At 42.6% G+C, this 282,741-nt stretch overlaps 3 protein-coding genes and 1 long non-coding RNA gene across 8 annotated transcripts; 2 read left to right on the top strand and 2 right to left on the bottom strand.

Moving 5' to 3' along the window:
* Positions 1–40,838: 40,838 nt before the first annotated feature.
* Positions 40,839–46,936, top strand: SOD1 (superoxide dismutase 1). Its single transcript, XM_072138647.1, has 5 exons — positions 40,839–40,996; positions 43,858–43,951; positions 44,578–44,647; positions 46,131–46,245; positions 46,672–46,936. The coding sequence occupies exons 1-5, from the start codon at positions 40,931–40,933 to the stop codon at positions 46,777–46,779; spliced, it is 453 nt and encodes a 150-aa protein (XP_071994748.1). The 5' UTR covers positions 40,839–40,930; the 3' UTR covers positions 46,780–46,936.
* Positions 46,937–56,014: 9,078 nt separating this feature from the next.
* Positions 56,015–112,833, bottom strand: SCAF4 (SR-related CTD associated factor 4). The gene is made up of 20 exons (XM_072138641.1): positions 112,453–112,833; positions 101,496–101,579; positions 100,505–100,549; positions 98,254–98,415; positions 96,040–96,175; positions 95,308–95,453; positions 94,791–94,940; positions 94,613–94,710; positions 93,654–93,783; positions 93,392–93,559; positions 93,075–93,148; positions 92,535–92,725; positions 91,892–91,992; positions 91,663–91,776; positions 90,883–91,039; positions 89,197–89,342; positions 87,201–87,519; positions 85,040–85,126; positions 84,102–84,266; positions 56,015–57,607 (listed from the first exon to the last, which is right to left on the bottom strand). Exons 1-20 carry the CDS (start codon positions 112,480–112,482, stop codon positions 56,364–56,366), a joined length of 3,747 nt encoding a protein of 1,248 aa, XP_071994742.1. The 5' UTR covers positions 112,483–112,833; the 3' UTR covers positions 56,015–56,363.
* Positions 112,834–112,926: 93 nt separating this feature from the next.
* On the top strand, positions 112,927–207,879 carry HUNK (hormonally up-regulated Neu-associated kinase). 4 transcript variants are annotated; one of them, XM_072138642.1, is made up of 12 exons: positions 112,927–112,993; positions 147,741–147,901; positions 169,196–169,436; positions 192,409–192,701; positions 196,464–196,519; positions 197,013–197,148; positions 198,032–198,159; positions 198,928–199,057; positions 201,602–201,770; positions 201,946–202,029; positions 204,914–205,082; positions 206,508–207,879. In XM_072138642.1, the coding sequence occupies exons 2-12, from the start codon at positions 147,804–147,806 to the stop codon at positions 207,173–207,175; spliced, it is 2,172 nt and encodes a 723-aa protein (XP_071994743.1). In that variant the 5' UTR covers positions 112,927–112,993; positions 147,741–147,803; the 3' UTR covers positions 207,176–207,879. The 4 variants fall into 4 exon arrangements, with proteins under 4 accessions (XP_071994743.1, XP_071994746.1, XP_071994745.1 ...); XM_072138645.1 differs by lacking the exon at positions 112,927–112,993 and adding an exon at positions 120,428–120,536; XM_072138644.1 differs by lacking the exon at positions 112,927–112,993 and having other exon boundaries at positions 147,561–147,901.
* On the bottom strand, positions 173,103–188,149 carry LOC140119519 (uncharacterized). Of its 2 annotated transcripts, none has more exons than XR_011853383.1 (4): positions 187,974–188,149; positions 182,818–183,016; positions 179,583–179,642; positions 173,103–173,333 (listed from the first exon to the last, which is right to left on the bottom strand). It is a non-coding gene; the product is annotated as an uncharacterized lncRNA (long non-coding RNA). The 2 variants fall into 2 exon arrangements; XR_011853382.1 differs by lacking the exon at positions 173,103–173,333 and adding an exon at positions 179,053–179,125.
* Positions 207,880–282,741: the final 74,862 nt, after the last annotated feature.

The raw sequence follows: 282,741 nt of genomic DNA, 5'->3' as shown, positions 1-282,741 counted from the left end.
GACCGAACCCACTTGCTAAAATAATAACCTGATATATTAGTACTGGATGGGGCCAATATAATGCCCTCATTTCCGTATCCCCCATCTTTATAACAAGTCCATTTTTAAATGCGGCGGTTTTTCTGGATCCATCGGGTTTTCGTTCGGCCACGCCTCCGAGGTCCGTCGCGTGCATGCCGGCACCGATGCGCCACAATCCAATTGCGTGCGCCAAAATCCCAGGGCAATTCAGGAAAAATCGGCACAAATCGGAAATATTCGGTTAACATGTCGGGAAACCGCGAATCGTGCCCTTAGCAAGTGACCCCCATTGTGTCTGACGCTCGTCAGGTGAGGTGAGAAGTTCATGGCTCCCGGCGCCACTATTGTACTCGACTCTTTAGCCCAGGACATACTCCCTGGTACTTAATGGCGCTAACCTGAAAATATGAGACAGTCCCGCTCAATCTGGGACAGTTAGGGGGAGAGTACAGCGTCGGGGAAGAAGTGAATCCTTGCTTCATTTATGATTATGATGCAAGGAATCCTGTCCACTGCACTGTTGTCATCCTAAGACACAGGATGCAGGGCTGATCACTGGTTGAGACAACTAATCCAATATTGTGGATTACCGCCAACTAGGTTGACGCCATATTGAACAATAATTACACAAATGCGTGGCCTTCTTTTTTAAATCAAGGGTCTCCCATAAAACTGGGAGCGTAAAAAACCCACAGGTTCTTAACCGGAGATCAACCAGCAGCAAATGTTTCATTCCTGAACAGCGCCACCAAAGGAGAAATGAAGTATTACATAGTATGAGATGATTGTCCTTGTCCTAATGCACTAAAGAAGTCCGGAGCTCAAAAGAGAGAGACATCTGATTTAGTGATGGCAATTCCAGCTCTTCTTAGTGAGCTGGCTCCGTCTCCGGTCACTAAGGAGAGCCGGCTCTTCTGGCTCCTGAACGGCTCCCTAATAAATATATAATAGGGAGCCGCAGGCCAGTCAGTCACCCCACACCACTCCACTTTTAACCCGATTTTTATCGGGTTAAAGGAGATGTGGTGAGCCACTTAGGGGCGGGGTTTAGTGAGCCATCCGCTCACTGAGGTTCACGCGAACGAGGCCGTTATTTGTGCCAGCTCTTTCGTGAACGACCCATCACTAATCTGATTGATGTCAGGACACAACTACAAACCGCCCCCCACCCCCCATCTTTAAACGAATAACCATCTGACGAATTAGACAACCCCTTTAAAACATCCTTGGTATAAAAGCACCTAATAAATGACCATACTAACATGACGTCACACAAATGCGCGCCATTCTCCGGACACAAACAATGAGTCTATTATCAGTAGTTGCAGTCCGTGTGTCTCCAGGGTGTATTCCATTGCTGAGCCTTTTCGTGAAAACGGTCCGTCACTTGCCATTCATATGTCATCCGTAAAAACGGAGGGCTGATGATGTCACTAGTTTGTCGGAACCCCTTGACAGGTCACATGATGGTGACTGACCGGCTAATAGGGATGGCACAAGGATGACACTTGTGCGGCATCACTATTTTTACCTTCTTTGAGAAGCCCTGAGCCTCAAACACAATCAAGAATGGGACCTGATCCGAGTTTCATACAACCGCTACACAGATCCATGAAAGGCAAATGAAAAATTAATGGGATGTTATCATACGCCGGCACCGGACTCCAATGGCTTGCGCTGGCTTACAATCATACACCAGGCCCTACATATAACCGGCGAACGCTCAGTCCTGGCCGGGAGGCGATGCAGTGGCCCGGCATGGAGGTGGTGTAAAGGGGGAACTAATCGCAATGCCTGCTGGTCAGCAAGTAATTGTGATTATTTCAGGGCTTGGGTTACAAGTCCTGATGAATCTCCCCCAGTGTGTCAATGTAACATCAGTTCAAAAGACGTAAAGCACACAGACAAAAATAAACATTCACGTGCATGTAGACTGTCAGCCTGCTGAGGCATCATGAGATTGATAGCTTCCCACAGATACGCAGCTTGAGATAGCAGGACATTCCTCGGGAGTGTGATGTGAAGTGGGACGTATTGTGAAGGGCGACTTTCCTGTCTGGGACGTGATATTCATTGCCTTGGTGCGCTGCTTTGTCACTTCAGCTATTCTCTCCCTTTATTTTCTGCTTGGTTTCTTCCATAAATTCTTTATTCCTTGGAGAAAGCGCAAATCCGGTGACATGACAAGCGGAGGGAGCTGGGGCTGTTGTGTGGACGTTTATCCTTTGGCGGATTCCTTTATTATCCGCAGACTGACATCAATCATCCGGGCCGTCTCTCGGAGAAGCAGACGAATTGCTGATCAAATCAGTTTTGATTCCCTTGCTATTTTGTCAGACTTGGAGGAAATTCAAAAGTAAAACAAAGGGATGGGCGAATTGGCGAGAATTGAGTTGTTTTGCACATTTTTCGTTCCTCCGCTGCACAGCGGTGATATATGGGATGGATACAGGCAGCCACAGTCTCTATGGATGGTGCCAGTGCCGCGCATCATGGCGTTTTTGAAGTGAATCTTGGTGCTTTGTGGCAAATTTTTAATACTCACAGCTGAAAAATGTTTGAGAATGATTTTAATTGGAGTCTCTCTTTGAGTCAAAATTGAATACAAAACAGAGGAAAGAGATTTTTTGGAGCAAAGCCAAAGAGTCCAGAAATCCAGAAAATTCAGCACATGCACAAAATGGATCTATAAATCAATATGGAACATTACCTTTAAGAGTTGGCCCTTATACAAAACAGGTTAAAGGGGTTTTCCCATGAAGGCAAGTTAGGCCCTGTCCACTCGATAGGGTCAAACTTGCTGATCAGTGGGGGTCTCAGTGCCGGCGATCTCCATCAGCTCCATAGAGATTAATGGAGCAGAACAGTCATGCGTGGCTGTCTGCTCCATTAGTCTGAGGAGTGGCGATGGGACGATCGGGGGTCTCAGCACTGAGACCCCCACTGATCAGCAAGATAGGCCCTATCCCACCTTGCCTTCATCGGAAAACCCCTTTAAAGGAAACCTACCACTTGGCATAGGGCTTATAAGCTGGACATGCCGTGCACCAGCTCAGGGTGAGCTGGTGCCGGCACTTATCTCCGTTATGTTTTTAAACAGTTTTAAAGTGTTTTAACACTTTATTAATGTTTATATCCTTACTAGCTTTCCCGCACCGGGGTCCGCGCTCGGCGCACCATGCGCGCTACCACTTCCTATTCAGATGCACACACGGTCGCGCGCATGGTGCGCCAAGTGCGGACCCCGGTGCGGGAAAGCCAGTAAGGATATAAACATTAATAAACTGTTAAAACACTTTAAAACTGTTTAAAAACATAACGGAGATAAGCGCCGGCACCAGCTCACCCTGAGCTGGTGCACGGCATGTCCAGCTTATAAGCCCTATCCCAAGTGGTAGGTTTCCTTTAAAGGAAACTTACCACCACGGATCTACCTATTAAGGTAGGTTCCTCTATTGTATGTCAGGATAGCCTCACGTCCACTGTATCTTTTTCTAACTTTTATTGCCCTAATATGCAAATTTTCTAAAGAGGCTACTGGGGCGTGGAGTAGCTGGAGCTGAGGCTACATGGTGCGACTAGTCCTCTCCCCAGTAGCCTCTTTGATCCTCCAACCAGCATATCGTCAGCACGCAGCTACAAGGAGCTGCAAGCCCTCGTCCGTGAAGCCGGCGTTGCGCATGTGCAGAACAGCAGGCCCATGGCTGCACAGTCACTGTTCTGGAGCCGAAGCTACTACGCATGCGCAGAACTCCAGCTTCGTGGACGAGGGTGCACAGCTCCTCGTAGCTGCGCGCCGAAGATATGCCAGAGGCTACTGGGCCATGGAGTCTCCGCTCCGGCTACTCCACGCCCCAGTAGACTCTTTAGAAAATTTGCATATTAGGGTTTTATTGCATAAAAGTTAGAAAAAGATACAGGGGGCGTGAGGATTAACCCTTAAAAGGGCTATTTTCACGTCCCATACATGCACCTACCACCCTATCTACCTTAATAGGTAGATCCGTGATGGTAGGTATCCTTTAAGTTTCCTTTAAGACTCTAATAGTTTGCAGAGAGTCACAAATAACGTGACTCGCTGGAATGGGACTCAGGACTTTCTGTGACGTCTTGTGTCCTACAGATGAAGGGGCCGTGCAGGTATTACTATATGCACGTCTCCTCCGGCTTCACCACTCCCATATCAGTTGTTGGAGGGACCTGGAAACTGCAAACTTTAATAGGGTAAGTACAGTATAATACTTATCCTGTTAAATTTTGGGATGAGTGGCCAATCCCTTTAAAGGGTTGGCCCCTTTTAAATGAATCTCTTCTATTAGACATGTCTCTGCATGGATATGTACCTATACCTTTAGCCTTTCCCTGTTCTCATCATTCTCCCCTCTGCATATATATAAAACTACCTCTCTCTCATTACTCTATGCCGTGCTTATGGTGTTCCTCACTGTGTCTCTCTCACAGTCCGACTCAATCACAGAGACAGGAAGAGGGAGGGACAGCAGGTTAAGTCATGATGTCCTGCTACAGCTCCTTCTATTCATCATTGCTCACACATATAAACAAAGAATCACAGCGAGTCTGCACACAGTCCAAAAGTAAGTAGCAGGAATGCTGAATCACTTGATGAACATTCAGAGATTTGTTTAAAAGAATGGCTAACCCCTTTAAGGTTTGGTTCACATCAACATGAATGGCAACTCTTTTGTTACGAGGGCTAATTTGCATAATATTTGAAACCTTTTTTTCGTAAAAACAAGGGCATAAGAAGCTAAAAGGAGAGTAGATCCTGCCAGAGGGGGCACACACCAGGATGTCAGTGTGCTGGGTGTACAATCCTTCATCCTGGTGGCAGATGTCCTTTAAGGGGTTTTCTCTGCAGTGAACAGTTCTAACTTATCCACAGGATAGGGATTAGTGTCTTACTATCTGAATTATGGTGGGGCTAGGAGCGCCATTGGCTCGCAGGGCAGAGCTGACTCCTCTCATTCGACTGAATGACTCAATCACTATGGAGCAGTTAGATGCAGAGATCTTACAGCACAGGAACATATGGAGTATAAAACAATCCCGGAAAACAAGTTCATTGTCTAATAATTCCTTTAATAATAATTCTTTTATTTATACAGGCAGTCCCCGGGTTACATACAAGATTGGTATTCACTGAATAAAGATACAAATTGTTCACCTCTCTGATTTTTGTTGGTTCACTGAGATTAAGGACAAGAGAGTGTCAAAGGAAAAGTAAAATATAACTTTTAATAGATAAAGATTAAAACAAGTAGATTCGAATGTGTGGAGGTACAAGAACCTCTGCCACAGGAGTGTATGTCTAAAACAAATATTTACACAAAGTCTAGTCCCAGTAAAGGCCCGATTGAGGCCGATCTAAACTGGGGACAAGACCACAGACACAAACAGGGTTATCAGCTACTGATACATTACACTGGTCCTGCTGAATAGCTGATATGAGACCTATGTAACACAACCACCCCTCTCACAGATGGATAGATAATATGCCAGCAGAGCTAGCAAATCGACACCAGTATTGCCACCATGCACGCGGCCTGACCTGGGGTCATTCTATGATGTATCGGAGGCTAATTGCTCATGATGCTAATGGATAGCGAACTGCTCATAGGTCTAGACTAGAATATAAATTGATAACTCCTAGCTAGTTGACCCCTCAAGCTATCATAGTACCACTATCCTGAGCTCGCACTCCTATGATGAAATAACCCAACGCGTTTCCTGACTATTAAACATTCATCAGGGATTAGATATAATAGTAATGGTAATACACTGATTTTGTGTGAGTACACATTCACATAGCGTGTCCCCGCATTGATAACAGCGGCGGCGCGCGCGGGGAACGCTAGGTATTTAAAGCCTAGGTCCCACCCCTTCATGCAACGCAGGAGTGGCTTGTGTACTCACACAAAATCAGTGTATTACCATTACTATTATATCTAATCCCTGATGAATGTTTAATAGTCAGGAAACGCGTTGGGTTATTTCATCATAGGAGTGCGAGCTCAGGATAGTGGTACTATGATAGCTTGAGGGGTCAACTAGCTAGGAGTTATCAATTTATATTCTAGTCTAGACCTATGAGCAGTTCGCTATCCATTAGCATCATGAGCAATTAGCCTCCGATACATCATAGAATGACCCCAGGTCAGGCCGCGTGCATGGTGGCAATACTGGTGTCGATTTGCTAGCTCTGCTGGCATATTATCTATCCATCTGAGAGAGGGGTGGTTGTGTTACATAGGTCTCATATCAGCTATTCAGCAGGACCAGTGTAATGTATCAGTAGCTGATACCCCTGTTTGTGTCTGTGGTCTTGTCCCCAGTTTAGATCGGCCTCAATCGGGCCTTTACTGGGACTAGACTTTGTGTAAATATTTGTTTTAGACATACACTCCTGTGGCAGAGGTTCTTGTACCTCCACACATTCGAATCTACTTGTTTTAATCTTTATCTATTAAAAGTTATATTTTACTTTTCCTTTGACACTCTCTTACATACAAGATTGGGTCTGTAGGTTTGTTCTTAAGTTGAATTTGTATGTAAGTCGGAACTGTATATTTTATCATTGTAATCCCAGCCAGAACTTTTTTGGTCTCTGTGACAATTGGATTTTAAAAAAGTTGGGTTGTCACAAGAATCAGGATCAACACTAAATCTTCATTACAGACACCTGTGATAACTGTTATAGCTGGCCATTGTAGCCTGGGGCTAAAGTACAATAAATTACAAATATCCAGAAGTCCGTTTGTAACTAGGGGTCGTATGTAAGTCGAGTGTTCTTAAGTAGGGGACCGCCTGTATAGTGCACACAGATTACACAGCGCTGCACAGAATGTGTCACATTAGTCCCTGTCCCCAATGGGGCTCACAATCTAATCAACCTACCAGTACAGGCAGTCCCCTAAGTAAGGGCACACCAACTTACAGACGACCCCTAGTTACAGACAGACCCGTCTGCCCACTGTGACCTCTGGTGAAGTCTCTGGATGTTACTATAGTCCCAGGCTGCAATGATCAGCTGTAAAGTGTCTGTAATGAAGCTTTATTGATAATCCTTGGTCCCATTACAGCAAAAAAATTTTGAAACTCCGATTGTCACTGCTTCCAAAAAAAAAGTTTGTCTCGATCTACAATTATAAAATATACAGTTTCGACTTCCATACAAATTCAACTTAAGTACAAACTTTTGGACCCTATGTTGTATGTAACCCGAGGACTGCGTGTATATTTTTAGAGTGTGGGAGGAAATACAAACACAGAGACAGAGAGAACACACAAACTCTTTGCAGATGTTGACCTGGGACTTGAACCCAGGTCCCCAGCGCTGCAAGGTTGTTATGCTAACCACTGAGCCACCGTGCTGCCCTATAAAATAGACACAAAAGTTTGTACTAAAATATTCATCCATTTTACACCCGAAGTACGTCACACACCTATAGATTTCCATATTATGTATATATACATTTATACATACACAACACAAATCCATGTACACAATCCCATACTGCAACGGAAGTGGTACCTAAAATAAACAAATCCGTCCGATTGACAGCCGGTTCTGGATTTTCCAGGAATACAGCGACGTCTTCCCATTCCGCCCACCATGTACTGCTATAAGTTGTGATTACGTGATACCATATAATAAACAATCGCGGCTCAATATTTGCGTTTTCTAAAGCTTCCAACCTATACATGAAGGTGGGATAACACGAGCGGAGCATCTGCTGCTGGAAACGCACATTTCTGTCCTCCCACCTACACGCCACTCGCAGTACAGAATATTCTCATCACCCCAATTATTTCTGCCCACGGCCTTGCAGATTTCCAGCCTCGCTATTTGGAAAAACATCTGCCTCGCGCCCCTCCACACTTGTGCGTTATATAACAATGTCTCCAAGCAATTAAACATTGGGGGGAAGAAAGTCTTTTCCGAGTGCTCACTGTGCAGAATATGGCTGTGTCGGGCGTGGGAGCTTGTGCTAAATTTAACACTATGCAACATTGTTCTGTACATTCTATATATATATATATATATATATATATATATAGACAACTAATGTGCATTCACACGTGTTTATAATGTACATCAAAGGGAAATTTTATATGATGTGTATAAACAAAATTCTTGTGGTCCTGGTCAGCAGATATGACCATGCAAAACTGCAGCCAGTGTTAGGTATTGTCCATGCATAGAGGAGTAATCAGACATTTGCGTGTGTTGTTGGTAGCAGCAAGGACTATGAAATATAGATCGTAGATTCTCAAAGTGCACTGTGGTGTGTCCTCACACTGCTGGGCTCTGTGCTCTCTGCAGCCAGTGTTAGGTATTGTCCCTGCAGAGATGAGTAATCAGACCTTTGCGTGTGTTGTTAATAGCAGCAAGGACTATGAAATATAGATTGTAGATTCTCAAAGTGCATTGTGGTGTGTCCTCACACTGCTGGGCTCTGTGCTCTCTGCAGCCAGTGTTAGGTATTGTCCCTGCAGAGATGAGTAATCAGACCTTTGCGTGTGTTGTTAATAGCAGCAAGGACTATGAAATATAGATTGTAGATTCTCAAAGTGCACTCTGTTGTGTGTCCTCACACTGCTGGGCTCTGTGCTCTCTGTAGCCAGTGTTAGGTATTATCCCTAGAGATCTGTGTAATCATGCCTTAGAGTGTGTGTTGTTACTAGCAGCAGTACTGTAAAAAAATGGATTTATATTCCAGGATTGTAGCTTCTCCATGTGCCACTGGTGTGTCCTAACACTGCTGGGCTCTGTGCTCTCTGTAGACAGATCTGTATAATCATACCTTAGAGTGTGTGTGTTGTTACGAGCAGCAGTACTGTAAACAATGTATCTATACACCTGTCAGGAGAGGTGACAGGTCATTTTTTTAACTAACTCAGCTCTTTAGGTAAAACGATTACTGTGAGAATTTCACATAAATCCAGAAGAAATGTAATTTATTTTTTTGCCAAAATCAGTGGGAATATCATGAAGAGCTTATGAAGGACGACAGGAATCCCCTTTTTCTTCCATCCCATCAAACATTTGTCACTTTAATTGTTTTTGTCACAACAGGAAGGCGGCCCCATCCGTCAGCCCGACCGCGCGGCCGCTACTCACTCAATACAAAGACATCTTATTAAGGCTAATTGATAGTGACGGCCTCTATCCTAACTCCAAGCCCTCCCGAGGAGACATGGCCATATTGGAATCCGTGCCTCCCCCCCCCCCCCTTACATATGTTACTGACGGACGGGTCACATTCACATACAGTTATCATTTATCACATCAGTGTCATTATCGTTTATCAGAGGAGCTACATACAAGCTATGGAGAGGGGTGATCTCAAGAGGAGAGATGAAGATAGAAATATCCACCTAGATGGCACTGTTAGGCTTAGGCTGCCAAGGGAAAACATGCAAAATTTGACCCTCTTAAAGGAAATCAACCATGAAAATCCATCAAGATAAACCAGGGACACTTACTCATAGATCTAGGAACTTATTTCTTATCCACGGCCTACCTCCTTGTAAAAAAAAATAAAAAATGTTTTAATTATGATCCTAAAAGGCTACTGGGGCGGTTCCCAGAGCCCCTCGGTAGCACTTGCCCCCTCCTACTGTGTGCTGAAACTTCATGTGCGGAAGTGAAATTACATTAAGCAGAGGCAATGCTCTTTGCCGAGTAGGAGCGGAATGAGACAGTGTACCAGCCTTGGAAGCTGCAGCACAGATGGCCTTTCAGGTTCATTAGCATAATTGTAAAAGTTGATTTTAGAAGGAAGGAGGCAATGGATAACAAATATAAGAAGATGACCACAGTCACGGTGCCTGGATCTATGAGTAAGTGTCCCTGGTTTATCAGGCTTGGTTTTGATGGTAGAGTTCCTTTAAATTAACCCATAAAATTGAGTTTCCATGCTTGATTTTGATTCCCTTTAAAGGGAACCTATCACCAGGGACCTCATTTTCACTAAAGACAGGTTGCAGAAGGCTATTACTGCTGCATTGCACATCTACCTTTCTGCCTTTTTTAAGCATTTACATTGCAATATAATTGTGTGTTATAACTTACCTTGCGCCATGACAGAATCGTCTGTGTAGTCCCAGGTGTTGAGCTTTGGTTTAAATGTATTTCAAAAAACATGTGACTTCCTCAGCTCTCAGCCCCCACATTTGTACAACTCCTGGTACAGGTTCTCTTTAAAGGGGTTTTCCATTTTATTAATATTATATTATTATAACTTTTTCTCAGGATCCATACCGACCATTTAGGTCTCATTATCATCCATTTCCCATGTATTGTATTTTTATGTCTGATTTACCCTCCAGCTTATATTGTCACTTTTCCACCCCTTTACTATGCATGGAATTAGCATAAAACAAATGTTACACGAGAATCTGTGTGAGCTTCGGGAAGAATAAATCGGGTATTTATAGAATGTTAAGAATCAGGAATTTTCGCATGTTGTAGCTGTGCACTGTATGCATATTACATAGTGGCTCTTGGCACAAGTGTAATGTGCAAAACTAGTAGATGGTGGAATAAAGAGATGCAAAACGTGTGGAATTTGTTGAAAAATTAGCTAAAATGTTTTTTTTTCTCTTGCGCTTTTTTTGTGTACATTAGATACATAAAGCTGAATCTTACTGTACCAAGTATCTGGGACTCCAACTCCATCATATATGTTATATTTCCAATGTATTCCTTCCCCTTCGGGAATAATACAGAGTCCACTGCATTGTTTCTCACCAAGGGACAGAATTTAAGATTATGGTGTGTATTGGGGGGGGGGGGGGTAGTGATCCGACAGTCACCGCCTCTAAATCTAATCTACGGATCAGCACTTATACAGCTCTTTGCCCTTTAACCTATTGATTTTTCTTGAAACATATGAAAGGTTTGTCTGGTATATAAAAGCCACCTTACAATATCCTATTAAAGAAATAGACAAATCCCTTGATTAGGGCCCTCATGTCTAAGAATAATGGTCACAGTATGAAGAGTATCTATCCCTCTGGAAGACTATTTTATTTAGACTGCTGTAATGCTACTTTTCCCCTTTGGGGGCACTGCAGGAAAACTGAACAGGTTCCTTGTTTTAGATCATATTAGATAACTGGGTGTCCCATTACCAGTAGTCAACCCCATGGTCTGCTCCCTTCCAGATAAGAGAGAGGATGTCCAAATGCTTCATCAACTGATTATCAATGATTCGCAGACTGTGGTAACTTGATTTGTATTTTAATTGACAAATATTTCCTCAAACTTACTTTACCAATTCTAAATTACTTTCTTTACAGATCTATTTAGGATCCATGCAGACCTATACATTACCAATAGCAAGAAGGTGGAGAAAGATCTCTCAATTACAGCACTCCAGGGGTTAATTTAAAGGAAATCTACCATCATACCTAAGCCTGATAAACCAGGGACATCCAGGCACGGGACTGTGGTAATCGTCTTATATTTGTTATCCTCCTTCCTTATGCAATCAACTTTTCTAATTATGCAAATGAGCTGCAAGGGCTCTAGAGGAGCTCTTACGAGAAACCCTTCCTGCTGTAGCATAATTATAAAAGTTGATTTTAGGAGAAAGGAGGCCATGGATAACAAATATAAGCAGACTACCACAGTCACGGTGCCTGGATCTATGAGCAATGTCCCTGATTTATGAACTTCTATTATAAAATATACAGTTTCGACTTACATACAAATTCAACTTAAGAACAAACCTCCAGACCCTATCTTGTATGTAACCCGGGGACTGCCTGTATATGGAACATTATTTCATAGGTGATTTTTTTGCAGTAGTAAAGTTACACATAAGTCCTACGTGTACTATATATATTCAGCCGGTTGCAAAAAGGTGTTAATGACTGTCAAATTTTATGTTCAGCAAATTTTTGATCTCTGTCAGGAGCTGTCAATTTTGTAATTTTTAAGTAGACACATCTGAGGGCTTGTTTTTGCGGGACTAATTCTATTTTCCAATAGCTTATTTAAGAACTTAATAATTATAATTCTTTATTTATATAGCGCACACAGATTACGAAGCGCTGCACAGAGCAGTCCCTGTCCCCATGGGGCTTACAATCTAATCAACCTACCAGTATGTTTTGGATTGTGGGAGGAAACCGGAGGAACCGGAGGAAACCCACGCAAACACGGAGAGAACATACAAACTCTTTGCAGATCTTGACCTAGGTGGGATTTTAATCCAGGACACCAGCGCTGCAAGGCTGTAGGGTTAACCACTGAGCCACCATGCTTTTATTCATTCCTTATGAAGTGGCTACACTGGTTGCCAACTACATTTTAACAAAGATAGAACGTTCACCAAAATATTACATAAAAATCTATCCATACACAGTATTTACAGGTCACTTCTCTCTAATAAGAAAATGTTTATGATACCAGGACTGTAGGTTTTCCCGGTAGGTTCATGTAACCTCAGCAGTCCAGTATCAATAAAGAAGCATTGCTGGTTATAAGCTCTGGAAAGTTTCAGAGGACGTCAAGCTGGCGGCACACAAGCTCCTCGGACCATTGTAACAAACAGCCTCTGTAATGTCAAAGCTGTCAGGTTCCCTGCACATAGCAGGACATGGAAAGAGACAGCCGTCGCCACATGCCTCCAATTTACTGCTCTACCTGGCAAACAATGGGGGCACAGTGAGCGAGAGCGCTCCACCAGGAGATGCTTATTTTAAGGCCATTAAGGGCGGGGGTGGCGACGTCTCGAAACAACACTCCATGAATTGACATTTGAAAAAGTTCTTGCCAAATTTTTTTCAGAATGCTTTAGAAAACAAATAAAAACAGAATTTTCATAAAAGATAATTCAACAGTAAATCCTCCATAATCCATAATTATAGGTGCAAGATGTACATAATCCATAAACGTATCACATGTGAACAGAACGTTCAGTCCGATAGTTTTCCGGATTCAGAAAGATCTCCTAGAGCAGTGATGGTGAACCTTTTTGAGCCTCAGTGCCCAAACTTCAACCAAAAGCCACTTATTTATTGGAAAGTGCCAGCACAGCAATTTAAGCAGTAATTTATTTCTCCTTGTTCATTGACAACTTTCAATCCTTCAGCTCCACCCCCCCCCCCCCCCAAGGACATCAACGCAGTTGAAAGGAGGAGGGCAAACTCATCTATCACTGTAGGAAGATTCTGGTGGCAGATTCTTTGAGTTCTGTCTGTTGAACTTCATTCTGGGGTGATGGTCTGGGTGCCCACAGAGAGGGTTCTGAGTGCCACCTCTGGCACCAGTGCCATAGGTTCGCCACCACTGTCCTAGCCAATGGCTGATGAAGAAGGGACTGCCTGTAATAAATTAGAAATCCCAGTAGACTTAGACTAGCACTAGGTCAGAGCTCTGCCCAGATTTTCCAAGTTGATGCGGATCGTGCAGCTCAGAACCCGAGAGACCTGGGGAAATTTTACAGACTTTTTCTGTTACAAGTTATCGGCGAGTGTACAGTGCTAGGTATTGGTCCTGGAAATCTGTGTAACCATACCTGTGTGTTTGTGTGTTGTTAGTAGCAGCAGGACTGTGACATGTAGCTTTATATTCCAGGATTGTAGCTGGATTCTGAGGACTCTCTTGCACTGGTGTGTGATGTTAAAAATATGAATGGTCCATACAAAAAATATGGTGGTAAGTTGTTTCAGATTAAATCAAATCAAAAGATGAGGGGGCACTGTCTCCGTTTGGAGAAATCAAGGTTTAATCACCAGAGGCGACAGGGCTTTTTTACTATGAGAACTGTCACTCTGTGGAATAGCCTGCCTCAGGCGCTGGTCACAGCAGGGACAGCAGAGAGCTTCAAGAAGGGTCTAGATGCCTTTTTAAACCTAAATAACATTGATGGTTATGCTATATAGGATTGTTTCCCCTAAATCCCTTCCTCATCCAATCCCTTCCCTTCCTTGGTTGAACTTGATGGACAAGTGTCTTTTTTCAACCGTATAAACTATGAAACCTCTTCAATGGACTGCTGTACAGCCCTTCCGCTTCTGTTTGAATACTACAGGAGTAACCAAGTGTGAAGGAACTGTGCTGTGTTCAGTGAAGAGATCTTAAACACCTATGCACCAGTGTGCTCAAAGTCCAGCTACAACCCTGGAATATAAATGATTTTTCAGAGTACTGCTGCTACATACAAAGGTATCATTACACAGATCTCCGGGGCAGCAAACAAGCAATTGTATGGTCAAATCTACTAACAGATTCCCTTTAAATGTGCTGAGAAATCAGAACTGGGTCCTCACTGATTGGATTTAGGACCTCTCCCAAATCATTTAATAAAGAGTTCAAAGGAAGGCAGCAACAAAACTAGTTTTTCTATTATTGGGGATGCAGAGGTCAAAACTACGGCCCAATATTCACAGTGGATCTACTGCTGTGATCCTGACTGTGGGGGTAACCACATTGAATTGAGATGTGAATTTTGTCAGAAAATTTACCTGCATCAGGGAAGGGTTAAAATTATTTGTTGCAAAAGTTGAATCCCACACTAACAATAATGGACATATACTACAGATACTAAACCTACTCACTAAACAATTTTATGCAATTTTCTTATGCATGTGAATGAAACTTGTATAAATCCCTGAGGGTTAGCTAACAGCGATTCTGCAGCAGCTAACCCGCAGCGATATAGTCCGGTATATACACGACTAATTACAGCTTTCTAGAGCTAATGTCTAGTGCAAAAAAAAAAAGCAGACAGGAAGAGACACAAGGCAGTGTCAGACTACACATGATTTGTTTGTAGTCTGTAACCATGGAGAAAAGGGGCGGTACTAAAGCTGTATGCATTAGATTTATCATTGAGACTGTTAGCAAAGATGCTTATTTTTGTAGTGGCTGCGAATGTATAAATGATTTCCGAGAAAAACATGTGAAAACCTGCGCTTTACCCCGTGACACTACTACCACTATATATAAACAGCCTAGAGTGTGTAAATGTCGCACTTTCAAGTGAGTTGCATTTCCGTTTTTACACTTCCAGCTGCCTCTCCTGACATGTAGATACCTCCCAGGCAAATTCCTACACATAAAGGGATCTATTCCATTACATTGTATAATGAACACAGGGATAACAGATCTTTGTGTCACATAATCTGCTGTTAGAGATTTATAGGAGTTTAATAAGTGCAAATATCTTACATTTTTACACCTCAGTCCTGTGATTCCGATTCATGACACATTCATATAACACTAGTGTTGGTGGCTAATGTGCTTCATTCATCCAGAGTTATAGTCAATAAGATAACACATCCTTCTATGAAATCCACAAGACAAAGGCCAATGCAATGTCTAGCAGAGATCTTACTTAGAAGTTCTCTGCTGCGGATGGATTCAAAGTGGGAGAACATTCCTCTACTTCGCCAATAGTACATATAGACTGGGTTATTATCTTGAGATGGTGACATTAATGTAATAAGACCACCAGGGATAGAACTGTTATTCTCTTGTGTATCCACTTCTGTACTCTAGACCACCAGGGACAGGACAGTTATCCTCTTCTGTACTCTAGACCACCAGGGTCAGGACATTTATCATCAATACTCTATACCACTAGGGACAGGGCAGTTTCCTCTTCTGTACCATAGACCACCGTGGACAGGGCAGAGTCTAGACCACCAGGGATAGGACAGTTATCCTCTTCGGTACTGTAGACCACCAGGGATAAGACAGTTAACCTCTTCTATACTCTAGAAGACCAGGGACAGGACATTTATCCCCTTCAATACTCTAGACCACTAGGGACAGAACAGTTATCCTCTTTGGTACTGTAGACCACCAGGGATAAGACAGTTAACCTCTTCTATACTCTAGAAGACCAGGGACAGGACATTTATCCCCTTCAATACTCTAGACCACCAGGGATAGGACAGTTATCCTCTTCGGTACTGTAGACCACCAAGGATAGGACAGTTCTATACTATAGATCACAAGATATAGGACAGTTATCCTCTTCTGTGCTGTAAACCACCAGTAGAGTTATAATAGAGGATAATAACCAGTAGAGGATAATAGTTATCCTCTGTACTCTAGACCAGCAGGGATAAGAGAGGTACAGTCTTCAATATTCTAGACCTCCATGGGTTGGACAGTTATCTTCTTCCAGACTCTAGACCACCAAAGCTAGAAAAATTATCCTGCTCTGTACCCCAGACAACTATTGTCTGCTAAACCTTAGACTTCTAGAGATCTTTCAATGTACACCTCGGATGTGCAATTAGTACGTGTGTGTTAATAAATACAGGCAGCCCCCAGGTTACATACAAGAGAGGTTCTTTAGGTTTGTTGTTAAGTGGAATTTGTATGTAAATCAGAACTGTATATTTTATAATTGTAACTGCAGACAAATTTTTGTTTGTCCCTGTGACAATTTGGATTTACAAAATTTTGTGCTGTCATGAGATCAAGGATTATCAATAAAACTTTACAGACACCTTACAGCTGATCATTGCAGCCTGGGACTAAAGTAAAGCGTTCAGAACGCTTCACCAGAGGTCACAGTGGTCAGAGAGGTCTGTCTGTAACTAGGGGGTCATCTGTAAGTTGGGTGTCCTTAAGTCAGGGGCCAGAGGCAATCAAATATTATCATATTCTGATACACTAGACCTGAATTTGACATTTCATTCTTTAATAGTCTGTAATAAGTCATATAAGAGACATATACTGTATGTGATGTAGACTACAAATAGTCAACGTGGTGACGATATGAGCAATAGTAGTATGTTTTTTTTTTTAAACTGAATTTTTAGTAGTACGTTTTTTGGCATACTTAGGACACTGCCCAATATGCTTTTATATACAACTTTTTACCATTGTATTTTGTCATTGGGAGTCAGTACCAGATTTATGCCCAAGATGTACACAGCTGTAAAGTGAATACACGCGGTCCCCTACTTAAGAACACTCGACTTACATACGACCCATAGTTACAAACGGACCTCTGGATATTGGTAATTTATTGTACTTTAGTTCCAGGCTACAATAATCAGCTGTAACAGTTATCACAGGTGTCTGTAATGAAGCTTAAGTGTTAATATTGATTCTTATGACAACCCAACATTTTTAAAATCCAATTTTCACAGAGGCCAAAAAAGTTCTGGCTGGGATTACAATGATAACATATACAGTTCCGACTTACATACAAACTCAACTTAAGAACAAACCTACAGACCCTATCTTGTATGTAACCCGGGGACTGCCTGTATAAGGACAATGTGAACATGGTCTTCCCTACGTAAAATAATTTTGCAAGTTTACCCTCTGATAAACACTGCGATGATATACGCCAAATTATACAGTATCCTCAGCCCTGCTACATCCGTCTACACAGACCAGCACAGAAAACAAAGACTTTGATGGAAATCAAAGACGATCCGAGCTGTCTTCATCCATACCGCGGTGGAGGCAGACCTTTTCTATTGGTAATAGACTTTATTTAGGTTTGTGAATCAGGCTCCGACTGATTAAATTAAGCGTGTCCAAGGACGCAGGTGTAGGCAAGGAGGGAGGCTAATCTAATCTACTCCCAGAGGACACGTCACCCCCCCCCCCACATCTATAAAATATACCATAATAATATCGTTTTCTTCCGCGCTTTAGTAAAGACTCAGCAGATAAACGAAATCGCCAGATCTTTTTTTTATGGGACACAATGGACACAGGATGATGTATAATACAGGTCGTACAAACAGCGTCTACTAAGGAGTGTAATTAATACCGCAAGTGATGGATATGTGATATATTATTTCATTTGGGATCATTCCTCTCCGGCTGCTCATTACAGTAATGACATTAAACTGCTGATTATATTTCATCAGTGGCCGCCATTGTAGGTGACAGGAGCTCCTGGACGGGACATTCATCATACTGGGTTTATCTTCACCATCCGCAGAACACAGATTATAATTGTTATTGTTATAACTGTGAATCTGTAATGACATCTGAATCCTGCGGAAGTGATCGATGAGCCATCCTTCTCTCTCTGACCGGAGAGGAATTTATTAATTTTGAATTAACTTTATGTAAAAACAATGCAGTGGGACGATTATAAAATATGGAAGAAAATGTACCCTATAGATAATTGTATACAAGGGCAGAATTTCAAAGGACATTTGAAAACATTTGTCTGAATACATGATATTTGCAAAGTGTCTTACTTTTCTGATATCCTTTTCAATCTTGCAGCTTGTCATATTCACAAGTCATGACTGCTACCCACCGAGTTCTTGTCCACACGGGGCCACCTTTAGGGCAGTACTGGTGGTACTTTCATGCCTGGCATAATCACAAAGCTTAGGAAAGTCTTTTTTTTGGCTAGTGTGGGTGCACTATACTGACTACTGTAGGGGCAATGTAACTATACTGACTACTGTGGGGGCCCTGTGGCTATACTGACTACTGTGGGGGCCCTGTGACTATACTGACTACTGTAGGGGCACTGTAACTATGCTAAATACTGTGGGGGCAATGTTACTATGCTGACTACTGTAAGGGCACTGTAACTATACTGACTACTGTGGGGGCACTGTGACTATACTGACTACTGTGGGGGCACTGTGACTATACTGACTACTGCGGGGGCACTGTGACTATGCTGACTACTGTGGGGGCACTGTGACTATACTGACTACTGTGGGGGCACTGTGACTATATTGATTACTGTGGGGGCACTGTGACTATATTGACTACTGTGGGGCAATGTAACTATACTGACTACTGCAGGGGCACTGTGACTATGCTGACTACTGTGGGGGCAATGTAACTATGCTGACTACTGTGGGGGCACTGTGACTATACTGACTACTGTAAGGGCACTGTGACAATGCTGACTACTGTGGGGCACTGTGACAATGCTGACAATTGTGGGGCACTGTGATTATACTAACTACTGTAGGGATACTGACTGTTGTGGAGAACACTATGGGGCTTATGTACTAAGGGTCCGCAAACACTCTTAAGTCGGTTTTTCATTTTTCGGGATTTGCGCCGCTGGGACAGTGGGGATTGTGTCGCACACGATTGGATTGTGGCACAGCTGCGCTGGCTTTCATGCGACAGTAATTGGGGGGCGGGCGGGATTTAACTTTAAAATTGTGTCGCAAGATCATGCACTTACATGCACCAGGGAGAAGAAGGTGAACTCCGGAGGACGTGAGCGGGGAAGCGACACATGCAGGATATCGGGCGCACGATCTTGGTGAATCGTGGCACAGGGCATTCCGGTCGGACAATGCACTTCTGAGGAACTCCGCGGACCGAGGAAAGTAAATGTTCCCCTATGACTATAATGACAACTTTAGAGGTACTGTTACCGTTGGGCCCTGAAATGTCTGGTAGAATCTATTGTGCCAGATGAAGTGAGGATTGCAGAAGTTGCTTGCACTGTATTACAGTTACACTATAATTACTACTTATAGTGCTTTCATGGGTCTCAGCCACTTGGCCTCCACTGAAGCAGCACTGGTAGTGGTTTAGTCTCTGTGGTATTGGCTCACAGAGCTGCTGGTCTCTCATGGTAGAGACTGACCTGGTTCTGCCTCCTGACAGCAGCTGAAAGATTTCTCTGGAGGAATTAGCAGAAAGACTGAGAAGGACCCAGACTAGGACAAACCAGACTCTTGCAAGGAGCTTTATTTTATAAACTTTAGCAGGAGATCAGGGCAAAGTATTCTGCCCATAACATTTTGTGCGATTAAGTGTCATCAAAGGATAGAAAAAGCCAGGAGCCTTTTGTAATGACCCGTCCTGCGAGCCATTACACATGTACTAGAAATATTAATCACTGGTAATTTTCAACTTGATTATCTTACCCCATCTGTAGTGTTAGACCGCTTTTCTGCCGCTGTGTGCCAAAATACATTATAGGGCCATGTTTACATAAAGCCGCAGTCTGCTTCTGGTAAAGCAAAACTGGATCTTTCACAGAAACAGTTTCATTAGAGTGTCACAGCTTTCATGATAAAGTGTAGCTAGGTGAAACTAGAGTGAACTGAGTGATACATTTGACAAGCATGGTCTTGAAAGAGTCACATGTTTTATCAACAGATCCACACAAAGGGGAAAAATACAGGTAGAGAGGCGCCAGCTTCTCATAGACAAAGCCTGTAAGGTTGATTAAATTTGCTGGAGTATGGCAGATGATCATTAGTTGGGTTTTAATTGTTCCTGTCACGTTTGTCCAACTGTTTCACAAAACAGCAAAGATGATCCTATGCGGCCCCGACAGAAGAGCAATTATTCGTTAAATGGAAAATTCTAACTTAATTGCTTCAGACTGCTCACCGACATTGTATATGACCCCTCCCATCTGGAATCATATAAACACATGCCAGCCCTGAAATAATGCAATTACTACTTACATATGTTGCTACCAGGGAGCTGAATTGTCGTGTTTATGGCTGGTAATGGTGATATATTCCATTCTTACTTTGTACCATACCCTGGAGGCTTTAACAGTACAGCAAAAGGGGTGTAGCACAAGTTGACCAGATAAGTAATCTTTTAGAAGTCTATTTTGTTAAAATCAAACCTCTAGAGTTGCAGTATCTTGGAAAAAGCAAAGTTTGTGAACTCTTCATATGTTGCTAGGATAATTTCAACAACCCAAAGCTCGAAGATGGAAGATATAGGGTAACATGTGCTATCATTACCAAGACTAATTCCCCCTTCTCTCAATTCCTTAGACCTAAGGCCTCGTGCACTTGACTGTAATGGCGGTCATGACCTGACTGTAAAACGTATGGTTTTCATAGGTCTATTGTAGCAGATCACAGTGTGGTAAGCACATGGTTTCAAACTGCAACCTGGCTGTGCAAAATTTGGGATACGTCCAATATGTTGCCAGATCATGGTGGTGACATTCTATGGAGATGAGCGGGTGAAGAGCTTACCCCCCTTCCTCCGTGTGCTACGCCACAGTTAAGGTAAGCACAGGGCCATTTGCAAGTAGCCTTAAGCACATTTGGGGCCATCTCAATCGATATTTTTGGCCAAATTGATTTACTGCTACATACACCATTGTCCATGGTCAGACACAGTTTGCATGGCTCCATAAACCTCTCACAACCATTTTTATTGAGAAAAACTCTTTGGGGGAAATCCAAAAAGACTGGCATTTGAAAGTCATTCATAATATTCCCTGACAATCCGGCGCAAATTCCCCCAGTTCTGACCAGTAGAATAGGTTTGAACTGGCTGAGTTTTTTTACTATTGTCTCAGTTTTCCGACAACACCGACAAATATTGCGGGTCAGGCACCCACCCACTCTGCTCCCTGACCTGAATGCCAGGGAGGGGAAGATTCATGTGCATAAAGAACGTCCCCTATTGTGTATGGTTGCCGCATGTGCCTCCCTGTGCCCCCTCACACCATCAGTAGGTTCACTTACCTTGTTGCACTCTAGCGACGGTCTCCTCACTCCAGCATGCACGTCCCGCCTCCTAGGGCGTGCACGCACCAGGCGCCTGAGATTTAAAGGGCCAGCTGGCAATTTACAAATAGCCAACCTCTTCCCTCATTCCCCGCTGGATCTTTGTGCTTCCATGCCATTGAGAAAGCGTGGTCTCAAACCTTCTGCATCTAGACCGATTTCTCGTTGTGATCCCGGTTCTGTTCCTGATCTTGCTTCTCCACTGCCTACCCGTGTGCTCCGCCTCTGACTTTGATGCTGTGCTGGTTGTCTGAACCTCCTGCCTGTCCCAAACACGATTCTGCCTCACGACTTTGTACCTCGCCTTGGCCGCCATTGCGGACATAGTCGCACCTGTGGAGCAACCGGGTAGTACCATGCCACAGCAAGTCCAACCCGCTTTTTCGTCAGGCTCTGGTGAAAACTGGGTGCTGCCTAGACTCCGCTCCCAGGTGTCGGCTTACGTCATCACCCCCGAATCTTGAAAGTCATCACAATGTGACTCAACTATGTATATCTATAATACTGTATTTTTAAAGTCTATGGGGACTTATTGTACTTCTGTATTGTCAGGCTCCAGGGCTAGTGGACCCACTGGACCACCGTGGACGATGACATAATCATCGGGACCGGAATCTAAGTGGTAGCCGGTTTTCACCAGAGCCCGCCACATTGCGGGTTGGACTTGCTGTGGCGTGGAAACACCAGGTCGTTGCACAGGTGCGTCTTTGTCCACAGTGGCTGCCAAGGCAAGGTACAGAGACGTTGAGCAGAATTGTAGTCATGGACTGGCAGGAGGTCAGGATGGGGAAGCACTGGATCAGAGTCAGCAATAGGTCAAGACAGGCAGCAGAGGAGCATAGTCAGGAACCAAACCGGGGTCATAACGGAAAATCACAATAACAGCACTGGGCATGAGACAAAGCTTTCTCTAAGGCACGAAGATCCGGCAGGGTGAGGCTGGATTATAAGGGATTTTGGGAAATGGCCAATGCCAATTAATGGTGCACTGGCCCTTTAATTTTTCTGAAGCCGGCGTGTGCGCGCCCTAGGAGACGGGGAGGCATGTTCATGGCTGATGGACCGGAGACTGGAGCGATGACAGGTAAGTTAGGGCTGCCGGGAGCTGGGGCACGTAACTGGAGACATGGGTCGCAGGAGCACCCGTGACACTCCCTTCCCCCCTTTAACCGGTTCGCGACCGCCCGCCGTGTATTCACGGCGGCGGTCGCGTCGCGCTGCATGGAGAGGGCTCACGGGCTGAGCCCTCTCCATAGCCGGTAAGTCTTTGCTGCATATTGCTAGCACCGATCGCGGGTGTTTTCACAGCATGGGCTGCCGGCAAAGCTGCCGGCAGCCTCAAACAGATAGCGGCGCATGGGCGCCGCCATCTTACCTGGGATCGCCGCTCCCCGTGACGTCATCGGGGGGCGGCGATCCGTCTCCATGGTAGCCTCGGGTCTTCCGAAGTATGGCAGTATATGATAGGATTGATCAGGCAACCTAGGGTTAAAGTACCCTAGGGAGTCTGAAAAATAGTATAAATAAAAATAAAAAAAAGTTAAAAAAAAAACAATTATAATTAAAAAACCTAAAATTTCAAATCACCCCCCTTTCCCTAGAACTGACATAAATATAAATAAACAGTAAAAATCATAAACACATCAGGTATCGACGCGTCCGAAAATGCCCGATCTATCAAAATATGATAACGGTTTTTCAATGCGTTTAACCCCGTAACGGAAAATAGCGCCCAAAGTCGAAAATGGCACTTTTTTGCCATTTTGAAAAATCTAAAAAAATCTATAAAAAGTGATCAAAAGGTCGTACAGTCCTAAAAATGATATCATTGAACATATTATCAAATTTCGCAAAAAATGACACCACCCACAGCTCCGTACACCATAGTATAAAAAAGTTATTAGCGCCAGAAGTTGGCAAAATAAAAAAAATTATTTTTGTACAGGAGGTTTTAATTTTTGTAAATGTATGAAAACATTATAAAACCTATACAAATTTGGTATCCTCTTAATCGTACCGACCCAAAGAATAAAGTAGACATGTCATTTGGGGCGCTCAGTGAAAGACGTAATATCCAAGCCCACAAGAAAATGGCGCAAATGCGTTTTTTCACCATTTTCATTGCATTTGGAATTTTTTCCCCGCTTCAGAGTACATGGCATGGAATATTTAATACCATCATTATGAAGTGCAATTTGTTACGCAGAAAACAAGCCGTCACACAGCTCTTTACGTGTAAAAATAAAAAAGTTATAGATTTTTGAAGGTGGGGAGTGAAAAATGGACATGAAAAAACAGGAAAGGGCCCGGTCCTTAACCGGTTAATCTCCCCCTTTTCTTGGTCTGGAGAAATCTCTGCAGGAGATCATAGTCCAGGATATTGTCCTTGGGCTCCCAAGATTTCTTCTCCGGCCCGAACCCTTTCCAGTTAACCAAGAAGAACTACTTACCTCTCATCGTCGGTGGACTCCGCCTCAGGAGTAGGTACTTGCCCGGAGAAGCAGTTCAGGATGACAGGCTTGAGTAGCGATACATGGAAGCAGTTTGGGATGCGCATGGTGGGAGGAAGGCGCAACTTGTAGGCCACTGGATTGATGTGCCTCTGCACCTAGAAATGACCCAGCAGGCCAAAGTCTGGTTAACCCTCTCCACTTGACCATTAGACTATGGGTGATAGGAGGAAGAAAAGTCCAATTTTACTTGCAGCTGGTTACATAGGAATCGCCAGAATCTGGAGACAAACTGAACCCCCCATCAGAAACGATGTGCTGGGGAAGTCCATGGATCCGGAAGATGTGATGAAAAAACAGACTGGCAAGGCATGGAGCAGATGGCAGACCCGGCAGAGAAACAAAATGGCACATATTGGAAAAGCGGTCGGTTACAACCCAGATGACAGTATTATCAGAGGAAGGCGGCAGATCCGTGATAAAGTCCATAGCCACACCACTCCACAGATAGCTGGGTATCGGTAATGCCTGAAGAAGACCAGCAGGTTTGAGACAAGACCGCTTATTTCGGGCACAGGAAGTACAGGAGCCCATAAAATCCTGTACATCCTTGACCAGATCTGGACACCAATACAAATGGCAAATGAGGGCAAGACTGCTGCATCCAAGAGCGCCCAGCCACACGTGAGCAATGTCCCCAAGTCAGAATCCTCTTCTGTAGAGCAAGTCGGACGTAGATCTTGCCTGGAGGTAGCTCCCGAAAGTCCACTAGAGCGGCCATAACCAGTCACTCAGAAGGGATGACATGCCTAGGAGCGTTTTTTTTCTCAATGACATCCAAGGCACGAGAGAGAGCATCAGCCTTGTTGTTCTTTTCAGCCGGATGGAAGTGGATAAGGAAATTGAAACGGGAAAAATAGAGTGACCAGCGAGATGGCCATGGATTGAGTCGTTGAGCAGTGAGGTAGAGGAGATTCTTGTGATCTATCTATATGCAGACCGGAAAATGGGCTTCCTCCAGGAGATAACTCCACTCTTCTAAAGCAAATAGTTCTCAGTCCCCTATGGAGCAGTTCCTCGCTGCGGAGGAGAAAAATTGAGGAAGCATCAAGTTCCAGGTGGAAAGGCTTCTCTGTATCAGGCCGTGTGAGAACTGGGGCTGAGGCAAAGGCAGACTTTAATTTAGAGGTTTCTTCAGCTGCCAGAGGCCAGAGTCTGTGATTGGTGCCCTTTTTGGTGAGCGCCACCATGGGAGCCAAGAGAGAAGTGTGGGATAAACTGCCAGTAGTAAATTACAAAGCCCAGGAACCTCTGCATTGCACAGAGACCTATTGGGTGTGGCCACTGAAGAACTGCAGACAACTTGTCAGGATCCATCTGTAGACCCCTGTCAGAGATAATGTAGCCGAGGATGGGAAGACTCTTCTGATATAACTGGCACTTCTCAAGTTTGGTGTAGGGGCGATTGGCTCTTAAACGACCGAGGACTTGGCGTACTTGGGGTCGATGGGATTCAAGATACATAGAGAACACAGGATATCATCGTTGGGGCACAGCGAGGGGCACGGGGAGCACCCGTGACATGTATACATCAATGTTCTTTTCCTTGTAGTAGAAGACAGAAAAAAACAAACAACGTCGGAAAACAGCCTCGGAAAATAACGTCTAGGAAAAGTAGAGGAGGAATATAAGCCCCAAAAGGGGTCGTCAATACGCCTTGGCTACTGTGCATAGGGCACCACCTGTAGTGGTTATGTACTGTAGGCTTCCACCTGGAAATTTCTCCAAATCCTTTGTTGATGTGCACAACTCTGGACAGAACCTGCTGCTCCTTTAGCTGAAAAAACAAATGCCAAAGCCCTATGAACAGGCTAGCATACAGCAACTGGCGTATTGGGAGTAGGCAAAAATACAGGCACTGGTCACCAGAATGCACACAAAAACGAGTATCCACGTCAAAACAATTTTATTTACGGGCTATTAAAGATATGCTCATACATAAGCTTGCATACAAAAATGTATATAAAAATTATGTAAATAAAATCAAATACCAAATTTAGGTCCTTAAATAATGAATTTAATAATAATATACATAATAATTTTAGGACCTGAATTTGGCATTTGATTTTATTTACATGTTTATATACAAGCTTATGTATGAGCATAATTTTAATAGCCCTTAAATAAAATTGTTTTACCGTGGAGTTGAGTCAGTCTTTTTCTGACGTGGAAACTCCTTGTATTTTAGCCTACTCCCAATACTCCAGTAGCCTTATATTTTTCTTGAAAGGCACATTACAGATCTTAAAGTGAGGTTTTTATTGAAGAATATATCAGTAACTCAAAAGTATCATGCATCAGAAACTAAGGTGGCTCAGTAGTACTGAATATCACAGGCCTTCAAACCGGTGCCCAACCTGGATTCTAGTTTTCTTTCTTTACTCTTCTACTTGTAAAAAACTAATAATATAAATCCATAACTAAAGTGTATTTCAGGACTACATAATATGAATGTTTCCCGTTACCGCCCAGACTAACACATGTTAGTGCATTATTATGTCATAGTCGGGGGAATACAGCTGTTTGGCTGTCGGAGGAGCGGAAGTTTTCGTTACAATCCCATTGTTTCTCTGGCAGGATGCCTGGACTCGCTCTCACATCCACTGATAGAAACCGTTAAGTAACTTTTACTTTCAGATCATCAGATCAACTTACTGTAGAATGTGATGGACTTCTCATTCCCTCCAAGTTTTACCAAAGACATTTGGTTACTTGTGCTTTAACAACGTTAAAATTTTTACCATATATTGGATGTAACCAGATCTGGACTGATTGATCAATGTACTAGACAACCTTATGATGAGCACTGACTTACATTAGGCAACCAAAAGGTCCAAATATGAGTTGACCATGGAGCAAATGAGATGCCTGTTATTGAAAGATACGCAATAACCTAATAACTCTTACTGACGATACGTCCTGTATGCGCAATGAGAACAAACTACTATGTGATAAATATGGAGGGTACAATGTCAAAATCAATACCTAAATGGGGGCCCGAAGGTGATATATGATCAGTGCCATTGCTGCATTCTTCCATTCAACTCCACATTGAATGGGACTATAATCTACAACGTACAAGAGCTTGAAGTAGTTTGTACTTGTGTGTAATATGACCTCGTACACCTGCACCAGAAGATATAGTATAACAAATGACTTGCAGATGTACGGTATTAGGTGGCATCAGTGGAATTTCTGTTCAGGGGGATCATTTATTATGTGTTTCAGGCATATTAACTCCATTTGGTTTCTCAATTCTGTTTCTATTAGAAATATATATTTTTTTTAAATCTTCAAATTTGCAACTTTTTCAAAGGAATTTTTTTTTACAGAGGAAGAGGGTTAGATAGTGTTTTGCTATTGGCGCTGTCCTCAAGTATTACAAGAACTATAGTAAGTACCATGTTTCAAGATCTATTTTAAGAACACTGAGATCAATCATCTAAAATTCAGGACATGAAAGCCAAAGTAGATTAGGAAAATAAATTTGGACAATATTCTAATGGATGGTAAAAATTTCCAAGATCATTTCAAAAAGTGAATTATTTATTACTGTACATTAAGCTTTGTAGAAATTTCACAATGTTCTACCTTCTTGTCATTTGCATGTGTCCTTGTGCAGGATGACCCCTAGTGGCAGAAAAATGTAAATACAATAAAAGTTTGCCCAGGTTATCTAAGAAAAAAGTGTACCGATTTCAGACTGATTTTTGTATTGGCGATATGATGAAATGTTTGTTTGTTTTTTTTTAAATTAACCTTTAAAACATGTCAATCCATATTTTTTTATTGTTCCGTATCATTTAACAGATTAAAGGGATTTCCAAAAATCCTGTAAAACCCCAGTGTCACCCATCAGCATTCTGACAGGCCAAAAATCCATAATAATGTTTATCATGTACAGCAAAAAAAAAGTTTAGAAAATAAAGAAAAAAGGAATTATACTTAGCGGTAAGTTGGTTTTCATTAGTCCACCATGACAGCCCCACATGGACAGGCCCTCCCAGCAACCCCTCACCAGTGTGAAAGAAGGTTTGAAAGAAAAACATCAACAAAGTACCGTATTTTTCGGAATATAAGGCGCACAAAAAATCCATTGATTTCCTCAGAAATCAAAGGTGCACCTTATAGTCCAGTGCGCCTTATATATGAACCGTACTTACTTACAGACAACAGCTGCCTTGAACTGTGTACAAGTCTGCCACCTGCTGGTCATTCATCCTTATAATCAGGTGCGCCTTATATATGAACCTAGATGTTTTAGCAGGCATTTATTGATGGCGCGCCTTATAGTCCGAAAAATACTGTAGTTATAAGGGAAGGAATAACCAGGGTTTCTCATGGTGGACTAATAGAAACCAAATTACCAGCATGTCTAATTCCATTTTTCCCACTGTGTCCCCCATCACAGCCCCACCTGTAGACTTACCAGATACCTCTTTTTGGGAGGGACCACTACTTTAAGAATCTTCCTTCGAAAGGCTAGGTCTCTGGAAAATTCCACATGTAGGCGGTAGTGCAAACGTCAAAGAGCTAGCCCAAGTAGCAGCAGGGCAGATTTGTTCTATAGAAGCCCCGTTATTTTCTAGGAGGCAGGTACAGCTCTCGTAGAGTCGGCTTATGTTAAGACTGGAGAAGGCCCTTCCATAATCTGATAACATTCTATTATTGTAGATTTTATCCATCCTGCAATGGAGGACTTACAAGCCTTGCACCCCTTATTCCTTCCTGAAAACTGTAGGTATAGATTAGAGTCTTTCCTCCGGTCTTCCAACACTGTCAAGTACTGAAGGACTGCTCTACGCGCATCAAGAGTTCCATTCCTTTTATTTTGGAATGGCACAAAAAGATGGTAAAATTATTTCGTGATTTTTATGGAAGTCGTAGACTACCTTAGGTATAAAAAGGATTTATAATTTTAGAATAATACTGTCTTCTAAAACACGCAGGAAAGGTGGTTTACATGATGCATGTAGTTTCTCTAGTTTATGGGCTGACATAATTTCTATAAGAAAATCTACTTTAAAGGTGAGGTATCTATCTCTGCAATAGGCCCAAGAGGGGGAAGTTTACTTACCCGGCCAACCGAGTTCACCCGAAGTGCATTGTCCAACATCAATGCACTGTGTTGCGATTCACTATCCTGCATGCGTCACTTCCCCACTCCGTTCTGCCGGAGTTCACCTTTTTCCTGGTGTATGCAAGTGCATTGGTTGCGACACAATTTGAATATTGAATTCCGAACTCAGTCCGCCCCCTGATATCTGTCGCATGAAAGCCAGCGCAATTGCGCCACAATCCAATTGCATGTGACACAATCCCCAGTTAAATACCTGGGATATGCACAGCGGTGCATATCCCAAAAATTTTGAAAATCAGACAAAAGTCCGATCCGTGCACCCCTAGTAAATAATCCCCAGCAGAGCTTGCACTAACATTTTTCCAGAAGGGTAAAAATAGTCCTCTTACTATTTTTTGAGGAGTATTTTTAGCCCAGGAGGAGAATGAAAATTTCAGTAATAGATATATACAACTCATAGCCATATATAAAGTTAATAGATGCTATTTATAAAAAATAAATAAATTAAAAAAAATCTATCAGTATCTTCTGTGCTGCATACTTACCTCGCACTACATTACACACTCACCTCACTACACACACACCTAGCACTGCTCTCAGGTCGCTCCGGAATTACATAAATGCTGGCCGCTGTGGGCAGGGAGAGCTGGAGCATGATGAGTAGCAGCAGTTTTGTGGCACACTTGTCTCCCCATGGGGCCGGCGCTCACGTAGCTCCCACAGATCGCTGCATCCTGCTGAGCGGTCCGCCGTGCGCAGTGATCTTGCTACTGACATTTCTCTCTTTTGCAGCGTGCGCCGGACCGCTCGGCCTGCGAGCTACAGGGAATAATTGCCAAGCGTAGCCTTACACATGGAAATTATTTTGGGGGGGTAATGGCCTCTATGACACACGGTGAGGCGTTAATGCTACTTCTGAGCCCGTGTGTTTAAAACCAAGAAAAGTCCTGACGTACAAGGTAGAACTTAGTCTACGACAGCCTTTTATCAATCTTTTAATTGAAGGGTGTTAAGCAAGGGACACATCAAAGAAAACACTGAACGCAGAAATCTGAACTTATAGCGCATTCTTACAAAAGTCTGAATTGCGCATAAACAGTAGTTCCGGCCTCAGAGCCATGGCCGCGGAGCCGCATTCTAGCTGCGCTCCGAAGATCTCAGGGTAGGAGGAGCAAAAATGCTACTGGGGCATGGAATAGCTGCGATATGTAGCCTCATGTCCGGCTACTCCACACCCCAGTAGCTGCTTTACAAAATTTACATATTAGGGTAATAAAGTTTTTAAAAGATAGCGGAGATGTGAGGATTAGCACTAAAAAGGGCTATCCTCACGTCCCATAAATGCACCTGCCACCCGTTCTACCTTTATAGGTAGAATCGTGGTGGTAGGTTGCCTTTAAATTTGCCACCAGGTTTATCATAACCTTTGTAAAGGTTTGTGGGGCTGACGAGATTCCAAATGGAAGAGCTCTCTGTGATCATTTGTTCAAGTCTTTACACTGCAATAACCTTGTATTGCAGTGTATAGTGTAAGTAACTGAGCATGCATGTGCATGCTCAGTTACTTACAGCCGGGTCCTGCCAGGAGGCGGAACCCGGCACAAAGAGGAGCCGACAGCCTCGTGTAACTCGTCGGAACCAAGGGCTGAGGCAGGAGGGATCGGATCCCCCGGTAAGCACACTGGGGGGGTCCTATCCAGGGGGGAAACACTTGCACGCCGCGGTCCAGCATGGGTGTGTACGGGGTTAAACACCCGGGATCGGAGTTTTTCCAATCCCGGGTGTTAGTGCCGGGTCTGGGCTGTGATATCACAGCCCGACACCGGCACTTGCAGGACCCGATGTCCCGAAATTTTCTCCTGACGCGCCGCCGTAGAAAGGCATACGTGTCAGAAGAAGTACCCTTAATAAAAAGCCGATACGGCGGTCATTAAGGGGTTAACTAAGGCAATTTCTAGAGATTCCAGCGGCACCACTTTGTGCCTTGCGAAATATAAATTTTGTGAAAAAAGTGAACATAAGTGAACATTACCATATGTATGTAGAGGCCCAATCCGAATCAGGTGGTGCTCCTGTCCTAAGACATTCAGATGGTGCAGGCAATCGGATAACAAGAAATTGGAAAAATGGACAGCACTCACCACTCTTCAATAGTGCTCACCATTTCTTCTTTATTCGAGTAAAGACAAGTACATACTCACAAAATGGATATGCACTCTTATATGCCTATAGGTGCTGTTACAATTACCTAAGGTGTCAATTAAGCCTTACAACATAATAGGTCAACGCGTATGACACACATTGGCCCAATAAGGTAAGCAATAGTAGAAACAAACTCCCATTGGCTAACTCACCTGGCGTGTCGTTGCTCCACCTGCTACCGCCTCCTATTGTGAGCGGGGCTGTGCGGGAGCGGTGCCGCGCAACCCGGGAACTGGGCGGCTGCTCCACCTCCGCCCCCAACAGGAAGATACCATAATCTATCTTTTCCCATTGCATGTGTGCGAAGAATCCACCTACTTTCAGCCTGTAATAGCATCCTTTGTCTGTCCCCTACTCTTTTTGGGACCAGGACGACTTCTATTCCTGCAAGTTTCAAGGTTTCTATATTCCCGCCATGGGCCTCCCTCACATGTTGGATTAAACGGGGTGCAGCAACTCCTTCCACTTTATGGAACTTATGTGTTTTTTGACCCTTAGATATAAGCTCCTGATGGTCTTGCCAATGTAGAATCTCCAGCAACCACAAATAAGGACATACACAACAAAGTTGCTTTTGTAATTAATAAAATTTCTTATTCGAATCTCGCAGCCTCCAAATCTAATTATCTTCTCTCACAGGTTACGTGGACAACAACTGCAATGGCCGCATTTAAAATTTCCTAAAGGAATGTTTCCCTCGAGCCAGTTACTACTATGGAACGCGCTTCTCACTAAATCAGATCTTATAGTCCTACCTCTCCGGAAGCTGATCAAAGGACCTTCCTCTGCCCCCGCACTTAGGTCTTTGTCACTTGTTATCATGTGCCAATTATCTCTAATGGCTTTTTCCACAATATCTGTCATGGGGGAGTAATCAAAAGTAAATGAGAATTTTTCTTTTTTTCTCACTATGTTTTAAAAGATCTTTTTGGTTTTTCGACCTCACTTTCTCGTATGCACAATCTATTATTCCCTCAGGGTAACTCCTTCTTAGGAGTCTCTCTTTCAGGAGTCTAAGCATTGTGACAGGGGCTCGGTAATCAAGCCACAATAGGTCGACTCGGTGGTCTATCAAGGTTTTTGTGTACCTTCTGTAGAAAATAACAGTCCACTTGTGACTTTAGAAAGGTCCCAAGTTGGACCACGTATTTCTGCGTGGGATCCCCGGCTAGCCTCTCATACGTCTTTATATTCGCTAGCAGCCTCTGGGCTTCAGACGTATAGTACTCACTGCCAATAATTACGAAGTTTCCCCTTTATCGGCGGGTTTCACCACCACTTCTCTAAAAAATTTTTACCTTTCTATTGCCTGGTACTCGTTTTTGTCATGTTATGTGTTTCTTTTTTTGTAGAGGAGTGCATCTACCTCTTTCATAACCGGTTTTCGAAAAAGATCGATTGTGCCCCCTTGTTGGATTTGGGGATTAAACCTTGATTTATTCCCTCCCCTAAAGGGCTCAATATTGCCTGCTGGTCTTGTCTCCTCCTCACTAGCCAGAAACAAAATGCACTCTTGCTCAATCTCAGAGAGCTCACGCGTCACAAAAAATCCCAATGGGCCTATTTCTAATGGCGTCTCCGCCTCTTCAGTGCTATACTCCTTTTTTCTTTTGTTTTCCATTTGGCGCAAAACGCCCGCCGCCTCTTACGGGCATTCTGCCTCCACCTCCCTCCCTTGCACATCCATTTTGTGAGTACGTACTTGTCTTTACTCGAATAAAGACTGAGCACTATTGAAGAGTGGTGAGTGCCGTCCATTTTTCCGATTTCTTGTTATCCGATTGTCTGGTTTAAACCTATTCATTACAATGTGCGATTTGCACATTGTAATAAATGATGAGGAAAATCCCCACATACTGCTATACTGTAGTATGGCAGTATATGGTAGGATTAATCAGACAACCTAGGGTTAAAGTACCCTAGCGGGTCTGAAAAATAGCGGGTAAGAAAATAAAAGTTAAAGAAAATTATAAATAAAAAATCATAAACATGTTACATAATCGCCGTGTCCCAAAAGGCCCCATCAAAATACATAAACTGTTTTTCACGGCGTTTAACCCCGCAATGGAAAATAGCGTCCAAAGTCGAAAATGGCACTTTTTTGCCACTTTCAAGAATATAGAAGATAAAAAGTGATCAAAAGGCCATGCAGTCCAGTATACAGCCCCCGCCCCCAGTATACAGCCTGTAGCCTTCCCCTGAATATATAAGCTGTAGCCCATGCCCCCAGTATAAAGCCTAGAGCCCATGCCTCCCATTATATAGCCTGCCAGCCCCCGCCCCCAGTATACAGCCTGCCAGCCCCCGCCCCCAGTATACAGCCTACCAGCCACTGCCCCCAGTATACAGCCTGCCAGCCCCAACACCCCCCCCAAATGCATAGCCTGCAGCCCCTGCTCCCCAGTATATAGCCTGCAGCCCCCCCCCAGTATATAGCCTGCATCCCCTCTCAGACGAATGCCTAGGCTATAAGAATAAAAAAAAGTGTACTCACCATGCAACGCTCCCCGGCAGGTTCTCTTCTTTCCATGGATCTTCTGGCATTCGCATGCACAATGACGTCATCCTCTTCCTGCCAACAGAGTGTGCCGATGGCAGTGAACACAATAGAATGTCCGAAGCTGACACTTGACGTGAGCGACTGCACGGTGCGGAAGCACGTAGCACCAAAGCCAGAGCATACATGGAAAGAAGTGGACCTGCCGGCAGTGTTGGATGGTGAGTACACTTTTTTTTTAACTCAAGTATAAGCCGAGTTAGGTTTTCTCGGCTGGTACTTGAGTATATACAGTAACTAAGATTTTTTGGTTGACAGAGCTGGTTTAGGGCTTATTTTTATGTGTTGATATGCTGTTTGCAACTTTCAAATTCATACAGGTTTTATAATGTTTTCATACATTTACAAAAATTAAAACCTCCTGGGTTAACATCTTCGATCGGTTACCTAAGGGTGTTTGCTGCTCAGCCCCCTCCCCCCAAGCCCTCTCCAAACATCCGCAGCTGACGTGTGACTTAGTAATTCATAACGCATTGTTAAGGGGTTAATTTATATAGATATATGAATGGTCCATACTAAACAATATGGTGGAAAGTTGTTCCAGGTTAAAGGACACCTGTCATTGGGTCTCTGTAAGTACCACTACCTGTTGGAGCAGCTCACAAGGATTCCATCCCAGCCTTTATTTAGTCAATTCATACAGGACTCATTCTAAAATCATCTTTTCTTTATTATTTAAATGAGGCTGCTAGTGCTTTAATCGACAGACATGCTGCATCCTCCTATACACATGGGGAGACACAGACATCAGCAACATATGAATCTGACATGAATACACACACAGGCTGCAGGGGGCGTGGCCGCCAGTACCAGGAAGCACAGAGAAAACAGCACCAGGAGTATCACATCATTATGAAGCCTGACAGTCAAGCACTGGGGGTGTGGCTTTGCCTCCCACTCATGAATAAGCTGGACAACTGAATATGATAATGATGCATTGGACCTCTCAGGTCATTTGCATACAGCTTTAGTACCTGATTGCTTAAGTTTACATGTATGCAAAGGGATGAAGGGATAGGGGAAATGCTTCTAATGTCATTGCATTGAAAACATATTAAGTTTTGGGGGTTAATTTGGGGGTTCTCTTTAAATCAAAGGGGGTACGGTCTCAGTCTGGAGAAAACAAGGTTTAATCACCAGAAGTGACAGGACTTTTTTACTATGAGAACTGTCCGTGGAATAGCCAAGCTCAGGCGCTGGTCACAGTAGGGACAGCAGAGAGCTTCAAGTAGGGCCTAGATTCCTTTTTACATCTAAATTACATTGATGGTTATATTATATAGAACGGTTTACACTAATTCCCTTCCACATCCTATCCCTTCTCTTTTTTCTTTTTTTAACCATATAAACTACGTAACCATCGTACAGTCAGGACACCGCATGTCCCAGGCTGCCCTTCACTCCGGGGATAATCTAACAGTAATGGTCCTGGAAGACATGACACACAACCCGGCAGATCTCCAAGGGTGGTCTGCTCACACTGTCAGGGAAAGAGAAGCTGAGGCATTGTTAAATGTAGTGGTGTCAGCAAAGGAGGGTGGGGCCACAGAGAATGTGGCCACAGCTGCATGTCGGGTCTCTGTAGAGGTGAAGACTGGCGTGGTGAGAGAAGATGAGGAAGCATTGAGACTGGGGGGGTGATCCAAAAATCTGAAAATGCATGTGCATCACATGTAGTAGTTGCTCCAAAAAGGGACAGGGCCACACCCATCTTTGTGGACTACAGGGAGCAGAATGGCATCCCATTTTCTGATGCATACCTGATGCCACTCATAGTTGAGCTGCTGGATCACTTAATCCTGATGTGGTTGGCACTGGCTAGGATTTTTATTTGAGTAAGGGGTCTTGGCCAATGCCAAGTGTTCACTGACACCTGGGAAAAATTAACAGTCAGCAATCTGGTTGGATTCTATGAGTCCAAAGTCATGCCCTGTGGCATAAACAATACATCAGTCATATTTCCAGCGCTTGACAAACAAACCGATAAACGAGTCTGAAGGTTTGGCTGTTGCCTACCTGCAAGGTCTTGCCATGTTCAGCCAGATCTGGGAAGAGCACCTGGCACGCCTGTCACAGTTCTGCAAGCACACCCAGAAAGCCAGTCTGACAACCAAGCAGGGAAAGTGTCAGAAAAGCATGACTAAGGCTGGATTCACACGACCGGTGCCCGCCGTACCGTAGCACGGCGGGCACACGGCAGCGCGCGGGGAGAGGAGGAGGGGGAGAGCGCTGCTCACCCCCGCCCCTCTCCATAGGGATATATGGCGCACGGCGCCGTATGCCCTGAAAAAATAGGACATGTCCTATTTTTTCACGGGGCACGGAGCAGTACGGTGCCGCACGTGTGCTGCACCGTGCCGCTCCCGTAGGGCGCCGTGCGCCCATTGCCGTCTATGGGGGACGTATATCGGCCGTATATACGTTGGCCGTATATACGTCCCCCTTGCGGTAGTGTGAATGCAGCCTAAGCAGTAGACATTAGCTTGGGATATTACTTGGGAAAATCCTATGCCATATCTAAGGAAGGGAGTTTAACCAGGACCAGGCCCATTTTTTGTTTTTGAGTATTTTTCATTCCCCACCTTCAAAAATCTATAACTTTTTTATTTTTCCATGCAACGAGCTGTGAATGGCCTTGTTTTCTGCGTAACAAATTGCACTTCATAGTGATGGTATTGAATATGCTATGCCGTATACTGGGAAGCGGGAAAAAAAAATTCAGAATGCAGTGAAAATGATGAAAAAACACATTTGAGCCATTTCTTGTGGGCTTGGATTTTACATCTTTCAATGTGCGCCCTAAATGACTTCATCCATTGGGTCAATATAATCACAGGGATACCAAATTTGTATAGGTTTTATAATGTTTTCAAACATTTACAAAAATGAAAACCTCCTGTACAAAAAAAATAATTTTTCATTTTGTCGTCTCCTGTCGCTAATAACTTTTTCATACTTTGGTGTACAGAGCTGTGGGCGGTGTCATTTTTTGTGACTTTTGATGACGTTTTCAATTCTTTTATTTTTGGGATTGTACGACCTTTTGATCACTTTTTATTTATGTTTTTAAAAATGGCAAAAAATGCAATTTGCAACTTTGGGCACTATTTTCCGTTAGTGAAAAACCGTTATTATATTTTGATAAATTAGGTATTTACGGACATGGCGATACTTAATGAGTTTATGATTTTTACTGTTTATTTATATGACTTCTAGGGAAAGGGGTGATTTGAATTTTTAGGTTTTTTTAAATATAATTTTTTTTTTTATTATTTTTCAGGCTCCCTAGGGTACTTTAACCCTAAGTTGTCTGATTGATCCTACCATATATATGGGGATTTTGCACACCATCTATTACAATATGCAAATCGGAAAGTTGTGTACAGTTGTACATTTTTCTGGACTCGGGAAGCCTGGGATCGGATTCGACAGTGGGGGTTCATCACAGGTTCCATAAAACAAAGAGGAAATAAATGCTAGCAGACTGTAAATGCCATCATCTAAACACACTGTGGGAGATAATTATCATAAGGCAGGCATCTTGCACCAGAATTTTGTAGGAGCTTAAAGGGGTTGGCCACTTTAACATAAATTGCCCATGTGCCTTTACTGCCTTAATAATAATCCCCAACATGTAAACAACGATGCTTCACTGATAAATAGGAGGAACCTGTAGCAGGAGATTATAACTCAACCTGCCCCCCCCCCCTCTTTCCCTGTGTAGGTCAGTGAAATGGAGAGGAGAAAAAACACACAAACACACACACACACACACGGCTGCCATTAGGAATGACAGAAGGAGTGAGAAACAAGAGTTGTGTAGAGATTCGGAGCTGAAGCATGCCGAGAACAGGGAAAGGCTGAAGATCTGAGCGGAGGTATAGACACGGATACTATCGCTAGTAATGGGTGCATGGCTCACTACACCCCTCCCCTAAACAGCTCACCACGCCCCCTTTAACCCAATAAAATCGGGTTAAAAGTGGAGTGGTGTCCGGTAACCGACTGGCCTGCGGCTCCCTATTATATATTTAATAGGGAGCTATGCAGGAGCCTGAAGAGCCGGCTCTTCCATCACTAACAGGTACATATGTATGAAGTGAATTTGCGACTTTCTTACTGTTTTTAACATCTGAACTCACTTGATAAATTTCGCATAAGTTAGGTGAAGCCAAAGTGAAGTGGGGGAGGCAAAGGAAAAAAATTTGCAAATAGACAGTTGTGACAACTGTGTTACATAAACTAACTTATTAGTATTCACACATCATTTTAACGCCTTACGTTACAATTTTACTCTGTTTTACAGTTTTATTGCTGTTTTAGCTCCTATATGTCAGTGATGGTCAGTGTAAGATTCCATAGTGTGAGCGGGGCCTCTCTAAGCAGACACTTTATGACCCATGTAGTTTTATGGGGTGACAATATCGTTACATTATCAGGGTACAGGTGTTTGCACACTTTCATCTGGCATTATACGTACACACTGACACAGAAAGAGAGAGGAGTCAGATCAGAGATGCATTAGGATGCCTATTACACACACAGCACTGCTACATCTATGTTCTCACAGACATGTGCCTGCCTTTGCCTTCCCCCGGATCACTTATCTCCTTGCAGATTGCAGCTGGTCTCTCCTCACAATCTCCTGACAGGAAGTGAATCAGTGAGTGTCTCTGAGCTCCATGCAGGGGGCATGGCTACAGGCACATAGCAGAAAGACACAGAAATCTCATCTGTACGGTGTCACACACAAATCCAAGATGGCGGCCCGGCCCCAAGTCAGAAGTCGTGTCTAGGGGCAACTGAAATTGTGTATACCAGGACTGATAGCTGCATATAGATAATTATAGTAAATTAGACGATTGCTTATGTTTCCTAAGTGCAGATTTAAGCAAAACTTTTTATACTTCACAGTTGTACTTGTAAGGACTATACTATACTGTTTAGGGGTGAGACAATGGGCATAGTTTAACTTTCATGACCCGTGACGTAATAGCACATCACGGGTCGGCGGCGGGTGCATGGACAGGGCTCACGGGCTGAGCCCTCTCCATAGCCAGTAAGCCTTTGCTGCATATCGCAGGAAAGACTTACCTGTAACACCCACACATCGCCGCCAGTGGCTTAAAAAAAGATTGTGGCGCGTGGGCGTCGCCATCTTGTTGGAGATCGTTGTTCCCCGTGATGTCATCGGTGAGCCTCGGTCAGTTGTCATGACAGCCTTGGCTCGCTGGATTTAACACATTCATTACTATGTGCTAATTGCATATTGTAATGTTTGAGGATGCAAATCCCCATATACTGCTATACTGTAGTATGGCAGTATATGATAGGATCAATCAGACAACCTAGGGTTAAAGTACCCTAGGAAATCTGAAAAATAGTAAAAGTAAAAATAAATAAATAAAAAGTAAAAAAAAATTCTAATTAAAAAAATTAACCCTAAAAATTCAAATCACCCCCCTATTCCCTAGAACTGATATAAATAAACAGTAAAAATCACATTAGGTATTGACGCATCCGAAAATGTCCGATCAAAATATAACAATGTTTTTTCAGTGTATTTAACCCTGTAACAGAAAATAGCCCTTTTTGCCATTTTGAAAAATATAAAAATAAAATCAATAAAGTGATCAAAAAATGTTGTACAGTCCTAAAAATGCTAGCAATGAAAACGTCATCAAAAGTCGTAAAAAATGATACCACCCACAGCTGTTGTGCACCAGAAGATTAAAAAATTTAAAAAAAATTTCTAGTTTTTAATGTTTGTAAATGTATGAAAATATTATAAAATCTATACAAATTTCATATCCCCTGTGATCGCTCCGACCCAAAGAATAAAGTAGACATGTCATTTGGGGCGCACAGTGAAAGCTGTAAATTCCAAGCCCACAAGAAAAAGCCGTAAATGCCGGTTTTTAACCAATTTCACTGCATTTTGAATTTTTTACCGCTTCCCAGTACATGGCATGGAATATTCAATACCGTCAGTATGAAGTGCAATTTGTTATGCCGAAAACAAGCCGTCACACAGCTCTTTACGAGTAAAAAAAAAAAAAAGTTATAGATTTTTGATTGTGGGGAGTGAAAAAAATGGAAAAAAAAAATGTCTTATATATTCTAAAAAAGTCCTGTGAGAAACACCTTTCCATATGGGAAAAAGCATAAGAGGAACAAGAAAAAGCCAATGTGGCTAACTAGTCTTTAAGGCGTTTAAGGTGCTAAAATGTGAAGGTAGCGATGAGGCATTACAGGATTATAGAGAGAAAAATAAATCCTGTAAAAAGCAGATAAAGGCCACAAAAATAGAGACTGGGAGAAATATTGCCAGGGAGAGCAAATATAATCCCAAATTATTTTTCGAGTATATTAATGATAAGAAACTAAAAACGGAATAACATGGGGGTCATGGTGGAAGGAAATGAGGAAAGGGCCAATCTACTGAATGTCGCCTTCTCAACTGTCTTTACCCAGGAAAATCCCCTGGTGGAAGACACAATGAGGAATAATGTTAATTCTTTTTATAATGTCAACAGTTTAACCCAGGAAGAGGTACGGCGCCGCCTCACAACCACTAAGATAGATAAATCACCTGGGCCAGATGGCATACACCCCCGGGTTCTGCATGAATTATGTACCGTGATAGACAGACCGTTATTTTTAATATTTAAAGATTCACTGAGGACTGGTTATGTTCCACAGGACCAGCGCATAGCAAATGTTTCACCATATAGTTTCACCATAAAAATACTTTTACAACTCACCATTTCTAACATCTAGTGCGTAACCTATCACACACAACTACACGCAGTGTCTATCTTCTGTATGTATATATTAGGGGCAGCCCGCGCTCTCCCGTGCCATTGTCCCTTCTCCTCACCCGCTACGTTCTCTCTGACAGAAACCTCTGTCACAGAGCGCGCGCCGCCTCTCCATTGGCCAGCGATCAAGAGAGGCGCGAACAGGAACGCCCTTCCCATTGGCTGGAGGGGAGCGCGCACGCGTCACCGGCTCTATATAAGTCTTGCGCTTCTGCCAGTCGCGGTGAAGTGCGCACACACTGCGGTCATGGCCAAGGCGATCTGTGTACTGAAAGGCAGCGGGGAGGTGACGGGCGTAGTGAGCTTCGAGCAGGCAAGTAGCGCGGTATCCTCCCTTTTCAGCCTCCGTGCACACAGTCTTGCTGAGTCACGGCGCTTTGGCTTGGAGCTGTCACGCAGGCCCAGTGGTGAGGGCGCCCTGTTGCGGGTTATGTAACCTGTCTTAGGGCTGTTATGAAGTCGTATTCCTGGAGTTGTTGTTGAACTACAAGTCCCAGCATGCTCTTGTTATGTGCTGCTGCTTCTCATGCACCAGTAGTTCACTACATGTGAATGTGAAGCTACTTTGTGAGTATTCCACCAATGCTGGGGGTTGTAGTTCTCCTGTATCTTGAACAGTGTAGTGTTACTGCTTATTAGTCTCCTAATAACCTCCTCTCCCGCCTCCCTGATCCTTGCTTAATATCCAGCACCTTCACCTGCAGTCGGAGGATCCTCCCTTGATACACAGAGAAATAAACAATGAGACTGGCATTTGTGCCCGTAACATGGCATGGATATGGACCGCTGCAACTCTTGTAGGTTACAAAAGGGTTAAAATACTCTAGATAACTGCAGTACCACAGACGGGATTCTGTGCACACTGATATATGATGGGTGGAGTCCCTGCTTCCCTGCAGAGCATCAGTATCAACTACTGCAGGGAAAGAAGGGATTCCCTATTTCAAACATTATGAAGCACTGATTCCAGTGGTCAGATTGAGGACTCGTACACACATTTACTTGTCTAAACTGAGCTGTGCTCACTGGAAAGAAGTGGTCTTTTTGGAGTTGCATAAAACGCTAATATATATGTGTGTGTGTAAAGAGCCTGGTTAAAGGTACTTTAAGAGCTCTGCAGTAAGGTCCATTTTAAAGGGAGTCTACTTTCTACACACACTTTTCCTACTTCCCAGCTTTTATCAGCTCCTTGATGTAACAGGGGTGTGGACATGACTACCATTAAACGTGATTGTCTTTGCTTACTTTTTACAGGAGTTGATATTAAATTGGCAGCACCAGTAGCTGTGTTCATTTGCATGATGGGCCGTATGTATTTTAGCACTACGCTATTTAGTCTCTTTAAATGGGTTGCCCCTTGTGATTCTTGGCTGGTCTCATGGTTTATCACATGATGGGCCTATAGGCATGCCCTACAGTTGATACAGTTGTGCTGTAAGCACACCATGAAATTATGTGCAAGTCTATGTGCAACGGCTGAAGTTTACTAGGTGTCCATATAACCTGTTGCTTCTGATAGATTTGAGAGATGTATAGATATATATTATACCCCCAATCTCTGCTGTCTAGAAGCCATCACAAAACGAGAGACAGCAGTGATGGCCTCGACCCCCTGCACCCCCAGCCGACGGTGAGAATCCTTTTATCTCATTACAGTGAGAGGATTGCACCCCGAACAGGCCTCTAAGCTCTTTAGTGTCGCCTCCCGCATGCTGCTCTTTGGACTTTTAGACTGACAAAATGAGGTCAAAGGCAAAGAAAATGTGCAACGGTGAAAGTTGGAGGATATGGGCATGAACCCAAAGACTGATCTGCATGTGATCCCATCCTCTGCAGCCAGTGACTGGTTATTCTGGTTTTATTATAATCTTGTATTATGCTGGTTTGTTCACTTTCAAAGCAATATACTGCTTGATGTATAGTGTAACATGCTAAACATTGTTTGCTTTGGGGTTCACCCTGCTTATAAACCAGTGTTATAATATTTTTGGGGGTGGGTGTTAGGACTGATAGGGACGTTGGTTGATGAAACTTTAAACCGCTTCTGTCCCGACTACTGATGTGCCCCTACTACACATTGAAACTAATGTAGTGGGTGGCACCGCAGGTGAACAGGAGCCCTGGACTAAGTGTAAGATTTTATTTTTAAGGCTTCCCTGAAGACTTATTGTTTTAAAATCTGAAATACTGTTGCTATAATTTAGATCCCCCCCCCCCCCTGCTCTGCTGGTTTTATATAGTCCCATGATAACTGTCTATATGGTACAGCTTTCAAACTCTGGAACTGATGTAGCAAGAAGCTCTGTTCACACAGGTGAAACAAGGGTAACACAGGGTCACGATTGCTTTCTTTGCCTATGACTCAGCAGTTTGGAATTGTTGTATGTTGCTTTAAAGTTTGGAAAGTTTTGTAGTTATGCTCTTTAAATTGAGGTAACATTGGCACCTAGTTTATATTTAATTGCCAGGAAATCTCCCACCGTGTATGGGAAGTATATAGTGAGACTTCAGATGGGGTAGGGATCACTTTTGTCTCTATAGTATGTCATATACTATGTGGGAAAACTCTGCAAGGTACTCCCGTGTGAATGACCTATATGCTCAGTGGCGGCTATTATAGGCAATGGGGGATGGATGAAGAGTGCACCTGGAGGTCCTCAGTAATGTCAAAATAAGAAGTGACATCACTGCGCAAACACCCTGAACATTGGCGACAGCCAATCAGACTGCTGCCGATGTCCACAATTCCTCCTGCTTTTGTGTGGGCAGACTTGCAGGATTATGTATCCCACTGTATAAGCCTACAATTAATTACATCATAGGGGTATGTGGCTAGTCCTCCTCATGTATCCTTACCAAGGTTTGAATGTGGGCTTAATTGGGTTCTGAGGCCAGCGGCACACGTGTCGTTTTTGGGCCGTTTTTAAGCAGTTAAACGCATGCATTTGAACCCCCAAAAACGGGTTCAAAATGCCATGTGTGCCGCCAGCCTGAGGTTAGAGAACACAAATCTGAAAGTACTTGATTTAATCACTATGGTTGAATAACAGTTCTGAAATTCTTAAATTTCCTTGGCACTATGAATGTGTTGGGTCAGAATAAAATTTGGTACTGAGGCCCTCTCCTACTTCTACCATTGGCTCCCATCTTATAGAAGATGACTTGTGCTTGCAGGTTGGTGATGAAGTGATTGTGAAGGGCAACATTAAAGGCCTGACAGACGGCCTCCACGGCTTCCATATCCATGCCTATGGAGATAACACTAATGGTAAGTCAAATAGACCACTCAGATTGCCGTTTCTTGCCATGAGTTGTCTTGGTGCATGTTTTAGGGCTTTCTAGCTTTTATGAAGTGATGTTGCATCACTTTATGGTCACTGGGGGTTTCAGTGCCTTGACAAGGATGAAGTAGGTGGTAAACAGCAGTATTTGTGGTACAGCTTTTAATGCCTGTAGTATATTAGCTACACTTTGTGGAAGTTTTCAACATGTAATTGAAGATTTAAATTTTTTATATGCTGGTACCATTCTTTTAATTCCTTCAATGTAAATCTGTTAGGTTTGTGAGGGGGTTCTTCCGACTCTTCAGTTCCTCTATCATGTGAAAACTACATTCAACGGCAGTGTCTGCAATTGACCACAGCACTGTATCTGAGCCCGTGCGTGGTAACACCTGCAATTGGGAGCCGCCGGTGTTTTGCATTAATGTAGTGGCTAGTTTCCGATCCCAGGCGTTTCAATAGAAACGCCGATGCGATCGGGCTGCCACGGTGGGTGCGGCTTAGTCTGCATTTGCAAACGCTGCCTAAACAGCACATGTGCCACCACCCTTACACGGGATAACCGCCTGGTAAAGTGTGACCGTCTAAAATAGAGTATATGCTTTCTCTGCAGGATGTATAAGTGCCGGTCCACACTTCAACCCACTTAAAAAGAATCATGGTGGTCCAGGAGATGAGGAACGGTAACTATATTGATTCTGTTCTGTTGTCTAGTGTTAGAAAGAACAAAGGACTCTGGTAAAGAAAAAGTATATTGAGGGAGTTGCATAACCCACAGTTGTATATTCTGTTCTAAGCCTATTGCAGGCCTGTGCTTTATTGGAAACGTGCCATGAGGTTTCTACTATCAGAAGTAGATCTGATGGTAGATTCTGCTCTCCTGCCTCTGCCCTAATCTGTAATTTAATAATCCGGGAACCTCGGATTCCATCCCAGCCTTTATCTAGTCAATGCATACATTAATTATTATAAAATCATAATTTCTTATGTAAATGAGGCTGGTCACATGGTCAGAGGCAGTGATGTTCCCCCTCCCCTTTCTTCCCCTGCTCAGGTCTGTGTATAATGTATAGTAAAGTATTGATTGTGCTTTATCTGCTGACATGCTCTCCTCCTATACACACGTGAGACGGACATCAGCTACACAAGTACCTAACATGTTCTGCTATACAGCAGCTCCAGGCAGCCATGTGTATCTCTCCTATACACAGAGGCTGCAGGGTGCACATGGAGCCATTACACCATTATACCTCACATCATTATACAGGCTGTCAGTCGTGTATAGGAGTATCTCATACACACAGGCTGCAGGTGGCGCCAGCACCAGGAGGACATGGAGGAGCCATTACACCTTGCATCATTATACAGGCTGTCAGTCATGCACTGGGGGTGTGGCTGTGCCTCCCACTCATGAATAAGCTAATGACTCATTGGACATTTCACAGGTCATTTGCATACAGCTTTAGGACCTCATTGCTTAAGTTTACAGGCATGTAGAGGGACAATGAAGGGATAGAGGCAATGCTCTCTAATGGCAGTTTAGGAAAATATATTTAGTTTATGGGGTTATTTTGCCTGATGGGTTCACTTTAAACTTTATTTTAGTAAAATGTAAATTGCCTACAGAGGCTATTGGGGCGTGTACTAGCCTGCCTGGGCACTGGTAGGTTTCCTTTAAATGAGACCTTTTGTTACTCTTACACTGTATAGAGATTTGTGGACTTTCCTCTTATCTGCAGAGCCCATGAATAGTTTTATGTATAGATTGACTTGTATAGCAGCAAATATTTTCAATATTGAGATTACTACCATATATACTTGTGTATAAGTAGTGTTTTTCAGCACAAATGTGCTAAAAACCCTCACCTTAGCTTATATACAAGTCAATAAAAATATTAAACTTGTATACTCGACTTCCGGCGGCCTCTCTTCTTTCTTCTGTAACAGCATGGCTGTGCCCTGCAGGCTATTACAGAAGAAAGAGCCACGCTGACATTGGGCCCACCAGAGGGTGAGTATATAAGGGTTTTTTTCCTGTGCTGGCTGTATACTACAGGGGGCAGTGACGAATGCATTTCCCACCCTTGGCTTATACTCGAGTTAATGGGGTTTCGGCTTATACTCGAGTATATACTATTCTGGCTTTTAACAAATTGTTTTCCGCAGGCATGTTGGAGATCTTGGAAATATTGAATCCAAAGGTTCAGTGGCTGAATTTGAGTTGAAAGATAAGCTCATTGCACTGCAAGGACCGCACAACATCATTGGACGCACAGTGGTGGTAGGTATCTGTGCGCTGCCATGTTTCGTCTTCAGTTCTTGGTAGACAGTTCTTCATGATTAGTGATTATTGACAGATCAAGTTACTTTTAATACTCAGATGTTTGGAGAGATGGAAGTGGCTATAAGAGACGGTGACTCTAGAATCTGCAGCCAACTCAGTGGCTGTATTTGGAGCAACACTGCTCAGTAGTGTTGTGTATTGTCCTCTACGCTTCTGCTTCTCATTTTACTTGAGCAGTTGGTGGGTAGCAGGGTCTCCTTTGTGTAAGTAGATGTCAGAGTAGGTAGTCAGTACACACTGGGCTCAGAACTAAACACTGAAAGGGGTAAGATGGTGGTATATGCTGAAAGTGAACTGCATGGTGGGCAGAAATGATTATTTTCCATACCCTAGATGTAACACCCTGCCCTTCTTCTTCTTTAGGTCCACGAGAAGTGTGACGACTTGGGAAAAGGTGGTGACAATGAGAGTCTGGTGACGGGCAATGCCGGTGGTCGTCTGGCTTGTGGAGTCATCGGAATCTGTCAGTAAATAAATGGGGATCAAAGCCACTTGGAATTGTTCGATGCACCCGCAGAATATCCAGGAAACAAGTCTCTGTTCATCTGTGTTATACTTCTGTCACTTCATTATCCTGTTCTGTCAGCAGCTGTAACACTTCAGTTTTATATAAACAAAAATATGGTAACTGTTCATGTTCCTTGACATCTTATAAAGAAAGTTAAAAAAAAAAATTGGATTCTATTTCTGAATAAAAACAATCGATATGTAATCTACATGCACACACAATGTGGAAGGTTCACAGCTGCAATCACTTTAGTGGGTAAATCTGTGTATAACAATGGGCCTGGATATGTTGCACATAAAATAGCACATGCACTATGTTTCCAGGTCTGACTGCACAGGGCTGTGTGCATGATGGTGTACATGCAGCCTTCATACAAGTGAACCTGTGTGGACTATGTACTATGGTCCTTTTGGGGGTCTAAGGTTCCACATACCACCTGCACCAGGAAGCCTGAACTAGGAACTTTCTAGTTCATAAACAATGAACTAATTTTTTAGGTCCCCTTAGGGACCTTAGGTGTTGAAGTAAACTATTAAAAACACATGCTGGGGGAAAAATGCCTGAGTAAAATTGACACTGTTGTACTGTCTGCTGGGAAAAAGGGGACTTAAATATTCCTTGGATGTTTGGGTATTTTATTGCTTCTCTGGCAGCATTTTTTTTTTGTGTCCTGGAGGAACTGTGGTGCCTTTAGTAGGTTGCTGAAACTTAATGTAGGGGATAGGGACACTGGGTGAGTTATTAGAAAGTGGGGAGTTGATTAAAGGGATTTATCGCATGTTACCAATAGCTACACTCTTGAGTAACTCGATCAGTAGAAACGGTACCTCACCATCTTCAAACTCATATACCCGATATGAGTTTGACGATGGAGAGGTACTGATTGCTCTATACTACATAGCACTCCTGAGAGACATTAGAAACACTATTATATTTTTGGTCTAAAAAAAACTTTCCTATTTTATACTGTCTATTGGTAATCACCGAGACAGAATTTGAGATTAATGGGAATTTTTTTTCTTGTACAACAATTTTAGTTTAATAATTTTGTAGATTTCCGGTCTATTCCTGATAATGAATATTGGGTGAATAGGGGATTTTGGTATTGTAATTGAATTTAAGGTAAGGATATATAGGATTCCAGAGTCAGGGGTGTTTACATTTTTTTTTTTTTTTAAACATAAAAATAGGCTAAATGAGGAAACGGACAAGTGAATAGAATTTAGCAGGTTTTGGGGCACCCTTAAAAAAAAAATATACATATATAATTTAAAGAATTTTTAAATATTTGATCGAGGCTTGGAATCAAAAGGAGTTTTCCAGCGAAATGGGGAGAAGTGGTGGAAGATTGGAACCTGGAGAAATGGAAAAAATGTTGCAAGGGAATTAGTTTCATCAATATCTTGGAATCATAGAATGGTTTAATTTTAATATTATTAACCAGCTGTATTATACAGACGGTCCCCTACTTAAGAACACTCGACTTGCATACGATCCCTAGTTACAAACGGACCCCTGGATATTGGTAATTTGTTGTACTTTAGTCCTAGGCTACAATAATCAGCTATAACAGTTATCACAGGTGTCTGTACTGAAGCTTTAGTGTTAATCCTGGTTCTTATGACAAACCAACATTTTTAAAATCCAATTGTCAGAGACCAAAAAAAGTTCCGGCTGGGATTACAATGATAAAATATACAGTTCTGACTTGCATACAAATTCAACTTAAGAACAAACCTACAGACCCTATCTTGTATGTAACCCAGGGACTGCCTGTACTCCAGTATTGCTAAATAGAATGAAGCTCAGGGGAGATTCGAGGTGTAATAGATGCTTCATTGAAGATGCAGACTTCATACACGTCATCTGGGGATGTGATAGAATTAAAGAATATTGGGAGACTTTTTTTTCATTGAAGCTTTTGGCAGTGGTTCTGGACAGGAATATTGGTGGCCATTCTGGGTCTGATTAGGTTGAATGATGCGGAAGTATGTAAGAAGCTGCTATTAGAAATAATATTTTTGGCAAGGCTTGGAATTGCTATGAAATGGGGTAGTAGCGATACGCCGGGATGTGTAGAATGGCTTAAATTGGTGAGTAGAGTTAAAAGATTTGAAAGAATACATTGAGAAAGTGAACATGGGAGGTCACTGAGGTCATACTTGGTTTCAGAAGTTGTAATTGAGGGGAGAGGAGATGAACTTTTTCTTTCTTTTTCGGACAAGGGATGGGGTATTAATTTTATAAGGAGATTGATATAAGAAATATGAGGGAAAATAATGTTATATGAGAATTTTATATTTTTGATTTGTTGTATTAATGTCTAAATAAAAAAAACATTAAAATCACGCCATTTCCCTAGAATGAAGATAAAACAATCATACACGTTAAACAGTTATTCCCAGCGATTAGCCCCATAAAGAAAAATAACAGCCTAATGTCCCTATCACAACTTTTTGTTGTTACATTCCAAATTTTATGTGAACAAAATGGTAGCAGTTAAAAAAATTAAAAAAATCGGTTCGTCTGACAAGAAAATGAAAAAGTTGTCACAATAGGGCAAAGTGAACTTTTTTTTGCACCAAAGGTTTTAATTTTTTAAATATATTAAGAGAACCTATACAAACTTGCTATCCCCATAATGGTACCAACCCAAAGAATACATGGGAGTTGCCATTTGAAGCACATGGTGTACACAAGAAAATGGCATAAATGTGTTTTCCTACAGTCACAAAGCTTTGGACTTGCTTCCCGCTACATAAAATTCCATCACTAGAAAAGACAATTTGTTATACAGAAAACAAGCCCTCATATAGTTGTGCAGACAGAAAAAAAATTGTTTAAAGACTAGGAGTAAAAAAAAAAAAATGAAACTGATTTGGTTATTAACCCCATTAAAACCAGGCCATTTTCCTTTTTTTTTCCCCATTTTTCACTCCCCGTCTTTAAAAATCCATAACTTTATTTTTGTGTTTACAGAGCTGTGTGAGGGCTTGTTTTCAGTGTAACAATTTGTACTTCCTAGTGACAGCATTTTCTATTCCAGGCCGTGCACTGAGAAGCTGGAGAAAAAAGTCCAAATGTGATGGAATTGTAGAAAAAAACACATTTTTGCCATATTTTTGTGACAGTTTTTACGTCTTGCACTGTGCACCCCAAATAACACATTGAACACCTAATAGAATTAAAACTTCTTGTGCCAAAAAAAAAAAAAAAAAAATTATTTTGCCCCTTTTCTGACGCTAATATCATTGTCTGATCATTCCTGCGATATACTGCAATACTTCAGTATATAGAGAATTTGTTAGGGATTTAAAACACTGCCTGTGGTTACTAGTGAGGGCCTTGATATACATAAATAGGAGCCTTCTCACAAACAGGACAACCCCTTTAATCTGCAGAATATGGCATCAGGTCCCTTGGATCAGCTATGCGTCATACGGTGTATTATTTGATGCAAAAGTCCATCTTATTTTTATGGCTGTATTTAGTTGAGATTATTTGATGCCATTAAAATAACTGGCAAAAGGGTCTTCTCATATTACACATATTACATTACTGAACAATGGATATTAACTGGTTTTAAGCTATTAAACTATCATGTTCTATAGGTGTGGTAATTCAAGAAACAAGGTGGAAGGTGAATTTTGTAATGCAAGAAACCAACAAATTCTATTACTCCTTTAGGTCAACCTGAAAACACATTTAAAGCATGGCTGTAAAGATTATGTAATGCTTCCTATTGCTGCAATAGATGAAAACTAACATTTTTCCAATATACATTTATCACCGTATTGCAGCTATTTGGCTGCTATTGCGGTGCCTTCATCCAGCCTCAGCCCCTCTTTCTTCAGCCCTGCATAACGGTTGCTAAGAACAATCCATAGAGTGAAACAGGAGAGGCAGGCTACGGCTGCTAACGGTGGGGCCATGTCCTCTGCTGGTTTCGGTCTATAGCCACAGGAAGCAGCTCTGTCATGTCGGTGCTATTCAGTTTACAGTTTGTCTCACACACAGTCCACCTCCTTCTGCAGCTGCTCCATTTAATAAAGAATCTAATATCATCTATAAGCCTTCCCTGCGCACCACCCACCTCTCTAGGCTTTGACAAGGCTATAGTCGGGTCAGAAAAGGGAGTAAGGTAAGCACAGCACTAAGGATGGAGGCTACTTTGCGCGTGTGTTTCCTCTGTATGCACCCATCACCCACTGTCCTGGGAAGAGGACATCTACTGAACAGCCTGAGGCTGGGTTCACGCCTCGTTTTGTCATACGTTATAAGGACACGTTCGGTAGATTCCGACATCCCGCTGTATGCCTTTATAGTGGGATACATCACCCTGGGACTCCCCCCTGAATGTGTGGGGAGGAGTGTACATTGGCAGCAGCCTGCGATTGGACTAACATCACCGGGGCTGCTCCCCCATAGCTGTCCGTTGCTTCTGCTAAACAGAGGCTGCAGGATGGAAAGACATAGCTTGCTACATTTTTTCATACTTTTTTTTTTTTTTTTTGGAGGACAGTGGCCAGACTGAGGCAACAACTATGCCTGTCTGTCACTATTTGTCAATGTATACGCAAAGCGTTTACCAAAAGCGTGGTGACACATCCATCTTAGCAGGTAGTGTGTATAGTAGTCATAAGGCTGTATTAGATATTAATACAAAAAAAAAGTTTCCAGCAGTCGTCAGAGGTTAACCAGCCCCCCCCCCCCCACATTACCTAAATCAAACAAAACTGGTGCCAATCAATTCTGCCACGTTTGTGCTGCTTTTGTTTTGAAGATCTTAACCCCTTAAGGACGCAGCCATTTTGTAGCTTAAGGCTCAGCCCGATTTTTTGGATTCGGACTTGCTTCGCTTTATATGGTTATAACTTTTGAACACTGTTACTTATCAAAGCGATTCTGAGATTGTTTTTTCCCCACATGTTGTACTTCATTTTAGTGGTAAATTTTGGCAGATAAGTTTTGCGTTTATTTACAAAAAAAAAGAAAATATGATAAATTTTTTGAAAAATTTGCCATTTTCGAAATTCTAAATCATTGCGTTTTCAGGCAGATAAATTTACCACCTAAATAAGTTGCAGAATAACATTTCCCATTTGTCTACTTTACATTTTCATAATTTCTGAAATGTCTGGATAATTTATTTTGATGTCACGCGGCTTACAAATAGAATATCGCTTTTCCGGATTTTCAGAATTGACTATTTTGGGGATAAATACAGTTTTGAATGAAATTTTACATATTTAGCATCAAAACCCCCTATATAACCAACCCATTTTCAAATCTGCACCCCTCAAGCTATCAGAAACAGCTTTTACGAAGATTGTTAACCCCTTGAGATCTTCATAGTAATTGAATCAAAATGGGGGTGAAATTTAGAATGGTCATATTGTTCCCTTATACGTTCATTTAGCCCTAAAATTTACACATTTCCAAAATATAAAAAGAGAAAACCCACCATACAATTTGTTCTGCAATTTCTCTTGAGTACAAAGACCCCCCACATGTGGCCGTTACTTGTTTTATGGGCGCACAGCGAGGTGCAGAAGGGAAGGAGGGCGCTGCAGCTGCCAGGATTTTAGTTTCCTCATTGGCCCCTTTTGAAGGCTATAAAATTTTTGCTTTTTCGTTATTGGGGCCATGTGACGGCATTTTTTTTGCGGGATGAGATGCTTTTTCCATTGTTACCATTTTGGGGTTGGTATCACCTATTGTTGAAAATTTAGGAACTTTTTTTGAGGGCAGGAGTAGAAAAGCATCAATTCTGTACTGGATTTTTTACTTTTTTTTTTTTTGGTGTTCACCGTATATCCTAATAATCCTGTTATCTTTATTCTATGGGTCGATACGATTACAGGGATACCAGACATGAATATATTTTCTTACGTTTTACTAAATTTGTCAAACAAAACCCTAATGTGGGGAAAAATCTATCATTTATGTATTGCCGTCTTCCAAGTGGCATAACATTGTTACTTTTTTTGGCTACGGAGCTGGTTGATGGCTTGTTTTTTTGCGGGACATGTTGTACTTTGCACCAATATCATGTCTGAGTACATATGGTTTTTTGATCGCATTTTATAGCATTTTTTGTGGGATTGAAAAGGTAAAAATCATAATTTTTTGAGGGTTTATAACAGTTTTTTTTTACGGCGTTTATCGTGGGGGTTCAATAATGATTTACTTTTATTCTACGGGTTGTTACGGACGCGGTGATACTATATATGTGGGGTTTGTGTTATGATTTAGACTTTTTTTGAGTTATATGTCTCTTTATATGTTTTGGGAGTTTGGGGCATTTTTAGTGATTTATGACTTTATTTTTTTATTGAATAACTTTTTTTTTTTTACTTTTTCACTTTTATACCATGGGACATGAACAAGGAATCTTCTGATTGCTTCTTCATGATAATATTCTGCAATACTGATACACTTGCATAGGCTGGCACTGTGCCAGTAAGATGACGTCACAGACGCCATCTTACTGGCAATTCTTGCAAGTAACTCTGGGGTCCAGATCGGACCCCAGAGTTGCTATAGCAACGATCGGCGCCCCCCGAAAACGGTTCGGGGGGGCCGATCGTGGGGGAAAGACCCCCCAGATGCATGTTAGATGCCGCGGTCGCGCTGACCGCGGCATTTAACGGGTTAAGCACCCGCGATCGTTCAGCTCTGATCCAGAGCCGAGCCGGCATGGGCGCCGTGGCGGATATATCCGCCACTGAGCGCTAAGTCACTGCGCTCCGTGGCGGATATATCCGCCACGGAGCGTGAAGGGGTTAAAAGGGGTATTCCGGGAATATGAACGTCTGATACAAAACCCATGATGATATAAATAAATGAATGTAACAAAACTCAATGTCATTAATCACAAAATGGAGCTTAAATAGTTTGATTTTATGATTCACAAGTTTTAGGGCCTCTCTAAAGTAGGTGGAGTTATCACTAAGATGGCTGCCACTGGAAAATACAAGTCCCAAGATCCTTTAGTTCTCAGTAACTCCTCCTACCACTTATTCTCTCCTCCCAGTGATGATGTAACAGGTTTTCTTGCTCTTTTACCATAGTAATGATGTAACTGCCATCACAACACTGACCATACTGGATGCACTGCACTGAAACAAAAGTGGTGTCAAACATTTGTGCAGCAAATTTTTTTTGCTTGTGCCGCTATGATTTTTAAAGGTATGTTTAGGTGTTTACATAAGTTATGGTGTTCAGGATGAACTGCTAAAAAAAACAAACCTAGTGACACTTCTCTGGTTTGATCACCAGAGGGAGCTAGCAAACACTTTGTACTTTGGAAGGAATGAACTCAGATGAACTCTGGAAAAAACGATCAATACATTAAAAGCTATAGCGGCATAAATGACATTTTTTTCTGCACAAACGTTTGACACCACTTTTGTTTGATTCGGTTAATGTGGGGCTGGCTGACCTTATAAACTTTACAATTTAGTTAATATCTTCAAAACAAAAGCAGCAAACAAAAATTTGAGCAGCACAAACAGCAGAATTGATTGGCACCAGTTTTGTTTGATTTGGGTAATGTGGGTAGGGGGCTGGTTAACCTCTGAAAACATTTATTAATATCATAAAAACAATAGCGGCACAAAGAAAATTTCTGCTGCACAAACGTTTGACACAAATTTTGTTAGATTTGAACAAGGTGTGTAGGTGTGTGTGTGTTGCAACTTCATTCAGGTCTTGTCCCAACAGTCTGAACTACTAATATTAGTGCATGAGATAAGAGCTCAGCATTATGGGAAGTGAAGGATGCTGCTCTGGCCTCAGTGCCCTTAGCTGATGTCACCACCAGGAAGTACCCACCCACTTCAGGAGAAACTCAGGCTGGATCTCAAGCTAGGAAGAAGCCAGCAGAATGATATAGATTGTTGGCTCTCTCACACTGGACCAAAACCATTTTTAGGCAGGAATTGCGCCTTAAAGTTATTTTCCACTTTTAAAATACTGATGGCACATTAAATAGGATAGGTCATCACTCTGGTTGCCCATGATCAGCAGATTCCACAGAATAGAGTGGGAAGTACAGCTCCATTAATCTTGATGCCTTGAATTGCAGCCTAGCTTTCACTGACACTGGCTACTACAAAGAACAGACTGGAGTTCTGACTCTTTTCTGCAAATACTTTATCAGTGTGGGAATGTTGGATTTACCCTCCCTTCATGATAATGGATAGGTCAGAAATCTTTTAAAAAGGTGGAAAAATTTCCCTAAGGTCTATATCAATTATTGAACATTTCTAAATTTTTTTATATTTTTCACGTCGTCAAATTCCTATTAAAATAACCACTAACATAATGACAGATTTATAAAATGTTGTGGGTTAAAGTAGCGGTCCCCACCACCGGGCCACGGCCCAAGACTGGGCAATGGAACACCAGGTCCAGGGTCACAAAACAGTACACAAAACTTACCTCAGACGCTCATCTGATCCCTGCAGATGTCCATAGGCAACACGGTTTAATGCAACTGATTACCTCATAGCGTGTGCGCACAGGCAGAGCGCATAGATTTGGAAAGTATAGTTTTTTTTATTTTTTAAGGGGGCATTTTAGATGGAGGGCTGCAGGAAATGACACTATATGGGTTATATATATGGTATTTGCTGGGGACACTATTTTTCCTGGGGGTTCCGGCCCCTGGAAAGAAAAATATTTGGGTTGAGCCTGTCCCCAAATAAAAAAAAGGTTGGGGTCCACTGGGTTATAGGACTACTGTACAGTAGAGTACTGTGCATATATCCTTATCAAGACCCATGATTTGTTGGTTGCAATCCCGGTATCGTTGGCGTTTAATGTCCGCTGTAGAGAAGACTACCTGAGCGGGCCGTTTGTCCATGAACAAGACTTGCTCTATAACCTGTGGCTAGGGCAGTCAGCTCACATGTTGGGCCGTAAAAAAAACTATTGATATGTGTGCATGAGATTATAGAAGTACATACGTTGAAACAAGCATATGTCCAACAAGAAAATAAAAATTTGCAAGGAGAAGGCCTTAGGTTGTGTTTATCCGTTTGCCAAATCCCTCCAGGGGACTGGTTGCAGTCACCAACGAGGCAATGTTAAAAACACTTAAAAAATAAACATTGTCAGCCGACTATGCACATTTTCTTCTAGAACTTGAACTTCTCAACCCATTTTTTTTTAAATTTTACCCAAAACTAAGAATCACACAAAGTTTGTTACGAAAATAGAGTTTATTAAAAACGCACACCCCTTATGTTTGAGGGCTTCCCCTATTAAAACAAAAAAAAAAAAATCTGTAAACTTTTTAAAGATGATATTTAAAAAGCTACAGCAAAACATAGGAGGTTTCATTATTTTAATAACATACGATGGAGCTTTTCGTAACCATTGAATTAGAAGGAAAGCCAATTAGTTTACAAATTCTCGAGAAACTATAACAGGTTGGCATAAAGCAGAAGCAAATATTTTACAGCATATTATACAACTGAAGCTCTACACAACAAGATTTCACCCCACCCCAAACCCTCGTTAAGTCCTAATGTGCAGCTTCCTATGTAGATCCAGATTCCTTCTTTGCTGGGTCAGGAGACGGGGACACTTTTGTTGGCTCCTCGACTGGTTTCTTCTCTTTTGGTTCAGCTTTCTCTGGATTTTCAGCTTTTTTCTCAGGCTTCGGGGGCTCATGGTTTTCATTTATAGGTGGCTTTCGGCCATCGGGTAAATCGAGTAGTACTCTTCTAGGCTCTCTTTCATGCCCTGCTGACCACCTACTTCTCTCCTCAGTGTCCCTATGTCTATCACGGTCTGGACTTCCTCTGCCCCAAGGTCTTCTACCACGTACTGGTTGTTCATGATCCCGATCATCAAACCGGCCACCAAAATGTTCTCGGTCATCCTCATTACGGTTACCAAATGGCCTCCTACCAAACCTCTCTCTATCAGGAAGAAATCCTGGACGATTATTTCTATCTGGATGGAAGCCTGGTCTGTCTGGATTAAAACCCGGTCGTTCAGGATGAAAACCTGGTCTGTCATGTCGGAAACCCTGCCTATCCGGGTTGAACCCGGGTCGTTCAGGGTTAAATCCTTGCTCCTCTTCCATTTCAGGATTGAATTCCTGACCTTCATCCTCTTCTTGATTAAACTCGGGGCCCTCACCTGTTTCAGGATTGAATCCATCATCTGCCTCAGGATTAAACCTCATTCTTTCATTTCTATCATTAAACCCATGTCTGTCACCTCTGTCAGGATTAAACCCAATTCTGTCCGGATGAAATCCACGCCTAAAAGGTCTACCTTCTTCTGGCCCTCCACGACCTCCTGGCCTTCCAAAATGGCCCTGAGGTGGGTAAGGACCTCTCATTCCGTGTGGCATTCCATAACCACCTGGCCCAGGAGGAGGACCTCTGTGCGCCAAGTGAGGCAGCATTGGTCTATGTGGCATTCCAGGAAATCTTTGCATGTGAGGAGAAGGTACACCAGGTGGGCGTTGCAGCGGTATTAGTCCTGGTCTTGCTCCTAGAAGGCCAGTTGATGGACTCTGCAATCCAATTATGGGCCCTGGTGGTGTTCCGGCTGAGGGTCCTTGGTGTGGATTAGGAGACTGGGATTGAATTGGAGGACCTTGGGAGGAGCCTTGTGATGAACCAGCAGTACTGTGTGGAGGGCCCTGAAGACCTTGAGGTGGACCTTGGGATGAGTTGGGAGGTCCTTGGGGTGGACCAGAAGGACCCTGGGTTGAGCCTTGTGTAGCACCTGCTTGGGGTCCCGGGGGAGGTCCTCCCTGTGGAGCACCTGCAAATAGAATTAAAAAAAAAAATTAAGAATATTTTCTTTATATAAACCTAATACAACAAAAAAAAAGATAACCACGTGCAAAAGCAAAGAATTTAGATTTAGTTTTCCATTCAATTCTATGATGAATTATTCTCATTGATCATGGCGGCTGAGTAACTTTAGTAATAACATACACAGCAAAGGTTTGACTACAGACAATGGAGAAGAAAAAACATGGCTGTTCTCTTTCCCAGACAACTTGCCTGTTGGACAAAATAGACACGTCAGCAAATTCACCTCTAAAGGTCTATGGGCCTCTCCGGACTCATGGCGGCTTTACATGCACTACTAAATGTTTACACATGGATCATTGTACTGCATGACCAACACCTATGGAGGATTACCAGCTGAATGGAAGGGCTTTCCAAATGTCTGTTGAGTGTAAATTCCGGGACACTGGGGGATGGGAAGCTCTACCCAACCTTTTATAGATTACATAGTGTGTTAGTTTTATTACATTTGTCCCATACAGTCACTGAATAATAAAGAAGCTGCTCATATTACTACACTACTTCTTGTATCAGTATCTCAGGCGCAATAAACTTTCTTCCCCACAAAAAACAAAAACAAAAAAAAAAACATGGCATAAGGATAGGACACAGATTTCTATCCACTGGGAGCTTCCTATAGAATCGCAGCAAGCAGAGATCTAGAAAGCCATGAATACAGAAAGTATATTGGAAAATTTTAGAATTTTGCACCAAACTACACCATTTATTTGCTGAAATGGGAACACCCTTTTGACACACTGTGGGACACCGACTTGTCAAGGTTACAAACTTAGCCCAATTTGTCAACCTAGCAAAAACAACCTAACAAAGTTTTTGTGTAAGCTTTTCAACCTAGGCCATTGATGAGCAAATAATTCCTACCCAATTGTTACAGAGTAAACGCAATTGCATAATAAAACTGTTTATCGACAGCACATCCACCCATCCAATGGGGTGCACAGTGTCCCTACCGTACTTTTCTAAATCACTAAACAAGATTTATTGAAGGTACATTCACAATTTTCCAGACAGAGTTATAATTTCCCAAACTACTTTTCTTCTACTAGCTGCACTTCATCACAGTCTTTTGATCAAGCAGAGTAAACCGGTGGAAGGTCTGTCTACAACTTTTTCACAGGTTTCCAAGAATCAGACTGGCTGTTAAAGTTCTGGGCTGTCCCACTGGCAGGCAGTGACACCTTGTATATTTCACTATGATACAAGGACTCTTGTTCCTGGTGGTGTGGTCAGTTAATGGAAACCAGCACATGGACCAGTGTCCAACATAGGAGTAGTAGTGCTATGCCATGCCCATGTATGCAGTAGTGCTATCCACTGGTCATATATACAGGATAGGAGTAGTAGTACTGTGCTCATATATACAGGATAGGAGTAGTAGTACTGTTCTCATATATACAGGATAGGAGTAGTAGTACTGTTCTCATATATACAGGATAGGAGTAGTAGTACTGTGCTCATATATACAGGATAGGAGCAGTAGTACTATCCAATGTCCATACATACAGGATAGGAGTAGTAGTGCTGTGCTCATATATACAGGATAGGAGTAGTAGTACTGTGCTCATATATACAGGATAGGAGTAGTAGTACTGTGCTCATATATACAGGATAGGAGTAGTAGTACTGTGCTTATATATATATAGGATAGGAGTAGTAGTACTGTGCTTATATATATATAGGATAGGAGTAGTAGTACTGTGCTCATATATACAGGATAGGAGTAGTAGTACTGTGCTCATATATACAGGATAAGAGTAGTAGTACTGTGTCCATATATACAGTATAGGAGCAGTAGTACTATCCAATATCCATACATACAGGGTAGGAGTAGTAGTACTGTGCTGTGCACATTTATGTAAGTTAAACATAGTAGTATTAGTGTGCCTATAAACAGGCTAAAAATTGATACTATTGTAGATATTTCTCAAGGCTTATATGCCAGTTTTCTGGGTTGGCAGAGCCTGGTGTAGAATCACCTGGGAGCAGTCAGATATATCAAAATGCAGAAGCCTCCCAATATATATGGCACAGGAAAGGGTGGGGTTTAAGTCATAGGCTGGGCAAACAATGCGGCGGCTTAGGATACACACCCCCTGTGAGTGTAATAAAGCCAGAGATTTCTAACTTGTACAAGTAATGCAATGTATTTGCTAAGTAGAATTATTATTTTTTTTTATAAATTACAGCAATGCATGGAAAAACACAATAAGCTGGCTATATATGAGATAAGTGGAGGGTTTAAGGTTTTTTTTGCTACTATTGGGTGCTATTCCGCCTTAGTTTCTGTGCAGCTAATACACGCACCCAATCAGTTTACTGTTCAGAAAAAAATTGTTGTAGAGATTCTTTGCATCGGAACAGCAAACTAAGAAGCACAAGGCCCAGTGGAAAAAAAAAACATCACCAATAAAAGCCTCTAAATTGGCAGCAACATCACCGTTGTAGAATCTTCAATTTATTGTAATTCCTACAAATACTCTAAGGCTATATTCACACTGCCGTTGCCCGTCTGTACCGTAGCGGGCAACGGCAGTGTACAGGGAGAGGAGGTGAGCGCAGCTCACCCCCGCCCCTCTCCATAGGAAGTAATGGGGCACGGCGCCGTATTACCAACAACAAGGATGGAGATGGATCCGCACAATTTATTGTTGACATAAGAGATTCTCCAACATTGTTATTTCATGGTAAATACAAAACAGAATCTCTAAGTGTTTCAATCACAAGTCGAAAAAATTACTACTACTACTACTACTACTACTACTAGATTTGTGTATTTTGAATAGTTACTCAAAGTTCTAAAAAACGTCACCAGAAGATTTCAGATCAAGGTGCTGACTGAACCATCAAGCGTTGGGGATAATCTCTGAACATCTGATGGTGGGTTATTGACAATTTCTCCTACAGATTCCAATACTAAACATAGGTGAGAAGTTTTAAGAAAAGATGGCTCCTCGTCATCGGTTTACAACAAAATTACTTCCACTGTTGTGGTCGTGTTCTCCATCTATTTGGTCACTAGGTCGCCGACAAATGTAGGTTCCCACAGAGTGTAGCAATGGAAGAATCTATACATACATTAGGTTTCCAGTGATGTAAACATACCTGGAAGATGATGGATGAGCCTGTTCTATGTGGTTTATTGTCAAACATGTTTGCTACAATAAAAGACTGTTTAATGACTATTACAATTGACTCTACTGGATGGATTTGATGGTCTTTACTGTGTAGATTGGTACAGAGCATAAATGACAACTCTGTTTTAGTGCCAGAAGCCATAAACACACAGGTGAGTATATGTATTGGCTCTGCCCCTACATTGGAAGGCTTCTTTCAGACAAACGTATGCTTCACCCATCCCAGTATCTGGGTGTAGCATACTATCAGCTGGAGAAGCGGGCATAGGAAGCCACGCAGGCGGCCCTACATACAGAAAAAGTGTGCTCCATCTTATTTCAGACAACAGCACGGCATGGTTGGCTGTACCGACATTCAAATGGATGGCAGTGTCACCCATTAAAGTGTACGTGGCAATGGATAAGACCATAGGTTATCCCAGTGTAGATGAACCCTATTGAATGGGTCCAATCTTTGGGTCTGTTTACTGCACTTTAAGTGTCAGAATTCTGTTCCGGATCTGGTAGTCAAATGTAGTGAACTGTTCCAAAACAATAGAAAAGCACAAAAGCAATAGTTTTTGTCGACAAAAAGGGCGACAAAAAATTTGTTTGCAAGTCGGAACTGTATATTTTATAATTGTAGATCCAGACAAAAAAATTTTTCGGTCTCTGTGACAATTGGATTTTTGAAAATGTTGGATTGCCATAAGAACCAGGAGTAACACTAAAGCTTCATTACAGACGCCTGTGATAACTGTTACAGCTGATCATTGTAGCCCAAGGCTAAAGTACAATAAATCACCAACATCCAGAGGTCCGTTTGTAACTAGGGGTCGTCTGCAAGTCGGTTGTGTTCTTAAGTAGGGGACTGCCTGTATTTCTATGGAGCTCCTGCTACTTTATGGAGATTTGTAATGTGGCTCTCACTTACCGTTCATCATTAATGACTGATGCATTTCCATAACTGCTCTGTGTTGTCTTTTCATCACTCATCCCCGATTTTCTTCTTAACGCCCCTTTACATATGTACAAGTGTTTACGTATTTAGTCTCCCTACATTATACTGACCAACAGAATAAAGTTTGCAGGAAAAAAAAATAATAATAGCAAAACTTATAGAAATGTGTATAGGACGTGTATCGGTTTATATAATAACATTTTTCTCTAACTCCCTAAATATCTGCTATAAAGGCTCAATTATACAATGTTCATCCCACAAATTTCACAAAAAAATGTAACAGGAAATGTTTGCCTTCCCTTAAGTTATTGATAGACTTCCATCCAAACATTCATGTATCACGTTTCAGCGAATGCCAATTTTCTAATGCCACCCCTCCCCCCTTTCAACACTTTCTATACTATTAAAAGGAGTTTTCCCATAATAGAAAATTTTCTAAAATTTCAATTCCCTAGTGATGTTAACACAATAGAGAGAATTTTTAACCCCTTCCTTTCTGATTTTACTCACTTTATTGCTGTTTTAGTTTCTATCACTCACGGTGGTGGTCAATGAATCTCATCAGGCTGCTGCTGGCAGTGTACTTGTCAGTGAGCTCCGCCCCCTGGACTTTAGGGGGCGGGGCTAGAATGCAGGGAGCAGAGACAAACACTCCGCTCCACCGCCATCACACAGAAATCCAAGATGGCTTCCCTGACCCGAAGTTGGAAGTTACAGGGTCATCTCTAGGGGAAACGGAAATTGTGTACACCAGGACTGATAAGAGACAGGTTCGACCTATATCTGTGAAATTCTGTATTTTTGATAATAACAGTGAATTAGAGAATGTTTTATTTTGTTATCCTGAGTAAATTTAAGAAACTTGTCTTTGTTGGAGGAATACCCCTTTAAGTTAAGCTAGTTCACAACTACAAGCTATAAAATCTACAGTAGAATTTTAGAACACTGCAGATCATTTTACTATAACCCCCCCACCTCATGGTTTACACTTATAAGTAATGCAAAATGTATGGCAATGTATACAGTACATTGAATAATAGGACTGGATGATACTGTTCCTCCATCTATGCTTTATGCATGTGCTGCTGCCATTGTTACTTGCTGTGACTGTATTTTGTATTACATTGGTTGAATATTGTAATTTGTTTTCTTTTAAATGTTATAAAAAAAAAAACCCTTTTTTAAGGGAAAGGGAATTAGAATATTTAAAAATATTCTAATGAATGAATTCTAATGCAAACAACCAAGAGCCAAAAGAAAAAAAGTTGTTCCTGCAAGATAAAAAATTCTGGGATCATCAGGGGAGAGAGTCTCGTGCTCTTGTTTTTAGGGAGCTAAATATTCCAGCAGCACCTTTCTTCCCTCACTACTTAAAACATCTGACTCGGTAAAGTGTGGGTATTGGGGCATCGAAAAGAGCAGTTGACTGATCAGCCATACTTTTCTGTTGATAGGACCCAATGGATCACAAGAACGGGGTCTGTTGTACTCCCGTCGCACTCCAGATGACCGGAGCAGCCAGTCGAGCATGCTCTGTTCATGTCTATGGAGCTGTGCGGCACTCGATTATCTCAATCATCGCCGGATGAACGAAGCTGCAGGGAAGTTAGGCCCTGCTATCACCTTAGTGGCATACTACAATACCGGAGAACAACTTATTAATCTTTCTTGAAGCTGTGGCATACCATATTAAGGTTAAGAAATAAAATTTATATATAGTAGATCACATTCTCATGGGTTTTCTTAAGGCCACGGAAGAAACTATATATCAAAAGATCTAAAGCCGGTTGTACACACAGATGCATTGCATTGTGAGGTTTAAACAAAAAAAAAAAAAACAAGAAAAAAAAAAATATAATAATATCTGATGTCTATAACGTTCCACCAAAGAAGGGAATAGGCCAACGGGATCTCAATTCAACAGAACCATCAATGTTATATTGATGTAAGACGCATCTAGACCCTTTTGAAGCCCTCTGCTGTCCCTGCTTTGCTCTGCTCCTGAGCTTGGCTATTCCACAGATTTACCATATAGAAGCCTTTTCGCATCTGGGGATTAAACCTTGTTTTCTCCATAGAGATGTTGGAACAACTTTCCACCATATGTTTTGTATTGACTATTCAGTACATGCTATGCAATTATTAGATCGCCTGTTCCTTTCACATTCTACTGTATACCTTGTGTTCTCCAAGAATGCTATTGTATCGAATTGCCTTTCGTCCATTGTAACGGTCGAAACAAAGTTTGAATAAAAATTAGTTACCCAAAAAACAAAAAAAAAAAAAAAAAACACAAAAACCCACACACATAGGGGGAGATTTATCACAGTTTCTACACCAGTAATCTGGTGTAGAAGCAGTGCAAGAATTGCAAATTCCTGCACAGTGCAAGAATTTGCAATTCTTACAGCGACTGGCACCTCCACACCATGTGGGTGCAGAGGGGCGCAACAGCCAGCAAGGTGGGAACACCCTTTGCTTGCGTAATTTTGAAAAACCTGCTGACATTCGTTAGCGCCTCAGGCCTTTGTTGCAACGGAAATAGAAATTGTGCTCTACCATCCTCCCCCACATTTTAACCTTCTATGTAGGTTCTCTGCAAAAAAAAAAAATGCAACACACAAATCTCGGCTATAGACAGCGTTTCCTCTTCTTACCCCTGCAATGTCCAACTGTAGAGCTTGAGCGGGACATGGTCCAAGAGAAACGGGAGTAGCAAATTCCATGCAACCTCGCCGATTCCTGGACCTACATTTTATGTGTGCCATATTGGAGTGGTTGAACCAGTAACTTTTGTTTAGGTCTAGTTTTAAATATAATTTTAATTAATTGGAAAATCTATTAGGCGAGGTTTAGAGGGTACGGCGTATAAATGAAACCCACCTGCAGTGTCAAGGATTCTTGATAATAGCCATAACATGACGCCCATAACAGACTTGAAAAATTGTCACAGTTCTCTTATACCCAAACCAGTTAATATATAAAACCCATGAGCGCATTTAAATACACTAAAGTTTTTGTGAGTAATTATGCAGGTGGTGTAGTTAGTAATAGGAATGTGTCTGTTGTGCAATAGTTCCCAAAAACTTAAAAAAAAAAAAAACCCCAAAAACCAGGCCATATGTGGAGTTATGTTGAGAGATTACGTTACATTGGAGTTATGTAGAGAGCCTTTTTCAGTAAAAATTGACAAGCTGTGTGCCTAGCCTTTGCTGAAAGCACACCTCCATAGCGTTTGGTAAATAATAGATAACATTTAAAAGGGGTATTCCCACGAATTCTTAAAATGTTCTTCGCACAAAATAACACATTCTCTAATTCAGTGTTCATAAAAATACAGAATTTCACAGATATAATTACAACCTGTCTCTATCAGTCCTACTGTACACAATTTCAGTTTCCCCTAACCATTACCCTGTAACTTCTGACTTGGGGTCGGGGACGCCATCTTGGATTTACAAGTTTCTCTCTCTCTGTTCCCTAGCCCCGCCCCTTGCAATCCAGGACGGAGCTCACTCACTGATGCACAGACAATCAGTTCCAAGTGTGTTGTGGAATAGCAGAGATTTAGGAGAGCTGTCATTGTGTGTAATTGGCATCTAATGGGTCTCATCTCTGATGTCTCTTCTCCAATGTTCAGAAGCCAGATGAGAGTGTATATAAACCAGTACCCTGATAATCCAAGCACATTGTCAGCTCACAGAACTACATGGATCATAAAGTGTCTGCTTAGAGAGGCCCCACACTCTGGAATCTTACACTGCCCAGCTCAGGGAGTAATAGGAACTAAAACAGCAATAACATTGAGTACATTTGTGAAGTAAAGGGTTAAAAATCATGTTTGTGTTATCACTAGGAATGAAATGAGAATTTTCTTTCATGGGAAAACCCCTTTAAAAAGGTGTTTTCCAGTGACAGATATACATGGTGTGGTCCCAGTGATGGCACCCCCATGGATGACGAGAACACAGAGCACCATATTTAAATCTCTACCAGCGTCGTAGAGAACCCACGCAAGGCTGCTCTTCATCTCAGGGTACAACAGATTCTCATGATCTGTGGAAAATGGCAGCGAGCTGACGGCTGCCAAATAAGTGCATTGTGCATGGACACAGTGGGGCTTATTTACCAAGGGTCCCGCGGCTAAATTTTCGCCGGTTTTCCCGACTTTTCTGGGATCACGTCGCAATCACGCAACAGAAATGAGGGGCACCATTAGACGATCCAACCGGTTCGGACTATACGCATGATTTAACATTTACATTTGTGTCGCAAGCCATGCACCGAAAAGAGGAAGGTGAACTCCGGCGGACAGTCCGGATCAGGGATAAGTAAATGTGCCCCAGTGTCTCCACCCAGCTGCACCGTAAAAGGATAGGCAGGTCCTATGTTGCGGCAGACTGTTCAGCTTTCTATGGATGTTAGAGGTGTAAGCAAAGCACGTGCATGCATCCCAAGGTGGAAGTTATGCTCATACTGAAGCACATATGATTGAAGAATTATAAAGGGCCCTACATAATAATCACTTCAGATCTTCATTACTTCTACTAAAGGGGGCTTACCTCACTTTCTTCGGGCTTCCTTCTGTTTGCGTAGCTTGGCTCCATTATGGCAGAGCTGCAGTGATTGACTTAAGTCACCAACCTGGTTCCTAGTTTATTTCAGACATGAGAATCTCAAGCCCTTTATACACTGTGCACAAAAACGGTTTACATTGACTGATGTGTACAAGCTTTAAATGTCCTCCACTGTCCACGAACCTCTCCCAGGGGTCAGTGCACAGAGTGACCATGTCCAAGGACACCGGATCTTCCCAACTAAACTGTACCCTAGCAGAAATGCTGACAGGTGAAGCAGCTGTCAAAAGATCATTGGCGATATGTCCCAATTCTAAAATCCTAAGTCCGAAACGCTGAATGACAAAACTATCACCTCAGTGACTGATCAATATGGTGCGTTTTTAACTCCACCTACTGCTTTAGAAGATGTGACCCCCGATAGAACCATTCAACAATTGTTAGATACCCCTCGAAATTGTTTATTGCGTTGATTTTTTTTATTGCTGCCTGTCTGGGCAGATTCATATTGTCGTCGGTCCATGAACCACAGACCAGTAGATAGGGTAATCATGTTTACAATGTTGGTGATGCTAAGAAAAAAAAAAAAACCTCCTTCGATCCCCATCATGTAAGGACTTCCGTCCACAGCAGTGATGTTGGTCCACACCACTAACTCAGTGCAAAACGTGGCTCACGGACCAACAAGGGCAGTGCAAATTTGCTCCAAGGTTGCCATTATAACTGATCAGCAACCTTCTAAAAGATCGCAGGGCACTGATCAGGGACAGTTTATGACCCCCTCCACCCCATGACTAACCATGCAGGTATCAAAGCAGTCTTCTGGGTGCAAGGTTGCCATCACCATGCTCAGCGCATCTTTCCTTATGTAGCTTAAAAATATAGGGATCTCTTTATCAAGAGAAAGCTTGTTACCAGCCCTTCAACTTTGCTCAGAGTAAGATGTAGTAGGCTTCTGGTTAGATATAACAGCAGAGGGGAGGGGCTAGGAGCAGTTTGGGTGCAATGATCTTACAACACATCAGTGAGGGCACAACTCCACGGCACTTTGGAGACAAGACAAACTCCATCATACACTGCTACTAAAGTACAGTTACTCAGATTTACAAAACCAATAATAAGGACGTTTAGGTATCTTATGAAGAACTCTCATTGGGGCGTTAAAGTTCACTGTTGCAAAACTAGTGAAAAATTCTTGACATTTAGTACAATTTTGTAATGAATGCAAGGAAAGGCACAATTTACTTCAATGTGTGAATATACTGAAAGGCTTTCTGCTAAAGTCTAATAAATTACAGTCATGAGAGCCTTAGATTATTGAAATGTAAGAATTGAACTAATATTTTGACAGATTTAACACATCAATGGATGCAATACACTAGCTTTTAGTATCTCTATTAGACAGAAAGAGCAATTCTTTTCCGAGCATATAGAAATAGTTCCCAACAAAACATCTTAAGACTCGTAAAGAGGGATCACAAACGGTTATAGGACCTTTAATACTGTCCTACTTATGTTACAATCAGATTTCAATGGTTGCTAACACCTAGGGATTGCTTATATAATCTGAGAGGAAAAATAAGGGAGGAACGTTCCTAATAAATGGGCTATGAAACAGGCCCCTCATATATGAAAAAAAAATGAGTCAGAGTTGGCCTCTTACTATGTGCTGTATGTGTTCAGATATACTATATACTCAAATGTATTAACCAGTTACGTATACAACCAATAATATGCATCCATAACTTATAATTATCACCATATAAAAAATATTTCTATTCAAAATGATGAAACAGCCACTCAAGTGATGTTGCGGGGTGCTCCTACGCTTGAGACACTCAACTTTAGCACAAAAAAGCCAAGCCCACCTAAGCAAGATTGTGCCTTTACTCTCCTAGCCCTGGCGCTCACCGAATTACGCACTTCAACCACCCACTTTTAAAATTAATTAATATGGCAAGTATGCACCGGTCTACACAAGTCCCTCAACAAGTTAGGAACCCAAATTGGAGATTTTAAAATTTCACAATCCTCTATACAAATACTAAAGATGAATCCTAGTAATTGTATCTCAATCGCCATCACCTCAGAAACAGATTCTCTAAGGCTACAAGCAATTACTTAAGTTTTAAAAAATGTAATATACAAAAAGTACAGTGCATACATAACAACATACAATTGTCAGGTAAAAAGGTTATAAAACAAAATACATCCGACACATACACAGACAGTTGCAAATTAAAAAGGGAATAAAACAAATAGCCTTACTGCTGAGATAATTGCAGTTACTCGCCACTGAGATACTCCGCTAAGAATTCATTTGGGCAGCCTTTCAGGTATTATTTTGGAGTGTCAAGATGACCGACAATGTCCTTTAGCATAGGCCCCTAATTAATAATGGTAGGTCTTCCTCCCACTATGTGACATCACTTAGAATGGGATGCTTACATGCTAATGTAATACACAGCCCCCCCCCCCCCGCCCCCAAACTTGAGGTGGCTAGGCCTAAAATCAGTGGTGTTAGGTCATGTGACTGTCTTCCGAAGCTGCTAGAGTTCTGAAATTTACAAGGAAGCTAAAGTAAAATTCCTCAACTCTACCCAGTAAGTGGGGCCTCAAGAACTTCAAATTACGTCAAAGTTATTTAACAGATATGATTTTCAAGTGTTTAACTTTTGGAGGGAACTAGACGACAACCAGGCTTGTTCCATTGATCCCTGTAACCAGACATAGGGTGTAGAGAAGTGTATGCTTTTCTTATTCCTTTATCTGGCCCCTCTTTGATGTGGCCTTTGTGTTGTATCCCTCCTGCTTTGTAGGTTTTTGGAATAAGATGAAGGTATTGACATTTTGTGTCTGCTCATGTTCTAAATATAGTCAACATTTGCAAAAGAAACTTTTGTAATAGAAAGAGTGAGTGCACAAGTGTGTGAAAGGCTGGCTCAGATTTGGAATGTAAATAAAGACTGGAGAGGGCTTCACTCGAATCATGGTCATTCTTCATACTTTTACCACACTCAAATATTGTTTACAGGCTATAATCATTGTGACGAACTAATTTTTGTGCATGTCTGATCAATCTACTGGGACATGAAGCAGATATCAATATAAACAAGTCATTGACACACCATAATGTATTAAGATGTACATTTGAAAGAACTCTTTGAAGGGAACCTGTCACCAGGGACCTTATTTCACTAAAGACAACTTACAGAAGTCCATTACAGCTGGACTGCACGTATGCCTTTCTGCTTTCACCAAGCAACTGCATTACAATATGATTGTGTGTTATAACTTACCTTGCACCCTGACAGCATCCTCTGTGTAGACCCAGGGGTTGGGCTTTGGTTTGGATACATTTCAAAAAACATGCGACTTGTCTGTGCTGCAGACTACTCAGCTCTCAGCCCCCAACCTTTGTGCTCCTGCACAGCTCCTCCATCGCCAACTGATTTCAGCTCCCCTTGCTGTGACTTTTGTGCTCCTGTACAACTCTTATCTCCTGCTCCTTCACAAAGGTGGGGGCTGAGCAATCACATGTTTTTGAAATGCATCCTAACCAAAGCCCAACCCCTGGGACTACACAGATGATTCTGTCAGGATGCAAGGTAAGTTAAAACAAACAATTATATTGTAATGCAAACACTTAGAGAAAGCAGAAAGGCGTATTTGCCATGCAGGTGTGATGGGCTTCTGTGACCCGTCTTTAAAGGTTCCCTTTAAAGCTCCTATACATATTCGATTACAATTGCACCATGCATTGAATAAATTAACCTCAAACCAAGTAACTTTCTATATAAAGCTGCACTATACCTCATGGACAAGAACATGTGCATTTTGCATGTCCATAGGAAATGACTGCTAGCATTGCAAAAAATAGCAAGAATAGGACCTTCCCGGTCTTTTGCAGTGTGGGCAGATAGAAGTCAATGGGGTCCGGAGTTAGCTGCCGTCTGAAGTGTACATAGGTGAGATCTATGTATTATATTTGTATATGTCCCCTAAGATTTGTAAAGCGCTGCAGAATTTGATTGCGCTATATATTTTATAGTATATTTAGAGTTGAGATTCTATACCATTAACAGTCCAAATTCTAAATAAAATTTTTGACTGACAACCAATTTTAAGAGTCTAAATCATTAAACATCAACAAAAATCTACAAAAATTCATGAATTAAGAACTTCTGAAACAAAAAGATTGACCAGTGATCACATTGACAAATCGCACATTAGATGCTTGGCTGAATCAGCAGACAAAAAAGCTTTCCATCCAATATGTACGAGAGCCTTTAGCTACCTGCACACAACATGTACATTTTTAAGGAACAAAACAGCAAAAGTTTTATGTGCAGCCCGCGTGTCTTCCGTGGGCAAGATACTTTTTACGTGCCCATGACAACTGTGTGGGACGTAAAACAAAAGGAAAAAGACCTGTTCTATCTTTTGCGTCTCGGGCAGCTTGCTTTTTCATTGGGCCGTAAAATCCAGTCGTGTGCACGAGCCCATAGAAGCAAATGAGAACATGCGTTTGGTGTACATAACAAGGCAGTGACTGGCTAACATAACTCCCCATCAGCTGGTATGGAATCTCTAGGCCCGATAGTCACGTTGAGGCGCAGTTTAACAATATTGGAGGAAACATGTGTCCAACTAACCCCTTCTTCACACACAATATCCTGGGTCTACACACTGCTTAGAGATGGGGGAGACTATACAGGTTCTACACCGCCCCACCTTATCTGACTAAATGGGAGGAAGACCTTGGAAGAGCTCTCGCAGAGGATGAGAGAATGAAAATACTTACCATGACTGAGTCTTCAATCTCCAGGAGGTGCCAGGAAAGGAATTTTAAAATATCATCTAGGTGGTATAGGAGTCCTACAGTGCTACACAAGATTTTCCGTAAGTTTCTGACGAGGGTTCGCACCAACATACTTGGTGGGGATGCACTTTAAGGTGCTCTGTGACCTTTACACTACAGTAAGCGGTGAATTGTAATTGCGCACTCTCCAGAATTATCTTACCATCACTAATTCCATACTCTATTGAGAAAGCTAAAAAAGGACTCCTCTGACACTAATTGTTCTGGCTGCACTTATACTATGCCATTGGAGGTCTACTCCGTTTAGGGCAGAATTTGTGGATTGTCTTAATCATATTATGATAATGGAAGAGCTCACGTCTCTAGCTAACGAAAAGTTCGACATATCATAAAGTTTGGTATACCTGGTCTTTTTATCAGACCTCTGCAGCCATGACTTCTTGGCTTTCTGCAGGAGATAATTAACTGTCGTTACTTATTAGTTACTTATTACCTTTCCCGAACCCCTTATGTGTTACCCGAATGTTCTTTCCTTGACAATCCTTTTACTTCATTTGTATTACAGTTCACTTTTACATTTTCTCTTTATATGGCAATATTTATTCTTAAGCTGTGCTCTCATGAGGTTCTGATCCATACAGATTGTCACTTCAGCCTAACTTCTCATTCATATAAGCGCATGTTGTTCTTTTTCATTGCACAGTATTTTCAATAAAATTATTTACCCATACTAGGTTCAGCCCAGTAAATGGTGCAAGGGTAAAGTGTCAGAAAATGCTTGAACATGTTCAACAGGCTTCAAGTTCTACGTGAAGTTAAACAACCTATAAAAACAAACAAACAATCTGAACTTATCAGTTTATGACATGGTTACCCGTTACTATTGATCTCTTTGCTTTTCCACTTTATCTTCTGCAAGTTTTGGGTTTTCTGTCCTCCAGTTTCACTTTCCTGATTGTAAGTACCAAGCAATCGTGACTGCAATATGTTGATCATAGGGAGTATGTGGTAGGGGGGAGTGTTCTATAATGGATACTTCAGCTACAATTCCATTTAAAATGACGACCTTCCAGCCCTGGAATAATCAGGCAAACAAATTGTGGCCCAAATTACACTGTAGGGTTGTAATCCAACAGAATTTAAGTCCACTAAGTCACTTCAGATTAACAGATCTACAATGAGGCATCTTTTCCCAAAGCAGATATGAGCTTCTATAGAAGGTATATGCTTACAAGGGAATGTTTTCTAACACCTCCCGTTGTCTTTTGCAGATGGTTCCTTATTTTTTTGAAGGTTCCTCAAGGGTAAACTAGTCCTAATGCAAAGCAAACAGGTATGTGCTTCTCAAATGGTTTATTACCAAAATTATAGTATATTTTGTCCCAAGAAATGTATGCAAATTATATGGTTAAAGGAAATATCTCAAGGTCAAGCCTAAACCAGGGGCTCTTACTCATAGATCCAGGGACAGTGAGTGTGGGATCTTATTTGTTATTTATGAACTGCTCACTGCACCAGTGTTGAGAGCAGGGGGAAAGGTAAGACACTAACAGTCTGTAAAGCCAGATCACAGAAGGGCTAGAGTAGTCTTCCAGGCTCATTAACATCCTTATACCATGGATAACAAATATAAGATTACCAGTGTCACAGAGCCCAATGCTTGATTTTGAAATAACATTTTCTTTAATGTCCTGTAAGGCTACATTCAGACGGCCGTTGACAGCGGGCAAGGGGAGAGGGGGTGGTGAGTGCAGCCCAACCCCACCCCTCTCCATAGGAACATATGGCGCACGGCGCCATACTACGGAGAAAGATAGGACGTATATACGTCGGCCGTATATACGCCCCCCATGCGGCAGTGTGAATGCAGCCTAACTTTAACTAGTTACATCAAGTACCACTTTAAATAAAAAAAATGCACAAAAGAGTTAATATACTGAGAGGTCTGCTTAATGTCATGTGCCCCAACAAAGTGTCAGCTTTTGTGATTTATGTAAACATTCATAGTATATTCAATATCAGTTATGGTGTTCTGCAGTGTAATGACCTTTCCAAATAACAGCACTAAACTTATAACCTAGCTTACTGGTTGACACAGATCTCAGCAGAAGTAGTAAAGTAACTAAACGTAAAGATTTTTAGCAAATTGACAATTTACCTCTTTCAAAACACCATACTGTGCTGTGTACTGTACTGTGTACCCCTTTTCATTCCCAAGTTGTAGCTTCAGAAGAGAAATATTGTAAATAAGTAAAAATGAAGCAGCAGTGAAGCGGGTGGAGACTAACCACTTCCTGTCTGTGCTCTAAAATGGAGTCAAAAACATTGTGTGCCCATATCTCCAACAATACTCGTCTTATTTTCATTAAGTAATTTAGCAAATCCAAATATTCCAAAGAGGTAAATTTACTGAGCTCAGCATATTCTGTATAGTGACTAGCCTAGCAGTTTCATCACAAGGAGGAACATAGAATAAGTAGTAGAAACCAGCAGTGAAATAGTTACATGGAGTCTATAGTTTGTGCTGTTAAGAGAAGTGTCCAGGGAACGGAGGCTACAAGTCTGACACAGCTTGAGGTGCAGTGGAAGAGACAGACACCGAAACGTATGCAGCGTCAGTGGCTGGGATGAAGGGACTGATAGGGAACATGGGAGTTATTCCTGGGAGCTATTCTTTGTAGAAGACTTCAGAGAGCAGTAACACATGGCCTCCCACTCCATTCAGACTGAGCAGCAGCCACTCCCCTCCAACAGTAGGAATCCATCTAGTCTACGTAAGAAAGTGAAGCTCTCACAAAAGAGGAGAACAGCTGCAGGGAAACACTTCAGAGGATAGCAAAGAAATGGTTGAACCTAGTTAATGAACGCAATAGACAAAATTCTTCTAGGATGACAAAAGCTATTGCTTTATAGAGGGAAAATATTATCCATTGACACTTTAAACTGCAATTGAAAAAAGTTTAGCTGTTTAAAAAATAAAATCACACTTAAACGAGATGGAAATCCTTCATACAGGTTCTCTGAATTTACACTTCTTAATTTATGGCACTTGTGTTTAAATATATATGCAAGTTTATATTCAGTATTTTTGTGGTCCATTTATTAGCCTTTCCTCAAAGACCATCAGTGGCTTGTGCAACTAGGCTGTATACTTACTACTAAATGAATGTACATGTAGAGTGATGCAAAAAGGTAATTTCCTCCCAGACTGACCACCACCCTGCAACCCAGACACAATAGAAACTCAGGGCAGGAGTCTCAAAAATATTTGTGCAAGTTCTGACAAATTATTAACCACGTGATGGGGAGGGAAAAAGTTTCATTCCATTGTTTACTCTTGAAGTCCATTGTTATAACAACTTACCAGGGATAGTGTTCCTAAACCAAGGAGAACACTATTTGATAAAACATTTCCATTGTGTGAATCCACAGTTAAATTCAGGTAAGCACCTTCTCCATTTAAGCTTGACAATCCACTGAGCAATAAAAAAAAAAAAGTAACCAGTGTTCTACTCTGGAACTTCCAGGTTTGTATCTTGTCATGATTTGTGGCCTTCTAGGGGTATTTACAATTTGTTTACTTTACTGTTCTGTGTGCATGAGTGTAAAATGAAGACAGATTCTATGTTAAAGTGGTTAATATTGCAGTATATCCTACCCCAACCTTGGGGTTCCTAAATATTCAATGATTCACATATCAGTTGCCTTCAGCTTTGTATCAACTAACATCGGTTATGCCAGTTTGAGAATATTTAAATGGCAACCGATTTGTGATCTTTACCAACATTTGCCAAGACTTAGGCAACTTAATCCATTACTTTTCAATGTTCTCCCTATAAACATTTTCCCCCCAAAATTAAACAAACAATATACTAAAAGGGTGGACAATTGAGAATTTTTGCCAAGATGAAGATTACTTATGCACAAGATTCTTAAAGGCTATGGACACCTTGAGGGAAATCAAATTTCATTCTACAAAAGCTTTTTTTTAATTTTACTTTGCACTGAGCTGATGTGATGTGATACATTCATAAGTTACAATTGCAGCCTCTTCTACATTCAGAGTTTCGGCTGCGGGATGTTCCCTAGCAATTACTAGTTTTGGATTTCACTGGAATGAGCATGCTGCTCCACACTGCATCTACAAAGTCAATAGATTGCATTTCCATATTACCTACAAGAAGTCCGATATTAATCACAAGAACCCATACTGCTCCACATTGAAGAAAAAGTGAGAAGTGAGTGTTAGTTGGAAGGAGGTGGGGGGCAGCAGGACTTTGAGGACTGTGTAGCTGTTGTACACACAAACGAGGAGTGTGGGGATTGACTCATAGGGCTGCCACAGTTGTGTGCTTTTAGCCTATTACTCCAAGGGGAATAAAGGAGCCCTTCATCAAGTATCACTATAATGTGGGGTTGGGGTCCCATCCTCAGCACCATGTTCATGGCTGCATACTTCTAACCTTAGACTACCTGCACATAGAGTGCAGCTTTAAGAGATGAAAATAAATGGTCCTGTGGGTCAGTGGCAGGTCAGCTCCAAAAAAAAAAAAAAAAAAAAAAGGGGCTAGTATGTGTACAGTATTACTCCGATGTATTTTAATGAAACAATTAGGGGAGCTGTGCCTTGTATGGCCCGACATGCAAACATTGTGTAACAAATGGTATATTTTTTTTATACAACCCTAAAAGTACAATTATTTCAATATATATAGAAAATAAAAAAAGATTGTCAAAGGTGTACGTAGCCTTTAAGCTAGTCATATACATTAAAGGGAACCTGTAATCAGGTTCAAACATTTTCAGCTTTTGACAAGATTACCATAGACTTAACAATTCCCAATCTTAATTTATCATCCCTGCTTCCACTCACTCTGAAAAGTATATTAAAATTAAACGGGCCCCGAGGGCAAACGGAATCGAGTCTCTGGGGTGTCTGTTAAAAGGCTGCAATCACCACCATTATCTGCAATCTGATCATCTTTCCTCCCTCATGCACACAACCATTTTGGGGGCCAGGTGACAGCACCTAAGGTCTATGACACCGGGTGATGGTCCAGTGAGTACACTGTCGCACCTCATGTTCTCAATCTTTCCATTTTTTTGTGGGGAGGCAGCTGCTTCACTTTCCATGTAGAGGGGAAGGGAGAGCTACACTCACCACTGCTACCGACCCTGCACTCGCCTAAAAAAGCCCTAAAAGTGAGTGGAATCATTGAACACTTCAGTCAAAGCCAATTCATTGAATAAGTGCCTGATGTAGGGTCTAAAGGAAGGACCATGACTCACTTTGATTGCATTCCTATAAACCTGCTTGAACCTAGTCATGCTACACCCTTAAGGCCATGAATAAGGTATTCAATGAATCAGCTTTGACCAAAATGTCCCTTTAATGTCAATTATAAAAGCAGAATATAAATAGTATTAAAAAGGCTATGGGGTCCTGTCATTAAATGTGTGAACCTGATGATAGGTTCCCTTTAAATCAGCATGCCATAAAGATTGTGAGAACATGAAACCTTATGACCAGAAAATTGAAAATTTGTAGCCAATATCCATTTAAATATTAGGCTATGATACTTTCACAGATCAAAGAAGCTCTGCCAACTACAACCAACATGCAAACATTTTCTAGGTAATTCAACAGGAATTAGGCAACATTTGAGACAAGGTGCTTTTCTTTCTAGATCCAATATACATATTAGAGTGAATGCAGTGGATCCCCCCAATCAAATTGATGTTGCAGGTATCAAATATTTCTAAGCTTGATTTCCAATATGTTCATTTTCCATGAAGCACCACATAGGTTGTAAATAAGTCATGTAAACAATCTGGGTACTCCTAGAAGATCAATAGGGCTTTGTAGGTACTACTACATTTAATCAGCTATTTTAGATAAGAGACCAACTTCCAGCATGAGGCCATAAAGGAGAATTTTGAAGAAGCACCATTTTTGTATAGCTGAAAAACATGCTGAAAGTGAACCTGTCACCAGTAAGTTCACTTTAAGCTGGTGACCGGCTCTTATAGTCTATGCAGATTGTAAAAATGCCACTGCAGATAGTCTCATTCTCCTCATACATTCTTCCTGTACTGTCCCATCCGGCCCCGCACTCCACATGACAAAAGTGGGGAGGGATGAGTGTGGAGGAGAGCAGACTGACACATGGACACACACAGGCTGCAGTTGCCCCCTCTAGGAGGACTCACCACACTGCTGGTAGATAGCCAGGTAGTGAAGTGACAGCATTTTGAAGATCAGCATAGCACAGGCCAAAACATTGCGGGTTCACTTTAAGTTTTTAGGAATTGGACACAATATTTAAAAGCACCCATGACATTATTGGGTCAGATTCAAAAATATTTTGTTACAATATAAGAGATTTAAAGTCTGCTTATGTGACCGATATGACCCAACAGAAATGAAGTTTTATGGACTTCAAAAAATTAGACTTTGTTAAAAGTAAAAAAATATATATATAATTATTAATAATATTAATAATTTATAGTTGTGCCTGGAAATAAAAAAAGGGATGTGTCTTCCAAAAGTTAATCATAACTCCTCTCAACATTGATAAATTCTCTTTTACAATTATCACACACAGAATACATAATACATGAAAACATACATGAGCTGGAAGCATCTGTTATAAGCTGAACCCTGTACATCAATAAAAATAGTTTTTATGTAAAAGCTTAAATCATACCAAACTGCATATACCAGGTATGTTGTGTGTACTTGAGGAATAACACAATTTGTGATGAGGCGACTTGTATCCGGCATTTTCCCCTTTGTACGTTGAAGTTGTCAGAGCTAGGAGACCCAACTGCTGGTAGTTACTACATCCTCTTCCCTATCCATAGACATTGATGTAATAGGACAATGTAATGCAATCCTGTCTGCTTCAAGCAAAATGGAATTCAGCAAATATTTCTAGAGCTTTCCCCGACACCAAAATGTGATTGCTACAAAACAAGGCTCACACGAATGATAAGAGAACACATCTCTGTCTGTAATATAGTGGCTGTTCCAGTCAATGAAACCAGTAAGAGCTTGGGGTGGAAAAAAAACCCAAATTATTTTACAGTTTTGTGTTCTCCGATCAGCCGAGGTTCCAGTAGCAATAGCAACGTCAAATAATACTTAAAAGGCCCACTTAAGGGAAACCTATCACATGAAATTCAACTTGTAAGCTTCAAATACCGAGCTGGTGCCGGAGTATATTTTCGTTATTCTCCTAAACCGCTGTGTTGCGGTTTAAACACTTTAGTAATCTTTATATGTGAAGCCGCGTCGCCGCACCGCGGTACGCACTCGGCTTCACATAAAAGGATTACTAAAGTGTTTAAACCGCAATATGGCGGTTTAGGAGAATAACGAAAATATGCTCCGGCACCAGCTCACCCTGAGCTGGTGCTCGGTATTTGAATCTTACAAGTTGAATTTCACGTGGTAGGTTTCCTTTAAACTACCAGCCTCATCAAGTATGATGTGCAATGTCTGTTCTAGAATTCCCTCTTGTGAAATAAAGTTATATGGAAGTGAGCAGAGCAGTCATTTTCATTAATCAAATTTAGAGGCTGGAAGGGGAATGTCATTTCAGGACACCCCATCATGGTCTCTACAGTACATAGACACTGGATCTTCATACAGCTTGCATTTCTAACTACGACTATGTCCAGCTCAGCAGCTCACAGAACCATAAGCCTCATGCAATCCAGGAAGAGAGCCTTTTCTTTAATATGACACAAAAAGCATATGTTTATGTTGTAGAGATCCAAAGTTAGGGGTTTCTAAAGTGACCCAACTGTAGCCTCTAATCTCAGACAAAAAGTTAATTCTTTTCAGCTCATTTTCACACGACTTTGGAAGAGGGTCACAAATCATTTACAATACAGTACACATTGTTTTTCCCAACTTATGATTCTACAGATAACCAATTTTACTGATTCTACTATCTGTGCAGAAAGGGGAGGCTGTATGTTGTAATGTTACTAAAATGTAACTAAACCTAAAGAGTCCATCATAAATTATAGTTGTAATATCTTAACAAGGCCTTAACCAATAGGGTTATAGCCATCTGACACTGGCCTTGCCCAGAAGTGTAATTCTTATGTTAGCCACCTGTTATGTGCAAGACATGACATTTTTGTTCAAAAACAGGTCACAACTAAAAATCATTACACAACGCACAGATTTAGAACCAAATTTTATTTAAAAAAAACAAGACATTACATAGTAAAAAGTTACATCCTTCAGGAGTCGATTGTGCCAAAGTGACAAATATAAGATTGCTATATTACACTCATGTTAAGTTAAAATTTTAATTAAGGGTCAATATTCTCAGTAATAATGGCCCTTATGATGTAAAGTGCCTAAAAGGTTATGCAAGAAAAATAGAGACCCCACGGCACATTACTACATAGCATGGATAGTAAAAAGGTGCTGTGGCCGTGCCTTGATGTATGTGCACTCTGTTTGAAATTGGCAAATATTGAATGTGTTTCTAGAATAATTCAAGGGGTTATCCCAAGAATAATACTCAACAAATCCTGAAAAACTCCAGTGTTGCTTTGAGGTGCTCCCATAGATCATCAGCTGTTTTATGTTGCAACGGCAATGCTCCTTTCCTGACAAGCAGGGGAGAAACAATTCTATTGGCCACTATGTAGAGAGAATCTCTATACACACACAAGCATCTCATCTTATTCGGCTACATGCACACGACCATTGTGCACCAGATCCCAGCCATAACAGAGGTCTATGTCACAGTATGGTGAGAAAGTGTAACCTGGCCGAGCAGCCACGCCGCAAAGGATAGGACTTGTCCTAACTTTTGCTGGATTTTCTGCACTCGGCCCAGTCGTGTGCATGTAAACCTTAGGCTGATGTGCACATGGTCATTTCCCCATGAACTCTTGATGCATCACGGAATTCTTTATTTGCGCGTGTTTAAAAAAAACAAAAAAACGCAACTTTAGCCCATTCTGTCTCATCTATAATGTATCTTGAATACAGAAAACTTGTAATTCCAATGTTATATGCAAAGGGTACTCTGCTTGTTAACATTAGCCACTTGAGAATGGAAGCCTACATTTATGACGTGTGTTATGTGAGGCCAACAAAGAACACCGATGGCCAGTAACTACACATTGTGGACGGAATGATGCAATGAATTCTGTAGGAATCTTACCTTTCCTCTGAGAAGCATACGGCCTATGAATTCATATCATATATATGATACTTTGAACAGTTTAATACCTGTAGAGACCAAGGTCTCAGTTTCTATAGTTGGTTTTTCCTGGACCTCTAGGACCCTGTGCCAGTAGGAGCAGGACTACTGCAATGGAGCTCCATGCGTCCTCTTCCTTGATATGAAGGTTGTAATGGTTCTCTTCACAATACCCCACAATGTTTGATAACAGTTATCCTAGAAGGACGAAGTCCGCTGCACAGATATTCTATTGGACATAATTTACATAAGTGTGTGGTGCCTACGACTCCTTCAATAACCAGTTTGCTCCACTACGATATGAGGAAATGTAATGTATAGTTGCAATAAAACAAAAAACCTTCACTGAGCGCTACAATGGTTATTGATCATTTAGCTTTCACAACAATATTCTCCAGCTTCTATATTTTGGAAAAATTTAATGAATGCAGATTTAAATATGTATTTCTATTTTTATACACTCGCAGTCCATGCTGTGTAACCACAAATAATCAGAGCATTGCACCAAGAGCAGTGCACATTATATAGTGCTTAAAGACTAAGACAATCACTGCACCATTGCTTTAGAGGCTCACAAAGAAATAGTTGGTAGAATAGAAGCTACTCACTTACTGTAGTTAAAGTAAACCAGGAGGGTTATGTAACACGAGGTGACAGTCTCTTACCATTCCAAAACTTCACTGTCACTACAGTGTAAAATGTAGTGAAAAATAAAATTTCGTCAATGCATTGACTTTAGGTCAAAGTCCGATGAAGTTTTTGCACCGAATACATATCCCATAGTGATACATGGCTACTTGCATGTGTGGAGAGGAAGAGACAAAAGCTATGTGAATGTGGTACAGGTCCAAACCAGTGATGGAGGCTTACCTTTGCTAAATCTACATAGATCCATGTTAAAACTTAGCTATTGCCAACTGTAAATCTGAATGACTTGTAAAAGTAAATTTTAGTGTGTTTTAGGCAGATATTATATAGGTTACAAGCGAGAGTCCCTGACACATTACAGTTGCTTTACATTCAAACTAAACGTTAAATTAGCGCAGGGAAGAAGAAAAAAGTCCCATCCTTCCATTTCCGCATGCCTGCCACACATTGAAAGTAATGCAGGCCTTTAAATAAACGAGTAACGATGAAGGAAAACAGGAGCACCATATTGTTTTTATAGCACCTCCCCCTCCACAAGGATATACATTTTTTTTTAAATCCCGGACAACCCCTTTAACTTGGGAGGCCATGTATAGAAAGACTTGCAATTTACTATTGCTTATGAGCAGACAAAATTTGATTAAAAAAAAAAATTATTAATACCAGGTTAAAGTTCACAGCTGTGTACTGATGCAATATATCCAACCTCATAAAAGTGTGTGAACAGAATACATTAAAAGGAATATAGAGCTGTACTCATTTACATAAATGTGCCTACCCTGGTAAAAAGCCATGTTTTACCGTTTGGTCATCCAAGTTGGGGACTACTTTAATTGAGATCAGTTTGCCCTCACGACTATACAGTCTCAATTTAAAATATAGGAGTGAAAAATTATTATGTTTTTTCTGCTGATTTGAAATGTCTCCAAAGCATTATGAGATGGATAGCATAGCATAAAATAAAGGTGTTGAAGCTAGATTGCTGCCACAAGTAAATACAGTGCCCACTAATCTTATCCCAGTGACCTATCAGCTTGGTCCCTGTTAAGTTCCCTGCATATAGAAAATTGTAAATTATACCATGGGGTCTTGCTCACAAGCCAATCCTCAGCAGTCTTCTCAGCTTTGTAGTGTAAAACAAAGGCCCTGGTGTCTCCCTGACAAGCAGGGTAGAAGCCCTTGAACAGGCTTATGTTAATAGATCACAAACCAGAACAGTAATATGGATCTGGTGGTGTGAAGAGTAAGTGAGGCATGTGGTTTCACCAACATTTCAAGCAATAAAGCATTGCACCGTGCACAAAATGTTAAGTATATTTTGTGTATGTAATAGCACATAATGTTAATTACTCATGATCTGTACGATAGATATTTACTGGTGGCTAAGGCTGGTGCCACACGTAGCGCTTGCAAACGCAAACAAAGTCGCACCCACCAGGGCGGGCCCCGGCCGATCGCAGGCATTTCCATAGAGGCGTTTGCAAGCGCAGACAAAGCGCTACGTGTGGCACCAGCCTAAGGATGAAGACACGCGTGGCGTTTTTAGGCAGTTTTTGGTTAGTGCGTTTTCACATCGTTAAAAACGCATCCGTTTTTGTCCATTTTTTATTGCGCAATTTTGGAAAACAGACAAAAATACATGCATTTTTTAAAAAACGGATGCGTTTTTTAACGCATGCGTTTTTAACTATGTGAAAACGCACTAACTAAAAACGGCCCAAAAACGCCATGTGTGTCTTCACCCGAAGCCCCTTTGAAATGTAATAAACATGCTAAAGTTGACACCACGTTAAAGGTTTCAGGTTATGTAATTTTCTTTGTGTATTCCCATTTTGCACACAAATTGGCTTGGCCTATTTTTTTCCCCCTTTCCAAGAATCTCAGGCAATGTATAATTTAATCCCAATAGTTCAGGTCTGTACATTTTTGCACTGAATGGCACTATACCTCCCACACAAACGTATGCTCGCCCCAAGCTACATACATACAGCCGCACGCTGGAGAGTGGAGGTGTGAGTGCTGATCAAATCTCCCCTCTCCATAGGGAGTCATGCAATCAGCCGTACATACAAGAGTATGATCTAAGTTTCTCTAGTCGACTGTAGGTGTGTGTATTACAATCGGGCGCCATAGGCGTCTAAAGTGGTCAATATCCTGCCAGATATCGGTTACACGAATGTTCATGTGAAAGGGGTCCAAAACTTGTGTGTAAATACAGTGGAAAATATGGTTGTCAATGTTATCACCAGACACTATATACATTTGATATTTGTGGAAAGTTATGGGAGCAGAGGTCTATGCTGGCAAGTGGGAAACATCTCAGCTGCTTTCCCTCACAGTGCATCCATTCCCGAAAGCTTCCAGGTGCAACTTAAATTGATTGGTAACAGGAATGTCTGCAATCAAGAGAACAGGGATCCCGTTCTCAGGAACAGGTGTAGCAGCAGGATGAGAATGCATCAGACCACTCCACTCAATACTATGGGAACGTTGGAGATAGCCGAGCACTGTGCTGGAGGCTCCTGTTCTCGTGAACGGTGGGGGTCCAGGAATGCAAACTTCAAACAAGCAGTTTAATCAAAGAGAAGGAGTTTGGTGGGCATCTGATGTCAATAGAAGTGGATTACCTCTATGAATTGTGTATCCTTTAGCCTATGTTGCTACCCATTTCTAGTTTGCAAATAGGATTAATTTGGTAAATAAAGTGCCTTTTACGTCCAAAAAGTACATCCTTAAAGACAACTTACAAATCAATTCGGCAAAAACAATCTTTCTACAAAACTTTTTGTACAAGATGAACCTTTCTAGATGTGATATAGGACAATGAAAATCTAATATCCTTTTTACTTAGACAGCATCACAATATAATTCAAAACTAGTTCACTCCTAATTCAACTAGATTCAGTCAATAACACAGACTCCTTCCTATACAAAGTGCATGAACAGCCAATCTACTAGATGTGAGGCAGTCATCCAGATAAAAGATGACACTAAAATTTCTAAAATCATTGGCCTATTAAGACAAAAACAAAATAAAATCAATGGTAACACAAAAACAGACTTCTAAAAACATTGGAAGAGACTTACCGTGATGTGGGTTCATTGGCCCAGGTGCGTTATTTGGCCCTCCTTGTGGAGCAGGCCCAAATCCTTTCCCATCATCATCAGAATCCATATTATCTCTCCCAGATCCGAGGGGCAAAATATTTCCTTGTGACACATCTGAATCACTTGGAGGGGCACCTGCAGTAGCTAAGAAACCAGATGTTATTCACAAAGCTCAAAGTATAAACAAACATCTCAAAGAAAGGGAACAATTGTATAAAACTGCACATGATGATCCTATAAACACTCTAGAAGAATCTTCCTTGTTCTTTAGTTTACAAATGTTGCAATAAAAATGAAGTCTTAAAATGGGATTTAGTTTAGGTTTTTTTTGCCATTCCTGTGGTCACTGGGCAGTTTTTTGAAGCCAAAAGCAGGTGCAGATCATAATGGATGAGGACTGTGCATCAGAAGTGCTTCTCCTCTATTTTCATTCCACTTCTGGTTTGGGCATCTGAAAAACTGAACATGTTGACGCACCCTAAAGGGACAGGTTTGTCTTCCTGTATCAATATCTTTAATACTGTCACTGCAAACTATGCAAAAACAAGTCTTTTATTGGTCGTACTCAATACTCATCTTGGTTTAAAGGAATTGTACAGTAGTAGAAAAACCAAAGCTTTCATCTTCCAAAAACAGCCGCACACCTGCACAGACAAGAGCAGTAAAAGCTGCATTATATGACGCCATTCAATACTCCGGGAGTGTCGGAAACTGGTGACAAGAGTGACTCTTTTTGGAAGAAAAGCCATGTTTTACCATTCGTGCAGATCATGTACCCATACCAAAAGGTATAAATACTTTATAATCAAGACCAGAGCTCCAGAGTAACTAGTAACATGACATAATATTTTGTAGGTTAAAAACTATTCTACCAAATAGAAAATTATTAACCATGATGTTCCGAGGTGGTCACTTACAGGTTGGGATGCCTAATCCAGACATGGGTGGAGGAAGAGACATTGGAGGAGTCATGGGAGGGGGCATCCCCGGAGGAGGTAAAAAGCCTGAAGGGCACATACAGTGTTAGAAACATGGTATAAGATTGTTATGGTTCATTTAACATCCATCATTTTAGATCACATTTGCACATTACATTGAGAGAATTTACAACATTGTACCTTAGCAGCCTTCCCATTAAGTCCCAACCGACCCCATTGGCTTACAAGTGATAACTAATATTTTTAAAGGGGGTATTCCAGGGTATCAATGTTAATAACTTATCCTTAGTACAAGTTATTAACATTGGTACAAGTAGAAGTCATTAATAGTGGGCAAGGGCACTTGGCACCAATTGGAAGTCAAAAATGCTACAAAATGAGCAGCTGATGCGCTGCAATGGAATGTTAAACAAATAAATAGTACAGGTTTATATATTTTAAGATGTTCAAATAAAAGCCCACCACGGTGTGTTCATTGCTGCATGCAATCACCTGCTGCTGGTTCTCAACATCCTCGCTTCTCTGTTTAGAAAATAAAAGATCCCCTTCTAACATGTAAGGGTCACTTTCAAGGAACTACAGTACAAGCATGTGCCAGCTCTGAACTATGGTTTTCTTCTGAAAGCCAGCGGGTTTTTAATGTGCACCCAGCTGCCAAATAGTACATGCATCTTTTACCAGCTGCAGTGACTGAGGTGGAAGAATTTCCTCAGTGCAGGAGTTTAAATCCAACTCTGTCACTGAAGCTTGCGAGTGGTACTGTGTGATGACACAGGATACCAGCTTAATGCCCCTCCCCATTCACATGATCTAATTATAGAGTTCAGGGGATAGTGGGATAGTTCAGGGGATAGTGAGAAACAAAGCAGCATATTCACCCACTGGTTATTTTACTGAATGTTTGTTTAAATTTAAGAAAATAACACCCAAAAGAGAAGTTGTAACTAATTTTAGTAATGCAACAGGGCGAAATTCAGATAACTAGGAGACCAAGGGTTCCTTTATGACTGAGATTGTACACAGACATCCAAACATAAATTCCAGTATGACTCAGTATTACCCACCTGGCTTTTGGGCAAAGGTCAAATGCTTCTAAAACCACATTTGTGAAAGACACCATCAGCTAACCATTAGTTATTCTATATTTATTCTAAGCTAGACATGGTGGATAACTGCACTGTCGTATTCTCATGATCAGCATTTAGGATACCCCCACACGATAGGTCACGAACACTTCATAGATGCTGTTCCCCCTCTTGAGAACAGGGGTCTGCTGACTGTCCAGCAGCAGGCACCTTAAAAAGTCTACGAGAGTGGCAAAAATAGAGTCCTACAGAGTCGACTATTTTCAACGCTCCATAAACTGGAATGGAGAGTGGATGCGGATTCACAACCTTCACTACAATTTAGTGCGGCTGAGGAATAAGAGGGAACATCAGAAGATGACCTTTATCAAGATTGGACCAGGTCCTATCAAGTGTTTAAGACACATGTAAGCAAGTCCTACGTACTGTTGTCAGACCATTTTTCACCTGTTCTTTGCCTGTTTTTGGCCATTTTCCATTCTTCTTTGCTGGTCTTCACAGGCTTGTGAAAATGATGACGATTACGAAATACTTTAGATCACAAATCAAACTCCTGTGTACAACTGGCTGCTACTGGTAACAGAGGAGTTTGTGCAATGCTTCTGGCTTGTGTCTCCTCTCCCCATCTCTTTTTAAAGTGACAAATATAGAAGCAGTGATGTAGGAGTACATACACTACAGATCAGATGGGATAAGCATCCAGGTCACACAAGTTCTTTGGTATCAGCAAAGCAGACCAAAAGGAAATGTACGACATACCAGAGACTGATCAGGCTCCTGTTTTTGATGACACGTAATTGTTTGAGGAATAGGATCTGTGAGCTTCTTATATGAATGAAAATGATGGCATTAATGAGTTTTGATGCTGTGACCTTAAGATGGATGTGCCAACTATTTAAGTTATCCCCGGTCTCTATATAATACCCACACTATTTATTGAACAAAATTTACCATCGCTCAAATTCTTCCAATAAGAATAGAATGTTGAAATAATCTCTAAGCAACATGCAGGCAGTAAAGTAGTTTAATAACCAGTACTCCATCTCTGTCCTTACCTGGTGGCAACTGCATTGGATTGAATCCTGGTCTCATAAATGGTGGTGGTGGAACCCCTGGAGCAAAGCCTGGGGGAGGTATGTTTATAGGCCCTGGGAATCCTGGGACAGGCATTCCCTGAGGCAAAGGCATTCCTTGTAAGGGTGGCAAGGATGGTGGAATAGGCAAGGCTTGTGGAGGAGGAACCCCTTGGGGTGGAGGCAAACCTTGTGGAAGTGGTAAACCTTGAATAGAAGGTAATGCAGCACTGGGCTGAAGAGTTGGAACTACTGGTACAGCTGCAAGGGGCGGAACAGATGGCACTGGCTGAGAACCCGGCTGATGGTGTTAAGAGAAAATAAAAAAGTATAAGTACAACAAAAACTGGAAGACATAACACATGTATAACAAACGCATATGACTTATGCCAAGGATCGGAAATCAATATTAGACTGGTGGGTGTATGAGAAATCATCACAGCTGTCTGAATATTCAAGAGAATCAGGACGAGTGCTAAATCTTCTAAACAGCTAGTTCTCACCTGCATTTGGATGACGTACAGATTCATTAAAATGTCTATTGATGTCAATGGACATCAACTGATCCATTGACATTTTAAGTGATGAGTAAATCTAGAGTTTTTTGTGACTGACGTATCCTGTGCTACTCAGGTTTGCTGGAGGATGCCTTGAGTCAGTCTGTGTGGCACACTGTGGGCACCCAGGCCATTACCCCAGCACAGAGATGGCTCTGAACATCACATCTGGCACACGCCGTAGGTCTGCCACCACCCATACTAGGTTATAACATCCAACAGGTGAAGCAAAGGCAGTTAATCTGTGTGGGCGCACGTCCTAAACTAAATAGATACCGATGATGGTGAAAAATACTAATTTATCCTGACTTCACAAAAAAAGGTGTTGCAGATCACGGTTAAAGGGTTATTCCCATTTGGGCATTTACATTTAATTCATTTGCCTTATCTGAACATTTCAATTGGATACTATTAAAAAAAAATGTTCCTGTGTTAAGATAATTTCTCATCAAAGTAGCATTATTGTCCCTTCGAAACAAGATTGCTTCCTCGGATATGACCACTTCCCACTCTGGCAGCAGTGCTCAGACATGTGCTATTGCTCCGTCTGACCTCGTGGATTCAGCAATCATTAGCACAGGACGAATGTGGGACCTGCAGTAACTCCCGGACATTTCATATACAAAACCTTTTGTTTCTTTGTGTAATCCCTCCAGCAGAGGTGGCCGTATCCAAAGACACAGTCTTGTTTCTAAAGGACCATATGACTATATTTATGAGAAATTATCTTCACACAGGTAAAATCTAATTGAAGAAATGTTTATAAAAGGCAGATTAATGAAACAATGTGACGAGGATACCCCTTTAAATTTGATTCCTCATACCTCTCTGCCACTCTCAAATAGTCATTGGCTTTTTGGGTGCTAAAAGAAAGTTTGCCTCTGCAGCTCTGATCTCAGAGATAAGAGCTTTCTGAAGTGATTTGCGCTCAAAGTTGCACACAACTCCCTACATACCTTATGTTTCCCAGCTGTTACCTGCCGCTTGCTTACAATGTTTTATAACTGGGTTTCTAAGCTTGTTCTGAATCTTAAAAGGGCTGCAGATGGTAGCCCAGGAGAATCCATCGACCACCCCATATTTTCTTCAACTTTGGAATACAATTCCTCTTTACATAAGAGGATGTCGAGTATGTTGAAGCATTCAAAAGTTATTACCACATAAAGTGATGCATGTCAGATTTGGAAAAAGTGGGTCTGCCCTTAATCTGAAAAAAATGCCTCAGTCCCTGAGGTGTTAATGTCAGATTTACAGTCAGCTCCAGCCCAGGTTTGTTTACCAAAGCATCTTAGCATGTTGACTTATGAAACGGACTGCACTAAATGATGGCAACTCAGCCATAAATTTGGATCCAAAATGAAGGTTAGCTAATACTTCTGCAATAAAAATTTCTATAATACACACAATACATAAACACTCACCACTCCTGGCATTGACTGATGAATCTGGAGAGAAAGCAGTGGCACAGGTGGAGGTATAGATGTAATATTTTCAGCCTGTGCACTCTCCTTTGCCCCATTCTGGGAGGTGTCTTTACTCTCTGCCTTTTTAATAAAAGCTTTCCATTCTTAAAATAGGAAAAGCAATAATATTAAACAGAATAAAAACAAAAACAGGTCATGCTCACATTGGGGCACTTGTACCTTTGTTATGGCTTGGGTTTCTTTATTCACTAATTTATGCAGCAGATTTGCACTTTTGCAACTTTTTTGCCCTCAAGGCAATCTCCCTTCAAAGTTCCCAATTGTCCAGTTTTCTGCAGTGTTCTCACCTGTGGCCAGATGTTAACCCCTTCATGACTGCCATACGGCTATATACGTCCTATTTGCACATGCCCCATGCAGAAATGAAGTTTATAAACGTCATGACTGTGACATCGGCTATATCGCCTGAACCCTGGCATCTAGAAACACAATTCTAGTGTCCTATTAAACATTGATAATATGATATATGGATTGTGAATGGATGCTTAACAGAACCAAAAATATCCACTCAAAAAATGAAATTTTTTAAGTACAGCTTTCCATTGCAGATTGTAACATTAAATGGGACCAGTCATCAGAAAATGGCCTAATACACTACTACCAGTATGATCTAGCAGCTTTATATCTTACAGATCATGTGTCTTCCATAGCCCAGCACGGCTCGATTACCCAGAAAATCCACTTTGAAGTGAAATGTAAACTGGTTGTATAAAGCCAAGGAGGCGGAGAGTTCAACACTGAAGTTAAGCTCTCTCTGCCTCTGAACACATCCTCCTGTTACTTACATCATTCACCAGACTTTTGGAGAACTGGTTAGTGATTTCTCTGGGTGCAAGCCCATCAATTACAGTGAATGAAGGCATCAGACCAGGAAAGCTTGAATTCAGTGTTAAACTGAAGAGTAGATATATCTGGTTCTGTGAAGCATCCATATTAAAGGGGAGACTACTGTTTAATATGACACCATATTGTAAGGGTTAAGGAGATAACGTCGTTTGAAGTGTGTCCCCCTCCTGTCAGCTGAAGGCAGAATGTAGAAGAAGCTGCAGGACAGACTTTGTACAATTCTGCAAAGTGAAAGTAAAAGTACATGCACCCTCTGCATCTATAGCTGAACCTGGGAATAGGTGATGGAATAATGCTGTAAATTTTTATAACGTACTTTGGTAAAAAAAAAAAAAAAAAGTTACTTCTAAAAAAAAACAAAAAACTTTAATTGTAAAAATTACAATACAGCTTTTTTCACATTTGTAGTCAATTAACAAATTTTATAAAGAAAAAAAAAATATGTAAATAAAATTATCCTGTCAAGTTAAAGTCTCATATGTTATGAAAAAAAAACAAAGTACAAATTGTTATATGTAAAGCTTTCCCAGAGATCGACATTTTGAGATGCGCTTAGCAGGTGGTCAAAAATTAATCTGCAAATTCAGGTCCCAAAGGGGTTAAAGTTACAAATCCACACCGGCCGCTATCAGAAACTTTATTCACTAAAAGACGTTAACTCAAGGTATTAAAACACAAAACACCTAAGACTTATCTGACCAACAACAAAAAAAAAGTCAGGAGCACAAAGCCAAAACAAATGGTACATGTACCCCTTGAGGGATAAGTGTTACTTACCTGCAGAGAGCGTTTCATTGTCCAGCATTCCTCCTTCACAGAGCGACTCGAGATCCTCAGGCTTCACTTTATTCCAGGGGATGTAGGTAACCCCTATTTCCACATCCCAATATTGCTTATATTCCGCTTTAATTCCTTTGTTAAGTGCCCAGGCAATCTAAAACAAATGATATAAATATGATAACATTGAAACATACATTCCTCAAGGCAACAAACTCAAGAAACATCCAGGAGCCCCATTTAACAAAATAAGGGCTCAGGCACGCAATCATAAACGGTGGCCACGAGGAAAGGTCTGAGCAGCAGCTCAGCTTCCAATGAAGATGATTTGTCTGGAGCGCTCACCTGGCCCAGCAGAAACTAGGGCCACAAACTACACCCTGCTTACAGTAAGTGTGCATGAGGCTTGACCACAAGGCTTTCTCAATAAGAGCAGATTCTTGTTACACATTAAAACCAGATAATGTAAGTTTGAGATCTTTTAATCTATGTTATGCCGGTATTGAAAAGGAAAGACTTGCATCAGATTTTACACATTTGCAGAAGGCTACCTTCATTGGGCATATTAATGTGAAATATCTTGCCATATTACTTGGCCTGAACACTGTGTGGACCTGAGCCATAGACACCTATGATCCTTGGTTACCTTTTTAAATGAGCTCCAAAATTTACCAAAACATTTTTCTGATATTTTGTACATATGGTGCAAATTGCAGCAAAACAATTTTTAGCTCCTTCATGTTAATTCTCCCCTATACAGAAGCTTCCGATGCATTATACCTTGATTGCCTTTTGGTTAACTTTGAAAGTCCCTCTGCTCAGTTTTTGTAGCGCACGATATGCATCCAACCGCTGTACCATAACAATGTAAGCACAACCACGTGGAGGAATCATCTGCAGACAAAGAATTAAAGCTTAAGGATGCAACCATCTGCTACAGAATTATTTCAATGCATTAGGTAACTGAAGGAACCGTAATTAAAGAAAATTTAAGTAAACATAAGCTTACATTAATTGATTCAATAGGTCCAAACTCTTCCAAGAGGCTGCCAACATCTTGTTGTGTAGTTCTTTTGTCCAGCTGTCCAACCCATAGCGTAGTACTACAAACTGTAGGAGAGAATATGAAGATGCTAAACACTTGACCCTAAACCCCTAAATGAAACTATGATAAAACTATCAATGAATGAGTAAGTGATCAGCGTTAACCAACTACATTTACTCCTCACCGCCAGCACTATTCCTCGCATTAATTGCTGCTCACAGAGAGAACATTCAAATATAAATCTTGACATGTACATTTAATTGCCATGGTCAAGTTCAGTGGTTCCCAACAATTTTGTATCCGAGGACCAGCTGCACTCAAATTTTCCTGGCAGAGGTCCATCTATGCATGCCGCCCGTGTGAACACACCAAGGTCACGGGCTGAAGGGAGAAGCAGGAGGCAAGTATAGTCTCTTCCCCCTCCCCCCACCCAAGTTAAAGTTCTTTGGTTACAGTCTGGGACCAGGCGTTTCATGGCCCGCTTTGGGCCACAGCCACAGGGGTTGGGGACCGCTCATCTAGTTATCAGCCAGCGAGTACAGCAAGTATGCCAAACAAGATTAAAACTTTAGAGCACACACTTCCGAAAGGAAACCTAAAAACTCACCACTGACAGCCTCAGATTTAATAGGTGGCAGTCCTTTCACTCTACGCTCTCGTTCCTTTTCTCGGTCACGCTTCTCTTGTGAGCGTGATTTTGGGGAGTGGCGCCGCCTGTCCCGAGATCGGGACCGCGATCTTCTATGTCTAGAACGTCGAGAACGTGAACCAGATCGGGATCGTCTCCTTTTAGGTGATCTATAAAACAAAATTTGTTTAAAAATTTAATTATAAGATTTTTTTTTTTTTTATTTAAGCAGCTAAAATTTGAATTAAAAGAAATTCTAGCCGTTGCCTTTGTCCATATCTACCCTCTAATAAAAAGCTATTTAATGAGTTGGTGGGGCATTGCATTTTGTAAAACTTGCTGAGGCCTTCTACAGCGCCTGTGAGCACACAGTGCAAGGGAATCCATTGTTTCAAAAGAGAAATAGACCAAGTTAAACAATTAAAGAGTGAATTTCATCCTTCATGGTTTATCAATTTGCAGGATATAAAAAAAAATTATAAATATAAAAAAAATTCTCTCTTCTGGGTAAATTCATACCTGGAAACAGACTTTTGACGATCAGTCAAATGACGTTTTGATTCATGGACACTGGGTTCCTCTACTTCCATGTCCTAAGTGGGAGAAATAAAAAAAAAAAAAAAAGTGAGTCAATGGCCTACATTTATCAAAAACATTGAAGTGTGAAAGGTGAACCAAATTCATGAATTGTTGGGCATGTGCGCGAATCTGGCGCCCAGCGCACTGATCTGGAAGGATCCACCTTTTTATTTGGTGCACTTTGTTCATACTACAGAATTGTAGCGCCTCTAAACGAATCAATTTGAAAACACTTATCGAAAAGGGATTAGACTAACCGATTGAGACTCTCTCCCCATCAGTACATCATTCTGTTGTGTAGAAAAAGACACAGGCATAAAGGGTTGAGGAGATGCCTGGGAAACAGGCGGAACCATGGGAGGGTATGGCTGAGTGGGAATCATTCCAAAGCCAAGCATTTGTCCTGATGGTGGAGGTACTGCCGCCTATTTGGGAAATTAAAAAAAAAAAAAAAAAAGGTTACTTTCGTAATGGGCTATTTTATTTATCTTAAAGGGAAAGCCATGTTAAAGGATATACCTGACTATGAGGTTCCTGAGGCATTCCCATCATCCGTGACTGAACTGCTTGAAACTGATCCATGTTTGGCATTTGTCCTGGGATCTGTGAAAATGTTGCAGGGGGCTGCAGTGCCTCTCCAGGGAATTGACTGCAAAGTAACGACAAAATGAAAGACATTAGTAAACCTAAGCACCCATAAGCTAAACCATTACAATACAGATACTTCCCCCTATGATTCCAACAAAAACGTTAAGACACATTTCTCCAAAAACCAAGCCATTTACACTTTCCCATTAACCAATTTTACATTAATTACACCACTAAAAATAGGGACACAAAAACCAAAAATGTAGAATGCATAAAACGACACTTTATTAGATCAATTAAAATGCTTTTAAAAAGACAGCATACACAGAAAAAATCCACCACTGGAAAAAATAGCTAAATATACATAACAAATAAATCACAGTAAGCCTGTATAGAGGTCTAGTCCTCAGAACTAGTCAAGGCAATTGCTTACAAACAAGTATTGCACATTACCCAGAGGAATGACAGAGGACAAGAAACACATATACAGGTATATACAGACCAAAGGTGGACATCACCCAACACGTGCATATACTGCTGAAAGCAAGGCAAAACATCGGGTGGTTTCACCTGTTATGTATTCCTTATCCTGTTATTCCTCTGGGTAATGTCCTTGACTAGTTCTGAGGGCTATACCTGCTATACAGGCTTACTGTGATTTATTGGTTTTGTATATTTAGCTATTTTGTCCAGTGGTGGACCTTTTCTGTGTAGGTTGTCTTTTTAATTGATCTAATAAAGTGTCGTTTTATGCATTCTACATTTTGGTTTGTTTAATTTTATTTGTAGCATTATTTGATTTTGGAAACAATCCATTTGATTTGGTGGGAGTACATGGTGTCCATGACCCCCATTACTTGTATCGGTTGTTATTACTTATCTTTACTCACAAAGGTGGTTGTGGAGGTGAAGCAGAGGGACTTGATGCATCCTTCTTTGCCTCATCAGCTGCTTCAGGCTCATCATCGTAATCAAATCTGTCAAGTAACTGAGTAAAAAAAAAGTCATGAATACATTGTGTACAAATGAGAAAGCTCACTGTATACAGAGACTTCTGAGAGGCGTCACCTTGTCAAATGCAGTAGTTTTCCTCTCTGCCTGGTGGGAGGTTGGCTTCATTTGAGAAGCGATGGCTTGTACTTGAGCATAAACATTTTCATCAACGATAGGAGACTGTGGCTTTGAGGGCTGCTGGAAGGTCTGTAGGATCTGCTGAAGCTTTACAAGGAGAATAAAGTCTGTATGAAAGCATGAACAAAGTGCACTTGTCTCCTAAAATAGCATATACTATCCAAAATAAACATTAATATAAATCCAGAATAACAGGTACTAAGCTGTGAAACTGACTGCAATATTGTATTCTACAACTTGTGTATAACCATCTTAAAAAATGTCATAATTTTGTGCATTACATAATTTGCTTACATCACCACAGAAAGATCAAAATTTTGCCACCCTCCTTCAAACATCTATTCCCATAATATTCTCTTCTCCTGAAAACTTTATTAACCAAGCCACACACCAAGAAAAGTAAAATGTTGTGCAATTATTTTGTCCAACTCCGTTAGGAGAGAAAGTTCCTTACCTGTTGCCCTTGGCTGCTTTGAAACAACTGAGCCACCGCAGCAAAAGCCTCCGAGTTGGGTAACTGAGGTACAGACACTGCCGGGACAGAGCTTGGGGCCTCTTCCTGAGGGTCAGAAGGCAGTGTTGGAGGAGGGGGTGAAGTGCCTGTACAAAAAAAATTAATAAAATGTTTAGTCAAACAGAATTTGCTTATTTTAATGGCCACACTGATAGTTTTCCTCATGTATACCATTGACTGCACAATAATCACTGCTTGCCAGGTGTTTTATGCATACTGTATACTGGTCTAGCTTCATGTCAGTGGGTTTTCAATACAAGGACAGTGACATCACTGGGGAAATACCCCTAACATTGGCAACAGCCAATCGCCAGTTGCTGTCGTCGTTCCTTGGGGGAGGGGATGAGTTGTAGGGTGACGAATTCCCGTTCTGGGATATGTCTGTGCCATATGTTAGGACATATGGCAACAAAAAAAAAAACATGTGAACCCAAACTTTCCTGTACTACTACTATTAATTGGTAAAAAACTTAAAAAGGTGATATACACATGTGAGCCAATCGAGTTCAATTGTCTTCCACAGATGGTGGCCAAACTTCCCTTTGACAGTCCCATAAAACTGAGTAAGCACAAAGCATTACATGGACTGCAATTCTGGTGTTTCGAAGGAAGTTTCTGGTGTTTTAGTCAAGCTATAAACAAGTCATTAATTAGTACACAAAATGTTTTTACCTTCTTCATTAGCAGAACTGTCAGCCAGAAAATCAGCAGCCGCATTACTAGCTGCCATATCCAATAATGGTTGAATAATCTCAATTCTGAACACACCATTTTTTTGCCACAAATTTAAAACACGGACGATCTTACTCTAGACAAATGAAAAAGAAAAAAGTTAACCGTTAACAACCTGCACTAAGATCTAGGGATACAAATTTGTAAGAGACAAGTAGATAAGACGTTGAATACATTAAAAATGAATTGAACCCTTTACCTTTTATATATATTTTTTTAACAATGTCTGTTTATTCTGCTGGAAATTTATGAATAAGTTGACAACCAAAGTAGTGGATGCAGCAGCCAAACACCACTGCAGATGCCACATGCTGGATTAAAACCAGAATTATGCATGTTATAACTTATGAGCAGAAATAGCCCCAATAAACCATTTCCAGCATTTTGTCAAGCATCGCAAAAGCTTTCAGAAGAAGTTTCTTTCATATCCCAAAGATGCATAATCATCCAGAAAAATAAACTTTAGTTTAATAAACTAATTAATTTACATCTCAGTTGAAAGTCAAGGAGGCGGATACTTTAACAGTGAAGTCAAGCTCTCTCCGCCTGAAAAGACCCCCTCCACTGTGACTGACGTCATTTACCATCCTTCTGGAGAGGCGGTTAGTTGTGTCTCTGGATACAGAGAATTCATATACAGTGAAAGGCACATTCAATAAGAGCTTTATTTCAGTGCTAAATGTTTTACCTTGTTAACATTTTATAACCAATTTACATTTCGCTTCAAAGCAGGTTTTCCAGATTATGCCACCAAGCTGAATAAAGTGGTTAACCAGTAAAGTTACTATCAGTATGTGAACCTATTAGGAGAACTTGTGCTGATCGGTTCTCTTTAAAGCAGGGGTTCTCAACCTGTGGGTCGTGCTCCCAGCAGGGGTCGAACGACCAAAGCACATGGGTCGCCTAAAGCCATCGGAGCATCGATTTTATCACATTTTGGGTGCAAATACAATATTCTGGTCCAATGAGTCATTAGCATATTCAAGCTGTCCACCTTATTCATGAGTGGGAGGCACAGACACACCCCCAGTGCTTGACTGACAGCTGCTCCATGTAATGGCTGCTCCATGTGCTGGTGGCCACACCCCTTGCAGCCTGTGTGTGTGCGTGTGCGTATAGGAGAGATACAGCAGCTTCAGGCAGCCATGTTATAGCAGAACATGTCAGGTACTTGTGTAGCTGATGTCTGTGTATTAGGAGGATGCAGCATGTCAGCAGATGCAGCACACACATTAGCAATGCTTTACTATACATTACACACAGACATGAGCAGGGGGAGGCGTAACAGGGGTGACATCACTGCCTCTGATCATGTGACCAGCCTCATTTACTTTATAAAGAAAAGATGATTTTACAATGATTAATGTATGAAATAACTAGATAAAGGCTGGGGTGGATCCTTGTGAGCTGCTCTAACAGGTAGAGGTGACAGGACAAGTGACAGACCTGATGACAGGTGTCCTTTAAGTTAAAAGGGGTATTTCAGGAATCAGCATAATTCATATACAAATGGGTCCTTAAAATATAAACTAATTAGCTGTCCTTTAGCCAATTTTGCTCCCTTTAGCATAAAATGCTGCTGACACTAATGAATAATTAAAATGCTACTGGTCCTTTAATCAGTCAGTTAATTTTCTCCATGTGGAGGAGACACGACAGAAGATCCCGCTGGTCACATGTCCACATGACATGTCCTGCACCTGCCTAAGAAGGTCATGCGATCACCACTAAGTTTGGCTGTAGTTGGTTGGTAACTATGGTATTTTAACTATGGTTACCAGGGGTAAGAGCATGAGAGGGAGGAGTAGTTACTGAGAACTAAAGTATCATGGGACTTGTAGTTCCCAGTTGCAGCCATCTTGGCAATACTTTAGAAAGGCCATAAAATTTTGTGAATCATAAAAAACTATGTAATCATCTTTCTGTGACTAAGGACCTTGAGTTGTTATATTTATTTTTAGCATTATGGGTTTAAAGATCACGTGAACACAACATATATGTACAGAAAATGACACATAGGGGTAAGCTCATAAACTGTACAAGAAAAGCAGGTTAAATGTAATAGCTCTAACAAATCATACATATTAAAAGAATACCAAAATGGAAAAATCATGTACTTCGATTTTTAAAAAAAGACAGATGGTTGTGCACTACCTTATCCTCTGTTGGACATAGATACAAACACTGGAAAGTGGCTGTTAGGTTCTTGATGAATCTTGGACCAAAAACATCTTTGTCAATTCCAAACTGATGACGAGACTGACGAACTATTGAGTCAATAACGTACAAGCCTGGTACTTTATATTCCGGTTTGCACTAAACAGAAATAAGATTAAGAGAGTTAGAACTAGATAAAGATCAGACAGAAGCAAAATGCAACGCATTGCTTTATAAGCAGTGCAGCATAATATTTCCAGGAAAAGACTGTACTGTCATATTGTAGCAATCTCGAAAATCTTTGTAAGTTGTTGGGGAGTTGCACAAGACCTGGAATTGACAAAACTTGCCCTGTGGGCCGTTCACTTGAACAGTACAGGCTTTCCCAACTTATACGACCCCTAGATACAAACAGCCCTCTGGCTACAATGATCAGGTGTTCTTGTGATAAACTAAAGGTTTTAAAATCCAATTATCACAGAGACCAAAAAAAATTGTCTGGAGTTATAATTATAAAACATACAGTTCCGACTTGCATACAAAATGAACTGAAGAACCTATCGTGTGTGTAACCTGGGAACTGTCTGTGTTACATATGGATTGCATAACTGTGTGTGGTGTGAACTCTAGTATTGTATTCTTATGTTATCCCCAGCTGTATTCCTTCTACTACATCAGTGATGGTGAACCTGTTAGAGACCGAGTGCCCAAACTGCAACCCAAAACCTACTTATCACAAAGTGCCAGTACGGCAATTTAACCTGAAAACTGACGGTTTAGTTTAGAATCAATAAAATTATGCGTTCCCGATCAGTGGTAGGTTCCCTCCCGTTGAGTTTTATTTGCATTTCAAAACTGCTTTACTTGTTTCATTCTTTACGTGCGACTCCCTTCCATTGAGGAAGAGGCAGCAGTCCTATTAATGCAAAGACTGCTACATGCACATGTTCACGTAGCTTTAGTGTGCGGTCACAAGTACTGCTAGCGCTGCATTTACAAATGCAGCACTATGGTACGGGGGCAGGCTTTGGCCCGATCGAGTATGCATTCCTATGGAAACCCATAGAAACGAATATGCAGTTGGGCCAAAGCTTGCCCCCATACCCTAGTGCTGCGTGTGTGACTACACACTTAATAAGGACTGTTGTAGTTCCCTGAATCACAGTGCTGTGTAAAATTTTACAGTGTTACTTAAACAGGACTGCTTGACATTTATGGTAGGAAAAGGCTTATGTAGGCAACTTACATAGGACTGGTGCTTTTTCCTACATATAAGGAGATAGTCAACAGCAAAGTAGGAAAGTAGCAGAACTCGGTCTCCAATTCAAAAGGTGTTTATTCACCAGGTGGATATACAGCAACGTTTCAGCTAACTCAATGTAGCTTGAGAATGGCTACATTGAGTTGGCTGAAATGTTGCTATATATCCACCTGGTGAATAAACACCTTTTGAATTGGAGACCGAGTGCTGCTACTTTCCTGTTGAACGCTGTGGTCTTGGATTGGACACACTATAGCTTGCACCCATCGGGTTAAAACCTTTCATTCTGTGTTGCCCGCCTACATTGCTGTTAAGGAGATAGTCAGGAGTCTCTGAGCTCGTTTTACAGCAGTCATATATACACTGAATGACTAAGATAAAAGGCTGATTGTAGGGTCGAGTGACACAGGAGGCCAAACAGGACACAGGAGATAGAGCAGATCTGAAAGCTCACCTGCTAAAAGCCAGAACTCTGTCCTGCAGTTCAAATCATCTGCAGATCATTCTGACAGCACGTGGAAAGGAACCATAAAGCAGACGCTGGGTGATCCAGCGTCAGCGATTCCTCCCACACAACCTATGACCTGTGGCGGGCTCCTTACTGCTGCCTGCATAAATTCTTGTGACGTGCGTTAATCTGTGAGCAGACAGCAGCGCTGGGCAGCCTGCAGGTACCTTAGGGACTGAAGGAACAGCTGGCTTAGCGACCAGGGTTCAGGCAGCACTGATACATTGCCTGGCACCTGGCAGTGGTTGGGTGGAGGGGGCGGATGCCAGCAGTAAGGGCTCTGCGTGCCCTCTCTGGCACACGTGCCATAGGTTCGCCACCACTGTGCTATATTATGCAGAAATAATTTTACTGCCACCAGTTTGCATCATTTGTTTATCAGTCTCAGCCAGTCAAAGCACATGACAACTGTCCTAAGCTACAATTAAAGCCTCTGAAAATGGGAGTAAACATGATACAATAATTTGAGAAGTTTTTACCTTTTTGATGAACTTTTCTACAATCTGGACCACGTGTTTGTAAAGCTGTTAAAGAATAAACGGGAACAAAATAAGCACATTTTTCAAGAACATTGCATTTTAGAGAACACACAACTATAGGAAAAATTCACCAAAATAAAATATTTAGTCACAAACAATCCTATAACGTAGACCAATCGGAGTAGAAATGAGCAAGATCTAGAACTTTTAAACATGGCAAGTAGGAGGTGAATATGTACCAATGTTTGATAACGCTTCAACTCCGTACTGACCACATCTGCATGCTGCTGACAATTTATGGTGTGACAAAAGATGTCGTCACCTGATAAATCAGCAGGACATGCTGCCATCTAATGCAGGTATGGCTATTTTAACATCCCCATAGTCACAAAAAGTAGGCATAAAAAACACCTAGTTTTTGTATTTCAGCAAATCTACTTTGTTTGTCCTATCTTTTGACAGACTTATGCCCAGTGCAAGGGCATTATACACAATACAATCAACAAAAAGTCAATCCCGTCCATGATTCATGCTATTTGAAGGATGATACAAAAAAAAAAAAAAAAAAAAAGTCAATCCGAGATAGGAGTTTATGCACTCCAGTAAGACCTCTGTGGTACAGTACACCAAGATGCACAGGGTTCATTGTTATTGAACTCCACAGAGCCACAGTGCTACAGTACCAACCACAAAGCTGTATATAAAAATTAAGTTCAATTTACATATTTGTGGTCAGTGCATGAAGGTCGCCCAGTAGTAGTAGTGCATCAATTAGTGCAGAAATGTAACAAATAATTATTGCCCTATTGTAGTTGAGACACCCAGGGGGCCACACTAAGCAAAATTATGCCTAGCCTAGGGGTTCCCCCCAACATTGCTGGAAAACAAGTATACTGAACCCACACCCATTGGCAACTTTATTCATGCAAAAATGCTACATGTTTCCGATATACATAAAGACTGTACTCAAATGTGTGTAATTTGCACTTACCTTAATAGCTTTGATTGCTGCTTTAGTTATTAGAATCATTTTCGCTCGAGAAATTGGCGGCTTCATATCCATGAGCGAAAAGAGCTGGAAAGAGAAATATCAGTACAATTTTAGATTTGAAGCTTTCATGAGAAAGTTTGTACTGTCTGCTTCCCCTACATAAAGTTTCAGAAGGTAAAAAAAACTATAAGGAGTCTTAGTCAAAGCCTGGTAACCACCCTGACAATGAAGCACATGCAGGATTGGTATTCCATTCACTTCATTCAAGCAACTAGGAAGGTGATCTTGCCCAACTTCAAAAAATGCATTCATAGGAGTATTTTAACCGCTTCCCTGCCAAGGACATCCTTGCAGGGAAGCATCTCTAGGGCCAAGGACTTATGTGATAACATGAACATTAATTAACAATAGCCGTTATCAAAATTCTGAAACATATCTGAGGTGCAAGCAGCTACAGTGTGGGGGGGGGGGGGGGAGGAGGGCCAGCGGGGGGAACAGAGGTATGCACATTTAAAGTGAAAATTTCGGGTATGATTTTTAAATATACAAATAACTCCCGACTGCACTTAATGTCTCCTGTTATCTGACACTTAGAAACAAAGTTAAATTAATAGGAAATAAGGGAATCTCCTCTTTCAGATGAAAACAGATTTTAGGTTCCAGAGATCAGAAGTTATAGTCATCTGAAATGTGCCCTCCCCCTTCTGTATTATTAGCAGGCAGACTGCAGGGAGAATTTGGACAAGGCTGCACACAGGAGCTGCTGCACCTCACAGATAATGTAGATGAGTTACGGTTTTTACTACAGACAATTAACACATCCTCTTTGCCTAATATGGCTACATATTAACACCGGGAGCCAGAACATGTAGAAAAAGTTAAATGTAACACAAAAAGCAAGGTCAAACCTCTGCTAGTGGATAAACAGCTGCAGATTATAGTAAATTAGAGAATTGTACTTTCAATTCTTATGAACCAAGGAAGGTTCCATTTTTGTGTGGCTAATACAATGACACATTTTTGTTATCTCATTAGCTTGGTTAATGGATGCATAGTTTTTTTTAAATTGGTTAAAGTTGCGTAAGGGGGGAGTTCAATAATATATCTTTGTGCAGTGCAATTGTGCAAGAATTGTCTGGTGCCCCACGTAGTTAACTTTCCCTTTGCTGCATATTTTAAAGGGGTTGTCCGAGTTTTGAAAAAAAAAAATATATGTGGCCGGGAGCGGGCTGCCTAAAACAATAAAGCTGTACTGTCGCTCCGGGCACCATGTAAACAAACATGGCCGCCGGAGCAGCGCTGCTACGGCGGCCATGTTTGTTTACATGGCGCCTGGACCGGAGCGACAGCAGCGCTGGATACGGGAGGGCACCGGAAGGTAAGTACAGCTTTATTGTTTTAGGCAGCCCGCAATGTGTTTGCAATGTTTTCAACATCAACCCCATGAATTTATCTGATCACATGAAATCATAGCATGTCTGCATGGACTTCTACATGGAGGCATATAGCTTCAAAATCTTTTTTTTTTTTTTTTTTAAATTATGTAAACGAGGTTGGGCACAGGGAGAGAAAGTGATGTCACTTCTGTTCCCGCTCCCCCTCCTAATGTCTGTTTGTAATGTATAATAAACTATTGCTTGTGTTTGTACTTTGTTTGTCCTATCTTTTGACGGAATACGACACCGTGCGCTGTGTATTTATGGAGAGGTGGCAGGGGTTAGCAGCGCACTCCCCGGTACTGCCGTGTGCCCGCCGTGCTACGGTACAGCAGGCAACGGAAGTGTGAATGTAGCCCAACAATGCGTTTTGTGAATGCTGTGTATCAGTCTCATATGCAAGGGTTAATGTACGAGAACGAAGAGCTGCTAAAATGGAAGGGGGTTGGAGAACAGCCCTGTGGCGACAGGTTCCCTTTAAGGGATCGATGGCATGGGCTATTAAATATGAATGCGGGAACTTTTTAAGTACCCACTGAGAAAAGGACACCTATTTATGTACAGCTTGTTTGGCACTAAGGTCAAGAATGAATTATTAAAGGGGATGTATAGGTTAGCAGTACATTAAAATTACTACATTTTATGAATTTTTGGCAAAGTCTCCTAATTGTAAGGCTGTATCTCAGACGCCTGGTATATTCAAATTCTTATACTGTATCCTGTTTGTGCCTGCCTCGATATACAAACAGACACCAAGTGCCGGTGGCGTGGGACAAGCACAGGAGAAGGCAAGCACAAGTTTTTCTATAGCTTTGCTGTCTATGCACGTTAGCGTATGTATACATGGTATATATTTTGTACACTGGTCTAAAAATGGAAGTTTGGCAAACACTTGCTGTGTTACATATTCGCATTGTATATTTTTCTTCATCATTTAACATTTAAAGGGGTATTACAGGAATCAGCATAATTCATATACAAATGAGTCTAAAATATAAGCTAATATATAATTAGTTGTTTAAAATGTTGCTCAGCTTAGCAGAAAAATGCTGTGGACATACAATGGGCCACCGGCCCTTTAACCCCTTAACGACTTGGCCTTTTTTTAGTTTTTTCACTTCCATTTTTCACACCCCACCTTCAAAAATCTATAACTTTTTTATTTTTCCACATAAAGAGCTCTGTTATGGCTTATTTTCTGCCTAACAAATTGCACTTCGTAGTGACGGTATTTAATGTTCCATGACGCGCACTGGGAAGCGGGAAAAAAATTCCAAATGCAGTGAAAATGGTGAAAAAACACATTTGCGACGTTTTCTTGTGGGCTTGGATTTTACAGCTTTCACTGTGTGCCCCAAATGACATGTCTACTTTATTCTTTGGGTTGCTACGATCACAGGGATACCACATTTGTACAGGTTTTCTAATGTTTTCATACATTTAAAAAAATTAAAACCTCCTGTACAAAAATTTTTTTTTTTGATTTTGTCATCTTCTGGCGCTAATAACTTTTTCATACTTTGGTGTACGAAGCTGTGGGTGGTGTCATTTTTTGCGACTTTTGATGGCGTTTTCATTGCTATCATTGTTAGGACTGTGCGACCTTTTGATCACTTTTTATGAATTTTTTTATATTTTCCAAAATGGCAAAAAAATTTCATTTTTGACTTTGGACGCTATTTTCTGTTACGGGGTTAAACGCAGTGAAAAACCGTTATTATATTTTGATAGATCTGACATTTTCGGACGCGGTGATACCTAATGTGTTTATGATTTTTACTGTTTATTAATATTAATATCAGTTCTAGGGAAAGGGGGGTGATTTGAATTTTTAGGTTTTTTTAATATAAATTTTTTTTTTTAAACTTTTTTTTACTTTTACTTTAACTATTTTTCAGACTCCCTAGGGTACTTTAACCCTAGGTTGTCTGATCGATCCTACCATATACTGCCATACTGCAATATGGCAGTATATGGGGATTTTACTCCTCATTCATTACAATGTGCTGATAGCACATTGTAATGAATAGGTTAAAACGAGACAGCTTCGGGCCTTCGTGAGGCGCCATCTCTTTGAAGCCTCCGGCAGCATTGCCGGAGGTGATCGCGGTGAAAGCAATATGCAGCAAAGACTTACCGGCTATGGAGAGGGCTCGGCCCGCGAGCCCTCTCCATGCACCGGGACCCGGCGGGAAGGGGTTAATCAATCTGTTTATTTCCTACGCACAGAGAAGACAAAGGACATAAGATGGCCACTGATCACATGTCCTGCACCTGCCTGGGCAGGTCATGTGATCACCACTACGTTTGTCTGTAGTCAGTTGGTTGCAGTGCATCCAGTTTGGCCAGTGTTTTGGTGATGTGCCATGATGGCAGTTACACATTACTATGGTAACAGACCAGGACAGTTTGTTACATCACCACCAGGGGCAGAAAATAAGACTGAGGAGGTATTACTGAGAACTACAAGGGACTTAGTTTCCAGTGGCAGCCATCTTGGTTACAGCTTCACCTACTTTAGAGGCCATAAAATTTTGTAACTAATGACATCGAGTTTTGTTATATTCATTTATAGTATTATGGGTTTTTGTATCAGACGTTCAAATACCCACTTAAGGATGAGAAGACGCATTTTGAATATGCAAGGTTAGTAGATGTGTAATTTTAAACAGTTAACAAAATATAAAAATTATTAAAGTGCTGTTCTCTGAATTGGGGCTAATAAACGATGAACAAAATCAAGTCAAACAACAAGGGCCTTATTAATAATGGTACTACATATGCAGGCAGCAACGTTGTCCACTGTCAAGAGTAGTTGAATGCAGATGCCAAGCTGCATGCACAAAACACACTGTTAAGAGGGAAAGAAATTTTCCTGTAAACACTTGGGTACAACATTCAATACACAAGACTTAGGCCACGATCACACATGGTGCTAGTTATGCGCATTCATCAACTTGCTACATTGGCTGTTTGGATACCAATCCGGTAATATGTCAGGTTTAGACGGCCGAACCATCGGGTTCGCTCATCTCTAATTACAACCCATTCATGTTATGTAGACCAGAAATCTGACATACAATGCATAAATCTTCCCCATTGTGCATATGTTCTGAAATGGGAGAGTAGACTAAACAACTGACAGCTATGGGAAGAAAAGGTATGGGCATCTTTAATTATTACAAAAACAAGCAGTGCAAGAAGCAGAGTATTAAAAAAAAAAAAAAAAAATGAATCTGCAACTAAATCACCATCTTACCAGGACAAATCCTAGATACAAGCAACATGTAGAAAATCTGAAGCAAGCACATGTACATACTGGTGCATGTCCCCCCTCTGTAGGTCCTGCTCTTCCTTTAGCTTATTATCCCCTTGTTTTTAAGTTTAGAAGCTTTAAAATTATGCAAATTAACCAGAGGGGCTCCAGGCTACCTTATTTTTCCATATAAAGAGCTGCATGAAATTGCCCATGATAGTGACTTTTTAATATTCCATGCCCTATATTGGAAAGCATACGATATATACCGTATTTTTTTGACTATAAGACGCACATTTTTTCCCCAGAAAATGGGGAAAAAACAGTGGTGTGTCTTATAGTCCGAATATAGCCCTCCACTGCAGGAGGGAATAGAGGACGGCACATAGCAGTAAGCGCAGGGGCAGTGCTGAGCTCGGCTCCACACACAGCTGCCGCCTGCTAGTTTATGTGAGCAACGGAGCTCAGTGATCAGGGCAGTGCACACAGACACCACTTCCAGGTTATCTGATGCAGGGAAGTAGAAGCCACGCCCCCTCAGCACAGAGCTCTCACTGTGACTGATGCCGGAAAGGTCACTGTCTTCTACCAGAGTCCCAGCTGCTCGTGCTGCAGGGGCATCAGATAACACTAGAGAGGGGGACAAGACCTGTGACCAGTACTAGAGTCTCTGCTCCTGAGCCTGCTGTGCTGCTCTCACAGGTGTGTGAAACTGAACAATTCCCAAACAGAGTTTGTACAAGGTCACAGAAGCTTACAGTCTATGTTACCTCCTGTGTCGTCGTCCTCATAGATTGTAAGCTCTTGTCACCATTGTACAAGCACTGTCATCTCCTGTGTCCCCTCAGATTGTAAGCTCATGTGACCATTGTACAAGCATTCTCACCTCCTTTATCCTTCACCTCATAGATTGTAATCTCCTGTGATCCCTCCTCCTCATAAATAGTAAGCTCCTGTGACCATTGTACAAGCACTGGCACCTCCTGTGTCCTCTCTTGCTCAGATTGTAAGCTCTTGTGACCATTGTCACATACTCATACAGCCCTGGTAACTCTTGAGACCCCCTGACTACGTGTCAGCATAATTCTATCTAAAGAGCCGTAATTCCCATCACCAATTCTGGCCCCAACACTGGTTGGCTGGGCTTGCTGCTAGCCAAGCCCTAGCAACAACTCCCCCCGACCACCAAGTGTTCTGTATAGAGCTGAATCTGACAGAAAAATTGTAGTGTCGGCACGGGAGCCATCCCTCAAAATCAGGTAACAGTGCCCCATAAATGTCCCCTAATAAAGTCTCCCCATTAATGTAGGAGACGTGTACAATAACAGATGCGGAAGCTTTGAGCCTCCCGCGACAAAATGACATCACCGAGGCCGGAGCATCATCCTGAGAGCGGAGAGACTCTCGCATTTGCCCACCGCCAAGGTAATGCCCACCGATAATGCTGACTATATGAGCTTTTGCCTGAGTATATGAACTGTTGGCAGAATACTCAGCATATGAGCTGGTACTTTTAGTACTCCAGCAGTATACTGCATATAACAATGAGAAATACTATAGTCATGAGGCTGAAGTACTACAAGTACCAGCTCATATGCTGAGTATATGAGCCTCATGGCCATAGTACTTCTCATTGTACCCCTTTATTTTGCAATATATGAGCCACATAATAATCAGCACCATATACTAAAAACAGGGACAAACTAAGAACTGGTGAGGAAAAGCTTTGTGTGTGTCTTTCCACCATTCCTGCCAGGATATTCCTTTTGTGTTTATCGAAACAGGCCCAGGTTTCACACTGAGTGAGTAAAATAAATTTAGAATCTATATTATTAACTATATGTATAATATGACTGTTTTAGTGTCATTTTGTGCTATTTTGGTTGGTGGTGTGCCCCAGGATTTTCTAAGTATAAAAAGTGTGCCCCGGCTCAAAAAAGGTTGAAAATCACTGCTCTACACAGTCCCCTTAGGCTACATTCACATAAGCTGCTCGCCCCCTACCCCTATCCAAAAAGAAACATGGCTGCACCGCCCCGTAAGGCGCCGCTACTTTACTGTTACTTTATTAATTATTTTAGCACACTATTTGGGGAAAAAAACATTTTTTCTTATTTTTCCACCTCTAAAACCTAGGTGCGTCTTATGGTCCGGTGCGTCTTATAGTCCGAAAAATATGGCAACCCTAAAGCTTGAAAAATCTTTCATAACAAAAGAAAAACACAAAAAAACACTTAGGTACATAATTACAAGATCATTGATCAATTTAAAATGTCAATTGCAAACACCAGACAAAAGGGACATTGCATGTATGCAAAAACGGCAGTTAAAGGGTTCTGCATGTCATTAATCGGCAGAATGTACTCCCACAGATCAGCTGTTCTTACCAACCTCCTTAACTACAACTATACAGTGTTCACTTAGGGACCTTGACACACCACCTTGGTCGCTGCATGAAAAGCCAACTGAGCATTGGCTAGATTTCGAGGACTGGCCAAAGGGGAGAGGATGGGAGCATAGGCCCTGCGCAGCAAAACGGCAGCTCTGAATAGTATTCATGATTAGTTTCACAGGGATGGATGAATGAATGAAGAAAAATCAGAGCAGAATCTTTTCTAAAATGAAAGATGATCAGGAAACAGGAAAGGCATGTCTGGAAAGGTTCATTCCTGGTGTCTAAGTTTGGTCCATACAACTGCACATGGTTCAAGAATCCCAAGAATGACTGGACTACAAGCATGGTTGTGGGCTCCAACCCAATATCAAGTCTGAACTTCAGCAGTCACTACACAGCGGACAGAACCTTCCACCATCTGCTATGCAATGCGAGGCTCTATTCAGCCAGTGATTGGCTGGTTCGGTTCAAGGTGCTTCCCACAGTGAAATCACTGTCCCTAGCGACATCTATTAAGACGCTGCATCCATGCTGCATTTCCTCCTTACAACATACACTGGTGAGACTGAGGCAAATAGGACGCCTCTGTCTTCCAATTTAAGGGTGGATTCACATTGGCGTGTACAGTGCATGTTTCTGTTACACTTTGTTTTTTGGCGTCAATATTACACCTGTGATGCTTATGGAGTGCTTTTTTTCTCCCCCACGTCCACAAAAAAACCCTGAAGGCTTTAACATTAGTTAGAAAACAAACCCCTTGTTTCTGAGTCTCAATGAAAAAAAAAAAACGGACCTGTCAGTTTTTATTTTGCAGACCCATTGATTTCTATTGCCTTGTGAAGGCACATCAGTGGAATGGCCAGGTTTAAATTTTTTTTTCCTTGGATAAAAGATCCTTGAAAGAAAAAAAAAAATGCCAGTCTTGAATGCACAGTCAGAAAAAAAACACCAGTGTGAAAGAACCTTAAGAGTGCTGTCACACACAGCATTTTCTTTTATACCGTTTCAAAATCCACAGGGGCAGGCCACAGCCGATTGCAATGGCGGCTGAATGCAATTTATGCATGTACAGGCAGTCCCCGGGTTACATACAAGATAGGGACTGTAGGTTTGTTCTTAAGTTGAATTTGTATGTAAGTCGGAACTGTATATTTTATCATTGTAGTTCCCGACAATTTTTTTTTTTGCCCCAGTGACAATTGGAGTTTCAAATTTTTTTGCTGTAATAGGACCAAGAATTATCAATAAAGCTTCATTGCAGACAATTTTAAGCTGATTATTGCAATCTGGGACTATTTTAAAGCATCCAGAGAGCTTCACCAGAGGTCACAGTGGGCAGAGGGGTCCGTCTGTAACTATGGGTTGTCTGTAAGTCGGGTGTCCTTAAGTAGGGGACCGCCTGTATTGTCCAAATAAAGACACTGGGTGCCTATTGCATGGGTGTGCATTCGGCCGTGGCCCACCCTTGTGTGTTTTGATTCAGTTTTAAAATGGCATCAAAACCCTATCATGTGACAGCACCCTGTGATGTGAATGCATGTGGAGATTGACAGGAACAGCTGCATAATAGATAAAATTAAATGTGGTGTAATTAATGAAGATGAAGTATGAAGATTAATTGATTTATAAAAATTACATGCGATCACATGGGGCATTTTTAAATGCATTAAAAACATATGTGTTTGTCTGGTTTGAATCAGTTTATTTCTGCAAGTGTAAGCAACTGTGTTAACATTTTCAAAGCTGCTTACACTTCCAGAAAATAAAAATCCTAAACATACACAGGCCTTTGCAAACACAACTTCTCAATGTGTTTAAAAACACACCAATAACCCACTGCATCACCGCACCCTCAATGGGAATTCACACATTGAAGTTAAAACTGTATCGTAATCAGTTTTGAGGAGGTTTTAGCTGTAGTTTCTTATTTTATCAGGTGCAAGACATGAACAGGTGAATCACATTTTTTAGCAGGTTTCCCCTCCGAAATAATAACAAGCCAAGTGACCTAATTATAAAGTCAATGGGATCTATCTGGAAGCAGATCTAGAATTGCATTGTGATGCCTTTTCAAATGGAAATCACAATGCATGTGTAAAAAGCCTTGGAGGGCACCATACATGACATCCCAAAAAACAAGCAATGGAGCAAGAGACATGATAAAAGCTTGTGTTTAGAGTCAGTGCAGAGTACAACTAGACAGTTCTCTGCTGCACCAGATTAATATGGATCAGTATAAGACTGGGAGTTGTACTTTGCCATCCTATTAGTTGGTCTAGTTTAGGGTACGGTCATGGGCTCATAAACGTAGCACCAGCATACGGGGGCGGGCCTCTGCCCAATCGCGTATGTGTTTCCATGGAAGAAAAATTGATTGGTGACCGGAACCTGGGTTCTTTTTACCGATCACTGGCGTTTCCATAGAAACGCATACATGTTTGGGCAGAGACACCCCCCCCCCCTATGCTAGCGCTGCATTTACAAACCTGTGAACGCACCCTCAACTGCCCCACAATTTTTTAATTCTGTAGTACACGGTTTATTTTCTGAGCGGCCACGTTCCTTTTTTGGAAAACAGCAAGATTGGTTAAAACCTGCAGCAAATATGGCATATAGAATTCTGGTGCAAATTACTCCAGTTTTCTACCACAAATTGATACAGCTCCCCAATGCAAGTGGAACATGCACCTAGAAGGTGCTGTCACTCGGTGCATTCTAAGTCCATTTTTAAACAGACTGAAAATGCATGCTGTTTTGTATGTTTGTTTACCATGCGTTTGACTGGTGTTATGATCTGTTTCACAATTGCCTACACTTCTAGAAATAAAGATAAACAGATTCATACCAGCCATGGTAAACTATACCAAACCATACCATGGTAAACACAAAAAAAAGCATGCGTTTTCAGTCTGTTTAAAAATCGGTCCAAGAGCACACTGTGACAGCACCCTAAAACCACCTCAAACCAATGATGCAGTTTTTAGAGCAGCACGTGAATGCACGCAAAGGGGTTTGGCTGATAATTATATTGATGACCTAACAATAAAATCCATCCCATAGTAATGGTTATGAATAGGGCTGTCCCGCAGGACGTTTTCGGGAACAATATAAGGGTGGTGCACACATGCCATTTTGTCTGCATTTACAAACGCAAACCAAGCCGCATACCACCGGGGCGGGCCGCGGCCTGATCGCATCGGCGTTTCTATGGAAATGCCTGCAATCGGGAACGAGCCGCCGATGTTTTGCATTAATTCAATGCAAACCACCGGCGGCTCGCTCCTGATCGCAGGTGTTTTCAAACACAGCCAAGACGGCATGTCTGCCTTCACCCAAGGGTGATGTCACACATGGTGTTTTTGGTCAGTTTTTAAACATCCGTTTCAGTCTGTTTTTGGCAGTTTACCATGCATTTGGCTGCTTATAACCTGTTGAACTATTAAGATAATTGGAAAAAACGGACAAAAACTGACCAAAAACGTAATGAGTGGCATCACCCTAAAGGTCAAAAGACCACAGAACAAAATAGATGACTAGGAAAATCCGAGTCACCACACAGCCGCTCAGAAGGACTGAGACATTTACCTCCCCTCTTGTGTGTAGAAAATACATTTTATTCAGCAGGCAGAAGTCTACAAACTCTAGAAAAGGAGAGACTATGCAGGTGGGAATAGATTCACACTATGAAACAATAAATCATGGACTATATTAATATCACATGCATATTATACTACATTACTAGTGTGGGGAGTAGGCCTTAGGTCCAGGTCATTGCACTCATTAATGAACTATGACCCTTTCCCTGAACACTATAGGCCTGAGCCTAATGGCGGCCTCCTGTCTCCCCATAGCCCCGCAGTAGGCCCTCACCTCTTGGTTAAATGCGTTTACGGCGTCCATGCTGTCCCTGCTGTCGTGTGAGGGGAGCGGCCGCTGGAGAGGAGGGATCAGACGACGTCTCGGAGGCTTCTCCTCAGGATCCTGCTGCCAGAGAGGCCGCTACCGCCGCTGCGTCACCTCCGACATGTCCCGAGGATTGAGGGAGGCAACGGACGATGAAGAGGCCAAGCCTTGAAGGGAAGAAAAGGATAATGGAGATGGAGGAGACGGATTCGCAGCCTCACTGCCGGAACAAGATGGCCGACCACCAGCCCCGCGAGGCACGCTGGGTAAAGCACAGTCACACTGCACGCTCGCCTCAACCGCCTCCCCCCAATGACGTGACTGACTGACTTCCCGCCTTCCAGGGCCGGAGTCCGCTAGACGGGAGGTCACGTGACGCGAGCGGCTTCCCGCCTCTTTCGTGAGGTGATTGAAAAAAGCTGCTTCTCCTCGTGCTGAGGCAGCGAGTCGTTGTGTGACAGGTGCACAGTAAAGGTCCAGTCTCCAGTGCGCCTCTAGTGTAAAGCGGGTGATTAACAACAACAATTGGGGAGTCAAAATATGGCTATGCTTTTTTTAGTCTTATAATGTTGTCAGGGAACCGAAATAGTCCAATAGCAAACGGTTATCCAAAATCGGAATTTGGAAGATGGTTGCTACGACCTCATGTCCAAGTCTGTATGAGGATTTTGACTTGAATATGCAGTCAAAGAATACAACAATTCAATTTGGAAATCTTGTATGGCTCCACAAAACAGCTAGGTCCATGTATATTTGGACACTGATACAATTTTTTTTAGCTGTTCTCTGACACAGATTCAAGTAAGTTGTACAATAGACAAGGGTTTAGGAGCTCCTTACCTGATTTTTATGCCCTCTTGACTTTTGTAAGGTGAGTCCTAATTAACCCTTTGAGCTAGGATGAGATAACTGCCGGCAGCGAGATGAGAGTAAAAGAAAGACACAGGGGGTCATTTACTAAGGGCCCGATTCGCGTTTTCCCGACGTGTTACCCGAATATTTCCGATTTGCGCCGATTGTACCTGAATTACCCCGGGATTTTGGCGCACGCGATCGGATTGTGGCGCATCGGCGCTGGCATGCACGCGACGGAAATCGGGGGGTGTGGCCGAACGAAAACCCGACTTATTCGGAAAAACCGCCTCATTTAAAAACCGAAAATGTGTTGCTTGGGAAGCACTTACCTTCACCTGGTCCAGCTCGGTCTATTCCGGAGCGTTCAGATGATTTTCAGCGCAGCAGCGCCACCTGGTGGACGGCGGAGGAACTACCTTCATAAATCCCGTTCGGACCCGAATCCTGTTCAGAGAACGCGCCGCTGGATCGCGAATGGTAAGTAAATCTGCCCCACAGTCCGGTCTTTAGATGCACTCAAATCACACTGTTTATTTAAAAAAAAAACTAGCTATATTTTAATACAGAGAAATCAGCATTTTGGGTGTTGTATGAAAGGAGATAAGGCACTTAGATTCTATTGGACATCAGCACATTCTGGGAAAAAAGTTAATTAACCCCTTAAGGACGGAGGGTTTTTCGGCTTCTTTCTCGCTCTCCAACTTCAAAAATCCATAACTTTTTCATTTTTCCGTGTACAGACCTGTGTGAGGGCTTATTTTGTGCGTAACAATTTTTACTTTCCCGTAATGTTATTTATTTTAACATGCCGTGTACTGCGAAGCTGAAAAAAAATTCCAAATGTGGAAAAATTGAAAAAAAAACGCACGTGCGTCACGTTCTTGTGGGCTCAGTTTTTACGACTTTCACTCTTCGCTCCAAATAACACGCCTACTTTATTCTTTTGTTCGGTGCGATCGCGGTGATACCAAATTTATATAGGTTTTATTGTGTTTTAATACATTTTCAAAAATTAAACGAATGTGTACAAAAAAGAAAAAAAATTTTTTGCCATCTTCTGATGCTAATAACTTTTTCATACTTTGGCGCACGGAGATGTGTGAGGGGTCATTTTTTGCGAAATGAGGCGACGTTTTCATTGCTACCATTTTGAGGTCTGTGTGACATTTTGATCATTTTTTATTTCATTTTTTATGTTATGTAAAAAGTTGTAAAAGTCGCATTTCGGACATTTGGGCGCCATTTCCCGCCTCGGAGGTCACCGCCGCCTGTAACCGTTTTTATATTTTGATAGATCGGGCATTTTGGGACGCGGTGATACCTAATATGTTTGTGATTTTTACTGTTTATTATGTTTTATATCCGTTCTAGGGAAAGGGGGGTGATTTGAACTTTTAATATTTTATTAATTTTTTTTTTATTTTTTAAACTTTTTTTTTTCTTTTTTTTTTCACTATCTTTTAGACCATCTAGGGTACATTAACCCTAGATGGTCAGATCGCTGCTACCATATACTGCAATACTTCTGTATTGCAATATATGGCATTTTTGCAGCACATTCATTACAATGAGCCACTGGCTCATTGTAACGAATCTGCAGCTGCCAGATAGCCTCGTGTCAAAAGAAGACACAAGGCTACCATGGCAACCGATCGCCGGCCCCCGATGACGTTCGGGGGCGTGGCGATCGAAAAAAAGATGGCGGCGCCCGCGCGCCCCCGTCTTTTAAATGCCGCCGGCGACTTTGCCGGCGGAAACGGGGGGGGGGGGGTGTATAGCGGTGGGGTTTTATGCATTATGCAAAAACCCCCACCTTTGTATGAAGAGGACTCAGCCCGTGAGCCCTCTTCATACATCCCTTATACCTCTGCGCCGTAGAGCTACGGCGCAGAGCGTTAAGGGGTTAATTGTGCTCAGTTCTCAGAGACCTTGTACACAGATATTGTTTATACTAATTTGCTGAGAAGAAGAAGATAAGTGGACTCCAGAATCATAATATAATGTAGCATCAAGGACAGACTGGCTTCTCATTAAATGTTAAAGGGTATTAGCTGACAGGCCAGCAACCAGGTTATATAAAATGAAGTTTGAATCATGACATTAACTTGACAATGGTCAGGGAACATGGCCGCTGTATCTAAGATGGCGGACAGTAGTCAAGATGGCGTCCGAAACCAGTGCGACCTCCTTAACATTACCCTATGGGTGGTCTCCCACTTGTCGTTTTAGTCAGGTTTTTAAAGGCATCCAAAATGCAAGTGGGAGGGAGTTAGGTCAAAATGCATATTTTGGCCAAACACCCTCCTACTTACGTTTTGTATGCGTTTAATAAGTAATAATTCCTTTATTTATATAGCGCACACATTACGCAGCGCTACACAGAGCTTGCCAAACTTATCGTCTGGTCTAGCTAATCTATGTATTGATCCCTGATGAATGTACTCAGGAAACGCGTCAGATCTTGTAATAAAATCTAGAGGAGAGCTCATGGGGGGTAGAGAATTATCTATTGCTGTCTAGTACAGTCCACAGGCTAAAAATAGCAACGGACTGACAAGAGTTACAGCACTCTACCCGGCTATCCCAATATCACCAAGCCTCACTAGTATATTTACGGACCTCAGTCCTCGATCAGAGTATATCTCTCTGCTGTCTGAGGTCACTAGTATCGCCTTTTTTATCAACACTTTTAGGTGTAGGGATTACACTGTGGGTACACAGTTTTTGTATTTTTCCAGATGTTGTTGGAAATTTTAATAGAATATTAAAGGTTAAGTTTTACCACTATACACTCCCCTTTACTTTGCTCAGTGAATAGTGTCCGTTTATAGGGAGGTGAATAATCCTATATCTGAATTTCAGTGAATGCTTGCCAAATGGGCCCCCTGTCCCCAATGGGGCTCACAATCTAATCAACCTATGCATACATTATCTCCATGAATGGAAGACCGCCTGCAATACTTGTGATGGACACATCGAGTATCTCAACATGCTGTTGGGCTCTGCAACGCACCAGCCGTATTCCAGTTCGTCAACAACATTATCGGAGAGTTGCTATATACTTGTGTCGTGGTCTACTTGGACGATATCCTGGTGTTCTCTGCGGATCTTGAGTCCAATCTCTCACTTGTGGTGTCTTCTCGAAAAACCTTCTCAGCCGCAGAGAAGAATTACTCCTTAGGTGATCGGCAGCTTCTGGCCATAAAGCTCACCTTAGAAGAGTGGTGGAATCTTTTGGTAGGAGCTCGTCATCCGGTCTGTATCTATACTGATCATAAAAATCTCCTATATCTCCAGACCGCCCAACACCTCAATCTACGACAGGCTCGTTGGTCTCATCGCGCTTTAACTTGCAGTTCCATTTCTGTCCAGCAGAGAAGAATGTCAAAGCCAATGCCCTTTCTCGTGCCTCCCATGTTATTGGGGACAAACTAGTTCCTTGACATATTGTTCCTCCTGAAAGGTTTGTTGTTGCCTCTCTTGTGGTTCTAAGGCAAATTCCTCCTGGCAAGACCTATGTCTGACCTGCCCTTCAGAAGAGGATATTATCTTGGGGACATTGCTCTCATGTGGCTGGGCACCCTGGGGTGCAGAGATTTGTCGCTCTCATCTCTTGTTTCTACTGGTGGCCAGGTCTGGTCAAGGATCTAGGAGACTCTAAGTTCCTGTGCCTGAAATAAGTCATCACGTCTCATGCCAGCAGGTCTGCTCCTGCCACTGCTTATACCCAGCTGCCCCTGGACTCACATGGCCATGGACTTTATTACGGATCTTCGACCTTCTTACGGTAATATCATCATCTGGGTGGTCACACACCATTTCCCTAAAATGTCCCACTTCGTTCTTCTGCCTGGTCTTCCGTTAGTTCCTCATCTTGCCAGCATGTTCTTTCTCCACATCTTCTGGTTTCATGGACTTCCTCAGCACATTGTCTCGGACCAAGGATTCCAATTTGTTTCCAGGTTCTGGCATTCCTTGTCCAACCAACTTCAGGTAAAGCTGGACTTTGCCTATCAGCCACAGTCAAACTGACAAGTGGAGAGAGTCAATCAGACTCTGGGCTGTTACCTAAGGCACTTTGTTTCTGCTTGACTGGACGACCGGTCCATCCTGTTACCTTGGGCGGAATTCTCTTATAATTCCCTGGACTCTGAATCTGCCGGTGCCGCTCTCTTCTCTATTGTCTACATGGACGACATCCACGCCCACCTCTTCCATACCATCTGATGTTCCTTGCTGTGGAAGACTTGATGCAAGACCTCAAGTCCATCTGGGAGCAAACTTGGCAGTCTCTATTTCGGTCGTCCACCCGCACCAAAACCCAGGCCGATGAGAAACCTGGTCTCCTCTAGTCTTCACTCTGGGTGAGAAAGTGTGGCTGTCCTCCAAATATGTTCGATTGAAGATTCCCAGCTACAAACTCGTTCCCCGTTTCCTGGGTCCATTCGAGGTGCTGAAGCGCATTAACCAGTGGCTCAAAAGCTTTGTCTTACTACCACAATGCGCATCCCGAACTCCTTCCATGTCTCCCTTCTAAAACCTGTCATCCTGAATTGCTCCTCCCGGCAAGTAGCTCCTCCTTCCCATGAGGCTGACCCCACAGATGTTTTTGAAGTGAAGGAGATCCCGGACATGAAGACGGTGAGAGGGAGATAGTTTTCTTTCTCATCGACTGGAGGGGATTCGGCTGCTGTTAAATAGCCAGATCTTTGTGGCTCATAGCCCTAGAGGAGGTGTTTATTGTGACTCCTGTGATTAACTGTTGTGACACCTATTTCCATTCCTGATCTCTATTCCCTATTGCCTGTATTGACCTTCAGCTTCATCCCTGACTCTGATCCTGTGCTACCTTACCTCCTGCCTGACCTCGACTCTGATTCTGCCTGCCGATTCTGTACCTTGCCTTGGCCACCTCTACGGGCAAAGTTGTGCCTGTTTGCAGCAGGCTCTGGTGAATACTGGTTGCCACTTACGCCATTGCTCGCAGTGGTTCACCACCTTCGACTGTGACAATTTGGTGATGTGCATAAGCTCATGAGTCTTCAGGCAGTCATTGCCAAAAAAGAGTTTTCAACCAAGTATTGGAATTATCATTTTATATACAAATTTTTTTGTTTTCCAATTACTTTTCACTCCTTTGAATGAAGGGATTGTTCATCCATAAAGAAGTGGTCCCCACACCACCCTCTAGAAACCGCTCCGTCATGCGTCTATTTCAACTAGGAGGGATATGGGCGTTTTTCTATATTTGAAACAGACGGATGATGGCGTGGTTTCTTGACGTTGTGGGGAAACCAATTCTCACTGGCACTCCCTCTGCCTCATCAGACAATGAGACGACAGCATAAGCTGTTATTGTTAAGCTATAACTAACTCCTAGGCGCACCAGGACGTTATAGTTTGTCCCTGCAGGTAGATTCTTCCCGCACCGGGACGTTCTATAACGTCCCGCTTCTGGCACCGGCTCACAAATGGGTGTAGGGTATATGTCAGAACCCTCTGAATGGGATCAGGTTTCAGCCTTCTGTGCTTGAAAACTACTCCCAGATCTGCTTTTAATTGCCTTTTACGATCTGTTCCTTGGGAAAGCTGGGTGTGTGATTTTGTGTTCAGTTGTTGACTGAGACAGCCATTTTTCTATACTTTCTATCTGACCCTTGCTACATTATTTAACTATTCTTTTGATAATTTATTCTGTTCCTCATGACAAGAAGTGTGGATGAGTTTAAGTCCTGCACCCCTCTCTCTATCGTGACAGATTAACCATCCATAAAATCATTTCCTTTAAGTCTTCCTGATCCAGTTTAGTATAGATTCCATTCCAGATCTTGTGACTTGAAAAAGTGGGCCTTGCAGACTTAGCTTTTTTTGTCTTCTCTCGGTCTGCTTTGTGGTCCCCAATGTTATTAGTCTCCTGCTCTGGGGTCTCAAGCATTTTTATTCATCTGCTCTGGGGTCTCCAGCATTATTAGTTGTCTGCATTTGGATCTTCAGCATTACTAGTAGTCTGCTCTGGGATCTCCAGCATTATTAGTAATCTCCTTTGGGGTCTCAAATAATTATTAGTGTGCTCCTGGATCTCCAGAATTATTAATATTCTGCTCTGAGGTCTCAAGCATTATTAGTTGTCTACTCTGGGGTCTCCAGCATTATTAGTTGTCTACTCTGGGGTCTCCAGCATTATTAGTACTCTGCTCTGGGATCTTAAGCATTATTAGTCTTCTGCTCTGGGATCTCCAGCATTATAAGTTATCTGCTCTGGGGTCTGCTTCAGTTCTTGTAGTCGCACTTTGTTTACTTAGCTCCATTGATGGTGTTTACCAATCACCCTATATAACTATTGCAGCTAATCACAGGCCTCAGTGTTTTGTGTACTGTGAGGCGAGCAAGTTATGACTTGGGTAATTGGTAATGCTTCGTGAAGAGAATCAAAGTGACAGTGCTGGAGTGTTTGGGATTTATTGAGTATTTCTTGTAATTTTTTGTTCATAAACATAGAGGGTGGTTATTTTTACAGATGTGTCTCCTAATAAAATACATTTTTTTTTATCAGTTAAACATCAATGTTTTACTTTCGAGAAGCAATACCTAGTTGCATAGTCTGGACCTAGTATAGGGGATAACATTCTGAGTCCAATTGCAGACCACCTGCAGATCATGAGGGTGCCATATTCACTAATTGAATGCATCAATCCTGCTGCTCCATTCATTGCTATAGGAGTGTCATATAGAGTCGAGCACATCTCTCGGATATCTCCATAAATTCTATTGCTTAGTACCATGCTTGGAAATATCTTACACTTCCATGGGGCCACATAGCGCTTGTTCGACTTGACACTTCATTCAATCAGTGATAATTATCCTTTCTGATGGATGCAATCATTATTCTCATTACCTATAACAATTTCCCATCATTTTCAGTTAGATTTTTGTGACATTTCCTACATGTACAGTATACAGCCTGACTGAACTCTAATAATAGTGTGTTCAATAAGGGTAAGTGAGGGTCACAATTTCTTCAAAAGCGTATCATTACTGCCAAAGCCGAGGCCATGAAGTTAAACCTTGTACAACTGTTAAAAGCCTTCCATGTCGCCGGTGCCATGGAAACAAGATGTTCCTGAATATGATAAGAAAAGTTTCCTCCTGTCAAGCTGAAAAAAATAAGAAGAAAATACTGAACAAGTGGAATCCAGGTAATCAATTTCCTATTGTAAATGTAAGAGGATTGTGGAGCGAGTGATCACTAGATGGTGCTATTATACAGCTGAATAATTCTTTATATCCTCTCCCTGCAAAACACACATTCTTTAACAAAAAAAAATATCTTTCTAGATTATAATGAAAGTTTAGGAAAGATTGAAATATAATTTAGTAAGATGTGTGGGTGCGAAACTCACACTTATGATATTCGCCCTTAATGGAAACAGTAGGAATGTCTTCAAGGATAAGGCCCCTTGCCCACTATTGAGTGCAGTCTCCGTGCGCTCTTGGCATTTCCCAAACTTCTGATCACTTCTGAATGAACTTGTCAGTACATTAAAGTGATCAGAGCGATTTTCACTGACTGCACTCGTCCGTGGTCAAGAGGCCTTAGAGAGTTCAAGATGTTGGATCTGTACTATTCTGAATTTCAGCACATAACAGATTGATGTGTGTAGTATTTCTGTTTTCTTGAGAAAGAAATATTGTGATATTAGTAAGATCAGATATCACTTTTAGAATGTAATTTGAAGACTTATACTTTTTCAGAGAAAACTATTTTGTAATTCTTATATTAGGTTGTAGGTTCAGTACAGTGGCTTAGTGGGTAGCATTACAGCCTTGCAGTTCTGGGGACCTGGGTTCAAGTTCCAGGGTCAACATTTGCAAAGAGTTTGTATGTTCGCTCCGTGTTTGTGTGGGTTTCATCCGGGTCCTCCGGTTTCCTCCCATACTCCAAAACATACTGGTAGATTGATTAGATTGTGAGCCCCATTGAGGAAAGGGACTGATTGGGCAGCTTATTATTATTAGGTACAGGTAAATCATGACACTGTTCCTGGTATACAGCTAGTAAAGCTCCCTCCAGCTTCACCACCTAATTCATGCCCCCTGCATCACTTCTAACTCTCCCTCTAAAGCAGGTGACATCAGTGTTACCACTGAAAATCTCGCTCTTTACCTGTACCGCTGGCATCGGATGTAGAACTTGTGTCACAGCTGTCAGAAGCTGCTCAGCTGTTGTGGAAGCTGGCAGCACAAAGGAAGTGCTAGTACACTTGGATGAGATTTGGAGCAAGAATGGTGACATCACCAGAAGTGCTGCAAGGGGCGTGGACTAGGCAGTGAACCGGGGCCTGGAGGGGCAGTAGGAACTCCCCCCAAAGCACTTGTGCATAATTAAAAATTTTAAAAAAATTATATTGAAAGAAGCAAATCACCATTATAAAGGCATGGCTGCAATGTGCATACTGTCTTTTACAGCAGTGGAGTATTTTAGATATCGTGATATACATGATAGATTTCCTTTAACAGGATTGAACCACTCAAGCATCTTGTCCTTGTAGGATATTCATCTTAACATACGCTTTCAAAGTAGATGTATGCAATAAAACATTTTTTTCCCCATTTCAGTTGAACCAATGTCTTGTCATAATCAAGTTTTTTCTTATAAGGTAGGGTCAAACACAAAGAGGGGAATTCATTAAGAATGGCTTTTAAGGTAGAACACAGGGGCAGATTTACTTACCTGGCCCTTTCGCAATCCAGCGGCGCGTTCTCTGCACTGGATTCGGGTCCGGCCGGGATTTATGATGGTAGTTCCTCCGCCGTCCACCAGGTGGCGCTGCTGCGCTGAAGTCCGCTGGAATGCCTCGAAATACACCGGCCTATCCTGGATGAAGGTGAGTGAAATTTTCGCGACACAATTTTTTTTAAAAATGCGGCGGTATTTCCGAATCCGTCGGGTTTTCATTCAGCCACGCCCCCCGATTTCTGTCGCGTGCATGCCGGCACCGATGCGCCACAATCCGATCGCGTGCGCCAAAATCCCGGGGCAATTCAGGTACAATCGGCGCAAATCGGAAATATTCGGGTAACACGTCGGGAAAACGCAAATCGGGCCCTTAGTAAATGACCCCCACAGTCTTAAAATCCCCCCACCCCCCCACGACGTTCCTGCGCCCATATCCACTAAGAGTACCCGGCCAGTTCCGACAGGTAGATCAGATGGGAACTGGCAGAGTTTTTTGGTATAGTCTTCACCATAGTAAATGTGAAGGGCCAAGTGTTCACATCGTACAGAATGGCCGAAACTGGCGGGGAGAGGGAATTTCATATAGTTTCTCTGCAAGTTTTTGAAGCCATAATGCATCTTCTCCCCCCAATGTCTAAAAATCAACACTTTATAACTAATTTTACTTTTAATTTGAGCACTGGTGCGGGATTTACAGAAGTGGACAGAGCAACCCCCACCACCACCTCCTCTGTGTTCTGATGTTCCATTAAAGGAAATCTTCCATCAAAATCCTATGTTGTTGGCAAGAGAAATAAAAAAACTAACCCGTTATAAATGTATCTGTCAAGAACCTAAATGTTGCCAAAAATGTGAACTTAGCATTAAGAAGTCCATACAATACTACAAGTAAATTTCACGTAGTTAGAGGGGTTTTCACACGACAAAAAGTTACAGGATAGGGCCTAACTTGCTGATCAGTAAGGGTCTCAGTGCTGAGACCCCCACAGATCACGAGAATGAGGGGTCCATCGGAGTGCTCGGCATTTCCGTAAGCTCCATAGAGATTAATGGAGCAGAACGGTCATCCATGGAGGTAGGCGGGACCCCATCGGACCCCTTGTTTTCATGATCTGTGGGGGCCTCAGCACTGAGGCCCCCACTGATCAGCAAGTTAGGCCCTATCCCGTGGATAGGGTCTAACTTTTCTTTGTGGTAAAACCCCTTTTAAGTAAAAAAAAATCATAAAACCATCAATTGAAGCCGGCAGTTTGATAAAAAGTCTTAAATTATAAAAAAACAACGAACACGATCCAGCTTCAAAGAATGCAACAGGAATCCATATAAAATTTTCAAGGCTTTATTCCATCTCATTAAAAATCATAAATTCGGCCATGGGATACAACAGCATAAATCGTCTACGCGTTTTGGGTGTTAGACACCCTTATTCATGACTGAAAACGTAGCACACATCCTGATTTGGTTTTTATACTTTCATCTTTTAATGTATATATTCAATATTTGTAGCTCCACCAAAAAAGTTTATACAAATCATATGCTGATATAACAGATCATAGGTTATTCTTAACGACGTTTCGGTCTCATTCGACCTTTGTCAAGTCCGATCTGAAACTAATACAAAAGTAGAGCAAAGTAAATATCCTCAAAGTACAATATTATTAACAATCATTAATAAATAGTTTGAGTTCAATGGATCAGTATTATGCAAGTTATAAATATGACAGTGTTAGAACTCTAAGAGAGATGCATGTTAAGTAGTAAATCGAGTATCTGTAAGTATATAAGATGAATTTATGTCTAACCCGTTTTATCTTTGCCTTTCAGAAAAAATAGATTATAGCGTGGATATGGTCACTGGGACTGACCTCTACACATAGACTCGTGATATATGGTAACTGTATATAGACATACTGATAATGCTCATGTACATCATCATTTTTTCTTTTCCTTTTTCTTTTTTTCCTTTTCTTTCCTTCCACCTCTATATTACCTATGATCTATTCCCCATAGATTTCCCATACATGACTTCTCCCATATTTCCAATACACTATACCAGTCACTCACACACCACAGTCCATTTTATCATGTAGATTGGCACAACTACCATGCCCTACATCCCAATATGCATATTACCTGACCTTCCATTCAACTACAACCAGAGATGCAAATACTCTATTGCGTCTTCCTCAATCACGGCCGGGCCAGGTAGGAGTCGGATCCTCACAGCCATCCCTATTGGGTGGTTTGGGGACCACGACTCCTACACTGCGCGTGCGCGCCTCGCGGCGCGTTGCCATGACAACCCGACACTTCGGGTGGTGGGACGCACGTGAGGCGCGCATGCGCAATAGAGCGACTCGCGCACCGCGGACCCGACTTCCGGTCCTACGGGACGGACTTCCGGTTTCGCGGTCACGCGGCCGCTCACTGGCTCGGCCGTCATTAGAGCGTGCTTATTAGCACGCCGCTTACAGGCACAAGTCCCCTACTCCACCTGAGCCGGCATACAGACCACCACTTAGGTAAGCATTACCATCATACACCTGGAAACCCACCTGCCTCCTTCTCCTGCTTTACCACCCTACCTCTCCAACATAGATTACATTACCTCTCGGTCTACCTTTAACACCTTTTACCTTGACTTCTACCTAACAACCTAATATACTTACAGATACTCGATTTACTACTTAACATGCATCTCTCTTAGAGTTCTAACACTGTCATATTTATAACTTGCATAATACTGATCCATTGAACTCAAACTATTTATTAATGATTGTTAATAATATTGTACTTTGAGGATATTTACTTTGCTCTACTTTTGTATTAGTTTCAGATCGGACTTGACAAAGGTCGAATGAGACCGAAACGTCGTTAAGAATAACCTATGATCTGTTATATCAGCATATGATTTGTATAAACTTTTTTGGTGGAGCTACAAATATTGAATATATACATTAAAAGATGAAAGTATAAAAACCAAATCAGGATGTGTGCTACGTTTTCCTTCTCTATATATTGGGACTGAGCACCCGACGTAAGCACCATCCGCACTTTATCAGGAGTGCGGTACCCCGGTTCTCTACAACCCTTATTCATGACTGTCACCCAAAATGACTGTCATGAATAAGGGTGTCTATCACCCGAAACGCGTAGACGATTTATGATGTTGTATCCCATGGCAGAATTTATGATTTTTAATGAGATGGAATAAAGCCTTGAAAATTTTATATGGATTCCTGTTGCATCCTTTGAAGCTGGATCGTGTTCGTAGTTTTTTATATTTCCACTCTTCAAGCCGGAGTGATCCATGCTCGGATGGTTCCAGGTGCTATGAAATATATCATCAGGGTGAGCTGTCGTTTTCTCTATTTGTTTTCTTCTGAAGGTCTTAAATTATATTATTTCACAAGTAAAATGACATTAAAAATGTTTGTAAGGAGAATCTGTCACGTGAATTTTCTAGAACAAAGATGTTACTATTTTTATTCATTTATAAATGGAATGTCTGTGGGTTGAAAGTTACAGAGAGCTCACCCCGTGAGACCTCACCATACATCCATATGGTTGTCCACTCTTTAACATAAATTGCCCATGGGCCTCTACTGCCTTAATAATAATCCCTGAATGTTCATCAAGGGATTCAGCAGTCCTGCTACATGTTTTAGGGCTGTCTGCAGACTCTCCATGATTCTTTGTTTACATGTCTGAGCACTGATAAAAAGTAGGGCCCTGCAACAGGAGATTATGACTCTTCCTGCTCCCGCCTCTTCCTTTCTCTGTCAGTGAGATGGACTCGGGAAGTGAGAGTTCTCCTTATGGAGACTTTGCCAATTAAGGCTGCCTTGCAGGCATATGGAGACTTAAGGCCATTGCCACTAGGGGATTCTGGGAAACATACATTTTCAAGGATGGGACAAGGAAAACATTGCATCTTTTTGCTACTTTGTAAGGCAGTCCCCTTAAGATCAAGCATGACAGCAACCAAATGCAGATGAATCTCCATCTGTAGCAGTTTACGCCTTACACTACAGTTTTGGGAGCGTAGTGTGGCTAATACAACTATGGAGGTGAAATGCTTCTGTTTTGATGGATAATAATTATCAACCAATACTTTCTAGAAAACTCTGCTGAAAATGGATATTGCATATATTTCGTCTAAGAGATTAGTAATCGTTATGCAAGAAAACTTTTGTCTTTTCTCTATCTCTCTCAATGATATAACATTGTCACGAGAGTAGGCCTTTTGTTATAAATGGGAAAAATAATATGGAAATACACTGTTCTTTCCTCTTTTTATTGCACTATTATGTTCCAGTCACTTCCCTGAATAAAAAAGCAAGGACAGACAGCTGCTATTTTTAACTCGTTAGATGGTGAATCATATATCTCTTGTTGTCAAAGAAACCTGCAGTATATTGTTCCTGCATCACCATGGTTTCCTTCTTGTTCTAATGCTTTGGCTGCCACATGCTATATACATATTGAACCTCATTTCTAGGGATCAGTATTGCACTAGAATGTACAAGGGTCGGCTTAAATAGGTTGTGTCATTAAAGACCTAAGTACTTAAAGGGGACCTGTCATCAGGTTTTCACCATTTAACCTAATGGCAGGTTCCCAGGCATACTGTGCTGCATGCTTATTTTATATATCAATAGCTAAAATCACTTTAAAAACAAGTTGCAGGGACCTAGCCATACGACCTAGGTGACAAGGTGAGTCACAAAGCCACAAGGGACATGCTTTCTCTTCCGTCTGCTTCCTCATTCCCCCCTTCCTTGTGAATTGCCGAAGAGAATTCCTGAAGGAGGGGAAATGAGGGAGTTGAGTGAGATGTGTATGACTCGCTGAAGAGAAATCAGCTCTGTCATTCCCCCCACTTTAGAGAAGACTTATGAATATACCGGACTCAGCACTGAGGAATACTCGGATCAGACTCGCTCAGGGTGATTTGCATACACAGTGAGATACCTTTGGGGACAGAAAGTGAAAGTTTATAGACATGAGAAGGAACAATGTAGCAGTGGTTGTACTGACCTCTAATAGCAGTTCTTAGAAAATTGTTTATTTAGGAGTATAAAATGTACTGATAGGTTCCCTTTAAAGATACATCCCCTAATCACAGAATAGGAGATAAATGTCTGATCTTGGGGTTCAGACCACCGGGACCCTCCGCAACTGGCCGAATGAAGCGACTGCAAAAAGTTTTCAGTACTCCAATTTTTCCAAATCGGCCCTGGCCGATGACGAACTCTAAAAAAAAAAAGTACAAATTAGAAGAAGTAGAGAGCTGTGGGGATGAGAAAGCATCAAAACACCAATTATAGGGTATCCATCGAGTCAGGAACATTTTTTTTTACCAATTTTTACAGCTTATTTTTAATTTTTTTTAAGTTTAATATTACTTGACAAACTTTTGACTGTGATGTCACATATTACCCATGGTAAGAGTTTCTGAATAAAATGCCCTTTTCTTTATTATTCCAACCGCCTGGAAATGTCAGTGGTAATTTTCTTACAATAACCCATAATTATGTGTTCATTGTTGTCAAAAGGCCTAGGGACATGCGGACATCAGCATTGTGGATGGGTAAAACCCACCTGGATTTGAGCAGTTTATAGAAATTACAAAGGGAAAAAACCAAACCTTGTATAATTTGATTTTGCTGTATGACTTCAGGGTCCCGATGGAGAACATAGGTTTTACAAAGTAGCAGTGTCCTGCATCATAAGTTGCCTTCCAATGTGTGGTCTGAATACAGAGAGATTTTATATATTTGTTATTCATGGCCTCCTTTTTTCTAAAATCAACTTTTAATATTATGCTCCTGAAAGGCTCTTGGGGGTTTTACCAGAGCCCCTACGTGCTGCAGATTCACATGTACACTGTACATGAACACTTCTCCCTCCCACTGTGTACTGAAACTTCCTCTGCTGCTTTGAGATTATTAGGTCATGCAGAGGAAAGGGGAAGTGCTGAGGAGGATGGGGAGACAGTGAAACAGCCTGTGATGCTGCAGCATGGAGGGGTTCTGGTTACACTCCACAGTGCTCTTCTCATTAGCTGAATTTGATTTTAGAAGGAAAGAGGCCATGGATAACAAGGTGCTCCACTTGTTTTTTCTGTAGCTGCGGCACATGTGAGAATGAGGTTTATTACTTTGGGCCAAAGAACAATCATGCACAAAAATATAAGAGTTTCTTTAAAAATGTTAATGGTTGGGCCAGATTTGGGACACTAAACCAGCGATCCATAAAAACTTGGCTTTGTGTTTCGAATGACCTAACCAATATCCCTTTAAATCTATGAAACCCCTCTGATCAAATATTTATTACCTTCCCAGTGCTAGAGCAATAACTGTATTCTAGAATATTTCACTATTAGGACACCAGCTAATAAATGCATAAATTAATTTTAGATAATTGCATCATTCTATTCCCCATGCATTGCCTCACACAATAAACTATTAGACACTACTATTGTAAATGTTTAAACCTATAAGTTAATCCTCAGTCTGTTACCGTAACAAATCATTTTAGCATCATACACATAAAGATAAATATTAATGATTGACAATGAGGATTGTGACGTAAAGTTAAGTTTTTTTGTGTATATCCATGTACTGCCAAAAATTAAGGCTCAGTGGCAAAATCTACTTTGTACAGACCAGGAGGTGGCAGAATGGTCACATCTATGTTTTACAATAGTTGTGCTTTTTAACTACTATTTTGGTAGTTCATAAGATTATTCGCCTGCTTTATTAAGCTCCCTTTGTGGACTTTTTTATTTCCACAATTCGAAGACATACCAATTTGCATCCCAAATATTAAAAAAAGAACACATTTTAGACAAGCGCTACACACAGCTACCAAAAAAAGTTTTGGAAAGTATTCATGCAAAATATAACATTTCATATGAAATACAGTGGGTGCGGAAAGTACTCAGAGCCTTTACATTTTTCACTCTTTGTTTCATTGCATTAAATTGGTGAGATCAAAAAAGTTATTTTATTTGCTCATTAATATACACTATGTCCCCATCTGAACAGAAAAAAACTGAAATATGTTGATATTTTTGCTAATTTATTAAACAAGAAAAACTGAAATCACATGATGATAAGTATTCAGCCCCTTTGCTCAGTATTGAGTAGAAGGAGCTTTGAAGCTAGTGCAGACATGAGTCTTCTTGGGAAGCTACAACAAGTTTTTCACTCCTAGATTTGGGGATCCTCTGCCTCTTCCTTGCAGATTCTCTACAGTTCCCTCAGGTTGTGTGGTGGAGGTTTAGGGAAACCATTTTCAAGTCTCTTCAAAGATGCTCCATTTGGGGTGTAGGTCATGGCTCAATCCGCAGTTCTGCAGCATGAACAAAGTGCACAAAAAAATGGTGCACACTTCCCGAGAAGTGCAGGGGGGCGCCATGAAGAACGTGCACCAAAATTCATGAATCTGGCACAAGCTGCAAACTCCACAGGCAAACTGCACCTAGTGCAGTTGCAGTATTTCTCATTAATGTGTTGCACGGTCCAACTGTGCACCGGAACACCGCTTTCAGTGCAGCATTTTGTGTTGCATTGAGTATTGTGAATCCGCAACACATATATGTTGCGGACACTTTATAAAGACATGTGCAAAGTCAGACAAAAAAACTGGCACAGTGGCAATAAATGTGGTCCATTGTCTATTTGGAAGGTGAACCTTCTGGCCCAGTCTGAGGTCCAGAGCGCTCTACAAGAGGTTTTCATGCAGGATATCTCAGTACTTAGGCATATTCATGTTTCCTTCAATTGCAACCAGTCACCCTGCCCCTGCCGCTGAACCCCCCTTCCATAGCATGAAGCTGCCACCACCACGTGTCACTGTTTGGATTGTATTTGGCAGGTGATGTGCACAGTTTTCTCCACTCATAAGGCTTAGAATTAACGGCAAAAAGTTCAATCTTTGTCAGACTTGGTCAGAGAATCTTATTTCTCATAGTCTTCATGGGTTTTTTGCACACTGTATGCACCTTTCATATATCTTACACTGAGGAGAGGTTTCCTCTGGCAGATTCTGCCATATAGCCCCAAATGGTGGAGGCTGCAGTGATAGGTGACTTTGTGGAACTTTCTCCCCCTTCCCTACTGCATCTCTGGAGCTCAGCCTCAGTGATCTTGGGGTTCTTCTTTACCTCTCTCACCAAGGCTCTTCTCCCACTGTTGCTTAGTTTGGCTGCATGGCCAGGTTGAGGAAGAGTTGGGGTCCTCCTAAACTTTTTCCATTCAAGGATTATGGAGGCCACTGTGCTTTTAGGAACCTTGAGTGCTGCTTAAATTCTTTTGTAATCTTGGCCAGATTTGTGCCATGCTATAATTCTGTCTCTAAGATTCTTGGGCAGTTCCTTAGACCCCATGATTCTCATGTGCTCTGACAGTGAGCTATGAGGTCTTATATAGACAAGTGTGCGCCTTTCCTTATAAATTCCAATCAGTTTAAATAAACACTGCTGGACTCCAATGAAGGAGTAGAACCAAATCAAGGAGGATCATAAGGAAATGGACAGCATGTGAGTTAAATATGAGTCTCACAGCATAAAGACTGAATACTTATGACCATGTGATATTTGTTTTTCTTGTAAATAAATTTGCAAAAATATTTACATTTTTGGTTTTTCTTTTCTGTCAAAATGGGGAGCAGAAAGAAGTTCTTTTTTATCTTACCAACTGGCTGCAATGAAACAAAGAGTGAAAAATTTAAAGGGGTCTCAATACTTTTTGTACCCACTGTAGTTGGAACTTTTACTAGTAATGTTGGAAGTAATAAACCTGGGATGCATAGTTCATAATTTAGAACTGAGCTTTACCTGTAATAAGGGCTCTCATTGCCTCTCCTAGGAGTCCAGTCAGGATTTACCTTGCTCTTTATTTAAATATCCTGTTATAGGAGGTCTCTAGTATGGAGGCATCCATAACAGCGTCCCCACAGAATCCACACTAATCATAGTGAACTCCATTAGCAAGTGTAGTCACAGTGCCTGCCCTACAATAGCCAAATTACATCGAGACACAGTAGCTAAAATAATCATGGCTCCTGCCCCCTCAATAGCCAAGTCACAGTGCCTGCCCTACAAAAGCCAAATTACATTGCGAAACAGTTGCTAATATTGATATAGTGCCTGCCCCACAATAGCCAAGTCACAGTGCCCGACTTCACAGTAGCTAATTCAAAATATCCTATAGTACCCAATTCACAAAACTCCCACAATACTTATATCATGGTTCCCCCAAGTAATAGCCAAGTCACAGTACCCCAAGAGTAGGCAAGTCAAAGTCATCCACAGTAATGAAGTCACAGTAGCCAGTATACTCACAGTGCCCCCACAATAGCCAATATATTCACAATGCTCCTCCACAGTAGCCAATATACAGGGTGGGCCATTTATATGGATACACCTTAATAAAATGGCAATGATTGGTGAAATCAACTTTCTGTTTAAGGCACATTAGGAAATGGGAGGGGAAAAACTTTTCAAGATTGGTGTTGACTGTGGTGGCCATTTTGAAGTCGGTCATTTTGGATCCAACTTTATTTTTTTCAATGGGAAGAGGGTCATGTAATATATCAAACTTATTGAGAATTTCACAAGAAAAACAATGGTTTTAACGTTACACGTTACTCTTTGTTTCCGGCCATTGACATGTTACACGTGAGGAGCGGATAAAAATTGTGTTGACGTCTGGTCAACGCGGTACCCAGGTCATTGCAGCAGATTTCAATGCAATACACCCTACGAGACCACCCATTTCCCATGCTACAGCAAACTGCTTGCCAAATTTCGTAGACCGGTTCACTGTTGGATTTGCCAAAATGTGGATGCAAGTCACAAATAAAGAAATGTAAGTGGCTGTCCTTGCTTCATTGAGCAAGAGCCCACAGTATGGCATCAGTGGAAAATCCCTTTGGCGGATATTAGCTACTCACAAATGGCCCCCCTTACAAAATTCAGCTGCTGCAGCATCTCAACGAGGTGGTGCACTGAATCTGCAGAATGGGCAAAACAAAAATTGGAACAGGACCCTCAGTTTACACAGAACATTGGCCCAATTCGCACTATTTTTGATAAACCTGGGCCATTATGTTCATTGATGAGGCAAACTTTTTTGTGAATGGTAAAGTTAACAAATGGAACCACCACTATTGTTAGCACGGAGCTGGCTGCGAGTGGGTGTAATGCGGCCATGACTGGATGGGCTGAGAAAATGGGAGAGGAATGTTTTTGGGGGTTGGAGTTGTAGAGGTAAGTGATATGATTTGTCTTTGGGGGTGGAGTTAGCCTGGGGTTTTTATAGATATGCAGGAAGGGCACGCCATCTTTCTTGGCAGAAGCAAATTGTCGAAATGACAATTTGATTCCAGCTCTGTTGTCAAATACTCGGCCACTATTTAGATATAAATGCATTTGTATTTATAACAGTGATATTATGTTGTATATTTTATTTCCTGTAGTAAAAAAAAGTTATATTTTATAGACAATTGTTCAGAAGAAATTAATAAAACTTTGGCCAATCACCTTTGCAATGATATGTTCTATTTGTGTTTTACTTCAGTTAAAAGTACAGTTAGGCCCTTTTCTGACCCCGTTAGCCATTTTTCCCAGACTCAGCCCTTTTCCGGTCATCATCTGACACTAACCCACAGTGTATAGATCACTCCAAGAGTGTTGGAACACAAAAATGGATGGTGTGGTCTGGTTATGGTCTGGTATATCTGGAAGCATTTCTTCTGTGGTGTTGCTATCAGTGTGTGAAGAGTGGGTTACATTGACAATCCAACACAATATGCAGCACTTTGAACACATTTTATAAGTGGTCATATACTTGTAAATTACTCATGCAAGAATAAAGTTACATTCAAACCAAGCACACCATTTTTTTTCTTCCCCCTCCCATATACTAATAGGGAAGTTGATATAGCCAACCATTCACATTTCATTTAGATGTATCCAAATACAGTAACCCTGTAGTTACATTGCTCCTCATTAGCCCATAGTCACAGTGCCTCCTCATAAGCCCATAGTCACAGTGCCTCCTCATTAGCCCATAGTCACAGTGCCTCCTCATTAGCCCATAGTCACAATGCCCCCAGAGTAGCTCATAGTCACAGGGCCCTCACAGTAGTCCAAATTTACAGTGCCATACATTAGGCCAGTGATGGCAAACCTTTTAGAGACTGAGTGCCCAAACTACAACCAAAAGCCACATATTTTTTCACAAAGTGCCAAATGCCAATTTAAAGTAACTTATTGCTCCCTGCTGTGTCACAGATTCGAACGTATTGACATCCTGAAGACACCAATGCAGGAGAAAGATTCTGATTATTATTGTAGCTTCCCTCTAAAGGTCCCCTTAACAGGATGAATCACAGGCCCTGAGAAGGGGCATCAATTATAATCCAGCTCTGTCCACACCTCCTTGCTCCTCCTGTACTTCAAGTCACTATAAAATAGTGCTTAATATGGCACGTTTTGGGCTGCCTGTGACTGCAGGAGGAGTCATCCTGAATGGTGACTTTTGCGCTGGCTGATGGCCTGGGTGCCCACAGAGGGGGTTCAGAGTGCCACTTCTGGCACCCGTGCCATAGGTTTGCCATCACTGCATTAGGCCATTGTCATAATGTCCCGCAGTCACTAAGTCACAGCGCCCCCCACAATAGTCCATACTCATAGTGCTTCATAGTAGCCCATAGTCACAGAGCTCCCCCTGGGGCAGATATCTCTTCTTATGGTGTCTTCAACCTACACTCACCGGCCACTTTATTAGGTACAACTGTCCAACTGCTCGTTAACACTTAATTTCTAATCAGCCAATCTCATGGCGGCAACTCAGTGCATTTAGGCATGTAGACATGGTCAAGACAATCTCCTGCAGTTCAAACCGAGCATCAGTATGGGGAAGAAAGGTGATTTGAGTGCCTTTTAACGTGGCATGGTTGCTGGTGCCAGAAGGGCTGGTCTGAGTATTTCAGAAACTGCTGATCTACCGGGATTTTCACGCACAACCATCTCTAGGGTTTACAGAGAATGGTCCGAAAAAGAAAAAACATCCAGTGAGCGGCAGTTCTGTGGGCAGAAATGCCTTGTTGATGCCAGTGGTCAGAGGAGAATGGGCAGACTGGTTCGAGCTGATAGAAAGGCAACAGTGACTCAAATCGCCACCCGTTACAACCAAGGTAGACAGAGCATCTCTGAATGCACAGTACGTCGAACTTTGAGGCAGATGGGCTACAGCAGCAGAAGACCAAAACGGGTGCCACTCCTTTCAGCTAAGAACAGGAAACTGAGGCTACAATTTGCACAAGCTCATCGAAATTGGACAGTAGAAGATTGGAAAAACGTTGCCTGGTCTGATGAGTCTCGATTTCTGCTGCGACATTCGAATGGTAGGGTCAGAATTTGGCGTCAACAACATGAAAGCATGGATCCATCCTGCCTTGTATCAACGGTTCAGGCTGGTGGTGGTGGTGTCATGGTGTGGGGAATATTTTCTTGCCACTCTTTGGGCCCCTTGGTACCAATTGAGCATCGTTGCAACGCCACAGCCTACCTGAGTATTGTTGCTGACCATGTCCATCCCTTTATGAGCACAATGTACCCTGTAACATCTGATGGCTACTTTCAGCAGGATAATGCGCCATGTCATAAAGCTGGAATCATCTCATACTGGTTTCTTGAACATGACAATGAGGTCACTGGACTCAAATGGCCTCCACAGTCACCAGATCTCAATCCAATAGAGCATCTTTGGGATGTGGTGGAACGGGAGATTCGCATCATGGATGTGCAGCCGACAAATCTGCGGCAACTGTGTGATACCATCATGTCAATATGGACCAAAATCTCTGAGGAGCTTCCAGCACCTTGTTGAATCTATGCCACGAAGAATTGAGGCAGTTCTGAAGGCAAAAGGGTGTCCAACCCGTTACTAGCATGGTGTACCTAATAAAGTGGCCAGTGAGTGTAGGTCAGTCCTAATAGCTGCCCATTAGTGCAATTATGTCTTTGGGTCCACTTTTGGCAGGTGACACCCATCACGGGTCAAAGGGTTCCCATCTCACAGGCTCCATGATGACATCTTTGTACCATATGCCTCTGTACACACTGCCATGATATGTGGTGCTATGTACTGGTGCTTTAAAGACATGATACAAATGGATCAAAATAAAAAGATTCTGATACTTACCTTATTCTTTACTTCCTTGTGCTTATCAGCTACTCTCTTTATAAGACATCTCAGCCTGTATATCCAGCATAAGAATGTGGTATAAATGTCTGAGAGGTAGAACATTAGGAAATATTGTCTCCTGATAAACATAGTAATGAGACTGGCTAAGTGGAATGGTAGGAAATCTTGACAGGATGTATTATTTACTGCGCTTGCTTCTCATTTTAATTTCCCAGTTAACTGTAGTGTGAGCTTAAGTGTTAGCACATTAACGTCACTCTGCAATATGCAATGTAATGGAAAATTTACTTTCCAAAAGGAAGAGGATTTTCTTGTCTTAATAACACTTGATTAGCAAATGTTAGATCATCAAAGTGAAATAATTAAGTAAAGCATAACATTATTTCAATATATTCATACATGCACTACTATTTTGAGACCTTTTTCCTCCCTTACCCAATTATTGTCCCAGGGGCCATTCATTTAGTGTTCCCTACTTTTTTCCTATTATTTACATATTTTACTTATTATTTTAATGTGATTAGTCACACTGTGTAGACAAAAATTGTGCAGATGGAATGGTTTAAACGCAGTAAAAGTATCAGGAAAATAGGACTTGAATAAATACATTTAAATAAGGTGAAAATTTATGCAACAGTTTAATACATGGAAGCAGAAGGATTGTTCGACGAGGATTCGGGTCTGCCGCGATTCACCAAGGTCTTGCGTCCAATTTCCTGCATGTGACGCTTCCGCGCTGAGATCCACCAGAGTTCACCTTCTTCTTCCTGGTGTATGTGAGTGCTTGATCTTGCGCCACAATTTCATTTTTTAAACTCCGCGGTTTGTCCGAATCCGTCGGGTTGTCCGATGGCACGCCCCCAATTTCTGTTGCATTCAAGCCAATGCGCCACAATCCGATCGCGTGCGCCAAAAACCCAGGGCAATTTGGCGCAAAAAGGAAATATTTGGGAAACAGAATCACGGTCCACAGACCCTTAGTTAATGAGCCCCATTGTGTTCAGTAGTGATGGGCCATGTTGTTGCTATAGCCCACTCTGTAAGGGACCTTTGCCCTTCATGGAAATCCCACCTGAGGTCAAAGGGAGAGTATATAGTATGTGGCTCCTCAATCCTGATCCTTCACCCTGGAGGGGACTTCATCTTAGATTTTGTGTTGCCAATATACAGAGTTATAGAGTTAAAAAAAAAGGCACATGTCCATCAAGTTCAACCAAGGAAAGTGAAAGGATTGGATGAGGAAGAGATTTAGGGTAAACAATCCTATATAACATAACTATCAATGTTATTTAAGTGTAAAAAAACATAAATACTCTTCTTGAAGCTCTCTACTGTCCCTGCTGTGACCAGCGCCTGAGGCAAGCTATTCCACAGATTGACAGCTCTCATAGTAAAAAAGCCCTGTCGCCTCTGGTGATTAAACCTTGTTTTCTCCAGATGGAGACCGTGCCCCCTCGTCTTTTAATTTGATTTAACCTGGAACAATTTACCACCATATTTTTTGTATGGACCATTCATATATTTATATAAATTAATCATGTATCCTCTTTGTCGTCTCTTTTCCAGACTAAATAAATCTAGTTGTTTTAATCTTTCCTCTAAACAGTTCCTCTATAACCCTTATCGTTTTTGTGGCTCTTCGTTGTACCCTCTCCAGCTCCAGGGCATCCTTTTTATGGACCGGTGCCCAGAACTGGACAGCATATTCCAGATGAGGCCAAACCAATGCCTTGTACAGTGGTAATATTACATCCCTATCCCAAGAGTCCATACTACTTTTGATACATGACAAGATCTTGCTGGCTTTAGAGGCAGCTGATTGACATTGCATGCTGTTTTCTTGAAAGCCTTGGCAAGTTTTCGCTGAGCCTTGGCAAAGGGAGGTCATCGATCAATAACCCCGCTGGTTTGGAATTTAGGTTTATGGGGGACCCAACCCTTTGAGAAGTAAAAAGTTTTCTTTATGTGCCAGTAGACTTATTACAAAGGCAAAATAAAATTTCATTTACAAAATGGTGTGTACCTTGTGAATACTGTTCTTAAGATTAATATTGCAAACCTCTTGAAAGAGAAGACTCCTCGGTGGACATAGATGATAGTTTCTTCCATCTTCCTGTGGGGAAGAAATTCAGTGAGGGTTCTGTTGATGCCTTTGGCCTTCAAGGATTGCCCAAGTCGAATTATGGGGGTCGGTTTGATACTTTTGAATTCCATCAGTATCTCCTTAAAGTTTTGGGACTTGGCACTGCTTTCATGGGAAGTTTTGTTTGAGGGGCAAAGTGAAATATAGCTGCTCTGTGCTCTGGAAAGCATGGAGTAATTCCTGGTTCAATGTGCCTTCAACACAATGATGTCACTACAGGGTGAGCATTGAGAGACATGGGTGGCAGGGACTGGTACATGTTATTCCCAGGTACATGTTGTATACTTGCATGTTATATGGTCTGCAGTGTTTGTATTTTGCATGTAGATTTTTGTACTTGTAAAGCCTCATGCACAAAGATTTTGAAATGATGACCAGCACATGCCCCCATGTATTTCTATGGGCTCATACACAGGCTGAGACATCTCCCTACTGTCCTGGGGTTTGCTGAAAATCGCAGTAAACACCCTAGGCTAATACCTGCGATCATGGGTGGTAACCCGTTAAATGCCGCCGAAGGCATTTAAAAGCCAATAGCGCATGGGCACCACTATTCCGGCTTGGATCGTCGCTCCCCTTGTTATTATCATGGAGCGACAATGACAATGACAATTACTATGAGAGAATGGAGTCTTCTTGAGACTGCAAGGCCTGTCATTAGGAGGGATCTGTCAAAACCTTTGTATTAAATGCCACCAATACTGCCATTTACTTCAATACTGTAGTGTAGTATATGTTAGTGTCTTTAAATGAGTATTTTGTTGTGTGTTTGTATTTTATGTATGTTTGACTTATATGTGAACGTATAAATTCCTTCTTTGGGACCTTTAAAGTTATATATTATATCAAACCGTATGGTTTATTACTTTTCAACCATGAATCCTTCATGGTTGAAACATCTTGCAGACATCTTAAACCTGGCTCTATGGTAATAAATACAGTACATCTGCAACATATATGCAGCATAACCTGCTTTTACAATATGAATGGAAATAACCTTTGTCCTTGCATTTTGTCATATTTTTGGCATGACATTTAAGCATCCTTGTCCTCAAAACTACAAAAAATGAACTCAGAAGAGGAATACAACATTGGGTAATGAAATGTAATTATTGATTTACTGTACATAGAAGTGATAATGTCTCATGCTTATACCAGATGGATGTCAAGTATTTATAAAAAAGCAGAGACTGTGTTCCTCTACAATAGGGAAAGACACCATCTGCTAATGAGCACATTTTGTTGCTTGGATAGCGAAAGTTAACACCATAAGAACTGAAGTTTCTACAAAAGAAAATATCACATAACATTAGGCCATTGTTTTTTTTGATCATCTGAAAATAGATAAATTTTTATAACTGGGATTTGTACAGTTTCCTAAAGTCATCCAGTCCCCATCAAAGCCCTTTCTGACGCTGCAAAATAATGGGGTAATTTATTTAAAGGGGTATTCCGGAAATATGAATGTCTGCTACAAAAACTCATAATGCTATGAATAAATGAATATAACAAAACTCAATGTCGTTAGCCACAAAATAGTTTGTTTTTATGATTCACAAAATGGGCTTTCTAAAGTAGTTATCTTCAAGATGGCCACCACTGGAAACTACAAGTCCCATGATCCCTCAGTTCTCAGTAAAAGCTCCTCCCTTATGCTCTGCTCTCAGTGATGACAGACTGTCTTGCTCTGATATCAAGGTATTGATGTGTAACTGCCATCACTGCACATTATCTCACTGAGATGGGTCTCACCACAAAACTGGTCATACTGGATACACTGCAACCAACCGTCCACAGCTAAACTAGTGATGATCTACCCAGGCAGGTGCAGGACATGTGATGTGGACATGTGACTAGCGGCCATCTTCTGTCATGTGTCTCCTCCACAGAGACAAAATCAACAGACTGATTAAAGGGCCTGTAGCATTTTAATTCTCCATTACATTGTATGATCACAGCATTTTTCTGCTAAGGGGAACAAAATTTTAAATAACAACTAATTACATATTAACTTATATTTTAATGACCCATTTGAATATTAATTATGCTTTTTCCTAGAATACCCCTTTAATATAAAGTTTGAAATGCAGTGGAATTCTGGTGCAATTTGCATACAAACATCTGTTTTTCACCTTATACCAAATGTATTAATGGTTTTGAGTTAGCGTATATACTTGAGTATACGCTGAGGCCCTAATTTTACCACAGATAACTAGGAAAACGTATTGACCCGAGTATAAGCCTAAGGTGGGAAATGCATTAGTCACAGCCTCCCCCAGTAATGTAATTTCCAGCAGCCTCCCCTAGTAATGAAATGCCCCATGCAGCCTCCTCAATAATGACCCCCCCCCCCAGTAAAGAAATGCCCCATGCATCAGGGAAAAGAGGGAAAATAGAAGAGGACCTAGGATGGAGCCCTAAATAACCCCTATAGCAGGGGTCAGGAACCTTTTTGGCTAAGAGAGCCATGAACGCCACATATTTTAAAATATTATTCCGTAAGGGCCATACAATATGCCCATGCCCCCAAGTAGATAGGTAGTCCCAATGTCACGGGTGCCCCTGCGATCTACGTCTGGGATTGCAGGCACACCCATGGCCCTCTCTGTGGCAGCGCCCCTTTCTGAGCTCACTCACCTCATCATGTTCCCACTCCCGTCCTGGCTGGCACTCGTTTGTTTTAAGGGCCAGCGCACCGCTGATTGGAGCTACCCTCTTCCCGGGTTCCTATAAAGACCGGCGGCTCCCAGCATTCCCCGCCAGATCTTAGTGCTTCATGCCTATGAGGAAGCTTTCCACACTGTTTCCTTCCCAAGTGTTGACCTCCTGTTGTTACCCCGGACCTGTTCCTGATTCTGCTCCTTCACTGCCAGCCCTGACTTCTTGATCCATCCCCGACCTTGCATTACTGCCTCCTGCCTTGACCGTCTGCCTGTTCCTGACCACGAAACTGCCTAGTGATCCTGCACCTCGACATTGGCTGCCACCGTGGACCAGTCACGTTTGTGGAATGAGCTGGTGGTACCACGTTGCAGCAAGACCATCCTGCTTTGCGACGGGCTCTGGTGAAGACCAGGTGCCACTTACATTCCGGTCCCAGGTGTCTGCTTACATCATCGTCCGCGGTGGTCCAGGGGGTTCACTATTCCAAATCCTAACACCCACCACATGCCTCCCAGTATATAGGTAGCCACAGCACATGCCTCCCAGTAGATGGTTAGCCACATTGATCAGTCTAAGGCCCCTTCCACACTTGCGTTGCAGATCACGTCAGAGTCTGATCAAGGAGCGATCAGGGTTTGGTCAGTGAAAAACTGACATTTTGCATCAGAGTTCAATCAGTTTTCCGTCAAAATATGTTCAGTGTCTCAGCTTTTCATGCGCGTTTTCAATGCAATTTAAAGGACTCAGGGCTGAGCTCTATCTTTTATTTGGCAATTGATGCATGAAAAACGCATTGCACTTGCATGTGTCTCAGAGTGCAATGCGTTTTTGATGCATTTCCATATGGTGCGTCTTTCACGCGCGTGACTTGCAAAAGTAGAGAATGCAGAGATTTAAACGTGCGTTAAAAAAACATGCGCGTGTGTGCGTGAATAAAAATGCAAGTCTGAAAAAGCCCATTGATTACAATGGGTCAGAGTGCAATGCAAGTTCTGCGCGTCAAAAGCACGCGCAGAACACGCGAGTGAAAAACGCAAGTATAGAAGGGCCTAAGAGACACAGCAGCCATCACTATTTATTAAAGACCTGTCTGAGAGCCAGATGCAGCCAACAAAAGAGCCATATCTGGCTCCCGAGCCGTAGGTTCCCTACCCCTGCCCTATAGTGATAGCTAGAGGAGAAGAGAAAGATCCAGAAAAGATGACACCGAAAAAGTGGTCAGAGAGATAGGAAGAAAACCAAGAGAGTGCGGTGTCCTTCAGGCCAATAGAGCGAAGCATCCTGAGGAGGAGCTGGTGGTCCACAGTATCAAACGCTGCCGAGAGATCCAGAAGAATGAGGAGCGAAAAGACACTTTTGGTTTAGCAGTGAGGAGATCATTGGAGACTTTAGTAAGAGCAGTTACAGTGGAATACATAGAGCGGAAACCAGATTGTAGGGGGTCAAGGAGGGAGTTGAGCTGAGAGGTAGTGGGTTAGTCTAGAATAGACCAGGCGTTCCAGGAGTTTGGAGATGAAAGGGAGATTATAGAGACTGGTCGGCAGGGGCGGACTGGGAAAAAAAAGTGGCCCTGGAAAATTTTTTAAGTGGCCCTATATTTTAGGCCTGGCCAGCCTAGATGGGCGTGGTCAACACAGGTGGGCGGGGTCAAGAAGTCATTGATGGAAGATTAGCAATATTCTTATAAACTGTGCAGTGCCAAACCGCCCCCCCCCAAATATTCTTATAAACTATGCAGTGCCAGACCACTCCCCCCCACACACTAATATTTTTATAAACTGTGTAGTGCGGCAGTGCCCCCCCCCCCCCCATATACTTGGATTCAGTGCAGTGCCCAACCCTACCCTTCCTAATATACTTAGAATCTGTGCAGTGCTGAGAAGTTCCAACCCCCCCCCCCACTATATACTCATAATTTGTGCAGTGTCCAGCAGTCCTAATCCCCCCAAAAAATATACTCCTAATCCATGCTGTGCCCAACAGTCCCAATTCCCCCCCCCCCAATATACAGGCGGTCCCCTACTTAAGGGCGTCCGACTTACAGACAACCCCTAGTTACAAACGGCCCTATGGAAATTGTTAAATTACTTTATCCTTAGGCTACAATAAACCGCTATAAAAGTTATCACAGGAGTCTTTAATTAAGCTTTATTATTAATCCTGGTTCTTATGACAATCCAACATTTTTAAAATTAAATTGTCACAGAGACCAAAGAAATTCTGTCTGGGGTTACAGTTATAAAATATACAGTTCCAACTTACATACAAATTCAACTTAAGAACAAACCTACAGACCCTATCCTGTACCTAACCCAGGGACTGCCTGTACTCATAAAGTGCAGTGCCCAGGAGTCCCAGTCCTACCCCCCCCCCCACCACAATATACTCATAAAGTGCAGTGACCAGTTAACTTACCCAGCTAGCACAAGCTCCCACTCCGCTTCTTCAGGAGGAAGCTCTTGGCGCACAGCACAGGTAGGTTAAAGTCTAAGCTTGCTAGCTCGAGACTGCTTCACGCTCCACACGCCACTGAACAGCCTGCGCAATGATGTCATTGCACGGGCTGCGCTGTACAGCAGCAGCGTGTGAAGCAGCCGGCCTGAGAAAAGCCCCGGCTCGGCGAGGCAATCAGGTGCCGTGTGGCACAAGCGCTGTGCCTCACCTGTCAGTTGGCCCGACCAACCTCCGATCGGCCCCAGATTGGCCGTGGAGCTGTCGGCCTACCGGGAACAGCCCCGGTGGGTTGAATAGCCAGTCCGCCCCTGCTGGTCGGTAGTTAGCAGCACTGGATGGGTCTAGCGAAGATTTCTTCAGTAATGGGGTTACAACTGCATGCTTGAAAGAAGAGGGAGAGAGGTTGAAGATTTCAGTGGAGGGAAACGTGACTGCTGGGGAGAGAGACTGTACCAGATGTGAGGGGATGGGGTCACTGATGCAGGTAGTGGGACGAGCAGAGGAAAAGAGCCTGGACACTTCTTCCTCTGTGACCGCTCAAAGGAAGAGAGGGAACAGGGTGATGTATCGAAGGGAAGGGGATTAGTGGAGTGAGAAATTATTCCCTGGCAACTGCATTCTAATTTATCTTTAAAGTAGGCGGCCAGATATTCTGCTCCAAGGTCTGTGACTGCACCTTTGGTGTTAATAATGAGTAAAGAGTATGGAATAGCATTTTGGGATTGTTAGAGAGAGAGGATATTAGATTAGTACAATAGATCTGTTTAGCAACTTAAAGGGCAGAGTTATAGGTTCTGAGCATAAATTTGAAGTGTATAAAGTTTGTAGATGTGCACAATTTTCTCCTGGAACACAGCTGAAGTAACCGGACAATGTATAAGCCAAATTGTTTTTTTTTCAGCAAATATTTTGTGTACACAAGAACAAAAGTGCTTGTTATTGATGTTGTTATTGCTGGATTTTTTTCTGATTTATATTTGTTCTTCCAAAGTGACCTTGGGAATGGGGAGTATCATGACTGTTGGCCACTGGGGGGTTGGGCGGTGTGATTATTGGCTTTTGGAGGCTTTACCAACTACTACCACAAACTTACACCACAGTGGTAGCTCTCATCTCTACTCACAGAAAAAAGGGTTTCAACATCAAAGATTGAACTTTATAGGCTCAATCAGCCTTCCAAAAATAGCTTTCTCCTTTTTTCTTCTACTTTATGGCCCATAAATCTCTAAGTAGTTCTTACTGTAGATCAATGCCTCTTTTATTGCCACTGGCGACGCAGAAAGGTGCTAAGTGTAAGGCCCCTTCCACACTTGCGTTGCAGATCACGTCAGAGTCTGATCAGGGTGCGATCAGGGTTTGGTCAGTGAAAAACGCACATTTTGCATCAGAGTGCAATCAGTTTTCAGTCAGAGTTTGTTCAGTGTCTCAGTTTTTCACGCGTGTTTTTGATGCAATTTCAATGCGTTTTTCACGTGCAGAAAATGCGCGTGAAAAGGACTCAGGACAGGTTTATCTTTTCTATGGCAATTGATGCGTGAAAAACGCATTGCACTTGCATTGCACTTGCAAGTGTCTCAGAGCAATGCGTTTTTGATGCATCTCCATAGACTTGTATGGTGCGTTTTTCACGCGCGTGACTTGCAAAAGTAGAGCATGTCGAGATTTAAACGCGCGTTAAAAAACGTGCGTGTGTGCGTGAAAAAAAATGCAAGTCTGAAAAGACCCATTGGTTGCACGTCAAAAGCACGCGCAGAAAACGCGCATGAAAAACGCAAGTGTGAAAGGGGCCTAAGTTTCAGACCTTTGGCTTGTTTTTATCTGCTGAAAATTACTACACTGAAGACTGTAATCTCTAGTCCTTTAAAGAGAACCTGTCATGCAAAATAACCCCCCTAAACTAAATATATTTTCATAAACTGCCATTAGAGAGCATTGCCTCTATCCCTTCATTGTTCCTCTACATGCCTGTAAACCTAAGCAATGAGGTCCTAAAGCTGTATGCAAATGACCTGTGAAATGTCCAATGAAGCATTAGCATATTCAAGCTGTCCACTCTATTAATGAGTGGGAGGCACAGCCACACCCCCAGTGCATGACTGACAGCCTGTATAATGATGTGAGGCTGTATAATGATGTGCTTCCTGTTGGCCACGCCCCCTGCAGCCTGTGTGTGCATGTGTGTGTGTTTAGGAGAGATACAACAGCTCCAGGCAGCCATGTTATAGCAGAACATGTCAGGCACTTGTGTAGCTGATGTCTGTGTCTCTCACCTGTATATTAGGAGGATGCAGCATGTCAGCAGATGCAGCACACACACTAGCCATGCTTTACTATACATTACACACAGACATGAGCAGGGGGAGGAGAGGGGAGGGGTAACAGGGGTGACATCACTGCCTCTGACCATGTGACCAGCCTCATTTACATGATAAAGAATAGATGATTTTACAATGAATAATGTATGAAATAACTAGATAAAGGCTGGGATGGGATCCTTGTGAGCTGCTCCAACAGGTAGAGGTGACAGGACTAGTGGCAGAGACCTGATGACAGGTGTCCTTTAATGGGGTTGTTGGGGAATAATTTTTTTTAAATATATGGCAGGTGGGTTTTTGAAAATAAAAAAAAAAACTTATAACTCTCTCCCGCTTGGTCACTTGTAGCATCTCTACACAAACAGAAGCTCAAGACGCCCGTTACCACCGGACTCTTATTAAAAAAAGAAACTGGTGGTCCATACCAGGGCCTTATATGAAGGTCACCAGGTTAAAAAAAAATGCTGTACCCGCCTCCGGCTTCTTCTCCCCATGACCGCATCTTCTCCTCCAGCCCACGTGTACACACTATGACGTGACGGGGTTGTGGCTGCATGACACCATAGAGGAGAAGATGGAGCTGCGGGGAGAAGAAGCGGAAGGTTAGTATATCGTTTTTTTCCCAGAAGGCTCTACATTTCTGAAAAGGAGCCTCTGCTGTGGCCATTTCATTAAAGGGGCATTTCTTTAAAAGGGGCTCTGCAGTGGACATTTCATTAAAGGGGGTGCTCTGCAGTAGCTGAAGCCTTTTGATGAACCCGGCTGGGTCTTGTGCAGCGTTTATTTGTACACCAGGCCCTGCTTGGTGTAGAAATTAGCGCAGCCGGTGACTTTTCACATGTGAAAAGTCGCCGTCTGCAGCAAGTGCGCAGGCGCGGGGAGTAATACTTGCGATTATTTAGCCCAATCTGCCACCTTCACGCCAGTGGGGCATGAGGGGGGGGGGTTTGGCTGCTACACCCTCCCTTCACGCCCCACTGGCATGACGGTGGCGGATTGGGCTAAATAATCACAAGTGCTAGCAAATAGCATTTGCGATTATTTCAGGGTTTCTACGCCACTGGCGTGGTGCTGAGGCCCTGATAACTATGCCCATATAAACATCACTTCATATTTATGTAAATGTAATTGTTCCTGTTTTGTTTACCTTTTTTTTAATCAATGGGACAGCTATGGGGTTGTTATCGAATTGTAGCTATCAAATTGTTCCTCATATAGTATGGTGGCATATCTTTTAGGTAGACAAAGAATTGGACATCACAAAATTCTGATGCCTTCTTCTCTAGATACCATTGTCTGGAGGGGAGTTATGGGATCCCTACACAGTAGTGCATTACGGTTGGTTTGTGGAAGCTCCTAAAGTGTCTAAATCAGGTGGGCGCACACCACTTGATTTGTGATGTCACGAAGCAATCATTGTAAAAGTGTTTTGTTACTTTGTATACACAAGATCAACATTAAGACACATTGGGGCACACTTACTAAGGGTCCGCGGACCGCATTTTCGTCGGGTTTCCAGACTATTTCCGATTTGCGGCGCATAAAAGTGGGGTTTTTGGCGCACACAATCGCATTTTGGCACAATCGCACCAATTTGCATGTGACACATTCGGGGGGGCGTGGCCGGCGGACAACCCGACGGATTTGGACAAACTGATTTAAAAATCAAATTGTCGCAAGCCATGCACTCACATGCACCGGGAAGAAGAAGGTGAACTCCGGCGGACCTTGGCGCAGAAGCGACACATGCAGGATCTTGGGCGCACGCTGTTGAAGAATGGCACCGGACTTCATCGTCGGAGAACGCACCTCGGGATCGCGGCGGACCAGGTAAGTAAATCTGCCCCATTGTGTCAAAACGCATTGATCCTTTACATTGGCTGTATGCATCTATATGCATTTTACTGAATAAAGGGAGCTATTTTTGACATTGGATCGTCTCCGGGTGTGGTACAGAGTGCTGGATTCCACATCTTTTCTTGCTGATTATGTAATCCTGTCCTGAATACTGGATTGTAAATAAATTCTCTTTATTATAATCTATAGCTGCAATTATTTGCGTTGGTGAGTGAGAGCGCAAATCCTACGTCTTCTATGATCTATTTACTACCATAGACCATTCTCATTGGGGCTTATTTACTAAGGGTCCGCAGCGCCGTCTTTCATAAAAATCGGGGGCCGTGCCGTCGCACGATCCGACTGATTCGGACTGAGGGCGGGATTTAAGATTACATGCACCAGGAAGAAGAAGGTGAACTCCGGCGGACCTGAGCGGGGAAGCGACACATGCAGGATATCGGGCGCACAGTCTTAGTGAATCGAGGCACAGGGCATTCCGGTCAGACAATGCACACCGGGGAACGCGGCAGGGACGGGTAAGTAAATGTGCCCCATTTATCTGCACATTCAGTGATTTCTGAGCCTTCTACACACTATGCTTTGCACAGGTTTTGTGTCTAGTACATATTACACCATTAAATCACTGCAGGCGGTGTCTGTCGGGAGCCATTATTACACCCCAGGCCCATATATTACCCCCCACCGCCTCCCATCCTAATAAACAGCCAGGCTGCTCCGTTTTCTCGTGACGGGCTTTTGTGTTGGCTTCATGCTTGTATGGTCCCTGGCCGTGCATGATCACGATGTACATCATCTCGCCACTATTTTGTTGTCTGCATCCTGTGTTCCTATTCAGCTGTTGCTAAGCAACAAGGAACCGATGTCTGTTTCCCCGATCTATAACACGGCCCGTGTTAATATGCAGGATATCGTGCAATCAATGTGGATAATGTGACTATTTTTAACCAACCAGAAGCCTTCAGCGTTGAATTGCTGGCAGGGGTCTGATTTTCTTATATCTGCAGGAGCCTGGATACAGATGCTGAGCAGTATCTGATGCAGCTCGGACAAGACACATCACAGACAACATGGTGGTTCTGACTACCCTGAGATCACCCTGTATCACTGAGAATAATGGCAAGGAGCATGAGCAATGGAGCCTGGAGGAGGATGACCATGGCAACAAGTAAACTTTTATTTTATTACATACATTCTACACATGGCAAAGCCGACTCTGCTACGACACTTTAGATCTTTTTCGACTCTGGGAACGATGTCATTTTATATATTATCTATTGTATGCATTGTATATTCTAGTACATGGTATAGCATGGATTGTGTCAACAGCGTTGTTTGTACAAATAAATATTTTAGCATTTTTTTTACAAAATTTCTATTTATCTATCTATATATCTATCTTTCATCCATCTATACAGCATATTCTAAATATTCTAAGTTATACAGAATGCAATGTGTAGACGGAGTTGTATGCAAAACAATATTTTAGCATTTTTTGCAAACTTTATCTATTGTCTAATATCTATCTATCCAGCATTTGATGCATGGAATATTCTAAGTTATAGTAGAGCATGCAATGTGTAGACAGAGTTGTTTGCACAAATATCTATCTATCTATCTATCTATCTATCTATCTATTTATCTATCTATCTCATATCTATATCCTATCTATCTATCTATCTATCTATCTATCTATCTATCTATCTATCTATCTATCTATCTATCTATCTATCCCATATCTATCTCCTATCTATCCCTTAGATCTATCTCATATCTATCTATCATCTATCTATCTGTCTGTCTGTCTGTCTATCTATCTCATATCTATCAGTCTATCATCTATCTATCTATAAATATTCTAAGTTACAATATAACATGGAATGTGTTGTTTGCAAAATTATTTGCAAGATTTCTTCCTTCATTTGCAAGATTTCTGTATTTTCTGTGCTCGTTATTACAATTTTATCCCATAGCCTCCTTATAGTGTAACCTGGCACCGGCCACATGTTTAGCTCAGTTCCTCCATGTCTTTATGTATTTAGCAAGTTTCTTTTGTTGAGGACATAGTTGCAGTTTAGGCACAGTTGAAATTTACTACTTCCTTCTTTTGCTTTGATATACAGTAGAATTGACTTTGTATCCGTTTTTATCATAGCCAGGATGTCCGTTAGATCTCATAGAATGGAGAAGCGATACAGTAACATCTGTTTACTAGACAAAGGAGCAGCCTGAGCCCCGTCGCTTTACTACAGTGTGATAGTACTATGGCCTCTATGTGCCACGCTGCCAGCCTTGTGTGTTTATCATTGTGACAGCTTGGCATGGTCCCTCTGTGGATTGAATGAGACATTGTGCCTCATCCTTTAAGGCATTATGACCTGATTTGTCTTGTCGCTGCTTTTTTTTCTATTTTTTTCTCGTTCCGCCATATCCAATGTGATAATTATCAGCCATTATTCTAATAATGAGCTACAAATGTAAATGTAGCCGGCTCTTCTGTTAGCTCTCAGCGCTCTTTTGTCTTTCTCTCTGTCACTCTTTCTCTCTTTCTTCCTTTCTCTCTGTCTATATATTTTAATGCTCCATTGTTTTTGCCCAGGTTTATACTTAAAGGAACATACTCCCTTAGCTCAGCGGTTTATATATACATCTTGACACATGAAAAATTGAGGTTCTGTGCACTTGGAAAGATGCAAGATAAAGCTAAGATCACAGCAATTAATAATAATAATCTTTATTGATATAGCGCCATCATAGAGCTTTACAAATCGTAGGGGAGATATAGAAATATAATATTACATTGCAGAGTACAAATAATCACATGGAACAATAGGAGAGAGAGTAATTACATTAAACTTTCCATTACTTATATATTTTACAGACAGTACAGTCAGACGAAGCTAGAAATGACTGATAACAAGGAACAGTAGATTCAAGGAAATCTACCAACAAAATCCATCCTGATAAACCAGGGACACTTACTTATAGATCCAGGCACCGGGACTGTGGTAATCTTCTTATATTGGTTATCCATGGCCTCCTTCCTTCTAAAATCAACTTTTAAAATCATGCTAATGAGCCTGAAGGTGTCTTGGGACTGTTACCAGAGCCCCTCCGCACTGTAGCTTCACAGGTTTTAACACTGTTTCACCCCTGCTCTCTCAGAACTTCCCCTCTCCTACTGCATCATGTAATCCTGCACTATGTAACAGGCTGTGAAGCTACAGCACCTTCTGGCTCATTAGCATAATTTTAAAAGTTGATTTTAGAAGGAAGGAGGCCATGGATAACAAATATAAGAAGATTACCAGAGTCACGGTGCCTGGATCTATGAGTAAGTGCCCCTGGTTTATCAGGATGGATTTTGTTGGTAGATTTCCTTTAAGAAAAATTAATGTAAAACAGGCTGCAGATTTGGGGGTACCTCTCCTGCAAGAGCTAATTCCAATAGAAAACGGCATGGATATGATAGTATACCTGCAGATAATCCAGATGTCTTAGATATATCTTGTATGAATGGACTGTGAGTATTTAGGATCGATTGCTAAAAATGCAATCATCAAAATTATTCATTAAAAATTATAAATGTAATTGTGATTAACTGGAACACCTAAAATGAAGCCCAGATTATCACTACTGGATATATCATTGTTTTAGTTTCTAAATTTACTTTCTAGGATTAGGATTATGCTGGACATAGCTATGCAGTATGTATTAGTAGATAGGACCTGATTTATGTCTCTGGGTCCTAGCTGACCCTCAAACCAGGACTATGCTGCAGCCAATAGGACAGTTTCTTTCTGCCCAAATCTCTTATTACTAGTCTTATCCTCCTAAATATTTAGTAAGGGGATGAGGCTCATTTCTAAACATTACACAAATAGTTCATCCATCAGTTTTAGGGAGAATAATAATATGATATCTCATAGGGTCCTCTGGTTTCCTCCCACACTCCAAAACATACATGATTAGATTGTGAGCCCCATTGGGGACAGGGACCAATTGGCCATGCTTTGTACATCGCTGCATAATCTATAGGCGCTATATAAATAAAGAATTATTATTATTATTATGCTCATCATAGACTATGGTCATATTTAGGTATGAGAATAAGGGGACCGGATAGACCATGAGAGTAATAATAATCTAAGGCTCAGTGGGAGCACTGAGGGCACATTTTGTTTCTGTGCAGATTTGGCTTGTCTTTTCAGTTATAGTACAATACATAGCGGTACAAATGGTTGTATAATATACGCTGAATGCCTGCGGCTGTTACTAAAGCAACAAGCTCCAATAATGCCTCTAGAAGGGATGTGGAAATGAAGCTAAGGACTCTAATGGAATGCTATGACAATAAGTCATTATGTAACATCATAAGACTAGATTATGTAACATATAATGTTCTGTACCCAGACCATGGAGGAAGCAAGAGCTACCTGTGCCACGTGCATGTGACACCTGCCACGTGTATCAGGGTAATGCACTCACCTGTGATGCTGTATCCTGCAATACTGCAACTCTCATGAGTTTTATATCCTTCTGCACTTATTTTATATTCAGTAAATAACTATTTTGACATGTGGCTCTGTGCTGCTGCAAGTGACATGTTGTCATATTGGCATATGCAGCCGGGAACGTGGACATTACTGGAAAGTCTGCAGCTGCCTAAATAACATAAGTGTACAATGAATGTAACCTGATGGTACCAGAGGTTACCGGTTACTATGGGGAATATGGGAATATACAGTATATGGAAATCACTGTAGCCGGTTGATGATGACAGTATCTATCTATCTATCTATCTATCTATCTATCTATCTATCTATCTATCTATCTATCTATCTATCTATCTATCTCATATCTATCACATATCTATCTATCTATCACATATCTATCTATCTAAAATTATAGCAGCGTGCTGCCTGGACTTTCATTCTGTATCTATCTATCTATCTATCTATCTATCTCCTATCCATCCATCTATCTATCTGTCTATCTATCTATCTATCTCCTATCCATCCATCTATCTATCTATCTATCTATCTATCTCCTATCTATCCATCTATCTATCTATCTATCTCCTATCTATCCATCTATCTATCTATCTCCTATCTATCTATCTATCTATCTAAAATTATAGCAGTGTGCTGCCTGGACTTTCATTCTGTATCTATCTATCTATCTATCTATCTATCTATCTATCTATCTATCTATCTATCTATCTATCTATCTCCTATCTATCTATCTATCTATCTATCTATCACATATCTATCTATCTCCTATCTATCTATCTATCTATCTATCTATCTATCTATCTATCTATCTATCTATCTATCTATCTAAAATTATAGCAGTGTGCTGCCTGGACTTTCATTCTCTATCTATCTATCTATCTATCTCCTATCCATCCATCTATCTATCTATCTATGGCAAGGCGTATGACAGTGGTCATCACCTACATATTGATACATTTTGTCAAAAATTGGGTAAATAGTTCTTTGTAGGTCACAGTTTCTTCATCCTCTGTCCTTTTCACCAGGCTACTTGGTGCAATAAACATAATTACAGTCATTATTTTGCCATTAAATTAGGTTAGCCAGAACCTCGTTATGTTTATAAGTTGATTTTAAGTTCATGTAATAGAGGGCGTCTTGAGGGTTACTTCTGCAACACGGGAAATTACCTAATATTGTCATGAGGAATGCATAAATCCTTCTTCTATTATAAAATATTACACGTGCAGAATCAATGTGACGGGAATATACACACCTAACAGCATCTGCAAAGCTTACAAAGCCATGGATGTATTCCATCATGAACACTAGGGGGCATAAGTTAGGAATAAAGAGGCCAGGTGCAGCCCGAATATACAGCCATCGCCTTCCGAGAAATACAAGAACACAATGAGAGAGAAGCAAGCAGAAGGATAAGGAAGATTGTTCCTCAGTCTGCCAGGAAGTCTTGGAAATCATTTCATTGTAGAAATTAAAAAATCCAGATTTTATGCTAAACATCTTGAATAATGCTTTCCATAAAGGAAATCTACAATCAAAATAAAGCATGGATAACCCAGGGGCATTACTCATAGATCCAGGCATCGTGATTGTGGTAATCTTCTTTTTTTAATTATCCCTGGCCTCCTTCATTCTAAAATCAACTTAAAATGATGCTAATGAGCCAGAAGGACTCAGGGGGGTGTTATCAGAGCCCTTCCACGCTGTAAGCTTCACAGGCTGTTACACTGTGCAGGAGCACTTCCCCCTCCCATTGTGTGGGGAAACTTCTGCTGCTGCACTGAGATTACATCAGGCAAAGGTAGGGGAAAGTGATGAGCTGGAGCAGAGAGGAGGGTGAGATAGCGGAACAGCCCGTGAAGTTGCCGCAATGAGGGGCTCTGGTAACAACCCCCAAAGCACTTCTTGCTCATTAGCATAATTTTAAAAGTTGATATTAGAAGGAAGGAGGTCATGGATAACAAATATAAGAAGATTACCACAGTCACGGTGCCTGGATCTATGACCCATGTCCCTGGTTTATCAGGATGGATTTTGATGGTTGTATACCCCCTTCTTAAAGTGATATTCTGATAATAAATGATATTCCCATCCCCTAGATAGGCTGGATCTTCCCTTTTTCTTCATCTGAATGGTGCGATAGATGGGGCATGGCCACTGCAACCTGTAGGACTGCTAAGGATATCATTGCATCCCATAGATGGTAATGGGGTGGCTATGCATGTGTGACCTGTTGATCCATTCATACTGGGGTATAAGTTATCCTGGTGCATGTAGTTATTTTCTATTCTGGGGGAAACAGAAAAATAACTTAGAATACACATTTAAAGGGGACCTGTCAGCAGAAATTGACCCAATAGTCTGCCTACAGTTGTTATCAAGCAGATTAGATGTTTCTTTCATGACTAAGCCTAATGGTATCATCCAGAAGATCATGATTGAACTGAGGAGTAAATTGGATTTATAAAGTGTCAGAGGCGGAGAGTTTAGAACTGAAGTCAAGCTCTCTCCGCTCTCTTCCCTTCTTTGTGGTCATTGACCATCCAGCAGTCAAGGACATCACTAACCAGCTGACGTCTGATGTCTGGTTAATGATGTCAGTCACAGTAGAGAATTTGCTCTGAGGCGGGGAGAGCTTCACTTCAGAGCTAAAGTCTCCACCTTCATTACATTATACAACTAATTTACATCTTACATTTCTTGGTATCCCCACGCAGGGCCATGAAAGAAACATGATCTGTAAAGGGGTTAAGATGCTTGACAACAAGATGATGGTGGTTTATTAGGGCAATTTCTGCTGACATGTTCCCTGTACAGAAAGGTACAAAAAAGTTTGCAATTGGTTGTAGCCAGAATGTCCCTGCGGAGAGTTTCTACTTCCCAGAGAGGGGAAGGAAGAACCCCAAGTGATATCTGTCTTTACTAGTATTGGGTTGATGGAAACTGCAGTTCCTTTTAACTCTCATTCATTTCCTATCTGACAAGTACATGATGTGATGTGTCACTGCTGTTCCTAAGCATCCAGTGGATGTGATAGCAAATTCCTAAATTCAAGCAAAGTACCTTCTTTATTATCTATGGAGTAGATTTTAGGGGTTAATACATCAAGGTTTTAGCTAGAGCAGCCATCATTACCCCAATTGCTTGTATTGCCTACTAGAAATATTAACTACATTATCTCCAATGCCATAATAAGCCATTGGGATCTTATGGTTATAGTATTGGTATTGAAGGATATTGATTGGTAGCAGATAAAATCATTTCTAACTACTAATCACCATACAAAAAGTGACCTGGCTGAAGAATGAAATGAAATTCAGAAACTAAAAAAGTCTCCTGTTTCCTCAAATATTCCCTAGTACATCATCCCAAATAACTCATGGGTTATATTATAAACAGGCCCCTCGTGGTTATTTTATATATGTCCTCCTCACCAGTCCTCCTCAACTAGAAGCTGATGGGCCCCAGTGCAAAGTCTGTGCCAGGCCCCTGACTATAATGTATGGTTTATAGTAATAGTCTCCTCATATGGGAAAGTGACACCATAAGGGCCCCCTAAACCTCTTGGGCCCAGGTGCGATCGCAACCTCTGCACCCCCTAAGGTTACACCCCTGCTCCCAACCCCCTATGGATTCATTAGATACAGCCCCCCTCATCCCCATGGATTTCTTATGCACAGCCTTATGTGCCCCCCCTAGTGCTGACGCCGGCCATGCTGGTAAAGCAGCCCCCTTAACATCAAGCATGACTTTCAGGAAGCCTAATGACATAATGTGGGATTAGAGCCCAACCAGAATATCTATTCCAAAAGCAACAGATTCCCAACTCTAAACAGCGGTGTTTCAATGTCTTTGCATCTCGTCAGTACAGTGTAGGCAACTATGGCTCAAGACTGGAAGCCTGGATGTGTCCTGAAGGGAAAAAAATGTCGTAATCCAAATTGGTGATTACATGACGAATGGGAAGAAAATGTAAGGTTTACTAACCAGATACACATTGGGGCAGATTTACTTACCCGGTCCTGTCGCGATCCAGCGGCACGTTCTCTGTGGAGGATTCGGGTCCGGCCGGGATTCACTAAGGTAGTGTGCCTGATGTCCACCAGGTGTCGCTGCTGCGCTGAAGTCAGCCAAATCATTCCCTGTCCCCATGGGGCGCACAATCGACCAACCTACCAGTATGTTTTTTATAATATTGGAGGAAACCGCAGGACACCCCGACACGGAGAGAACATACAAACTCTTTGCAGATGTTGACCTGGATAGGACTTGAACCCAGGACCCCAGCGCTGCAAGGCTGTAGTGCTAACCACTGAGCAGCTGATTTGCGGCACAAATCAGCTAATGATCACATGTGCAATGTCACCATTCAAGTGTGATGATAGCCAGAGGCCTCGACTACTACTTTCAGTCAATACTGATTATTTGTTCTTGTCCCCATTAAAGGTTCCTTAAACCGCATTATAGGTCTGAGAGGTATTTAGGATCCCACAAATTCCCCATAGTAAGAAGTGAGGCATAGATATAGCTAAGGATCATCTTTGTGATGTCACCGTGCAGGCGTGATCATGTCATTAGTCAGAGGACTACTTTCAATCCATATTGTTCTGGCTGTTAGTCTGACTACTATAGATAATAATAATTCCTTTATTTATATAGTGCACACAAATTACACAGCGCTGCACAGAGCATGGCAAATTGATCCCTGTCCCCATGGGGCTCACAATCTAACAGTATGTTTTTGAGTGTGGGAGGAAACCTGAGGACCCGGAGGAAACCCACGCAAACACGGAGAGAACATACAAACTCTTTGCAGATGTTGACCTGGGTGGGATTCGAACCCAGGACCCCAGCGCTGCAAGGCAGAAGTGCTACCGTGCCGCTCTATATAGATGAGTGATCGGAATTTTGACTCAAATTCTTTACGTTCTATAATAATTCAGTGGTTCTCCCCTGTACACAGACATCTTATCAATATAGTTGCTGATTCTTCATGTGACTCATCTACATGGGAACATTTCGTGCCAGAACGGTGACTACATCAAATGTTTTCTAGTTATGAAAGAGCCATTATCTTCAGTAAATCAGCCACTTTCCCAGGGATTCCCTCCTCTCCTCATCCCCGGGTGGGCGGCTCGCCGTGTTCTCTGCTATTTTGAATTGTGAATACGTCATGGGTCGGACACTTGTGAAATAACCACAATAGCCGTGTAATTTAGCATCACGCAGGATGGAAGTGCCTGTAATTTTGCGCGCTACGCCCTGTAATACTAACTTGCATTTTCCAAACGCCATCTCGTCTCTCCACGTGCGTTCAGCTGTGTATTATTCATCCGCCGTAAATAGGAAATCATTGCACGCTGGGGTCGCAGAACATAAACAGATCCCCTTTGTGTCTTCTGTATTGTACGTGCTCTCGTGTTCCTTACTTAACAGGCTTTTTTTTCATTCTTCCCCTAAAATGCTGTAGGATTTGAAGCGACAACAAGAGGCCTGCCTGCAGTTACTTTACAAAATTTACAAAAATTACTGATTTTAGTGGTTTGTTTGCCAGAACATAAAAAGCGAGAAGGACAAAGGATTTCTTTTTTGTCTTTTTTTGGCAGATTATCCGTAGTGTTCATCTTGAGCCACTAGATGGCAGTGTATGAAGGCAGCAGAAGCGTCTTAAGAAAATCCACATTTGAAAGGAAATGTATCCCCCCCATGTAACAATTTTTTTAGAAAGACCCTCTTTAGATTGTGTTGTTTTCTGCAAACCGTCAATAAATACAAAAATTTATTTTTTATCCCGACACTCAGTACTGTTTGTGTGACAACTACCTCCTCATCCATACACCCCAAAATTTCCAAAAAGAGATGACTTTTCGTTTTTTTTCTATGGTGATATCATTAAAAACAGCTGTATCAGTGAATCCTTGAGTCTTTTTTTTCTGTCTGGTTATTGAAGAATATTCATTTTTTTAGAATCAAGATCTGGGGAAGCTGGATCACAATCCATATGGACCCTATTGGTTTTGTTTATGCCCCAATATAAAACCTGTACCAACTACAACTACAATGCACGGTTGTGTATTAGGAAGGAACACCTTTGCATAAGACTCCCTGGGCTCCATTAGTGCTATGCACTAATTTAAAGGAAATCCATCAGCAGTCTTGACCATACAAAGATACAGGTAGTATTAGGTAGCAGCACAAGATAGCTCTGTAACCAAACCTGGAATGCAGGACTGAAAAATGCATTTATATTCCAGTATTGTAGCTGGACTTGGCACTTGAAACTACTACAACCTAGTGCTGGTCAGCACCTTCCCACCCTAAGTAACTGCTGTGCTATTCTAACAAAATCCTGCTACAGCAGAGATAGGGAGTTGTGCTGTGTTCAGCAAAGAGATCTCATACACCTCTACTCCAAGTCCAGCTACAATCTGTCAAGACAAATTCTCTTTAAGGTCATAATAGGTGGTTCGGGCGGTAGCCCAGGGCCCATGTCTTCTATGGGGCCCATGGGCACCCAAATCACCCAACAAATATTATACTGAGAAGGACCGTCACCCATGAAATCATCATACACCCTTTCCGGCTCTAAATACGCCAGTAGATTAGAGCCATATCAGGACGTTTGAAGGTCCTCCAAAGGTCCTGAAACTGCAAATGAAAAACAGGCAGAAGGGACACATCCTCCATTCCCCAAGAAGCTGATTCTAGTCTCATATGTAGGAAATGATTCATTATACAACCTCCTTACTTTCCTGAAGGCACTTTGCATGGCTGGAGTAAAGATGGAGGTAGTGAAACAATCTGAACTTGTTAGAAGAGGATAACTTAAAGGGGAATTCTAGGATGCTTAGTATAGTGCCCACGGCAGCGGGCGCCACTTCTACTTCCCAAGACTTTGATATCGCTGTGATCCGTCATATGTCCTGGTTACATCACAGCTAAAATACCAAGCGCAGCAGCTAGGACCAGGACTTACACTAAGTCTTAGTGTGGTCACAGACATGTAACCCTCTCACAAAGTTTCCTGGAAGTTCACACGGAGTATATGATGCAGACGTCCCTAGTTGTGACAGCTGGTAACAGTTCAGTAATGATCCTGCCATGGAGCAGAGAGTCACATTACAGCCGTCCACCACAGGGTATTATGGTTTGCTTCCTGAAATTAGCTTATAGGTGTAATTAGGACCACTCGTCTTTCCACTTTTAGAAACTGACAAATAAACTTCAATTAAGAACTCATCCACATTCATTAGTCTCTTTCACTTAGATTGGTAATTAAGGAATCCAGGAGAGTAAGTACAGTCTCAGGCACATGGCTCTGTATACACATCTGCACCCATAGAAATCTGTAGGGCATCACTTTCCCTTTATAAGTTCAATGAAGAAGTCTATGGAAGGTTGCAATACCCTGATTAGCCACTACGTAAACTACGGTGTTCTGTCCTCAAACAGCATCTGGACCCGATAAACAATGGAGAACCACTAAAACCCCCTTTAAAAGGGTATTCTCATCTGGGCATTCACATTTAATGAATCTGCTATGTAGATACATTTCTTCAGTTGCATGTTATTAAAAAAGATTACCTGTGTGATGATATTTGCCAATAAATGTAGTCATGTCGTCCCTTTAAAACAAAATTTTTGTCCGTGGATACGACCATCTCTGCTGGAGTGATTGCACAAAGAGACAAATAGTTTTTCAATATAAAATGTCAGAGAGTTACTGCATGTCCCACATCCGTCCTGTGGTGATGAACGCTGAATCCAGGTGGTCGGGCGTCTCAACAGAGCATGTGTGGCCACTGCTGGAATATTGCAGGGGTGGTCATATCCAAGGACAACTATCTCGTTATCACAACATTGTGACATTTATGGGATTTTTTTTGTAATAACATGCAATTGAAAAAATGTGTCTGTATGGCAGGTGAATTAATTTAATGTGAATGCCCAGATGAGAATCCCCCTTATCTGCTGAGCGAAGGGGGGCCAAGAGTAGAACCCACCACTAAGTTCTTATCGGCTACTAAGCCTTTAATTTGACTGTCGTCTTAGTTGTCCAGGAATGTAACAAGTTTGATTTCCTTCTAAACCAATCAGAGACTGCTGGGAAACACTGGCTTAAATCTGATTGGCTGATATATGCAACTGTTGAACTCACATAACAACCAATCAGAACTCACACATTTAACATTAAATAGGCTTCTCTAGGCAACTGATTTACCGTTTCACTTTACGTGTCCCTGAGATAGACAGACATGTAGGTTACACCCCTGCTAATATATCCGCTATATTCACAATGATTTCTCTGTAATATTCCCGCTGAGCCGCTCTGTCATCCCAATGAATAAATTACAGTTTATATTGTTTTAGGAGTTGGGGCAGTTTATACTAGAAACATCCAGATTACTTTTGTACAGAACACGGGTGTGTGTAGATTTGGGATAAGTGGTGTAATTCTTGGTGTCTTATCACTTAATGTATGTTTATGGTGTCGTATGTGAGATATCACCTAGGGGCGGGGGGGGGCAGACTGACACAGCCCTGGTCTCCTAAGCGTGGCGGGTGACATAACCTTATATTATACTATGACCTTGTACGCCTAGTTCCATAGAGCCATAGCCTGTAGTGTTTCACCTTAGGCTACATTCACATGTTATTTTTTTTTCCATATGCTCAGTATATATGCCAGTTAAGCTCCCTACATATACACTGAGCGTATCCAAAGACATATACTGGCGGATGGAGGCATCTTATTTGCCTCTCTCTGCACAGTATATGACACATCCTGTAGGAAACAAAGTGTGGAAGGATGCAGCAAGCTCCGTCTTACCATCATACTCACTCCTGCTTTGCAACATATGTATATAAATGCTCAGCAGAGGCCATTGGGTTCTATGAGGGACGGATGCAATGTATTTCACCCACCTCTGGCCTCCGCTAAACATATGCTCAGGGAAATTTCCATTGTCCATCACTGTGGGAAACACCCTGAACATTGGCAGCAGCCAATCATTTGGTGTTGCAGATGTCTCCTTCTGCTTTCAGGGAGTTGGGTCGGAATAGGATGAGGTATCCCACGGTATATGCAATAAGGATAGCCTTACAGAGGCTGAAAAAATACAATGCGGGCCAAGGCTTACATTTGTCTGCCTTAGGCATCTGTAGCTTGAAGTTCCTGAATCCCAGTCAAGAATCTGGAACAGGGCATGACATGATATCTCTATAGGTCATAAAAGGTTCTTTGGTTCCTTTCAGGATCACGGACCCAAATATATTCAATGTAGTATCTTATATTACTTCTTTTCTGTCCTTATTTTGACTATTGTGGATAATGGGGCAGATTTACTTACCCGGTCCATTCTCGATCCAGCGGCGCGTTCTCTGCGCTGGATTCGGGTTCGGCTGGGATTTATTAAGGTAGTTCCTCCGCCGTCCACCAGGTGGCGCTTCTGCGCTGAAAAGCATTGGAACGCGCTGGAGTTCACCGGCTTGGGCTGAGTGAAGGTAAGTGCAAGCTCCGCGACAGATTTTTTTGTTTTAAATGCGGCGGTTTTTCCAAATCCGTCGGGTTTTCGTTCTGCCACGCCCCCCGATTTCCGTTGCGTGCATGCCGGCGCCAATGCGCCACAATCCGATCGCGTGCGCCAAAATCCCGGGGCAATTCAGGGGAAATCGGTGCAAATCGTAAATATTCGGGTAACATGTCGGGAAAACGCGAATCGGGTCCTAGGTAAATGACCCCCAATGTCTGTTATTTTGCATTGCTGTGATTTTCCATTGGTTTTGCTGTGGTAGAGGACATAGCAAAACCTTTAGCAATGCAACCTTTTCTGCACAAAAAATCTCAGCATAATTTGAGGACGTCCTTATAGCTATGCTTCCAAGAGATGTCCAAAAACCAAGAGAAAGTAGAAAATGGTCTATTTTCATGAACATGGTTGATGAATGGATCCATGAAAAATTTACACGGGGATAATTGAGTATGAAAAAAATGGGGCGTGTGTATGTTACCATGCACCCAATCCTATGTCGTATTCTGCGTTTCCCAGAAATGGAAAATTTAAGGGTGCACATTTCGGTGTCTGTATCTTTAAGCCGTAGAAAGGGTTGTTGTCTTTGACACATTCCACGATAATCAGAATTCTCCAGCGCCAGCGATTGTGTTGTTGTACGTGTGATCACATTCTTCTAGGTGCAAGCGAAGTGTCTGGAGAGAAGCAGAGCTGTCACCGTACACAGATAGGGTTTGGACGATTTTTTTGTATTTTTAGTTTTTTTGTACCGGAATAAGGGTTAAACTAGATTGCGAAGGTAACGGGGGTACAGGCTGTTATTACAGGTGCTACACGTGAGGAGAGTTGTTCCGACCTTGAGAACAAACAAATGACTATAATAAGCAGATCAACAAGTGCAGAACGTTTTCGGAGAAAGTACAGATCTAAACCTATAACTAGGGATACAGGGAAGATGGGGGCAGTGCGGCTCTCGGGGAACGTTCTGGAAGATTGAAGACGCGGCATGCGAGTCTTTGGTGAATTTCGTGCACAATAGTGTACCAACCTCTGCGTTTCATTATATAAGTATGGTACAAGGATTTTCCTGTAGAAAAATGCTCACATTTTTCATACTCTCTGATATATATTTATTGGATAGCTTTCGATGTTTCTGCTGCCGTTTACTATAATGAATCTAATAAGGGAGCAGATAACATCAGAGCTTGTACCTGAGCTCAGGAAATACATATGTATTGTATACTGTAACTAGCTGGCAAACCTTCCTGGAATGGATCCACCTCCGGCCCGAGCCCCCACGGCTCCTAACACATTATCGACCTGTCGCTTGTACGGTAGGAATGCTGAGCCATTGCTGCAACTTGTAATGTTAAGCAGCTCCTATCATGAGATGCCATTTAATACAATGGTAACTTGTATACTATTTGTCTTCATAGAACAGCGTTGACTGAGTAGACATCGCGTTGACCTATTCTGGAGGATAAAGTACGGAAAAATAACATTTAAGGGGAAAAGCTATTTAGCCATATGGTCCTGAGGTTTCAATCAAATCCATAATCACTAAGGGAATGTTTACATTAAGCTTTTTTCAGCAGATTAGGATTCCACTGGGTAAGAGTTAACATCCTAATCCGTGGGGGGGATCACTATAACGGGCGTCCCCCCCATTACACTCCAAGAGAATGGAGAGAATGGTCTATGGAACGGATGGAGATTGCCGTGTGCCGTAGAGATAAAAATAACAACAGGGCACATGCACGACTGGCTGCTCTGTTCATCTGGGGTACAACGGATCCCCCGCTCTCATGATCCTTGGGGGTCTCATCAATGACCTCACCGATCAGTAAGTCTCTATCCTGTGGATGGGAAAAACTTGCTGTGACTGAACAACTCTCTTAAAGAGGTTTTCCCACGAAACAAGTCAGGCCCTATCCACGGAATAGGGCGTAAGTTGCTGATCGGTGGGGGTCTTCCACAGATCTCGAGAACGAGGGGTCTGATGGGATCCCAGGTACCTCCGTCAGATCTCCACAAGATGAATGGCCGTGCCTGCGTTCTGCTCCAGTCATCTCTATGGTGTTTGGCAATATCCATCAGCTCCATAGAGATGAATGTAGCAGATAGGGCCTAACTTTTTTGGTAGAAAAACCCTTTTGAGCCCGTAGCCCACAAGAAATTTTGTGCCGACAATCTTGAGCTTGTGGATTTGACTGGACCAAACCAAAAATCATTGAATGGAACTCAGTATTTCAGTGATTCTACCGGAACATCCCTCAAGCACATAAAGCGAGTTTGCTGGAAACAACCTCCCTCGTGGGGCAACGGGCTTTAGAGGAGAAAGTGATTATGTGATGATATAAGGCATAATGGAAACTTGATGAGCATCTCACCAAACACACTCCATAGAAACTGAGAGCCCAGCCCTTTAATTAGGACATTGTATAACGCTCTCCCGTCATATTCACATAAGGAAAGTTCAAAGGAACTAAACCTAAATGATGGGGTCCAAGTCCCTTGACAAGAGCAATGATGCAAATCGGGAAACTTGCATGTTGCATCCAGATGCCCCGTTTTCCGTGTTTTCTTATGTTTTTGAAGCATGTACAACATCTGTATCCAGAACATACATCAAAACCTCCATGACCTTCTGTGGTTACAGCAGCTTCTTTGACTTGGCACAAACCAGATGTATCTCTGCTCCCTCCCTTACTCTACAAAGATCCTAGAGCGTCTTGTATTCCCACTACGTATTCCCATACATTAGCACATATGATGTGATGGGTGTGTTTTTGGAATTTCTTCTTTCACTCCCTTCTAGAGACTCAACATGTCCTCGCGTCCTACTGGTTTTATAGGCGGTAATTGTGATAGTATTTAATCTTAAGTTATGTGTGGGAGGGGGGACGGTGTAGAAAGCTGAGACCCTGGAGGGACATCTTTTAACGGGATACTTTATGCAACTCGTAAATTAATGTTATACCCATCTATAAAGCCTTTAATGAATACAATTCCAAGGAACTGCCTTTAACTCCTTGTCATCCACTTCTATAAGGATTCATCATAATACAGCCAACCCAACCAGTCCTCATGTTACCGAGGTATGAGGCGCTGACTATCTCATGCCTCACTAATGTTACTAGTCCGCAGAAGCTTGGCTTTTGGATCTTCTCCAACAGCGATTCTCCAATATCGTATTTTTATTGTTTTTGCTGGATCTGCTCCCATTAAGCTGAAGGATGGTTCTAATAACAAACGTTAAGACTGGAGGGAATTGCGAGTTACTCGTCATTGCCCTTTGAACAATTTCTAATTGTTTAAAGGGTTCCCTGAGGTAAAGCTGATCACAGGGTGTTGCTGATCCTGATGGATGGGCTGTAATCTGTAGGTGAAGTAGGAGACAAGTGTTTAGATTTCCTGCAGCGCCTCCGCAGGAGGATTGGAAACATTACACATTGATCAATGCATTATTTACTTGGGGAACAAGACTATTCTTTTTAGATTTTCAGTCACTGAAAATCTGCACAAACCTGGATCTTAAACTAATTTCCTGGAAATAATCGGGACTGCGACAAATGTATTTATATTCCTCCAAGTGCACTGCTGTGCTGAGTTCTCTGCACTGAGCTGCTCTCTCTCTCTCTCTCTCTCTCTCTCTCTCTCTCTCTCTCTCTCTCTCTCTATATATATATATATATATATATATATATTCTCTTCCTAGAGCAAGTTTTTTGTTAAATTCTGTAGCACTCACTCAGGGGAAGGGTGTTCAATACAGAGAGCTAAGAGCACAGCAGTGTGAGGACCTACTCTGAATATATTGGATGAATTACTGAGGAAGCATTTAATATTTTCGGTGTAAACAGATAAGATTGCAGGGGAAGGACTAAGGAGTGCTGTGTTAATAGTAGAGATAAGGGGTCCGAACTTAAGGTTCAGCATCCTTCATTAGACCTAACCCAGACATGTTGTTTGATGGGCTACAGCCCATCAGGTAGCTTTACGTTCCTAGAAACCAAGCATGGCTGTGATTGGCCGGTGTGTCTAGGGTTAGGGTGTCCTACTGGCCGATCTCAGCCATACCTAGTTAATAGAGGTATAAAGCTGCCTGATTGGCTGTTCTGCAGCCAATCAGGCAACATGTCTGGGTTAGGCAAAGCTAACGAATAGAGGAAGCCGAACCTAAGGTTCAGGTCCACTCCAATTAAGAGCAGATCAGTAATTATCTTCATCTGTAGTTTATAAAAAAAAAGTTTAATGAAAATTACATGATTTATTTAAAAAAATAGCAGCAGTTTAGGGAACCAACTTAAGTATATTGAATAAACTACAACAATGGGGTTCAAATGAATTTTTCACAGTCCTGCTGCTACTAACAAGACACAGTGATGATTGCACAGATCTCCCTGGCCAATTCCCTAACACTGTGTATAGCTTTCTATGGTCAAAACTGGCAATTGTAGCGTCAGAGGGTCCTACAGAAATTGCTTACAGCATTGACTTTGGCCAAGGAAAGGTTCAAGGTTCCTAGTGACATAACAACATTGGTAGCTGAGGAGTTTTGTTACGTTAATGAAGGGGTAAGGCACATATGTATTGTTCACCATGAGTGTCCTAATTATCATTGAAGTCAATGCACCACATGGGGCCATTGTCTAAGGTGCATCATCCGCATAGATACACACATGAGGCAAATCACTGATGCCAGAAATGCTCTTACAATGTTGTACTGTAGGGAGCAGCAGACGTCTGTCACTTTTGTATTTGCACGTTAATTATAGAGGTGCAGTGTCATGAATTTTAAGTGGCTCTCAGCAGCCTTTTCTCCTTAATGTTGTCTTCTTATCTCTTCCCCTTCATCTTTTGCAAAAAACAAGGAGAGCTGGGTGACAACCAATAGAGTGCCTATAGAGTTGAGCAGTGGTTGCCACCCAGCTTTTCCGAATGTAGGTCCCCAACCTGAGCAAATCGGATTAACTTCAGGGGATGCGTCAATGTCATTTTTTATAGGGGGGTTAATAATAATAATAATAATAATAATTCCTTTATTAATATAGGGCACACAGATTACGCAGCTCTGCACAGATCTTGCCAAATCAGTCCCTGTCCCCAATGGGGCTCTCAATCTAATCAACCTACCAGTATGTTTTTGGAGTGTGGGAGGAAATCGGAGTACCCGGAGGAAACCCACGCCAAACTTAGCTAGATAAAGCGTGTAGAAGGACGGTGGGGCATTTGTCTCTGCATGGGGGTATTTACACCTATATATAGACCTAGGGTGGCAATCTAAATCTATGCCCTCAGTGAGTCTATACTGTGAGGCTATATCAGGAATTTCAATTTCCTATAGATACAGAGATGTAACTCTTTTGCCCCAGTACAAAATTTCTACAATGCCCACGACCGTATATATATATGTGCCCATTATATAACTGATCCTTCTAGCAGCTCTTCTTGGAGTGACTACTACCCCCACACTCCCCACTCTGGTTGTGGATGGCTAAGTGATAGTAAACCATTAACAGAAGTTATCATCATAATTAGCCTAATGTATTCCTATCGTCTGTAACCATTAACAGGAAGCCATTTTTTTGTTCATGCACTATTTAGCCTCATATAAGATATGCGCAGGACGCAGAATGGAACAAAACGGTCTAGTGTTCCCATAAGATTTCCTTCATAGCGCTGCGTAATAAGTGCTGCATGTATCTCACAGATGAAAATTAATTAAAAAAACCCCTCCTTTTTGGAGAGTCTCTTTTGATGTCAAGACATCTAGTTTTCTTAGTGAAGGATTCATCGTGTCTGCTTGTGTTTTTTCTAGGAATTTTTTTAGGGTTGTTGACCTAAAATCATTATCTCCAGTCCTTTGGAGGACAGTCAGGAGGATGGAAGGACAGTCAGGGTGATCAGGAGACAGTCAGGGGAATAGGGGGTACAGTAAGGATGAGAGGGGATATAGTCAGGGAGGATGATAGGAGGTTTAGTCAGGATGAAAGTAGGACAATCAGGGTGACGTGGGGTACAGTAAGGAGGACAGTCAGGATGATATATGGTAGTCAGGGTGAAATGGGCACAGTAATGGTGACTAGAGGACAGTCAGGATGATGGGAGCACAGTTAGGATGATAGGAGGACAGTCAGGATGATAAAAGGATATTCAGGATGTTAGGAGGCACAGTCAGTATGAAAGGAGGACCATCAAGATAATATGGGGTACAGTCAGGGTGTTACAAAGGCAGTGAGGGTGATAGATGGTACAGTGCGGATAATATGAGGGCAGTCAGGGTGATAGGAAGGCAGTTCGGATGATGTGGGATACAGCCAGGTTGTTTTGGGGTACAATCAGGGTGATAGGAGGACATTCAGGATGATAGGAGGACAGACAAGGTGATAGGAGGGCTGTCAGGATGATGTGGGGTAGAATCAGGGTGATGGGAGGAGAGTCATGATGATAGCAGGGCAGGCGGGGTGATAGTAGGTGCAATCAGGATGAAAGGTGGACGGTCAGGATAATATAAGGTACAGTCAGGGTGTAAGGGTTGCAGTTATGGTGCTAAGAAGGCAGTACAGTCGGGATGATAGGAGGGCAGTGAGGATGATAGGAGGACAGTCAGGATGATAGGAGGGCAGTAGGGATGATAGGAGGACAGTCAGGATGATAGGAGGACAGACAGGGCGATAGGAGGACATTCAGGATGATAGGAGGACAGTCAGGGCGATAGGAGGACAGTCAGGATGATAGGAGGACAGACAGGGCGATAGGAGGACAGTCAGGATGATAGGAGGACAGTCATGATGAAAGGTGGATGGTCAGGACAGTCAGGGTGTTGCAGTCATGGTGATATGAAGGCAGTCAGAGTGATAACGGCAATAGGAAGGCAGTCAGAATGACAGGAGGACAGTTAGGGTGAAAGGGGGTACCATCAGATTTTCACCATTTGGCTTGTCAGCCAGTTATAAAAAATAAGTGTTTATAAGTAACTAAAAAAAAGACTTGTTAACACTAAAGAAGGTGGTACGGTTAACAGATTTTTAATAGATATTCTGCTGCTGATGATCCTCATATGTCTGATAAGGTGGTTACTATATTTCTGTCCATCCTATATGACCAAAGCTGTAATTTGACATTGTCCAAATTGTAAATTGTCGCAGTTCTTTGCTGGTTACGTGGCATGAGCGTCAGGGTTGGCCCTAAATATGAGTCAGACCCTATTGCCAGATTTAGCATGTTACTGAATTGAACCTGGAATCAGGATGTAGACCATAGGAGAAACAAAAATTCCCCAAACATTTTATAGGTGCTTTATTTTTTAATCCCTCCTAATGCTGTATATATAGACCCGGATGATATTTATAAATCCGCTCGGGGACTAATGGCTTTTAATGCCGGCCACAACACTGCACTTAGTCTCCTCCAGGCTCCCACGCCATAAAACTATCACACAGCCGGTGGTAGATATTTGTAGACAGGGGCCTATAAAAATAAGCCTGTGTACAATTAGCTGGTAAATCACACCGTCGCCCAGCGGCCGCAGCCCTACAAGTGGTTGGAATTTGTGGGCGCACTCTATTTTATTTACCCACCTAAATGACTACCACTTGTATTTACCTTCTATTAAGATCCCAGTTGACTTTTCTATTATGTATTTTCTTTCCCTTTGGAACATTACGTTTCTTCCAGGAGAGGAAACATTGTGTCTTTTCTAGACTCTCCACGGAATTCGAGCAAAAATAGATACTTTTGGTCAATATTCTAAGCCACGATAGATCAGATCTGTCTTCAAAAGCATCAAAATTTCCACTTTTAGGTTTGCTTTACAGACACGGTTGACCACTGTGTTTTATTTTATTATTTTATTTACGGCAGTCCAGCTTTTACCAGTCCACCCCCCCCCCCCTCCCCAAAATAAAGAAGTGACTAAAGGAGTGTGTGAAGGAAACAGAGGCTTTTGGCTGGCTGCAGTCACTGGAGGAGGAGGGGGAAGGATTTGAAAGGGGTTTGTTCAGCGTTGCTGAGCTTAGATCACATCTGTTCCTGCCGCCTGTGATGGGATTAAATTACTGCACATTCTGAGTGAATGAGGCTCTTTAGACAGGGAGTCACTGCACCTCTGTCCTGCCTTCTCTGCCTTCCCTTCCCTTCCTCCTGTGCTGTGCATTCATTCCCAGAACTGCTGTGACTACCAGGCAAGGATCATGTGTAGCCACCCACTCTGATTGTGGATTTTTTTTTCTTACTCTCCATTGATAAAACCTAGATTAGTGCCTACTGCTGCCACTGCCAGGGCACAGCCTCCTATGGACCATGCACAGTAGACCTTGCTGCTGACCACTTGCTGGACCTACTAGGACTTTAGAGCTACTTGTGTCCACTCATACCTATCTATCAGGGATACTATAGCTCTGATCTGACCTGTGGACCCTCTATCTTCTCCAGGATGCCAGCTGCTGCAGGGGATGGCATCAGTGAGTCCCCTCCAAGGTTTTTGCTTGGGGAGAAGCCCCCAGTGCAACTTGAGGACTCCTTCCTTCCAGCCTGTGTGAGCAACGTGTCCCGGGATACCCTGAGGAACTTCCAGCACACCAAGAGAGTGGGCAACTACCTGATTGGGAGGAAGCTGGGAGAGGGCTCCTTTGCCAAAGTCAGAGAAGGGCTCCATGTGGTCACTGGAGAGAGGGTAAGTTCCATTGGGTTGTGTTGCATTGCATGGGAGAGGGGTTGGGGATTAATATTGTTTATTATTTACATAACATATATATACATTTTATTGCATATATACATACATACATTACATGTATACATACTTATATTACATATATACATACATGCATTACATGTATACATACTTATATTACATATATACATACATACATTACATGTATACGTACTTATATTACATATATACATACATACATTGCATGTATACATACTTATATTACATACATACATACATTACATGTATACATACTTATATTACATATATACATACATACATTACATGTATACATACTTATATTACATATATACATACATGCATTACATGTATACATACTTATATTACATATATACATACATACTTTACATATATACATAATACATACATTACATGTATACATACTTATATTACATATATACATACATACATACATTACATGTATACATACGTATATTACATGTATACATACTTATATTACATCACTTACATTAAATTACTTACATAAATACATTGTATACTATTAGTTACAGAATGTTCGATACATTGCCTCATATATCTGCTATATCATATAATAAATCTTTCTACAGTGCCGACATATTCCGTAGCGTTGTACAGATCAATGGGTACATAGACAAAAAATAGACCTGCCAGAGCAATAACCTGGCCAGATGAAGTAATAGGGCCCTGCTGGCCACAAGAGCTTACACTCAATGAGTTACACCAGTATAATGTAGAAAAAAAAAAGTTGTTTTTACAAATATATCATATGAAAAATATATATATAGGTGCAGTACACAGAGGCATTATATGTCAGGTGAAGTACACAGAGGCATTATATGTCAGTATATATTTATTATTACACTATATGTGGCCATTATGTGTATGTGTATATATATTTTACTTAACTTACCTTAATGTGAAGTTTTTGCATTAGATTACTGCATATATTGTATATTGTAGTCAGCTATTATCTTTATTATATATCAATATCTTTATATGTACAGTACCTTAAGTTGAGGTTACTGTAAGCTATTCCAGGGTTTGTATTGGTACTGTATGCATGTACTTTTCTGTGTGAAGTTAAGAGAATGTTGTCATATAGGGTCTATGTATATCACTCTCTTTGTGGCTCTTATCTGCGTTAGTCATGTATATATGTACAGAATATAAAGTTACAGCATTATGTTCCACTCTTCCAAATTAATTTCTATGAGTAAACCAGAAGAAGAAAAATTAATATTCATGATTTGATGAACTGCTGGGAAATACATTTATTAATAATTTAATTTATTTACATACTACTGTTCTCTAGGCTACATAGAGGAGCAAATTGTTTAATATAACAGATTGGCTAATAGGAACCTAATTACAATGGATTTAAGAGCCAAGTGGGTAGAAATATGCTGTGATTGACAGCTGTGCCTGTATTCATAACTGTATGGAGAAGACTGTCAGTCACTGAGTAGGGCCACCCACCGGACTCCTAAATGATGGAGGATATACACGAATAAATGATAAGTTATAGTGGATCTTTTTATATATATTTATTTATCAATCTGCTCAGCTCCTCCTGCTTTATAAAATGCTACCTACATATAGTTCACTGTGTGCAATCTGCTCTGCTCCACCTGCTCTATAACATGATGCCTGTAGATAGGACACTATGTACAATCGGCTCAGCTCCTCTTGCTCTATAACATGCTGCCTGCAGATACAAAACTATGTACAATTTGCTCAGCTCCTGCTGCTCTATAACATGCTGCCTGCAGATACAAAACTATGTACAATCTACTCAGCTCCTCCTGCTCTATAACATGCTGCCTGCAGATAGGACACTATGTACAATCTGCTCAGCTCCTCCTGCTCTATAACATGATGCCTGTAGATAGGACACTATGTACAATCGGCTCAGCTCCTCTTGCTCTATAACATGCTGCCTGCAGATACAAAACTATGTACAATTTGCTCAGCTCCTGCTGCTTTATAACATGCTGCCTGCAGATAGGACACTATGTACAATCTGCTCAGCTCCTGCTGCTTTATAACATGCTCCCTGCAGACAGGACACTATGTACAATCCCCTCAGCTTCTCCTGCTCTATAACATTCTGCCTGCAGATAGCACACTATACAATCTGCTCAGTGCCTCCTGCTCTATAACATGCTGCTTGCAGATCACATTGTCTTCTCTATGTGACAGGTTCTTGTATAACTAGCCGCAGACAAGACATTTGTTACTAGTTGTATCATCGCCATACACAGACAGATAAATAGACATCTGTCACACAACTGATACCTGTCTGATTTATCACCATCACGCCTGGGAATGTCCTGCTCTGGTCTATGGGCAGCTTTAGGTGGTCCTGTTCTTAGAGGAAGTTCCCTCCAGCTATAATAGTTATCTTATGGGATCTTTTACGCTGCACACCTGGCTTAACAAAAGATGGTAAAACAATGTCCTAATGCATAGATGTAATTAAGTAGCTGAGTTAAAATAGAAAAAAAAACAAGATTAGCCAGTGATCTCCGCATCCTGTATTCATGGACGCTGCCGTAACAGACCCTAACAAGTTTTTTGATAGTTTTGTTCCCCTCCTCAATTATATGCGACCCACCCATCATTTGCATACTTTACCAGTTTGATGCTGAAGAGTCTATTGTCATATAAGATCTTCACCTTTGGTGACCTTTACCATTGTATATTGGGGAATTGGACTATCTCTAAATTCCTAATTTAATTCTATTACCTAAATTGTAGTGTTTTGTGTGTAGATATTGGGGGAGAGTGGGGGGTGTGTGTGCGAAATTAACAATCCCTTTCTGGGACAAAGACTTTATGTTGCCAATGAAAGGAATAAGGGAGAGGTCATGATTTCCATTAGAACCTTAATGGGGTTTTACTATGATTACATATATCATCAATCCAGAGGGTAGGTGATAAATGTGTTATCACTTACTGGATCTCTCCAATGTGGCCTTTACAAGCTCGGACTGTCCTAGAATTTCCATTGAATTCAATTGAGCAACGGACATACCACTCTGTATACACATTTTTAACGTGTGGGGTCAAGGAAAGTAAGACGGCCCCACACCGTCTTTGAATACAATATCACCGGACCAAGCTTTGTGGAACCCGGAAAGACTGGAATGAAGACCAGCAAATCTTCTGATCCAACACGCTCCAATCCTACACCAAGAAGAGGAGGAAAGTGGTGCCAGGTCACACCAAAAGATGAAAGTTACCATTAGTTGGTCCATAAGGCTTAACCATTATTGGGGCCACCGAAATGTCCCCTTTCTGTACTGATGATAGCTAGGACAATGGGGTCGTTTTCTTGGTGCCCTTGGTGTCCTATGTTGGCAATTGCCCCCTTGAATTGCATCCATACCCTCAGTTTTATGTTGTCTCTGAGCCTACTCGTGCCATTTCTTTGTAGTCCTACCCATTCAATACCAAATTACATAGTTGAATCTATAGAAACATTAGTCCGTAATGCAAAAAAATTGCCTAAAACTATTTTTAAACATCAGGCACAATTAGGCCAAGTCTGAACCGAGACGCCTCCCACCAGTAACGCTTCTTGTACATGACCCCAAAAGAGCATGTAATATAAACCTTCTCCTCGCTTTCATTATTACTATAAGACTGGGGATGAGTGTCAGTAATACCTGTTATTGTGACTCATGTTTCTGGCCTCAGGGGAATTTTTGGGATCACAGAAAGGTTGCACGTTTAGGTTAGGAAAGTTTATTCTGCTCTTGGTTTTCTTGAAAGTTCATTCCATTGTCTCGTTGGTTTGAGTGAAGTGAGCAATTCTTGTCTATGTCGTCTGTATAGATGTATCGTGGAACATTAATGCTATAAAGAAACAGTATCAATGTTAAAATATTCCAAGTTCTGATGCATCTTTAGACTCCATAACACATTAGGAAAATCTGCACCATTCTCCATTCTTTGGACTTTCATTCGGTGCCAGGACCCAGTGCTTACCCCTTACCATCACATGCTAAATAAGAAAAAGGGGTCCACTAATGCCCTTCATCAGGCTGAGGTATATTTGTCTAAAATAGCATATTATTTCAACAAATCCATCTCCTGTTCCATGAACTTAGGGCTTTATGTACAGTTCTAGTGGTGAATATGTAACCCGGCTTGTCCGTGAGATGTTTGTGTGCCGTATTAGAGGGTTGGTAGGCCTATTAATAAGAACGCAAGTCTCGTTGTGACACATAGGTCCAAGTTTATGGTTATGTAGCCGGTATTGCTTCAGTTATACCAAGCTGAGTGTTTGGTTTAATCCAAGCAAAGTCCTCCAATAGGTCTCCACAGAGGTAATATCCACCTTCGAACAAAACCTACTATAAGCTACCAAGCACCATTGACATAACGATACTCAAGTTCTGGGTAGGTTTTCAGTAAGCGAATTGTTTATACTCTGGCATAAGTAGTCTCCGTCTCCAATCCTATGACATTGATTATTATTATCCTCTCATTTGTGCCAAATTCGGAAAATAAAATCTAAGTTTGGATAAGATTTGTGATGGTTGTTCTCAGTCGTCCTCAATAAACAGGTGCATAAACTTTTCGACCTGGCATCACACACCCTCAGTTCATCCAAATTCACTGATACATTTTGTAATACTGAGACGCATGAACCAAAAAGAAAGTGTAATATATTATAGGTGATTACACCACAGAGACCCCACTTTTATACGCCTTCTATCCATCATTTTACAAGGTCCTTGCCTTTGTCAGGCTCCTTTATGTAAGGCTAGATCCTGTGAGCATCCTATGGCCAAGTTCCAACACGTCTCTCTCAAGTCCAAACGCCTTTAAACCTTTCAGCCCTTGTTATTTGCTGAAGTATTACAGATCCTCTGGCAGCCGCACTCACCTTGCCGATAATCTCGCACCTGGGAAGACTTAAATTTAGTGTACACTCCAGCCTGCCCATTATTTCTTTGGAAGAAACTTTGGATAATGCTTTAATATGGGTCACAAGTTCAAGAACATCTAGGATGAAGAGTGAGACGTAATTATCACTCTGTTAACATTTCAAAGGAGTGTGGTCACGGGTCTAACCAGCTGGTTCTTCTTTATTATTCTTTTATACATTCACCTGTAAATGGAATTTATTTTTACTTTTATATTGTTTTTTTACGAGCCAAAAATTTGACCAATAGGGGGTTGTTAAACAAGTGGTCTAAATGATTAGTTCCATAATGATATTCCATTTTCCAGAACATGTATCGGTTATGCTTAAATTCTCTTCTTTGCTACTTCTTATAACTTATACTACATTGTGTAATCACTGGAAATCTTCCTTTTTTTTTGGAATGGAAACATCAATTTTTGGAGTTTTTCATGGAAAAGTTGGTCACTTCTTATGTCCTTGAACATGGATTTATTGCAACGTTGCATGGTTTCTCAAAAAGTTGATCTATCACCGAGTTGTCTCAAGAAACCAGGCACCCGTATGTCAGCGTATGATAACCCCACCTCTGCTCTGGCGCCACCGTATAACATTGAGAGGCTCTGGCCTCTTGATGTAATCGGCAAGGGTCCTGGGCAGCGTTTATCTCTACGCCAGGCCCTGCCACAGTGAGTGTGCAGGGACTGGAACGCCCCGCGCTGGCCCACTCCTCGCTGCCCGCACTCACCTCCCTAGCTTGGAGGTCAAGGAAAGGGGGAAATAATTACAAGTGCTTACGATTATTTCACAGCTTCTTTGCCACTGGTGTGGTGCAGAAACCTTGATAAATACCCCCTCACGTCTCTATCTCCCTCTTTACCAGTCACATTTTAGGACCCAATAAACACAGTATTCGACTATGCAGACTCCTGGATTTCCAATATATTTTGTCCTATTCTCCCCACTTTACTGTTCTTTCTTTGTTCCAAACCGATGTCGATTGCACTTTAAAGCACCTATTATTGTAATGGTTTCTATAAATAAACGCCTGATATTTGCATCTCATTGGATGATTAAAAATAGACTCAGACCTGGAAATATTTTATTCTTCTGTAAGGGCAGCGTTACGTATTAACTGTTTGTTCTAGACAACTCGTCTCGCACCAATCATCATAGATGTAGAGCGTCTCATCCTATCCATGAAGAAGCGATATTCAATGCACCTTGACATCTTTTATATTCTCCTCTGAATTCTCCAAATGTAGAGCGGGATACGTCCTCGGTGCATATAATACAGAGAGAATATTCTATTTGATTTGTGGCTAAATATAAATGTTCTGTGCTGCTTTCTATGTGTGTTACATTGTTCTTTTGGGAAAAGATAGTCGAGGTGATAGAAGGCCAATGCTACGTATTAATTAATGGGGAGCTGCTACACCTGAATTTTTATATTATCCTCCTATCAAATTTATTCAGACTCTTCCCCAACAACAGATTTTGGGTCATGCATGTTGGTTTTGAGCATGCCCCATCCCTCATACTTATACTTATAAGATAAACCTTCACTAAAGTTGTCCCTATTGAGGTCACATGTAAACTCAACCAACCCCAGCCATCTAAAAAGAGAGGCCCAGTCAATGTATGGTGGCACCCCCTAGCACCTACATAGGGATGGACTTTGAAGCTTATGGAATCCAATGCAAATCTGTTTTAGGCCTTTTACAATACACAGCTTGAGTACTTTGTACTAGGGCAAGGGTGTATTTGCCACCACTGTCGCCTCTAGAGCTCCTATCCTTCTTCTCCTATGCAATGGAGGTCCACCGGCCCTGCCCGAGTTTCCATCCACCATGCACATCTGTAATATCTGATTTTATCGTTAATGCTATGACTAGAAAGTAGTTTCTCTAGCTTTGTTATCAGTGTTGTGTCTTCCACTGTGTGTTTGATTTTTTTTTTCCCATAGGAAGATACGAGTGGCGAGACAAGCCGTTAATCAAATGTCTTGCCAAAACATATGTTGTCTGTGTATATATAGACATTTACATGTGTGCAAGACTGTCCTTGATGAGCAGCCAGATTTTATCCTGGACTACTCTTCTTTTGGGTATATTAAATAGTTTTTATAAAGAATATTTATAAAGAATAATCTCTAGAATCAAAGTAAAGGCCGATATTTGCTCCTGGTTTGACCCACATTGTATCATCCAAATAGCCTTCACAGAAAGGTGGTTATATAGTAAGAACATATCTTGTCGGAAACTTTTCTTCTTTTGACTAGTGGTTGTTTTCCCAACATTAGGAAAATATTTGTGAGTTCGGATGCGCAGTCTGAAAAGACTTGTGCCATGTCGGAGATATAAGAAGGAACCAGAGGCACCTTGGCTGTAAAGACTTGTAGGGCTTATCCGGTGAAGGAATTTCATGCATGCGTTGGAAGGGCCGAATGTTATGTAACAGTTCATCTCCAGTATGCTCTGCTAGCACTTGGCTTGAGGTCCACTTAGCCGGCGCTTACGTATACACCTGGAAATCCGTAATCTGGTTATGTAACGCAAGGCAGGTAACTAGGAAAAGATTTATACATAAGCCTCTTGATGAATCGCTTCCTCATCATCTTATACATGATTAATTCCATCATTCTCTTCAGTCTGGCTATGGCTCATGTTTACTCTGGCCCTGCATGTACACATCTCCAGCCACCCCTTGGCAGATTCTTATTTTTCCTCCCCAAGAGATTGAAGAAACACATATTTGACCACAAAGTCAAACATTGATTCAAGGATGTAAGACTTCAAGAATGTGGAAAGACTTTCTGTCTTGAAGACCTTTTAGTTCACTCTTACAGTAGTCCACTGCCTTAATGTTCTTCTTCTTCAATGCTGTCGTTTCAATTTAGTGTTGCCCGACGGCTGAGCCTCCCAACCTACCTTTATCCATACATGCATGCATACATCGGCTGAGCGTGCATATAGTACTTCTCAAAATGGTTTGAGGATAAATAAATTGCAATCCCTAAGACTGAAATGGTTGGGCTTGTAGAGGTGTTGATGACTCCTGTTGAGTCAAGACAACCCCAAGAGGTTCATTAAAGTTCATGGCTCTCCAGAGAGAGATCACTCTTCTCAAAGGCTGTGTGTGATACTGCAAATGCCTTCTGAACTCACAAATATCCTTACGATTTCTGCCATAAATTTCCTTAAAGGAAACCTACCACTTGAAGTGGCAGGTGGCAGGTTTAAGAAGAAAACAACGAGCACCAGCTCAGGGTGAGCTGGTGCCGGAGCTTATTTTTGTTAGTGTTTTAAACCGCTGTATCGTGGTTTAAAACACTTTTTAAACTTTATAGCCGGCGCAGGGAGGTACGCGCTCGGCGCCTTACCATGCGCGCGACAGTGCGCGCGGCTACATAGGAAGTGAAGGAGAGCCGCGCGCATGTTAAGCGCCAAGCGCGTATCTCCCTGCGCCGGCTATAAAGTTTAAAAAGTGTTTTAAACCGCGATACAGCGGTTTAAAACACTAACAAAAATAAGCTCCGGCACCAGCTCACCCTGAGCTGGTGCTCGGTGTTTTCTTCTTAAACCTGCCATTTCAAGTGGTAGGTTTCCTTTAAGGACAATTTCAGTACTACCCTATTTTGGCCTTTGTACTTCAACATGATAATTGTTCAGTGGGCTTGGGTTCAGCTCTGATTCACCCAATAACATGCAACATGCCATATGTTTTTCTTTGTGTCTACCTTTGTATATTTTATGTCTATGTTTATACATATATAAGCTGTATAAACCCTTCAGGAAAAATATGCATACATTTTCTTTAACCCATAAATGATTTCTCAATGATGGCACCCCAGGCACCAACCTACCTTGCCTACCAATTGAATCAACCTACGAACAAGAGCATATAGACACGCTCTAGCAGTAGATCTCATCCTCAAACAGATGGTGTCATGGTTGAGGTTGCCCCTATTCACCCTTGAACAGTTGTACTAGAAAACAAGGTATGGAGAAACCCAACTTAGGTTCTTGGACCCTTCTAGCAAACAGGGCTCCTGTGAAGTTCTATGTACTTGTTTGAACTGGAGGCAGAACATTTCAAAGGTAAAATATCTTCTGTGCTTTCTCATACCCTTGATAACTTTGAAGGAGATTGCAACAATGGAGAGATCATCTGTGCCCAAGATGGTAAAGATGCAAGAACTGTTTGTTCAGCACAAGGTCCCTTTATAAATAATGCACAATGGGTATGTACACGCATGACGTTGAGTTGCTCTTTTTTTTGTCAGAAATCTTCATTTATATGTTCAATTAAGAGCCCATAAAGACAAGACGCCTACTCACTCCACTCTCTGCGCTCCTCTACTTAATGAGTGTTTATAATGCAGATTATTCAGAATTGGACCTTTTTATAATGGATTTCTAAAAATAGCCAAGTGATTATATGAGATTAATACGCGGCTAAGAATATTTTTAATAACAAAAGCTCATTTATTCTGGAACCTTTTCCCAGTGCACTTTATGTTTGCTTCAATTAGAAAAAAAAAATACGCTGTATGGCGATTTCTCGACCTTGTGGATGCTGAAGTGACATGACTGAGCCTTTCTGTACCAGACGCGTAAAGGATTACTGACGGCTCGAAAGTGACCAAATCCTTCAGTCGGGCAGGTTGTAGTCAGGTCAGGATTATAGTAGACCCCTCACTTCTGTACTGTCCATCCAGTGATTCTATGTAGTACATCTACTCTTCCAAAAAATATTAGGATTTAGTGCAATCTCCTGGCTAGTTGTCGATGTGGCTTACATATCTTCTCATATGTATCCATATATCATGCATGAAAGTACAAATATTTCACTTAAAATCCATAAATGTTTAAATAAAGGGGTCAAAATAATATTGATGAACCATGGTTCCCCAGACCCATCTTGGGGATATGATACTAAGGACCCTCTATCTCTATGTACAATATCATTTCATCAATGAGATGTTATTAGTTATTTTTGAATAAACTTTAAAAAAATAGACGAGTGACTTGCTCCAAAGTCAGCTCCATATTGGGTTGTCTTCTGCTGGAAATTTAGGGCCAATTATAAGAAGAGAGTCTTTACCAAATACAGTATCTTCTTATCCAACCCTAAATAATATCCTTGTCTATCGCTGCACGTCATCACTTTTCACCAACCGAAACAGTACATACCTTAGAAGGACTCGACCTGTTGTATGGCTGTCCTTCACCTGTCAGCACTTCATGTTGCTTCTGTAGGCAAAAAAAAAAAAAAAAACTTTAACAAAACTTCAAGTCTTGACAAGTCTTAAGTTTAAGTTCAACGCAAGTATTTTCTTCCGCTCTTGTCACTTATTGTTACATCTACTAAAGACAGTCTCATAGACACTGGGGGTCATTTACTAAGGGCCCGATTCGCGTTTTCCCGACGTGTTACCCGAATATTTCCGATTTGCGCCGATTGTACCTGAATTGCCCCGGGATTGTGGCGCACGCGATCGGATTGTGGCGCATCGGCGCCAGCATGCGCGCGACGGAAATTGGGGGGCGTGGCCGAACGAAAACCCGACGTATTCGGAAAAACCGCCGCATTTAAAAAACGAAAAAGTGTCGCTTGGGGAGCGCTTACCTTCACCTGGTCCGAGGTGGTGCATTCCGGCGCGTTGAGATGATTTTCAGCGCAGCAGCGCCACCTGGTGGACGGCGGAGGAACTGCCTTCTTAAATCCCGGCCGGACCCGAATCCAGAGCAGAGAACACGCCGCTGGATCGCGAATGGGCCGGGTAAGTAAATTTGCCCCACTGTGTCCATGGACCCTAAAAATGTCTGGCCAAATCTTTAAGCAACTTAACTCTGCAATAGTTATAGGTTAGGAGGGGAAAAGTAGCAGTAATACTAGAACAAAAATACAAAAATGAAAAGAAATGAAATTGGCAAGAGGATCTTCAGTGGTGGATGTCAAGGAACATATGATCCACGACGCAGCATTTCACAACAGAACACAGAAGGAACAAGATATATAGCCTAATATGGACTTTTCCTTGTGGTTTTAATTTAAACCACTTTAACCTTTAACTTGGGACAGACGGCTCTGGTGCTACTTTGCTCCCATTTTTGCAAAATTAGTTGTATAATATTTTTTTTTAAAGTCTCCCCCCAGTTCAAGGGCCAGCTCAACCTTCTTCAGGGCTTCTAATCCAATCAAACGGGAAGTGCTGAGGTGACATTTGTTGAGTGCATGGCAGATGAGCCAATCACTGGCCTCTTTGGGCATGTGTACACCTGAGCTACTCATGTGTTATTTATGTATCCTTTAGTTGGATCTATCCAGCATATGTAATTAGATGAGGGGCATAGTTGCAGAGAGTGTAGTGCTACCAAATTTCCCTCTGCCAGTTCTTGGGGGCTAATTACGTGATGGGGGGGGGGGGGGCTCAATAGCCTCTTATAACCAATTGTTTACCAATCCAACTAGCAGGAATACTCTATATAGAGATAGTTATTGGTATTTATATATTTTTTCTTTCTTTTTGTATTTATTTTAATGAGTGCTATTTTTGGTGCTTTTTTGTCTTCAAAGTCTTGTTACATGTTGTTTTATCTAGCTAGAAGGATGTTTGGGCTCTTTACAGTTGTATTAGGTTACTTTTATTTTGTGTTTGGGCTCCGATATCACTATCCACCCTTATAAAGTTTACATCATTTTTCTATTAGAATCCCTCCCTGCTATTTTAATCTGAAAAATACATTTCAATGTGTGAGGAAGCCAGACTATTCCAAATTGCTAACAGAGGGAAATAACTCGGTAAACTCTTGGCGGTTTGTTTTTCTTTCGGATTGAGTTTCCCCCCGTAGCTGAAACCCTCTCATTATTAGGGGCTATCAGGTTGCTGCTTTCCGTTCTATACAAAAGACAGATTTTTCAAGGACTGTATCTGACTGCATGAGAATGTATGGAAAATCTCCAAAAAATGAAAGGGAATATTACAGATGGGTGAGATATGTTTTTATTAGCATAGTATTTATTTCAAACTTTTTTAACCAAAAATGGCAGTTTTAAAATTTACATAGGATTATTCAATTCCGATGCCAAGGAATGGAGAATATACGAGGCCTAGATTCTAGATAACAGAGAACCTTAGATGGTTATACCAGATGTTGTCTTAGATAGATGTCGATTTTTCTTGGCAAGTCATGCCGAATCCGACGTGATCCACCATCAATAAAAAGGTCTTCCATTGGGGAAAACTTGAATGGTTTTGGTTTTTAGCTTTGCCCCATTGATCTGTCCAGCTAATAGACCGTGAAGTGAGGATAGGATCTTGTAGGATCCATAATGAGCATAGGATCTTGTAGGATCCATTACCATTAGCCACAACTTTGTGTAAGTCCCTTTTATATGAGCAAAGAAGAAACGAAGAACAACTTTTACTTGTGCACTAAACTTTTTATACCCTAGGTGTAAATGTTATGTACAGCTCTTGAGTCCTTATATTGCCCATGCAGGTATCTCTGTAAAAACATACATGTTTATGGCGTGTGATGCAGCTTTAAAAGTCATAGTCTGACGTCTGGGACGGTGTACATGTGGTAGACAGTGATCCTCTTGCCACTAATCTATTCTCAGTCTTGTCTGTTGTGTTGTTCTCTAGGTAATTTGTTAATCTGCCTATGTGTGCAATGATACTTCCTCCGCTCCTCATACTGAGTATCTAGGCAGGGTTTCTATTCAGTAACATTGGGCAGCTTGTCGGCATCCCATGTGATATCAAAGCTAGAAATTCTATAACATTTTTGTTTTTAGGGGGGAAAATCTTGCATTCTCAATTGTAGTTCAACAGACTCATGTTTTTGGCGGTGTACTGTGGCACCATCTTTACATTACAGAGCCATTGAACCCCCCCCCCGGTGTTACAATGGGATCTCCAACGACTAATCAAATATGATGAAACCAAAAAGTGACCCATCACTTGTGCTTCTATATTATATTGGAGTCATATTGGTGTCATAGTCAACGTCTACAAGCCCATAATCCAGTCATGGGTTTGAGGCATTAATTAGTCTGCCGCTCTGTGAACTTTGAAATAATGGAAACATCCCAAATTTCTACCTCTGTGATCCAGTAGTCCCCATGTAATTTCCTTGGTATGCACATTCTCTATCCTGAGGGTAACAACATTCTATATCAATATTATTGCAAGAGTTGCAAACTTTGCAGCAGATGACAGTTCCGCCCTAGGTTGGTAACGTCTGCATTCCGCTGGAAATCGCGGCGTGGTACCGGGAACACAGCGCTGCCTGCTCCCTGCAGAGTGTCTCACAATAGGGGCTTTGCATATAAGCTTCTTTTGCAGAACTTTTCAGGAGGGATAATGTTTCACACCACACCAGGCGATGCATACATAAGATATATAAGTGTAGTCCGCACCTCATCCACTCAGCATTACATTGGCGCCGGCTGCTCCATGGTTCTACGTCTTGCCGTTATGATGCTGTGTGACCAGTTTTCTCCGCACTTTGTGATCGTAAAGTTCACTTTTAATTTAAGTCAGCATTTAACAGCCAGCAGGATCCTGAGATTTTTCGCTTCTATACGGTTTTGTATAATTGTGCTTGGATTACTTTATCTGTGGAAGAAAGAAACTGGATGAATCTCAATGAAAAACCAACTTAGATGGGAATGCATCATATCTTATTCTTATATCCACAGAATACTGAAGGGTTTTATGACTTAATAACCGATTTACCTAGAATTGCTTAATCAATGGCAATGACTACCTATGGTAGCATCAATGTTTATGGATATCATGGAAGGTGGTCCAAGCTCGAGACCACCGACTACAGCCGTTACATAGTTGCTCTTTAATAGAGAATTTAGACATATTATTGTGGAGCCAAGGGGGGACTTAAACTCTTGCTGCCTAAGGCGAGAGGTGCTGCACTTCCCTCTACCCCATGGAGTAGTTATGTGACACATTATTTTTTTATCAAGTGGTTTCTCCATGCAGAGTATCACAGCCATGCTGACATTAGGTGTGACAAGACATTACTTTTAAGTGCCAGGTCCTATTTTGTAGAAGGTAACTGTGCTGCCCCCTATCTAGCTGCAGGAGATGCTGCCTGAGGCAACTGGCTCAACTCTCCTCATGGCTAGTGCATCACTGAGTGGAAGTCTCCTACTCAAGATCACCATTTTTGGACCTAAAAAATAAGTTGTGGTTCCCAATTTGGTAGACTCAAGATATCCTCATATTCATTGGATGGTCTTGATCTGAATGGCCACCATGTATCATTGCATTTTGAGTGGGCAGCCGTTTTCCTCAGGTTTTGGTGGTGGTGCTGGGAATGGGACCCAGTTCTCATCCTGATGAGGGCTTTATTATGAAGTATGTTATCTTTTTTGCGATCACATGAAGTCGGCCTTACACATAAGATAATGGGGCAGATTTACTTACCCGGTCCTGTCGCGATCCAGCGGCGCGTTCTCAGTGGAGGATTCGTGTCTTCCGGCGATTCACTAAGGTTGTTCGCCCGATGTCCACTAGGTGTCGCTGCTGCGCTGAATTCCGTCAGAGTTCACTGAAGTTCACCATCCTACCCTGGGTGCAGGTAAGCGCGTGTCAAGCGACCCTTTTTTTTGTTTTAAAAATCAGAATCAGTCGGGTTTTCTTACAGCCACTCCCCCGATTTCCCTCGTGTGCATGCCGGCGCAGATGCACCACAATCCGATCGCGCGCGCCAAAATCCCGGGGCAATTCAGGGAAAATCAGCGCAAATCGGAAATATTCGGGTAACCGCGATTCGGGCCCTTGTTAAATGACCCCCAATCTGTTTACTTGGGTGCAATCGATGTTGTGACTAGCAAATAGCTCAAAACTGCTGAGCACCAATGAATAGTCTTTACCAGTACTAAATATAAGTTATTGCTTATAGTACTGGTCTCCTCTTTTGGGGAAAATACTCAATATAATAGTCCCCTAAAGGTTGAGGACTCCAGTTCAACAAAATCCTATGTACCCCCTCAAGTTACGTCCTTGGTTCTGACTCTTTCCTATTGGCAATAATTGGATAATTTCAACATTTCCAATGATCCTGGGGTGTCTTTCAGTGGCCTTTTCCCCTCTTTTATTTTACATACACCCCGATTTTGTGCATGGTCTGCAGTCCGTATACATCGCCATGCTTGTTCCATTGCAGCAGCTGGGAGGATAGATATGTCGTCCTTTCTATTTATATAGATAGAGTCTTCTCCTTGTGCGCTTCGTGATTATTCGGTGACCTTTCTGTTATGTGACCGTGACTGTCATTCGATTTACGGAGCAAAAAAATAGCTTTTTGGTGAACTGCGTAACACAGGCAGCTATGCGGAGAAGTAATGGTTTCAGACAGCTAACCTACTTCTCACCTCCTCACCTGCTCCTCAGACATGATTGAATCTAGCAGCCTGGAAGCCGGTCCTTGCCGGAGCGCGGTGCTTCTTCTATCGCACATCTCATCCTCATGAACAATGGGAGAATATCACTAATGACACGGTAAACCTCATCTCTTCTCACCGAATGTGGTCCATCTTCCAAAAAAAAGAGTCTACTAATAACTGTTGAATGGCCATAAATGAGTAAATTAGAGGTCGAATAGTCAAAATGTCTTCTAGATTTGGGCTTTGATAAACTTTTTTGTATATTTTTGTATGTTGCATGTCGTAACATGTAGCGTCGAATTATCAATCACAGTAAAACCTTTAACCTTACGTGATACTGATCTTCACCTTGATCTGGACTCTGAACTTGTTTGAACTTGGGCTCTAAATTTGAGGCCTAGAGGCTCCAGCCATTTGGAAACCTGTTTTACAACCCAAGTTGCGTGCGGTGAGCGTGTTAGCTCATTCCTGCCCAGCTGGATAGCCATAACACAGTAATCGGAGAACGTTCTCAGCTTTCCTCTTTTCAGGAACACACGTACAGTATTTTTAGTATTGTGACTTTCTGCTTAATCTCATTAATCTTATTAATGCCGGGGTTTTGACAGTTTTATAATATTGCTTAGCTTATATGCAATTTATAGGATCTGCACTGAAACAAGCTGCTAACTTTGTAAACACTGTATTACTCACCAGGTACTTATCCCGACTTTTACAGCCTGAATTATACCCCAGAGCTGCACTCACTATTCTGCTGCTGCTACAGTCACTGTGTACATACATGACATTACTTATCCTGTACTGATCCTGAGTTACATCCTGTATTATACCCCAGAGCTGCACTCACTATTCTGCTGCTGCTACAGTCACTGTGTACATACATGACATTACTTATCCTGTACTGATCCTGAGTTACATCCTGTATTATACCCCAGAGCTGCACTCACTATTCTGCTGCTGGTGCAGTCACTGTGTACATACATGACATTACTTATCCTGTACTGATCCTGAGTTACATCCTGTATTATACCCCAGAGCTGCACTCACTATTCTGCTGCTGGTGCAGTCACTGTGTACATACATGACATTACTTATCCTGTACTGATCCTGAGTTACATCCCGTATTATACTCCAGAGCTGCACTCACTATTCTGCTGATGGTACAGTCACTGTGTACATACATGACATTACTTATCCTGTACTGATCCTGAGTTACATCCCGTATTATACTCCAGAGCTGCACTCACTATTCTGCTGCTGGTGTAGTCACTGTGTACATACATGACATTACTTATCCTGTACTGATCCTGAGTTACATCCCGTATTATACTCCAGAGCTGCACTCACTATTCTGCTGATGGTACAGTCACTGTGTACATACATGACATTACTTATCCTGTACTGATCCAAACACTGGCCTCAGTGGTCATATGTCTTCCATGAATATGTAACCATTGAGGTCAGTGATGATTGGCCTTGCATGAAGACCATCATGTGACATCATTACTTACCATTGAACGAAAGTGGAAGCCCCAGGGTCTGGACCCCACAATGCTGGATTGTGATGTCTTTTACCAGGGGAATATTTTCTCCTATGTTTATGCAGGTTTCTGCTCACTGCGTAGTTTTAAAAATTCTCCTTGGAAGCGGATTCATAGGATTTCGGCTGAACTCTTAATGGTGTGTCCCTTTTATTTGTAGGGACTGGTGTTTGTTGTAACTTGAATTTCCTGAGCATTTGCATTTAGGGGGTCATCGAAAAGTTAAAAGCAAATAGCGATAAATTATTAAGAATCTGTTCACACTGAAGTAATAACTCTGCGGGATTCCAATCTTTTGACCGACTCCGTTCATTTAACACAAACACTAAATTATTAATAAAATCCACATGAAGCTATGAAGGGTCTGGCTGATTTATAAGAGCGCTGCGTAATGCGCTATCGCCGCGTCCGCCATGAAATAATATATGGAACAGCTGCGTGTTGCTCATTAAAACAATCTGTAGTTTTTGTATCACTGGGGTCTTTAATACCTTTTGGCTCATATAGAGAGGAGATTATGGGGGGAGGGGAGGCCTAACCTCATTATCCGTTATCTCTACAATGGGACACACAGAAAAGAAGTTATTCTGCAGGTCAAATGTCAGGGTTAGGTAAAAGATCAATATGTTGGTGTGTAAAGGCTGTGAAATTTTTCAGAATAATTTCTTTTGATTAATAATAAACAAAAAACCTCCTTTATTTGTCTCAATTCTTTTATCCGCTCCTTTAAAAAATGCTCAAGGGGCGACTTCTCCCTCTCCTGCAAATTTATAGGTCGCCTTTCCATGATATAACGGGAAAAACCACATGGAATCTGGGTTGTGAGTGTTCAGTTTCCCTACAGTACATCCCTGGGAGGACTTAAAGGGATGGGCCACTTTACTTCGTGATTTTTGTAATGTGTGTGTAAGTGTTGGTGCAGGATATTAGGTAATTTACTAATATGCTTCTATTAAGGGGGCGTCCACACGTTCAATTTTTACAGATTGAAGCCAATTGCAGGTGTGGATCATAATGGGTGAGAAGATATCATTGAGAAAAGTTGCAACAGCTCTGTTTTCACTCCACTCCTGGTTTGGACATCCAAATCTGCATCTGAAAAACTGAATGTGTCGACGCACCCTAAAAGTTCTGCGCCTCTTTCTTGATATGTAAAGTGAAGCCTCCTGTCTTTTCCCTCATCAGCCGGACATTCCTGTCCATAAAATGGCCGCAGATGGAGGGTCATGTGATCTCTATCCGTCCAATAACAATCATGACCACTTTACCTCATGTTTTTTGTAATGTGTGTGTAAGTCGGGGGTGGGGGGGGGGTCAGGATATGAGGTAATTTACCAATATACATTTAGCATACCTCCCAACCGTCCCGCTTTCGGCGGGACTGTCACGCTTTTTAACCCCAGTCCCGCCGCCCCGGGAGGATAAGGGAATGTCACGCTATTCCCCGCATTGTCCCGGGCCAGGAGACTGAGTCCCGTCTCCTGGTCCCGGGACCAGGGTCCGACTTGCCTGGCTGAGAGTAACCGCGGTTACCACGGACGCGGTGACCGCGGTAACCGCGAGGGGGGGGGGGGGGCGGGGGGTTCGGGTGGGCAGGGCACACCTGCTGGCTGCAGCACACACTACCTCTGGGGATCATCACAGCAGTGAATGTGGTCAAGGACCTTCGATGAGGTCATGACCATGTGACGCCTATGTGGGAGGAGCTACTGAAGACCCCGGTAGAGGTTGCTGCCATGCATGCCGAGGTATGTATGAGAAGTTATACAGAAGCAGTGCAAGGAGGTGAGACAGGTATATAATGTGGGGGTGGGGGGCAGTGTGACAGGTATATAATGTGGGGGTGGGGGGCAGTGTGACAGGTATATAATGTGTGGGGGGGGCAGTGTGACAGGTATATAATGTGTGGGGGGGGCAGTGTGACAGGTATATAATGTGTGGGGGGGGCAGTGTGACAGGTATATAATGTGTGGGGGGGGGGCAGTGTGACAGGTATATAATGTGTGGGGGGGGGCAGTGTGACAGGTATATAATGTGTGGGGGGGGGGCAGTGTGACAGGTATATAATGTGTATATATGTGATCTAGTGAAAGGGGGTTGCTTTAAAATTTTTCTTTTTTTTCAATTTTTTAAAAAAAATGTTACCATTATTTTAGACTCTCTAATATAATATACTGGAATACTAGTGTATAGCAATGTTACTGCTGATCTCTAATAGCCTCTCATCTGCTATTAGAGATCATTACACATGGCAGGCCTACTAGTCTCAATGGGACTTTAGGCTACCATGACAGCCGATCACCAAGAGGAGGAGTTTGGGAAATCAGGAGGCTGCTGGAGGAGGAGGCTGGGGACAGGAGGAGGAGGCTGGGGGACAGGAGGAGGCTGGAGCAGGCTGGGGAGCAGAAGGAGGAGGCTGGAGGACAGCAGGAAGATAGAGGATGGAGGGGCTGGGGGACAGGAGGATGCTCGAGGCGGCTGGGGGACAGGAGGAGGCTGGAGGACAGGAGGAGTATGCTGGAGGAGGAGGCTGGAGGACAGGAGGAGTATGCTGGAGGAGGAGGCTGGGGGACAGGAGTATGCTGGAGGAGGAGGCTGGGGGACAGGAGGAGGAGGCTGGGAAATCAGGAGCAGGCTGGAGCAGAAGGAGGAGGCTGGAGGACAGCAGGAAGATAGAGGATGGAGGGGCTGGGGGACAGGAGGAGGATGCTGGAGCAGGCTGGGGAACAGGAGGAGACTGGGGGACACGTGGAGGAGGCTGGAGGACAGGGGGGCTACAGGAGGAGGCTGGAGGACAGGGGGGCTACAGGAGGAGGCTGGAGGGCAGGGGGGCTACAGGAGGAGGCTGGAGGACAGGGGGGCTACAGGAGGAGGCAGGGGGGCTACAGGAGGAGGCTGGAGGACAGGAGGAGGCTGGAGGACAGGAGGAGGCTAGAGGACAGGAGGAGGCGACAGGAGGAGGCTGGAGGACAGGAGGAGGCTACAAGAGGAGGCTGGAGGACAGGAGAAGGCTGGAGGACAAGGGGATACAGGAGGAGGCTGGAGGACAAGGGGATACAGGAGGAGGCTGGAGGACAAGGGGATACAGGAGGAGGCTGGAGGACAAGGGGATACAGGAGGAGGCTGGAGGACAAGGGGATACAGGAGGAGGCTGGAGGACAGGGGGATACAGGAGGAGGCTAGAGGACAGGGGGATACAGGAGGAGGCTGGAGGACAGGGGGATACAGGAGGAGGCTGGAGGACAGGGGGATACAGGAGGAGGCTGGAGGACAGGGGGATACAGGAGGAGGCTGGAGGACAGGGGGATACAGGAGGAGGCTGGAGGACAGGAGGAGGCTGGAGGACAGGGGGATACAGGAGGAGGCTGGAGGACAAGGGGATACAGGAGGAGGCTGGAGGACAAGGGGATACAGGAGGAGGCTGGAGGACAGGGGGATACAGGAGGAGGCTAGAGGACAGGGGGATACAGGAGGAGGCTGGAGGACAGGGGGATACAGGAGGAGGCTGGAGGACAGGGGGATACAGGAGGAGGCTGGAGGACAGGGGGATACAGGAGGAGGCTGGAGGACAGGGGGATACAGGAGGAGGCTGGAGGACAGGAGGAGGCTGGAGGACAGGGGGATACAGGAGGAGGCTAGAGGACAGGGGGATACAGGAGGAGGCTGGAGGACAGGGGGATACAGGAGGAGGCTGGAGGACAGGGGGATACAGGAGGAGGCTGGAGGACAGGAGGCTACAGGAGGAGGACAGGGGGCTGGAGGCTACAGGAGGAGACTGGAGGACAGTCTATATGTTTTACATGTTACAGAGTTGCATTAGGGGATATTATATTGGTCCACGGGAAGGGGGGCAAATTAAGGGGCGTTGTAGCATTTGGGGACCATCAAGTTCGATATTATACTATGCTTGAGGGTTGGACAATGGGCGTGGCTTAGAAAAAGGGGGAGGAGCTTTGTGTCCCTCTTTCTCTTCTCCAAAAGTTGGGAGGTATGCATTTAGTAATAGCTTTGCTCCGTTTTCTTGATGTGTAAAGTTAAGCCTCTTTTCTTTTACCTAATCGGTCATAAAATGGCCACAAATGGAGGGTCATGGGATCTTTATATTTCCATGAACAATCACCATGCCAGGAACTTAATCTTGTATTCGCTAATACTATCATAAGGTCCTGGCTCATGGACTTTTAGGATCCCATGAGCCCCCATTGGCGGCCATTTTATGGACAGTAATGTCTGGGTGATGAGGTAAAAGACAGGAGGCTTCACTTTACATATCAGGAAAGCGGAGCAGAACTATTCATAGATGTATATTGGTAAATTACCTCATATCCTGCCCTCACACTTACACACACATTACAAAAAACATGAGGTAAAGTGACCAACCCCTTTAAGTATTGCATAATGCCAATATAAATCAATAGCAATGTTGCACAGGATAAATCCTGAGAAGTGTGATTATCAGCTACTTCTACTCTAGCAGAAGACCCTAAACAAACCCTCACCCCTTATAGGGTGTATGAAAATGGCTTGTGTAAAATTGGCAAACATTTTAAAGCGCATTTGCAGACATTCAACCAAAAATGACAGGACGGACTTTGTACAATATGCAATAAATCACAGCATTGTTTCCTCATTCATTGAGTAGAACCTAAGCTTGACAATGATGGAGCTACCTACAGACTTTTACTTAGTTGTCAAATTCCTTTTCACCCAGCACCAGCAGCTCCATTGTTTCCTTCAATCATTGCAATAAGCCAGGCTGTCCCAGCTTTCCCGCTTTCCCTCGTTCTCTCCCCTCCCCCTCTCTCTCTCTTTGTCTTGCCATTAGCCCATTTTACTTGACTGATGATAGATGGGCTTTAAAATATTTTCACTCGCAGGCTTCGCGCTTACATCTCTGTGCATTTCAGTCCTTTTAAGTGCTCCAGTAAAGTATCAAAAGAAGTAAGTTGCCTTGTAATTGCTTCTTCGCAAAACATTGGTAGGAAACTTGTGTAAGACGTCTGGGGAGTTCTACCTGCAGATGAAACACAGGCTCAGAAGAAATCATTAAAGGAACAACTGGATGTTTATGTACTTCTACCATAAAGTGCACATAATTGTACATGATCTAAAAAGTTTGGACGACACCCTTTTTTCTTAGAAACCTGAAATTAAATATAATTTGACTAGAAAACCCATTGTGCAGTGTCAGATTCCCCTACCTCAACACTACATCCCCGTGAACAAGGAGCCAACGGCAAAATCTATTGTTCGATCCCACTGCTGTACAGCTAATGGGGAGCCTGGGGGCCTACCTAACTCACGGACCTACTAGAGGATTCACCTGTTCATGTGTGGGCTCTTCCAAGCCTGCCCTGAAGTCAGTAGACCATTCACTGCTTTCAATGGCCCACCACATCTTCTGGTGGTACCTGGACGTAACATAGAACCAGGTGCAATAGGGAGGGGTGGGCTTCTCATCCCTTCCCTCTCCATAGGAAGACACAGCCATCCTTGGTCAATACTGCCATTTATATGGATGACCATAACCGTATCAAAACGGTACGGTACAGGTTATCATTTCGAAAGAAACTAAAATGTTTCTTCAGATTAGCTAGACTTTGACTGTGTATGGTCCAGTTGGCAATTTCCATATAAGAACAGTCCTACCGAATGATTGTCCTCACTTGGTTTCATTGAATGTATAACCCATTTGGACCAAAATCTTTGGTTCCCAAAAAGTTCTTCCCAAAAAAACTTGACACTTATTCATAAGATGTGTCTTGTGTTGAAGTGAATAGGGCTGAAGTCATGAAGTTACTTCACACACCATTGATTTTCTTTTCAGCAACTCCTCCATTACTACAGATGTAGTCCCAATTGTGTCATGCTTCTTACGATCTATCTTCGGAGTGTGAGATTGGGCACCAGGGCCGTGTCTTATGATGTATTATCCCAGCACCACACACTTAAAATAATTGTTCTACACAGATCTCTGAAGTTTTGTCAACTCTTTTAGAAGTCTGGAAGGTTTTGTTTTTCAGAATTCCTCCACTAACAAAGCATTTTTTTTATCATACAGGTGGCTGTCAAAGTTATCGATAAGAAGAAAGCCAAGAAGGACACCTATGTCACCAAGAACTTACGACGGGAGGGACAGATCCAACAGATGATTCGACACCCCAACATTGCACAGCTGCTCGATATCTTGGAGACCGAGAATAGCTATTACCTGGTTATGGAGCTGTGTTGTGGTGGAAACCTCATGCATAAAATTTATGAGAAAAAAAGATTGGAAGAACATGAGGCAAGAAAATACATTCGGCAACTGATTCAGGCTGTTGAACATCTGCACCGTGCTGGAGTTGTCCACAGGTGACTACAACTTCTATTGAGCTTCACATTGCATTTCTATGTTTCACACTTGAAGGTCACTCAGTGGGTTTGAGATGGGCTTAACAAGCCCAAGTAATATTTTTCTTTGAGTGCGGCCACCTGAGCCAGTCATATCCCTAACTAGTTGCTAGGGGCATCTATTTGCCACATTGTCTGTTTAGCTGGCAATCCGGCAATATGTTTGCTTCAGGTGGCCGAACTCAAACCCAATCATTGGGTCTTCTCATCACTAGTTCCAATGTTACTTTGTCTAACAACCACAGTTTCATATATGAAAGGTGGTACATGTTCAATGTCTCAACAGTGTCACTACAATCAATTTTCGTATGAAGTAGGAAATTCTTGGACCATAGGTCTTTTAGGAAACAGATTTTGAAGAGCCAACCTCTTAATAGTCCCTACTGGCAATGGAGTATTTCTGAGTATGTCCGCTAATTAGGTTGTCTACTTTGGAGCTTTGCAACCCATTCTTATTTCAGACCTATCGGGGGGGGGGGGGGGGGGGGAAGGGGTATCTTATAAATGATAATGGGCCTGTCCAACCTTGGATATGAGCTACATTTGTACCATTGTGTATTTATTACATTATTAAATAGAACTCATTACTTTCCGATTACATTCATTAGGTGGTAGAACGTCTACGTTATGGAGGTCAAGAGTATTTAGGACTTGAAGGTCATAAGATTTGCATGGCAATTGCTGGTGGATTGACACATGTTTACTCTGCGTTAAAGCTCAGATCTATTTATAGAAAGAAACAAAGGCAGATAATTGCTCCGAGATTAGAACCTATTTGATACGTTTCTCTTCTTGTTTATGCCATCATTTACCATGATAAAAGGAGTTGGCTCTAAATAAAACCTAGGCCTTTTATTTACGACAGAAGCATTGAAAATGGCAGAGGACAATTTTAGTTGTCGGAAACGTTTACGGCTCCCCTCTGCAGAAAATTCTCTGAATGAATGAATGAGTCACCCATATTGTTAGCAGAAAGATCACAACTTTGTGTGAAGTTTCCATTATTCATAAATTTCTGCCAGGGGGAAAAAAAAATGCATGAGAGACAGAAGATATAAGTACAATGGGAGAGCAGTCACGACAAGACGAGGATTTACCTGGCTCCTTTGTGTAGAGGGTGAAGTTATAAATAGGATCCAACAGAAGGGACTGTGCAAAATAATGTTCGGGGGAGACAGGATCGGCTCCGCTTGTTTTGAAGTCTTCTCTAAATCCTATCTGAAAAAAAGGAAAGTTCACAGACCTAAAATTTTCAAAGCTGCTTTGAGGAATTCTATTTTATGAAATAGCTTTTCTTTCTAAATTTAGAATCGTCTGTAAGTATGAATCCTTGAGTCATCCTCTTGTGTCGAGAGGTTAAAAATACCGTTCAGACATTTCTTAAAAGGAACAGTTGAGGTTAAACTGATACAATGGGGCTCATTTACTAAGGTTCCGCGGACCGCAATTCTATTGGGTTTCCCGAATATATCCTTTTCCCGCCGAAATCCTGGGTTTTTGGCGCACGTGATCGGCTTGTGGCGCATCGGCACCGGCTTGCATGCGACACAAATTGGGGGCGTGCCGCCGGGCAACCAGACGGATTCGGACAAACATTGGAATTTAAAAACTAAATTGTGTCGCAAAATCAAGCACTCACATGCACCAGGAAGAAGAAGGTGAACTCCGGCGGATCTCAGCGCGGAAGGAACAAATGCAGGAAAATGGACGCACGACCTTAGTGAGTTGCGGCAGACCCAAATCCTCGCCGGACAACACACCACAGGATCGCTACAGGACCGAATAAGTAAATCTGCCCCAATGTGTTGTGGGTAGGTATATTAAGAGAGCAATGGGCACTGGGCTGTAGAACAATTGTCTGCCATTAATTCCAATTTTTTTTTATGGCATTTACTTGTGAAAGGAGGGGTCCCATCTTTCTGTTTTTAGTTGTGCAGTATGAGGACCTTTGGGAGGACCCTTGTATAAGTATGTCTTGAAATCAGAAGGATTTCATGGCTAGAAGTCCTTCTCTTTACTATCTATTATTACAGCACAGTATCCAACTTCACTATGAAGCGATTCGTTCAGGTGGTCATGGCCCCTTTTGTAGCCTTGGGCCTTGGGCCTCAGGGGGCCGCCCAAACCGGCCTATATTATAATCCGCTACTGGGTATAAGGGTGCGGAGCATGATACAGGCATTCATATTACACTATAATAGGAATATATGTGTCTTCCTCCTCCCTTTAGGCCCTCTTTTTAGTAGTCATACCACCGCCTGGTAACTCCCACCAACTTACCCAAAATGTCAAATCTTATAGCACCAGACTAAGTCCCAGGTATTATATGCTGATGTAGATGCTCTAAATGGCTTAGATGGCAAAGACCTATTACTAAAAGGCAGAGATCCATGTATAATAGACAGATCTGAAATAACTGTAGAAGTAAATACAATACATATAATACAAACCCAGAAAGAATATACAGAAGACCCTTTTTATAAAACATTTCATCAAGGATCCCCCCATACCTTCAAGGCTTGAAAGCCTCATATTCGAGATGTTCTGCAGCCCGCAGGCGGCATCACATATAATGGGGACTGACAATGTATTCTTCTCTGTGCAATTACTGTCTGATTGCAGAAGCTTCTCCTCCAGCACTACACGAGCGCTGCTCACTTGTCTTTCGATATAAAGCACAGCACAGGGTAGTTGATAATACAAGACCTTATACTAGGAGCCAGTAAGCACCATCATAGGCTAACTGAAGCATGAAAAACCAGACCATGTACACTGCCACAGGATGGTACGATTAACTGTGTTACTTACCCTTGTGTTGGCCAATTTGCACTACTTGCAATTGAGGGGTCAAGAGACGCACCCGTGGAACATCAATTAAAATTTTTCTGACAGATGTGCAAGTCAGTGGCAGGTGAAGTTGAAATTCTTTCAAGCAATTCCAATTATAAGACTATATTAGATAGCTACAAATTAGGAGTATCTTAATGGTCTTATCTGGTCTACAAAATCCATATTCTAGCATATTCTAAGTTAATAGATGGGAACCCTTAATTTGGGACCATTCATTTGCCAGAAATCTTACTCTCAGGCAGGATCGGCACCAGCACTGGGCATTCCTGGGCAAGTTCTGGGGCCCAGGGCTGATGGGGGGGCCCACATAAGGCTGTACATAAGGAATCCATGGGGTGAGGGGCTGTATCTAATGAATCCATAGCGTGGAGGGGGGGGGGGGGGGTTATATAAAATAACCATGAGGGTGCTGTTTGGGATGATAAACTAGGGAATATTTTTGGGAACAGGATTTTAGTTTATGAATTTTTAATGCCGCCATGTGAGTTCACTGCAAAAGGGCCCACTGAGGCTCTGTCACCCAGGGGCTTAATGATACCTGGAGCCAACCCTGCTCTCAGGAGAACCCACCCATTAAAACAGTGTAAAAATGTCACATGTAAATCCTTATTTCTCCTGTGGTGTCACTGTAGGGAAATTGAGCAGCTGCTTACTCAAAAATTACACCTGATCGTGGTGATCAGTAGATCCAAAGGTACAAAAACAGCAGCGAGCCTCCTATGTTGAGTAGCTGTTCTGATAATGACTGTCAAGTCCTATCATAACCCAGAAAAAACCTTTCTGCCTTGATAATTATGTCTTGAAAGCTGACATTAACCCCTACAAGAGTGCAGCTTCCCATGACACAGACATTAATTGTTGTCTTTCCCGCAGAGACTTGAAGATCGAAAATCTGTTACTAGATGAGAACAACAACATCAAGCTCATCGGTATGTAAATTCTTTAATGAGACTCCCATTAACATTGTATTCCCTCGTTTACTCTTGATCTGTCCAAGCAGAGATTACATGTTGTCTCAATAGAGTCTCTGTGCTTCTATTGTGCTCCACTTCCTCTTCCTCCGTCTCCTGCCAAACCTCCATGCTGACTGTGCAGTTAGTTGCCTGTGAAGTTCTGGGCCCCATCATTAATTTGCTAAATGTTGGATGTGAGTGACACATTAGCACATGGGATTTTTTCTTTTCCTGAAATTGCGGAATTCGGCCTCATTAATCGAACTTAAAAAAATACAACTAAATTCCATTAATCCAGAACCAGTACAGAACCTGTTTTTAGCACAGAGTACTTACTAGTGAATTTTGGTAGTCCACCATCTTTTTGATAATTAACATAGGAATTAAGTAATTTCACTCTAACTAGTAAACAAGTCAAAAGTCAAGAAAAACATAAATTCAAAAATACTCCTTTAATGTGTATTTGCAGATTTTGGATTGAGCAACTGCGCTGGAATTCTGGGGTATACGGACCCATTTAGTACACAGTGTGGAAGTCCTGCCTATGCTGCTCCAGAACTGCTTGCAAGAAAGAAATATGGCCCCAAAGTGGATGTCTGGTCTATGTAGGTATTTTTTTTTAATTTTTTTTTTTTTTTATAGTAGCCCAACTCTTGTTTTTTATGTGCCATCAAGCAAAACTTGACCCAAGCTACCAAATTTGTAATTTGTGTGCTCTATATATTTGACTAATATCAAAAGCCCCAATTCCTGTCTTCGGCAATATAGGCCACGGTTGAAATTTATTCTTCGTGGAATATGGTTTTATGTTTTTTGATTTTGGTAACAGGCAACATCAAAGAATACTCGATGCTTGAGTCTTTGCCTACCTTAAATGGCACTATGCTGACCCCGGACATGATAAGGGCACATGTCATACAACGTTAACATATCTGACTCCACTCACGACACTTGTGTTGGAATGCAGACACACAATCTTTTACCGGTGCTGTTGACCTTTAGCTCGTATAGATGTCCTTCACCAAAAGTTAGCTTTACAATACTACATGATGGCAATAAGTAACCCAACTGTCCAGATCTCGCTATCCTCACACGACAACAAGCAGTGACACGAAATGTCTGTTTTGTTTTAACAACGTGTTCCTCGATGAGAGAACACACTGACTAGAGGCACACATGGCCACCAAATGAGGAGCATGGTGTGCCTAGGCTTCCGAAAACAGGCAATTAGACGACTCAACAAACTCTTGGAGATGTTTTTGGAGATGTTTTTTTGGAGATGTTTCAGACATGTACCTTCTACTGGACACATGGACAACTCTGGTCTCTATTGGTGGTTTGGGTAATTTTTGTAGTTTTTGTAGTCTTTTACAAATAAAGTACATTAGGAAAGGTCTTCTTTTTTATAGTGATGTAGGTGGTTGATGGGTTACTTAGTTGTCCTCTCCACCCTGTCCTAACTCATGTTCTCTATTTTTGTTTTTTCAGCGGAGTGAACATGTACGCCATGCTTACTGGCACGCTGCCCTTCACAGTGGAACCCTTTAGCTTGCGAGCTTTGTATCAGAAGATGGTAGACAAAGCCATGAATCCACTGCCCTCCCACCTCTCTCCTGGTAAGTAGTTCCCACATCTTGGAGGCCATTCATAGGCTAGCCCTATGGGAGCACTCACATGTTGCTGCACAATTTTTGCCTCGTTTCTCAGCCCAATTTCAAGAGCACTTTCTGTAATGTCTTTATTACTGCACGAAGGGAAAATTAGCCTGCATAAAATCTCAGTATTTTGTATGAAAACTCCTGCAGTGCCTGTGCTGTAAAGCTGCTAGATTGTGAGCTGAGACTTTCAGGATGGATTTTTAAGATACCACCCTCGCTGCACATATAGAAAGGCCCCAAATTGGTTTTTTTTTCACCATTTCAGTGGTTGTAGTTTTTGGTTATGTAATTTACATTAAAAGTACAATGGCAGAGCAAATAATTATGAATAATGTGAAAATATTTAAGCAAATGAGTCATGTATTTTGAGAAGATTTACCCTAAAAATTTGTTAGACAGTGATCTTGTATGTTGTAGGGGTTTTCTCCTTACATACATCCTAATTAATATTAGAGATTATGTGGTAATCGGTTGATCATTGCCGATCCAGCTCCTGTCTTACACTCATTTTCCTTGCAGTGGCCACTACTGGTGAAGTTTAGTATTACATGTGGCCATTCCAGAAAATAGCTGTACTACATTGGTGGACCGGATCCACCAAATTAAAGTCACCACTTATGAAGTATAAACCATCTTCCAAAACTTACTTTTGATACCAGAAAGTAGTATGAGAGATTGCTATGCTTCAGGAGCAGCTTTTGTAACGCAATTGTTTTCTTTTTTTAGCTGCTATCAATTTTCTTCGGTCTCTGTTGGAACCAGATCCATTAAAAAGACCAAACATCCAGCAAGCACTGGGAAACCGCTGGCTCAATGATAACTATAATGGAAAAGGAGTTCACACGTATCCAAACAGGTAGATAGACATTAGTTTTATGAAATTTTAAATAACAAATATACAACATGTATCCACAAACCTTTGAGGATATTATGTCCGGTTTTATTTTAAACTCAGTATGCAATAATCTCTTATCTGCCCCCTGGTGGTGGCTACAGGTCTTCTGTTTTTATCACTATGTCAACTTAAAGGATTTTGAAGATCTTTGTCTGGAAAACAATGCTTCAGATTATGAAATTGAGATATTGATCTAGAGAAAATAATACACCTAAAAAACAGTAAAAATTAACTTAAAGTCAAATATTTGCCTGGTGATCCTGCTCATTGAGAAGTGAAGGTCCACAGAAAGTTATCAGGTCAACAAAGATTCTGGATGATCTGTGACGTTTCATCATGTTTGTAGAGGCTTTAAACTTTGTCTCCATTTTATTTACAAAGTTAGGTATCAGCCTTTAGGTTAGTCACTTCTTCTCAGCTTCACCTCACCTAAAGTGCTACAGAACCTACAGCCAGTTATTACATTGGACTTGTCATTGGTTCCTAGTGTTGTTTATGATATTTTTGCATCGAGTCCTACTTTATAATCTTGACAACTATCGCTCACAACCCCCTCTACTCACATGTACACATCATTTACTTGTTGGGACCTCTTTAGAGAAGTATGACTGATTGGAGGCCCCAATGTTGTAGTCACATACTAGTTGCAATGAGTTTGAGTTGTTTCCTCAACTTTGTTTGTGTTGGTTCTCTACTCACTGTGACCATAGAAAATTCAATGTCAGTTCTGAATTTTTCATAAATTGTAAACCTGGAAAGGAAAGAATGATCACGAATTGCTGTAGTGTAATATAAAGCCAGGCACGTACACATCAACATTCACTCTGTAGCTCTACATCTCGCTGGTCAATGAGGCGAATCGGAGGAAAACTAATTGAGCTCACAAAGCGATCAGTAGAAACTCCTCTATGTGAATGGGCTTGAGGTAGAAAAAAAACAGCTTATTTAATGAAGTAGCTGTAGCTACAGATTTAGGAGAGGTAAACAGTTATTGTTTTTATGGTTTTATGTGGAATAATATGAAGGTCCTTTCAAGTCTCTATGATCTATGTAACAGCTCAGCATCTATCCAGCCCTGACTATAAAGTTGACCTCTAGTCGGATCACAGAGCACGCTCACAACACTTTTACACAGAACAAGATCATTCTTTGCCAAAATACAGTGACTCTACCATGATCCAATAAAATGCAGCGTATCCCCACCAGGTTGGGAAATCCCATTTACATACACACAAAGCCATAAAGATGCGTCAAGCCCAGCAGGTTCACACCCTGTGTAATGGAAACTCTTTATGTCGACCCACAGGACTGAACCTACTACTCACCTAATTGCTTTATAAATGGGAACTGTGGGGGTCCCTAATACCTCCTAGGTTTGTCTTATGATATTAAGGGTCACCAAACACTCAACACCCTTGTAGCTCTATATAGAAGCTAATTGAACTGCAACATTTCATTTTAAGTAGGTGATCGCAAATTCCATATTGATAGCGCATTTCCTTTGAAACACAAGACCCTCATGGAAAAGTCCTTGAGCAGTCCGTCATGTAGTTATAGCTGCCCATACACATTAGCACTTGGCTATCAATGGCTGCCCCATAGGAAATGAATGGAATGGTAGGTCACAATGTTGAACTTTCACTCTGTTCATTAGGGGGAATGGAACCTCCAGTCTCGTATTCTTTTAATGGGTCTCTCACAAAAAACACAAATCCTTTCAGGTATCGATATTGCAGAAAGAAACCACTTTAGGATAAACATATAATTACATGGTGCCCCAATAGGACATACAGGCAGGGGTTTCTATTGGGAGAATATCTACTTTGTGATTTTAGATGGACATGTTCTTTACCTTAGACACCTCATGCGGAGTCCAGTATGGACAAGTGTTGACTATGACACGTGCGTCATTGCTCAGGACATCTGCTTTTAAAGAGATTATTACCCTAATGAGGGATCACAAGGTCATCAGAAGTCATCTGAACGCCTTGAAGCATCAAGGCATTGCGTGAGAAAACTTCATTACCAGCCAGGGCTCACATTGAAAATGTGTTTACTCTAGACATGTATCACACGAAGGCCTCCTTTAATTGTTTAAAGGTCACATGGCTACATAAGCCGGGCTCACAAGGGTCACATCCTATCTGTCCTTAAATTTGTGACCGCTGCTTCTTGGCTGCGATAAGGCCTTGGGTTAATATTTTCCTCAGGCACCATCTAGTTGGGTGTTCTCTTGTAGGCTCCCTCTACATTTCTCAGATTCAAACATAAAAATTGGTCAAGAACTTGATCAATTGAATAGTCTGAGGTTGCCACATTGGGACAAATGTCTTTATGGAAACCAATGTATAATGAGTAGTTTGCCGTAACCAAAATCCTAAAGGAAGAAGTCACATGTTGCATTGTGGACAGATGTAAAGGGTGACAACGTCGAAGAACTAAAACTGCGACAAATGTTTACCTCTGATAAGTTTACTCAAACTCGGTGTCTTTCTACCCCTCCAGGATACACCTCGAAGACTTGAGTCAGAGCGTGATCCGTCACATGTCGGAGAAGCTTGGTTATAAGCACAGCGATGTCATCAACGTCATCCTCTCCAACCGCGCCTGTCATACCCTTGCTGTTTACTTCCTGCTAAACCGGAAACTGGAGCGCTACTTAATCACAATGAGGGTACGCTCAATTTACCATCTGGATTTATGTATTGGGTGTAGGGGGGGAGGTGGAGGTTTCTCTCATAGAGATGGGGGAAGACTGAAAAGCCATGATTATGAGGATGGTACTGCTCAGTTATCTGCTTCAGAATGTGCAGCGCTCTGTAATTAACATCTGTTCTTTCTCACACTAGAAACCTGACATTAATGACAACGTTTGCCACAAGAACCAGATGCATCCGCTAGAAAAATACAAGTCAAATAAGAACTCCTACGAGGTGAGCTCCAGAATCCTCAACCTCCCTTCTTCCCTAGAATGCAGAACACGATAAATAAACTATGTTTTTAAAGGAACACAAAAACATTATCCATTATCCTACTTTTGTTTACCAAAAATGTCTGCGAAAAACAGACCCTTTTTTGCCGATAGCCACTAATGAGCATTCATATATATCCAAAATTAGAGAAAAGGAATCTTAGGACCAAGCATGTTAAAATTCATCAGCCCTACCCTTCTCTTCCACAATATCTGATGTCTAAAAAGATATCCACATGCCCATCAGATGGCTGGATAATATTTACGGCCAACGTAAATATAGGCTAACCATGGTTTAGGATAAACAATATATTTTTTCACAAAAAAAATAACATAATATTTTTATTGAGCGTCAATGAAGTCAAAGACACTGCCAGTAGGGAATGGGGCACATGACAGATCATTCCTCATATTCCAAGCCATTAAATTTCAATAACTTTCCAGCATCCTATATACAAAACAAGATAAAAAGTCGTAATGTAGGGAGTGGATATGTTTACTGCTTCCCATAATTGTGCAGTGCTACGGAATATGTTGTCACTATATAAATAAAGGATATTATTATTAGAAAGCCTAAAAAAACAAAGCGTGAGGCCGCTATTGTAGAAAAGTAAGATGTCAGGATGTACCAGTCCCACTGATTGTGTTGTTCTTTAGGAATAGATAAGGAAACACATTTGTAGAAGTCTAGTATTACAACTATAATTATTTAGATAGAGTAGAACCCCCCTCCCCCCCTACACACACAAAAAGACGCGCTCCACTGGTTTCCATGCCGGCTCAGGATGTAATACAATAGTGAAGTGATGACATCTGTCCAGGCTCTGCCAGATGGAGCGTGTCTCAGCGATGGTCAGGGGAGTCACTTCCTGCTCAATGAAAAGGGAAAAGAGGGATCGGAAACTCCTCCTAGGATTCTGCTTTCTAAAGGAATGAAAGTGGAGGATGTGTCTGCTTCATGTGATATAAGGACACTGATCAACTTGGCCTTCCTCAGGCAGCGGAGCAACAGAGGATGAACCTGTTGTAGGCTGATCATTGCTATGAACAGAATCACATATTGTTACGGTACGGAAATTTGATGGTCTGACACATAGTTTGGCATAAATCTTAATTATCATATAAAAAAAGTCAGTTTTCATTTATCAAAACTGTCTAAAAGAAAAAAAGATGGACATTAATACTGCCATATACATACTCAAGGAATAGTCAGCTCATCCAGTGTGGGTAGGAGTAGAAAAATGCTACACTGGAGTGAACGGGACTGGATTCCTCATCCACATGAGTAGTAGAAGATGAACATCCAGTTCCAAAGAGAACTCCTGTAGTTAAGTTAAAAACTTAAATCTTCTTTATTAGACACTTTAAAAACTTGAGTGTATAGCACACCAATCATGGAATTAAACGAGGCGTGACTGGTAGGCGGAGCCTACACGTTTTGGTTATACCTTTATTCATGGCTAGACATAATAATAATAAAATAATAATAATAATTCTTTATATAGCGCACACAGCGCTGCACAAAGCATGTAAAATCGGTTCAATATTACCATATTATAGAACATGCAAGGTTTTACTGGCCCAACAAGAACCACATTGTCCTCCGGTAGGCCCAGACTGCAACATTGAATTGGGTCACACAAGTCCAACAGCAGATAATCAGTTCGGAGTTTAATTTCTTATGGGTTGATGCATACTAGGCCTTCATTTTGGCTGGAAATCCCAAGGAATCCCAGTCCAACAACGTGATCATGTCCAACAAATCCCAATCCGACAAAGGAAGCCTCAGATGATATCTTTCTACCTCTATTTAAGATCGGAGGCCTACAGAGCTGCAGTAGAGTAAATCCCTGTCAGTATTATGGTGCTATGTTTGGAGAGACAAAGGTTGGAACTTCCTGGTCCCGATAAGTCACCTGCCTTGTGTCTCTTATCATACCTAAGTTTACTTCGATTATAACCTTCCTGGAGCTAGTCTCCTGTTTGTCGGAGGTTGTAGAATCACAGCAGCCCGCTGATCTGAATCTATTTTCATTCCTATTATTATAACACACTGGCTGCCTGCCCTAATAGGACATTGTCTATAATGTTTCCTGTGTCATTTTTACGCAATTTTTTTGTTTTATGTAAAATCCCTTTGAACTTCAGCTTCAATGGAATAAACAACTAAAACATGAAAAGGCCAATTTCCAAGAAAGAGACACAGACAGAAAGATTCTTGACATTTCAAGGCTTTATTAGGCGCTGACGGATGAGTGCGGCAGGACTGTGTCAGGTCTCAATTACTGAAGAATGCCAGGTAGCTGTCAGTCAGGCAGGTGTTCAACGCTTAGTTATGATAGGATTTACTTGCTGATTGTTACTAAAGAATGTGAACCCCCTACAAAAAAAATTACTTAGAATTAGTGAGTCATCATTTCTGGTCAAGCAGTAAAAAAAATCTGCAAAGAAATTCCGTATGTGCCACCACTATACCGTTTTGTATTGCTCCCTACAAATTTGTCATACACATAATGTAAAAAATTATATAAAATGAAACAAAAAATTCTGCCTGTCTCCCGAGCCATAAAGTTATGCCTCATCTCTTATGTAAGACTGACGAGTAACATTGTTCTTCAGCTAGGATAGCTCGGTGATAACTATAACATGGCAACTATCTTGAGTTTTATGGGATAGTCTAAACTTTTTGGAGACAATTAGCGCAAATTCTAATTGTCCAGGTTTGAAAAAAGGAAATGGTTTAAAAAAAAATCTAATTATACGAATGTTTAATTTTTTTATCTAGTAAATTTGTTAAGAAAAATACTTCCATATTGACAATGTAACGTCTTAATTCTTTTTGGCAGGAAAGAAAACCTAAGGATGCAGAAAAACGAGTGGATCAACGTTGTATCCAGAAGAAAATGGAAAAATGCTCCCCATCCCATAGGCAGCCGCCGTCCCCTTGTCTCATGACACAAGGACATAACTCCAAGCCTCCTGTCAAGGAGAGGAAGTCGTCAAAGTCTGAGCGAGGTAAGATTTAAGCAAAATATTGAGCTTTAAGTGGCAAAATTCTGGGTCTTCCATTCGGAGGGTCAACATCTATAGCACCATCAAATTCCGTAGCGCTTTACAAATCATAGGGAACATATAAAAATATAAAAGTACAAACAGTCATATGAAACAAAAAAGAGTGAGGGCCCTGCTCACAAGAGCTTACAGTCTATGAGGCTGAGAGGGTAACACAAGATGCTAAAAATGCTGCTGCTTGAACCGGCCATCAGCCGCCATCTAGTGTTTGCCGGGTAACAGACGGGTGGAGAACACAGGATTGGTTACTAAAGAGAGTTGACATTTCATGCAGGTAGCGAGTGCGATAGGCTGCCTAAAGTGATGGGTTTTAATAGCACGTTTGAAACTTCAGAGGTTGGGTATTAGTCTGAGAGTCCGGGGAAGGGCATTCCAGAGAATTGATGCAGCCCGAGAGAAGTCCTGGAGACGAGCGTTAGAGGTTCGAATTAAGGTAGAGATTAACCTAATATCACTGGCAGATTGAAGAGCCCAGTTCGGGAGATAGACTGAGATCAGAAAAGAGAGATAGGGAGGTGCAGTATTATGCAGAGCTTTGTGGATGAGGGTTATTATTTTAAACTGTATACCAAGCATTGCAGTAACTGACACATCCATGTAGTGTTTGGTCTGCCTGGCTGCTGAATTAAGAATAGATTGGAGAGGAGAGAATTAAGTGAGTGAAAGACCAATTAGTAGGGATTTATAGTAGTCTAGATGAGAGTGAATCAGAGCAAAAATTAGGATATGGAGATACCTGAAAAGTATATATCTAGTGGGTACCCAGGGAATATCTGTGATCCAGTATGGTTGAAATATTTCTACTCAATTATACTTTGTGTAATAAAGTTGGGATTCTTTATAAATTATATTATGAATTCAGAGATATGAAATGAGTTTCTGTGAACAATTATCCTCTATGTAATTATGCAATTATGTGATGATTACACGTGATTTACATAGGCTAATGGCCCGGTGGCCCTTCAAAAACTGTTTTCTAAACAACACCCACATCCATTTGGAGCCGAAGGCCTTTTTTGCATTGCAAATAAACATTTATACATTATGAGCATGAATATAAACATGGTACATGCCCATCTAGAGATTCGGAAGAACATAGAAATAGAAAATATAGGAAAAGATAGCAGGAACGACAATGAAGGTCATGCGTCATATACTTAGGAAAGAAATATGGAAAGGGAAGGTTTCCCAGAACAGTATTCGCAATGTGGTTTATGTTCTAAGCAGAGCATATCTTTACAATTATAGTCTCCTTATTACTCATCTTGGAGGAAACAGTTGTTGAAGGACATGTGCGTCTAGCACTAAACTTCTAGATATTAGTCACGTAAGAACATTAAACAATTCATGTTTCATTCTTTTTTACAGAATCCATTGCTCGGCTCAGTCCTTTCCATGAAGTCAGATCAAACAAGACAGCGTGTGTCACTTCCTGCTCTTTAGAATACTTGGAATTGCAAAGTCCAGATCCAAGAACACCTAAGATCATGAGACGCCAGGACTCCCACTCGCAAGAGACTGTGAATATGAACATGGGCGTTCGCATGAGGGAACCTCATCTGAATGTTGTACGTTCCTTCGAGTCTGTGAACAGAGAAGACCAAATCGAGCTGTCTCCATCTCACCAGTATCGAGTCATAGGTTCCCCAGTGTCCTTCTCCCCTCGCCATTCCAGTGAAAGAACTCTTTCCCCAATCTTTCAGTTCGACAACACGACACCTGTGAAGGCTCATTCCACCCTTTCATCTTTCACATACGAGGACAAAAGTAGCCCGTCTAGTTCCGAATCCATGTCCCCAACTTCTCCCCATTCCCCATCATGTAATAATAACATTTCTGGTAATTTGGGAAGCCCAAATTGTGTTAGGAGTCGAGGTCGATTTCCTATGATGGGCATTGGACAGATGTTGAGAAAGAGGAGTCAGGTTACCTCTCCCAAACCTGAAAACTCCTTGGAATCTCGAATGCCAGCATTGCAACAGATGAGCCCAGGTTATGCCAGTTTCAACTCAACCGATATGAACGTGTTCTGCTGATTGGACGTATTTTGGAGAACTGTGGTTTACTTGAGGGCTCAGACCCCATTGTAAAAACTTGATCATATTTGTAAATGTGAATTTTGTAATATTCCTCATTGTATCAAACGCATTTGTATGTGTTTTATTTTGTGCATTTATGAATGCATCACTTCCGTGTATCGCACTTCTATGGTAGTGATGCCAGTGAAACTCCAAGAGCTCTGTCTGGTACAGTACAAAAATATTGACTATTATGGGAAGAAATTCTGGATATTTAACTAGAGGACATTGCTGTGGACTGGTCAAAGTGCAGAGTTGTACTGTCACTAAACTTTATGAAATAAACTATACTGTGGTCTACCGAAACTGCCTACCATGGACCAAACGTGATCATCTCCTGCACCGACCTTCATGCACTTGGGAACACTACGCAACTGGAGCAACTTGCATTGGAAACGGCTTTCGTAAACATTATGGATTATTCTCATTGCACATCAAGTTGTTAATATTTGACACTGTGTCACCATTTTCCTCAAATGCCATGTTTTAGGTAGTTTTATCTGCTGTTTTTTTTTTCAATATAAAACGTTAAGCTGCTCTCTAGAGACTGATGAAGGGACACATGGCATTATTTTGGTACTGCAGTTGATTCAGATCTTAGGTGGACTTTCTAGTACAGGGATGTGGGCACCAGGATACCATTAAACTTGATTTAAAAGTAATTTTATGGTATTTTTTTTTTTTTTGTGTTTGTACATTTTAAGTGGTTGTTCTATCTAAAACACAGCAGTGTAAGTTAAGAGTGGAATGCAGTCTGTACACATTAGATCTAATGTCTAAGGCTGTCTCTCAACCCCTATAGATAAAGGCTGTGAACTCTATGGATAGATGGGAGAATGATCTCCCTTCAAAATAAAAAGGATCAGACATCACCTGGTATCTGCCATTGGTGTACAAACAGGGAGTCTCTTTCATGCCAAATCGGTGGGTTTAGCTGATGGCTGAATGTGTAAGGTCGGTTTTCTTATATCACATCTATTTCAGTGCTTGTACGCCAAATTTCAGCCGTACAAGCACTTCTGGCCCAATGTTTGAATGGTATACTTCGGGCCCACCAGAAGTAATGATTCTGAGGGAGCATGTGCATGTTTAAAAACACATCTTCAATAAAGTCTGTAATATTAAGCAGAAAAAGCTCCAAGTGGTAAATGATTGCACAAAGTCATTTTCACATGGGTTTGCTCTCTTTTGGACCATTGGAGACCCTTCCTATGTAGCAGAACCTTAGAGGGAGATTTCCTGTATATTATTGAAATTAAAACATATACTGTAATTCACTCAGCCTTCAACCTCTAAGGGGCGCTCAGGAGCTCCCTGCAGTCAGTCTTGAGCTCCCTCTAGTGGTGACAACCGCAGCAATAGACATAGGGTTTGGGTCTCCATCCTTCCTCATGGTTTGATGTCGATAATTGTAATCTTGAAGGCTATGGGGATAATTTATCATATGCCAGCGATTGCGAATTAGCGTATCATAGCCCCACCACTGCTCCAGCACAGCAGGATACATCAAGAGGCTCCTCAAGTGCGCAGCCGCTGGCACAGGAACTCGCCCAATTCACTGCCAGCAGCACCCACCTCCGGCCTGCCGCGGCCGCCTTCACGCCCCTCCACCCCCCTGGAGTGGAGGTGGCAGAAAGGGCAAAATAATCGCAAGTACTAGCAATTAGATGGCATTTGCGATTATTTCGGAAAGCCCAGATAAATACCCCCCTATCTGTTTAAGTCTTTATGATTTCTCTTGGGCTGGGTTTATATATGTTTGTATGCACCATTTTTATGGTCCTCAGAACAATGAATCCCTTTCTTTATGATTAGGAATGAGTTTGTTCTTCTTAAAAAGAAGGACATCACCCCCTTACATATTTTATTTTACCAAAATGTCCTAAATTGGAAGAGTAGTGACCTCTCTCTATAGTATAGACATAATTTTACTTGAACAGCAACCAAGCGTGGAGGCCACCAAGAAAATGTAACCGCAGATTCACCCCGTAACAGTTCCGACACATTTGCAGACAAATATTTTTGAAACATTTTCAACAAAAACAGACAGATTCCCAAAAGTTTTTTTTTTTTATCATTCTGGATCTTTTTTTGATGATTTTGGAAACTTTAAGTTAAGTTGATCCCTCTGGAATTTCTATTTCGAAAAGCAAACACCTACTCAACATTTTTGGTATTGGTGTTAAATAACAAAGATCCTTAAAGACCCTTTATGTCCCGGCTTACGCTGTCACAGCCCAGTGAGAATGAATACCCATGGTATGTCTTTGTATATTTGGATTTCAGACACCTCTATTGTTCCGGTAAATTAGACAGATCAAAGATTTTTTTTTCTTTTTGTGTTTTTGTTTGCCATTCAAAAAGGAGGTATTATATTCCCATTATTGTAAGACTTTCAGGACCGGAAGGGATGATTAAGTGTAACTTATCTGGCGCTATGTAAGTATTTCCACTTTTCTATCCATCAAGAAACCAAAATTTAAGTTTCACTTAAACTATCTTTTATGGTATAAGGCTAAAGCTATATCATGTTTTGGCTGAAATGATGACATTATTCTGTGGAATTGCTGTTACAAGTTTCATGTACGGTGCCAACGCACATTGCATTAACATCAAGCTAACCTGACAATTTTGCTGACATCAGATGACCATCCAAAATGGAGGAAAATGCAGTGAAAATCTGGAAGCTCTAGGGTAGGAATTTAATATCTACCCATACCCTCCATGTAACATTGCGTGTATCTTCTTTAGTGGCATGAAGACTTTTAGACATATAGCAAATCAAACCTTTCCTTGTAAATAGTTAATTATGTGGGTCTCTATAACTTTTGAGATGAGTGGTTCCTTTGGATACTGCCATCCCACCAGTAACAACATTCAGCCACTGAACCTCCTTTCTCCATAACTAGTCTGGGAGAGACCTGAAGTGTAGGTCAATGGTGGATCTACAACAATGTTGGACGAGTGACTTTAGGTTAAGAATCAAGTTATTGGACTTAGTTGAGGTGTAACTTGAGAGGGTGCAGAAGATACAGTTGCATCTAGGACCTGGATTCTTAAGGGGACCACGGTCAGGAAGTAAGAGTTCTCTTTATTGAGAATTTGCCAATTATGGCCGCCTTATAAGGTGTGTGGAGACTTATAGCCATTGATGCTCCACTAGGGGATTCTGGGAAATATGCAAATATATTTTCAAAGGTGTGAAATAGAGAACAATGCCTTACAAGATTTACAAGTATGACTTAAAAGAAGCCTAAAAACATGATGTGGGATTAAGCCAAACCAGTATATCTATTCCAGAAGGAACAGATTCCCTACTGTAGACAGCGCTGTTTTGGCCTGGTTGGGTCTCTTCAGTACAGTGTAGGGTAGCTTCCTTTCAAGGTAGCAAAAAGAGGCATTATTTTCCATTCCCCACCTTGGAAAACATATTTGCATATTTCTAAACAGACCAAATGGAGACAAGGAGGCCAGAACTATAAGTAACTATAAGTGTAGTTGGGGGGGGGGGGGGGGGTTGGAATGGCTATGGTTCAAAATAGGAAAAACTTTAAAATCAAGAGTAAACAAAAATGATAACGTTATCATGGTAGGCTATATTGTGTTACGATATATTAGTTTAATTCCACATAAAAGTAGAAAGACTATTTATGACTTACCAATTCAACCAGGTTGATAGTTTAGTACATTTGGCCTGACATGCAAGGGAAAACTTTTTGTTGCCTTTTAATGTTGAAAGTAATTTGGGCCATGGCCCTCGTTAGGCAGGAAAGATGAGCTCATACCATTTATTTATATATTCATACGCAAAAGGTTGTTAGACAACTAGGCATCTGATAATTGATCAACAAACCTTCGTGCTTGATCCTTTCATTTAGAGAGATCTGTTGCAAAATGTCTATGGTAGCGGTGATCTAGTGGAAGCTAAGGAACTTAGATATGACCTAGATCTATCCCAAAAATAGAGGAAAACCATATTTCGTAGATACATTTCTAGAGGAACTAGTCTTTTTTTCCTCGAACACTCTGCAGGAATCAATCTTCATGTGTAGGGGGACAAGTGCTTAATGTTGACTCCACCAGATCAGATCTGTCAGCTGCCAAATTCTTTGTACCAATTTTTGTTTTGGAATAGGACGTTAAGTTGGGATGAAATTCATGAACATGTTACATGAATATGTAATTAGGTCTTTTTTTTCAAAGACGTTCAAGCAGATGTAGCAGAAAGCAAACACCCTTCTCCATGGCCTGTGTAACACGAACCATCATCAGATGTAGATTGTGTCTGTGTAATGTGGATGGAATTCGCGTTGTATCCTCTATTTAAATCACATTTTTTTATTGAAACATGTTCAAAAAATCCCATTTCTTGAAACGCTTTATTTTGTGTTTTTTTGCGAAACAAGAACTTGATTAATGGACATAGAAATTACTCTCGGAGATGCAATAACCCCCCTCCCCTCTGTGCACTGCACCAGGGTTGTGAACCCTTAGTACTGAACTTTGCATGTATCACCCTAGAAGTTGTTAGAAGCAGATGATGCTTTGTGCCAAGGATATCATAACATTACCTCCCCCAGTTCCTTCTTAAAGGGCCAACTCATGCACCCTCTAAATTCTGCTCATGCCCCAGGTAGAGAGCCTGAGAAGGTTCCTAGTTCTTGCTAAGGTTTCCACCTTCTGCCTTCTTCCTTCTGACCTGCATGCCTGACTTCCGCTTGTTTCCTGAATTTGCCCTATTTACAATTTGCTGATTTGACCTCAGCTTTTATCTACTTTCGAATCTACGCTGCCCAACCCAGCCAATGGCCCAATCTCTATGTATTCTATCTGGCCTGACCTCGGCTTATACCCGACCACTCTCTTGCCTGGTCTTTTGGAAATATGGTCCTTGGCTACAGATTAGGAGACCCAAAATAGGAAGTTGATGTTCGACGTTCAGGCTCACCCTCGCTAGTAACACCTAGAATCAGTTCTGACACCAAGAGTGGGTATGTAGCCCGTTGAATACTGACGTCATTTACATTTTTCTAGGTTCAGCCCGATCCCCCTAAACCCAATTGGGTTTGCTCATACCTACCCTTTGCTTCTGTGCAGTCATCCATCAACCACACCAGGACCACTACAAGAGGTGGCAACCTGATGATTTCCCAGGATTGAATTCCAGGTCTCTGTATAGGAGTTAAAGGGTGAAAACTGGATAAGCCACTTAGACAACACTCTTAGGAGTGGTCCATTATCCCCAAATGGAGTCTGATGGATGAGACTCTTCTTCTCTTTGTAAGACTTTGTAGAAATCCACATTGTGTGGTCCTCATGCCTCTCTATGGTGGCATTACACCATCTCTTATCCTTATCATCCTGCTGTAGAGAAATATATATCCTTCCCGACCCACAGCATGAATTAGATAGCTGGCGAGCATACGGCAGCCGAGCTGTCACTAGTTGCTCTCCGGGGTCATAGACATATAAATAATTCAATGGACTGGAAACATATACACAAGACATATTCTGCATTCCATTAGAAAAAGATGAAGCTTTTCCTTTAATTATTAAACACACTTACATAATAGCGGCCCCTACATCATGTTTTTAAGATGCTTCTTACTCTTTAGGGTACAGTTCCCCTTTAATGAAGAAAGCGAAATCTGAGCAAAACAGTTGCCATGGTAATGGGGCCTGCATCTTCTTTCCAGAAACCAATAATGTGGATGTTAGCCATAAGATTTGCTCTCTGTCTTGATTAGCCACAGAAATAGAAACTATTTCTAGAGAATATTTGTTGAGGGTATTTTTGGCAGCAAAGGTGAGAGCGCGACGGCGTATTAACTCTTTCTGTACCGGGTGGCAGTGTAAAAGACGCTATAGGGAGAACATATAAACAGGAGCAAACATAAACTCTGAGGGGGAAGGAAATGTATGATCTTCAGTTTAGACCCTGGGTCAGTTTTGTGTCTAAAATTGAGATTTTCAGTAACTCTGGTAGCACAAGAGGCCGGACCAAGGTATTTTTGCACCCTAGGCAGATGAAGCACAGACTCACAGGGGAAGGGGGTATTTATGATAGACCGGCGCTCGTGCACCGCCGTATGATAGCCCCGCCGACCCTCCTCATGCAGCCTGTTATATCAAGTGGCTACCTGGCATAGAAATAAGCGCAGCCGGCGACTTTTCATGTTGCAAGTGCAGCTCCCCGCCACCCGTTTCTTGCTTCACGGACCCCCCCCCCTTCCACGTGGAGGTGGCGGAAAGGGGAAAATAAAATGCTAGCAATAAGCCTTAAATCAGTGGTGTCGAACCTAAGGCCCATAAGGTCTCACTTTCCCACATGAAAAGACTAGTACTATAAACCATACATTATAGTCGTAGATAGGCCTGGCACAGACTTTGCACTGGGGCCCATCAGCTTCTAGTTACGCCACTGCTCATCTGGAACTATAGGAAGAGTGAGATTGTGGGGAGAGGTTCAGATTATTATTGGAGATCCTGCTTTGGACCAGGGATTCTAGCTGGAAGTCATGGAAAGATGCACCAGTCAGAATATGGATTTCCCCTACTTCTTTGAATAATACTGGTGTCCACAGATGCTGATATTGTTGAAAGCCGGGGCAGTGAAGGGAGCACTAAATTACCAAAACTTAGCTTCTTATAATGCCCGGCACTTTGCGATAAATAAGTAGGTTTTGGGTTGCAGTTAGGGCACTGGATCTCTAAAAGGTTCGTCATCACTGCCCTAAGTGATTGCCTACCTCTTGGCCCTGTCTGAAACTTCAGACTCATTCCAGGGGTTATCTAGAAATAAAATGGTGTGGAAAAATAATAAAGAAGTATTACTTACCTTTAGAAAAGTTGAAAGAAACTCGGCACTCATGGGTGACTCCAGGGATCTTCTCCAATGCAGATACTTTACCTTGTGTATGCAACACAAGGTAAAAAGTCAGGTCAACGTGTTTCGACTCCTAGAGTCTTACTCATGAGTAAGACACTAGGCGTCGAAACGCGTTGACATGACTTTTTACCTCGTGTTGCATGTAAAAGTCTTCTTTTATCTCAATGAAGTATCTGCATTGGAAAAGATCCCTGGAGTCATCCTTGAGTGCCGAGTTTCTTTCTGCTTTTCTGGATTGTGTCCAGCAGATATGGTCTAGGCACATCGACCACCAGGATGAACCACAGTAGATCTGCTGGTCTAGGGTTACGACTAGAGATGAGCGAACATACTCGTCCGAGCTTGATGCTCGTTCGAGCATTAGCGTACTCGAAACTGCTCGTTGCTCGGACGAATACTTCGCTCGCTCGAGAAAATGGCATCTCCCGCCGTTTTGCTTTTTGGCGGCCAGAAACAGAGCCAATCACAAGCCACGAGACTCTGCACTCCACCCAGCATGACGTGGTACCCTTACACGTCGATAGCAGTGGTTGGCTGGCCAGATCAGGTGACCCTGGAATAGACTAGCCCCTGCCTGCGCTGCTCGGATCATTCTGTGTCTGGATGCCGCTAGGGAGAGAGCTGCTGCTGGTCAGGGAAAGCGTTAGGCTGTTCTATTAGAATAGTGTTAGGCAGGAGTGATCAAGAACCCAACAGCCCTTCTTAGGGCTACAATAACGTTATACATTATTTTTTTTTATTTGCAGCTAGTACCATATTGTGAGGAATTTGCAGGGGGACTTGCTACCGTTGTGTTTAGCTCTTAGTGACACACATATCCACCTCAAACACCAAAGTGGGACAATTTATTAGGGGTTTGATTTCAATTAGGCAGAGTCTGCCAGTTTCTTTTTATTTTACGTTTATTTTTTGATAACTCAGCGTCATCTCATCTGGCATAGCAGTGTGCTTTCATACTTGGCTAGAAAATAGCCATAGGAGAATCCAAACGGCTTACTTAGGCCTACAATAGCGTTATATATTTTATTTCTGGTTGATCTGCTGGTGGCTGGCCTTGCTGTAGTGCATCTACTACCATATTGTGAGGAATTTGCAGTGAGACTTGCGACCGTTGTGTTTAGGGCTTAGTGACGCACATATCCATCGCAAAGACCGAAGTGGGACAATTTATTAGGGGTTGGATTTCAATTAGGCACAGTCTGCCATTTACTTTTTATTTTACGTTTATTTTTTCATAACTCAGCGTCATCTCATCTGGCATAGCAGTGTGCTTTCATACTTGGCTAGAAAATAGCCATAGCAATAGGATAGCATCGTTTGGTTTTAAAAACTAAAAAACACAAAAAAAACCCAAAAAAAAACCACAAAAAAAAAGTAAAAAAAAAAATTAAAGTTATAACTTTCATTTTCAAAATGTTTAACCCGAGGGCTAGGGGTAGAGGACGAGGGCGGGGATGTGGGCGTCCAACTACTGCAGGGGTCAGAGGCCGTGGTCCTGGGCGGGGTGAGACACCACCTGCTGATGAGGGAGCAGGGGAACGCCGCAGAGCTACACTCCCTAGGTTCATGTCTGAAGTTACTGGGACTCGTGGTAGAGCACTGTTGAGGCCAGAACAGTGCGAACAGGTGATGTCGTGGATTGCCGACAATGCTTCGAGCAATTTGTCCACCAGTCAGTCTTCCACGCAATCCACCCATGTCACCGAAATCGGCACTCCTCCAGCTCCTGCACCTCAGCCTCCTCCCCCCCAGTCTGCCCCCTCCCAGGAAAATTTGGCATTTGAACCGGCATACTCTGAGGAACTGTTTTCTGGACCCTTCCCACAGTCACAAACCACTTGTCTGGTTGCTGCTGAGCAATTTTCCGATGCCCAGGTTTTCCACCAGTCGCAGTCTGTGGGTGATGATGACCTTCTTGACTTAGTGGAAGAAGTGTGTAAAGAGGTGTCGGACGATGAGGAGACACGGTTGTCAGACAGTGGTGAAGTTGTTGTCAGGGCAGGAAGTCCGAGGGGGGAGCAGACTGAGGGATCGGAGGATGATGAGGTGACAGACCCAAGCTGGGTTGAGAGGCCGGGTGAACACAGTGCTTCTGAGACGGAGGAGAGTCCTCGACCAGAACAGGTTGGAAGAGGCAGTGGTGGGGCCAGACGGAGAGGCAGGGCCAGAGCTGGTGCATCAGCGCCAAATGTGTCACGTAGTGAAGCTCCCGTGGCGAGGGCTAGATTTTCAGAAGTCTGGAGGTTCTTTAAGGAAACACCGGATGACTGACGGACTGTGGTGTGCAACCTTTGCCAAACCAGGATCAGCAGGGGTTCCACCCAGTGGCGTAACTAGAGTCCACTGGGCCCCGGGACAAAATTCCTAATGGGGCCCCCCCCCTCCCCAACTATACCTAAAAAAAACCCCTCAAAACCCTTTCTGCTAACCGATATTTCAGTGATTATTACATATTCTGCCCACCCCACATTGAGTTATTAAATATACTCTCCCCCCATAATGAATTATTAAATATCCCCCCCCCTCAATTATTACATATTCTGCCCCCCCCAGATGAATAATTACATATTCTGCCCCCCCACAATGAATTACATATTCTCTCCCCCACAATGAATTATTACATATTCTTCCCCCCACAATGAATTATTAAATATACTCTCCCCCCACAATGAATTATTACATATTCTGCCCTCCCCCACAATTATTACATATTCTGCCCTCCCCCACAATTATTACATATTCTGCCCTCCCCCACAATTATTACATATTCTCTCCCCCCACAATAAATTATTACATATTCTCTCCCCCCTCAATAAATTATTACATATTCTCTCCCCCCACAATAAATTATTACATATTCTGCCCCCCACAATTATTACATATTCTCTCCCCCCACAATAAATTATTACATATTCTGCCCCCCCCACAATTATTACATATTCTCTTCCCCCATAATGAATTATTACATATTCAACCCCCCCACAATGAATTATTACATATTCTATCCCCCACAATGAATTATTACATATTCTGCCCCCCCCACAATGAATTATTACATATTCTGCCCTCCCCCACAATTATTACATATTCTGCCCTCCCCCACAATGAATTACATATTCTCTCCCCCCACAATAAATTATTACATATTCTCTCCCCCCCACAATAAATTATTACATATTCTGCCCCCCCCCCCACAATTATTACATATTCTCTCCCCCCACAATAAATTATTACATATTCTGCCCCCCACAATGAATTATTACATATTCTGCCCCCCCCCACAATTATTACATATTCTCTCCCCCCACAATAAATTATTACATATTCTCTCCCCCCACAATAAATTATTACATATTCTGCCCCCCACAATGAATTATTAAATATACTCTCCCCCATAATGAATTATTACATATTCTGCCCCCCCAATGAATTATTACATATTCTACCCCCCCCCACAATGAATTATTACATATACCCCCCCCAACACAATGAATTATTACATATTCTGCCCACCCCCCACACACAATTAATTATTACAATCTCCCCCCCCCACACTATGAATTATTACATATTCCCCCCCCCCCCACAATTAATTATTACATATTCTGCCCCCCACAATTAATTATTATATTTCCTTCCCCCCCCCCCCCCACACACAATTAATTAATTATACAATAAGCCCCATTTTTAAAAAAAACCCTATACTCACCTCTGGCAGCGGGTCCCGCGTCTTCTATCTTCTTGCCGCGGGCGGGCAGGAAGGGGTGCGCGGCCGCGTGATGACGTCATCATGCAGCCACGCATCCCAGTTCATGGAGCGATGTGCGCCGGGGTTGTCTTCCGGCCACATCGCTCCAGTTATAGTGCTCGAGCGGCCGCTTACTGCCGCATCGAGCACTATTCAGTGACGGGCAGGAGCTTCCTGTCCGGACGGACGGATGCCCCTGCCCGACTGCCAGTGGCGTACCGACCGCGGTTGCCATTGAGACGGTCGCCCGGGCCCCCTCGTCCGATGGGCCCGGTCTCAATGGCGACCGCTGCGACCGCGGTCGGTACGCCACTGGTTCCACCACTGCTAGCTTAACTACCACCAGTATGCGCAGGCATATGAATGCTAAACACCCCACTCAGTGGCACCAAGCCCGTTCACCTCCGGCCGTGCACACCACTGCTCCTTCCCCTGTGTCAGCTGATAGTCAGCCCCCTGCCCAGGACCCTGGCCCAAAAACCCCATCGTCGCCTCCACGATCCTCCACAGCATCCACCAGCGTTCAGCTCTCCATACCCCAGACGCTGGAGCGGAAAAGGAAATATAGTGCAACCCACCCACCCACACGCCCAAGCCCTCAATGTCCACATCTCCAGATTACTTAGCCTGGAGATGCTGCCCTATAGGCTGGTGGAGACCGAGGCCTTTCGCAACCTCATGGCGGCGGCCGCCCCTCGGTATTTGGTCCCCAGCCGCCACTACTTTTCCCGATGTGCCGTCCCAGCCCTGCACCAGCACGTGTCAGACAATATCATCCGTGCCCTGACCAACGCCGTTTCTGACAAGGTCCACCTGACCACGGACACGTGGACGAGTGCTGCCGAGCAGGGCCACTATATATCGCTGACGGCACATTGGGTTAACTTGGTGGAGGCTGGGACCGAGTCTGACCCTGCGGCTGGTCATATACTGCCGACGCCGAGGATTGCGGGGCCTACCTTGGTCCAGGTCTTTCAGGCCTACTATGCCTCCTCCCACCCCTCCTCCACCTCCTCCTCCGAACTACCATCCGTGGGCATGGCGCCATCAGTCGCTAGCTCTAGGCACAGCAGCAGTGCCGTCGCTAAGCGACAGCAGGCGGTGCTCAAACTGCTGAGCCTAGGCGATAAAAGGCACACCGCCCAAGAACTATTACAGGGCATCACGGCGCAGACTGATCTGTGGCTGGCACCGCTGAACCTAAAGCCAGGCATGGTTGTGTGTGACAACGGCCGTAACCTGGTGGCGGCTCTGCAACTCGGCAGACTGACACATGTGCCATGCCTGGCCCATGTGTTAAATCTGATAGTGCAGCGTTTCCTCAAGACATACCCCAATCTGTCTGATTTGCTCACGAAGGTGCGCCGCATCTGTGCGCATTTCAGGAAGTCCAGCACAGATGCTGCCACTCTCAGGGCAGCGCAGCGCCGCCTCCAACTGCCCGCTCACCGACTGTTGTGCGACGTGCCCACGAGGTGGAATTCAACATTAACCATGTTATCCAGAGTTTACCAGCAGCGCCGAGCGATTGTAGACTGCCAGATGTCAACTTCCACCAGAACTGGTAGTCAGGTCAGTCAGCTTCCTCAAGTCTACAATGAGGAGTGGACGTGGATGTCTGATATCTGTCAGGTGCTGAGTAACTTCGAGGAGTCAACACAGATGGTCAGTGGCGATGCCGCCATCATCAGCCTCACCATCCCGCTGCTTGGCCTGTTGAAAAACTCTCTGATCAGCATGAAGTCGGAAGCTTTGCGCTCGTCACAAGAGACGGGGGAAGAAGATTCCCTTGTTGATAGCCAAAGCACCCTCAGGTCTGTTTCTCAGCGCATATCGGAGGAGGTGGAGGAAGATGAGGAGGAAGAGGAGGAGAATGTTGGCGAGACACAAGAGGGGACCATTGTTCAGTCCTTCACTGTTCAGTGTGTATGGGCACAAGAAGAGGAGTTGGAGGAGTTGGAGGAGGAGGAAATGGACAGTCAGGCCAGTGAGGGGAGTGAATTCTTGCGCGTTGGGACTCTGGCGCATATGGCAGATTTCATGCTGGGCTGCCTATCCCGTGACCCTCGCGTTCAAAGAATTTATTCCAGCACCGATTACTGGGTATTCACTCTCCTGGACCCACGGTACAAGCAAAATCTTTCCACTCTCATCCCTGGAGAGGAAAGGAGTGTGAGAATGCATGAATACCAGCAGGCCCTGGTGCACAAGCTGAAACAGTATTTCCCTTCTGACAGCGCTAGCGGCAGAGTGCGTAGTTCTGCGGGAAAAGTAGCGAGGGAGAGTAGGCGAGCAGGCAGCTTGTCCAGCACTGGCAAGGGTACGCTTTACAAGGCTTTTGCCAGCTTTATGTCACCCCAGCAAGACACTGTCACCTGTCCCCAGTCTCGGCAGAGTAGGGCTGATCTTTACAGAAAGATGGTGAGGGAGTACGTAGCTGACCATACCATCGTCCTAAATGATCACACAGCTCCCTACAACTACTGTGTTTCAAAGCTGGACATGTGGCACGAACTGGCGCTGTACGCCTTGGAGGTTCTTGCCTGCCCTGCCGCTAGCGTGTTGTCCGAGCGGGTTTTCAGTGCAGCTGGTGGCATCATCACCGATAAGCGTACACGCCTGTCGACTGACAGCGCTGACAGGCTGACGCTTATTAAGATGAATAAAGCCTGGATTTCTCATAATTTCCAATCTCCACCAGGTGAAGGAAGCTCAACCTGAATAATTTATGCACTCCTCCTCCTCATTTTCCTCCTTCTCCTCCTCTTTGTACACTAAAGCAGAGGAAACTGGCTATTTTTTGACAGGGCCCACTGGCTCTAGCTATAGTACTCTATGCATTTAATTTTTCTGGAGGGCCACCTACCCGGTCCTCTGTTTTAAACAATTTTTGGGAGTGCCACATACAGGCACTCAATCTATTCAATTTTTCTGGAGGGCCACCTACCTGCTCCTCTGGTTTGAAAACTTTTTTGGACTGCCACATACAGGCACTCAATCTATTTCATTTTTCTGGAGGGCCACCTACCTGCTCCTCTGGTTTGAAAACTTTTTTGGACTGCCACATACAGGCACTCAATCTATTTCATTTTTCTGGAGGGCCACCTACCTGCTCCTCTGGTTTGAAAACTTTTTTGGACTGCCACATACAGGCACTATCCAAATTAAATTGTCTCCATAGCAGCCTCCACACGTTGTCTCCATTGCTACCTCCAAAAGTCGTCCATATAGCTGCCTCCATACATCGTCCCCTTATCAAACGAGGTGTGTCAGGCAGAAATTTGGGTTGTTTTCATGGATTCCACATCAAAGTTGTTAACTTTGTCGCCACCCTGCTGTGTTATCCACAAAATATACTGGCAAACTTTTATGATTAACCGATATTATTTCAGCGCTTCTTGCGCATCTGTTTACATTCCCCTCACCCGCCATATCCCAAACTTATAAGAACGCTACTACACTTAACTTGGTGGAGGCTGGGACCGAGTCTGACCCTGGGGCTGGTTATATATTGCCGACGCCGAGGATTGCGGGGCCTACCTCGGTCCAAGTCTCAAAGGCCTACTATACCTCCTCCTCCTCCCACCCCTCCTCCACCTCCTCCTCCTCCGAATTACCATCCGTGGGCATGGCGCCATCAGTCAGTAGCTCTAGGCACAGCAGCAGTGCCGTCGCTAAGCGACAGCAGGCGGTGCTCAAACTGCTGAGCCTAGGCGATAAAAGGCATACACCGCCCAAGAGCTATTACAGGGCATTCCACATCAAACTTGTTAACTTTGTCGCCACCCTGCTGTGTAATCCAAAAAATATACTGCCAAACTTTTACCATTTACCGATATTATTTCAGCGCTTCTTGCGCATCTGTTTACATTCCCCTCACCCGCCATATCCCAAACTTATAAGAACGCTACTACACTTGATCTTATACAAAAGGTTCTTAGAAGTGCTGTTTGGGGAGTAGCCTAGAGACAGGGGCTTGGATTGGCGAAAGCTCGCCTGGCAGCGGAGCGCCAGCTCCATCCCAAGATCCAACTAACATAGTTTTAACTGCAGCACCTTTAATCTACTACTAGTTCACTGCCTCCATACATGGTCCCCTTATCAAACGAGCTGTGTCAGGCAGAATTTTCAGGTGTTTCACCACATACATAGTGGAACTCGGCGCGTCTGTCGCCGCCATGCTGGAGACCTGCAGTTGCAATCATAGAAGCGCAATATGGATGCCCCATACTGTCGCTCTTAATAATGGAAGTCCTCTCCATGGCTGCCTCCAAATGTCGTCCCCTTATCAAACGAGCTGTGTCAGGCTCATTTTTCGGGTGTTTCACCAGATACGTTATGGAACTTGGTCACGATGTCGCCACCATGCTGTGTTATTGACTAAATATACCGTCAACCTTTTGTTCACAGAGGAAATAATTTCAGCGCTTCTTGCTCACCTCCTTTGGTTCCTCTCTGCCACCCATTGGTTTGAAGCCTGAGTCCATTTAGGGTATGTTGCCATGCCACTCTCTAGCCTGCCGCTGCTGCCGCTGCCTCTGCATGCCGTCCCCTATAGTGTCAGGGTCAATTATTGGATGTTTTAGATGCTATCTAGCTTCATTCTGTCACTCTGTCATGGCCATGCTGTTGCCCATAATTTTGGCATAATGGTGCGTTTAAGCAGCCTCAGAGGCATCCATGCATGCTGCCCCTGCTGTTTCCTGTCCATTTCCGTGATGTTTCCATCCTTTTCTGAGGTTTCCAGGTGTTTGGCCAAGCTTCCCTGTGCAGAGCCTTGGTCCCCTTGAAAAATGCTCGAGTCTCCCATTGACTTCAATGGGGCTCGTTATTCGAGACGAGCACTCGAGCATCAGGAAAAGTTCGTCTCGAATAACGAGTACCCGAGCATTTTAGTGCTCGCTCATCTCTAGTTACGACTGAAAGGGTAAGCTATCTACATCATCTGTCGGGTGATTATGTTTTGGATATTACTTAACTTGGTCCTTACCTCCAATCCAGTTCCGGGTACCCCGCCTCTGGTATTCGAAGGCTCAGTAGTGACGTTGCGTTGATGCTCCAGTTACAGCCTCAAGCTGTAGTCCTGTCAAGATGACATCACCACTTAGTCTCTGTGCACCAACTGACCCCAAACTGGTTTGGAGGTAAGAGCCAAGGTAAGTATAACCATTGCTGGTAGGACTGGCCTTCCACCTCTGAAGGGAGCAAAATATATATTTTTGGTTTATATTATTGTAGACAATTTCCCTCTCCAATATGATCCAAAAACACCCTCTTTAATTTTAAAACAACTGCTACTTCCAGTTTTTAAATTCTTGGACAATAATGACCATTTGGTCTTCCGTATATACAGCAATATAAAGGAGGTATATACATTGTCATACAGCTATATATAAAGCTAGAGATGTGAAATGTGATAAACTGAGAATTGCACAGAAGTGTCACAGTGATGTATAGCCCTGGTAACATTACTCCTCTGTATACTCTGTAACATGGTCTGTGCTGCTGACAGATGACGGCTAGCTTTACCAGACTCTTCTCATCTGCTTATGGTTTTTCTAATTGAGTTGAGCCCTCGCATGCAGGCTGCACACTTTCATACTATATTTGTATAATCAGTCAGCGCTTTGCTATCGGCCCATGACAGAATCCAGAGGTTCTGTTATATCACCAGCCATTGGAAATGATGGATTCAAGGTACGGGAGGACATATTTCATCCATTGTTGAGATGCTGTCTGTGGGTCATCTTTTCCTTAACTGGATCCTCATGAGATAAAGATCTGCTGGGATGGCAGGAATAATGATGATTCTTGAAATTAAAGGAATAAATCTATATCTTCAGGGCCCCGAAAATCAATGTATAATCCTTCTATGTCTTTGCCTGTATTATCTCCATTTCTCCATTGAACTGGATCCTCATGAATTAGCTTAAAGGGGTTGGCCACTTTACCTCATTTACCAATATACATTTATTCATAGCCTTCTGTCTTTTGCCTCATCAGCCAGACATTCCTGACCATAAAATGGCCGCAGATGGAGGGTCATGTGATCTCTATCTGTCCATGAACAATCGCCCTGCAAGGAACTTCATCTTATATTCGTTAATACTATAATAAGGTCCTGCTTATGGACAATCACTGTAGTGCGAAGGGGATACATTGGTGCCGGGGAGAGGAGGAGGGGATGAGCGCCGCTCACACCCACCCCTCTCCATAGCAATATATGGGCGCGGCACCGAATTACGGGGAAAGATTGGACATGTCCTATCTTTCTCTCAGCTACGGAACGGTACCGTGAGCTCATTGTCGTGTGTGGGGGACGTATAGACGACGTATAGACGTTGGCCGTTTATATGTCCCCCATACGTTCGTGTGAATATAGTCTTAAGGTAAGTACTGAGGATCAGTGGTGGGAGCTGAGAAGTAGGACGAGGAATAACAGTAGCGTTATAGGCTCATTTTTTCCTCACCTTTCTACTGATACAACTTGTGTCCTCAAAAAATATTTACCTCAAAGATTATTTAAATTCTATATAAAGATCCTGACGACTACTCAAGGTTCCTAAATTTATCCGTAGCAACAGCACAGGAGCGGCGCACTACGTAAGTCTGAGGAGTTGTTATGGCTACCATGGTAAGTGGTTTTCAGCCTATTTCTGACTCCGTTTTTACTTGTACTTTCCACTTTCTTCCTTTCTTGTTTGTCTCACAGCTCGGGAGACATATTGTTCATCTCTGTGAGTTCAGCGTTTTCATCGTCTTGTCAGCACCTGAGGGCAATTCGCTGGTTTTGTGCTGCTTCTGTCGGAGAGGATTTAGTAAGTGTGCACGTGCGTGACTAAATGTGACATGCGCTACCTGTTATAATGCAAATTTAGTTTAGGGCTTCATTAGTGTTCCTAATATTTTTTTCACACTTCGCTCTCTCAGTAAATGCAAATCCGAGCGCGGTCGCTGCAAACGATTTACTTTCACAGTTATGTAAATTTTTCCTTAAAGCCCTAGCGCTGTCATATATTTCGTGTAAAACTGTGCTTAAATTTTGAGGTATTTAAAGAGTTTTGAAAGGATTCATAGGGAAAAAAACGATGGGGAAAATTTACTTACCTAGTCCTGTCGAAATCCCCGATTTGAACGGTCCGATGAACATGAAGTCCGGCGCAATTCATGAAGCTCGTGCGCCTGAGTCCCTGCATCCGTCACTTCCCCGCCGAGGTCCGCCAGAGTTCACCTTCTTCTTCCCGATGCTTGTAAGTGCGTGTCTTGCGACACAATTCGAAATGTTAACTCCCGGTAGTTCGACGCCCCGCCTACCGATTTGTGTCGTGTTTAAGCTGGCGCCGATGCGTCAAAATCCAATTGCGTGCACCAAAATCCCCCGTTAAATGTGGCGCAAAACGGAAATCGATGGGAAACCCGACCAAAAATGCATTCCGTGGACCCTTAGTAAATGAGCCCCAATATGTTACACACAAAAGAAGAATTTGTTTTCTAGTGGCACATCCCCTTTAATAGTGTACTGACACAAGAGTCCCGAGTCCAGTTGAGGCCTACTGAAGCTTGGCTGTATACAAAGCCCTGTCTAAATCTATACATGGGTGAGACTGTGATGGGAAGTCATCCTGGCAGGACAACACTGAACCTTCTGCTTGCGCTGGGAGCGGGTTCAGTTTAATGTCATCACTTATCAACAGAGGAGACATATTTGCTGCATAATGAAGGGCTGTAATTGGTGGCGAGGGGCCCCTTTTCATTTCATTTTCTCATCTGTCGGCTGGAATTATTGTAGAAAATTCAATGCTCCCATGAATGTGGTTTGGATTTAGAACCTGGGAGAAGACGAGAGACGCGGCCGTTCTGCTTTTGGCTGTTATTATTCTTATGGTTATGTTACCGCCCGGAATTGGGAATAATTAAGCATCATGAAAGGAAATGGGGAAACACAGATTTCAATTTATGCTTAAAGGGAATGTACCATCTATAGTATGGTAATAAGTGATTTTGCATGTTAATGTATTTACTATAACATGGCATGGGATGGAACATACCATCATTTTTAATTTAAAAAATATGTTGGTACAAAAGGATCCCACAACCTACTGTATTCTATTATAATATTACTGAACATCAACCTGATGACATCTTAATAAGTTACTTAAAGTCTCAAGAAGGATTTAACATTTTCACCTAATGACAGGTTCTCATAGAGTTTTTAATACCAATTCTCAATCTGCTATTATCATTAACATTAGTGGTTACATCATTATCTGCTCTCTACTGTGCTAGCTTTTTCTCCATTCCTCATCCACCCATCCCCCATCCTGCTGACATAAGCTGTCAGACATTTGCTTGTAGCACAGGCTCAGCTAATGGCTGCATGAGAGAGGGGAGAAAGAGTAAGAGTTAGCAGAGCAGAGAGGAGATAATGATGATGATGACAACAAGTTTACTGCAGGGAGCCAGGTATATACTCTTATTATATTATCATAGTAGATAAAGTTGGAGAAGAAGGGAGGTTCATCATATCCCAAAACTCTATTTGTCTATTTGCCGGGCACTGGATACTGAAATTAAGTTTACCATCAGTCAATACCCCCAAGTCTTTTTCTCCTGCAGTTTTACCAAGCAAATGACTGTTTGAAACATATGTGTATGATTTATTTCCTTGGCCCAAGTGCATAATTTAATATTTATCTACATTAAACTTCATTAGCCATTTCTCTTCCCAATCCTCCAGCTACCTAAAATCCATTTGTAATATTATACTATCCGTCTCTGTATTTATTACTTTACAGAGCTTTGTATCATGTGTATACTCTCTATATCTACTTTTAAAAGTAAGTGGAACCAGTAAAGTTATTTATAAAGCAGATTTGGAAATGCTATTAAAAAGCCTATGGGAACCTGTTATTAATAATAATAATAATAATCTTTGTTTATATAGCGCCTTCATATTCCGTAGCGCTTTACAAATCATAGAAGACAAATACAAATATACTAAAACATGACAGAGTACAAACATTCATATGGGACAAAGGAAGTCACGTCCCTGTTCGCAAGAGCTTACAGTCTATGAGGATGAGGGGGTGACACAAGAGCTTACAGTCTATGAGGGGGTGACACAAGAGCTTACAGTCTACGAGGATGAGGGGTGACACAAGAGCTTACAGTCTATGAGGATGAGGGGTGACACAAGAGCTTACAGTCTATGAGGATGAGGGGTGACACAAGAGCTTACAGTCTACGAGGATGAGGGGTGACACAAGAGCTTACAGTCTATGAGGATGAGGGGTGACACAAGAGCTTACAGTCTATGAGGATGAGGGGTGACACAAGAGCTTACAGTCTGTGAGGATGAGGGGAGTGACACAAGAGCTTACAGTCTATGAGGATGAGGGGGTGACACAAGAGCTTACAGTCTATGAGGATGAGGGGGTGACACAAGAGCTTACAGGCTATGAGGATGAGGGGGTGACACAAGAGCTTACAGTCTATGAGGATGAGGGGTGACACAAGAGCTTACAGTCTATGAGGATGAGGGGTGACACAAGAGCTTACAGTCTATGAGGATGAGGGGGTGACACAAGAGCTTACACACTATGAGGATGAGGAGGTGACACAAGAGCTTACAGTCTATGAGGATGAGGAGGTGACACCAGAGCTTACAGTCTATGAGGATGAGGGGCTGACACAAGAGCTTACAGTCTATGAGGATGAGGAGGTGACACAAGAGCTTACAGTCTATGAGGATGAGGGGGTGACACAAGAGCTTACAGTCTATGAGGAAGAGTGGGGTGACACAAGAGCTTACAGTCTATGAAGATGAGGGAGGGACACAAGAGCTTACAGTCTATGAGGATGAGGGGTGACACAAGAGCTTACAGTCTATGAGGATGAGGGGGTGACACAAGAGCTTACACACTATGAGGATGAGGAGTGACACAAGAGCTTACAGTCTATGAGGATGAGGGGGTGACACAAGAGCTTACAGGCTATGAGGATGAGGGGGTGACACAAGAGCTTACAGTCTATGAGGATGAGGGGGTGACACAAGAGCTTACAGTCTATGAGGATGAGGGGGTGACACAAGAGCTTTCAGGCTATGAGGATGAGGGGGTGACACAAGAGCTTACAGTCTATGAGGATGAGGGGGTGACACAAGAGCTTACAGTCTATGAGGATGAGGGGGTGACACAAGAGCTTACAGTCTATGAGGAAGAGGGGGTGACACAAGAGGTAAAAAGCTTATTTTTTTAGTCCAGCCATTCTTCATAAGGGAATAGAACAAAATATAATATAATAAATAGAAGTGCTGTCACTTGACCCAGTCATCAGACGTCATCTTATATACAAAGGTGAATGGGACGGTGTATGGTGGTTGCTGGATAACAGATATGAGGAGGACACAGGATGGGTTAGTAAAAAGTTAAAACTTCATGCAGTTAGCGAGTGTGATAGATCTGCCTAAAGAGATGGGTTATAAGAGAACGTTTGAAACTTTGGACTTTGGGTGTTAGTCTGAGAGTCCGCGGCAGAGCATTCCATTGCATGGGTGCAGCTCTAGAGAAGTCTTGGAGACGCGAGTGGGAGGTTCAAATTAATGTTGAAATTAATCTAATATCACTGGCAGATCAAAGAGCACGGGTTGGACGATAGACTGAAATGGGAGAGGAGAGGTAGGGAGGTGCAGCATTATTCAGAGCTTTGTGGATGAGGGTTATTATTTTAAACTGTATTCGGAAGGAGACGGGCAGCCAGTGCAGTGATTGGCACAAACTAGAGGCATCTGTAAAGTGTTTGGTCTGAAAGACGAGCCTGGCTGCTGCATTAAGAATAGATTGGAGAGGAGAGAGTTTGTTGAGTGGAAGACCGATAGTCTAGTCGAGAGTGAATCAGCGCAACAATTAGCATTTTACAAGTTTCAAATGTGACAAATGGGCGGATTCTACAGATGTTTCTTAGATGCATGCGACAAGAGCAAGCAAGAGATTGAATGTGTGGTTCAAAGGAGAGGTCAGAGTCCAGCACAACCCCAAGATAGCGGGCCTGCTGCTTTAGGATTATGGTGAGCCCACAGACTGGAGAGGTTAGGATAGACTCTGTTAGCGGATGGTGGAAAGACAAGAAGTTTGGTCTTAGAAACATTAAGTTTCTGGAAGAGAGAGGACATAATGGTAGAGACAGCAGAGAGACTTTCGCTAGTGTTCTGGATTAGACCAGGGCTGATGTTACGTGGCGAAGTTTATTGTTGGATATCATCAGCATAAAGATAATATTAGAAACCCAATCTGCTGATGGTTTTTTCAATGGGGGCAGTATAGGGGGAGAAGAGAAGAGAAGAGAAGGGAGAAGAGAAGATTAAGTGAGAATGTGAAATCCTGATGACAAGTTCATTTTAAAAGAAATTTGGGTTATTGACCCCCACCAGCAAAATCAGTCTGATCTTGCTCACAAGGCCAAGGACAATTGAACCTACAGAGCGTATAACTTGAAATAAATAGGATATAAAGGAATTGCAGTCATATAAAAAGAATGTAAAAATATATAATCGTGACTTTAAGTTGTGAATTAGCCATGATAGATCACTTTCCCCACCTGATCCAGATGGGCACTGGCTTCCAGCGCACTGGTGGACTCCAATCCTTATAATTCTCAGACACAAAGACATGGTGACGTGTGGCCTTACGTATTCCTCAATCTGAACACATCTAACCATCTACTATGTGTGGTGAGAAATTCTATGGAAGAGATAGATTGGATCTTCCTTTTTTGGAAGAAGTGATTTTTGTAAGATGAGATAACTCCAGGTTCAGGGTTTGGACTGATGGACAGGTGGGATAGTTGTTGGACCTAATGGGTTATTTGACGTCTATGATGTTGGATTCTCTGGTATGACAATAGTTAATTGCAGTATAACACCAACTCAGTATAGGCGGTCCCAAACTTAAGGACACCCGACTTACAGACGGACCTCTCTGCCCACTGTGACCTCTGGTGAAGTCTCTGAATGTTACTATAGTCCCAGACTGCAATGATAAGCTGTAAGGTGTCTGTAATGAAGCTTTATTGATAATCCTTGGTCCAATTACAGCAAAAAAATGTAAAACTCCAATTGTCACTGGGGCAAAAAATTTTTTGTCTGGATCTACAATTATAAAATATACAGTTTCAACTTACATACAAATTCAACTTAAGAACAAACCTATGGAACCTATCTTGTATGTAACCCGGGACTGCCTGTATACTACACAGTAGAACCAATAATGACAATCTTTTTTTTTTTGTTATAAATATTTATTAATCAGTATGCAAAGTGTACATCAATATAAAACGTGACAATAAGTATCAACAATTCTTACTTACATTGTTAAATACATAGCAAATTTACATTTTCTATTTTTATTACCCGTATATTCCCTCCCCTTCCCACCCTTTTTTCCCCCCCAGTGCAACATAGTATACTCATGTCTTTGAACAAATGAATTTTCGAATAAATACAGAAATCCAAATCACTAAGCCTTACCGATATAGCTACATACATACTGCCAAATTCCGATACTTTAATTTACCCCCCCCCCCCCTCTCCCAAACCCTCCCTCAACCCACCCCCCTAAGATCCGCTGGCATCGGGAACAAGATAGAGATCGTCTAATAGACTTAGTCTCACCATTTGTCCCAGATTCCTATTTTCTTTTGTCCTCTTATTTTATTCTGAGACCAGATCTGTTGGTATTTTTTTATTTTACAAGAAAGATTATACCATATATTTGGATTAGGATAGTCCTTTGAACCCTACTTCCGGGCGATACAGACTAAGGCTATATTCATTAGTTTGGTAATCAGTTTTCCATGCTGCCTCTTCACTGTATCCTGCTCCAGAAGGCCGAATATTGCAGTCATAGCGGTCGGATCTAAGCTGATATCTAGTATAACCAAAATTTTACTGAAAATCTCCTCCCAGAAGGCTTGTATTCCTGGGCAGGACCATGCTAGATGTATAAAATCTGCCTCTTCTGCCTGACATTTCCAACAGTTAGAGTTCTCCCTAATACCCATTCTAAACAATTCCCTTGGTGTATAATATAACTGGTGTATAAAAGAAAATTGAATCAACCTATGGTTCCAATTAATGGAGCCGGTTTTCGTGTTCCTGTGGATTTCCATCCATTCTTGTTCATTAATGCCCCTAGAGCCTTTTCCCATCTATTTCGTGAGTTGTGATTCTTATTTGAGAAATTATTCTGATTCTCTATCCCCAGCTCTAATTCTAGCCTTCGGGGTATTATACATACATTTAACCATATTAATGAAGTTATCACCAAGCCCGAATTTCCTCATGGCTGCCCATAGAAAGCTCCACTCCACCCTGTTGAATGCCTTTACTGCATCGATCGACAGGATGGAGCGGAGCCCACCCTCACCCAACTCAACGGCCGCATGGAACCTCTGGATACAGTCACACGTCCCCCGTCCTGGAATAAAGCCATTTTGGTCCCGGTGCACCAATTCAGTAATCACTTTTTGCAGCCTCAGAGCCATCAATTTTGCTAAGATTTTAAGGTCTGTATTGAGCAGGGAGATAGGACGGTATGAGGCTGCATCCAGAGGGTCCCCATTCTTCTTTAATATCAGAACAACCCCTGCCTCTGCCATTGATTTGGTCACCTCACCACATGATAGGAGTTCCATAAGGACCTCTGTTAATTTTGGGATCAACACTTTACTATATTTTTTATACAGACTGAATGGAAGCCCGTCCGGGCCTGGTGATGTGTCTCTGCCAAATGTGTCCAAGGCCCCCTGCAACTCCTCTTGGGTGATGGGGGCATTTAAAATTTCCCTTTTTTGTGTTGTTAGTGTCGGGAACTGAACTCCCGCAAGATATCTATCCAGCATATTTTTGTCAATTTCCTGTTCCATGTTGTATAATTTGGAATAGAAACTTTAGTTTCTTTAGTATCTTATCAGGTTCCCTTACAATTGTTCCATCCCCTCCTCTAATTGCAGTAATAAGATCTTTGCTGCTATGGTTTTGTATCCTCTTTGCTAGGTATTTACCTGGTTTGGCTCCATCCACAAATTGATTCTGTGCTTGAAAAAATGACCTATGTTGGGCCTTGTTCGTCATAAAAGTTTGTAATTTGTCCTTAGCTAGCAAGAGATCTACAAAGGTCTGTCCGGCGATTGAAAGATTTATTTTCAATTGGTTCTCTTCCTGTCTGAACTCCGCTCTAGCCTGCTTAATATTTTGCCTATACAGTGCGCTAATAAATAACTTAAGGCAGTCCCATACTAAACCCAGTTTGGTGGAGGGTGAGTTAACATCCCAGAACCATTGAATTTCCTTCTCCATGTCCACTTTTGGACGTAGGACTGTGATCCAGTGCGGATTCGACCTAAACCTTCTGCTAATTTTCTCCTCAGACTTTAGAGCAACCATAATCGGAGAGTGGTCCGAAATGGTTATGCTTTCATATTTCATTTTACGAATTAAATCAAAGAAATGGGGGTCTGCCAGGCATAGATCAATCCGGGATAGACTTTGATATGTTTTGCTCATGCAAGAGAACGCTCTCCGCTGGCCATATAATTTCCTCCATACATCCACCCATCCCAGGTCCTCGCATAGTAGTGCGAGTCTCCCCCTTTTCCCTATTCCATTACCAGTGGCTTGTGACAGCCTAAATCTATTTACTTTTTAGAACAACCTGGTAAATCCGGTGAAGCAAAAACGAGAAAAAAACATTTGCAATATATTTGACGGGCTAAATTAGTTCTTTAATCCAGCTTTTAAAGGCTTACTTATTTATTCCCGGAGATTTGTACATAGTGGAAAAGCCGCTGTCTGACCATTATCACAAGCAACCTGTGACGCAGCGTGAGAGCGCCAATTAAAGGGGTCATTTCAGGGATACCGTACTATGGATTTCTGTCTGTAAATCTTTAATTATATAAGTAGCGTAAATCTGCTCTAAATTGCTCTTTTTAACCAATTATTTCATTAATTTGAGAAGCTCAACATGTTTTAAACCTACCTTTTCTTTTTTTATGCAGTCTTCAAAACACAATTTAAAGGAGACCTCTCAGATTTCACAAAATGGAAAAACTAGAGTGTCTTTTCTTAGAAATATCTATTGGGACATTTCTCAGTTAAAGAAAATCCAAATAACTCAGGGACACTTACTCACAGACACTGTAACTGTGGTCATCTTCTTATATTTGTTATCCATGGACACCTTTCTTCTAAAATCATCTTTTAAAATTATGGTAATGGTCCTGAAGGGGTCCCATGGGTGTTTCCAGGGATCCTCTGTGCTGTAGCTTTACAGGCTGTTAGACTGTGCAGGAGCACTTCCCCCCTCTCAAATGTTCTGAAACTCCCAGGTTGCCAATCATTCCCATTGAGAGGGTTCACTGCTTACTCCAAGGCGGAGACTGGGTCAAGGCTTTCCGTAATAGAGAAGCCTATTGTATCCTGATGTTGCAAACCAGGAATCCTCATGGTATGAATTTGAAAACAGATACCATGTATTTATATTAAATGTTTCACTCTTACATACAAATATAATTGTTGGCACAAGTACTTGTTTTTTTTTTAAAAGTATTTATTTTTGCAATTTTTGAAATTTTATACAATTACAATAAACAAAACCAGAAAACAAGATTGTCTGCCACATATTTCCTTCCCCCCATTACAGGATTATTATACAACAGCCATGGTAACAATCAGGTTCTTGCTGTGTTACAAAACTACCTGAGGGATATTACACAATAGATAACAGCAGGATACTGCAGCCAGACATCTTGATACAACACAAACAACTATTGACACATAGACAATCAGTCACACACACACACACACACATACCAGCACGCTCAGTCTCCTTCATCATGGAGAGGAGTATATGTCACATGTGATTATAAGGCTGTATGGGGAGTCACACACACACATACACACATACCAGCACGCTCAGTCTCCTTCATCATGGAGAGGAGTATATGTCACATGTGATTATAAGGCTGTATGGGGAGTCGCGCACCATCTGGACCAGATGCGATCAAACTTCTGGGGACACTTCCTGTTGGTATACAGGGACCGGTAGTGGGGAATGACGCTATTAATGAGTAGTATCCATCTTTTTAATGGAGGGGGCTCCTGGTCCTTCCAGGTCATCACCACCACTTTTCGGGCGTAGTATAAGACAAACCTAAAGAAAATTTTGTCATAGTGGCCATTGACAACTTCATTTATGATGCCGAGGAGACACACAGAGGGAGACATCAAGCGTGGGAAATCAAAGTGTATATTTAGGAATTCCAGCACTTCGGACCAGAAGACATGGACCCTAGGGCAGGACCAGACACAATGCAGGAAGGATCCGACTTCAGCCTGACAGCGAAAGCAAAGATCATTGGGCATTGCTCCCATACGGAATAGTCTAGCAGGGGTGAAGTATACTCGATGGAGGAATTTAGATTGGATCAGGAAGTCCCTCGCACTCACTACAGATGTGAAGTAGGACAGTTCGACCTCCCTCCAGTCATCATCTGACAGGTCAGGGATATCCTGTCTCCAGCGTTCACAGGCTCTATCAAACGGTCTGGACTTTTGCTCTTGCAGGAGAGCATAGCACTGAGTGAGTGGCTTAGGGAGGTCCGGGGTACTCATCAGAGTCTCTAGTTTGGAGAATTTCACTGTCAGGCTGAAGGAGCCGAATTGGGCTTTGAATGCGTGTCGCAGTTGCGTGTAATGGAAGCTGGCCGTATTGGGTACAGTATGTCTCTCCCTTATCTCGTTAAAGCTGAGTAACTCTGCTACCGGGGATAAGAGCTGGCCTACAAATTTCACCCCCGCTGCCCCCCACATTGTCCAGCCCGGGAGGGAGAGGAAGTGAGAGAGCCATGGATTGAGCCACAATGGAGTCCTAGGCGAGAGAGGGGGAGAGCTGCTCGGTTCTACCAGGGATTGTGCCCTACGCCAGCACACCGCTACCGTACGTAGGGGAAGTGGGGTATCAGATGGGGACTTATACCTGTACAGCAGGTTTGTAAGGGCCTCGTAGGAACCTACCAGGGCACCAGCCAGTGCAGTAGCTGCATTACCCATGTCTATATCTATCCACCACTGGGCATATACTAGCTGGGAAGCCAGGTAATAAAGATACAGATCCGGGGCAGCCAGTCCACCCCTAGACTTGGGAGCCTGAAGCAGCGCTAAACTGAACCGCGGGGCACTACTCTGCCAGTAGAAGGACCTGAGAATGCCGTCCAAGCGTTTAAACAGACTCTTAGGAAGGAGTATAGGACAGGCATGGAAAAGGTATAGAAATTTTGGGAGAAAAATCATTTTAAATATGTTAATACGCCCGTACAAAGACAGGGGGAGAGTGGACCAGGCTTTTAGGCGTGATTCCGTTGCAGTTATCAAGGGTGTAATGTTTAACTCCGTATATGCCTGGACCCTGCGTGACACCTGAACTCCCAGATATTTAAAGGTGGACACCACCTGGACTGGGACGGGGAGGGAGTGTACCCCTACATCAGATAAGGGGAAAAGGACCGATTTGTCCCAGTTAACCCGGAGACCTGAGAACCCCCCGTAGCGTTCTATCAGGGACAGAAGGGATTCCAGAGAGGGGCCCACGTCTCCAAGGTATACAAGTGTATCATCAGCGTAGAGAGATACCTTTTCAATGATAGGACCTCTAGTAATACCCTTAATGCTATCAGAGTGACGGATCGCCACAGCAAGGGGCTCAATGGCAAGTGCGAAGAGGAGGGGAGATAGCGGGCAGCCCTGCCTAGTGCCCCTGGCCATAGGGAGAGTAGGTGAGATGTTAAGGTTGGTCCGTACCCTAGCCTTGGGATCATTATACAGTAGTTTAACTAATGCTGTAAATCGAGGGCCAAGACCCATTCTAGGCAAAAGGGTCCACAGATATGCCCATTCCACAGAGTCAAACGCCTTACAATTGTCTAAGGATAATATAAACCCAGGGTCTGGAGACCGCTCTGCCTCTGCTATATTCAGGTGTAGTCTTTGTATATTTATGTCAGTTCCCCTCCCAGGCATAAAGCCTGTCTGGTCCGGGTGAACCAAGGATAATATCACTTTATTAAGCCTTGTTGCCAGAATTTTTGCTAGGATTTTTACATCTGAGTTTAGGAGGGAAATTGGGCGGTACGAGTCGGGAAGCAGGGGATCCTTGCCAGGCTTAGGAAGAACTACAATAAGGGCCTCTCGCATGGAGTCAGGGAGGGAACCACTGTCGAGCGCATCGGAGTACAGGCTAAGTAGATGAGGGACCAGGGTCTCACAGTTATCCCTATACCACTCACCTCCCAGCCCATCAAGTCCAGGTGTCTTACCGAGGGGCAACGATTGGATGGCCAGTTCCACCTCCTCCGCCGAGAGCGGAGCATCAAGCTCCGATGACTGTGCCGATGTGAGTCTCCAAAGTGGAAGACTGTCAAGGAATCTGGAAATCTCGACGGAAGAGGCGGACAATCTGGAGCTGTAAAGAGAGGAATAGAATTCATGAAATACCATGTTAATGGCCCGGGGTTCTGTGATCAGGGTTCCACTACTGTTAAGGATAGAGGGAACGGAAGCACAAGGACGTTCAGCCCGCGATAAATACGCAAGCAGCTTCCCATTTTTATCTCCGAATTCAAAGATGGACGCTTCCCTGGCTAGCAGGCGCTTACTGGTGCGCTCCTTCACTACAGCTAGATGGTTCCTCTGCGCCTGAGCCCAAGTCTTTTTATTCCCCGGAGTAGGTTTCTCTAGATACTCCTTTTCTGCATTTACCAGTGCAGCGGTCAGCCTCTCCTCCTGCGCGTCTAGAGACTTTCTATGGCCAGCTACACCTGACATGAATGCTCCCCGCACCGAGGACTTGTACGAGTCCCAGACTAGGAGAGGATCAGGATGGGTTGAGTGTACATCCCAGAACTCGCTGTGCGCAGCCCTGACAGTACTCAGGACCGCTGGGGATTGGAGCCAGGCCGGGTGCAGGCGCCATACGCGGGAGTCGCTGGGGGGGCCTATAAGGAGACTAATGAGCAAGGCGGAATGGTCTGATGCACTGCGTGGGCAATAGGATACCTGGTCAACGTGCGGCAACATATCAGGGGAGACAAAGGCCAGATCAATCCGAGAGAAGCTCTTATGAACAGAGGAATAAAATGAATATTCTCTCTCTTGAGGGTGTTTACTACGCCAAACATCGGCGAGGTCTAGAGAAGTGAGCCACTCATTCAGACGGACCGAGCCTGTGTCCAGACCACTTGTACGATCTAAGGAGGGATTAGGGACTGCATTGAAGTCACCAATGCAGAGTATTGGACTGGGAGGCATAGCAGCCAGCTTACTGGATATTAGGTGCAATACAGCTGGATCAAAGGGAGGGGGGACATAAATAGACGCTATAGTAAAGGTAAAGCCCCACAAGGCACAATGTACGATCACATAACGGCCAAAGTGATCCGGCGCTACCTGTATGACCTCTATGGGAAGCGCTTTGGATATGAGTATGGATACTCCCCTAGCGTAGACAGAGTAGGAGGAATGATACCCTCTAGCCACCCAGGCCCGCTTCAGGGAGAGGACCTTCTGACCCGTAAGGTGTGTCTCTTGGATACATACAATGTGAGGGGCTTGACGCTTAATGACATCTAACATCAGAGCCCTCTTGAATTTAGAATTAAGTCCCCTCACATTCCAGCTCATTACCTTAAGTGAAGACATCTTAGCGGAAGGGAAAGGGGTGTGGGGAAGGAGACGTGAGCAACCAAGCATTCATCCTTTCATACCACAGAGACATAGACAGACAGACAACAGTGAGCATAACAAATATAACAGAACTGAACTAACAATCCCAAGAATACAAACCCCCTGTCTAACACCCTAACAGCAGTAGTGTAGACCTATACCCAATAACAATCAAAGAGTAGAACAGTGGTCCCTAACTCAAGACAAACCTACACCATTTGTCCCGGGACCTTCAACCCTTAATGTATATATGATCAGGAGGTTATTAGGCAGCCATATTTAGAGAAAACCAAAGAGGAGATAGGGGATGGGGGAAGGGGGAGGGGAGGGGGAAGGGGGAGGGGAGAGGAGGAGGGGGGGGAATAGGGAAAGAATGAAGTGCCATATGTGGCGCACTGGTCGATATGACCAAACAGAGAACACAAATCAATCACAGGGTACATTTGTGAGGCACGTAATGTGTAAACAAATATTAGAAAACTGTAACAGTGATTTGGGACCCCTAGATAACTATTCAGGACTAAGTCCAGCATTGTCATAGCACATCAGATAAAAGGATATGTGAGTCCAGTCACTCAGGAGGTGCGGGCCTTCCAGCAGGAGCCCGAGGGGCTGCGTCAGCCCAGTGAAGTGCTTCGGTTGGGCAGGTGAAGAAACGAGTCTTCTGGCCGTCCACAATTCGGAGCTTGGAAGGGTACATCATGGAGTATTTATACCCCTTGTCACGGAGACGGGCACGGACCTCGGTGAATTGTGCTCGCTGTTTCCTGACGGATGCAGAGAAATCATGATAGAAGGACACTCTGCTGTTGGCATAGAGAATTTCTCCCTTGGTACGGACAGCCCTGAGGATAGAGTCCCTGTCCCTAAAGTGCAGCAGCCGGGCCAGGAAGGGTCTCGGATTGCCCCCTGGGGGGCCAGGGCGGGATGGCACGCGATGGGCCCTTTCCACTGTGAAGAACGGGGAGAAGGTATCTGCAGGAAGCATATTTTTGAGCCAATTTTCAAAAAAGGATACAGGGTCAGACCCTTCCACTTTTTCGGGGAGACCAACCACTCTGACGTTGTTCCGTCGCAGGCGGTTTTCGAGGTCATCAGCTCTGTCGATGGATGCAGACATTTGGCGCTGAAGCTCTCTGATCTGTGTCGGCATAGGCCTCTGGACATCCTCCACTTCAGATATTCTGCGTTCAGTTTCGGTGATTCGCTCTTTGGCTTTGTGGACATCATGTCGTAATAGAACAAAGTCCTGTCGCAGCTCATCCACCTTGGTGACCAGTTTGGATTGGCATCCGTTAATGGCCGCCAGCACCTCTGCAAATTTCCGATCCAACTCCGTGGCCGCGTCAGACGGATCAGCACCCTCTTCATAGCTTACAAGCTGTGGCGGGCTCTGGGAGCCTTCAAAGAGGGAGGGAGAGGAGTTTGGGGACCCCTGAGGAGAGCAAGGCTGTGTGCGGGAGAATCTCCCTAACTTTTTGGCAGCGTTTGACTGTATCTGCTCCAGAACGGCTTGTGATGTGGAGCATTCCTGCGCATCCAGGGGTTCCAGGGACTGGAATGGAGGATCCCCATGGACGGATTCATCATCCGAAGGAGGTGCAGACACCCCGGACGCTGCTTTGAGCATTTTAGCCGTCTTCCTCCGATTACCCATGGCGTCTGGGCAGGGGGGGGCCAGTGATAAACAATCAGGAAGCCTAGCGTCCAGTAGTTAGCAGAGATACAGTCCAAACCCACGTGGAGTATTGCAGCAGGACTGCAAGGGTTAATATAAAACAGAACCCAGGAACAGGGGATCTCTGGGAATATGGAGGACTCAGTGCTGGGCTGTATAGCTTGGGGTCCCCAGGGCAGAGGTGGGCAGCAGCAGGGGAATTACTTCCCTACCTGGTCCTGGATCAGTCCAGCAGTGACAGGGTTAACCCTGCGCGCCTAGGCCTCAGGCAGCGCAGGGGAGTCCACAGGATGGCGCCTCCAGCAGGATAAAGGGCTGGCTGGAGCGCTGCCACAGTGCCCTCGGCGGTGGGAGCGATGTCCAGGCGGCAAGGTGCAGGAAAATGTCCCCGGCGATCGGTTTACCGCTGCACCGGGCGGCTAGGAGCGGGCCGCCGCGCGGGTCACGTGGTCGGCCGCGGGGGAGCACGGAGGAGCGGCGCGGTGTCCGTAGCCGCCTCCAAAACGGCACCGGAGGACAGTGGCAGGTGTGTGGGGCACCCCGAGGCGGAGGGGAACGGGCACAAGTGAGGGATGGCTGCCTTAGGAGGGAGATGGGGTGTCGGGTCCCGGGAGCTCCGCGGCGCACGTCCTTCTCAGTCCGGCATCAGGCCACGCCCCCCGGCACAAGTACTTGTTGTTGTGGTCTACATGTATCAATTTAAATTGTTAGCGTACCTTGGTATCTTGAATCTGGTCCATGTTTTTCCCGCTCTCTACCCATGCATACATCTATGTCATCCTATCCGTTGTTGTGTATGTATCATTATATATACCTTTTGCCACTATTCGTCTTTACTATGACTAAGAGCTAGGATAGCTCGAAACGCTTCCGAAACGCTCTGTGCGGCCACTACGTTTTTAGAATGTTGAAATAAACAATGTTTCACAACTACCTTGGATTTTTCATGCCTGGTCAACACTCTTGTTTTTTTCTCAGAAGAAAGACCCACATTCATAATAGAGAGAAGGGGATATAGAGAGACAAGAAGGGGGTTACAAAGATAAAGACCCAGTGGGGGGTGTCACGGGTTCTCCCGCGATCCATTACACGGATTGTGGGCATACCCGTGCCCCTCTCCGTGGCGATGCTCCTGGTCCCAGCTCCTAACTCACCTCTCCACGCTCCTGCTCCGTCCGGCTTGGCTAGGGCGCGCGCGCCGGCACTCGGGAACTTAAAGGGACAGCGCACCTATTATTGCCCCTGGCACTTCCGGCTGTTCCCAGGATTCCCTGCCGGATCTTTGCGCTCTTTAGCCCTTGAGAAAGCTTCCATGTGAGTTCCTGTGTCGTTCCTTGTTCCTATTCCCTGCCCCTGCGTTGACCTCCTGTAGTGACCTCGGACCTGACCTCTGCATCTCTGTCGCCAGTCCTGACTTCGTGCCTGTTCCTGACCTCGAGCCTGGACTCTGATTGTGTACCGTGACCTTGGTTGCCACTGCGGGCTAAAGGCACCTGTGGAACGACCTGGTGGCACCCTGCTGCAGAAAGTCCATCCCACTTTGCGGCGGGCTCTGGTGAAGACCAGGTGCCAATTAGTCCCAGGTGTCGGCTAGTACCAACTCCCAACCGTGGTCCAGGTGGTCCACTGGAACCATGACTGGGTGCAAGATATAAAGAGGAAACATACAGAGAGGGGGCATAGAGAAATAAGTAGGGCGGAGCAAAAAAGACAGATAAGAGCAAAGTGAGTAGTTTGGAACATGGAGAGGTAAGTAAGGGGCAACATACACAATTGGGGTGTAGACAGAAGGGGCATGCAACGATTATTGAGGGGCAATATAGATTGGGTCATAGAGAGATAAACAGAGACGCAAAAGCCACATAAGAAGGATAAGTGGGAGTAAGAGAAAAGGGGAGCCAAGAGTGTTGGGGCATATAGTGCAACAAAGGGCAACAAAGATGTGGCTATAGAGCAATATACCACAGTATAGGAATCTACCTTGAGGACGGAGGCACAGAATGGACCTCTTATCTACAAACTCAACATTGTCTTCAACAAACTACATAACGTGGCAGTCCTGCCCTAGTGGCAGTAGATGGCACTGCCTTTGGACGTTGCCCTTACTAGCCCCATGCATGGGAGGACTTGTAAATTTCTCATCGCCATTTAGCACGCTATATTAAGCCGGCTCCCTGGGCGTTGTTGATCGCAGCAGCACAATAAATGAGTGTAGATTTGTTTTTGAGCTGCCACAAGTAATAAAATAATTCAGTCTAATGGGAAATGACAGGCAACTTCCAAAACAACCTGCACACATATGAGAACAGAGCGGCGGTGTCACGGGCTCTGCTGGGCTGGAAAAATGGATTGACACGAGATGCGGAGCAGTCACCTGTGTCGTTTCAGAACAATTGCTCTAAATAGGAGCTCGGCAAATCGATTTCTATAACTCAGGGCAGAGGACAGTCCCGACACAATGGTTCTTCTCTGTTTTTGTAAAAAAATCATAATTTCATAGTGTTTTTTCGATAAGTAATAAGTAAAATAGAATCATCCTTTCTGATATATTTCAGATCTCTGTGATTGTATCGTAATATTGGTAAGACAACCTCTTTATGACGAAGCTATCAGATTTGCGATAAACATGAAAGACTTTGGTCAGGGTATTAGGTCACTCCCCATCACTCATGCATTTGGATGGACGAATACAGCCTAATTGCCGTCTTCTTACCGCATTGGAAAACTTCTCGATTACTGTGTGACTGACAGTCGGACTCCCTCTATAAGGAACATTAGGTTTAAGAAAATCCTCCAATCTTGGCTGTTCCTTTGATTGAGCATCTTTTGGAGTTCCACATCTGGTTGTAAAACAAAGGCCAATCCCCCTAAAGGAATTTAAAAAAAAAGTTGTCATAAGTCAGGTGTACTCCATGGTTCCATTGAAAAATACTATTTCACACATAAGAACCAAGTCCTCTTGCACCCATATTTACAATGACAAGTCTTTTACTCAAGTTATTCTCTGGTGGTTTAGTTTATTCAAGTTATTTTCAGGTGTCGGATTATTGGCATCATGGCTTCTATTGCTTAAAGGTGATGGCAATAGTGTGGCATGTGACCACGGCTTTAGTTTCCCTTAATTACTAAAGTTGATAACATCATCTCAACCTATATCTGACTTCATGACTGTAGAGGTCACGTTTTTAGACTTGGACATCATTGCAGCTGTCAACCCCTTTAGCAATGCCTAAAATCACATCACCGAGGAGTAGGATGTGAAGAAGTCTTTATTGGTGCATCGCTTTTTTATGCCTGGATGATGCACCAATAAAGACTTCTTCACATCATACTCCTCGGTGCTGTGGCTTTCTCCTTCCAATATGCCGTTTTTGGAGTTTTGAACTCCTGAACTTCTGGCTGCGGGCACCAAACCCCTGAAGGGATTAGTGTGGATTGCTGTCCTCTCTCTTTACTTAGCGGGAGAATTACTTGAGTTAGCCTTGTATTAGGGACCTCGGGCTACCATTGTCTATATGGTCTTCTGATTGGTTTCTCAAGGTTCATCATTCTAATCTGCAAATGTAAACTCCCGAATTGGTCTCTTCCCTGACCCTACTGCCAGTAAACTGGTAGTAGATGTCCTTTCAGCTGGCCTGAAGGTCCCTGGAAGAGCTTCATCAAATTTTTCAAAAGCTTTTGGTCAGGCCCAAACCGATGCTGCTCCGGTGGTCCTGGAAATTGGTATATAACCCCTGTAGTCCTCTAAAACACCGATTTTTTTTCATAAAAGCTCCTATCTAGTGTGATTTTTTTTTACTAAATGTTTTACATTTTTCACTGCCCATCCCACCTTAGCTCGGGGATGCATGACATGATTAACCGGCCGCCATTGGGAAATATTTGTCCAAAGCAAATCATAAAAGATTCGGATTTGATTCGTGCTTGAAAAAGATTGTTACCGAAGCTACCAACTAAACTAGATTCCCTCATCTCTAAATAACAGCAAGCAGAGATCTTGAAAACTGCGAATACAAGCTTCAGGCTCTGCTAAATATCTCAAATAACCATAATATAGAAGATATATTACTGTTCTCATAAAAGTGTTTAATTTGCGAATACTCGGCATATCTTAAGAATTTCTCGGTTGTTTTTAGATGTACAGAATTATGAAAGAATTTTTAGGCCATAAAACAACATGATGACAGGTCTTCTCTGATTATAACTAGATATAGCACGATTAACGTTACCCAGAATGCTTTAGTCCCCTGCACTGTGAACAGAGGACACCATTGTCATCCCCAGTAACGCGATCCCTCCGGCGCGTAGAATCGGGCATGGGGTCATTATCCTAATAACTACAGCCTGGAATTAAATCCTTGATTTCTTCTTTCATCTTTGCTTGGTTTCTTTGATGAGCTGAAGAATAATCTGACTCAATTTCTATATTCTTACCCGGGAACACACTCCTCGAAGTGACCTACAAGGAAAACATTCTTAGCTGCTGAGCCGGCGTGTGATCCCATCCCTACTGGAAACCGATTATCCTTCTTACTGTTTGGTCTTTGATTCTTTAAGATACTTTGCTAATAATCTGAACGTTCTTTAATTTCATGGTGAGTTTTTAGCCAGGGTCCTGTGGCGCCCACATGCTGGGAATATTTTTGCACATTTTTGATGTTTTTACACATTTTTGATGAAATTATCATTTTATTGAGAACTCACGTACTCTTCAGTCTTGATCCATAACAATGATGGCTGCAGAACGGCTGGTGTGCATGCGCTCGCCCATGGATAGGATGTGCAGCCTTGTGTGTCTCCTTTGGCTTCCACAGAGCAGCAAGTAACCAGAGAAAACAAGAACTTCTGGCTCATGCGCTTCAGTCCTCCTGAACCCAGTAGTAGTAAGTAGAAAACTGGGGAATCAGTGAATGCTTGAGATTTGGAGCAGTGAAGAGAATGTGAATCACACCCCCTACATGATTAAAGGGAACCTGTCATGGACTTCTACTCCTTCCCATGGCTCCATGCAGACATGTTGTGATTTCATGTGATCAGATACATACAGGAGGTACATGTTGCAAACGGTAATGGTTAAAAGGACCTTAGATGACATCTTCCTGGTCACATGACATGAAGTGCTGAATGGTGAGAAGAAGGCATTCACCAAACTGAGCAGGCCACGCCCCCATTGGCTCTATTTGGCTGTATGCCAGGTAAGATAACAAAGTTGATTTTATAGGGATGTCTTATGGTTCTTATGTCATTAGCTGTATATGTGAAAAATAGTGACAGGTTCCCCCTGGAGCAGCATTAATAGTTGTGACCTTCCCCATCCCGGGGTGTCTTGGTACTTTTAGTTTTCAGGCCTGCAACCTCTTGAGACCAAGGGACTTCACTTCCATTTCCCAATGCCTTCACTTCCTGTGTTGCTCTTTGCTCCAAGGGGGCCAATTGTTGGATAAAGCAGGTTCTAAGACCATCTGGACCTGAAAACCAGAAGTATCGGAACTAGCCGTGAAATGGTTTGTGTTCCATTTTTTCCAACCCCGACCCAATAGTATATATATCATAGTAAATCTGAGCATGAACATTCTTCACCAATGTGACGACCGCACATATTTTAGGAAAAAAAAGCTTCAATAGTATAATTAATTTAAAAATGAAGATTGCCAATTTCCATTGAATGTTCCTCCAGATCATTGCACATTACACAGGCAGACATAATACACAGGTCACGTCAGGATACTACAACATCCACGTGATGTGCTCCTCTCCTCTAATTACCCGGGAAGTCGAGGAACCCAAACAATTCCCAAATTAAAACAACATAATTTCATGTATTTCTGGTCTCGATACAATAAACATGCGGCGATTCTGTATTATGTCCTGGATATTACCTGAATGAAATATGAAAACATAGATGAGAGCCGATAATAAATCATCTGCAGGCACAAGATGTGGAGAATTTATTGTGTATGCAAGATTTGCAGAAAATTTTGGAAGTATAAATTGGCATCGCAACACTGGGAATGGAAAACATGCAAAATGTATACGGTGCTTCATGCCTGGGCAGAGCTGTATATATCCAGGCTGTACAGGTCCACACTACAGATCTGTAGTTGCCCCTATGCCCCCCATATGGTATTCATTCATAAGATACTCTTCTGTGAAAGTAATTCCTATAGGGAAGATTATCCCCTCAATATTGCAAAATCCTACGTCTGACACATATGAAATTTCTTATAAAAATGGTATATGGATGAATTGGCTCACGTGTCAATGCATAGCACGTTTTATTCCAAAAAGTGCAGGAAATATGCCTTCGCAGGTGGTATGGATGCGCAGGGAGGCGGCTCTCGAGGTATGGAGTAGCCTTAGCCCCGGAGCGCACAGCGTCTGCGTCACACCCCCAGTAGCCTCTGAAGGTAATTAGCATAAACATGAAATAAAGTTTAAAAACACACAGGGGCACATCCCTCATAGCAAAGAGGAGGTAGGGTCAGCTCACTCACGGTTTGTGCCGATGGGTAAAGTCCATGGTTGTGGTGGAGGGTGCTCGGATAGGAAATGCTGTGTCGATGATCAGCAGCCAAACCAAAGATCCAGTAGAACAAAAAAGTCCAGCACTCCAGATATCCAGTAGAGTAAAAAATCTATTAAAGTTTATTTAATCCATAGGTAAAAATTACAGAAAAGGGGACATACGGTCCAGAGACCCAAAAGTGACCTACGCGTTTCGAATGATTATATTACATTCTTAGTCATGGTCCTGAACATACATGTGAAACACACACTTTTAAAAGACACAACAGGAAATACATACCAGGTGATAATGATACCACTGATTACTCTACATTCGGGCTTTAGCAGGTTAATAGGGCGCATGCGTGTAACTAAAGAACCAGAATCAAGTTCATAAGATAATATGGTGAAACTATGGCAGTTACAAGTAATTGACATAATAGAAACAGTATAGTATTAATATAAGTACATTAGATCAGTTCTATTATTTAAACCATTTGGGCTGAACATGTTACAGATGGCTCTAATTTCAATGATAAACATATCTCTAGCTTATCCAAACATTTCTTACATGTACATGGGGGGGATTTGTCGTCTTTCTCAGTTACTGGTATTGAGAAAATAAAAACTCCGGTTAGAGGTGGAGATAAGGAACGGAAGCTACGCAATCGCGAGGCTTTTTGGATCCTCAATCTTGCCACGAGAAGCCCAAATGGTTTAAATAATAGAACTGATCTAATGTACTTATATTAATACTATACTGTTTCTATTATGTCAATTACTTGTAACTGCCATAGTTTCACCATATTATCTTATGAACTTGATTCTGGTTCTTTAGTTACACGCATGCGCCCTATTAACCTGCTAAAGCCCGAATGTAGAGTAATCAGTGGTATCATTATCACCTGGTATGTATTTCCTGTTGTGTCTTTTAAAAGTGTGTGTTTCACATGTATGTTCAGGACCATGACTAAGAATGTAATATAATCATTCGAAACGCGTAGGTCACTTTTGGGTCTCTGGACCGTATGTCCCCTTTTCTGTAATTTTTACCTATGGATTAAATAAACTTTAATAGATTTTTTACTCTACTGGATATCTGGAGTGCTGGACTTTTTTGTTCTACCACATCCCTCATAGGCTGCCCCCGGCAAAGATTCCTAATGGTACATTTCCTTTAAAATTTATTTAGAAAGTAGGGACCTTGACCATAGACTAAGTGCATGTGTATCTATCTAGGCACATCTATATCTATCTAGGCACATCTGTATCTATCTTGGCACATCTATATCTATCTAGGTCCATTTATGTCTATCTAGGTCCATCCATATATATCTAGGTCCATCTATATCTATCTAGGTACATCTGTATCTATCTAGGTCCATCTATATATATCTAGGTCCATCTATATCTATCTAGGTACATCTATGTCTATCTAGGTACATCCATATATATCTAGGTCCATCTATATCTATCTAGGTACATCTGTATCTATCTAGGTCCATCTATATATATCTAGGTACATCCATATCTATCTAGGTCCATCTATATCTATCTAGGTACATCTATGTCTATCTAGGTACATCCACATCTATCTAGGTCCATCTATATCTATCTAGGTACATCTATGTCTATCTAGGTCCATCCATATATATCTAGGTCCATCTATATCTATCTAGGTACATCTATGTCTATCTAGATAAGTCCATATATATCTAGGTCCATCTATATCTATCTAGATAAGTCCATATATATCTAGGTACATCTATGTCTATCTAGGTACATCCACATCTATCTAGGTCCATCTATATCTATCTAGGTACATCTATGTCTATCTAGGTCCATCCATATATATCTAGGTCCATCTATATCTATCTAGGTACATCTATGTCTATCTAGATAAGTCCATATATATCTAGGTCCATCTATATCTATCTAGGTACATCTATGTCTATCTAGGTACATCCATATATATCTAGGTCCATCTATATCTATCTAGGTACATCTATGTCTATCTAGATAAGTCCATATATATCTAGGTACATCTATGTCTATGTAGATACATCCATATATATCTAGGTCCATCTATATCTATCTAGATACATCTATGTCTATCTAGATACATCCATATATATCTAGGTCCATCTATATATATCTAGGTACATCTATGTCTATCTAGATACATCCATATATATCTAGGTACATCTATGTCTATGTAGATACATCCATATATATCTAGGTACATCTATATCTATCTAGGTACATCTATGTCTATCTAGATACATCCATATATATCTAGGTACATCCATATATATCTAGGTACATCTATATCTATCTTGATACATCTATGTCTAGCTAGGCCCATCTATGTCTATCTCCCTTTCCTGCAGCAGGAAGTCCCAGCATGATCTCTTACACCAATCGGTAACTGAAGTATATCCACCCATGTGATTTTATTAGCATAAGGTGGCAATTCTTCGACACTGCTGTGACCCTGGTATTATGTGGCCACCAATGATCTCCCTCAACACTCACTTATACATCCCTGGACGGTGCCTCTTATTACAGATCTGCAGGAGCTCCAGGAGTTTATATGCTGTGATCCCTCTCACTTTACTGGAACATTAGGGGGGGGGGGGGGGAAATACACGTTTTTCAGACTCGAAATCCATCTTCATACAGTTTGTAAAACCTACCATAAATCTGTAAGGAAAACACATAAAGCCTGCAATTCAGATGTGTACGACCCAGATGAGGAAGGTAAATAATGGGAATTTCTAACACTTCGCAGTCATGTAAAGGGCCAGTGTTCGGGATCCATTACTAAGTAAATTGGGAATTCTTTGGCCATGATGAGATCTGCTTAAACTGAACTTCTGTCCCCTCTAAGTATTTGTAATTGATTTTTTTATTCACCCTTTAGTAGATGTTCAGAAGCTCATTCTGTGTTTCACATGTGGCTGAATTATATACAGTAGATACATTAATGGGTGATACAAGTGGCTCCCACAGTTTTATCAAATAGTCCAGAATGTAGATCATCTATCAGAAATAAATGGATCTGATGACCAATCTTAATGGTAGGTAATCAATTAAAAACTTTAACCAACCATGAGGAATCTACTATTACAGGTAGATGTGATGGTAGATTCCTCCTTCCGGCCTCTGCCGTAATAATCCTGGAACCTAACATTTTAGTAATATGTAAGTATCTACAAAGGCTACTGGGGCGTGTACTAGCCGGGCCGGGCACCAGGAGCTAAGGCTTCTCCCCTCCCCAATGAGTATAAGACGCTTATGTGTGAGGTAAGATGGATAGGAATAGAGACAGAAATACAGACAGGGAGAGTGAGAGACAGATTGGAAAGGTGTGTGACAGAGAGACAGAAAGGAAAAGTGAGTGACAGAGAGACAGACAGGAAGAGTGAGTGAGTGAAAGAGAGACAGACAGACAGGGAGAGTGAGTGACAGAGAGACATACAGAGACAGTGAGTGATAGAGAGACAGACAGGAAGAGTGAGTGAGTGAAAGAGAGACAGACAGGGAGAGAGAGTTACAGAGAGAAAGACAGGGAGAGTGAGTGACAGATAGACAGACAGGGAGAGTGAGTGACAGAGAGACAGACAGAGAGTGAGTGAGTGAGTGAGTGAGTGAGTGAGTGACTGAGAGACAGAAAGGAAGAGTGAGTAACAGAAAGACAGACAGGGAGAGTGAGTGACAGAGAGACAGACAGGAAGAGTGGGTAACAGAAAGGCAGATAAGGAGAGTGACAGAGAGACAGGGAGAGTGAATGAGGGACAGGCAAAGAGAGTGAGTGACAGAGAGACAGGTGTGCAGAGAGAGTGAGTGAGAAACAGATGGGAAGAATGAGTGACAGAGAGACAGACTGGAAGCGTGAGTGACAGAGAGGCAGACAGGGCAAGTGAGTGACAGAGAGACAGACAGGGAGTGTGAGTAAGATACAGGCAGGGGGACTAACTGAGAGACAGACAGGAAGAGTAAGTGAGTGAAAGACAAATAGACAGGCAGGGAGAGTGAGTGAGTGAGTGAGTGACAGAGAGACAGGCAGGGATAGTGAGTGAGTGGCAGACAGGGAGAGATAGATGCATAGATAGGCATAAAATATTTTTTTGTTATCAAATTCTATTTTTGTTATAGATAAGAGCAGATGGCGGAAAACGCCAGGAGCTACAGCTTGTATATAAATATATCAGTAGTTAAGGTTTCCTTTACCATAACTTCAGAAGCCTTTATGGACAGGGCTCATGGTCTAAACCCTCTCCATACAGGGTGGGTGCGCTATGTTCTATAGGAGACACCCGCCAGTACCTCCAACCATGTTGGATTCTACCATCTATGATCCTCTCCAAGGCTCCCATAGCCTTAAATTGTCATAGGCATAGCCATAGTGATAGATTGAATTGCATACAGATCCACCATATTGGTGAAATAGTATTTTGTATCAGCAATCAGACACCCTAGGGTTCAAGCACCCTAAAGGATCTAAAATATATATAAAAAACTAATAATAATAAAAACCTTAACAGAAACTTTGAACAGAAATAAAATTAATAAACAAACATAATAATAAACATGTTGCTGATTGCCCCATTCAAAAATATTTTTGCATAAAACAGTTATCCTATGCGCTTACCCCTTAACAGGGAAAAAATTGTAACAAAAAATGATGAAAAGAGTGTCCATTCCCCAATATAGTAGCAATTAAAATGTCACTTGGTATCACAACATTCTTCAGGTCTGCACACAAGTATGAAAAAGTTATGGGTGTCAATGTTTTTTAAATATTTTTGAAACACTACTTTTTTTTAAAGGTATTGAACATAGCAAAACTTACATAAGTTTGGTATCTACATGATTGTTCTGACCCAAAGAATAAAGGGGAGGTGTCATTTAGACCACAAAGTAAAAGCCGTAAAAACAAAGCCCGCAAGAAAGTGGTGCAACCATGTTTTTTTGTAAATTGTACTGCATTTGAAATTTTTTGACAGTGTCCCAATACATAGCACAGAATATTAGAAACTGCCACTTCAAAATACAAAAAACCTCTATACCTACCCCTAGGGAGGGCGTCCTTGTCTCCTCTGGTGACCACCTACTCCTTCCGCTTCCAACTACAGTAACTATAGTGGTAGCAGCCATAGCAGCCGCTATTGGGCCCAAGGTTTCAGAGGGCCCCATCATCCAACCTGCTACATTGAAGAATTGAGGATGTGCACCATTGTATACATATTATGCTGCACATTTTCTGAAATCTGCTAGACAGTGAGTATATACATATATATGTATGAGTGTATTTACAGGTATCCAATGTATGGAGGTGGGTGTGTATATGATATATCTGTGTGTGGATATATAATGGGGCACATTTACTAAGGATTTACTAAGGGTCTGCACATTTTCGTCGGGTTTCCCGACTATTTCCCGACTTTCATACGACACAAATGGGGGGGGGGGGATGTTTGGTGGCGTGGCAACAACCCGACTGATTCCGACTAAGTGCGGGATTTAAAATTCAAATTGTGTCGCAAGACATGCACTCATATACACCGGGAAGAAGAAGGTGAACTCCATCGGACCTCAGCGGGGAAGCGACACATGCAGGATATCGGGTGCACGATCTCAGTGAATCGCGCCGGACTTCATCCTAGTCGGACAATACACCTCGGGGATCGCGACAAGACTGGGTAAGTAAAAGTGCCCCAATATGTCTGTAAATGGTAATTAATGTATATATGGTGCATGTATATATTTGTGTCTGTTTATACTGTACATATTTGTGTGTGTATAGACTGTACACAGGGCCGGATTATAGGCGGGGCTCCCGGGGCTCGAGCCCCGGGGCCCCCACCATTTTGCACCCCCAGGGGGTCCCCACCAGATCGCGTCCCCGGTCCCTGACTCCTCAGCCGCCGCCTCCCTTAGTCGTCCGGCCGTCACCACCTCCACGCATATCCCCTTGCATTGCCTGCCCGCCCACATGTCCACCCCCCGGCACAAGTTACGCCTCCCCGCCCTTCAGCTGCATGGCCGAGCCGTCCGCAACCTTCCCGCCCACCCCGCTGCATTGCCAGGCATCCCCGCCCGCTCGGAATCCCGCTCGCGCTCCCCCCCTCTGGAACAAGCATCCTTACCTTGCATCCCCACGCCGCCACCCCACCTCCTGCCCGAACAGACAGCCATCCTCCACTCCTCCCCGCTGAAACTTTCATCCGCCCCCCCCCCCCCCCCCCGCCGGAACATCGAGACATCCTCCGCTCAGAACGCTCCCCCGCTGGAAGATCCAGCCATCCACCGCTCAGAACGCCCACCCCCCCGCTGGAACATCGAGCCAACCTCCGCTCCCCGCGCCCCCCCCCCCCGCCGGAACATCCAGCCATCCTCCGCTCAGAACGACACCCCCCCCCCCCCCCGCTGGAACATCGAGCCGTCCTCCGCTCCACGCCCCCCCCCCCGGAGCAAGAAGTCGTCCTCCGTTCCGCCCCCCCCCCCCGAACAAGCTGTCAATCTCCGCAAGGCCCCCGATGCCAGCCCTACCCCCGCCCGCCCGCTGGAACAAGCAGCCGTCCTCAGACCCCTCCCCCCCGCCCGAACACCCTCCTGACGGGACAGCCGAACACCCTAAAATGGTAAGTATACATTACATATTTATTTATCTGTGTGTATATATGATGTATATTGTGTGTATATACTGTGTATATATGTATATACTGTGTATATGTGTATATATGCATCTACTGTCTATATATTTATATACTGTGTATATATGCATCTACTGTCTATATGTGTATATATGCATCTACTGTCTATATATTTATATACTGTGTATATATGCATCTACTGTCTATATGTGTATATACTGTGTATATATGATTCTACTGTGTATATAAAGTGTATATTTGCATATACTGTGTATATGTGTATATATGCATCTACTGTGTATATGTGTATATACTGTGTATATATGCATCTACTGTCTATATGTGTATATACTATGTATATATGCATCTACTGTGTATATATGTAAATGCTGTGTATAGATGAATATACTGTATTTATACACGCATATATTTGTACAAGCATATATATGTGCACATTTAAATATATGCATATATATATATATATATATATATATATATATATATATATATATATACACAATATCCAAAAAATTGAGGCAGCACTCCCAAGTCAAAGTAAAAAAATGGAAGGGTTTATTCACAAACCGGCGACGTTTCGGTGTTTATCACCTTTTTCAAGCTTGAAAAAGGTGATAAACACCGAAACGTCGCCGGTTTGTGAATAAACCCTTCCATTTTTTCACTTTGACTTGGGAGTGCTGCCTCAATTTTTTGGATATTGTGTATATACAAGTCTTTTACCAGGACTGGTGAGTCTCTGCACCCCCCCCCCTTTCTATAGGGGTTTCTTTGCATGACACTGTGCTGCTGTGGACTTTCTTTTTCTATATATATATATATATATATATATATGATGTATGTTTATGTTTATATGCTGTGTATATGGTATGTATGTATATGCTCTGTATACTGAATGTGTGTGTGTGTATTTCCAGTATGTGTGTGAAAATGCTGTATATACTGAATGTGTCTGTATTTGCTGTATGTGTGTATATTCTGTATGTATATGCAGCATGTGTGCATATGGTGTTTTTACACTGCATGTATATGTATATATGGTCAGTGTATACTGTATGTGTGTATATATATATATTGTTTATAATGTGTATGCCGTATGTGTGATGTATATATACTGTATGTGTGTATATACTTTATGAGTTTGTGTATACTCTGTGTATTAGTGTATAAATGTATATGGGTACATAAATGTGTGTGTATACTTGTATATATATGGGTGCAAGCATACAAGTGTAGAACTTTATGTGTGTTTATAAAGGTGTGGATATATCAGTGTATAAATGTGTGTAATTGTATAAACTGCGGGCTGCATGTCTGGTGCGAGCTGAGGTGTATGTTAAATGGGACTGCATATCTGGTAGGGGTGAAGGTAGATACAAAGATGTGTTACTGGGGGTGAGGCGGCTGTGTGTAGCTGTGTTACTGGGGGTGAGGCGGCTGTGTATAGCTGTGTTACTGGGGGTGAGGCGGCTGTGTGTAGCTGTGTTACGGGGGGTGAGGCGGCTGTATGTAGATGTGTTACTGGGGATGAGGCGGCTGTATGTAGCTGTGTTACTGGGGGGAGGCGGCTGTATGTAGCTGTGTTCCTGGGGGTAATCCGGCTGTATGTAGCTGTTACTGGGGATGAGGCGGCTGTATGTAGCTGTGTTACTGGGGGTGAGGCGGCTGTATGTAGCTGTGTTACAGGGGATGAGGCGGCTATATGTAGCTGTGTTACTGGGGGCGAGGCTGCTGTATGTAGCTGTGTTACTGGGGGCGAGGCGGCTGTATGTAGCTGTGTTACTGGGGGTGAGGCGGCTGTATGTAGCGGTGTTACTGGGGGTGAGGCTGCTGTATGTAGCTGTGTTACTGGGGGTGAGGCGGCTGTATGTAGCTGTGTTACTGGGGATGAGGCAGCTGTATGTAGCTGTGTTACTGGGGGTGAGGCGGCTGTGTGTAGCTGTGTTACTGGGGGTGAGGCGGCTGTATGTAGCGATGTTACTGGGGGTGAGGCTGCTGTATGTAGCTGTGTTACTGGGGGTGAGGCGGCTGTATGTAGCGGTGTTACTGGGGGTGAGGCTGCTGTATGTAGCTGTGTTACTGGGGGTGAGGCGGCTGTATGTAGCTGTGTTACTGGGGATGAGGCGGCTGTATGTAGCTGTGTTACTGGGGGTGAGGCGGCTGTATGTGGCTGTGTTACTGGGGGTGAGGCGGCTGTATGTAGCGGTGTTACTGGGGGTGAGGCTGCTGTATGTAGCTGTGTTATTGGGGGTGAGGCGGCTGTATGTAGCGGTGTTACTGGGGGTGAGGCTGCTGTATGTAGCTGTGTTACTGGGGATGAGGCGGCTGTATGTTGCTGTGTTACTGGGGGTGAGGCGGCTGTATGTAGCTGTGTTATTGGGGGAAGGCGGCTGTATGTAGCTGTGTTACTGGGGATGAGGCGGCTGTATGTAGCTGTGTTACTGGGGATGAGGCTGCTGTATGTAGCTGTGTTACTGGGGATGAGGCGGCTGTATGTTGTTGTGTTACTGGGGGTGAGGCGGCTGTATGTAGCTGTGTTACTGGGGGTGAGGCGGCTGTATGTAGCGGTGTTACTGGGGGTGAGGCGGCTGTATGTAGCGGTGTTACTGGGGGTGAGGCTGCTGTATGTAGCTGTGTTACTGGGGGTGAGGCGGCTGTATGTAGCGGTGTTACTGGGGGTGAGGCTGCTGTATGTGGCTGTGTTACTGGGGATGAGGCGGCTGTATGTAGCTGTGTTACTGGGGGTGAGGCGGCTGTATGTAGCTGTGTTACAGGGGACCAGTCGGCTGTATGTAGCTGTGTTACTGGGGGAGAGGCGGCTGTATGTAGCAGTGTTACTGGGGATGAGACGGCTGTATGTAGCTGTGTTACTGGGGATGAGGCGGCTGTATGTAGCTGTGTTATTGGGGGAAGGCGGCTGTATGTAGCTGTGTTACTGGGGATGAGGCAGCTGTATGTAGCGGTGTTACTGGGGATGAGGCGGCTGTATGTAGCTGTGTTACTGGGGGTGAGGCGGCTGTATGTAGCTGTGTTGCAGGGGACCAGTCGGCTGTATGTAGCTGTGTTACTGGGGGTGAGGCGCCTGTGTGTAGCTGTGTTACTGGGGGTGAGGCGGCTGTATGTAGCGATGTTACTGGGGGTGAGGCTGCTGTATGTAGCTGTGTTACTGGGGGTGAGGCGGCTGTATGTAGCGGTGTTACTGGGGGTGAGGCTGCTGTATGTAGCTGTGTTACTGGGGGTGAGGCGGCTGTATGTAGCTGTGTTACTGGGGATGAGGCGGCTGTATGTAGCTGTGTTACTGGGGGTGAGGCGGCTGTATGTGGCTGTGTTACTGGGGGTGAGGCGGCTGTATGTAGCGGTGTTACTGGGGGTGAGGCTGCTGTATGTAGCTGTGTTACTGGGGGTGAGGCGGCTGTATGTAGCGGTGTTACTGGGGGTGAGGCTGCTGTATGTAGCTGTGTTACTGGGGATGAGGCGGCTGTATGTTGCTGTGTTACTGGGGGTGAGGCGGCTGTATGTAGCTGTGTTACTGGGGGTGAGGCGGCTGTATGTAGCGGTGTTACTGGGGGTGAGGCGGCTGTATGTAGCGGTGTTACTGGGGGTGAGGCTGCTGTATGTAGCTGTGTTACTGGGGGTGAGGCGGCTGTATGTAGCGGTGTTACTGGGGGTGAGGCTGCTGTATGTGGCTGTGTTACTGGGGATGAGGCGGCTGTATGTAGCTGTGTTACTGGGGGTGAGGCGGCTGTATGTAGCTGTGTTACAGGGGACCAGTCGGCTGTATGTAGCTGTGTTACTGGGGGTGAGGCGGCTGTATGTAGCTGTGTTACTGGGGATGAGGTGGCTGTGTGTAGCTGTGTTACTGGGGATGAGGCGGCTGTATGTAGCAGTGTTACTGGGGATGAGACGGCTGTATGTAGCTGTGTTACTGGGGATGAGGCGGCTGTATGTAGCTGTGTTACTGGGGATGAGGCGGCTGTATGTAGCTGTGTTATTGGGGGAAGGCGGCTGTATGTAGCTGTGTTACTGGGGATGAGGCGGCTGTATGTAGCTGTGTTATTGGGGGAAGGCGGCTGTATGTAGCTGTGTTACTGGGGATGAGGCGGCTGTATGTAGCAGTGTTACTGGGGATGAGGCTGCTGTATGTAGCTGTGTTACTGGGGATGAGGCGGCTGTATGTTGTTGTGTTACTGGGGGTGAGGCGGCTGTATGTAGCTGTGTTACTGGGGGTGAGGCGGCTGTATGTAGCGGTGTTACTGGGGGTGAGGCGGCTGTATGTAGCGGTGTTACTGGGGGTGAGGCTGCTGTATGTAGCTGTGTTACTGGGGGTGAGGCGGCTGTATGTAGCGGTGTTACTGGGGGTGAGGTTGCTGTATGTGGCTGTGTTACTGGGGATGAGGCGGCTGTATGTAGCTGTGTTACTGGGGGTGAGGCGGCTGTATGTAGCTGTGTTACAGGGGACCAGTCGGCTGTATGTAGCTGTGTTACTGGGGGAGAGGCGGCTGTATGTAGCAGTGTTACTGGGGATGACACGGCTGTATGTAGCTGTGTTACTGGGGATGAGGCGGCTGTATGTAGCTGTGTTATTGGGGGAAGGCGGCTGTATGTAGCTGTGTTACTGGGGATGAGGCGGCTGTATGTAGCTGTGTTACTGGGGATGAGGCTGCTGTATGTAGCTGTGTTACTGGGGATGAGGCGGCTGTATGTTGTTGTGTTACTGGGGGTGAGGCGGCTGTATGTAGCTGTGTTACTGGGGGTGAGGCGGCTGTATGTAGCGGTGTTACTGGGGGTGAGGCGGCTGTATGTAGCGGTGTTACTGGGGGTGAGGCTGCTGTATGTAGCTGTGTTACTGGGGGTGAGGCGGCTGTATGTAGCGGTGTTACTGGGGGTGAGGCTGCTGTATGTGGCTGTGTTACTGGGGATGAGGCGGCTGTATGTAGCTGTGTTACTGGGGGTGAGGCGGCTGTATGTAGCTGTGTTACAGGGGACCAGTCGGCTGTATGTAGCTGTGTTACTGGGGGAGAGGCGGCTGTATGTAGCAGTGTTACTGGGGATGAGACGGCTGTATGTAGCTGTGTTACTGGGGATGAGGCGGCTGTATGTAGCTGTGTTATTGGGGGAAGGCGGCTGTATGTAGCTGTGTTACTGGGGATGAGGCGGCTGTATGTAGCGGTGTTACTGGGGATGAGGCGGCTGTATGTAGCTGTGTTACTGCGGGGATAGTGGATAGTGAGCAGGAGGACGTGTATGCACGCTGCACTGAGTGGGGGCCTCCACCAGATTTTGCGCCCAGGGGCCCCCACCATCCTTAATCCGGCCCTGACTGTACATGTAATAATATGATGTATGTATACTATATGCTTTCCTATTTGATGTGTAAATACTTTGAGTATGTGGGTATCAGATATGCATCTACTCTAGGTCTGTATAAAATGAGTATATACTGTATAGTTTACTAGTGTATAAATGTACATATGGGTGTATAAATGTGTGTATATGAACGTATAAATGTGTGTATGTGTGTAACAGTGTATAAGTGTGCGTGTATAAAAGTGTGTGATTGTATAAACATGTGTGTGTACACAAATATATATATTTTCTAAGAGAGAAGGGGCCCCATGCATTAGTCTGCTATGTTACGCCCCTCTCCTTCTTACGTCCCCGTCTGCTTCCAAAGTATGGCGTAATTACTAGATATCCCCCATCCACAGTATTGGGGACAGCTGTCTGATCAATGGGACATCCTTTGGTATTGCTGTAGATACATACTACTAGGGGCTGGCTATCTACTACTGGGGGCTGGCTGGCTATACACTACTGAGGGCTGGCTATATACTACAGGGGCTGGCTATATACGGGGAGACTGTGACCAACGCATTTCCCATCCCCGACTTATACTCGAGTCAATAAGTTTTCCTAGTTTTTGGTGGTAAAATAAGGGGTCTTGGCTTATACTTGGGTCGGCTTATACTCGATTATATACAGTAGTTCCAAAAGACCCAAATTTTGTCAATATGTACCATCAGGATCCTTCAGTGTCTTACATATGATGGTCCATGTCATGATTTCCTTATTCAGTATTATTTATTGGGGCTCTGTTATTTACTACTATGGAAGAGACTTGTTTGACCTCTGTGAGATTTTATGCCTGCCTGGAGCTCATCATGTTTTCTGCTTCTCCTCACACCTAGGAAAAAATTCTTCTTTACGGAAACAGAGAGAAGTGTGGGAGTGGTGATGGATGAGCGCTTGGCAGCTGTGAGGAACACATTAGCTATGCTTTGTAGCTTGGATCCATTGTTCCCACAGATATGTTAACTACAGACTCATTATTCCCGATACCTGTAACAGCAAAACGGCGAATATCACTCGTTTCGATGTGGAAAGGTAATGTCATCGTTATCGGATCTTTTTCTGCAACAGAAATTTCCTGTAAAATGTCATGAGATTGGAAAAAGACAAGAGGAAATTTCGAGTTGCCTTTAGCCTATATAGAAATATTCCAGTATTTGTTGGATCCCAATGGAACCATTGACTTATAATGAGGGTGTTTGAGGTTCTTGGTTCCTGGTGCACTCTTCTTTCCATCAAACCTGTTCCCAGCCTCTTAAAGGGGAGGTACTTACTAGATAGTCCTGATCCTAACTTTTAAAGGCAACCATCCCCCATTACTTTAAATTTTAGCGATATGGTTACTGCTGCATGCAGACTTGCTTCTGCTTCTTCTGTCCCGGTTTCTATACATGACCATGTCAATGCGTCATCGGGGGCACCGATCCTAGGGAAAATTGCGGTGCAAACACTGCATTTGAATACTACTGGCGGCATTTTAAGGATTGGCACCCGCATGTTACCAGTGGGTGTTTTGCACAAAAGCCGTGTCCAAACCTCTGGCTGAAGACCAGGTTCGGTTTGGGGACACGAATCTGCAATGTTCACCATGGACTCGAACCACAGGACCCTTACACAGGCTACAGCACACAGCTACTCCAGGTCTGACCCCAGTATTGTTAGGATGGAATGGGTTGTTAAGTTCCGACCTCCTGATAAATCCAGTGCATGCTAGCTTGGTAACGTCAAGGCTCTGGACACCTGAAGGAAGGCGGGTAGAAAGACGGAGGCGTGAATAATTAACAATTGGAAGGCATGGACAGACGACTGATGACGTAGGGGTAGCGCTGGAGGACTAATTTACATATGTAAGTTAATAGTTTTTTTAGATAAACTTAAGATCGCCGTGCCTAACCAAAGTATGTGCCGGCATCAGGATTAAATAGCCTACAGAGTTTGCTTTCATGATTTCATCATGCGAACAGTGGTAGGTACCCTTTAAATTGTACAATGTTCACCCTAGTCACTGCTAGGAGATATGGGAGCACATTTATCATATATTAGCACTAATTGCTCTAATTGCTACCCCCACACTTCTCTTGTGCTGCACCAATTTCCTTGAACTCACTGCCAAGGACTGTCTGGCTTGATTTTAACATTTGCTGTTCTAAGTAATGTTTTATATTAATAGTTGATGACCTGTACATGGCTGGTCCTGGACACCGGTATCTCCACGCTGCTTCTCTTGTTGTATTATTCTGCTCCCATAATCCTGGATAGATAAGTTCAATGTTTAGTTTCTGACTAGAGATCTGCTTTAAATTTTGAACATGAAAGTGAAATAAGAAAATGTAAAATGTGTCCTTTATCTGCTCTCACGGTGATGTCAGCAAAGGGACAAACTTCCATTTTTCACGAGATGTCACATTAGTAAAAATCAAAGAGATTTTCCTTGTATACCCGGCCTGCCCTCACGACAAAGATTTAATATTTCCTGACAAAGGCCCACAGAGCCTCCATTGTTTCGGTGCCATGTGAACTATCCCGTCTCAGGCTATCTGACTACTTTGCTGGATGATTAATTTTTCGCTGGTGAGCGGCTGACCCCTCGGAGTAAAATATGTCAACAGCAAGATAGGCCGCTTGAGGCATGGATCTGCAAACTGGCCTGGATCACTGTCAGACTAAGGCCAGGAATGTGATAAGGTGAAAGGTGGAAATAGAAACATTTAGAATATAATAAGGGGACAATGCAGATACAGTATATTAAGTATCTGATAGGGGGGCAATTATCCTGGGGGCCATCCTGTAGGCTGAAGAGTAAAAAAAAGCAGGATTGTGGTCTAGTTGGATTATGATGAGATCTAAAAGACCAAAAAGATTTCATACCACATATGGTTGTCTTTATGTTACATATTCAAGTAAAAAAATAACCCTAGTAAGTGTTACTATTTGGAGCAATGTATCACCCTTAGAAACTGGTACCATTTCCTGCGCTGAGATATGGTGGCGGGTGGGACAGCCACTGTGGAAGCCGAATTCAGCGGAGCTTCCTTGCCCCTGTAAACAGACAGGGGCACCAACCAGCAAGCTGTTGGTGCGGGCCCCGAGAGCGACTGAGGAGGAGAGTACAGCTTTCTTTTTTCAAGGATTACTCCTGGACCGATAGAGATCACATGACCCTCCATCTGCGGTCATTTTATGATCAGGAATCTCTGACTGATGAAACAAAAAACAGGAGGCTTCACTTTACATATCAAGAAAGCAGAACCGGACTTTAAATATATGTGTATTGGTAAATTACCTAATATCCTGCCCCCCACACTTACACTTCCCAGTTCTTTGCTATAAGTCTTCTTTGGAGCTCGTAGCATTTTGTGGACTTCTATATTTTTAGATCTTCTGACCCTTGCTGGTTTTCTGACCAACAGTCACCAGTGTTGATTCTGTACTGCGTTGTCCTCTTGGTTTTGACCCCTATTTGCATAGCAATTCTTCTTTGTTTTGTTTGTTTGTCCTGTTTTTTGTGTCTGTGTTTTCACTTTGGTGCATAAAGTGTTTGCTGTTCGGACTCATCCACACGACCCGGATACATTGCCTGATTGGAAGCCGAAGAGCCAATCTGGCAAATTTACACCACTAGCAACTAGCTATGATTGGCTAGGGGGAAACCACTGGCCAATTATAGCCACGGCTAGTTGCCAGGCCATCAATTTGCCGGATTCACTGTTCACCCGCCAATCCTGCAATATTTCCGGGTCATTTGGCCGAATCCGAACTCGGACATCAGGTCTGCAAGTTCTGATATTGATTGTCCTATTCAAAATTAAGATCAAATTTTGGTGCCATACCACCACAAATTTGTTAGTTTCTGTCCTTTTCTATACTCCCCAAAAGAAAATTGTGTGCCCCTAGTGTGACTAATGTTGAGCGTACACAAACCAAGTTCGGTTCTACTTCTCCTGCGGTCAACCAATTTCGGAGCCATTAACTCCATAAATACTTGCATACTTGATCGGTGCCAGCACCATTCGAGGGTGTTACTGGTTAAGGTCTAGACCAGTGATGGCCAACCTATGACACGCGTGTCAGCACTGACACACGTAGCCATTTTCAGTGACACACGGCTGCTGGAGAAAAATTGCTGTAGTGCAGTTTCCTGGGGCCGGTCAGGCCGTGGGTCGGTGATGTGGTCTGCAGCAAACGGCTGCATCTCAGTCAGAGAGATCGCAGCTGCTGCTCCTGTCCTCCAGTCCTGCTCTGCGGAGGCCACGCAATGACTCCAGAGTGGAGCAGTCCCAGCTTGCAAAGACGAAACCTATGCTGTGCCTCCATGGGAACATCTACACAGGAGCTGAAGCGGCCTGAAGAGGAGTAACGGAGGCTCGTGGTGTCGTTGGAGCCTGTGCCAGTTAGGTAAGTTAATTTATTGAGTTGAGCTATGCCGGTCTGGGCTGTGATGTACACTCTTTGGGGGGCACTTCTCAGGGCACAAATGTCCTTAAAACTAGCTGTTGCTCGACTGCCACAGGTTCGCCATCACTGGAATAATTCCCCCTCACCCTCACTTATCTTAGTTCATGGCACCCCACACAAGTTATATAACAGCAAGACCAACAAAAGAAACCATCTGACAGATTAACAAAGAAGTCACTAAGCAGGTAAGTTAAATAACTATACATATTTGTTATTTAAACTCTAAATATCACAAAATAAGGTTTTTTTTTCTAAAGGTGACACACAACCCGAGTTATGGATGGTTTTTTGGCAAATTTTGACACACCAAGTTCAAAAGGTTGCCCATCATTGGTCTAGACTCTGCATCTGAACCTAGACCCAAACAGGATTTTAAAAGTTTATCATGTCCGCTTATCACTAAAGTTGACCATACCCTTTAAATAACTGCAGGGGCGATGCTAGATCAAAAGATGAAGGAGCCGTCTCCCAAGGGTAGAGGGGGGAAATGCTTATTGCTAGCTACTCCAATGGGACACGGGACACTGCTCTGCAGACAGAAAGGTGAACTTTTATCCTGCTTTTTTTTTTATTGGAAAAAGACAGCTTTATTATAAAAACACTTTGGCAATGTGCGCACTATTTCCTATTGGGAAGCCACAAAAAAGGGCTCCTGATGACAGGTTCCCTTTAAACATGCAAACACCTGATGCTTCTTGTTGTAGAAAGAATTTTATATTAAACTGGTGTCAGGACTGGGAGTCTGTGGATGCTCTGGACCACCGCGGGAGATGGTGCTAGCCGACCTGGGACTGGAGTCTAAGTGGCACCCGGTCTTCACCTGAGTCCGCCGCAAAGCGGGATGGTCTTGCTGAGGCATGGTACCATCAGGTTGTTCCACAGGTGCGACTAGCCCGCAGTGGCTGCCAAGGTAGTAATATAGGAGACAGTCTGTACCCGGGGTGACGGCAGGAGAATAGCACAGGAAGGCACACTAGGACTCACATCAGGAATCGCAGGAGCTGGCACACGGAACGCAGGAACGCAGGAATCACAGGAACGCAGGAATAACAGGAAAGCTTTCTCTTCTGGGAAGTTTGAAAATCCGGCAAGGGTCACAGGAAGAGGCAAGAATTAACATCAGGCCAGCGCCAATTATCGGCGCGCTGGCCCTATAAATCTTAGCGAGGAGATGGGAACGTACGCGCCGAGCTGCAGAAATCGCCACTGGAGCCAGGAAAGTTAAGAGCTGCCGGGCTCCGGGGGTACACGGTGAGGCACAGGTGCGCCCGCGATCCGAGACAGGGAACGCGGGAGAAACCGTGACAACTGGGAGATGTCTTTTGACATTAGTTTTCCTCTGGAATCTCCCTCCATCCTCTATATGGGAGACCGATACCATTAATAAGTACATGGGGATGAACCCTAAAGGGGACCAAAGGTTGTTCTCTTCACATAAGGAGACATCAGTATTTTATTTGGCACATTGTTGGCAGATGTTGTAGGAGATTATGTGCAAGTTTTTAAGTATCTGGGTTCAAAGGGGAGTAGTGTACATTGTAACATGATATATGGGTGTATTTTACCTATTCATTTTGTCCCCACTTTTTTACATTTTTACTTATAAGTAATGAGGCCATTAGTTCAATGCTCTTCAGATATTTGCTCCAAAAATTTGCTTTCCACTTTTGAGTGTTCACTTGTTTGTAAAGTGTTGGGTTGAGAGGGGATCGTAGACACCCGTAACACCCATCACTCTGTCAGTACACATCTCCACCACTTCAATGTGGAGAACACCCAGTCACCCATTGTCTCGTAGCCTTTGTTCATTGTGTCTTGAAGGCTTTGACGCCCAGTAATTTACCACAAGATAGATCTATGAACAGGAGACATGAAAGCTTACAAATTATGAAGAAGGTCAGGGAGGTGTTTTTTTTTTTTACTTTTAGATGAGAATTGTTCTGCTTGGTTATTGAGGGAGGGGGGTGGAGGGAGCCAATTAGTTCTTGGCAAACTTGGAGCTCACAAATGGGTGACAACGTGCAGGACTTAAAAGGAGGAGGATAAGAAACAAAAAGGGAGAGTAAGGGTCTTAGGTATTTGTAGGGGAGGATAAGAGGTAGCTACCTATTGTCACAACCTATTAACACAGGGAGAGGAACAATTGCGCCAAAAATATCTGGAGTCTGGAGCAGCCTCGCCGGGCTATGGGAGCAAAGACTTCTCCATGCCACAGTAGCCTCTAGTGAAAATGTACATATTAGTTAGATAAAGTTTAGATCAGTTTAGGAAGAATTAAAGGATTAGACACTAGTAGTTTAGAACTTAGAATGTTAGTAGGAACCTTCCATCAGATCTATCTCAATAGGTAGGTTTCCTTTAATAATAATTATTAAGAATGTAAAACGCATGTCCCTACTAATATAACACGTATGCGTTTGATGATCCATTTCATTTCTTCCAATGTATTTCAAAACACAATAGAAACACATGATGTGAACGCAGCCTTAATAGCCTATATACAGCACCCCCAGCCCACAGTCTATATACATCCCCTTACAGCCCCCAATCTATATACAGCCCAGTCTATATACACCCTCCCACAGCCCCATCTATATACACCCCCGAGTCTATATACAGACCACCCAAAGTGCCCCATCTATATACAGCCCCCAATCTATATACAGCCCGAGTCAATATACAGTCCCTTGTCCATATTCAGATCCTGTCTGTATACAGCCCCCCAAAGCAACTCATCTATATACAGCCCCACCAATTATATATAGCCCCCCAGAGTTATTAATGAATTAATGAAACTAATACTTACCTGCTCGTCGCTGCTTTGTTCTTTTCTCCAGGCTCTTCTGCTGCCGTGTTGTGTCTCTGTTAAGGAACGCAGGCGACGTGTGATGACATCATTGCGCGCTGCCTTCATCTTCCACAGTCTATAGAGCGGCGCAGACCAATGAGTCTGTGCTATAGTACTATAGGTTCGTACTCTCTGTGGGTGACTCGGGTGGCTGACAAATTCACACACACAAATGGCCATTCCCCCGCCACTTATGACCGGGGGCCCTTTTTGAATGGGGGGCCCTGTGCAATTGCCTACCCTGCCTTGGCGTTTTTCTGGCCCTGATGTGAGAGAAAAATTTTTTAGCTAAAAGAACGGTGTCATTTACATAATACAGCACTATGGGGAACCTGTTACTTGCTGTATTTGTGAAAAATATGCTGACAGGTTCCCTTTAAGAATTACTTTCAGGGTAATGAAATGGGCTCAGTGCAGTGAGAAAAATCTTCAATGTGCACTGCCTCTTAAGGATGGCAGTAAAAATAGCAACTCTATATACATGTAATTACCTAAATTGTATGAAATTACTGAGTGTGAATGTTACAGTAATCTTTACATTAATTTCTGCTGACATGAATTATGCTTCATTACCAGGCGCCGATTATCAGCCGCATAGAAAATCCTCCACAACTTTCTAAGTTGATGATGAAACATTAATGATTAAATCTTTCTTATTGTTTCAATTTGATAAAATCACTTGTTTCAACTAAATGAGTGGTAGACACTTGGCTCCATTCCCATCTCATGCCTGTCCAACATCACTGTGAATGTGTGAATCAGGAAAGACGGATCATTTTAGTGAGACAATCAGTCCTCGGAAGAAACTTGGGATTGGATTTTGGTAATGACGGACATAAGATGAGAAAAACAGACCTTAACTAGTCAACTGTTGTTCAAGTCTAACTTGATGGTTACAGTTCTTAAGGCACAATAAAGCTTTGTGGTTACAATAATAAAACATGATCTCATCAGATACAGTCTTTTGGCTGTTAGTCCAAGGAGGCACAGTCTCTTGGTGGTTATTACAGTAATGCAGAGTCTCTCGGCTGTTACCCCATAAAGCCATTGGTGGTTATGGCAATGAGGCACAGTCTCTAGGCAGTTATTACCATGAGGCATAGTCTTTCGGTAGTTACTACAATGAGGCAGATTGTCTTGGCAGTTACTCCAATTTACTCCCTAGGCCAGGGGTCCCCAAACTTTTTACATAGGGGGCCGTTCACTGTCCCCCTCAGACCGTTGGAGGGCCGGACTAAAGTTTAAAAATAAATAGCGGTACATGTGACCGCATCCATAATACACTGGTACCACCCTCAATTAATTATTTAATATACCGGTACTGCACCCCCTTGTGAACTATTTTATATATTGGCCCAATTAATTAATTAATATACTGGGACCCCTATCCATTAATTATTGAATATGCCTCCCCCCATTAATTACTAAACTGCCCCTCATAATTAATTATTTCCTATACCCGCACCATTATTTCCTATGCTGCCCCCACCATTTATTATTTCGTATGCTGCCTCTCATAATTAATTATTCCTATGCTGCCCCTCATAATTAATTATTTCCTATTCTACCCCTCATAATTAATTATTCCTATACTGCCCCTCATAATTAAATTAAATTATTTCCTATGCTGCCCCTCATAATTTTTCCTATACTGTCCCTCATAATTAATTATTTCCTATGCTGCCCCTCATAATTATTTCCTATGCTGCCCCTCATAATTATTTCCTATGCTGCCCCTCATAATTATTTCCTATGCTGCCCCTCATAATTAATTATTCCTATACTGCCCCTCATAATTAATTATTCCTATACTGCCCCTCATAATGAATTATTTCCTATGCTGCCCCTCATAATTATTTCCTATGCTGCCCCTCATAATTATTTCCTATGCTGCCCCTCATAATTAATTATTCCTATACTGCCCCTCATAATTAATTATTTCCTATGCTGCCCCTCATAATTAATTATTTCCTATGCTGCCCCTCATAATTAATTATTTCCTATGCTGCCCCTCATAATTAATTATTTCCTATTCTACCCCTCATAATTATTTCCTATACTGCCCCTCATAATTAATTATTTCCTATTCTACCCCTCATAATTATTTCCTATACTGCCCCTCATAATTAATTATTTCCTATTCTACCCCTCATAATTAATTATTTCCTAAGCTGCCCCTTATAATTAATTATTTCCTATTATAACTATCATAACTAACTATTGGCCCCCAGCCACCACAATCTTTTTACTGCCCTTTTTAATAAAAAAAATAAAAACCCTGTACTCACCTAAATCTTCTTGCCGATTCCGGCCGCATCGAGCACTATACAGTGACGGGCAGGAGCTTCCTGTCCGGATGGACTGAGGCTCCTGCCCGACTGTTGCAGGCCGCGAGGGCCCGACGCTGGCGCGCCAAGTGTCGGGGGCCGGATCAAAATGGTCCGCGGGCCGAATGTGGCCCGCGGGCCGTAGTTTGGGGAACCCTGCCCTAGGCAGTTATAACAACGAGGCAGTTTCTTGGCAGTTATTACAATGATAAAACGTTGCTCGTGTTTAATACAATGAAGGAGACTTCTTGTGGTTATTCCACTGAGACGCAATCTCTTGGTGGTTACTCCAATGAAGTCCAGTCATTTGGTGGTTACTCCAAGAAGTAAAATCTTGGGGTTGTTACTCCGATGAAGTAACAGTCTGTTAGGGGTTACTCCAATGAAGTACAGTCTCTTGGTGGTTATCCCAATGAAGTACAGTCTCTTGGTGGTTATCCCAATGAAGTACAGTCTCTTGATGGTTACTCCAATGAAGTACAATCTCCGGGTTGTTACTCCGATGAAGTACAGTCTCTTGGTGGTTACTCCAATAAGTACAGTTTCTTGTTGGTTACTCCAATGAAGTACAATCTCTTGGTGGTTACTCCAATGAAGTATAATCTCTAGGTGGTTACTCCAATGAAGTACAGTCTCTCTATGCTCTCTCTATGATTGTCAATGACCTGCACTTGGTAAGCACCTAGTTTGTTCTCCCTGCAGAAGCACAACTGTCTCTCTACTCCCTTCCTTTACTTATAGGACCTCGAACCCCACTCCTCTCTCACGACCTCAAAATATTACAATTTCCACAGTCCACAAATCCACTAAATGCAGGGTCCTTTCACTAGCATCAGGGGCCCAGTAGGCAAAACCAGTGGTTCCCTGTCTGTTATTCTACAACTTTTGTAAAACTACAACTACCTTTGCATCGATTAGAAAGCCACAAGGTAGATCCCACTGGGTTACGTCATCTTGCAGGTGATGATACATAATTATTATGTTATATACACATCTCCTGAACTGCTGACACTCATAGATAAGACCTGCTCAGGGTTTGACAGTAACCAGCGCACGGTGAGAAGCTGCAGACCCCTGCACTGGGTAATGGAGTCTACAAGTCAGTTCTGTATTTACTCAGTGGATTTTCTAGGAACATACTAAAACCTCAAGGATCTTGTAAATGGGAGGAAAGTACAAGGAATAATATATAGTCATTGGCTCTAAGCCTTTGTTTATAACATGAATTTCTGCCCCGCAAATCTCCGTATCATGTGGAAAATCCCTCTAAAAATCAGCAGGAATGAAAGGAATTCATTGGCTTTAGAAATAGTACAGATTGGTGTATCATATATATTGAGATGTAGCCTGCAGTGTGAACACCTGAAGAAGTTCCTGGGAAGTTTTGGACCTCCTGAGGCTCCAGTGTTGTTACAAACATTCACTAAAGTGACAAAAAGTTTACATTTAATCACGGATATATCTTTTCCCACATAGACCCCATGTACAGAGGAGGGCAGGCATGTTCACTTGATTATGCTGAGCATGCATGTATAGGGGGAAGTTGGAAGGAGTAACTGATGTTCAGATAAGTATTCATATCACAGCTATTGAAGGTGTATTTATATATTTATTGCTATACCACTCCAGTCCTGATCTCAATATTGTCCCTCAGTCTACGGTAATTCATATCCTGATAGCATCTTATGTACTGTGTCTGCTTCAAGGAGAAGTCTCCTGATATCAGCCATCATGCGAAGGAAGGATCAACAAGTTTAATATCAATGACCAATCCTCTGGTTCTCAGGGGAGATGGGCCCAATGCAGAGGTGTCATGCTGTTGATTATCCTCTCATTGACAATATAGGAACATTTGTCTGGGCTGAGCATGCATGTGCACGGAGTAGTCAGGAGGAAAAGCTGTCAGGTGGGTCAGTTTTACAGTCTCCACCAAGTTTGCATCTTATAATAGTGGCCGCTCTACTAATTCCTACATTTTCTTAGCATCTACTGTTACCAAGTTATCAGGATTAGTTCGTTTTGGCACTCAGTGGAGCCAAAGCGCCTGAAATCTTGCATATATGTACTGAAATAAGCTCAATTCCTGGCACAAATTCCCCACAATGCCACCTCCACTCCAAGTGGGTGTAGAGGGGTGTGATGGGGTGCAGCCATCTGCCCCGCACCTGAGCATTGCCTTAAGCGTTTGCCCATTCAGACCTGACCAGTGTGCATGGCATCTGCTCACCCGGGATTATCAGGAGGTTGGAATCTCGACAGCTGCCGGGGACCAGGTGTACCATTATTCGGGGGCACTTAGCACCAGTCATGGCCGGTGTCAGGACTGGGCATACCTGGGCAAATGCTGGGGCCCTGGGCTTTAGGAGGGGGGGGGGGGGCCCGCATAAGGCTATACATAAGGAATCCATGGGGTTGAGGGGGCTGTATTTAATGAATCCATAGGGGATAAGGGGGGCTTATATAAAATAACCACCAGGGGGCTGTTTGGTTTGATAAACTAGGGAATATTTTAGGGAACAAAGTTTAATTTCAGAATTTTTAATGCCGCCATGTGAGTTCACTACAAAGGGGACCACTGAGGCTCTGTCACCCAGGGGCCTACTGAAATCTGGAGCCGACCTTGCCGCCAGCGTATGATAAATGTGCCCCAATATGTTTATTTGGCGCTTAACTGACAGGTTGGTGGTCTTGGCAATAAAATGCCTACAGAAAGTAATACAATAAACCTTTCACATTACTAATGGCCGTCCACAGTCAAGCCCGTTCTCATCAAGCCGCTTCCAAACATCTGCTACAATACAATATTCCCTCCAGATCCCTCCTACACCTTCATGTGAGAATTATGTAACTGAAGTGTGTTATATAAGAGATCCTGAAAATTACACATTTCTCTCCGGTGAGCGCAGTTTATAGATAACATAGTTGTACACAGCGGGGATTTGTCAAACGTAACACATTATAAGCAAGAACCTCCGGAAAAGCCAACTATATTCCGAGGCGGGAGAAGACAATATCCCCCCCACCCGTGTTCTGCTCTATAGCCGTAATCCCTTCTAGGTGTGTGGGACGACTAACATTGTGCTTCATGCTATAATTAGACAAAATCTAGAGACAAATCCCTCCGCACATTGCCTCTAATGCCTTGTGAAGTGGCATAATATCTAAATTATGTGTTTGGGCCCAAAACATCTCTATGGCACCCAGGGTTAGCTACTCTTAATAGTTCTTCTGTATTCTTCACCAGGTTACACTATTATAATTAACAGATCTCTAAATCGTTCCGTAGGGCAATGGGCGGAACAATAATGAGGAAGACATGTGTACCGTAAACGTGTACGGGAAGAGAAGATCATTCAGTGAGTAATAAGACATGACAAATCAGTTCCATACATGGAAAACTGTATATAATGATGAGTTCTTGGTAAAGAGCGTCTACCAGTCTGGAGGACCCAATGCGACTATGTACAACACGTCCACCTATTGACTTAACTGGTTGTCATGTAGTACCAGACTTGCCCTGTAGTGGCCACTGCAGAAGTAATGTGCATTTTTTAGCTGCAAGACCCATTGTGATCAGCTGGTGTTTATTGGTTGAGCATAGAGGGTCAGAGCCCTAGCAATCTGATATTGATGACCCATCATATCATTATACTGTATGCTGATCTCCCTTATCCACGGCCACCAGTGTCACCAGTGTCATTGTCTAATGGAGAGTTGGGACCAGTCATCTTCTATGGTGGTGAGTAAAATGAAGTCTATCATGTAATCATTTAGGGACTGTGAGATATAGATTTAAATTTCTGGATTGCAGCTGCGTTTGGAGCACTCCTGTGTAAGATTTCTTCATTGAACAAAGTACAGCTCCTCCCCTCTGCTCTGAGTAACAGCAACGGGGAGGAGCTGTGCTTCATTATAAAAAGCACAGCTCCTACCCTCTGCTGTTACCCAGAGCAGAAGGTGAGGAAATTTGCTTTGTACCACTCCTTCCCTTTGATCTTTAACTCATAACAGAGGGGAGGAGCTATACAAAGCACAGCTCCGCACTCTGCTCTGAGTAACAGCAGTAGCAAGCTTCTAATTAGATATTTCAGCAAAGGGGAGGGGCTGTGGATAAGTTTGAGTGCAAAGATCTAAGAACACAGCAGGGTAAAGATACACCCTGCATACTCCCAAGTCCAGCTACAATCCTGGAATATAAATCAATTATTTAGAGTCCACACATAGTGGAAGATATATGGGTTCAATACCTAACACTGCCACTATTACTACCCTACCCTACGCTATTGCTACCCCACCACCTACTCTTTATTTCTGATATGCAGATGACATTAAGGCTATTCTCCCATTGTTCTGACCTTCTCATTACTGCCGACCAATAACGCCTACGCTGGCATTATAAAGAAATTCCCCATCTCGCATCGTTAATGCCTATTTTTCAGATACTTTTTTGAAATATTCTCACAAATTCTTTCAGAAAGTCAAATCCTGATTAATACACCCCCTCCTGTAAAGAAATGCCTTCAGAAAAATCCTGTGATAATGACACGTGTGGCCCCGAGAGCGGTGACACAGAGTACATTAATACAGGTTATCCCGGGGTTTCCTCACCAGAACAGAGCGTGTAGGTTTACTTATTGTAAGTGCGGATAATAGCTCCATCAGCAGCGCAGCGCTCAGTACAGCACGCACAGCGGGAGCCGCAGCGCACACAGGCCCAACGCTCAGACTCCGGTATTTCCATTGTTTTATTACTAACACAAGTGAAAGGTACTTTCCCAGTATCTACATCCTATTATTAGGTCTCCTGAATGTACCGACTTAATGTGCATGGAAAGTACAACTCATGCCCAATGATACAGATCAAGCAAAACAACCCAGCATTGAATCTAAATTACACTGGATATTTAAAGGAAATCTACCATCAAAATCCATGATGATAAACCAGGGGCACTTACTCATAGATCTAGGCACAGTGACTGTGGTAATATTCTTATATTTGTTATCCATGGCCTCCTTCCTTCTAAAATCAACTTTTATAATTATACTTATGAGCCAAAAGGGCTCTTGGGGGCGTTTCCGGATCCCCTCCATGCTGCAGATTGCTGCCCCGAGAGCCCTTCTGACTCATTAGCATAATTTTAGAAGGAAGATGGCCAAATATAAAAGATTACCACAGTCACAGTGCCTGGATCTATGAGTAAGTGCTTCTGATTGGTCATGTTTCATTTTGATGGAAGATTTCCTTCAAAGTCATCCTTAGATAACCCAGTTTTCACTTTTATGGGATTTTTTGCTATGTTTGAGCCACTTACAGGGAATCTATCAGCAGTTGTAGGTACTGGTCCTGCAGAGCTATTTGATAATAACTTTGTGCATGTTGTTAGTAGCAGCAGGACTGTGAGATATGATTTATAGTTTCCGAATTGTAGCTTCACCAAGTGCGCTGTGTCCTAATACAGGTGGTCCCCTACTTAAGAACACTCGACTTACATATGACCCCTAGTTACAAGCGGACCTCTGGATGTTGGTAATTTATTCTACTTTAGTCCTAGGCTACAATAATCAGCTGTAACAGTTATTACAGGTGTCTGTAATTAAGCTTTAGGCTGCATGCACACTACCGTGAGCCCGCCGCACCGTAGCATGGTGGGCACACGGCAGCGCGGGGAGAGGAGGAGGAGGTGAGCGCATCTCACCCCCGCCCCTCTCCATAGCGATGTATGGCCGCGGTGCCATAATACGGGAAAAGATAGGGCATGTCTTATCTATTCCCGGGCTACGGAGCAGGACGGTGCCGCACGTGTGCTGCACCGTACCGCTCCCGTACAGGGCCGTGAGCCCATAGAAGTGTATGGGGGACATATATCGGCCGCATATACGTCGGACGTATATACGTCCCCCATACTGTAGTGTGAATGCAGCCTTAGTGTTAATCCTGATTCTTATGACAACCCAACATTTTTAAAATCCAATTGCCACGGAGACCAAAAAAGCTCTGGTGGGGTTACAATGATAAAATATACAGTTCCGACTTACATACAAATTCAACTTAAGAACAAAACTACAGACCCAATTTTGTATGTAACTGCCTGTACCGCTGTGCGCTTAGTTGTCTGCACTCTCCTTACAACCACTACACTCTGAGTAACAGCCGTAACAAGTTTATGGTGAAATATTATGGTGAAAAAATCTGTGAAATACTACATATTATTTGAAGCTTGATGGTTACGATTTTCCAAAACTGGAGGCACAGTGTGATACAGTGACCTTTCCACACTCCTGGTTGTTTCAATCCCCAAATACCTCTACTAAGAGTGGTCTCAGTGGACATTCCAATGTGGCCAGAGAATTTCCCTGGAATTCTGGAACTTCCTATACTAGAGGATTTGTTCTGACCTTAACTTCTACAGGGGTCTCAGCACATGACAGGGTCTTCACCTGTGAGGCTGGCGATGTTTGGTCATAAATCTCCTTGGTTTCTGATCTGTGAACCTGTATCATCATGGTGTTAGGGTTTCACGATAATCCATCTTTTTCCCTCCTTTTCTGCAGACTCTGACTGGAAACGTTCCACAGAAATATATATTTTCTAATGGTGTTTTCTCTCACCTGAGGGAAAGGTCAGTACGTGCAGTGACCATATGTATATTATATTGTGGATAATTCTTGCAGCGATGCACAATTATAAATGTCACATCGCCGTCTCCTGCCTTTGTGGATTATTTCTCTCTGGATTCCTGTAAAATGTCACTAAAACTCTGTACAATTATACAATAGTCCATTATACTCTCAACAATGATAGATAAGTTAATTCTTACAGGGGTCTATCCATTAAGGTTAAAGCGAACCCGTCACCAGAGTTTACCCCATTAAACTTGCAGCTCCCTCTGGTAGGGGATGAAAAATCCTTCCTAGATAAGAGTCATATTTTTCCTGAGATAAGTCAAGTTTGGAGACAGCAGGGAGGTGGTCACGCTAAAATCTTCTGTCCTATAGCACTTACAAACATAGGGGCTTATTTACTAAGGGTCCGTGGATCGCATTTCCGCCAGGTTTTCCAACATTTTCTGGGATCGCGCGGCTGTGACAGGTATTAAGCAGGCAATTGTGTCGCACGTGATCGGATTTTTGCGCAATCACACCGACTTTCCAGGGACACAAATCGGAGGGCAGGCCGTTGGATGATCCGACTGATTTGGACTGAGCGCGGGATTTACCTTTAAAATTGTATCGCAAGACAATGCACTTACATGCACCGGGAAGAAGAAGGTGAACGCTGGTGGACCTGATCGGGGAAGCGACACATGCAGGAAATCGGATGCACAATCTTAGTGAATCGCGGCAGATGCATTATTATCGGACAATGCACTTTTGGGAACTCCGAGGGACCGGGTAAGTAAATGTGCCCCATGGTGTTATATCAAAGATAAGAATCCCATCTTTCAGATAACATCAGAAGTGGTGATACAAGCAGTTAAACAGATAGGTGGGAACAAGATCTTTATCTACAGTTCACATTTCCAAATTTGTTTTTAATTGTGGTTCTGTAGCTGAAAGTTAAGATTCTTATGTTAAATATAATACTAATATTATAGAAGCAAATATTTGGTGGTCTGAAGTGCCGCTCCCCCTGTGGCCTCTACAAGTGCAAAATATGACTCTTCTCAAGTCATCTTCACATGATTTTGGAGGAGATGTGTTAAAGGTAAACGGGCAAGATTTCACATTATAGATGGAAAGAGAGTGACGGGATCCCTTTAATTTAATACATCAATATCTTGGGCCACATGTATCACTCGTTTTTTCTGTTGTTTTTGCGCCTTTTCATTCAGGTGCACCGTTTTTGCACCATTTTTGCGATTAAACGTCAAATTAGCCGCGCAGCTAAAATAACCAGCTTTCCCTCATCTATCTTACCAATCCAGATGTTTTGCTGCGCCTAATGATATTCGTCACTTGCAACGTCTTCATTTAGGCGCAAAAACGGGCGCAAAAACACTCCAGCCCGAAGGTGGCGTTATCTGAGAAGAAAGCACTGAGCCCCTTTGCAGAACAGCTCATTTCTAGCAGCAGAGCTCAGCCAGACACTGGAACATATCATATAATAGATACAATTAGATACATTACAGACAGGAGCTGCAGACTCTATTTACAGTTCATCACCTTCTATTTACAAAACAATCTGCAAAACGCTGAGCTCACAGCAAAATAGAAGAGAACTTTGCAGAATGTTTGCAGAAGTTTGCAGAATGTTGCCGATACGACATACAAGTGTCCCCCATGTAATTCTGCACAGTATCACCAGTGTGTCTGAGGGGGATACTGTGCAGAATTACAGGGGTGCAGCAGGAGACCAGCACTGGGGGATCCCCTCCAGGAGAAGCCCCTGCTGAGGAGGTCACTGGGTGCTGGGTGTCACACACCTGGGTGCTGCTGTGAGTGTTATCTTCATTCTGGGCTGTGGGAGAAGCAGAGAGGAGCTTGTAGCAGGATCACATGTAAGTGCCTGAATCTAACATTGCGCCTAAACTGTTTTAAAGTAAAGTGATTAATAAGAGGCAGAAAATATACTTATCACAGTTGCTTGTAGCTTGTGATAATTCTGGCAAAACAGTGCGCCAGAATTTAGGCGCAACTACTACACTTAGGCGCACAAAAGTGATAAATGTGACCCCTTATGTTATTAACCTAAATATATTGTGCATCAATTACTCACAAGATTGGATGAAAACCTTAATTATGTACAGAAGAATAAATATTCACCTTAATCATGTAATGATAAAAGTTAAAATTAAAGAGGTTTTCCTATCATTTTAAAATATCCCCTATTTATATTACCGATTGAGAGTCTGACCCAGGGGTAAACCCAAACTATGAATGAGCCCCTTTTTTACCCCGTCCAATAGTAATATATTAGGTTATTTTTTTGTTTGTGGGTTCTACATGCAGGTCCTGCTTTGTAGTAGGTGACTTCACCCCTGATGCACCTCCCCATTTCGCTACCTGAGGCAAGAGGCTCAACTCACCTCCTGGTGCACCCCTGGTCTGACCACCAGAACCACGAATGATCATGAGAACTAGAATCCTCCGTTCCCCATATGAATGTAGAGGCTTCCATGCTGCTCTATTCAAACAGTCCCTTATCAATGAATGGGGCAGTCACAGCTCTTTTCATAAAGGGCAGTTGAGACCCCCTTTCTCATGATTGGTCAGGGTCCCAGATGTCCCCCACCCATTCCTAGGTTATTAGATTACTCGTAGGTATCAGAATACCCCTTAACCATAAATACATTATATTATTATTTGGAAACCTAGTTGCAGTACAGGTGGTCCCCTACTTAAGTACACCCGACTTACAGACGACCCCTAGTTAAAGACGGATCCCTCTGCCCACTGTGACCTCTGGTGAATCTCTCTGGATATTACTATAGTCCCAGACTGCAATGATCAACTGTAAAGTGTCTGTAATAAAGCTTTATTGATAATCCTTGGTCCCATTACAGCAAAAAATTTGGAAACTCCAATTGTCACTGGGGAAGAAAATTTTTTTGTCTGGAACTACAATTATAAAATATACAGTTCCGACTTACATACAAATTCAACTTAAGAACAAACCTATGGACCCTATCTTGGACGTAACCCGGGGACTGCCTGTATTAATTATGTTATATGTGGTTTCCTTAAAAGGGGTCTTCATTGAATAATGTATAGTGTTTGGCCACTATATGGTGGTATTACAGAGACAGGACAAGACTTGGAGTATTATTTATACAGATGATTGCAGTATTTTTTATACACTGTATAAGTTGAGCTTTTGGAATGAGAATAAGTGGAGGAGTTATATTTGGCTTGTTATCCAATGCCCTATTTTGTAGAAAACTAGTCCCACAGGTGGAGAAACTATTATAAATCATCGTAATTCGTAACGTAACCTCATGTACCTGTAAAGCTCAGAGACTGATGATTAACAAGCGGTGTCATAAATATCTGATAGATGTGGTTTAATTCTACAGTATTATACAAGAGAGAAAATTATAGAAGCCACCTCATAATCACCGGGATCTAAGTTTCCTTTGTCTTCTGCTGCCGGAATGCCTTTGTATATAAATATTACCGTAATAGTGTAAATTATCCCCGCAGTCAACACATACACTAAAACTGCTAATTCTGTATTTGAGAATAAACATACTGGAGAGGATAACTTCTAGCGGGCGGTGATAATATCACAACACCAATTTCCTAAATAATCCGTAATGAGAGGAATTTGGATACGTAAAGATCTTGTCGTAGCTGGAATAAACCTGCTATAAGGCACCTTTGGTGACGTAAGTGACAAGAGCTTGGAAAGGTACACATCACCAACTACATGTATGGATGGTCATATATAGTTGGGTCTAGCATCTATGCATCTTGAAGATGACTTCTTTGTGTGAATTGGTATCTGGCTTAGGTTACATTCACACTACCGCATGAGGGACGTGTATACGGCCAATATACGTCCCCCATAGACGGCAATGGGCTCATGGTGCCCTACAGGAGTGGTACGGTGCGGCGCCGACATGTCCTATCTTTTCACGGCATACGGCGCCGTTCACCATGTATCCCTATGGAGAGGGGCGGGGGTGAGGAGTGCTCACCTCCTCTCCCCGCACGCTGCAGTGTGAATCCAGCCTTATATTGTTATAAAATGTGTCAAAAAGTTACTTTTTGGATATAAAAACATTAGAACAGAATGTTCATAACCATAATGTTCATAACCATAATCCATCCACCAGTGGTTTGTCGATTTGTATAAAGAAACCGTGAATCCAGGGGTTCAGAGACCACACAGCTCTCCGAAATATCTTACATTCCTGTAATAAATCTTATGGACACATCTCATTAAGTCAATTGTAGACTTGTTGTCTCAGTTGTTGACCAAAACAGCTACATTCGGTATTCATAGACTTGATGGTCAGGGGTTGTTGGCCTCCTGTGATGACCCCAGGGATGGTTGAAATTGAACTGTTGGTAATAAGAAGACAGATGGAGACAATCACTTTCACCTTTGTCATTTGGGTAATAGACTAAACAAACAAGATCCGCCCCACTGGGATTAGGAGAAACCTTTTGTAAAAGGGCTTTAATCGGGTAAAGGCATTAATCAAATTAGATGGACATGTATAGAATAAAAGAGACTTAACAAGACCCAACAGACTATCAGAAGTAATGGGAGGACTATAAAACAAGATGGTCTGACAATGGTAAATGACGTTTGTGTGTGTGTGGACCTACAAAAACACAACAAAGCGGAGCTGGTCTTACCCCAATTTCCATGAGCACTAAAACCTGTAGGAACCTTCTCGTCCAAAATGTTAACCAAAATTTTGACCAACAAAGAGACCGTGAACCTTCCTCAGAAGAGAACCTTCCTCAGAAGAGGGATAAAGCATTAGAGCTTCAAAAACGCAATGTAGAGGTCATACACCAAATCCAAAAGATCTAACATATATTGGGTCACCCATATGATTTCCCATCTTCATCAGCTATGGACAAATGCCTCATCATTAGATTCTAAGATCTATAGATATTACATAAAATGACTTTCTTGAGCTTAGCCACCTATCTACTTTGTTTTAGACCTCCCGAATCTTCTAGGCAGATTCTAGTTTGTTGATTTCAATCGATCCCCTAAGGAAAGTTGTATCATAATGATCTTGTAGTGGCTTTGTCCACAGTAAAACACATCCACACTTGGCTTGGCCTTGAGTCCATGATTAATAGTTGATTCAGGAGTATTACCTGCTCATCTCATAAGCGTTTGGCTCCTTGACCTCATTGTATTGCCTTAGAGTTGGGCCAGCTTATGTCTTTCCACTAGTTACTAGAAACCATCTCCCCGTCATCGCTAGGATCTTCACATAGGCTAACGCTGTCCAAGAATAGCAAATCCTATCTATGTTGGTCTGGAACATCGACAATTTAGTACAATTCTCTCATCATCTACAGTGAAACATAAAACAGACTGGTCCTATAATATATTTCCAGTAAGATAAACATTTCCCCATTAAACACAGTTCAGTCTCATATTTCACAATATAATCCCAGATTTAGACCCACAATTTTCCGTTTTAGCCCATTCATTTTACCGTTTTGACATCTGTTATACAAATTATTCTGGTTGTAAATTTCTACAGAAAACACAGACAAGAAATGATTTGTCATCTATTTCCAATTTCCCGATGCAATTTTTTTTTGCCCTTTTTAGGATTTTTCCTTTTTTACTCTGCGGGTTTGTTTCTTTAACAAGGGAGCGACAGGATATAGAAAAACAACCTTTAGATTTACAAGGCCGAGCGGATCCCTGGTCTTCACTGTGTTCCCCCGTCATGTAATGATCCGCAGAACGGCCCTGTCTTGACTTTAAAACAACAGCTGTCAAATGGCAATAGGCGTCCAGGGCCCATTTGTCAGTTGAAATAATACAGGTGCCCCGTAATAACTTCTACAGGCTGCGGGAACAGCTGCACCCCCTCCTGTCTTGGCCTCGGCATGACTCTGCTGTTTTTTGTTTGTAGTAGCGTTCTTGGAGGATTTGTCTTTTTCTCGTCTTGTCTTTTGTATTTTTATGCACAAAATAACAAACTAAAAAATGTGATTTTCTCTCGGAAAATTAAGTAAATTGAAAATATATGTTATAACTACAAAATATTTTTAATGACATGACCTGTCAGGTATTTATCATTATGGCTGGTTTCCACCCAAGCATTCACAATAATAGGGTTTGTTGATACATCAAATTCTGCGCCAAAATCTAACCTTAATTTCATCAAGCAAAATTGGAGTGGATTCTCCATGGACTATAAAAACATTTGAAGATATTGGGAGTAATTTACTAAGGGCCCAAATCACGTTTTTGCCGTCGGCTTTCCCGAATATTACCGTTTTGCGCCGAATTGCCCCAGGTTTTTGGCGCATCGGCATGCATGCGATGAAAATCGGGGGTGTGGCCATCGGAAAACCCGACGGATTCAGAAAAACCGACGTATTTTTTTTTAAAAAGTGTTGCTTTCCACGCACTTACCTGCACCCAGCACAGGATAGTGAACTTCGGTGAACTCCAGCGGACTTCAGCGCAGCAGCGACACCTGGTGGACATCGGGCGCACTACCTTACGCACTACCTTACTCGGAGAACCCGATGCTGGAGCGCGAATGGGCCAGGTAAGTAAATCTGCCCCAATGAGATCTGGACATCGGAACATCATACAATGATCAAAAAAATTTAACTTGAGGAACTTGATCAAATTGCATGAGGCCGATATCCTCTGTGCAGTGACCTCGTTTTTGTGTGTCCTTATGTTAGTTGGTGTTTCATCACATGGTTTCAACCCCATCAGAAAAACACCAGCATGGACCACTCCTTTTGACAGTGTAGGGTTGGGGTTCTTTGGACCCAACAGATAAAATAATTCTGGAGGCCCTCTGTTCTAGTCTAGGCTCACTGAAGTATCCTCCGGTCCTCTGGTGGGCCAGTCCTTCTCTTTGGAATATAGGTCATGTTGTCAGGCTCCAAAATCGGTGGCAACATTTTCTGTAGGAACAAACCTGTAAATTCAAAGAAAGGACCCCAAACTTTTTGTATATGGTCAATCTAAAATGCTGTACATTTGTTAAACGGATCATAGTAGGCAATTTTTTATTACTATCTATCTGCCTGCAACAGGCCTCTAGAGAGAAGAAACTGCTGTCAGATGATGAAACTTGTCCAAAATACAACCATAAATAATTTTTTCTAAATTAATCAGTGTTAAAAGGAACCTGTCAGCACGATTTAACCAAATCAACATCAGCACCTCAGAAGGGCATCTTTTATGTTGTCCTAAAATATCTTTATAGTGCCAAAGCTGTGCCATCGTCCTTCAAAAGATAACTTATATTAGGTCCTTCAAGCAAAGGGGTTGGAAAACTTTGAGAAGTCAAGCTTTTCATACCCCAACCTGGCCCCTCAATGTCCTTCAGCCCTAGTTCGACAGTTGGAGTGATGTTAGCAGGGATGTCAATGAGACCATAGACAAACTGGATATGGATGAAGTTGCTTTGAGGTCTTCAACCACTTCATGGGTTAAAAGCTGAGCGAGACAGCTGGCTCCTACATGCTGAATCACGAAAAAACACTTCCACAGAACAGTTTGACAGCACATAAATCCAAGCTAAACACTAAGGATTGTCCTCTCTACAGAAGGGAAGATGTGTGACAAGTAGAATACATGGGCAATTACTTCATTATTATGATGGATGTGCACATTCCTAAGTGCACTGTAACTGGACGTATTTTAGCTAAAAATATAAAAAAGGTACAAGTATTGGTCAAAAATAAGTGTGAGACAACCTATGTACAACAGGACACATGACTCCTATAGCAGCTCTTATTTCATCCCATTCTAAATCCATTATACATAGACATTATTACATAGTTGTACCTACAGCCGGATTAAGGGTGGTGGGGGCCCCTGGGCGCAAACTGGTGGGGGCCCTTCCAAAATTTTTTTGGAAGTATATAGCCTGCCAGCCCCCTGTAGGATATAGCCTGCCAGCCCCTGTAGGATATAGACTGCTAGCCCCCTATAGTATGTAGCCTGCTAGCCCCCTGTAGTATGTAGCCTGCCAGCCCCCTGTAGTATGTAGCCTGCCAGCCCCTGTAGAACACAGCCACCAGCCCCCTGTAGAATTTAGCCACCAGTCCCCTGTAGTAAATTGCCACAAAATAATAAACTTCCTACTTACCTCACATTCCCTTCCAGTGATCCCATGATGCTGCAGGCTCTTCCTCGTGATCCCCCCCAGCCATGTCAGCTGAGCAGAGTCACTGACTGTTAGAAACTGGTGGGGGCCCCTTAAAAAGTGAAAGTGATGGGGGCCCCGGGGTTGGAGCCCCAGGAGCACCTCCTTTAATCCGGCCCTGGTTGTACCCTATTTGCAGTCTGATCTGCGTCCACTGTTCTGGAAAGGATCCTATGAGATTCTGGAAATAGTCTATGGTAATTTTGTCCCGTTCATGACAATCATCATGACACAGCATGGAGGGTGGAGTCTGGTAGGTAGGGGAGGCGGGGTGAGCAGTGAGCGTTGCTAAAGACCGGAACAAAAGCGCCGGAGGCGAGACAATTAGATGCATTGGGTAGACGAGATAGATAGAAAATATATAAATAGATAAATATTCTTCTTGAATTGTGTTACATTATGTTTTATGTTACTGCAGTCTGACCTATAATATTCCCAGTAAACCCCTCTTAC

This window comes from Engystomops pustulosus, chromosome 2 (genome assembly GCF_040894005.1).
Source record: "Engystomops pustulosus chromosome 2, aEngPut4.maternal, whole genome shotgun sequence".
In the NCBI taxonomy this organism is placed as follows: domain Eukaryota; kingdom Metazoa; phylum Chordata; class Amphibia; order Anura; family Leptodactylidae; genus Engystomops; species Engystomops pustulosus.
This window is presented reverse-complemented; position numbering and strand designations above follow the sequence as displayed.

Coding starts and splice junctions, on each gene's coding strand:
- SCAF4 (XM_072138641.1), bottom strand. CDS start 112,482: ATGGACGCCGTAAACGCATTTAACCAAGAG. Junction 91,993..92,534: donor TAAATCTGAGGCTGTCAGTG/GTGAGTTTTTAG, acceptor TCTCTCCTACAG/TTTGTAGTACTACGCTATGG. Junction 84,267..85,039: donor TGGATTAGGCATCCCAACCT/GTAAGTGACCAC, acceptor CTGGTTTCTTAG/CTACTGCAGGTGCCCCTCCA.
- HUNK (XM_072138642.1), top strand. CDS start 147,804: ATGGTGGTTCTGACTACCCTGAGATCACCCTGTATCACTGAGAATAAT. Junction 197,149..198,031: donor AAAGTGGATGTCTGGTCTAT/GTAGGTATTTTT, acceptor TTGTTTTTTCAG/CGGAGTGAACATGTACGCCA. Junction 205,083..206,507: donor GTCGTCAAAGTCTGAGCGAG/GTAAGATTTAAG, acceptor TCTTTTTTACAG/AATCCATTGCTCGGCTCAGT.
- SOD1 (XM_072138647.1), top strand. CDS start 40,931: ATGGCCAAGGCGATCTGTGTACTGAAAGGCAGCGGGGAGGTGACGGGC. Junction 40,997..43,857: donor GCGTAGTGAGCTTCGAGCAG/GCAAGTAGCGCG, acceptor TTGTGCTTGCAG/GTTGGTGATGAAGTGATTGT. Junction 46,246..46,671: donor TCATTGGACGCACAGTGGTG/GTAGGTATCTGT, acceptor CTTCTTCTTTAG/GTCCACGAGAAGTGTGACGA.